This window comes from Mastigoproctus giganteus, chromosome 13, assembly GCF_048544385.1.
Source record: "Mastigoproctus giganteus isolate SK-2022 chromosome 13, ASM4854438v1, whole genome shotgun sequence".
Lineage (NCBI taxonomy): Eukaryota > Metazoa > Arthropoda > Arachnida > Uropygi > Thelyphonidae > Mastigoproctus > Mastigoproctus giganteus.
In genome coordinates, this window is record NC_143587.1 from 59883201 (window position 1) to 60109701 (window position 226501).

At 36.8% G+C, this 226501-nt stretch overlaps 1 protein-coding gene across 1 annotated transcript; it reads right to left on the reverse strand.

Annotated features, from left to right (window-relative positions):
* Positions 1-12036: 12036 nt before the first annotated feature.
* On the reverse strand, positions 12037-165705 carry LOC150076091 (cationic amino acid transporter 2-like). The gene is made up of 15 exons (XM_090387257.1): positions 165645-165705; positions 152328-152484; positions 139471-139587; positions 124096-124224; positions 122025-122180; positions 93775-93914; positions 86027-86141; positions 68308-68530; positions 49415-49554; positions 43976-44078; positions 40155-40238; positions 34057-34280; positions 29347-29513; positions 17153-17261; positions 12037-12200 (listed from the first exon to the last, which is right to left on the reverse strand). Exons 2-15 carry the CDS (start codon positions 152473-152475, stop codon positions 12037-12039), a joined length of 2019 nt encoding a protein of 672 aa, XP_090243383.1. The 5' UTR covers positions 152476-152484; positions 165645-165705.
* Between the last annotated feature and the right edge of the window lie 60796 nt (positions 165706-226501).

The window sequence follows — 226501 nt, forward strand, 5'->3', positions numbered from 1 at the left end:
AGACTGAAAACAAAATTTGCCTAGTTCAGATGAGGGTATTGATCAAACATAATATAAATTAAACCTATCAAGATATGTTGCTCTACATTTTCTACGTTTTCCTCTTTTTAATATTCATGTTTGCACAAAAATGGGTCTTATAAAGGGTTCAAGCATACGGCTACAAATGTGCAACTTATTGTATGCCACAAAAAAAAAAAAAAAAAAAAAAAAGTGCTGCTTGTTTTTCTTTTAAGATGAAAGAAGACTGATAAAAATAATTTATTTTGCTTTCGATGAACGCTCCATGATTATACATGAAAAGTAACTCCATTCTACTCCAAATTAGTATTAAAGGGACGTCTGCTATCCTCATCTCTAAAAACTTCATATGAACATAGATGCAAAATATTTATTGTTTATTAGTAATCTGAACAGGATCATCAATAGTCATACGATTCATATCCAGTGGATCAGTATGATTCATCCCTTTGCTTCTAGTGTTAGTGCGCAAAGAACTCCTTACAGCTTTTCTTTAATTCTTAGATAAGGACTTTTTGTAATTTGCCTTGGCCTCCCTAACCTCTTGAGTAACTTAGTTACACATTGATTTGTATTTATTATAGGACTCAGTATCCCCTGACTTATAATCATCCCATGCATTTTTTTCTCTGCTACTAAGCTCACCAGTTCATCTGATACCATTGTGGGTAGTACAGTTGGTGGAATCGGCATCCTCCCCGGGTGAAAAAGACTTGATTTAGAGTCCCATCAATGACGCGAAGAATTTTTATGGACCTTTATCACAATGTGGCTGTTAGCCGAGGATAGCATGGTTTTTTCTCCCAGAAACTCGGGTTTTCGTCCAGCAAACAGAAAATTGACCACAGAACGCATCCAATTTAAAGACAGTTTATGCAGCATACATGGCCTGAGTCACTAATGCTCCTAGAATCCTACTACTACTACAACAACTGATATCCATTATACATAGTCAATGTTGGTCTAAATCTAAAAAATGGAACAATGTCTCATAAATGGTATAAAATGCTTAGTGGTCTTTATGACTACCTCCCTAAACACTTCCCATTGGGAATTCACATTTTTTTTAAACATCAGTTGGTTCTACTGAAAGGGTTTGAAATATGTCTGCTTATCATAATTACCTTTCTTAAGGCAAAATCCCTTTTCTTCAACAATTGCAGTTACAGTATTTCTTTGAATAAACACATCAATATGCAATAACTAATGCCACCTAAAGGTTACTTAACTTGAAGATTTTTAATACATGATGAATCATTGCTGATAACCAGATCTGCTTTCTCTTGCTTGTGTAGAAAAGTTGCCCAACAAATCAAGATATATAAGTTGCCATGAGTTCCAATTGATACCCGGGAAGTTAAAAATTCCCCATTATGACATTCTGATTTGCTATTCCACTCTGTTTGTCTGTAGAGGTTCATTACATCAGTGATTTGTCCTGTAACACTCTACGTAATTCCCATTTTTATCTTCCCCATGTTTGCCACACAAGACTGATCAGTTTACACTGACAACCTGTCTACTGGTTATGCTGTTTTAGAGTCCACATTTCTTAACCAAATGCAGCGCCACCCACTTATCATGTCTGTCTTTCCCATGCACATCAAAGCCACCATAGTTTAATTCTGCACAACTGGTATCACATTCACACCGTTTCTAGAAATAATGAGGCTAAATAAGAAATAGAGATTAAGAATGCAATTTTATTAACTTTTGATGATCCAATTGTATATTCTGCCATTAATACACTCCTGCTTACGCCCAGTTCTATTTTGTTTATTATATCAAGTTCAGTCTGTGCAGTAGCACAGTGGCCCATCCACCCCACACTTAGTGGAAAAGGCCCAGGTTCGAATCCTGTCGATGACGCGTTGAACTTTTAAGGGCTTTTTCACTCCGTGGCTGAGTTAGTCGGTCTCAGGCATAAATATCAAGGTTCCCCCTCCCCCAGAAACTGGATTTTTTTTGTCCAGCGCACACAATTTACAGACACAATACACATGGATATATGAATTAACTTTCCGGGTGACCCTAATGTACTAGTTTGAATTATATCAAGTACTAAGCTTTAATGGTGTTCTTCTTTTCTTCTTTGTATGAGGTTTATTAACTTTAGGAGCCGTGGTGACTGGTTTCTAATTTAAAATAAATGTAAAACAGCAGTATAATTCGTGATATCAGTACAGAATTCACTTTCAAAATGGCGAACGTAAATAACTACAGTAATCACATGACCTGCAGTTCTTTTTTTGGCATTGCAGACATCTGTCCTGTATGTAAACATCTGATCTCAATGTGCCGTTAGCTCGAATGTTCTGTTATTTGGGATGCCGTTATTTCGACAGTCTACTGTATTTATGACAATTCTAGTGAAATTCTGTGTGTGGGTGTGAGAATTTTTAAAGTATACTTTAGAAGTTTCCACATTGTAATAACTTGTGTACTTGTAATAACTTCTTTCAAACGTTTCTAAACTGTCACTGACAGGTTTAGATCCTTGCCTCGGCATAAAATATTGCTTTAAAGCGAAACATCTATTTTGAAGTAAATGACATGCATATCAAAACCAAAAGTTGCGAATTATTTGTTGACTTTCTGTGAAATGTACAGTGGCGGACAAAAAAAAGCCTGCATCACTTGTGAATTTTTCAAATGTTTTGCCCTGCATTGTGGGTTGTAGAACTGTTCAAAATGCATGTGTTAGATGGGATATACACTGATGAGCCAAAATATTATGACCAGCGAGTCGTTATGCAAATCGAAGCAATTGCAGGTGAATTATGGCACATGTGCGAGTCGGAACATGGTATAAAAACACCCGGTACTGAGCTCCGTTAATCAGTGTTACTCTTGTTCTTCAGATAGAAAAGGCAGCAGACTTAAGCGAGTTTGACAAAGACCAAATTGTAATGGCCAGAGCATATCTGAAACAGCATGGCTGGTGGATGCTCTCGGTCAGCTGTGGTTAGTACCTACTGAGTGATCTGAGGTGGAAAAACCCATGGACCATCGGTGAGGTGTTGGACCACGGCTCATCGATGCTAGAGGTGTGTGAAGGCTCTCCTGGATGTTGCCACGTACCATTTAGGAGAGCCTGGATGGTACGTGGCAACGGAAGGGCGGCTGTAGTGCAATCCACCAGTAATTGGAATGTTGATGGGAGTAACACAGTACGTCGAACCCTGCTGAATATGGGGCTGCATAGCCACAGGCCGCTAAGAGTGCCCATGTTAACCAAACCATGGTTCACTGGCAACAGCACATACAATGGGCAAACGAGTATCGAAACTGGACCTTGAGTGATTGGAAGGTCATCTGGTCCGATGAATCATGTTTCCTGTTGCACCATGTGGATGGCCGGGTACGTGTGTCATTTACCTGGGGAAATGATGGCACCTGGATGCACTGTGGGATGAAAACAAGTCGGTGGCATCATTCTTTGGGTGATGTTTTTCTGGAATACCCTGGAGCCAGTCATCCATGTGCTGGGCACTCTGTCGTCTATTACCTACCTAAACATCATTGCTGACCAGGTACATCCTTTCATGGCAACAATCGCCCCCTCTGGCCATGTAGTCTAGTAGGATAATGCACCATGCCACACTGCCCAGATTGTTCAAGACTGGTTTGTGGAACACTTGAAAGATTTCCAGGTATTGCCCTGGTCTCCAAATTCATCAGACATCCCATCAAGCATGTGGTTTGTGATGGAACAGCAACTCCCGTCTGCACATCTCAACCACGGACCTTAGATCCAGATACCACAAGACACATTTAGAAATCTTGTAGCATCCATGCTCACTGGGTACTAGCTGTTTTGGCTGCATGTGGAGGACCAACATCATATTAGGTAGGTGGTCATGTTTCGGCTCATTGGTGTATATCTCTGTGAATGAAATCCAATAAAGACCACACCTGATATAGCTAATTGCCATAAATATCTTCCCAAATGGTAAAATGCATAATTAATGGAAATATGAGAACTCACACAAATGGCAATCATGAAAACCAAACGTACATTTTATTGTGTTTACGTTTGATGGTATGAACCAGAGCTATAATGCTCAATATATTCTACGTTGATATCAATATTTGTAAAAGAATACGAGAAGTTTACCTCAATATGATATGCAGAATATTTCCCTACTCTCCAGAAATTAAAACAAAAACAATTAAAAAAACCTAAATCTTACATTATAGTAAGAAATAATTAAAAATCAAATGAATCACAAAATCAATTTAACGCAATTAAAAATTAAGTAAAATTAAAAAAAAAAAATTTGTATAAAACTATTTCCCTTCCTGAAGCTGACAATGCTTTTCGACTGTATGTTGTGATCACAGAAATGAAGATTACCAAATAGGGGGTTGGCACAGAACTTAAATAGGGATTATGTCTTCGCACGTGCGTGTAAAGCACAAGTCCGAGATTAGATATGGCCAGCGAACATTAACAGAATTCTCATGTAATTTAATTTTGGTTTCTGCAATTAAGTCTCGTATAATTATGTTGGACACTAAGTATTTTGGTCTCATTAAATAAGTGTTTTTCATTAACGGCCGGCATGAAAGACTCTGACGCTGCTGAACAAGAAGCATGAACCGAGGCCGTGAGTTAACACGAAAATTCAGAGGAAACTGCGTAGAACCCTGATAAGATGAGTCACAATCACCGCAATAAATGTATACTAGGTCATTTGTGTTGCAAACGAGGAAAGGACTGAGAAATTGTTAGGTATAGTGTGAAATTTCTATATTGGCCTGGCTACAATTTTAAATTCAGAATCTTTATAAAGAATCTGTTGTTGTTTGTGCCACTGTTCAATATATGGGACAGAAATAAAGTATTTTTTGATATTACTATTGTTGGTGTATTTTTTTGTATTCTATCCTTAGCTTGTACCCTAATTCTGTGTACTGTTGTACTGTAGCAAGTGGGTAACCCCGTTTAAGAATCTGGTTATTATTTGTATTTCTGAGCCCAAAGCAGATTCTGTCATTTCATTGAATATTTATAAGCATTGAGAAATTGATTAAAGATAATCGATCTTTTGTAGAACTGGTGATAGCTTTTATAATGCAGAAGCATACCAGTGTTTGTAGGCTTACAATAGATATTAAACTGGATTTTATTCGGGTCCCAAGTGAGTGTGAAATTTAGAAAATTTGATAACTTAGTATCGGTATTCTCCCTCTCCAATGTAAATTTGAGTCTAGAATGAATATGGATAGTGCTATCAGTAATGACTAGAACATCGTCTAAATACCTCCCATAGTATGTGATATGGGGTAGAAAAGGCATGAAATATATATGTTCAATCGTTGAGAGACAGATCCCCAATATTAGGCCACTCAGGTTTAATCCCATTGGCAAACTAAAAATTTGTTTGCATACTTTGCCTTGAAATGTGATATAGTTGGCTTCAAATAAGAGTTTGAGTGAAAAATTTCCTTAATAGGAAGCTTCATATAATTAATCAGTATCAAGTTATTTAACATATCCCAAAGAATATCTAATGTGTATTCAATGTTTACATACGTATATAACAAGGTAACATCTAGTGAGAATAAATTATCATTACTGCCAAGTCTATAGTCCTTAAGGTTAGTGTATCGTAGTCCTTAATTCCAAAGTGTATTGTGTCTAAGGGTTTTATAATGTATATTGTAAGGGTTTTATAATGCTATGTACATGTGTGGCCTAGGATGAAAATGTCGAGTTTCTGTAGAAAACAATAGGCCGAATAGGAAATCCGGTCTTATGTAATTTTACCTGACCGAAAAGTGCAGAATTATTGTATGTTCTGGCCTTCAATTCCTTTAACTAAATGAGCCATAGTAATGTAGTTTTTTCAATGTGGTTAACGTTTTATCGTATTGATTGACAAAATTGGTAAATAGTGCCAGGCCTACCAGTTACAACAAAGATCTGAATACCATAATTAGCATTCAATCTTTTTGACCACCTAATGAAGAAATTGCCAAGGCTCACAGGTTTTCATCTGATTATGAAATTGCTTGGATGGCTTTATTATCAGAGGTCCAGGATTGTTTTAACAAATATAGTTTGATTCAATTTTTTCATATTTTCCTCCTGAAAGTTGTTTTTGGCTTATTTAGCTCTCTCTTGGCCTCCATCTCAACTTCACTGCCATTCTAAAATTTAAACTTTCATAATTTTATGGTTAGTGATTTTTGTAATCATTGATGGAGAGAATTTGGAATGCAACGGTCCTTTTAATTTTTTTAAAAAATCCATGTGCAATAAATTGGTGAGATTCGTAAACAACATGCAGCCAAGCATGAAACCCTTCCTCCTCAGGGATTTGAGAGACAGAGCTGTAGTCCATCAGTAGGAGCTGAAATATCTAATACGTTGGTTGCATATTAGATATTTGCAGAAATATGCAGGTTCTGGGAATTTAGGTTTAGTAATACACTACCACTGCATTGTAGGCTCAGAAAACAATTTATAATAAAGAAAGAAATCTGCAATAACATATAATCTTACACTTTTTTTTATATAACACTTCTCCATTTGAGGTAAATATTTAATAATTATTTTTCCCAGAATTCTTTCAAATGTTAGACTTACTAGCTATAAACTATAGCTGATAAGCTTGTTTCGAAGCCTATAAATGCAGTGGAGTGATATTTTTTTAAGATTAGGAGCTGATTTTTAAATTATAAAATTTGATGTTTGTTGTTTGGTTTTTAGGAGCATTAGCAACTAAGGCCATATTGCTCCAGAGATATGTGGTGGTCATTCCCTGACCTTTCTGCATCCTCCATATTTGGTGGTCATGGGCTCGAACCCCGGTTTAATCAAGAAGCATGTGCTATGCACTGCTGCTCCTGCCCACGGAGGCGCCATAAAATTTGATGAAAATGAGTGCCACACTCATCTCATGGCACTTCTCTTTAATGGAAATGGCATTTCACAAAAATGCCATTTCCATTTAAAAAGCTATTTCAGAAAGAACAAGTTTCTTACAATAGTTATGGCATTAGGCTTTCCTTTGTTTTTCATTTTCCTTACAAAATACTTTATATGATGCACATTCTAATTTTTAACAACTTCTGTTGACACAACAGAAGTATTAAAAGTTAACTTTTGCCTTTTTTTTTGACAATTACTGTTGTTTCATCTTTTTGCACATTTCTATCATTGTTTCATTGATGTTTATTTTGTATTCACTTGCCTTTTGTCAAATGATATTTCTTGAAACATTTTACTGTACAACACTGATAACAATATTCATACAAAAACATGACATAAGGTAGCTTTAAGCTTATTTACAACTTTTATACATTTTATTAAAATTATTAGATATGTATAAATCTTATACATTTCATTTAGAAAGCAAATCCCCAAAAGGAATCATTTCTAAAATTTCTAGCTTAAAAGCTAGAACAGTTTTATGAGAATTCTTTATTTGTATTTCTCTTTGTCAGTACTGTATACTACAGTCTACAAGCATAAAAATATAAGTTAAACATTAAAAAAAAATCACCAGGTTGTTGCTCTTATTATATGTATACATCTATAATGGGCAAGATGAAAGACAAATGATTACTACCAATCACAGCTGGTTTTCTAACCATGGACTTTTACAAATTTCCAGTATTAAAATTACAAAATAAGGAATTTCAAAAGATACACAATTGTGGATGGCTGCATACATATTCAATCAATCAATGAAATATAAAGACCAAATCAGCTTTGACCTACTACACCACAGACTTCACAAGATGAAATACACCTTAAGCTTTGCCATCCGTGCTATCCCTAGGGCATCATTACTGTAGTAGTGGATGATAAAAGAGCAGATCCGTACTCCACACCTTTTCTAATTTTATTATATAAATGCTTGAATATGCTGAGATATAAAAGCTGGTTATGAGAAGAGTATGAAGACCTCTGAATATTCCTCAAAAATGTGCAAACATTTTTGACTTAACGGCACTGTCTTGTTAAAAAAAAAGAATTACCACAAAACAGGAGCATTAAGGTATGTACACATGACTTGCAATTTAAGGTGGTCCACAGTCATTAGGACTTGTTACATGCATCATAGGAATTTCCCCCCCTTCCAAGACCATGCCAATAATGTTTCTATCAGGTGGTGTTGTTATCATGCTGCTAGCAAAACTACATGTCCAATTCATCTGTAATCTAGCAATAGATTCTATTTCCCATCACACTACTTGTAGCTGCAGCATGGTTTGTTATTAGCTTGTATTTGTAGACCACTGAAAGAAGTGTACAAGAACAGGCTTGTTATTCACTGCACCACTTGTAATAAGCATGGTATACTGCTGGCTTGTATTTTTAGAAAACTGAAAGAACTGTACAGTGGTAGCCCATTCTTCTGATCTCTTTAAAAGATAAATCACAGTGTTTGCCTATAGCTGCTATACCTCATAATGTACAATATGCTAGGTCTGCCTGCTACAGAATCCTGTTCAATGGACACCATCTTTTACAGTGTTGGTACAGTGCATTATTCATGGCAGAAGAGTATCATATTTCTATGATGGGTTAGTATATTTATCAAATGTCTTTCATCTTTTTACAAAGATATTGACCTATAAATGCATTTAAGGTTATGTTTTAAAAAAGAAATTAACAATTACACTATATACATATACTAATTTGAAAAACAACCAAAGTACCTAGTACCTTCCACACTTCTTCACTACTGTGTGATTTAAATATATAGCCTTGAAGAACTATACATATTTTTATTTGTGTGGTTTAAATACAATAATTGTTGCAATAATATTAATACATATGCAAACAGAATTTTCAGACAGTTAAGACAGAATTAATCAACTTGCCAAACACTGGTGATTCTTATATATAGAAGTTCTTATTCTAGGTGGCAAAGATATGTCATATATAATTGCCATCTCTGATGTATCATTAAAAATTTACTTCATTCAGTAATTTTTTTTTTTATTAAAAATCTAAGTATCGCATAACTCATCTTAAAAAGTTAATCAATATAAACCACATTATTTTACCAAAGGTTTAGTAGACACTTATGCTAATAACGGCAAATGTAGAACAAATGTGCTTCTTTATAACTCTAACAACAAAAGGTGTTATGCTTAAAAGCAGTGAAATCATGCCACAAGGATGAACGTGTCACAAGGATAATCATGCCTTTAAGGGGAAAAATGAGTAATCAACTTTTAGAGATCATCAAACAATTGGTGTACATTATTTTGGCACATCTTTATAAGCTGCTACACCTGGACAGTAAAAACTAACAACTTTATGATTCCCTTATAATTATATTACATAAACAATATATGATCTGTCTAAAGGAGCTAGCAGAGACCCTAGTACAAAGTACATGAAAAGATGACCCCCTTTTCTTTCATATGTGTGTGCCTGCATGTAGATGTGAAGGTTAAAAAGCAACATGTCAATTGTAACATAAAATAAGTCAATAAGATAAAAACATTTAACATTTTTATTATTTTAAGTTTATAAGTTCCTTTGCCAATTATTAAAAAATGAATTTAATTACTTAAAAAATGTAATATTAAGGTCATAGTTGGGCACCTTGAAGAATTGTAAGCCAGATACTGCAGACCCCAATTTCCCACCCTTTCCTCTCACTGGGCTTGAGTGAGTGAACTATAACAAAGTGGGTTTCCAGGAAAAGTATCCATAAGCCTGAAAGTCTGTTTGACAAATGCTAGTAAAACAGAATCCATGTATAACTTCTTTTGATGTTAACTATGGTTATAAGCAAGGAAATTTGTTCTACCATAAATTCTAATATTGAATTTAAAACAGCACAAGTATTTTGAAACTTAATAACAATGTGAAAAAGTGCTCACGATTTTGATTTATTCTTTCTTGAAAAATTTATACAAATTTGTTTTTAAACTAGTTTAGTAAAGTTTCTAAATAAACTAAAATACATGTAAATCCGGCATATAAACATGTTTTTTTTTTTTAAACCATAATAGGAAGACTGCAAACATGCACCACTAAAATGGAAGTCAAACTGTCTATGTACACAACTTTGCTTACATGTAATCTGATAAGTGAACATAAATAAAACACATGCAAACAAAGTTAAACTTACTATGGAAATGTCCAGGGAAATTTAATAATTATCTAGAACATTTAAGATTTCACAATATGGAATGGTAAAAGTATGATAGATAAAAGGTATATAATCTATCCACTGTACCTTGTTGGGAATGGTGTTTGAAAATGTTACAAATCCTGCTAATTTGCTAGATATTCTGTAATGTCTTATTACGGTGTCTTAATTTTCATTGAGTGTTATATTACCTTATATATTTAAATTATTTTGAGACAAATAAAAACTGAGAACACAGGATAAATATGAAGTCATGCTGTCAGGAAATAAAATAAGTCTATAAAGCATGTGGTGAAATTTTATATTTACATCATCATTGTGGACTTAACAGAGCTTAAATCATTGGTTGCAGCTAACCAAAAGGTACATGCTAGTAAAGGATGCCCTCTACACCATTTTGAATTGTCCCATATCAGGGACTATCTTGAGAGACATTCCTTGTAGAGGTGTATAAAATGTCAGATGCAACAGTCTTTTCATTGGTACTCCCACAAGGGATATCTCTGATATCAGTGAGTAATTTAATGGTCAATTATTCTGCAACAAATAAGGATATTTGATTAAATCTCTGATTTCTTGCAAGAATATTATTACTAAAACTATTATAACTACTAGCTGAATTTCTCAAATGCAAAATCTATTCCAATGATATTGTTATGCAGAATGCATATCTTGTAGCTTTTAGGAAGTGGGCATTCCATATCATGTTTCTACAGCTTTTTATTTTTGGCTGTATGTTTCCTATGAGAGACAGTAAACAAAATTGTTGCTGAGACATCGAGTCTGACTGTATATTTAGTTTAGATAGTATGGCCTAGACAGAAGCTACTTGCAAAACCAAAATGAAGAGGGCCATTTTGGTTGGTTTGGTTCTTTTATAAATCTCATTGACTCAAGATCTGTTAAGCACTGTTTCATGACAGAAATATCAAAAAACTCAAAATCCCCAGATTCTTATTAAATTCCTTTTACTGATGGCATAACTCCATAGTCAGTACAAAGTTTCCTCCATGGTATGTTCTCAATTCTGGTATTTGTGTTGCTAACAATAATATACCCTTCCTGCTTATCACATAACATAGAAGACCTCAAGGTGTACTGATCCACTTGGTTAATAAAGGCAAACAGAAATTTTATAAGTTACAGATAAATTTCTCTATAAAATGAAGTTGCAATAAGAACATAACTTTCATTTGCAAACAGAGCACTTTAACTGAAATAAATAGATTCTTAAATAGGCAAATGTAGTAAGAAATTTCAGTGTTTGTTATAGTGAAATAAATTGGCTCCAAAACTACCTTTAAAATTACCAATGGAATGCAAGATTATTTATAGAATCCATTACTAGAAAATGACTAACAATGTATTTACCTTATTTTAAGAATTGGTATAATACACCAACATTCCAAACTCTTATAGTGAAAACATGAATACCAAAAATATCTTTCTTATATAGTCTACTACCTTTCAATATATACAAATATCCATTAAAAATTTCCTTAAAAAATGCTATATTTACATCGCAAGATGTATTAATTTATAAAAAGTACCTTTTTACAAGATATAACAGCAGTTACTAAAACGTTATTTGAAAGCACCATATGAATTGAAATTTACATATGCTATAATTTTATCATTGATGACTTAAAAAACATTGTCAAAAATTAAGGTAAAATTATTTTTCCTCAAACTTAATAAAACCACTTTGAAAGTGGCAGAGAAAAAAACTATAGCATTAGAAACTTCTGTCCAATTTGGAGTCTCTTTGGCTTTAACAGAACAACAGATGAAGCCCTAAATTCTCACAAAAATAGTGTCCTATAAGCACTAAACAACGAATGTCTGTACAAATGGAATGTTCACTACATTTTATTCGCACGAACGTTCACTACTTCAATAAAGGAGAATCTTCCATTTGATCCTCAATATCATCATCATCACTTTCATCTTCTTCATCAGAATCATTACTTTCTGTTATAGATGGAAGACCAGCTGTACATGTCATTCGTTCACTACTGTGCCTAATCCCATAGCCAAAATATATTAAAAAACCTATAAGTAAAAGAGAACAAATCAGAATAGTTATAATTACATCCTGTTTATTTTTTTATTTATACATAAACAATTATTTTTAGGGTTACTGAAGTTAAATTGATAACCACAGTTAAAATTACTGTAGTCATAAAATACTTGGACTACCTCGTCCTTTTTACTATTTCCAACCTACAAACTTAAGTTTGCATTGAAAAAAAAAAAATAAATAAATAAACTAATAAAATAATAATAATTAAGTATTTTCAACATGATCTTATTTCTCACAGTTGAAACCAACCCCACATTCTCAATTAATTTGCCTTGGTACTGTACTATTTTCTTTTAGACTTCTAACAGTGAAAACCACCCGAACATCAAAAATATTTCTCTTCATGAAAACTACCACCCTGGCATGAGGTCGAAAATTGAGCTCGTGAGTACAGATACATTATTTGGAAATGAAATTTTTACCATATTTTTGATTAATTAACATTAAATTATGTAGTAATAATGGCAAATGATGCAAAAGAAAAAAAAAGCAAGCTTATATAGCATCAGCAAAAAAAAGAAAAAAAAAAAAACACGTGAATGTTAATTTTTGAAATTTATTGAGCATATTTTTAATGATACTTTCATAATTGGCATCTTTCTTGTTTTCCAAGAAATTGTGAAGAACATTTTTGAAGCCAATCCATACTTCATTTTCAACTGTTCTCACTGTTCCTTCATATTACATAAGACATATTGTGTCCCTATTTGGAGATTACATTGAAAAAGAGACATCAAGCAAAAAGAACCAAAGACAAACAATATTCCTGGTAAGATCAGCAAATTGTGGCCATATTAGGAAAGATTTCATATATGTTGGCTACAGAGATTGGTAACTAGGCATCTTAGAGAAGATCCGATTGAGGTCTATATGGCACTGAGAATGGCAGCAAAATGAAAGAAAGGAAAAAGTTTCATGATGATACTAGAGCTAGCACAAATTCAAATTACAAGAGAACTGGTAAAGAACTGGACTGTAGGAAGTTTTCTTTCTTTTAGCAAGTTGCTAATTTCTAGAATCAGTTACATGGGCAAATTCAAAGGTTAGATGGATTATTACCTATGCAATAAGTTAAACACACAGGGTATTTATTTATTTTATTTTTTTTTTTGTTGTGCATAGCAAAAGCCTGGGGCTTCCTTGTACCATTTGGCCAATAAAGTTCTTGTTTATTACTCTGGCACAACCACCAGGTCAGTGGAGTTTACAATAAATCATCAATACAAAAGTTAATCGCATTTTGTAGTCGTGGGCTTGAATTCTGGTCCACTCAAAGACCGAACTCTTGCTCCCGACTCGGCTATGTCAGGCCTAATAGCACCTCTAAAATTAACTTTCTTATCTGTGGCCAAAGAAAATGCATTCAAGTTTCATAATCATATTAACTTGGATGATGACTGCAAAGATACTTAAATCAATTACTATCCGTGTTTAAAGCCTTTACAAATTGCTTTATTAATTCTAATTTTAGATGTAGAGGTAAGAGGCCTCAACTACTGTTAGGCTGACCAAATTTTCACATTTAATATAATATAAATGTCATGCTCTGCTGTAGCACTTTCATTTGAAACAGCATTTTAACCTGATTGCTAATCTAATAACATATATAGATCTTTAAGCCTTCAGTGTAGCCAACAATTCCTTAATATTTAAATTTATTAAGAAGCACAACTGTTATAAAGCAGAGCATATTTTGGACTTGCTTTGGAGGAATTGGTGAACAATTTCCCACTCACTATGGGTTCATATATTGGAGCTCCTAAACTAATCTTTAATCTGGAAATATTGTTGCAACAGCCAAGCATACTTACTTCACAAACTATATAGTATCCCAAGGATGGCAAATAAAATAATGCCACCATTTTGGGATTACTATGATTGACCCTCATTGGTTTTAAGAGCTGACAATCTAATTGCGACTAATTTACATAATACAAGAGATGCCAAAAGGCGTATAATCAAACCAGTAGAATTCTAGGGCTACGAAGCCATAAACCATCATACACCAGTGAATTTACATCATTTCTAAATGAAGTTGAAATAAATAAACAAACAAAAGTTTGTATAAAAGGCATCATTATACAACATTATATCATATTGTGAAATCCTTCATAAGTTCATGAGTTGCTATCTCTTATACTTCAAATAGGTAATACTTCCCAACAGAAGGCTGCTGTTACTTATTCTCAGTTGAGTACCACCAACCAGACAGTATCATCTCAGAACTGATCTGACTGATTGACTCATCGTTGGTGAGTGGATAGATATCCAAGATGTAAGAGCTGATACCAGTTGTGACTTATTTATACATTATGATTATACATACCTTTTGATATATCTCATATTGCATAAATAAGTCATAACTGGGTTGTCAGCTCCTACATCTCAGGTATCTACCTGCCTACCGACAAGGTGGGCAGGTAGGTACCTGAGGTAAATTCGTGAAGTTAGTAGTTAACTAACTTCACGAATAAGTAACAGACTTCTCTATTGGGAAGTGTTATTTATTTGAAGTATAGAAGATAGGCAAGTCATTGTGAAGGATTTCAAGGTAAGGTATGAGATGTTGCATAATAATGCATTTTGCTTTTTTTTTTTTTTCATTTCAACTACAGGTAGTTCCCGACTTTACGAGTTAATTCGTTCCTAGCACACGCTCGTAAAGTAGGAATTTATTTCTCATAGACATAATGTTAAAAACAGGGGTTATGGTCTCAACAAGGAAATTAGTTAGCTAATCAGTTTATGTTTAAACAATGATTGATTTATCCAAATAAATCAAAACATAGCCTATAAAATCAAGCAAATTATAATTTAAAGAAATTATTTATGACTTACAAATGTTAAAGAATGTTTATTCTTCATTATCATCGACTAAATGCACACGCGACCATTGGTTGTTGAGTCAGCACTCGTTGTTGGTTTGTTGCACAAGGAGTCTGATCTTCTTCAGAAAGGCTTCAAGAGGCCTTTGTTTCCAAGATAATCTCTTCTCTTTTCTTTATAAATTTCATGATAGCATGCATAAGCATTTTTTAATGGCACGTACAAATTGCAACTAACTAACATGATATGTGCAAGCGAGATTGCAACTAACACAATTCACACGGAGTAACAAGTTTACAAAGCTAAAAAAAAAAAAAAGGAATGAAAAGGAGATTCTGAAACTTTGTTTTTTATATGGGTGAAGATTGCAGTGAAGGGGAAACACATTTCACCATAATAACATAAAAACCCACACAATTACAGCTATTGGTATTTTTGCAAATGCAATAAGATCAAGCTCACTACCCATTTATAATTGATTGCACTAACAGAAAAGCCCAATAAACTGGAAGGTGCAAATTGTTTTTATTGTTTTATGGTGAGTGACCTCCAGAAATGTGCTTTAGAAAAATATCACAAAGGCATTCAAAACTGATTCTTATAACAGAACATATGATAAATAACAATGAAAGTGTAGTGTGTTTTAATGATTTGAATTGGTAACTAATACAATTTATATTATAAAAATGACCTTTTAGAGAGATAAATAGCTTAGTTATACTATATAGTGAAAATTTCAACTTCCAAAGTCTTGGAATGAATAACTAAAAAACAATGTGTTCACATTATGATATTTTCATGATACAATGGTGTCTCTGAAACGGATTAATATCGTAAAGCGGGGTGCACTGTATTGTATAGCTACAAGCATGGCTTGAAATGTGGGTTTCATGGTTTTAAAAAGTTTAAAATTTTCCTAGTTTGAGACTTCACAGCACTAGAATGTTACCAAATCACTACTTTTTAAATCTTTTTTTTTATATATCAATTTTACTTTTGCATCTATGGAAACCAGAATTATATGCTTTCTAAAATGCTGTAATTTTAATCAAGTTGGGGGGGGGAGAGGAAAGAAGTCTAGATTGCTTTAACCCATAACCTTTAATACTGTAACAGGGAATCTGGTGAATTTTTTTTTTTTTTAAATTAAGTTGTAGATTTGCAATATGTGGAAAGTCAGCAGGGAAAGTTGAATTTGGTATTCTACATAATGAAACAAGGCATTAATTAAATGTGAATAACATTAATTAAACCACACTTGGATTGTTTCATTACTTACATTTAATTACTTAATGTATTTAATTAATGCATTAAACTCCCACACAATATAAATGCTTAATAATTGACAAAATTCCTGGATCTCATATTGATTGAATCCTGTTCTGTTCATCTTTAGCTACTAAATCATCAGTCCTGACCAAGGATGATTTAGCAACTGCTCCTAGCTTTACAAGGCAGAAGACTACCTTCTACCCTGTAAAGTTAGAAACAGCTACTAAATCTTTCCTGATTAGGCCTGATGACAGGATTCAATATGAAATTCAGACATGTCATAAATTATTAATCAGTTGTGTCGTGTGGGAATTTAACATATTTAATGTAATAATTTTTACACAATAAAATTTACTTTGTTTAATTTGTGTTATTTACATTAAATTTAAAAATATATATTTATATTTATTCTGTTTATAATTTGACAGGATCATATACATCAGAAGAGTTTACAACTAATCCTTTTAACAAGAATACAATATTAACCATATCTGGTCATGCAGGCTTGAACCATGGTCAACTCAAACAAATGTATGACTGCACTTCCAGATTTGCTAGCTGGTCAGCAGAGTTTTGCATTTTTGCACCAAGCAAACATACATTAGCTATTTTCTTTGCTATCAAATTAAAACCAATAAATAGGTGAAGAATAAAATTGCTCAAAATAAATTTAGTCCAGCAATTCCTCAAAATTGCTCAAAATAAATTTAGTCCAGCAATCCCCCCCCCCCCCCGAACACACTGACCGAGCACATTAATAATCAAAATGAACTAAAATTATGGAGTGGGAAAAAAATCATCTTCTAATTGGTCATAAACTTACCAACAGCCATCCACACACCGAATCGAATCCAGGTTGCAGTGGACAGTTTCATCATTAAGTACACATTTACAAAGACACTAAATACTGGTATTACAGGAACAAATGGTACCTTAAAAAAAAAACAAAAAAAAAAAAAAACAATATTTTTCCATATATATATATATTTTTTTTTTTTTGAAAATATCATTTCAGTTATTATAACTTAATAAAAGACTATAATATAGTGTAACTTCGAAATACCATGCCTCATTATACCACAGTTTCTGATATAACGTGTGTCCATGCATCTCAAGAGGGACACACACACACACACACGCACATGCAGTCGATTCCGGTTATTTGGGACACATCGGGACTAGTGCATTTTGGCCCCAATTATCCAAAGTTTCACGTAAAAAAAGTTAAAAATACAACAGACCCCCGCTTTACAATTGGTTCACTGTTCAAGCAAATCATGTTATGATGGAGTCAGCATAGTAAAGTACCGTTCACTAAACGATGTGTGGTAAGTGCCGGTCATTGTGATCACATTTGTGAATTGAATTTTGATTCTATTAAACAGCAATTCTAATTAGCAAAAATAGGAGGAATATTATCCACAGGCTGTAAAAGTAAAGATATATTAAGCACAAATTTACCCTTTATTACCTTAACAATTAAAAAATTAAATGATATGTGAAAATCGGAAGAATATACGTGATAATCGGAATAATTAATACATACTGTAATATGTATATACTAACTAGTTGACACTTCTGTTCACTGACATTTGTAAGTGGGGGTTAAAATTTAAAACAGTAAAAAGATAAGCAATCAATAACAAAGAAGACGGCACACACAAATTGCAAGTAACACGATATGCGCAAATGAGAACGGAGTAACAAGTTACGAAGCTTTAAAAATAGGAATGAAGAGAAGATTCCGAAAATTAATTTTTTTATATGATTGAAGATTTCATGGAAGTGTAAACACATTTCACCATAATAATCCATAGAATTCCAGCATTATTGCAAATTCGGTATTATTGCAAATTCAATAAGATCGAGTTTACTATCTTTATGATAGATTGCATTAACAGAAAAGCCCAATAAACAGGTGACTGCTAATTGTTTTTATTATTTTATGGTTGTGACCTCCAGAAATTTAACAGAACCATGTGGTACAGTTGGAGAAAATCGTAGGGTAATCTCCAGTGCTACGGTCTCCTGTCTGATTAAACGGCATGTTGTCCCAATTAAGCAAAGTAAACCCTGGCTATTTTGTCGATTGGGTTCTGTTTTTTAAGATTTGCCCCAAATAAACGGCTGCCCCAATTGAAAAACACGCACTGACAGAAGCAGATTCTATTCCTCACAGAGGGGAACCAGCTACTGCAACGGTCTCCAAAAGGTGGAGCATGAATTGCTGTATTCTCTTCTGCAGTATACTCCCTCAATCAGACAATTAAATTTTTATAAACAACAGTAGTTATTGGAAAATAATTGCTGTAGATGTTCAGTATCTACCCTGTCTCAATTAGAGATGCAATAAAAAATATCAATGAAATGCTAAATGCATACAGGCATGGCATTATTTCGCTTAAAATTTACCTCTTAGAAGAAAATGTTTATCCAGGTATAAACCTCACTTATTCACAAATTAACGTCTTGAGATATGGCAATTTTTTTTTAACAAGTCCACACTGGTTTTTTTAATCCTCTATATTCACTTTCTCTGACATTTCATTTTGTTGTGGTGCAGTTTTGCATATGCTTCTCTTAAAATTAGTTCAAATTTCAATGAATGCATTTGGAATAGCTTCAAAACTTCTGTGAGACAAATAAATCTGAATGGGAATGATAAAAAAATGCATTGAATTGAAAGTAAAAAGAAATGCATTGAATTGAAAGCAAAAAGAAATGCAAGTGTCTGTCATGTGTTCAGCTCATACTTTGGAATCAATTCCACAATTGACATATGGGTTGTACATGGCTTTACTCTCTGAGGGCAAAAATAATTACTTATGCTGCAATTTACAGGTGTTCTTTTCTGCCATACAATTTTTTGAAAGAATTTTATAACAATTACATTTTTCTGAGAAGAACTACAGTTAATTAGAATAAAATGTTTACATATTTTATTTTAATTAAAATGTTTGCTGTCACCTACATTTGAAAGAGCCCAATTCAATGTGCTATAATTTTCAGAATGTTGAGAAATAACAACATAAATTTCGAAAAAAAAAAAAAAAAAATCACCCTTCTTAAATAGTAAATATAATGAAGTTACCATACACCTTTAGGATGCTTGTGGAATCTAAACACTTACGGGACTCTGACTATGTGATATTGTTCTAATAATAATAATGTTACATATGCATGTGTAAAGTTAAGATTATGTAGCTGAGTTGTTCCTTATTTTTATATATATGCTATATTTGGTCCTTGAGGTTGTCACAGACATTCTCTCAGATATGCCAGACAAGCTGTACTTGCTACCTGGAAGTCTTAAACTCAAGTCAAGTGGACCAATTTCAGTGAAGTCTGGACGGTCTGTGAGAGCCAAATCCTCTGTTTGCACCTTGACGATGGTGGGACTTTTAGTAATCCTGGGTATAACCCTCCATGCACAAGCACACTGTGGGTGACTACCCAGATGTGAACCAACGTAAGCAGGGGATGAGGTGTGGCACCCACACCACATGGAGGAATGCTGCCCCTCTGTGTTACCAGGCAATACTAGGTGGTAGATGACTCTCCAATTGGTGCAATACCACCAATTAGCTTATTGGAGGCTTGAAGTTGTAGAACCCATGTTTAGTCTCCAGAGCTAAGTTCCAGTCAATCCTTCCCCATTTCTTCCATCATGCAGTATGCCTGATGACTTTTGAGGTTATGATGGACATCATGGCGAGATTCAATTTTCCTTATATTTTGAGGGTACAGCTCTAAAACTGTGTTCGCAGGCCAGCCGCTAGTTAGTACGCCACTGGACTGAACCTATTGGTAACTCTTAAGGAGGCTTCCGGATCAGCTAGTCTATAATCTTGCTACCTCTGCTCTGCCAGAGGTAGCAAGATTATACTACCTCTACTAGATTATACTTGCTACCTCTACTAGATTATACTCTACTAGATTATACTTGCTACCTCTGCCAGAGGTAGCAAGAAATGACTGGAGGGAGTCCGAGTAGTATGTATGTGTGGGGGGCATTGTTGAGGCCACGTTACGTCAAGGATCTGGGCATATTCTTACTATGTGTACACCATATTCAAAAATCTCATTACCTCATACAGCATGTCCCCCTTACTTTTTCTTACTATTGAATATACCATGAATTGTCAAACTAATAGAGTAAGCTTATCTGCAAAATGATCTAAACCTCCCAAACACTTCCTAGTCCATTTCACAAATATACGTGATCTCAATTCTAATCTCAACAATGTCCATTTCCACTTGCAGTCTGCCAAACCCCATGTACTTTTTCTGACAGAATCTCAGTTATCGGTTGATTCAACTACTGCTCATCTCAGTTTCTCAAATTATTCGCTGTATGATTCCTTTTGCCTCAAAGGTGGTACTTGTGCATATGTCCATTGCGATATTCCCTGTCAGAGACTTGGTAATTTGGAATCTCCTCTTTTCGATCTTCACTGGCTTAAAATCTCTTTACCTCATTGTGTAAAATTCATCTGTTGTCTCTACTGTTCTCCCAAATCCACTAATCACTTGGAGCTTTTTGACTTCCTCTCTTTGCAACTTGACTTTCTCCAGTCCAACTTTCCTAACAGTGAGGTAATTTTCCTTGGTGATTTTAATGTTCACAACTCCAGCTGGCTTCCGTTTTCTAGTCACACCGACCCAGCTGGTCGAGATGCTGAGACTTTTGCAATTACTAATGACCTTGCGCAGATTGTTCATTTACCTACAAGGATACCGGACAATCCTAATCATACAGCCAACACACTTGATCTGTTTCTCACAAACAACTCTTCTAAGTACACAGACGAAGTGAGAGGTCCTTTAGGCACTTCAGATCACAACTTGGTGATTGTCTCTTCTCCAATGGAGCCTTTATCTCATGGCTATTCCCGACCTTGTGTTGTTTGGCATTAAAAGAATGCAAAATGGGATGACCGAGATTTCTTTTCTTCTTTTCCTTGGTCGGATTACTGTTTCAAAACTTCTGATGTCAACATTTGCTCAGATCGTGTCAGTGAAATTATTCTTGTAGGAATGGAATCCTTTATCCCCCACTCCACTTTAAAATCTCAACCTTTATCTAAACCTTGGTTTTCCAATAAATGTGCTAAGGCTGTTCAAGAGAAGAATGTTGCATATTGTAACTGGCTTGTTTCCAATTCTTTTTCATTTTCGGCCTACACCAAAGCTCGCAACAATTGTAAAGCAGTTATTAATCAGTCCAAACTAGGTTTTGAACAGGAAAAGAGTAGAAAACTTGCTTCTTGCCCTAATGGTAGCCGAGCATTCTGGTCTCTTGCCAAAGCTATTGGCCGCAACTTTTGCCCATCTCTGCTCCCACCTCTGTCCAAACCAGATGGTTCTGTTGTCACTTCAGCCAAGGATAAAGCTGACCTGCCAGCATCCCATTTTTCTTCCAGCTCATGTATTAATGATCTTGGTAAAACACCTCCCACCATTCCCAACACGCTCCGTTCAATGCCTCCTGTGGTCTTCCGTCAAAAGGATATCAGAAGGATTTTGATGAATCTCGATGCTAAGAAAGCTCCAGGTCCTGATGGTATTTCACAATTGTTCTCAAAACCTGTGCTCCCGAACTTACTCTTGATGCGTAAGTTCAGGAGCACAGGTTCTTTGCAGCTTTTTTCACTTTCTTATTCCAAAGGTATTTTTCCTTCTTGCTTGGAAATTTGCTCATATCCAGCTAGTTCCTAAAAAGGGTGACAAATCCCGCACATCCAATTATCGTCCCATTGCAATTACTCCTACTCTTTCTAAAGTAATGGAGAAATCAATTAACCGCAAACTCTTAAACTACCTAGAAACCTTCCGTCTGATCAACGATCGCCAGTATAGTTTCCATCAGTGTCGATCCACTGGTGATATTCTGGCTTATGTTACCCATTTATGGACTAATTCAATGGAAGAGTTTGGTGAAACACAAGCAATTGCTCTTGACATCTTAATAAAGGTCTTCTAAACAAGCTTCCATCTTATGGTTTGCCAACTGTTTTTTGTAATTGGTTATCCAGTTTTCTCTCTGATCGCTCACTGACGGTGATGGTAGATGGCTCTCTGCCTTCTAACTTCTCCACTAATGCCGGTGTCCCCCAAGTCTCAGTTCTTTTCCCCACTCTTTTCCTTTTGTATATTAATGACCTTCTTCCATTGACTGGAAATCCTATCCATAGTTTTGCCGATGATAGCACATTGCATTCAACTTTCCATTTTGAGAAACCTTGCCCTGCTCAATCAGCTTCAACTTCTCAAAAATCTGCTACCATTTCCTTTAATGCTGATCTCCAGGTAATTCTCCAGTGGGGCAATGACAACTTATTTGATTTCAATCCTTCTAAAACTTAGTCTTGTCTTATATCTTGCAAAAAGGATTCTTCTGCTCCTATGCTTATCTTTGGTGACACTCTGATTTCCAGGCAAGATGATATAACTCTTTTGGGGATCACCCTGACTTCATATCTCTCTGGCACAAGCACATTACATATATTGCTTCTTCTGCATCTAAAAAACTTCGTTTTCTCTTTTGCTCTTGGCATTCTTTTCTTCCAAACAGCTGTTCATTCTGTACAAATCGCAAATTCGCCCTACCATGGAATATTGTTCCCACATCTGGGGTGGTGCCCCCAAAACCTCTCTCACGCTTCTAGATTCCATTCAGAAGAGGGCAGTTAGGTTAATTAATGACTCATCTCTAACAGAGTTTCTCCACTCGCTGTCTCATAGAAGTACTGTTTCTGCTGCATGCTTTTTCTACAGATACTTCCATGGCGCTGTTCTTCTGAATTGGCTTCTATAATTCCCACTCTCTCTCTTTCTCAAAACAGTCCGAACACGTGCCGCCAACATTCATTTACTGTCCAACTTCAAACTCACAGAACCAACTTTTCATCTTCCTCGTTTATTCATTCAACTGCTGTTTTCTGGAACAACCTTCCTTCATACGTATTTCCTGAAAATTGCAGTCTACAGAAGTTCAAGTCTAATGTCAACAAATATCTTCTTTCATCTTCTCAACCTCCAATCCAAGAATGGTACTTAGTACTATAGGTTCTAATACCTCTCGTGTTTGGGGTTTTCACAGGGAACCCAATATACACTGTATATTGGGTTCCCTGTAAAATGTCTTATTTGAAAGTTTTATTTTTTAAATATATGAAGTATTGCTGTTTAATATTTTTATCTTAAAATAGAGCATTATTCAAAAATGCAGATAGTCATGGTGCATTTACCATTTAAAACATTTAACTATTTCATCTATTGGCAGCAAAAATAGTGGGGGGGGTGAACTTGCTTTCACAGGTTGTCTTTTAGTCAGTGTATTCATGAAATTGACAAGAACTAGGTAAATTTATTTTTGGTTATAATGTGGATGTTAAAGTTGCTCCATTTCTCCCGATACCTACATTTATATTGTTGTTCCATTACAGTTGCATAATACTATTATTTGCTGCAAACCAAGAATAATCCAAGAAAACACAATATTCTTATTTCATTGAAAAATTACTAAATTAGCTCCCTCTTAGTAACTCTATTTAAAAATTATCAACAATTTGCCCATTTAAACATATGAATTAATAAAATTTTTAAATACTTTTACCATGTGTAACAAGTATATAGATTAACATTATTCAAATTTTTACCTATGGATGTTAGTTTTTGGTGTTTATTAACATCAGTTAATTTAAATAATATGCCATCTTACAAAGACACAAACAATATAAAAATTAAATCAGTTTATTTATTATTTTGCTTTCAATAACTTGGAATAGAACTTTAAACTGATGCTGCAATAAAAGAAAACTTAGTTCTAAATAGTATTCACACCTAGACAGAATATTTACAGAAATTTTGTAATATTCTGTAAATTGCATGTAATCTAATGTCAGTTTGCCTATTCTGATGGATGAGAAACACGGCCAAGTCCTGAATTAACCATCCAATTCTGACTAATCACACTCACTAATTCAGTTATAGTGTGAAAAATGTCTATATTAATTGACTGGTCATTACCAAGGAGAAAATAAAAAATGTAAGCAACTTTCTTGGAAACAAACAGTTGAGCATCATTACTTGCGAACAATATTTTGCATTATCACTCTGTTACAACATTTTGCTTTACTGCTTTTCATAATTGTTGTATGAAAGAATTGCAATGAATTGTTTTTGAAAAACAAAAATATCTTATTTCCCTTCTTCAGTATGTATTGTATCTACTAACAAAAAATCAAGGAAATTCATCTATTAGAAGCCACAGTGGAAACAGAAGGAAAAAAAAAAAAAAAAAAAACTGTCGTAAAACTGATAACACAATGCGCATTTGATAAGAAAAAAAAAGTTCGCTTTATTGTAATTATTTTTAAGAGGACTATGTTCGAACAGCAGTTTCCTGGATGTATATTTGATCTTCTAAAGAAATTTCAAGAAAATATTTCTATTGATAGCTGTGTTATAAACTTCGAAAACTGATGTCGAAGGAACTTCGCATGCATCTCACTTAGTGTGCAAACGAGGAAAAAAAAAAAAAAAAAAATGTTACAAGTAAAGGATTGTTTTCTCAGTCCGTTACTTGTAGTGATGGATTGGGAAATTGTAAGTAATTGTTACTGAATACTTCAATATTTCCTTGATATGCATTTGATACAATCAAAAAAGTTCAAGAGTAAAATTGAATTTTCACTATCACACACATGCTGGAAAAATTCACCATAAAGTGTCATATGTTCAGATGCTTGAATTTCCTTCTGAGCTGCAAATGTAATTTCACTTCTCTTGTGCTTACCGAATTAAGGAAAACAGGGTTCATTTTCCAGTTCCCTTCATTCACTTGGGGGGAGGGGAACTCCTTAGAGGAGAGAGTTCACCCTTTCTAGTCCGACCCTAGGGAGGAGGGGGGGGGGAGAGAGAGAGAGAGAGAGAGAGAGAGAGAGAGAGAGAGAGAGAGAGAGAGAGAGAGAGAAATAAAAATACCCTTTTGGTGGGGAGAAGGCCAGGAGATTGTCAAAGGTCCAGAGGTCTAACTTTCATCACAGATGCTGAAGTTCTAATAAGTCAGTTTCATCGCAGTTGCAGAAGTTCTAATAAGTCAGCTTCATCCTAGCATTAGGCTGGGGCTCCCCAGATCAGGCCGGCTCCTCTCTCACCCTATATGTTCTATTTATTTATTTTGCTTGTGTTGTTGTTCTTGTGTTTGCTTGTGTCATTATTCTAGCAATCCATCCTGGATTGGTGCTTCCCTGGGCCGCAATAGCCTTTCCTCTCTTTTCTCCTTCCCTCCCTTCATCTTATACAAGTTTTTTCTTTCCTCCCTGGAAACTCGTTCTCCAGGGAGGAGGGCATACAGATAGTAGGGGAGGCCTTGCCCTCCTTCTGCTACGGACGAGTACCTGGAGGCAGTCATCCAGGTGATCACTGCTTTCGGGTAGCCAAAAGGCCAAAACACAACACAGACAGAACATACGCATAAGTTCACAAACAGTTTTTCTTTCCTGTCACTTTCTCCCATGCGGGATGAAAAACTTCTCTCTCTCTCTCTTTCATTCAAAACCCATCAAGACAAAATGCTTTTGTCTTGATGGGTTTTGAATCCAGGACTTTTCTGCGGGGTGTAGAAGAGACAGCAAGCATAACTACTTATTCTGAATAGTAGTATTCCTAACTACAGGGGTTCTTCATCATATTGCCAACTAATCAATCAAGTTAATTCCGTGATGTACTGCAATTTTTGAAACTTCTGATGAACATTTGATTATATAATGCTTTGAAGCATCACATATGTATTTTATATAATTATATATAAAGAGTTATGTAATATGTACACAGGATATTCATAAAAGGTGTTTCATAAATTTTAAGATGGGGTCCAGGTGCAACACAAAAACAAAAACTTTACATATATATGGGTTCAAACACTTCCTGTTTGGATTATAAGCCAACTAGAAAGTGCAAGCAGTAAATATTATGCTGGCTTTCAGAAAAAATAATCATAGATAAAAAAACATCTAAATATTTCTAATTCATTGGTATATACACTGAGTGGCCACTATGTTAAATGCACATGGCTTATAGCAAGCTGGTCTATCTACAGCCTTCAGAACAACCTGGATTTGTCGTCACAGGGACTCAATGAGGTGTTGAAAGCATGCCACAGGAATGTTAGTTTATGTTGACTCAGCTGCTTCTCACAGTTGTTGCAAATTAGACAGTTGCAGATCTCAAAAATTCCTTTTTAGGATGAGTTTATGGACTCGTATTGTTTTTTTTGCCATATTCTGGTCCTCTTATCAGCATGAAGCAATAGGAACTGAAATTTGTCAGACCAGGCAACATCTTTCAAATCCTCTGTTTTGCAGCGATGGTGTTTCTGAGCACACTGCTAACCGTATCCTCTTGTTTTACACTGACCTGAGTGAAACCAGTTCAGTTGTTGGCTAGAATACTCTATTTGTGACAACGTATGACAAGTTGTGCATTCTCAAATGCCTCTTTGGTTGCTACTGTTGCACTGGGATATTATTTCACTGACTGTAGCTTTAACATTATCCTCTACAGGTCTTTTCAGCCTCCACTTGCTTCTCACATCAGAGAGCTGTTTCCAATCACATGATCATTGTTGGCTGGATGCTATTTGGTTATTAGATCAATCTCGATACTCCAGAGAGACTGTCACATGTGAAAATCAAAGCAGGATTGCAGTACTCAAACACATACAGCATCCCTCTGCATATTATCTGGTGACCTGCTTTATAACACATGCTACAAATACATGATGCTGTTATTGAAGGCGTGCTCCACTTCATGAAAAGTGGTATCTAATAAAGTGACCACTCAGTTTAGAACTATTCTTTCATTATGTTCATCTGTGATGTAAGTACTGAAATGCTTATCAGGACTGACTCAAACTGGATTACACACAGAGTTTAAAGATATTTACATTATAACAAATTCACATAAAATGGGGTTACATGAAGTGAGGTATGATAGTAATTTTTACCTAATTTGTTATGGTAACATTCACATAGAACTCATGCAGTATAGAAAAAAAAGAACAAGCTGACATGTGCAAAAATTCCATCTGTTGTTGTGGAAGTTGATAATTTAAATAAATTCAAGGAAGAACTAGACAAGCTGTTGGAGGGACTGAATAGGTGAAATGGGATTTTTTTTTTTTTTTTGGCTGATGCTTTATAAGCTTGCTTTCTTGCATCATATACCACTACTAATGCTCCATATTATGGTAAGTCATGTTTGCGTAAACTTCTTTTCATTGTTTTCAGGTCATAAACCGATTCTGAAAGTACTGATCACATGTTTTGAAATATCCTGTGTACAAATACATCAGTTTACATTTTAAGACATTTAATATTTATATATCACTTTAAATACATTAAAATAAAAAATATACAAGGCCATAAGGCTGATGATATATAAAATTTTTTTTTGGCTGATGATATATAAACTTGCTTTCTTGCATCACTGTCACTACTAACACTAACTACACATTCACAGAACCCATAACAAAAGCGACTAATTCCAACATTTGGAATGCAATCCCACACCAATGTGACTTGTAAGAAACTTCACAGTGGACACTAGGCAATATGAATGGGATTTGCACCCCTCCCCAAACAAGCTGCTGCCCATTAGAGACATAATAAGTTAAATTTTGACTCATCACAAAAAATAAGACTTCCAGTGTTGTATGCTTTTTAACACTATTTAAATGTTGAGTTCCCTTTTGCTAGCCAAAAGTTTTCTTTTAGGATGGCAAGTCACAAATCCCTACTGGAACAGACCAATGTCACAGAAATTGCTTTAACTCTGATTTGCAGTATGCTTTTTCTGTGCTTTTTTAAGTCTATGGATGAAGTTGGGTTGTTTAAGCATCACTTTAATGTTCTGTTTTGGGATCCTGTAGACACTCATTCTTCCACTTAACTTTTCTTCTATCAAAAAAAAAAAAAAAAAAAAGCCTATTTTGAAAAGCTTAGAAAACAGCTGTGAAATCACAAATTGATTATAGTGTAGATTTTAGTGTAAATGACATCATTCCAATATAATTTTTAAACAAAATTGAAGGGAAAGAAGTGTGACAATTGAAAATTTAAAAACAAAGTTTTTACAGTTAAAAACAAAGCTAACAAATGAGATTTGATTCAGTTGGGGCAACAAATGGTAACAGTTAAGGAGGAAGAGGAATTGTGGCTCATGGCAAAAATTGTCTGAGATCACTGGCTTGTTAAAGAAAGGGATAGCCACTTCTCATTACACATAACCAAAACATGGACTGGAAGGTAATTTCAGTCGAGGATTGAGCAATCTTTTGTATTTCTGTAACGAACTGTATCAAGAGAAAAGTAGCATAATTCTGTTCAGACTTCTATCCTTGGCTTTTTAAAATGTAAATAATTTGGTATGACTAATACAATACACGTATGCATTGTACCTTATTATTTTCCTGATTTAATACTGATTTGTTAATAATAACAGTTAAATGAAGCTTAAATTAAGAAAAAAAATCCAACTTATGATGCTGTTTTGATATGTCACTGTTCAAGGAAATAATATCCCCAATGTAAATCTCAGAATACTTACAGTATACTTTCCCACTGCTGGCCTAGCACAAACTGACAGCAGTATCACCTGGACATTTCTGTAGTTGGTTAGCCAGAATAAGCAATAGTTGATGCTTTGAAATATACATTACATGCATACATGTGTGAAACATATCTAACATAAGATGTATGTATTAGTATCATCAGAATATAGCAGAAATAATTTTTTTTTTTTTTTTATAGGTAATACAATTTCATTGAACACAACTATGTCATAACAGCCACTCTTAACTAACTTCAAAGCTGGATAACAGTGGCTGCATACCTTTTTAAAAATATCTAAAATATTTGTTTACTGAAACTGAGAAGGAAAAAAAAAATATTTTAATGCAGTTGCAAAAATTTTACTGGATGACGACAAGAAATTGTAATTATGTAAAAATACCTTGAATGCTATCTTCTTTTGGTTGACTGGCTGCCGTGAGAGTAATACCACAAACGTGACCAATACCACAAAGATTATAACTATACCAATGATGACAAGAATGTTTAAATTAGTTATATGCTCTTGGAAAACCACCAAAACTAGGTCAAGAAGTACAGTAGCAACACCTGAAAGTAAATAAATCTCATCATCATCAAGGGATATTTATTTTTGTGATTTTTAACTGGCACAATATTTCCTGTAGTTAAGGTAAACTAATATTTTATAAGGGTCACTCCAAAGGCTTCCTTTTTTTTTTGCAAAAGTTATGTTTATTCCACTGCATTATTACTTGTGTACTGTGTAGGTACATTATCTAGGAATTACCTAGTTTTGTTATAATCCACTGTCTTGTGCTATTTTGCAATAAGAGCTTATATGATTTTGTGGCAAAATTCTTGAGGGGATAACATTTGCAAATTTTGTTCTATGAACAAGAGAGTAAACCAATAACACAGGATGGAACAACACAATCCACCCAATTTTGACAATTGCCTCCATGATTTGCAGATTAATGTGGGGGCTAAGCATTATCATGGTGCAGCAAAGTGTCTTGCACGAGGGCCTATGCAATTAAATATGGTGCAGATGTCCACTAAGTTTCTGAAATATACTTACATATACCTCTGAATTGATAGGGATTCCTGCACAGTATCCACTACAATAATCCCTCCATGTCCCAAAAAACAGTTGCCAGGCCTTATCAGTAGAATACAGCCTTAAACTTCTTTCACTGTAGAGAAAATGTATGATACCACTCCATGGATCATTTCCACACCTCTAGTTTGAAGTGGTGCAACTGTGTTTAATTTCTTGTCACAAGATACGCTAGAAATTGCTTCAGGGTTTTCATGACAGGTTTTTTTGCTGCTCCTTGTATGTCTGTCAAATGTTGGGAAAGTTCACCTAGTACAGCCCTTTGTATAGGCAAATGTGTCACTACTCTGCACAAAATTTCTTCACCAATGTACAGATGGAATGACAGTTCTCTAACAGCTGTGAATCTGTCTGCCATAACAATGTATATCCATTCAACACTAACATCTATCCCTGCTAACTGTGGCAAAGAAGGAAGCAAGAAGTCATGCAAATTGATTTATCTGTCTTCTGTGGATAATACTGCATGGCCCAGTGACCAACAGCATATACTAAACGTAGTCAATTATGGACATTTCCAACAGTCTTTTTCTCACACACCAAGAATTCAATAACAGCATGCTGCTTTTGATGGATATTCATAGAGGCAGTCACATTTAATGAATGCTACAGCAACACCACTTATGGGAAGATGATGCCATTAGCTTTATATAAAGCAGAAAGAATGATGTACCTGTGCAATGTCCAATTAATAATGTAGCAAAATTAATAAAAAAAAAAAAAAAAAATCGAATCATTACTATTACTTTTGTAATAAACCTTGTATTGCATCTTGCATAAGGATATACTAGATGAGAGAGAGAGAGTGCGCGCGCGCACACAACTAAAATCACTAGGACCTATTAATAAAGTGCAGAATAAGGAAATCAGAAAATATAAAAATAAATGCAGAATCATAATAAAACAGTCATTGGCACAACATTCTAATATATTTTTAAAAAACAGAAATATACAACAGAACTTAGATTTTTTGATTATCCTTGTGAACTAAATTGGGATGGTGACAAAATTGGAGAATTCATGAACAACAATTGGGGCAACGATGGAGATACTACTTGAAGAAAGACATGAAATGTGCCAGTTGTAACGTTCTAGTGGTTCATTCGGCAGTCAAGAAATTCCTCTGACAGGACCTCTAATAACAGTGAAGACCCTTTAGATATGAATGGTAATCCATATTTTAAAGCAAGTTCAGAGTAGCTCGGTAAATTCCAAACACACTGCAAAGTGACTATTGAAGGTGAAAATTATAGCAAATATGTTGGAGTGGTATGAGGCTACATTAAAAAACTGGAATCTCAAACAGTGAATCAAGGATTAACTCGTGAATAAGTGTACAATTGTAATGAAACTGGCAAAAACTGGAAAGCTCTCACACAAGAAACAATTACATGTGCCTCAAAAATCTCAGCCCTGTGATACAAAAAAAAAAAAAAAAAAAAAAAAAAAAAAAAAAACAAAATTACTAACTTCCTCTGCTTGTTATCAGGAAATCTAAGAAATCTATAACAGAAAAAAATATTAATGTGTTACCAGTGCAATATTTTGCAGAGAAAGTTGCATGGTTGAGCCAAAGTACTTTTTGGGATTGGTCTAACAGTATGTTTGGGCCTGTGGTAAAGTCCCATCCTAGAGCCAAAGGTTTACCAGAAAAAGTACTGCTATTGTTTGATAATGTACCCTACCGACCATTTAGATTCTCAAGACAGAAACATAACTCGCTACTTTCTCCCAGCAAATACCACATCATTAATCCAACCAATGAGCCAAGGAGTCATAGAGAGATTAAAGCGACATTCTTGAAAGATTTTTATTTAGAATCTTAATTCAGAACCTTTATTTAGAAAAATGTGTGCAAGTGATCCTGATGTTCAAACTCTGAGAAAAAAAATAAAATAATAATAAATAAATACAATAAAGGATGCAATATAAAACATTATGGTTAAAAACCATCAGGAAGCTAAAGACATGCTTACAAAGCATATTGGGTGCCTCAAACACCAGAAAGAAGCACAATTTAGATTCATTTTATTACCAAAAAATATTTGCAATCTTGTTTCAAAAAAAAAAAAAGTGTGTGTGTGTCGAGCACATGCAGTAGATGCTTTTATGTGAAACGTCCTTGGGGGGCACCTACAATGGATTTATGAAAACTAAAGTAAGAGATATATACTCATGATTGCAATGTATCTAAATGGTTCTGGAAAACAGCATCAACTGAGGTACCCGACACTTGCAATCTTTGTATTTATTTTCTTAGGTTTTGTCACTTTCATTCTTGCTTGATACTTTTGAGAATACTCTGCACTTGATTTCGGCATCGTTGAACACTCAAATTTCATTTTCGAAAATTATTTGTATTGTTGCCATCATACTTCCTGAAGTATGATTGTCACATCATACTATTCAACAAATGGCTACAATCAAATGGGTAATTAGGCTATTGGCTTGGGTTTCACTAACCTTTTCTAAGCCAAGGATGCTTTCACATAAAATAAAACATCTGTCATGCGTACAAGTTACACATGCATTTTTTTTTTGTTTGTTTTATTGTGTTTTTCTAATGCGGTTCGACAAAATTCAAACGAATGGCATTTGAATTTTGTAAATCAGTTCACTAGAACTCAAGACCTCATACTGGTCATGAAAAATGTGTAATGCACTCTAATTACACTACTAGTGAGTGCTAGGCATAGACTAGTGGTGGAAGCTGTGGATGATGTAATCACTTCCATGACGCATTTTTCATGGCCAATCAGATTTACTCAGAGGCATCCTTGGGTGCCCCCAAGGATGTTTCACATCAAAAAAAGCATGAGATTGAAACAAAAAATTAAGATTTTATTTAGGAAAATTGTATAGTTTTGTCTTATTATGCTTATTCTACATATCTATTAATAACCTTTATTTATAGGAAAATAAATGTGTTTTTTGAAACCTTTAGCCTTTATGACAGCCCCACTAGTTTTTTGTAAATGTCTTCCAATATTTTCCCACTATTTGACCTTCAAAGCAGTGACCAGAACATTTTTTTTTTTTTGGACAATCTCTCTTCAATCACACCCAACAGTCCAATTCATCCCAGAGGTTCTCTATAGGACTGAGTTCAGGCTCTAGGTTGGCCAGTCTGACTTTTGATGCTTTATGTCCTCAAACTCATCTGTCACATCACAAACAGTATGACACAGAGCACTGTCCGGCTGATACAGGTTGCCTTCCCCAACCTGCTGCCACAATATAATGATGCATTATTGTCCAAAATGCCTAGATAGACCTCAACCTTCATGGTTTTATCCAAAACAACCAATAGTGCTACATGACTGCAGACTTAAGCATGATTGTAGACCGGCAAACTATGTACTGTGACTCATTGCTCCAAAGCACAGCTTTCCATCGGTCTATGGTCCAAAAATGGCAGACTATACACCAAGCTAGATGGTGTTCTGGCATTAGTTGGAGTTAGCAGCTTGTGGATGGCTACACAACTATGATAACCAATAACGTGCAACATCCAGTGCGCTATACAGGTGCTGACTTGTGTCCCAATCATTTTTCTGAAAGCTCCAGTGTGTTGTGACAATGTCAACCTGCATTCTGAGCAATGGAATGTGACAGAGCTCTTCTGTTGTGTTCCATCAGCTTCAGAAGTTTTCTTCAGTCTGTTTCCATTTTCAGACCACATCCTCAATTGACCAACTATCAACAGAGAGGCGTCCATATATTAATAGCAGGGCAGTGTATATGTATTAGATTGAATGGCAATACACATGTACAATATGAACATTAAATGCGTTTTTCTATTATCTGTATTTTCCTTAATTTGTAACTTCCTTGGCTCCAAATCCCTGATAGGAAAAAAAAAAAAAAAAACAAGGTTCTACTATACTATACAAGTTTACATCAAACATTTTGCTTAACTAATGATAACTGCATTTTAATTTTATCAACATAAATGAATAAAGCTTGGATTATTTTCTGACTTAAAATAGTTGTTTCACAAATGCTTCAACATACCTATGCATATTACAATGTATGAACTGATTTTAGAAGATAACTCAGTGGGCTGATCCAAATGATCGAGGTTGAATATCTGTCTTGTGGTTTCACTGAAGGTATACTGATGAGTAGAAAAGAGCATGGTACTTGTACTAGCTGAATCATAGTATTTGGTTCCATTCATGTCTTGTACTATCCTATTACAGCTAGTATCTACAGCTGAATCAGATAGGCTCCTGGATCTATGGGGGAAAAAAAAAAAAATCAGGTTCAATTGGGGGGGGGGGGAAGAGAGAGAGAGGCTTTCTTTGTAACTGATTATTTTCTACAATCATATTACAAGGTAGCACACTTGATTCTGTACATAAATATAGTTGTTAATTACTTACCTGTATGTATATCTATGAATTTTTTACAAATATTTCTAGTATTACCTAAGATGGTTAGTCATTAATCTGAAAACAGATATATGGATATGATTTAATCAAAGTAAACAAATACCATGAGGAAAATAATTAACTCCAAGTATCAAAACTCAAAAATGCCTGTTGAGATATTTACTCATTCTGTCAAGCTCAGAGGTCAACACCTGGTATAGTATTGGCCACTTGAATAGTTCATGAGCCCTTGATTTATTATTTTCAAGAGAATCCACTCACTTTTTCAGTATTTGCTGCACTAGCAAATGGTAATGTTAAATACCAGTTGCTGTTATGTTCAAGACATGTATCAAAACGGATATTTTAATCGGATAAATGAAGCAAAGACAAAATATATGGAAGTCCAGAGAATGGCAGATAACACAGAAAATTTAAGAACCAGCAGCTTCTCGTTTGAGCATGTTCAAAATTTTGCCTATCTAGGTTCGCAGATAAACCAGTCCAACTCTATTACTAATGAAATTAAGTCCCTAATCCTGAGTGGAAACAGATGCTTCTATGCACATGAAAAACTAATGAAGTGCAGAGTATTGAACACACATTTAAAATTAAGGATATATAAAAGTCTCATTAGACCAGTTGTAACATATGGTTGTGAAGCTTGGACATTAACAAGTAAAGATGAGCAGCTGTTGAGAGTGTTGGAGCTTAGAATTTTGCAAGTCTTTGGGCCCATACAAGACGTTGATGGATCCTGGAGGATCAGAATGAACCATGAACTTGACAATCTTATTCAGGGTGTGGACATTGTCAGATTTGTGAAGAGCCAGAGACTTGCCTGGTTGGGACAAGTAATGAGAATGGATGACAGCAAAACAACTAAGATGATAATGGAATGGAAACCTAGCAGTAGGAGGGCAAGAGGAAGACTGCAGAAAAGATGGATGGATGATGTAGAAGAGGACTTAGACCATAAGAATAAGAAGTTTGACTTCTGGGAAGGCTTACTGGTGGAACATTGTCGAGAAGGCTAAGACCCAACCTGGGTTATAATGCCAGAATAAGAAGCAAATGGTAATACAGTGGTACTAATAATAAAACTGTTACTCATTGGCAAGTCACTTGGAGCAATCTCCACTGCATCACACCATTTTGAGTCATACTATACTTTACATTTCTAGTGGAGTGGAGTATTATGATACTTTATAATTTCAATTTAATTTTATTTACTGCTAGATAAAATTAAATTGAAATTATAAAACATTAAAATATATTCAATAAAATACCAATTATAACAATTTTAACATGTTTTTGATTTCTATGAGTTCTAGTGATGCTCACAGAAATACTCCCTCAGGTGAAGCCAGGTGTATCACATGAGGGACTGTGTACTTGAACATATGTGTATATGCACATGTTCTGAGCATTTGTGATGTGTATATGAGCAACAAGAAATCAAGTCCCAAAGGAGGTTAGACAAGCAAAAGCAGATTACAACAAATCTTTGGCAAAGGATGCAAAGAAAAATGGCAAAGACTTCTTTACTTATATAAACTAGAAGCAAGGGGATGAATCAGGTTGGTCCACTTGATATCGATGGTTCAACTGTTGATGATCCTGCTCAGATAGCTGACAAACTGAATGAATATTTTGCATCTACATTCACATAAAGAATTCTGTAGGGAAGTAGAGGACAGAAGCTTAATTAAACTCAAACAGGAAGCTTAATGATTTTGTTTGTAATAACTGAGAGCAAAGTGGAGGAGAAATTGTTAAACTTAAACATAAAGGTGCCCAGGGTTGGATGGGATTTATCCAGTTATATTAAACAAGGCAACAAAGGAAGTAAGCAAACCCTTAGCCATAATTATGAGAGTATTCTTGGAATGAGGGGAGGTCCCCATGGACTGGAGATGTGCAAATGTATCTGCAAACGGTAAAACATGAGTAATTACAGACCTGTTAATTTAACTTCTGTTCCAGGGAAAATAATGGAGTCACTGGTTAAAGAAGCATTGCAGGATTATCTAGACAAGACTGCAGTAATAATTCAGACACAGCATGGGGAAGTTAAGGGGAAGTCTTGTCTAACCAATTTGATTGGATACTATAATGTGGTCACAATGGAACTGGATGCAAAAAATAATTTTATATCATATACTTGGATTTCAGGGTCTCTGTAGCAGTGTGGTCAGGAGCGGGAGTGTAGTAGCACACGTTCTTTGAGTAGACCAGGGTTCAAAAATGCACCTGATTGCTAAATATGGTCGATCTGCCAACCTGCACTGGACCAGTGTGGCAGATTATGGTCCATTCCCTCAACATGAATTGTTCAGGTCCATCCTGCAGTGGGTTGATAATGGCTACAGTTTACCCTTTTCTTTTTACTTGGACTTCAGGAAAGCTTTTGATACTGTTGCACATGGAAGACTACTGTACAAATTGGAGCAATATGGCATTAAGGATGAGTTGCTACAATGGATAAAAGGTTGGTTGAGTGGGAGAAGACAGAGTGTAATCAATGGACACTGCTCTTTATGGACTAATGTTATTAGTGAAGTCCCCCAGGGTTCAGTGTTGGGCCCATTGTTGTTTTGAATATTTATCAATGATATTGATGAAGGTATATCAGGCTTAATGTTGAAGCTTGCAGATGATACAAAAGTTGGCAGGTTTGTTAATGACAGTATGCTACTGCAAGAGGATCTAGAAAAGTTGGGCAGATGGGCTGAGAAGTGGCAACTGAAGTTTAACATTGACAAGTGCAAAGTACTGCATATGGGTAGAAATAACCCCAGAGAAACATAACTGTGTAGTACTAAACTCATGGTGGTAGAGAATGAAAAAGACCAGGGAGTAATTGTGCAGTGCAGACAGGTTGCCACAGCAAGTCATGGAGTCTTCTCAATGATACACAGGAATTTTGCTAGTAGGGAAAAGGAGGTGATTATCCATTTGTAAAAGGCAATGGTCAGGCCACACCTGGAGTATGGCCAGACTCCAGGCATACAAGTCTGGAGGCCCCATTTTAGGAAGGATGTAGAGTTGCTAGAATGAGTACAGAGAAGGGCAACAAGATTGGTGAGGGGAACGAAGGGATCCTCTTACCAAGAAAGGCTTAAGTTCTGCAGATTGCAGCATCTGGAGACTAGGCACCTGCGAGGTGATCTGATTGATGTGTATAAGGCCTTGAATGGGATGAGCAGGCTCAATGCTGATGGGATTCTTCCTCTTGCTCAGATCGCGAATCTGAGGGGGCATAAATTGAAATTGGGGAAAAACAGTTGTAGAATAGATGTGTGGAAATTTGCCTTTAGCCAGCAGGTAGTTGATTGCTGGAACAAATTTCCATCTGAATGTGTGAAATGGGAATTTTTTTTTGGCTGATGCTGTATAATCTTGCATCATATGCCTTTAGTAATGCTAATATTCCCAGATACATGCTAAAAAAAGGATAACATAAAACTGCTGAGTTTATGATAAAAATTATTAGGGTGCTACTACATCCAAGTTGACTGCTGCATTCATGTAAATTCATTTTTTCTTCTTTTATACTAAATGCTAAGATGTTAACAAAAGTAAGATGGCAGACTTACATTAGTTATACCTCTGAAATTGCAGTTCAATTACTGAAGATATGCTATTATTCCTTACATCTTCAATATTGAACTCATTGTTTGAGTTCAATATCAAAGATGTAAGGAATAATAATAATTCTTCTGTAAAACTACATTTGTTTACTGGGCAGAGATGAGTACATTTTATCTGTGATTAGTCAATATTTACAAATTTACTTTAGACTTGCTTTTAAAATTTGCTTTCCTCAAAACCTCTCTACCATGAAATACTGTTCCTACATTTGGGGTGGTGCCCTGAAACCTCTCTCAGGTTTCTAGACTCAATTTTAAAGAGGACAGTCAGGTTAATTAATGACCCATCTTTCACAAAGTCTCTTCACTCTGTCTCATAATGTTCTTTTTCTGCTGCATGCTTTTTCTATAGATAATTCCATAAGTACTATTCTTTTGAATAGGTATTTGTAAATTCCTTCCCAAATTCTCTCTCTCTCTCTTCCAAATCAGTCAAAACATGTGCCTTAACTTGTCAGCATCCATTTACTATCCAACTTCAAACCCACAAAATCAACTTTTCTTCTTCATTAATCTCTTCAACTACTGTTTTTTGAACTGTTTTTTCACTTTCCACTGTTTTTTGAAACAATCTTCCTTCACACGTACTTCCTGAAAATGACACATTTACAGAAATTCGAGTCTAATGTCAAAAAAATATTTTCAGTGTTCTCGACCTTCAACCCATACAGAGTGCTAAGTATTATAGGTTCTAATACCTTTCATGTTTGGAAGTTTCGTTAAAAAAAGGGGGTGGAGTAGGGAATCTTCTCTATCTGTAATTGATGTCTTGAACATAACAGCAACTGATATTTAACATTTGATAAAGATAAACTGGCTTCTGTAATAAAAAAAATAAACCCTTAAAAGGCACTGAGCCAGTTAAAAAAAACTCTTGCTATCCATTTCTGTAATATCTAGAATTATAACTTGCTCTTCTCATATCTAAAACTGTATGTCAAAAATCTCTTCTGTGAGTGCTGTTATAGGCAGGCATTCAACAATCATGGACACTAACACCATCAATAATAATACTTCATTATTAAATTAACAATATATTACCTTTAGATATCATTAGCTAGTTAAGGTACTACTATAGTAATGGAATTCTACAACAAACATTGAAATTTCACTCAATTTTCCACCAATATAACAAACGATTCAACAAAGATTTTACAATATAGAGTGCTTCAGAAGAATAAAATGAACATCCCCATTACACAATAAATGGATTGGATGAAATCCATTTATTGCATGGTATCAAATTTTGTATGACATGATTACAATTTGTTAAAGGGTTATAATCTATTCTATATTGAAAGAGGTTGTTTATGCATGGGTATGGCACTTCCATCATTTCTACTACCCAGGTAGTATGAATGCATCGTTTATTCATATCTCATATTGTGAACACCTTCACAATGAGTTACCTAGGTATTGCACTACTTTGAATAAGTAACACTTCTCTGTTAGAGAAGACTACTGTTACTTATTCTCAGATGGGCACCACCACCAAGACAGCACGTTTCGAAGCTAGTTGGCTTCATCATCGGTGGGTGGGCAGGTAACCTGTTGCAACAGTGACAACCCAGTAATGAAGTATAACTCCACAATATGAGAGATGCTTAATGGTATGCGTGGTTTAATCGAAAAATATTTCTTGACTGAATGTCTAAGAGTATAAAGGAGGTTGTTTATGCATGGGTATAGGGTAGTAGAAATGATGGAAGTGCCATACCCATGCATAAACAACCTCTTTCATACTCTTAGACATTCAGTCAAGAAATATTTTTCGATATTCCATATTATTCCTAGAAAAATAAAAATATACCTCAAGAATAACTTTTAAAAACTTTTAGGAGTCAGCTCAAGATTATTTATCTAGGTAACTTTATGGCACAAAAGTTTCAATAATGCACATAGAGTTGTTGCATTTCACTAATTCATTCATGCATTCATTAAAATGAATGGATAAATTTTAATGAATTAATTTACAAATTCATCTTAACAAATTTTAATAAATTCAATAAATAAATTTTATGCATGATTTTTTTATTACAGTAATTTGTGAACTTAAAAGAGCAAAAAAAAAAAAAAAAAAACATACCCTTTTTTCTTCAGTCTGTTTTCTTGCATCTTTGAGCTTATACTGACAGGTTTCAATACAATTCTTTTTAGATCCATTCGGTACCTTAAATGAATAAACCCACTTCTTAAAATTTCTGTGTGAAAAATATATTAGTAAGATCATAACAGTGCAATGATCATATCATTATGCAGAAAAGTGAAATACAATAATGAGTGCTGATACATTACTAATTCAGAAATGAAATAAATGCTGTTGTCTCACAAGCACACAATAATACTGTTAGTTGATTATAAATGTGATTGAGTAGTTAAATTGAAAATAACATGCCAAATTTTTTAATCTCGCATAAAAGAATTTGTAACAGATCTAAAGAGAAAAACTCTCTCTCTCTCTCTCTCTCTCTCTCTCTCTCTCTCTCTCTCTCTCTCTCTCTCTCTCTCTCTCTCTCATTTACCAACATAAATTTACTAAAACCCTCATAAAAGAAATATTCTTTTATGAGGGTTTTAAATGGGGGTGGTTACTTGTAACACAATTCATGTGCTCATAAAAAGTTGGGTTTAACCTTTAATGATTAAATCAACTTCTATAACCCTTTTCAGAACTAATTCAGCAATGTCAATGTGGAACAAGTCCAGTTTGCAATCAGAAATCACAATCACTGGTTTCTTCAATTTTCTCATACAGTTTTCTTTGTCCAGAAAAGGCATAGCTCGCCAATGCCCTTATGTATGAGAAACAGTCATTTATAAATTTCTCATATTCTTTTTGTAGCTGCAATTCACTGCATGTGTAGCTACCTGGTCCTATTTAGCCATCTCAAAAAAAAAGAAAGACTGAGAATGACACAGAGAAGGGATTTAGGGCAATAACATAACTGCTTACTTTTTGAAATCAAAAACTGAAGACTTTTAATAGAGATCTGACTTCAGCCAGAATGATGCTCCAAAACAGCATTCTGGCACTGGCTGAATAATAAATAAATTTTGTTTATACTTCTGGACGACCAAACGGTCAGAGGAGTTTACAAGATACACAGAATACAAGAAACAGCACCGTATTCAACAGTCACGGGTTTGAACCCTGGTCACTCAAGGCACGTATACTTACCGCACTCACGCGCCTGACCACTAGACTACGGCGGCCTTATAAAGAGAATAGTATTCTCTGACTTTTCTTCCATGATATACATTGTAGCAACTAAATTATTTGTGTAATTACGAAATGCAAAAAAGCTGTATTTTAAGAGTTCTTTGCTTTGCTGGTACTTTTTTTTTTTTTTTTAATTGTATAGTACTAGCTATTTCAAATTTACCACTGCTATTGCAAATTTACCACTGTTTTTAGCACTGCTATTGCTTCATTTAATTTTTACATTAAATGACCTGGTTAAATCTAATATACAAGCATGGAAAATAATTCAATGGAGCAACAAATACTGATACATACACAAACAGAATACCATAGTTCAGGCTCACTGCTGAATGAATTAAAAGTGACTTAACTTTCTTTAACAAAGAAATTCTTTTGAAAAATAAATATTAAACATTTTACATGTTTTGATAGGTAAACATACCTACCAAAACATATGATATACAAAGTGCAGATATATTTTTTCATACGTTGCAAACACACAGTTGCTATACACATTATCGCTTTTAACTGTTTATCATTAAATTCAGTAACTTTATCTGGATCTACATTAAATTTAGTGGGTTCATCTGGATCTACATTAAATTCAGTAGGTTCATCTGATCTGACAATCCTTATTCAAAAATAAAGCAAATTTGACCAAAAATTGGAAGTAAAATAAGCTTATCAAAAAATGCACCTGATCACTGGAAAGGTTCTGACTAAATCAGAAGAGTTGGCGGGTGTGCAATAGCTGTTTGAGTTGTTTTCATCTTTGTTTTTTGTATTTTGTTTTTTCATTTTAGCACTGCTATTGCTTCTTTCCATTTCTTTATAGTAAAATTAGGATAATACCAAACACAAGGTTTCAATAACCTTGTGTTTGGTATTAATATAAAAAAAATATATATTACACAGGGTGTTGAAGAGACCTAGGTACACAAGACTTTCAAACTCACAATAACCTGGAGGCAGGGCATCCTTTTATATCTCAGCTGTTGAATCAATAAATGTGCCAAATGTTTGCTCAGATCAACTATTCTTAATTAACTTGATGCAATCTTCAATTGTACATGAGAGAGAGATTCACATATGTTCTAAACAAAAAATATACCGTATTTCCCCATGTATAAGACGCACCTTTTTTCGAAAATTTGGGGTCTAAAAACTGGGTGCATCTTATACAGTGGTTGTAGATTTTTTTTACTTGCATTTCCCGCTTTTTCGCGCTTGTTGTCATTGCACTCATTGTTTCGCACTTGTTACCGGTATATTAGGTTATGTTTTGCCACGTTCTGCCCAGAAATGGCTCAGAAAAGATTTTCGTACAGTGCTGAATTCAAGTTAAAAGTGATCCAGTTTGTAAAAGTGAATGGAAATCGTGCTGCTGAACGTAAGTTTGGTCCTCCTCCAACTGAGAAAACAATCCGAGACTGGCTACGGGAAGAAGAAACCCTACTGAAAACACCACGGCAGAAGAAGGCCATTAGAGGCAAGTCAGCAAAATGGCCTGATTTAGAGAGGGAATTGAAGATATGGATTGAGGAGCAAAGGGCAATTGGAATTCCTGTGTCCACAAAGATGGTTCAGTATGAGGCAAGAAGAATTGCTGATGAAAAAGAAGTTACTGATTTCAAAGGAGGACACAATTGGTGCTTCAGGTTCATAAAACGGAATGGACTAAGCATGCATACACGCACCAGACTTGCCAAAAGATGCCTGAAAGCTATGAGCAGAAGGTCCTTGAATTTCATCGTTTTGTCATTCAATGTCGGAAGAGCCATCAGTTTCAGTTGGGACAGATTGCAAATATGGACGAAGTCCCCCTTCAATTTGATGTCCCAAGTAACAGAACTGTTGATAAGAAGGGGGTGAAAACTAACTGTGAAGACAAGTGGACATGAAAAGAGCCATTATACAGTTGTTCTAGCTTGTTATGCAGCCGGAATCAAGCTGCCTCCTATGCTGATTTTCAAACGCAAAACAATGCCAAAAGAAGACATTCCTCGAGGAGTGATTGTCCACGTTCATGACAAGGGTTGGATGGATCAGGATGGGATGAAGATCTGGTTTGAGAAAGTTTGGAGCAGGAGACCAGGTGGGCTTTTACGCAAACCTGCCCTATGGGTGCTTGATCAGTTCAGGGCACACATAACAAAAAATACAAAGAAGATTGCTGCAGAGCAAAAAACAAAACTTGCCGTCATACCTGGAGGCTTGACATCCCAGCTCCAACCACTTGATGTCAGCATTAACAAACCCTTCAAAGCTGCCATGAGAGATGAATGGAACCAATGGATGAAGTCTTCTGGGGACAATTTGACACCAGCAGGAAGAGTGAAGAAACCAACTATAGGAGAAGTTTGTACCTGGGTGAAAAGATCCTGGGATAATATCAAGATTGAGATCGTTGTCAAGTCATTTAAGAAGTGTGGCATTTCAAATGCCATAGATGGAACTGAGGACGAGACAATATATGAAGACAGCGATTAGTCATCAGACACAGATGAGAACAAGCTAATGGATGGGAGTTTTGACAGTGATGAGTTGTATGAATTTTATGATGAATAAAACTTGAGTTCAATAACTTTATGTAATATATTTTTTTTCAAATTTCAGGGCCCAAGATTAAGGTGCGTCTTATACATGGGGAAATACGGTAATTAAAAAAAAGTGAAAACACTAACATGACAAAATATTTACCTCACCTTAATATGAGAACAGATTCTGCAACTAATGTATAGGCCAAAAGAGTACCTATAGACATCATGTAAGCCAATTCTTTTACAGTGAATATCATTGCCATCAAGCCTAAAAAAATAAATATTTTATAAACAATATTAAGCTTGTTTTAAAAAATATTTAAATAAATTTCTACTATCCAAAACCTGAACCTTTCATGGGGTATCAAGATGTTTAACTCTGCTATATTGGTGTTACTCAAAAATAATGAGCCCATATTTAATTGTTGGCTGAGGGTAAAAAAAATTTGGGTCTTTCTGTACCTGTAGATAAATTTTTACTTTATATCATTTTTGAATTTATTTATTGTTTAACAAGAGTTAAAAGCATGAGTGCACCCAGCAGGTACAGCCCCATCACATTTGTTCCACTTTTACTGCATAATAATGGTAGAGTTTGAAAATGACTGCTGTTGATCCTATAAAGCATAGAAAAATTGTTTCTAGTTCAGGTTATTTATAAAACTCTCCCATTTAACAATTATTACCAGTTTAACCATCTTAAATTTTGTATTTTTGAAAGATTCATTATTATTTTTGAATAATAAGCATAGAAACATAGAAATTGATAATCATTTGAGATGGAGAGTTGGCAACAAGCATAATATTCAAATTTTGCATGCTTAATGGCATGCAAGATTTCAAATAAATTTTGAAAAAATTCAAAAATGGAAGTGACTGGAAATGCACTAGCATCTAATATATGCAATTTTTGAAAATTGTTTAAAACTATTTATACACACAAACAAAAATATATGTGCATGCACACAATTTAAATTTTGGGAATTTAATGTTTTTCAAACTGGAAAATGGAAGAGACTAACAGCTTCGTATTTATATTTTATGCCTATTTTTTTTAATTTTCAACAGAATTAATAATTATATTTTTTTAAAATAAAAGGTGTAAAAAAACAGCATTTTTCAATATTTAAAAGAATTTTTTTTATTAAAAAACTAAGAAAAATGCAGGCAATAAATACTGCAATCTATTAAGAAAAGAAAATATTGGTATAACCACAGAATGCAAAAAACCCCATACTCTTTTTTTGAAAATTAAAAAGAAAGCTTACATCTGTCAAGTGTAGTACCATCACATTTATAACATTTAGGGTTGCTACCATTGCAGGTTTAATTAGACAATCTTTATTAAAACACTTCATAAGACTACTTTATCCATAAAGTAGTCTTATGAAGACTACTTTCCAGTAGAGAGGAAAAAAGAGGAGAAAAAAATTAATAAATTGAACTACAGAAACCAAATTAGAGTCCATGGCATCAAATGCAGACATGTATTCTAATGTTGCTACATCACATGCAAGTATATGCTAAAAAATTCTTCACAAAACTGCAATATTTTCTAACAATACAAAGCTAATAGATTACGGCTAACGGGCTGCTCAAAAAGTATTATTAGAAAATATTTGCTTGGTATGCTCTGATGTTATCACAAAGGGAGAAAATCTGTTTTAGTACAGAACCCAAATAAATTCACCATCCACGGTCATATGCTGTTCTGAGCGGCAATAAAAAGATAAACCCCACTAAAAAATAGTTTTACTCCCTATCTCTTCTTTTGTTTTACTGTGATTTTTGGCAGATGTGAAATTTCACACAATCAAGTCAGTGACTGCTAAATGCGGCACTGTTTCTTGTATCCTCTCTCTCTATCTTGGGATCTCCTCTAACCATGTGGTCATCCCAGAGTATAAACAGAAAATTTGTTTGTCGGAATGCTGCCCACCAATGGCACCATTATCAACTCTTTTACTGTCCTTCTAATTTTCATTGTGTTCAGATAATCCACGTTGGGAAAACTCAAAAGTGCTACATCAATTAGGAGCAAAAACCGTTTCCCCTAATATAATGAATTACTTTAGGTATAATAAAGCACTACTACTGATGATTTTACTGGAAGGAAGTATCCACAATAAAACGTCTGTACAAGGGGAAAACATGCAGTCACTCAAAGGAAAGTAACCGTAGTCATTTGCATTCAAGGACAAGGAATACAGCGATGTTTGAAATTTATAATGCAGTTCACTCGCTAATATTTCCAGAGGGATTATTGTGGATTTTTTCTAAAATGCGCACCGGACCAAAATTGGACATTGTTGTTATTTGGTTTTTTAGGAGCATTAGCAACTAAGGCCATATCGCTCCTGGGATATGCGTGGTCATTCCTTGACCTTTCCGCATCCTCCGTATTTGGTGGTCATGGGCTTGAACCCCAGTCTAATCAAGAAGCGCGTGCTACGTACTGCCGCTCCTGCTCACCTGGCTACGGAGGCGCCTCCAAAATCGGACGTATTAGTACTTCCACACCCTAGGATGAACTGACTAATTAGAACTTCAGCATCTGTGATGAAACATCATGCACACCAATATTGTTGGCTAAAGCAATTACGTAAAGCAACAAAGCAAAACATTGTAACAGAGCAATAATGCAAAATATTGTTCTCCAAAACAATTGCAGTAAAGTGTTTTTTTTTTTTTTTTTTTAAATCAAACACGCACCAGACCAAAATCGGACTTATTAGAACTTCGGTATTCTAGGATGAAGCTGACTTAGAGCTATAGTGCTATTTTTTTTTTTTTTTTTTTTTGTGTTTTTGTATGGGCGGCTCCAAGAACAAAAGTTCATCTCCACTTTGCTGCTCTGTTCAGTTTTTACAGACTCTGTCAAGGTAAGGCCAGCATGTGTTATGTAAAAAAAAAAAAAAAAATTCATCTCCCATAGGAATATACCATGCTGGATGAAGACAGATGAAAAGGAGGGAGGGAGAGAGAGAGAAGTTTTTATCCCGCATGGGAGAAAGTGACAGGAATGAAGGGCAAGGCCTCCCCTACTATCTGCACGCCCTCCTCCCTGGAGAACGAGTTTCCAGGGAGGAAAGAAAAAAACTTGTATAAGATGAAGGGAGGGAAGGAGAAAAGAGAAGGACTATTGCAGCCCAGGGAAGCCTCAATCCAGAATGGATTGCTAGAATAATGACACAAGCAAACACAAGAACAACAACACAAGCAAACACAAGAACAACAACACAAGCAAAAAAAATAAATAAATAAAACATATAGGGTGAGAGAGGAGCTGGCCTGATCTGGGGAGCCCCAGCCTAATGCTAGGATGAAGCTGACTTTTAGAACTTTTAGCATCTGTTGTGAAACTGAATGCAATAAAGAAATAGACTTATTAGAACTTCAGCATCTGTGATGAAAGTTAGACCTCTGGACCTTTGACAATCTCCTGGCCTTCTCTCCACCAAAAGGGTATTTTTATTTCTCTCTCCCCCCTCCCTAGGGTGGGACTAGAAAGGGTGAACTCCCTCCTCTAAGGAGTCCCCCCCCAAAGTGAATGAAGGGAACTGGAAATTTCAGGAAAATGAACCCTGTTTTCCTTAATTCGGTAAGCACAAAAGAAGTGAAATTACGTTTGCAGCTCAGAAGGAAATTCAAGCATCTGAACATATGATACTTTATGGTGAATTTTTCTGGCGTGTGTGTGATAATGAAAATTCAATTTTACTCTTGAAATTTTTTGATTGTATCAATGCATATCAAGGAAATATTAAAGTATTCAGTAACAAGTATTTCCCATTTCCCATTCCGTCACTACAAGTAACGGATTGAGAAAACAATCCTTTACTTGTAGCATTTTTTTTTTTTTTTTCTCGCTTGCACACTAAGTGAGATGCATGCGAAGTTCCTTTGACATCAGTTTTCGAAGTTTATGACACAGCTATCAATAGAAATATTTTTTTGAAATTTCGTTAGAAGATCAAATATACATCCAAGAAACTGCTGTTCCAACATAGTCCTCTAAAAATAATTACAATAAAGTGAATTTTTTTTTTTTTTCTTATCAAATGCGCATTGTGTTATCAGTTTTACGATAGTTTTTTTTTTTCTTCTTCTGTTTCCACTGTGGCTTCCAATAGATGAATTTCCTTGATTTTTTGTTAGTAGATACGATACATACTGAAGAAGGGAAATAAGATATTTTTGTTTTTCAAAAACAATTCGTTGCAATTCTTTCATACAACAATTATTTTGCTTAAACAGTAAAGCAAAATATTGTAACAGAGTGATAATGCAAAATATTGTTCGCAAGTAATGATGCTCAACTGTTTGTTTCCAAGAAAGTTGCTTACATTTTTTATTTTCTCTTGGTATGTAAGTGTTGATTTGTTTTAGCCAGCGGCGCCGTGATGATGTGCCAAATTCAAACTAATGCAGTAACTCATTGTATAATCAAAGTGACAGCCGCAGTTTTTTTGCGGTCATAATTTCATAAATTGATATGTGATTGTATATTTTTGTTGTTGTCGTCGGTGAATTAATAGTTTTTGCTGCAATTTAAAGGTAGGAAATCAAAGAATATACTTCTGTTTATGTATATTGAGAGTTTCAATTCTGTAAATTGAGTAGAAATTATGGAAATTATTAGTTTTTTTTTTTAGGGGGGACAACTTTCAAGTTAGGGTTAAAAATTAATGTTTAGAGGGGTGGATGTAAACAGGGTTAAATGGTGTACATTCATTCATGCCTCCTCTGATTACTTCTTTAAAGGTGATCCATAGTTCCCTATATTTGCCCTTCCTGTGCCACCTATCTAGTTGATGGAGGCCACACAGCATCTGAGACTGTCATGGTCCCCTTTTCTGAATTTAAAACCCATGCTTTTACTTTTAAAAACTGCAACCTTTTTCTTCATTGCCCAACTTAGAACTGCATGATCTTTTCCTGCTCAAATGTTACAATAAAACTTTACTGTATATGTGGTTAAGTATAGCATATTGTGAATTTAAAATCTTAGAAAATACTTTTTTAAAATTGTTTTGGAAAGAATATAGTAATAAAATTTTCACCCTAATGGTTCAGTAAAACAGATTTCCAACTGTTTTTCAACCTGAATATACCATCCAAACAATGCAAATTTTGTTTTCCTGTAATAGGAAAAATAGTATTTGGCCTACTGGGCAAAACTTTTTGTCCCCACATAACACAATGCACCACCAGCAGTATGAAAGCTATTGCTACAGAACAATTAGGTATTCCATTCTCTTAAATGCAAAAATTTATCAAGTTTTTGAAATATAAATTAATTATAATAAGAACTGTTAGCAAGGATGAAAATTGCAAATTTCTGTCCTTGCTATCATATCATAAAGTTGAAGAATAAATATATATAAAATAGAATATTCAACTAATAAATGATATAAAGTACATGACTAATGTACTTTACCTTACTGAATCAACAATCAATTGAAGTATTATGTCAGTCCTGTAGTTTGCAATTATTAATGTGTAACAAATAGGATGGTGGTGGTGGACCTGACCTTAACAAGGACAGGATTTATGAAATCTTCCTTTGTCAATGAACAAACATTCATTCACTAATAAAATTACCTGTTAATATTCCTGAAAGAATTGTAGCAATGACAGGAGTTTTAAATTTTGGATGAACTTTGGCAAGCCATTTGAATATTATGCCATCTTTTGCCATAGCATATAAAATCCTTGGAAGTGGAAACATTCCTCCTAATAAACTAACATAAAAGTAAACAACATTAGTAAAGCATGATTTAATTTCTAAGAAATGATATTGCTTTATAATTATACCTTAAATGGTAGCATGATGTCACTAAACCACCCCACTATTAATGTTCATTTAGATCAGAATAATTGAGCTAATTGTTAAAATAAGTAATAAAATGTTTATAAGCAAGAAACATGACTAATGTATTTCAAATACTGAATTAATAATTAAGTCAATATTTCATAAAAAATTCTCTTGCATAATAATTATCAGGCATTATGGGTCAAGAGAATATTTCTACATACCTTTAAATATCACAATACATGATACACCAAGTATAATCTTCCATTTCAATTACTAATGTTAATATTTTATTAACAATACACTGAAACCTCTCTTAATGGATACCTCTCTAAAAGGGGCCCATGCTTGTCATGGACACCCAGGCTTGGGTCCTGGCCAGAAGTATTAGAAATTACAAGTTAAATGACCTCTCCAAAAACACCCCCCCCCCACCTAACATGGATGCAGACAGTTTAGTAGGTGTCCTTTTCATACTTTCAACTTCCCTGGGTAATTGGCACATGCATGTTTTAGTATTAAATCAGCTCACACCAACCATAAGAATAAGTATTTACTGTAACTAGAATATTTATTTACATATTAAAATAAAATAAATATTTACAAAAACTGCTATTATATTAAATATACATGTAAAAACATTAAAACTGTGATAAAATCCTTGAGATAAAATACACTAAAATAAACCGGATTAAAAGCGATAAAAATCTCTGGAGCTTTCGGAAGCTTGCGCTCCCTTCCTCAGCAGTAACAAAACTTCCTGCAGCACGTCCATATATAACAGGCTCACGGTACCTATACACGTGGTGCAGTCGGCGCATGGTCTGAACTGGAAGCGGAAATAGCTCGGGAACGTGTTAAGCAAAACCGTTCATCCGTACTTAGGATAATAGTTTCAAACAGAGGATGCATACGCATACCTTCTGTCCCTATTCATAATATTGTGGTCGGATGAACAGATTCGTAGGCTCTCGAGCCATTTACGGTTCCAGAACCCATGCGCTCGATCCATGATAACCGCATCCTCTGGGGAAATTTGATGCTGCTTCTCCCAAAAATGTTCGGCCACAGCAGATTTATTGTAATCAGCGGTTTTTATAGCATTTGCATGCTCCCCCAGACGATCCTTGAGCCGTCGTTTTGTCTCGCCCACATAACATTCCCCACAATCCGGGCATTTTATCCTGTATACTACTCCACTACTCAGGTCCTTTGCTATTGGGTCTTTTACCTGAGACAACACTGTGTGCAACCTCCGCCCGGGAAGCTGCACATAGCTTGTTTTATAGCCCCACAAAATTCTAGCGAGATGCTCAGTAACGCCCGGATAGTAAGGAATGTATGCGGTAGCGACAGGAACAAACGGTTCCTGACGGTTAGACTCTATTCCTCTACTAAATCTGTCTATGATCCTCTGGGGGTATCCGCATTTTCTAAGGTCTGCTGTGACCCGTCTAATTTCACATTCTTTGTCCTCAGAGGTGGTGCAGTGTGACCCTGCTCTATCTAGTAGAGCTTTCACTACACTATTCTTATGCTGCCCAGCTTGTGCTGAACTATAATGGGTGTACTGGCCTCTGCACATAGGTTTTTTAAACACAGAAGTTTTTAGCCTAGGGCCTACCCTAGAGACCAGTACATCCAAGAAAGGAAGGGTACCTCCTGTTTCCACCTCTGAGGTAAATTGTATAAATTGGGAGAAGCTATTAAGCCAATGGAGTGCATCATCCTCTCTCCCCTTCTGGACCACGGTAAAGGTATCATCAACATACCTTTTCCATTTCTTTATGGGAAACTGACATCCACTAAAAACCCTCTCCTCTAACTCCTCCATGGCCAGATTGGCCACGATGGCGCTAATAGGAGATCCCATGGCTGTACCGTGAACCTGTTTGTACATAACACCAAGGTGTTATGTACAAACAGGTTTGTACATAACACCAAGGTGTTATGTACAAACAGGTTCACGGTACAGCCATGGGATCTCCTATTAGCGCCATCGTGGCCAATCTGGCCATGGAGGAGTTAGAGGAGAGGGTTTTTAGTGGATGTCAGTTTCCCATAAAGAAATGGAAAAGGTATGTTGATGATACCTTTACCGTGGTCCAGAAGGGGAGAGAGGATGATGCACTCCATTGGCTTAATAGCTTCTAACAATTTATACAATTTACCTCAGAGGTGGAAACAGGAGGTACCCTTCCTTTCTTGGATGTACTGGTCTCTAGGGTAGGCCCTAGGCTAAAAACTTCTGTGTTTAAAAAACCTATGTGCAGAGGCCAGTACACACATTATAGTTCAGCAAAAGGTGGGCAGCATAAGAATAGTGTAGTGAAAGCTCTACTAGATAGAGCAGGGTCACACTGCACCACCTCTGAGGACAAAGAATGTGAAATTAGACGGGTCACAGCAGACCTTAGAAAATGGGGATACCCCCAGAGGATCATAGACAGATTTAGTAGAGGAATAGAGTCTAACCGTCAGGAACCGTTTGTTCCTGTCGCTACCGCATACATTCCTTACTATCCGGGCGTTACTGAGCATCTCGCTAGAATTTTGCAGGGCTATAAAACACGCTGTGTGCAGCTTCCCGGGCGGAGGTTGCACACAGTGTTGTCTCAGGTAAAAGACCCAATAGCAAAGGACCTGAGTAGTGGAGTAGTATACAGGATAAAATGCCCGGATTGTGGGGAATGTTAGGTGGGCGAGACAAAACGACGGCTCAAGGATCGTCTGGGGGAGCATGCAAATGCTATAAAAACCGCTGATTACAATAAATCTGCTGTGGCCGAACATTTTTGGGAGAAGCAGCATCAAATTTCCCCAGAGGATGCGGTTATCATGGATCGAGCGCATGGGTTCTGGAACCGTAAATGGCTCGAGAGCCTACGAATCTGTTCATCCGACCACAATATTATGAATAGGGACAGAAGGTATGCGTATGCATCCTCTGTTTGAAACTATTATCCTAAGTACGGATGAACGGTTTTGCTTAACACGTTCCCGAGCTATTTCCGCTTCCAGTTCAGACCATGCGCCGACTGCACCACGTGTATAGGTACCGTGAGCCTGTTATATATGGACGTGCTGCAGGAAGTTTTGTTACTGCTGAGGAAGGGAGCGCAAGCTTCCGAAAGCTCCAGAGATTTTTATCGTTTTTATCGCTTTTAATCCGGTTTATTTTAGTGTATTTTATCTCAAGGATTTTATCACAGTTTTAATGTTTTTACATGTATATTTAATATAATAGCAGTTTTTGTAAATATTTATTTTATTTTAATATGTAAATAAATATTCTAGTTACAGTAAATACTTATTCTTATGGTTGGTGTGAGCTGATTTAATACTAAAATATGAATTTTCCCAACCTCAGAGGCCTTTTTCAGGGCACATGCATGTTTTTCAATCAAGGCAAGTGAAGGGTAAGGCCATTACAGAATTACTAATAAATGCAAATGGGCCGGCCTGTGGTACTGGATTCCATGACTTAAAGAAGAAAATAATACAGTATATATCCAGTAATTAGAATTTTAATGACAAAGAATGAAGCTTTCAGGGCAAATGGACCCCTTCCTCAGCAAACGTATACAGATAACAGAATATGGATGTTATAGATAAAATTTCAGTAGATATAAGAGCTGTGCCACTGAGTGTGTTCACTCAGTGGTTACAATTAACTGAATTTTATTGAAGCATTGTTTACAAAACACCTCTTCAGGAACCATTGTTTCCTGATATGGAGTTGCTTTTAGCTGCATACTGCACAGTATGCACTGCTCAGCAATGCTGTTTTCTGTTTAGTTTTGGCACAGCTCTTATATCAATTGAAATTTTATCTATAATGTCCATATTCTGTTATAATCTGTATATGTTTGCTGAGGAAGGGATCCATTTTCCCCGAAAGCTTCATTCTTTGTCATTAAAATTTTAATTACTGGATATATAGTGTATTATTTTCTCCTTTAGAGAATTACTAATTAGACTTGTAATGGCCATGGATTACTTATGAAGCAGATGATACAATAGGCTCATTACTGCTGGTAAGGAATGTTTACAAACTTATTTGGACCATCTGATGCACATAAAAAAAGTGTAGGAATACAGCAGTAATACATTTCTTTCAAAAAAAAAAAAAATATATATATATATATATATAAAAATTTAACTCTACCAAGGGTCTGCATAGAAAATTTTGACAAGTAGCCCATCATGATTTTCAGTGTTCATAAGTATACTGTATTTTGATAAAGATGTGATGTGAGTTTGAGAATTTCATAATTGCTTTGGAAGCAGCAGTAGCCAGCTAATTTTGGTTGAAGGATGATGACAATTTTCCTATGACTCTATAAAGGGACTGCAGAGGTAATTTTGACCAACAGCCCATAGGGCTTTTTTGCATTGATGAATATGCTGTACTCTACTCTGTTAGGGGAAAAAAATTAAATTTAATACTCTTCAATTCAATTCAATATACACGTTATACATCCTCTTGCCTGGCCGTGTTACAGTAAGGGGAGTGTCCACTCAGTGGTTACAATTAACTGAATTTTATTGAAGTATTGTGTACAAAACATCTCTTTAGGAACCGTTGTTTCCTGATATGCAGTTGCTTTTAGCTGCATACTGCACAGTAGCACTGCTTTTTTCTGTTTAGTTTTGGTCCCCAGTCAGTTCTGATTTATGCATTGTTTGTGCATTTTGTATCTGCATGCTTGCTTTTAGTTTACTGTGGAGGTAGTGTCAACTTCTCTCTCTCTCTCTCTCTCTGTTTTTTTTTTAAATGGCCCTCAAAGGGATCGAGTGAGTTGGTTAGTGCCAATAATGCAAATAAGATTAAAAGCTATTGGGAAAACTTGTCACTGAAAACTAAATTGGACATTCTAGAAAGACTTGGTTTGGAAGAGCACTAGGTTTACAATACATTTAGTGATTTTGAATAATCTGTTACTTTAAGTAATGCAAATATGATACATATACGAAGTTCTGTAATTTTAAGGAAAGATTTTTTTTTTTGTATTTTCTTTAACATGTACTGTATTTATATTTTATTGGATAATTTATTTTGCAATAAAATATTATTGCATAATAATAATAAAATAAAAAAAAAAGGATCAGCCACATAGAAAGAATGAACCCAGACTGGATCCCAAAATTAGCCTTTAACTATAAACCTACAGGCAAGAGAGATGTGGGTTGACCAAGACAACGATGATGAGATCAAGACCACCTCCAAGAGCTACAATGGAACAGGTCCGAAAAGACCTAAGCCAGACCAAATTCATGATGATATATAATTTATATATTTAAAGGTTTAAATGATTTTTTGCTATATTTGTTATACTGTTAAAACAGGTAAATTATGCTAAAATCAGCCAGAAACACTGGTTATGTTAACCAGTTAAAATTATTTACATTATTTCCTATGGAAATATCTCTCCTACTTAACATATTCACTTAGTGCTCTGTTTTTATGGTCCCCAATTAAGAATGCTAAGTGGGGAGATGCCTGTACATACACAATATACATATGCATGCACATATATAGTCATAATACATAATTGATAGGGATATATACAGGATGTCTATAAATTATTCACCTGATTAAGAAGTTCAATTAAAATTTTATTAGGTATCTCAAAACAACTCAATGAGTTTTTTTCTCACATGGTTGATAGCCTTGATCACAGCAAGCATTGTAACAGTACAGCATCAAAATGAAATGGTGACAACGCAGAAGGGATCAATGTGTGTTACGGCTGTGGGATAGCAAAGCTCCAGTGACTGGAAGGAAATGTTTTCAATGGTAATTCTAGAAAGATCCACCTAAGGAATATAAATGAGGCAATGGTTGAAACAGTTTCAAGAAACTAGCAATGGGCTGTACCAGAAAGGAACAGATAGGCTTACTGTTCCTGCAAATAAAGTTTCAGAAATTCAGGAAGTGTTTACCCAAAGTCCTACAAAATCTATCTGCTAGGCAAGTCTGCAACTGCTCAAGGTGGTTCACAACAGATAGAAACTTTATGCTTAAAAAGTGAAAATTGTTCAGGTTAGTTGATTTTTTGTTTAATGGTGCATTGGCAGCTTAGGCCATAATATGCCAAGTCAAGCAAATTGTCCAGGAAACTAAGCCTCAAGACAAATCACAATGAGAGGAATTCGCTGTTCATATTCTCAGATGAAGATGAACACTTTCTGGAAAATGTAGGTTTCAGTGATGAATCGACATTTCACCTGTCTGTTAAAGTTAACAGACAACTATTGCATATGGGGATCTGAAAATCTCTGCTGGTTCAAGAATACAAGTGCAATAGTCACAAGGTAAACATGGCGCATAGTGTCCTTCAGCCAGGTTACTGAACAATTTTTCTTCCACGAAAAGACTGAACTCTGCAAATTACCTAGATATGTACTCAAATTGTATACTGCACTTCAGCAGAAAGTTATGCAGGCACGTGGGCTCTATCAGCAAGATGAGACACCACCACACTGGAGGTTGCATGTGTACAATTTCCTCAATAAAAAAAAATTTCCTAACCAATGGATTGGTCCCATTTAATGGCTTCCTCATTCCTAAAATATCACATCTATGGATTTCTTTGTATGGAGCTATGTAAAGGACAAGATGTATTCAAAAAGAGTTAGCATCAGAGATTTAAAAGACCAGACTGCACAGGCAGTGACTTCCATTTCTCAAGAGATGCTTCAAAACATTTGGAATGAAATCAGCTATCATCTTGACATTCTAACTACTACCAGAGATACTCATGTGGAGGTTTAATAAAGTGCAGTTGTGTGATAAGAAATTCTCTGAGTTGCTTTATTAAGTGCAGCAAACCATTTTACAATACCTATTACAATAAAATTTTAACCTGGCCTCATAATTAGGTGAATAAATCATAGACACCCTCTATAAATTGAGTAGTTATCTCAGTTTTGAATTTACAGTGTGGGCGCGCACGTGCACACACACACACACACACACACACACACACACACACACACACACACACACACACACACACACACACACACACACAGTATGATGTTGTGTACTGCTCAATTTTAGTGAAATAACTATTTACAATAAAGTATTGTTACAAATCATATGTGTGTGTGCACACCCTACTTATTGTGATCACAGATAATGTTATCACTTTTATGAAGTCCCAATCAGACATACTAATACACAGAAAAAATGTTTATTATGTTCAATACTTCAGTTTACGTTATTGCTTTTTTTTCCTTATTGTGGTTCATGCATTTGCAGTGGAAGTGGTTATGTAATATCCTGATTATTCTTCAACTCTGACATGCTATGTGTCTAGTTACTGCTGTTGCTTCATAACAGTTCTTATGGTGGTTGATGTCATTACTGTGTGAAAGAAGGTACTGTATCTCTACCTCTACCAATCTAACTGTTTTACAGTAGAGCATCAACCCTTTTCTAATTCTTGCTTTTAATTATATATATTTTTTAATGGTTTGTACAGATTTCCAGAAATGTGACAGTTTCATTTTTATTGATGGCTTTCTGGAAAAAATAGTAGACAGCCAAATTAAAGTACTGTACTTTATATTGCTTGATTTTTAATGTTTTCTTTCTTTCCACTTCCAACTTTTATCTGCACTGTTCTGCTCTGCATCAATAAACAATGGTGGAACAGCTGTATCCTTGTTTCATCGATGATTGCCATCAATTAATCTGTATCCCAACATGATCATAATAAGTGGTGTCCACAGTATATTTTATATATGTGTGTGTGTGTAGAAGACGTTTTCCTATGATTTAATCCTATGATTAAAGCCGACCGCTTTCAAAATCGGCCATGTGGTAGGCAATGGCATACCACTATATTATCTGATGCCACAGAGACCATAACAAAACCAACTCCAAAAACTGCTGTTAAAGGAAGACCTGCAACTAGGTGGAAGGATGGGATCAGTGAACTTTTGGGATGACATTTGTGATGCCACTCGTATAGCATATGATCGATGTAGTTGGAAGATTTTGTTGGTGGCCACAACAGCTCCTCAGGGAACTATGTGACTGGAAGAAGACGTGATTCTTTATTCAGCTGTTAAACCTCAAAGACTATTAAACTGTCATGTACATTGTCTTTGGTGATAAAGCTGTTTAGCATCACAGCTAAGCCTCATGTTCCATTCACGCTTGTACATTTAAGATAACTTCAACCAGTAGATTCTGAAATGTGTGTTTGCCCTGAAAGCTTTTACAGTGTTCTTAAACACAACCTGTAGAATTTATTCTCATTATACTTCCAAAATGCAGATTATACCTATCATTTAAGTTTCCTGCTTGTCATCCTTACTTATGATAGTTCCCACAAATGGCTATAAATATTCTTTGTTTCTCAACAGCCTCATTTCGCACTCTGATATTTATTATTTAATAACTTTGCTACTACTTGTTGTTAGCAGTGGAGTCCTGGCAACACAACAAGAGAGAGAAATAAGAGCAATAAAAATGGAAACTTGTAAGGTGCAATGATACAGTGTTTTTGGATATTAAAATTAAGAAGTTAGCTGTTCTTTTAATATCCATTCTATTTAAATTTAGTGAATTTGGAGAATAGTAGAAAAGGTAGAAAGAAAACTTTTATTTTAATGATGATTTAAAGCTAACTGCACTGAATTTATCTTCATTGAGCATTCTTGCCTATGTTAACAGCTTAAAGCAACAATCAAATGTTTTACAACTCTCTGTATGAAGCACTTAATGAAAGAAACAAGGAATAGCTGCTTGTTTACTAAGATTGAATATGAATGGATTTCTACAGACATCTTTTCATTGTAATAAAGTTTTATTAAAGTTACATTGTTAGTGAAGATTAACAAGACAAGACTGTTAATGATTTTAATATTGACAGAACACATGTTAAGGAATAAAAGAATAAATTTAAGCTTTCGAAAAGGAGCTTGTTTGTGGCCGAGTTGACCACATCTTGTCAAGGAAGTTAACTGAGTTAAAGAATATTCATAAATTAACCAAAAAAGACAGTCATATTATTCATTGATCACTTATGGAAAAAAAGTTGTTAATGCATGTTGACAGAATGCTTTATATTCATTTTACTTTTTCTAAGTTGGAAAGTATGCATGACAACATGTTAGGTTTAATTGAAGCCACCACATATTTCTGTAATGGTACGATGTTTAATTTTAGTATAAGATGTGCTTAAAACATCTTGAAAGAAAGCTTAACATTAAAAGATTCTTGGAATTTGTACTGTAAATGTTTAAAGAGTTAAATATATAAAATTTGCTAAATCGTTCAACATTTTCTTCTGGGAGGCTAAACTTTCATCAAAACATTAGAACTTAAGTTTCAAATTACCTATGCATCATTAAAAAGGGAACCCATAAAAGCAAGGGTTATGACTAGTCTTGAATTTGACTAACATTTAATTTTTCTTTAGGTACAGTTTTTTTTTTTTTTTTTATTAATATTATTATTTTTATTTTTTTTTTTTATTAAGAACCTGATGTTTTAAAGTTTCTTACTAAACCATTCTAGACACTTGACTGATACTCTGATAATCTTATATGCTTGCCAATTATAACAATTCATTTCAGTAACTTGATTTGTATATGTACAGTGCAAATACCCTTGGTAAGTGACATATAAACATTATACCAGGTTTATAACAGGATCTTGCAAAATCAAAGTAACTGTAAACAAAAGTATATGTTTATTTATTTATTTCTTAAAATACCACAGAATATGTGAGCACAAAAATGAATTTTGCTGTTTCATTATTTATTTATTCATTGTTATAATTTATAATGTTTATTTATAAGACCCAGGCAGTACAAAATTTTTACTTTGCCCAGGTCCTGAAATACCTATTATGACTCTAAATATCACTAGCAATTCCTGAATTAATTCTTCTTCAATCCTGGCTGAATACCAGAATGCCACAGGGTATTCAGAAATATTGCCTGCAAAAATTTTGCCGTTTAGCTGATATTTTTATTGTCTCAAACTAAATGCAAAATTAATAATCAAAATTAGGAAGATAATTTTATTTATTTATTTTTACGAAAACCCCAAACACGAGAGGTATTAGATACATAGTTTAGACCTATAGTATGTAGTACCGTACATGGGATCAAAGTTGAGAAGATGAAAGAAGTTATTTGTTCACATTAAACTTGAACTTCTGTAGACTGTAATTTTCAGGAAATATGAATGAAGGAAGATTATTCCAGAAAACAGAAGTTGAATGAATAAATGAGAAAGAAGTAAAGTTGGTTATGTGAATTTGAAGTTGTACAGTAAAAAGATGTTGACTGGTTGCAGCACATGTTCGGACTGGTTTGGAAGAAAGAGCAGGAATTATAGAAGCCAATTCAGAAGAAAAGTGCCCATGGAAGTAACTATAGAAAAGGCATGCAGCAGAAACAGAATATCTATGAGACAGAGAGTGGAGATACTGTTAGAGATGAGTATTTTTTTTTTTTCCTCACCTTTTCCCATTATTATATGGGGTCAGTGGTTTTATTGTTTTGGCATGCAATTTTTATGGCCGGATGCCCTTCCTGACGCCAACCCTCACCCTTTATCAGGGCTGGGAATATGCGGTGGTCATTCCCTGACCTACCGCATCCTCCGTATTTGGTGGGTACGGGCTCGAACCCCGGTCTAATCAAGAAGCGTGTGCTATGCACTACTGCTCCTGCCCACCTGGCTACGGAGGCACCATAGAGATGAGTAATTAATTAACCTAATGGAATCTAGAAGCTGACAAAGGTTTTGGGAGCACTGCCCCAGATGTGGGAACAATATTCCATGGTAGGATAGATTTGTGATTTGTACAGAGTGAACAGCTGTTTGGAAGAAAAGTAACGCTATGAGCAACAGAGAAAACAGTTTATTTGATGCATAGAAAGCAATATTTGTAATGTGCTTATGCCAAGAGAAATTAGAAATCATGGTAATCCCCAATAGATATATAACCTTTCCTAGAAATCTGAGTGTAATCAAAGATAAGTACAGGAGCAGAAGGATCCTTTTTGTGAGATATAAGATAGGACTGAGTTTTAAAGGATTGAAATCAACTAAGTTACCAGGAGATTATCATTTAAGTAATCGGTAGTGGATATTTAAGAAGTTGAAGCTTTTTGAGCATGGAAAGGTTTCTCAAACAGGAAGGTGGAATGTAATGTGCTATCATCAGCAATATTATGGATAGGATTTCCAGTCAATGAAAGAAGGTCATTAATATATATATATATATATATATATACACACAAGCATTAGTGGAGAAGTTGGAAGACAGATAGCCATTGACCATCACCCATAGTGAGCAGTCAGAGAAAAACTGGATACCCATTTACAAAAAACAATGGGCAAACCATAAGATGGAAGCTTATTTAGAAGACCTTTATGCCAAATATGATCAAAAGCTTTTGTTTGTGTTTTACCAAACTTTTCCATTGATTTTGTCCATAGATAGGTAACATAAGTCAGAATATCAAAAGTGCATCAACACTGACAGAATCCATACTGGCAACTGTTGATCAGATGGAAGGTTTCTAGATGGTTTTAAGAGTTGGCAGTTAATTATTTCTCCATCGCCTTAAAAAGAGTAGAAGTGCAATGGGATGATAATTGGATGGAATGGATTTGTCACCCTTTTATAGGAACTGGTTAGATATGAGCATATTTCCAAGCAGAAGGAAAAACACCTTTGAAATAAGAAAGTGAAAAAAGGCAACACAGAACAGGAGTAAGTTCAGGAGCACAGAGCTTTCTTAGCATCAAGGTTGATCAAAATTCTTCTGACATCCTTCTGATGGAAGGCCACAGGGGTCGCTGAATGGAGTGTACAGGGTGCTAGCAAGTCAGTTTTATCTTTGGCTGAAGTGGCAATAGAACCATCTGGTTTTGACAGAGGTGGGAACAGAGATGGGCAAAAGTTGCGGCCAATAGCTTTGGCAAGAAACTAGAATGCTTGGCTACCATTTGGACAAGAAGCAAGTTTTCTACTCTTAGCCTGTTCAAAATCTAGTTTGGATTTTAAATTGTAATGTAATTAAATTGTTCAATTGTAAGTTATTAATCTGCTTTACAATGATTGTAAAGCAGATTAATAACTGCTTTACAATCATTGCAAGCTTTGGTGAAGGCAGAAAATGAACCTGGAGACTTGGCAACAAGCCAATTACGATATGCAATGTTCTTCCCTTGAACAGCCTTAGCACATTTATTGGAAATCCAAGGTTAAGATAAAGGATGAAATTTTAAGGTGGAATGTAGAATAAAGGATTCCATCCTTACAAGAATAATTTCACTGACATGATCTGAGCAAACGTTGACATCAGATTTGAAACAGTAGTCCAACCAAGGAAAAGAAGAGAAGAAATCTAGAGTTCATCCCATTTTGCATTCTTGTAATGCCAAACAATATGAGGTTGAGAATGGCCATGAAGGAAAGGCTCCACTGAAGAAGAGACCATCACCAAGTTGTGATCTGAGGTACCTAGAGGACCACTTACTTTGACTGTGTACTTAGAAGGGTTGTTTGTGATAAAAAATATCAAGCATATTGGCTGCGTGGTTAGAATCGTCTGGTATTCTGGTAGGTAAATGAACAATCTGTGCAAGGACATTAGTAATTACAAAAGTTTCAGCATCTCGACCAGCTGGTTCCATGTAGATAGAAAACGGAAGCCAGCAGGAGTTGTGAATATTAAAATCACAGAGGAAAATCACCTCACTCTTAGGAAAGTTGGACTGGAGAAAGTCAAGTTTCAAAGAGAGGAAATCAAATAATTACTAGTAATAGAGGTATGAGATGGAAGAAAGCAAGCGTATGAGCTTATGTAGCACCAGCAAAAAAAAAAAAAAAATTTCACACATTCCCTCAAAGTTTGTCCAGTTCCTCCTTGAATTTATTTAAGCTATCAACTTCCACAATGATAGATGGAAGTTTGTTCCAGCATTCAACTACCCTGCTGGCTAAAGGCAAATTTCCACACATCTATTCTATAACTGTCTTTTCTCAATTTGAATTTATGCCCCCTCGGGTTTGTAATCTGAGCAAGAGGAAGAATCCCAGCAGGATAGCAGGCCATCCAAAAGATTTAAGTCATCCAAACATACTACAGTTGTACTAGGTTAATACTTCTTTCATTCAGCCATTAGATCAAGGCATTATATCCACCTTTAAAACTCATTACATCAGAAAATTATTACAATGGTTTTTGGAAAAATATTGATTCCGATCAATTAAAGTAATGGAGGCATGGAAACATTTCTCAGTTGTGGACTGTATCAGAACCATAGCTTTATCACTGGAAGAAGTAAAATGGTCAACGTTAAATGAGTGTAGAAAAATGTATGGCCAGAGTCAGTTCATTCAGGAAATATGGTCAAACTAGCAGAAAACAGAATCGGTGCAATAGTAGAACTTGATATGTCGGTAGGAGGGGAAAGTTTTGATGATATGACTACTAAAGCCTTGTGGGTAGCACCATTGATAGAATTGCCCTCCTCCCCATACCGGGTGGAAAAGAGCTGAGTTTGAATCCCGTCGATGATGGGAGGAAATTTTTCAAAACGTGGCTGAGTTAGTTAGGCTCAGGCGAGGGTAGCATGGTTTTTTACCTCCTGGAAACTCCGGTTTTTTGTCCAGCGAAATAGAAAATTAACCTCAGGACATGCAATTTATAGACAATATACACAGAGTAATATGGCCTTAGTCATCTATGTTCCTAAAAAAATTAAAAAAAGATATGATTACTGAAGACGTTCAAGAATTATTGGTAGAAAAAGAGGCTGGCAAAGTGGATTTGGTGGAAATGGCATTGGAGGTAAAACCAAATCAATTCAGAGGATGATAGCGCATATGAAAATTCTAAACTTTCAAATTTTACACTAAAAAGCATGCGGGAAGGCATAAAGTTAGCCGAGCAATTAGAATCTTATTTTTTTGAATGCAGATTCTTGAATGAAAGGAGATCAAAGTTCAAAAGGGAGCTTCAAAAATGCTTAGTTCCGTACGATTAAATTCACAAAGATTTATCAAGAAAAAGCAAATAAACCCAGATTACTGATTTTTGTAAAGAGAGAAGAAGATACATGAAATCTATAATAGTGTATTTTTGTTAGTTTTGTTAACTTTTGGAACATAATCCCCTTTTTGTACTTTTTGTTAGTCCTGTATAACATGGTTTCGCACAACACAACATTTTATAGAAACCTAACTACCGTGTTACACGAAGGTTACCTGTACTTTGCATTTGTCAATGTAAAACTTCAGTTGCCAGTTCTAAGCCCATCTGCCCAACTTTTCTTGATCCTGTTGCAGCAGCACACTGCCATTACTGTCATTAACAACACTACCAACCTTTGTATCATCTACATACTTGGACATTAAGCTTGATATACCTCCATCAATATCATTGATAAATATACAAAACAACGAATATACAATAAATATACAAAAATAAATATATATATATAAATAAACAATAAATATACAAAACATTGATAAATATACAAAATAAATATGCATTTCCAAGTGATTAGTGGAGTTGGTTAGTTAGTTAGTTATTTGGTTTTTAGGAGCATTAGCAACTAAGGCCATATTGCTCCGGGATATGCGGTGGTCATTCCCTGACCTTTCCGCATCCTCCGTATTTGGTGGTGACGGGCTCGAACCCCGGTCTAATCAAGAAGCGTATGCTACGCACTGCTGCTCCTTCCCACCTGGCTACGGAGGCGCCTAGTGGAGTTGGGAGCATTGCAGCAACTTGCCCTTAATGCCATACTGCTCCAACTTGTACAACAGTCTTCCATGCGCAACAGTATCAAAAGCTTTCCTGAAATCCAAGTATATATCAAAATTATTTTTGGCATTCAGTTTCTTTGTGACCACATTGTAGTATCCAATCAAATTGGTCAGACAAGACCAATTTGATTGGATACTATGATGACCTTAACAAACTCATGCTTTGTCTGAACTATAATTGCAGTCTTGTCTAGATGATCCTGCAGTGCTTCTTTATCCAGTGACTACATTATTTTCCCCGGAACAGAAGTTAAACTAACAGGTCTGTAATTACTCGTGTCACCTTTTGATCCCCCTTTGTGAATTCTACAGTCCACGAGGATTTCTCCTGAGTCCAAGGATGCCCTCATAATCATGGCTAAGGGCCTGCTTACTTCCTTTGCTGCCTCCTTCAATATAAATGGATAGATCCCATCCACCCAAGGTGCCTTCCTTATGTTTAACTTCAGCAGTTTCTCCTCCACTTTGCTCTCAGTTATTACAAAATCATTTAACTCCCTGTTAGAGTTTGATAAGCTTCTAGCCTCCAGTTCCCTGCAGAATTCCTCATGTGTAAATGTAGATGCAAAATACTCATTTAGTTTATCAGCTACCTGAGCAGAATCATCAACAATTGAACCATCAATATCAAGTGGGCCAATCTGATTCATCCCCTTCTTTCTTGAGTTTACATAAGTCTTTACTGTTTTCGTTTGCATTATTTGCCAAAGAATTCTCATAATCTGCCTTTACTTGTCTAACCTCCTTTGTGACTTGATAATGTATATGTATCCCATGCATTTTTATTCTCTGCCACGAGTCTCATTAGTTCATTCAGAATCCATTTAGGCCTAAACCTTGAACTATGAAGACCGTAAAGCAAATTGTGAAGAAGTTTGATGAAGTGGGACAGCACAATCTATCAAAACCTGGCAGACCTTTCATCTCAACGACATCTGCCAATTTAGAACTTGTAAGAGAGGATACTGAAAGAAGTCTGAAAATTTCAAAGAAAGTGAAATTTGGAACTTAAAAATATCTAAAACAAGCTTAAACAGAATCATAAAGGAACTCATAAGATTTTTTTATCCCATATCGCCACAAAGTTTGAATGAGGACAACCCAACTAGAAGAATGGAATTTGCTGAACAGTTTTGGCCACGAGTTACAAACCCAGAAATGAAGCCACATTTACACTAAATGGAACTGTTAATTGCCAATCACTCTGTTTATTACTGCTAAAAACACCATTTCATTAATTCAGCCCAAATTCAATTTGCAGTATTGTTTTTTTTATACAGGATGGAGCATCAGCTCAATATACAAAATATGTCCACGAATTCTGAGACGAAGTTTCCAGGTTGATGGATCAGATGGTAGGTTTCAGTGAACAGCCACAGCACTCCCTAGATTTAACACTGTGGAGATTATTATGAGTTTTTGTGGAGATTATTGAAGGCTGAAGTATTTAGTAATAAGCACAAGTTTTCTGCTGGAGCTTTAGCAGTTGATAAAGAATTTGAGAACATTTCTGAGGAATTATGCCTTGCTGGATGTCATCCTATGCCCCAAAGACTACAATTTTGTAAAGACCAAAATGGCATCCATATTGAACAAATGTATTTTTCTTTAAGTTTATGTATGCCCTGTCCACTGTGCCAGCATTAATCAAAATATATATGAATAAATTGGAATATCTTATGTAAGGTTATATAAACCAACATGAAAGTTAGTGCATATGCATTGTATCTATACAGAGTAAATTAACCAGAGTTATTATAGCAGCATCATTACATCTCACATTGTGAATTCCTCTACAACAAGTTTCCTATCTGGTTATACTTCGATTAAATAATGCCCTCCCCAATAGAGAAGACTACGGTTGCTTATTCACAGTGGGCATTACCACCACCATTTCAGGGACATTTGGCCCTTCATTTGTAAGTACCCTGATGGAATAACAGCTGACAACCCAGCTGTGAGATAATTCCATAATAAGAAAAATATTTAATATGTATTTTACTTGAGTAAATCAAGTACACCTAAACAAGCTTAGGGCACAAATATGTAAGGATTACATAAGAAGGGACACAATGAAAAGGCAAATAATGCAGAGGTCAGTTAATCGCAATTCCAGAAGTGTTTCAGGAAAGGGGTTTTTCTGGGGGGGGGGGTTATTTGCTTGTGTGTTACTGCTGATTCTTTTCTGCATATTTTATTGTTAAATAGCTTAGCCATGTTTGCATATCAATCATTAACAAAAAAAAAAAAAAAAAAAAACAATCATCAATAAAGAAAACAGTTTATAACTAATTAGGATTAATCAGGCTAAATGATGCTAAGAAGTAAACTTATTCTTCTGCATCAACAAAAAAACTCAGTCAATCATAAATTGCCCATTTCTATAAAATAAAAATCCAATTCTGCCTTGAACGTTCTTACCTCAAGTACACTGGGAGGCATCTTATTCCAACAACACACTGCTCAAAGGTGCACTTCATGAGATCTAATCTTCTGTTGCTTCTCAAAATTTTATATTATTTTTATTTCCTTTGCTTTCTTTAAGAATCTTAGACTTATCAGGTCAACCCTAAGGTATCTATGCTCTACAGTCCATCTCTTCTAAGATGTTTCCCTTATAAGAACAATCTATAGCACTCCTAAGCAATTTAGTTAGTCTTTTTAGAACCCTCATTAGAAATGTCCTTTTTTTTTTTTAGGTGAGGTCATTAGGTCACCCAGGAAGTCTCAAGGTGTAGTACACTTTGAGCATTCCTGGTTGCCTGCTTACACTACAGGGAAAGTTTCAAATCTGCTTGTATCATAAACCCAGAATCTTTCTCAGCTTGAATCACCTTTAATTCCATGTCCTCTGGTCCATAAATCATCTCTGGATTTTTTTTCCTGAAATGAAAAACCATACATCAGAATTAAACTTCCGCTGCCATCTTTCGAATCATACATGTAATCACATTGTCATTCTGAAACAGTAGAATGATTCCGATTGTTCCTAACTACCTTTGAACCACTGGCAAACTTGGACAGCTTTCCCTGTAACATCAATGTCACTGAGGAAAATAAGAAACAGGAGGAGGTCCCAACACCACTGAACCCTGCTTTCCAATTAATTATCACCCCACCTCCTTTCGCTTATCCTGATCCACTTGATCTTCTCAGTAATCCCAGCACTTCAGTTTATGGTAGCCTCATGGAGAATTGAATCAAAAGCTTTACTAAAGCCTAGATATATATACAATACTGAAGTTGTTTCCAGAATCCAAATACTTTAGCTTCATCACAGTAATTAACCATGTTTGTCAGGCCAAGAATTTCCCCTTCACAAAGCCATGATGCAGTCCCTTTGGGACTTCATTCCTATCAAGATGTTGCTTTATTGCATCCTTAATCACACATTCCGTTATCTTATCCACTACAGAAATCAAAGTCACTGGTTATTTACTCATTTCCAACTTAGCCCCTCCCTTGAGAATAGTGACATTTGCTTCTCTCCAGTAAAAAGGAATAATCCCAAGTCTGGTGATGACCTTAGTAACAACTAGAATAGTATAATGCACTCCCTTGCTCCATTCTTTAATATAACTGGATGCATCCCCTCTAGCCCAAGAACAGCCACAATATTTATATTATATTCTTAACATATTAAATTTAAAAAATATATCTTTTTTAAAGTCTGCAATAATATAAAACAAATATCTGACCCATCAGTAACTTATCTTTTGGTAAACAAATGATAAAACTTCACCAACACTAGTATAGTATGTTTATGTGCAATCTGCATATGAAAAGCTTTAAAATGTATAAGCAAATAACCTTAAAATGTTATCTTTTCATTTTAGATATTATTTTATCGGCAACTAAATTCATACCTGGTGGACAGTCCTAACAAACCTCCAATGCTAATGATCCACTTTGCAAGGGGATACTGCACTCTTTGAAAAATATATGGTAATGGAGCTGAACGATTTTGGTCAAAGTATGGCCACATTAAAGTTGAAACAGCAGCAATACCAAAGTAAGCAAAGAAGACACAAAGGAGTGAAACTACAATGCCAAATGGAATGGCTGTTTGGGGATTTTTCACCTCTTCACCTAAAAAAATATTTATAAAAAAAGAAAGCATTAGGATTATTTTTAAATATTGATATAGATAATATGCAAGGCAGATTAAACAAAATCAGTAAAATTAAAAAACTTTTGAAAGAGCTACAAAGTAAATGGCTCAAGGCTACAAAGTTAAATAAATTTACTCTGTCTCAAGTTAACCTGGCAGCACTAAAGAACCTAATGTCTATCTGAAAGCCGTAACTCACCAGAAAACAATTCTAGCAGAAAATGTAGTTGTATGAAGCATATTTCATATTTTGATTAAAAGAAATCAAATTGTCATAGAATATTCCTTTTGAATGTTTCTGCTTATAGTTATTATAAGGATTTTTTTAAAATTAATGATGTTAAAAAAGAGCAATCTTTTGCAATTTTGAGCCATGTTGTTTCTTGCACGTTGCCACTTCCTTGCATTAACTTTCTACTGCTATAGCAAACAATGGCTGGTGTTATATCTTCCAAATATATCTTGCTGGTGGTATATCTTCATTACAACATAAATAATTTCATTTAATATATATATATATATATAGGGTGATAAAATTAAAGCTAGCCCAGTGAAAAATGTGATATGGAACAAAATAACTCATTAGCATGATACTCAAGGATGAACATTGCTTGCTTTAACTTGATTTTTTTAAATGTAGTTTATTATGAATTTATTTAAACCCAATTTCAGCTAAACTTGTTTAAAATATATATAAGCCTAATAATTACTTCCTAAGTTAATTTTAACTTAAAAAAAAAAATCAATGCCTTATAAATAAGGCCAGCTTATTTATAAGGCATCTTATAAATCTTGATACCTCAAGATCATATCCCATCAACTACACTATTCATAATGGTACTATATCATGGTAGCACAACCAGATTTCCTGAATATGTGGATGGTATCAAACTATTTATTCATTTTGATGCTACAAACCACACTGAGTTAAACAATCAGAAAGTGAAAATCCACATAATGGATTCTGAATGCTATTTTCAACCTATCCAAATGACCTTCTGATAGATCAAACCAAGAATGAAATTGAAGTGTGACTGACAGATATTAAACTGTGAAGGTCTTTGAAAAATAAGTACCTGTGACACTGGGTACAAGAAGTTAACTACTGCATTTGACTTTGATGATCTTAGAATATTAGAACAAACTCCCATATGGTGCTAGAGAAGGGGGTACTTAGAGTAAATTTGAGGATTAGACAAATTATTAGAGGAGATACACAGATAATGGGAGTAGTATTATTTTTATTTTTTATTATTATTATTTTTTTGGCTGCATAAATTTGCTACCTTGCATCATTAGCCACTACTAACACTAAAATCAAATGTCATGCAAAAATAATTTGGGAATTAAAATTATAATTAATTTATATCATAGACAAAAAAAACTTTGATTAATATAATAAATGACATACCAACCCAACTATCCATCTCCAATTATATGGTCATCAGCCCAAACTGCAAAGTTTGATCAAAAGATCAATGAATGATCTTATATCGTATATAATGCTGTGCGTGGATTCAATGCATTAGCATTAATAGAGACATATGATGAAAGAAAGCAAGCTTAATTAGCATCAGCCAAAAAAAAAAAAAAAAAACCACCCTTCCTGTTTCACCCATCCATTCACTCCAAAAGTTTGTCTAGTTCAGCTTTGAATTTATTTAAGCCTTCAGCCTTGAATTTATTTAAGCTGTCAACTTCCACAATGACAGATGGAAGTTTGTTCCAAGAATCAACCACCCGCTAGCTAAAGGCAAATTTCCACACACCTATTCTACAACTGTCTTTCCTCAATTTGAATTTATGCTCTCTCAGGTGCAGAAACTGAGCAAGAGGAAGAATCCCATCAGCATTGAGCTTGTTCAAACCATTCAATGCCTTATACACCTCAATCAGATCACCTTGCAGGGCCTAGTCTTGAGATGCTACAATTTGAAAAAGTTTAAGCCTGTCTTCATAACAGTAACCCATTGTTCTGCTCACTAATTTCTGTGCCCTTCTCTGTACTCACTCTATTAGATCAACATCTTTTTCTAAAATGAGACATCCAGACCTGTATGCAGGTCTGGAGGTCTTGTATGAAAAACCTAGTAGCTTCCAAGGTGTGGCCTGACTATTTCCTTATACAAGGGGATAATCACCTCCTTATCCCTGCTAAAAAATTTCCTATATATCATCAACAAGACCCCATGAGCTACCCTTGCAGTCTGTTTGCATTGCTCAGAAAACATATCTGACTGCACAATTACCCCCATGTCCTTTTCATTCTCCAACCCTGAGTTGGTATGTTACGCTGGGGTTACTGCTACTCACATGCAGTACTTCACATTTGTCAATGTTAAACTTCAGTTGCCACTTCTCAGCCCATCTGCTCAACTTTCCTAGATCCTGTTGCAGTAGCATACAGTCCTTACTGTCATTAACAACCTTACTAACTTTTATATCGTCTGCAAACTTGGACATTAAGCCTGATATACCTTCATCGATATCATTGATAAATACAGAAAACAATAACAGCTCCAACACGGACCCCTGGGAAACTCCACTAATAACATTAGTCCATTAAGAGCAGTATCCATTGATTACCACTCTGTCTTCTCCCACTCAACCATTCTTTTATCCATTGTAGCAACTTGCTCTTAATGCCATACTGCTCCAACTAATACAATAGTATTCCATGTGAAACAATATCAAAAGCTTTCCTAAAATCCAAGTATAGGACATCAAAGTTATTTTTTGCATTCAGTTCCTTTGTGACCGAATCAGTGTCCAATCAAATTGGTCTGACAACATTTCTGCCTAACAAACTCATGTTCTGTCTGAACTATAACTGCAGTCTTGTCTAGATGATCCTGCAGTGCTTCTTTAACCAGTGACTCCATTATTTTCCCCAGAACAGAAGTTAAACTAACGGGTCTGTAATTACTCGTATCACCTTTCGATCCACCTTTGTGAATTGGGGTTACATTTGCATATCTACAGTCCACAAGGATCTCTCCTGAGTCCAGGTATGCTCTCATAATCATGGACAAGGGCCTGCTTACTTCCTTTACTGCTTACTTTAATATAACTGGATAGATCCCATCCACCCAAGGTGCCTTTCGTACGTTTAACTTCAACAATTTCTCATCCATTTTGCTCTCAGTTATTACAAAATTATTTAGCTCCCTGCCAGAGTTTAATAAACTTCTGGCATTTCCCTCTCGGAATGAATTCTCATGTGTGAATGTTGATGCAAAATACTCGTTCACCTTGTCAGCTACCTGAGCAGAATCAACAATCGAACCATCGACATCAAGTTGATCAATATAATTCATCCCCTTCCTTATAGAGTTTACATAAATAAACAAGTCTTTATTGTGTTTCTTTGCATCCTTTTCCAAAGATTTCTTCTAATCTGCCTTTGCTTGCCTAGCCTCCTTTATGACTTGATTAGACTCTTATATCTACTATAGGCATCTGTTTCTCCTGATAATTTATGTGCACATGCATTTTTCTTCTCTACCACATGTCTCATTAGTTTATCTGACATTCATTTAGGCCTAAGCCTTGAACAGTATTTCTTAGTTTATATGAAAAGCCTAGTAGCTTCCAAGATTAATTCCTTGAATGCTTTCCATTCAGAATTTGCTGTTGGTAACATCATCAGTTGGTCCCACAGTACAAAATTTAAAAACTGTCCGAGACCACTGAAGTTACTTTTATGATGGTAGTTACATCTTAAAGATGTAACTACCCCGATGGTAGTTACATCTTTAAGTAAATCCCATATCAGTACAGTGTGATCACTGCCACATAGTGGCTCCTTTATCTGCAGATTCTTAATGCATGAATAAACACCGATGATAATCAGATGAAGAGTAGTACTCCCTCTAGTTGCCTCTCGAACATGCTGCTGTAGAAAACAATCATCCAATAAATCCCCAAAAGTCTTGCTAATGTGTGAGTGACCAACCCACAAGTTCCAGTCAATATCTGGGAAGTCAAAATACCCCATTATAAGACAATCTGATTTACTGGCTACTCTATTTCTCTATACAGTATTCATTGTACTCATCTGAGTCATTAAGCCTATAACACACTCCTACTCTCAACTTTGCTTTCCTAGCACTTATGTCACACCAAACTGACTCAACACTGCACTGTCCACCCTTGTCAACCGGATGCACTTCCTTAGATTTTATGTTTTTCTTAACTAACAGCATGACCCCTCCTCCCTTTCTATCCTGTCCTTTCTGCATACATTGTACAGTCAGTCCTCGTGTAGTACGATAGTTGTGTTCCTAGAAACCCTCTTGCAATATAAACAACAGGCCCTATGGGAAACCACCCAAGATTGAACACACACATTTCTAACGAAAACATTACCAAACACAATAAATAATCATAATAAAATACGTAAGTATTTTATTACGACTATTACGTAATAAAATTTTGCTACTGCTTTTGCTTCTATCGTAAGCAAAACTTGTTTTTTGTTTGATTTTCTATCCAAACAGATGACAGCCGTTCCATCTCTTCCAATTCTCTGTGTCTTAATCTAATGGATTTTAATTACACTTTGAGTGGTTCCTGCTATGAAAGTTGTTTTTATTTTCTCTGCATTCTTTGTAATTCTCGGTGTTGCCTCATTTAGGCCTGTAGCACGTGCAATATCACATGGGCTTTCATTTCGCTCAAAGTGTTTCACAATTTCATATTTTTTCTCTATCGACAGAGGCGGACTGGCCATAAGCCTTACCGGGGAAACCCCGGTGAGCCAGAGGCCGGTGTGATTTTGGCCATAAACGCTAGTATGAGGCCACTACATTTTCCCGGGTAAGAATTTTTGACCCAGTCTGCCTCTGTTTATCGATATTGCTTTTCTTTTTCTATCTGAATCTGTAGTGTCTTCAGCAGGACGCTTCCTTTTCACACCTTTTAAGTATTTTACCCACTTTTAGGAAATAAAGCACAATTACAAAATGAGGAGGCATGCTTGATACACATAAACAAAGCTGTGCGCGTGTAGCAACTGAATAAACAACATCGAAGGCAGAGACACTATGAACACCTCACTAGCTCACATTTTACTAAAGCACATTTCTGGGGGTTACTACCATAAAACAATAAAAACAATTTCCAGTTGCATTTCTGCTAGTGGAATCTGTTATAAACTGGTAGTAAACTCGATCTAATTGCATTTGCGATAATACCGATAGCACGAATTGTGTGGGTTTTTACGCTATTATGGTGAAATGTGTTTCCCCTTCATTAATATAAAAAACATAAATACATTTTCAGAATCTTCTCTTCATTCCTATCGTGTTGTGTTCAGTTGGGGTGATTTCACATTCGACTGCCATTTCTTGTAAACACAAAGGTGAATCGTGCATAAGTGAATTCGGTTCGTGTTATATACGATATCGTTCTCCTATTTATAAATCGTGTATGATTGAATTGGTGTAGTGTAAACACGTGTTATATGAGGACTGACTGTACTCCCCAAATTCTAATTCTGCATTTCTTATCTCTGTGTGACACCATGTCTCTGATATCCCAACAATATCTGCCTTTGATGTCTTCACTAGCACCTCAAATTCATCAAATTTATTTATTATACTCCTACCATTGGTGTACATGCAAGTATACATGCACCTATTCTTACTCTTAGTTACCCTAACACAACCCATGTATTTATTTGTTCCATGATGATTCCCAGAAGTCCTTGAAATCCCCAGCACCTCGCTTTCCAGGCTACTGTTCATTCCAATAGAAGCAGTTCCTCTGCCCGTGGCTAATGCTAATCTATTAGTCTGTGAATCACCCCAAGCTAGCAGTTTTCTGACCCACCTAACACTACCTTGATAGCATCAGCAAATATTCTTGCACCCTTAATGGAATACACTTAAATATTCTATTTAAGTGTATCCCATTCCTGTAGAAGCAATCTTTCCTGCTAGCAAGCACAGACCACGCTGGAAAAAATTCTCCCCCATGAATCTCTCCAGGGCCGAATTGATTGACAAGGCTCTCATCATATACTCCCTCCTATCGTATCTGGGCAGAATTGCAGACACTTTCAAATTTAACCCTAACTTGCAACTTTTTTTTCGACACTGACCTATAATTGTTAAGTAAGTTTGCAGATCTCCTACTCTTAATGTCATTAGTGTCAACATGAACAACAATATCGTCCTTTGTGCCCTTAAAAGACAACATTGATATCTGCTCTACAACAATCAAATTTTGCCCCTGGCAGATGTATCCTGGTCCTATTCCACCCATCCTTTTTGGACAATATTTTCCCATCTCCCTGACAATAGAGTCACCGACAATAGCTAGCTCCTGTGGGACCAGCACATTCTGCCTTTAAGGTTGCCACTGTGTTGCCTGATGCACAAGAGTGAGCTCTTGTATTGAGTTGGGCAGCTGAGAGTTTGATGGGCCCCCATTTTAATTCCTTCAAGGACAACTATTCTACTCTTTAAACTCTCATAGACACTCATCACAATGCTGAGTTGGCACCTAATTATTTGACTCTCTGCATCTAGCACACACACACAGACTAGGCTAGATCATGTCCTGTTCCAGAAAGATCTGCAAACATTCTGCAAGTTGCACATTTTTTTAGGCTGTGATGCATTGGAGAATCACCCCGCCCCCTCGGTTCTCCCCTGAGTCACAGCACTCCCACTACTTTGAGCATGTTGCTTTGCTATATCCTACTGAACATGCGGCAGCAGCTAAAAGAATGTCAGCTGGGCTTACACAACTTTTGAGCATGTGCACACTAAGTCTTAACTTTCAGAAAATACCCATGTTCTGTATTTATGTCATGACTGTCTGTAGACAACATTATTCCTTCAGTGTCAGAACTTGGGCTTAGGCTCTTTAGAAATGACTGCGTTTATCTGCAAGTCAACCTAAACTAATATTTTTTTTTTTTTAAATAACATCACCCAGTAGGTGAACCTGATGTTCATTAAAAACCAGAAGGCACTGCTGTGATCAGTTTCAGAGCCATCCTGGACAGCATATAGCCTCTGTTAGCAACTTCGTGCCAATAGTGAATAAATATCAATTCTAAATGAGCAGCCAAGCACACTCAAAAGAAAACTTCCAATTAGAAATTTTTAATTTTCATTAAATGTTAGCCCAATGTAGTAATTTTATTAAAGTGGGACACTATTTCAATACAGATACTGAAATAGTTTCGGAAAATAAAACCACTCTATTGCTTTAGGCACACCATTGTCCCTCCAGTGATAGTGACAGGGGTTGAGCTTAAGCTGTTTAGAAATGATTACACGTATCCATGAGATGACTTAAACTAATATCATTTTTAATCAAATAACATCACCAAGTAAGTGATGCTATTTGTTACATATATAATAAACCCCTTTAGTAGTGGGCTGTGTAGGCCCAATTCAGCAATTAGTAGTAAAGTACTTTTTCAATTTTAAAAACTATATTAGTTACTTCAGGATAAATTGTGGATAAATTCAACTATTTGTTACATATATAATAAACCCCTATAGTAGTGGGCTGTGTAGGCCCAATTAAACAATTAGTAGTAGAGTACTTTTTCAATTTTAAAAACTATTAGTTACTTTAAGTCAAATTGTGGATAAATGTAGTCATTTCTAAGGAACCTCAGCCCAAGCTCAGTCACCGAAGTGAGAAGTATCCCCAGAGAAGCCACAATGGAAAAATGAAATGCAGAGTAGTGTTATTTTCTGAAACTATTTCAATATCTGCATTAAAATAGTATCCCTCTTTATAAGTTTTAACTTTTCGTTGAATGCCAGTCTAACAGAGAGCTGCTTTTTTATTTATTGGATTTCACAGATGAAATCAGGGCAGGATTATTGTCAATAATAAAATTAAAATTGAAATTTCATTTAAAAAAATAAAAATTTGTCATTATTTAATTTTTCTTTACAGTAATATCTTCTGTTTATAGACGTTTATTTGATTCAGTTTCATCAACTTCTGGATCCAAATTCCAGAAGATTTCTTCAACTTTTGCATCTGTAAGCAAAAAGTAAAGCTTATAAAAGCAAAATGTAAAAAATAGCTACTATTGCTTGTAAACAGAGTTGATAGATGACAGCTTGTCTCTGTACAGATGCAATTTGTTGATACTGCATTGACAGAACCTTGAAGACTTAATTTATATGCATACTCTTGAAAGGGTTAAACAAAAATTGAGTAGTGGAATACTGATTCTACTTACTTTAAGGTGATTCAAAATTTGTGCAACCTAATTATCAGTAATTAAAATAACTATAAAGATAATAAGTAATTATAAAAAATTAAAATAAATGTTTAAAAAATATATACAGGTAGTTCCCAACTTTATGAATTAATTTGTTCCTAGCATGAGCTCGTAAAGCAGGAATTTATTCCATAAACAATGTTAAAAATGGGGGTTACATTTTCAATAATGAAATTAATTAGTTTATGTTTAAACAATGATTGATTTATCCAAAGAAAAGAAAACGTAGCCTGTAAAATCAAGCAAATTATAATAATAAAGAAATTATTTATGACTTATAAAAGTTAAAGAATTTTATTCTTCATCATCATCAACTAAATGCACTTTCGTTGATCACTCATTATTGACTCGGCACTCATTGGTTTGTTGCACAAAGTTCCCTTTTTTCCAGAAATGCTTCAAGAGGCATTTGTTTCCAAGATAATCTTCTCTTTTCTTTATAAATTTCAACAGCATGCATAAGCATTTTTAAACGGAATGCACAAATTGTAACTAATACGATTTGCGTGAGTAACAAGTTTATGAAACTTAAAAAAAAAAAAAAATAGGGAACGAAGAGAAGATTCTGAAAATTTATTTATGTTTTTTATGATTGAAGATTTCAGTAAAGGAGAAACACATTTCACCATAACATAAAAAAACCAGACAATTCCAACTATTGGTATTTTTGCAGTGGAGTTTACCACCCCATTTATAATTGCTTGCAGTAACAGAAAAGCCCAATAAACCAGAAAGTGCAAATTGTTTTTATTGTTTTATGGTCGTGATCTCCAGAAATTTGCTTTAGAAAAATATCACAAAGCCATTCAAAATTGGTTCTAATAACCGAACATATGATAATGATGAAAGTGTAGTGCATTTTAATGATTTGAATTGGTAACAAATACAATTTACACTATAAAAATGACCTTTTAGAGAGTTATATAGCAAAAATTTCAACTTCTAAGGTTGTGGAATAAATTACCAAAAAACAATGTTATTGAGTTCACATTATGATATTTTCATGATACGATGGGGTCTCTGGAATGGATTAATATCATAAAGCGGGGTACACTGTATTATATAGCTAAGCGTGTGGTTTGGAATGCAGTATTTATGAATGTTTAACATTCGTTTTTTTGCAATTAATGTTCATATTTTTGATTTTGTTGATATTTGATACTTAAAAAAAAAAAAAAAAAAACTCGTAAATCCGGGAACTCAGAAAGTAGGAACTTCCTGAATTTGAATTAACGTTTGCATACAATTTTGAACAAAAGTATTGGTTGACAATAAATGTTCAGATAGGAAAGGAATATTTCATGATGGCATTGTCATCAACGAACCAGTAATGATGAGCTTGTGTAACCTAACAACCTTAACAATTTATAACTAAATAGCATACACTGTTCTGCATGCAGAGGTATAGTTTTTCTACCAATGTTTGTAAGAATTGCATATGCTTACTAAAATGAGAAACGAACCCTTTCATTTTGGGTTTCACAAATTTTGAATCACCCTGTATAATAACAATTTTTAAAATTATGCAAGTAGTAGTAGTAATGGAAAATGATGCAAAAAAGCAAGCTTATCATCAGCCAAAAAAAAATAAAAAAAAAAAAAACAGTTCACCCATCTGTACCATCCAAGAATTTCTGCAATCATCTTTCTTCAACTTGAATTTATGCCTCGTCATGTGTGTAGTCTGAGCAAGAGGAAGAATCCCATTGGCATTGAGCTTGCTCAATCTATTCAAAGCCCTAAACACCTCAATCAGATCTCCACACAGGTGCCTAGTCTCCAGATACTGCAATCTACAGAACTGAAAAGCAACGGGCACAAAGTGGCAGGAGTGCTGTGACTTGGGGGAGAACTGAGGGGGGTATTCTCCAACGCATCACAGCCTAAAAAAATGTGCAACTTCTGAAATGTTTCCCGAACTCTCTGGAACAGAATATGATCTAGCCAAGCAGGATGTCTTTGTGTGTGCCGGGTGCAGAGAGTGTCTAGAAATTAGGTGTCAACTCAGCATTCTAATGGGCATCTATGAGAGCTTGAGATGTAGGGTAGATGCCCTCGAAGAAATTAATATAAGGGGCCCGTCAAGCTCTCAGCTACCCAACTCAAAGCCAGAACTCACTCTGTGCATCAGGCAACACAGCGGCAATCTCCAAGGCAGAATGTGCTGGTCCCACAGGAGTTAGTTATTGTTGGTGACTCTACTGTCAGGGAGACAGGGAATATATTGTGTAAAAAGGATAGATGGAATAGGACCAGGGTATGTCTGCCAGGAGCAAAAGTTGAGGACGTGAAGCACATATCATCTTTTAAGGGCACAAAGGGTGGTATTGTTGTACACGTTGGCACCAATGACAGAGTAGGAGATCTGCAGATTTACTTAACAAGTACAGGTCAATGTTGCAAAAAAGTCGTGAGTTAGGGTTAAATTTGAAAGTGTCTGCAATTCTGCCGAGACACGATAGGAGGGAGTACATGATGAGAGCCTTGTCAATCAATTCCGCCCTAGAGGGAATGTGCAAGGCTCAAGGGAGTAGAATTTTTTCCAGCTTGGTCTGTGCTTGTTAACAGGAGAGACTGCTTCTACAGGGATGAGATACACTTAAATAAAAAGGTTGCAAGAATATTTGCTGATGCTATCGAGGCAGTGTTAAGTGGTCAGAAAACTGCTAGCTTGGGGAGATTCACAGACTAAAAGGTTAAAAGTAGCCACAGGCAGAGGTGAAGGTGATTCTTGCACTACTTCTATTAGAATAAGCAGTGGCCTGGAGCGAAGAGTGCTGGGGGTTTCATGGACTGATGGCAGTGATTGTGAAACAGGTGGCTATATGGGATGTGTTAGGGTAACTAAGTATAACAATAGGTGCATGTATACTTGCATGTATACCAATGCTAGAAGTATAGTAAATAAATTTGATGAATTTGAAGTGTTGGTCAAGACATCAATAGCGGATATTGTTAGGATAGCAGAGAAGTGGTGTCACACAGATATTAGAAATGCGGAATTGGAATTTGGGGAGTACAATGTGTACAGAAAGGATAGGAAGGGAGGAGGTGTTATGCTGTTAATTAAGAAAAACAAAATCAAAAGTGCATCCAGTTGCTATAAATGAACAGTGCACTGTTGAGTCATTTTGGTGTGACATAAGCACTGCAAAAGCAAAAAAAAAGAGTAGTGTGTTATAGGCCTAATGACCCGAATGAGTTCAATGAACAATACAATCGTACAGAGAAATAGAGTGGGATAGTAAATCAAAATGTCTTATAATGGGGGATTTTAACTTCCCAGATATTGACTGGAACTTGTGGATTGGTCACTCGCACACTAACAAGACTTTTGTAGATTTATTGGAAGATTGTTTTCTTCAGCAGCATGTTCGAGAGCCAACCTAGAGAGGGTAAGCCTCTTGATCTGGTTATCAGCAGTGATCACTCTTGTATTAAGAATTTGCAGATAAAGGAACCACTAGGTGGCAGTGATCACAGTGTACTGATGTGGGATTTACTTAAAGATATAATTATCATCAGGGGTAAAGGAAAGGGTTTTTCTTGCGTAAAGGTGAGTTACAGTGGTCTCAGACAGTTTATAAATTCTGTACAGTGGGGTCAACTGATGATGTTACCAACAGCAAATTTTAAGTGGGAAGCATTCAAGGAATTAATCGTGGAAGCTACTAAAAGTTTCATACCTATTAAGAAATATCGTTCAAGGTTTAGGTCTAAATGGTTGTCAAATGAACTAATGAGACTCGTGGCAGAGAAGAAAAATGCATGGGATGCATATAAATTATCAGGTGACACAGAAGCCTTTGGCAGATATAAGCTAGTCTGTAATCAAGTCACAAAGGAGGTTAGGCAGGTGAAGGCAGATTACAAGAAATCTTTGGCAAAGGGTGCTAAGAAAAACAGCAAGGATTTCTTTACTTATATAAACTCTAAAAGGAAGGGGATGAATCCGATTGGTCCACTTGATATCGATGGTTTGACTGTTGTTGATCCTGCTCAGATAGCAAACAAACTGGATGAGTATTTTGCATCTACATTCACACATGAGTTAAGGTTTTAAAATGCCAGAAGGTTATCAAATTGTAGCAGGGTGCTTAATGATTATGTAATAACTGAGAACAAAGTGGAGGAGAAATTGTTGAAGTTAAACATAAGAAAGGCACCTGGGGTGGATGGGATCTATCCAGTTATATTAAAGGAGGCGGCAAAGGAAGTAAGCAAAGCCTTAGCCATAATTGTGAAAGCATCCTTGGACTCAGGAGAGTTCCCCATGGACTGGAGATGTGCAAATGTATCCCCAATTCACAAAGGGGAAACAAGGGCGACACGAGTAATTACAGACCAGTTAGTTTAACTTCTGTTCTGGGTAAAATAATGGAGTCACTGGTTAAAGATGCATTGCAGAATCATCTAGACAAGACTGCAGAAATAACTCAGACACAGCATGGGTTTGTTAAGGGAAAATCTTGTCTGACGAATTTGATTGGATATTATGATGTGGTTACAAAGGAACTGGATGCAAAAAATAATTCTGATATCATATACTTGGATTTCAGGAAAGCTTTTGACACTGTTGTGCATGGAAGACTACTGTACAAATTGGAGCAGAATGGTATTAAGGATAAGTTGCTACAGTGGATAAAAGGATGGTTGAATGGAAGAAGACAGAGGGCGGTAATCAATGGGTGCTGCTCTTCGTGGATTAATGTTTAATAGTGGAGTCCCACAGGTTTCGGTGTTGGGTCCACTGTTGTTTTGTATATTTATCAATGATATTGATGAAGGTATATCAAGCTTAGTGTTGAAGTTTGCAGTGATACAAGGGTTGGCAGGGTTGTTAATGACAGTGTGCTACGGCAACAGGATCTAGAAAATTTGGGGAGATGGGCTGAGAAGGGGCAACTGAAATTTAACATTGACAAATGCAAAGTACTGCACATGGGTAGAAGTAATCCCAGAGAAATGTACCAACTGTGTGGTACTACATTTAAGGTGGTAGAAAATAAAAAAGACCTGGGACTAGATCGTAGATATGGCTTAGCTTAATTTTCAGCACTCACCTCATGGTAATCCACTTAGCTTGTTGAAAGTTTCACCACATACATAGTAGTTATGAAATTTTTTTAACAAGTTAAAGAATTTATAAATTTAAAAATTACTGAATTATGAGCTTTAAAAATTTGCTTAAGAAAGGAAAGTGCACCTTCCATTCTATGGTTGTCTAAGTAGAATTATGTATTAAAATAAATTAAAGTGAGATAAAAAGCTAATAGCCATGCACGAGTGACTTTTGAAATCTTCTTCAGTTAGCTACAGTGGGAAGAGAAGAGCATGCAAAGTATTTTATGTACTGGTTAAGTTCCCGAAATGCATTTCAGTGCAGGTGGAAACTTTATACAGTCAGTCCTCGTATAACACGTGTTTACAATACACCAATTCGATCATACACGATTTATAAATAGGGGAACGATATCGTATATAACACGAACCGAATTCGCTTATGCACGATTCACCCTTGTGTTTACAAGAAATGGCAGTCAAATGCGGAATCACCCTAACTGAACGCAGCACAATAGGAATGAAGATAAGATTCTGAAATATATCAGTGAAGGGGAAACACATTTCACCATAATAAGGTAAAAACCAACACAATTCCAGCTATCGGTATTATCGCAAATGCCATTAGATTGAGTTTACTACCAGTTCATAACAGATTCCACTAGCAGAAACGCAACTGGAAACTATTTTTATTGTTTTATGGTAGTAACCCTCAGAAATGTGCTTTAGTAAAATGTGAGGTGTTAATAGTGTATCTCTGCCTTTACAGTGTTGTTTATTCAGTTGCTACACGCACGCAGCTTTGTTTATGTATATCAAGCATGCCTCCTCATTTTGTAATTGTGCTTTATTCCCTAAAAATGAGTAAAATACTTAAAAAGGTATGAAAAGGAAGCATCCTGGTGAAGACACTACAGATTCAGAGAGAAAAAGAAAAGCAATATCAATAAACAGAGGCGGACTGGATCAAAAATTCTTACCCGGGAAAATTTGTAGTGGCCTCATACTATGGTTTATGGCCAAAATCACACCCCAGCCTCCGGCCCACCGGGGTTTCCCCGGTAAGGCTTATGGGAAGTCCGCTTCTGTCGATAGAGAAAAAACATGAAATTGTGAAACGCTTTGAGTGAAATGAAAGACCATGTGGTATTGCATGTGCTACAGCCCTAAATGAGGCAATGCCGAGAATTACAAAGAATGCAGAGAAAATAAAAACAACTTTCATAGCAGGAACTCAAAGTGTAATTAAAATCCATTAGATCAAGGCACAAAGAATTGGAAGAGATGGAACGGCTGTCATCTGTTTGGATAGAAAATCAAACAAAAAAAAGTTTGCTTACGATAGAAGCAAAAGCATTAGCAATATTTTATTACGTAATAAAATATTTATTGTGTTTGGTAATGTTTTGGTTACAAATGTGTGTTCAATCTTGGGTGGTCAGCACCTAACCTCATTTTTCCCATAGGGCCTGTTGTTTATATTGCACGAGGGTTTCTAGGAACACAACTATCATGCTATACGAGGACTGACTGTAATTGGATTCAAGGGAAGTCCCTATGGACTGGACATGTGCAAATGTATCCCAAATTCACAAAGGGGGGGAGGGTCAAAAGGTGATATGAGTAATTATAGGCCTATTAGATTAACTTCTGTTCCTGGGAAAATAATGGAGTCTCTGTTTAAATAAGTAATGCAGGATCATCTAAACAGGAATGAACTTACACCGGAGTCACAGCATGGATTTGTTAAGTGGTATTCTTGTCTGAACAATCTGAATGGATATTATAATGCAGTAACAGAGGAATTGGATAAAAATAATTTTGATATCATATACTTGGATTTCAGGAAAGCTTTTAATACTCTTGCACATAAAAGACTGCTGTACAAATTGGAGCAGTGCGGCATTAAGGGTAAGTTAGTGCTGGATAAAGGGATGGTTGAGTGTAGACAGTGGTTATTAATGGAGTCCCCTGGGGTTCAGTGTTGGGCCCATTGTTGTTTTTTATATTTATTAATGATATTTATTTATTAAGGGGCAGAGATTTCGGATAAAGGGGCAGATATACTAAGGCCCATAGGAAGGCCAAAGATTTGTTCATAGGTGTTATTTTGAAATTTAAATTTCTTGGCATTAAGTAACAGTGACGTGAGCTCTAAAATGTCATTAATGTTTAAGTCAGTACATTTTGTCAAAGTGTCGTCTTTAATAAATAGTTCTTTAAGAGCCAGTAGCATGGTTTCAGCTATTACAGTAGTTTAACTTAAACTACTTTAGTTTAACTTAAACTAAATTCCAGTTATAAAATTCTTCAAAATGAAGTCCTCGTCATTGAGTGGTTTAAGTGCCACACATCGTTCAACGTATTAAACAAAAAGATTCCAACCAACTTCTCCCCTATTTGGAATTTAGCACGTATAAATTTTCCACATGCACTGAAATGCATTTTGGGAATTTAACCAGTATATAACATACTTTGCGCGCTCTTCTCTTCCCACTATAGCTAACTGAAGACGATTTCGAAAGTCGCTCATGAATGGCTATTAGCTTTTTATCTCACTTTAATTTATTTTAATACATAATTCTAATTAGAAAACCATAGAATGGAAGGTGCACTTTCCTTTCTTAGGCAAATTTTTAAAGCTCATAATTTAGTAATTTTTAAATTTATAATTTCTTTAAGTTGTTAAAAAAATTTCATAACTACTATTTATGGGGTGAAACTTTCAACATACTAAGCGGATTACTATGAGGTGAGTGCTGAAAATTAAGCTAAGCTATATCTACGATCTAGTCATTACATCACAGCACATAAGGACTCAATATATCATCAGCCAAAAGACCTGGGAGTAATTGTGCAGTCAGATATGAAGTTTTCTGAGCAATGCAGACAGACTGCCAGGGCAGGTCATGGGGTATTGTCAATGATATACAGGAATTTTGCTAGCAGGGAAAAGGAGGTGATTGTCCCTCTCTGTATAAGGCAATGGTCAGGCCACGCCATGAGTACTGTGTACAGGTCTGGAGGCCTCATTTTAGGAAGGATGTAGATTTCCTTGAGCATGTACACAGAAGGGCAACAAGATTGGTGAGGGGAATGAAGGGATCCTCTTACCAAGAGAGGTTTAAGTTCTGCAAATTGCAGCGGCTGGAGACTAGGCACCTGCAAGATGATCTGATTGAGTTGTATAAGGTCTTGAATGGGTTGAGCATGCTGAATTCTGATGGGATTCTTCCACTTGTTCAGATTACAAACCTAAGGGGGCATAAATTCAAATTGAGGAAGGACAGAAGTAGAATAGATGTGCGGAAATTTGCCTTTAACCAGCAGGTGGTTAATTTTTGGAACAAACTTCCATCTGTCATGAAAGTTGAGAGGTTAAATGAATTTAAGGAGGAACTCGACAAAAATTTAGACAGAATTGTTTTGTAATTTTTTTTTGGCCAATGCTGCATAAGGTCATACACTTGCTTTCTTGCATCACATGCCACTACGACTACTACCCACTTTCTAGGTAAGAGCATCCTTTTGGTACCCATCAATCTGGTTGCCCTTCTCTGCACCCATTCAGGCAATTCAACGTCCTGCCTACTAAAGTTAGGCCTTCAGCCCTTTATACAGTACTCAAGATGCAGCCTAACCATGGCCTTGTACAAGAGGATAATCACCTCTTTATCCCTGCTAGCAAATTTCCTGTATATCAATGACAAAATCCCATGAACTGTTCTGGTAGCATGTCTGCACTAATCAGAGAATTTCAATTCTGACTGCACAGTTACTTCCCAGGTGTTTTTCATTTTCCACTATACACTGAGTGTAATACCACATGGTACATTAACCTAAGATTACTGCTACCCATATGCAGTTAATATGGCAGTCGAAGTTTAATATCAATGTTAAACTTTAACTGCCATTTCTCAGCCCACTGACCCAATTTTCCTAGACCTTGTTGCAGTAACTCACTCTGATTACTGTTGTTAACCACCCTGCCAACCTTTGTATCATCTACAAAAGTAAAGGACATATAGATATAAAAGATTAAAATATTAAATTTTGGCTTATATTTCAATATTTGCAGAAGTAGTTCTGAGAGCATATTGAAGACACACACTGAGCATGCTATTTAACAAAATCTTGTGGCCTTACACATTACCTGTTGTTGCTATGACATCAAAACCAACAAATCCATAAAAACAGGTAGCAGCACCTTCCATCATTCCAGAAAAACCATAAGGAAAAAATCCACCTGTTCCATTGTTAGGTGGAACCTAAATAGATGAAAGAATAGTTTAACATAAAAATAAGTCAGAAGCTTCAATTAATTGCAATCAATTTCCTTTTAACAATTTAAATTTTTTAGTTCATATAATAATACTGATCATATATAACAAATAAAAAAATTTTTTTTTTAATATTAGCCAAATAGTGCAAGGAAGCCACTGGCTTTTGATACACTGGAGGGGGGGGGGGGAAGAGGATAAGAAACAACAAATTATGCATCTCCCTCCTCGTGAAGGTAGCTATTCAACTGACCTTTAAATTTCTTCAAACTGTCAGCCTCAACAACCTGTGGAGGCAACTTGTTCCAGTAATCAATGACTCACTGGTTAAAAGAAAACTTCCCATAATCTAGTCTAAACCTCTTAATTTGAATTTAAGGCCCCTACTTTGGAATTTTTTATAACAGTGAAAATTCCACCTTCATTCATCTTACTAACTACTCTTAGAGCCTGATAAACCTCAATCAGGTCCCCACTTTGTATCTGGTTGCCAAGCGAGACTTCTTTTCTTCTTTTCCTTGGTCTGATTACTGTTTCAAAACTTCTGATGTCAACGTTTGCTCAGATCGTGTCAGTGAAATTATTCTTGCAGGAATGGAATCCTTTATCCCACACTCCACTTTAAAATCTCGTCCTTTATCTAAACCTTGGTTTTCCAATAAATGTGCTAAGGCTGTCCAAGAGAAGAACGTTGCATATCGTAATTGGCTTGTTTCTAATTCTTCAGTTTCATTTTCTACCTACACCAAAGCTCGCAACAATTGTAAAGCAGTTATTAATCAGTCCAAACTAGAGTTTGAACAGGCTAAGAGTAGAAAACTTGCTTCTTGCCCTAATGGTAGCCGAGCATTCTGGTCTCTTGCCAAAGCTATTGGCCGCAACTTTTGCCCATCTCTGCTCCCACCTCTGTCCAAACCAGATGGTTCTGTTGTCACTTCAGCCAAGGATAAAGCTGACCTGCTAGCATCCCATTTTTCTTTGAGCTCATGTATTAATGATCTTGGTAAAACACCTCCCACCATTCCTAACACGCTCCATTCAATGCCTCCTGTGGTCTTCCGTCAAAAGGATATCAGAAGGATTTTGATCAATCTTGATGCTAAGAAAGCTCCAGGTCCTGATGGTATTTCTCCACTTGTTCTCAAAACCTGTGCTCCTGAACTTACTCCTTTTCTTTGCCGCCTTTTTTCACTTTCTTATTCCAAAGGTATTTTTCCTTCTGCTTGGAAATTTGCTCATATCCAGCCAGTTCCTAAAAAGGGTGACAAATCCCTCCCATCCAATTATCGTCCCATTGCAATTACTTCTACCTTTTCTAAAGTAATGGAGAAATCAATTAACCGCCAACTCTTAAACTACCTAGAAACCTTCCGTCTGATCAACGATCGCCAGTATGGATTCCGTCAGTGTCGATCCACTGGTGATATTCTGGCTTATGTTACCCATTTATGGACTAATTCAATGGAAAGGTTCGGTGAAACACAAGTAGTTGCTCTTGACATCTCAAAGGCTTTTGATCGTGTTTGGCATAAAGGTCTTCTAAACAAGCTTCCATCTTATGGTTTGCCAACTGTTTTTAGTAATTGGTTATCCAGTTTTCTCTCTGATCGCTCACTGAGGGTGATGGTAGATGGCTCTCTGTCTTCTAACTTCTCCACTAATGCCGGTGTCCCCCAAGGTTCAGTTCTTTCCCCCACTCTTTTCCTCTTGTATATCAATGACCTTCTTCCATCGACTGGAAATCCTATCCATAGTTTTGCCGATGATAGCACATTGCATTCAACTTTCCATTTTGAGAAACCTTGTCCAGCTCAATCAGCTTCAAGTTCTCGAAAATCTGCTGCCAATTCCTTAAATGCCGATCTTCAGGTAATTCTCCAGTGGGGCAAAGACAACTTAGTTGATTTCAACCCTTCTAAAACTCAATCTTGTCTTATATCTCGCAAAAAGGATTCTTCTGTTCCTATGCTTATCTTTAGTGACACTCCGATTTCTAGGCAAAATGATATATCTCTTTTGGGGATTACCCTGACTTCTAATCTCTCTTGGCACAAGCACATTACAAATATTGCTTCCTCTGCATCTAAAAAACTTGGTTTTCTCTTTCACTCTCGGCGTTACTTTTCTCCCAAACAGCTGCTCACTCTGTATAAATCGCAAATCCGCCCTGCCATAGAATATTGTTCCCACATCTGGGGTGGTGCCCCCAAAACCTCTCTCAGGCTTCTTGATTCCATTCAGAAGAGGGCAGTTAGGTTAATTAATGATTCATCTCTAACAGAGTCTCTCCACTCGCTGTCTCATAGACGCACTGTTTCTGCTGCATGCCTCTTCTACAGATACTTCCATGGGCACTGTTCTTCTGAATTGGCTTCTATAATTCCCGCTCTCTCTTTCAAAACAGTCTGAACACGTGCCGCCACCAGCCAACATCCATTTACTGTCCAACTTCAAACCCACAGAACCAACTTTTCATCTTCCTCATTTATTCATTCAACTGCCGTTTTCTGGAACAACCTTCCTTCATACGTATTTCCTGAAAATTACAATCTACAGAAGTTCAAGTCCAATGTCAACAAATATCTTCTTTCGTCTTCTCAATCTCCAACCCAAGCACGGTACTAAGTACTATAGGTTCTAATACCTCTCGTGTTTGGGGTTCTCATAAAAAAAAAAAAAAAAGCTCTGTAGCCCATATAATCAGTCTTTCCTCATACAGTTGCCCTTTTGCTGATCTCACCATGCGAGTTGCCCATCTTTGGATCCTTTCAAAAACCTCAAAATAGGTAGATAATTCAACAAATTATCTACCTATTTATGAAGGAAATGAGATAGAGGCAAAAATCTTTTTTTTTTTTTAATTTTATTATTATTATTATTTTTAAATGATGCCAATTCTTAACTACTTAGTGGTTGGCTGCATACAGAAATTATGTATTTACACTGACTTGTGCATCAGTTAACTTCCTTGCAACCTGAGGCTTTTAGTCCTAAAATGCTTTGTACCTTAGGTAGATAATTTATTGAACACTCCTTGTAAGAATTATAAGAACCTATACCAAGAACAAAAGGCAGCTTTCAGAATAAATAACAAAATTACAGTAGCTTGAGGTTACGTGCAACGTAAGAAAGACTGTTTGTGGTCATACTCCCTCAACTTACATAGTGAATAATTATTTTCTCAATCTTTAGAAGACATTAAAAAGGTATAAGAATATGCAGAACTAATTTCAATACAATTAGATATGTGGATGGCACCATTATAATTACTGGAAGTAAATCACAATTAAAGAGAGAACTTAACAACATTCACACAATGGGAGAAGGGTATGGCATGAGATGAAATGTGAGCAAAACGCAAATAATGATATTCAGTGAAAACAAAAATTTAGAATGTAAAATTATAATAAATGGAAGATTATAAGAACAAGTGAGAGAATTTAGATACCTTGGAAGTTTGACAACAGTAGATGGAAGGAGCAACACAGATTCATTCAAGAATTGGAATGACAAAGGCAGCTTTCCAGAAACACAAAGACCTGATGAGAAGGAATGTGAATAGGGAAATAAAGTTAAAGATGTAGAGATGCTATGTTTGGTCAGTCTTTCTATTCAAAATGCTGAAAATTAAATAGACCAATAAGATTCGGAATGAAGAAGTTTGGAGAAGAATGGGAAATGACTATAGCTTATTGAACGAAGTGATGAAAACGAAGTGGATGTATACTGGACATATTATAAGAGGGCCCTCTAGAAATAGACTGGTTACAGCATTAGAGAGATGGAGACAGAGAGAAATGACAAGGATGGCCAAGAAGAGAATGGTTAGATGACTTAAAGAAATGGGCCAACAGGAATAAATACACTGAGTGGACAGAAATCATGGGATACTTACCTAGTAATGGGTAGACCCACCTTTTGCCCAGATAAGAGCAGTCACATGGCAAGGCATTGAGTCCACTAGTTCACGAAAGCATTCTACAGGTATTTCCATTCATGCTTGCTGCACTGCTGTCCATACTTCCATCACATTCCTGGGTGGAGGATCCAAAGCTCAAACGGACCTTTCCACATCATCCCAAAGATACTACACAGGGTTCATGTCCAATGAATGGGGAGGCCATTCCATGGTGGTAAAATCTTCGGAATGCTCTTCGAACCATGTTCTAGTCACCACGGCTCTGTGGGGAGACTCAATGTCCTGCAGGAAGAGTGGACTGCTCAGAGATGAATCTAGATGTACCAGAGGTCTCAAAATGTGCCAGCTGAATGTGCCCCAGACCATTACAGACAGTCCACCTGCCTGAACAGTTCCTTGTTGATATGATGGGTGTATAGCTTTGTGCAGTTTCAGCCAGATATGCACCCTCCCATCCACTCGAAATAACTGGAAACGGGACTCATTGGACTAGGAGACCCATGTCCAATCATCTAAGGTCCCGTGCCGATGTTCTTTCATCCAGTTGAGGCGTAGAGTCCTGTATTGTGGTGTTAGCAATGGGACTCTGGTGGGTTGGCAGCTCCCATAACATATTGCGGCTAATGATCGCTTGGTGGAGACATTTCTGGCACTTCCCTCGTTGAAGTTGGCAGTGATTTGTGCCACTGTTGCTCTACGGTTGGTTGAAACAATGCGAGACAGACATCGATGGCCACGTTCATTCTCCACCTTTCTCCGCCCACAGTGCTGTCCACGATGAGATGTTATTCCGGAAATAGAGTATTCCCGATACACTCTTGATATTGTTGAATTTCTGTACCACCTCCGTCTCTCACACCCACTGTCATCCCTCTTTCAAAGTCAGTTAACTCACAATGTTTATCCATACTGACATCAAATTATTGTCTACGTGAATGCAGTGATGCAGTGTACCTATATACCTGCCAAGTAGTGGGTTCCATTAGCGAGAATGGTGACATTGTTGCATTGCCTAGGAATCAGGTATCCCATGAATTCTGTCCTTTTGGTGTATTTTGAACTGAAGAGACTTGCCTAAGACAGAAAGCTTTGGTGAATCATAACTGCAAACCTTTGACAGACTGCACCTGATGATCATGCTGTATAAGTTTGCTTTATTGCATCATTTTCCACTACTGGTACTAATAAATTTTTCACATAATACAGAGATATTTTTAATAGTTGTTTTATATATGAAACTAGTGAGTGCTTTGCACTGCTATCAAGGGTTTTTAATGGAAATTTTTCCAGCCTACCACATTCATCAGTAATAGTAAAGTGATATATGTCAAACTTTAACCAACGACACAAAAAAATACCTCATTTTTTGTGCCATTGGTTACTTTTGTTCATAATATGGGGGGGGGGGGGTTGTGAAAAAAATTTCCAAGCAATACACTAGTTCTAATTTCAACCTGAACAGCTTTACGTCAAAATGCCTTGAGTGCTTTGTAACTGGCATCAGAGCATGTCCTTCTATTTGTATTATAGCTGTGTTTCATGCAAATCTTTTTCTGCCCACCATGTTGTCAGCAGTGGCAAAGCGATAGTACACACTAAACACTCAAATTTTTACCAGTAGCATAAGAGGATACCTATCGTTGGACTTTTGTTGCTCTATGTAGAGTATTTACTTCCTTGGGTCATTGTTTGAAAGTTTACATGTGGCACGTGACTTTCTAATTTCAATCAGAGCTGTTTTATTTAAGAAAGTTGGGCATGCATGCTGCTGGGCAATATAATCAAATTGTTGTTGTGCCATGTGGCAATTTCTACTTACCAATGACATAAGAGGGTATCCTTGGGCTGTTGAACAACAAAAAATTTTGTAAACAGCAAAAACAAAAACTCCAACACGTAAAAGTGGTGGAGAATTGGGTGTATGACAACAAAGTGATTCTCTCCAATGAGTACATAGTGGGAAAGTAAGTTTGCCACAGCATTTCATGGTATCACATTATTTTTGGATTTTACCAAGACCTTACAGATTTTGGGTCCTTCAAAATTTTGGAATTCCAAATACAGGGAATTCTAAATACTATATTGTATTTAAAATTACAATTTAGAATTGGAATAAAATTTGGCTAAGCATTACCAATTTACATAAAATCAATCACACTAGTCCAGAATGCATCATTCACACTATTGACCTTAATATAAACTTAACAGAGTGATAGGCACCCATTCACCATCATGAAAGCCATTCTGTTCTGCAATCTCGATGTTGTTCCATGGAAATAACGAGTCACCAAAAACTTGTACACCCTTGCTCCACTGCTCATAGGAAGACAGATGTACTAAATTTTGATAAATGGATCACAAGACAAGGTTATTCCAGACTTTCCACAGTCGTAGGACCACCACTGTATAGCATCCTAACCAGGTGGAACAGCCTTAGAAAATTTTTCCTGCAAGTATAATAGAAATTTAATACTTTAGCACAATTGATCCTGAAAAGCTATGCACCACTGCATAGTACAGAAAACAAGTATATAGTGGCTCACTTTGGGGAAGGAAGTGAATGCAATAAGTCTCATTATTGAGCACAAGGTAAGAGTCCAAGAACAGGTGATAATAAAAGTACTATAAACATTAAGAACATATAACAACTTATCTGATAAACATATAGAGCTGATACCCAAATTCTGTTAGAATATTCTGGAAATGCATGCATTTATTGTCCATTTGAATAAAGCAACAGTTTGGCCACATCTTGAGTACTGTGTACAAGTCTGGAAGTGTCATTTTAGAAAGGATGTGGATCCATTGGGGTGAGTGCAGAAAGGAGCAACAAGGTTAAATCAGGGGGAGAAAAAAAGGATCCTCTCATCAAAAAGAGACTACAGTTCTGCAAATTACAGTGTCTAGAAACTAAGCACATGCAAGGAGACCTGATTGAAGTGTTTAAGACTTTAAATGGATTGTGTACACTAAAATGCAGAAGGCTTCCTTACTCTTTCTTGAACAACACAAGAAGGGATGGTTGCATGATAAATGCATGAAAATTTGCTTTCATGCAGACGGGAACTGATTGTTGGAACAGATTTCCACCTGGTGTTGTGGAAGTAGGCAATTCCCTAAAATTTGGGCTAACATTACTATTTTGATTTATGATTTTTAAATTAAAATTGTTGGAACAAACTTCTACCTGGCATTACAGAAGTGAGTAGTTTGAATAAATTTAAGGAAGGATTAGACAAATTATTAGGTAGTTTTTATGTAAGATTTTTTACATCAGTCAAAATAAGATGTAAAATCTTATAAGACTATATAAGATTTTTTTTCTTTCATCATTTGCCATTACTAACAATTTTTCATCAATAAATTTCCTAAAATTTGGCTAAATACTGCCATATTGAATTTATGATTTCAAAATAAAAAAAAAAATTCCCTGATTAGAAAAAAGGAACAGCTGAAAAAGCAAAATTTTAAATTTAGAAATCAAAAAATAAAGAGGTAATATTTAGTCCAATTTTAACATCCAATTCAAACATTTTATCATAAATATGACAAAATAATGCAGATAAATCTCCTAAACATAAGAAAGAGCCCAGAAATTGAAGTTGCAAAACATTTATATAAGTCTAGTATTTTTTGGTGATGAATTTTTAAAAAAATTTAAGCTTTTCAAAAAATTTTACTAATTACATAAAAATTAATTACCTCATTTGGTTCCAACTCCCAGTTATGGATATCAGCCTTGAAAGAACCAACTATGATTGCATAAATTACAACAAGTAAATTCAATATGGTAAAAACATTGTTGAAACGAGACGATTCCTTGACTCCAATGACAAGCATTACTGAAAAATTTGGAAAGAAACTTATTTCTCAAATTACCAACTATTACAAGAAATAAAATAATATATCAAATATGCCCCACTATTTATAAATTATCAAATTCCATTAAATATATATTGCAATAGCCTTACTATGCACTTTCACTTCAAGCATTAATCACTAAAATATAGTAAGTTTCAATGACATTGAAATGTCATCAATAATACTTTAATAATGTTTGAAATGATATTGCCAAGATCCTGACTCGGGATATTTTCTGCTCAGGCTGAGTCTCAAATTTGGGCATGGAAATCAGTCTATGAAATTACTATAGTTACAAAATATTTTATTTTGAAAATAAAAACTGCAACTGTGAATTGGATACTTTATATTTAGATTCTAATAGAATTGGTTATTATGTAAAAAGAAAATATTTAAAATAACTAAATGCACAAGGCATAATACATTAATACATGCATAATGCATAATACATTAAGAGTTTAATATCTATATAATATTGGTGTGTAGATACACCATAGACAACTTGAGAAAACAACAATAGACAACTTAAGAAACTACAAAGTAGTTGTTGTAGACATCACTTGCTCTTTCTCATATTGTGCTCTGCATTCACGACGAGTTGCCATGATATTGCACTACCTCGAATAAGTAACGCTTCACTAATAGAGAAGACTATTGTTACTTATGCTCAGTGAGTACCACCACCCAGACATGTTTCAAGGCTATTGGCCTATCATCAGTGGGTGGGCAGGTACCCTGGTATTGCAGACATGACGACCCAGTTGTGAAGATAATCACACAATATGAGAGATGCCAAAAGGTGTATATGACAATATTTAAAATAACTAAATGCACAAGGCATAATACATTAAGAGTTTAATATCTATATAATTGGCTATTGGCCTATCATCAGTGGGTGGTCAGGTACCCTGGTATTGCAGACATGATGACCCAATTGTGAAGATAATCACAACTAATATGCAGTTGTGATTATCTTCTAATATGCAGATTGTGATCTAATATGCAGAAACTACAAAGTAGTTGTTGTAGGCATCATTTTCTCTTTCTCATATTGTGCTCTGCCTTCACGACGAGTTGCCATGATATTGCACTACCTCGAATAAGTAACGCTTCACTAATAGAGAAGACTATTGTTACTTATTCTCAGTGAGTACCACCACCCAGACTTGAAACATGTCTGGGTGGTGGTACTCATTGAGAATAAGTAACAATAGTCTTCTCTATTAGTGAAGCGTTACTTATTCGAGGTAGTGCAATATCATGGCAACTCGTCGTGAAGGCAGAGCACAATATGAGAAAGAGCAAATGATGCCTACAACAACTACTTTGTAGTTTCTTAAGAGTTGTCTATGGTGTATCTACACACTGATATTATATGTAAAAAGAAAACCAACGTCAATATTCAGAGGCATTCATGCTATAAGCTACTAAACATTAGGTATTAAATATCCAATACAATCACATAGGTCAGTGGCAGGCAAACTGTGGTTCAGTGAGAAGGTGAACTCTCTACTCATTAAGTTTGAAGTTACCAGTTTTTATAAATAATACTTATTGTTGGCCCCAAGGTTGATCGACTCTCATAAAATGCAGAAGGAATACAACTGAGCCGTAGACTTAGTTTCAGTTCTATGATTATCTGCTATTCTTCCAGATTTTAGAAAGCTTCCTAGAGTTCATAAGCAAAGGAGTTGGCCACAGCAACAATTCTGAAGGCAATAATTCTGCCTTTAGCCCACTTCATATAGCTGATGTTTTCTGTTCTTAAAGTTCCTAGGTTAGTGAAGCTGTGTACTTGTTCTGTTGTTTGATTACTGATCATTATATGGATATTTTCCTAATTTCTACTTATTTTCATGATCTTGGTCTTGTTGAAGTTCACATGCACATTGAGGCTATTTAGAGCTTTTCCAGGTTGGTCAAGTCATCTGCCACAACTACTATGTCATCTGCATATTTCATGTAATTTATGTTGGTTCCATTGTTCATTATTCCAGGGAGATACTCTCTTCCTTCTTTGGTTATATTTCCAAAGAAGACGTTGAAAAGGTATGAGAGAAGGCACCTTGTATTATACCTTTCACGATGGAGATTTTATTGGATTAAATTGCTGCAGAATAAATATCACTACAGAACATAAATAAACAATAGAGCAGCAGGAATGTATTAAGTTAATTTACAAAAGTGGATACCTGAGCTAATATGCAGAAATGAATATAAAAAAAATAGCACTACTCCAGTTAACGGGAATGTGCATTTTAACTTGCAGTGTGAGCATAATACATATTATTTGTAATTTACTAATTAAATTTTCAAATCCAGCAGTCTTAGTGGTAAAAAATTATAATTCCAGTAATGACTTTTGGAATTTTCCTGATGTTGGAAGTACAGCCTTATCAACAACTGTATGCTGCGTCTCATCCATTACTACAGAGTGAAATATATATTGTACTGAACTTGCTTTTACATGGCAACATATCAAGAATTTATCTGCTACATTCACTGAAAGGTAGCACTGAGGATCAAATAAGGTTCAAATTGTGAAATTTTTATAGCTCCTACCATCAATCAGCTTTATCATCCTTCCCAGTTACAGACTATCTACTGCACTGTAGTATGGACCTGTTATCATCGACCTCTCATCACTCATACTGGATACATTCCAAAATTGGCTATAGTCCATATCATCATCATGTCAAAAATTACAACATAGAAATCTTTCATTTCTACACCCCTACCATAAGGAACATGAGCATATGGGTTTAATGTATACAGGGTGATTCACTACCAGTGCGACAAACTTGCAGGAGGTGTAGGGGGCACAAAGACGAACCGGAATCACATAGCATTGCAGGGTCCGAAATGCCTTCGTCATGCGGTAGAGGACGTTGAACGGGAGGTCGCGTGAACAGCGATCCCGCTGGAAGTCAGCATTTGCGAACCGTTTCTGTTGAAGAAACCAAGTAGCAAAAGTCCTCCAGAGGGGATAATCTGCAGGCTCCAATGATTGGACGCGTTGCAGATGGTATGAACTCATTTGGTTTGTTGACAGTATCCTCCATACAGTGGATTGGGAAATACCCAATCGTTGGCCTATTGCTCGAGTACTCGTACTGCCTTCTGCAAGACGTAGGACATTCTCCTCATTGTCTGGCATCCTCGTCATTCGCTCTCGATTCATGGTACCTCTTGTGAAACAACCAGTCTCACATAACCTTCTGTGCACAAGTGCGAAAATCATATGATGACGAGCACACCTGTGCGGGAAACGTTCCTGGTACAAGCGCAGAACGGAGCGCCCGTTACAGTCCGCAGCTCCATACGAGAGGTGCATGTCAGCCAGTTCAACGTTTGAATACTCGTCCATCTTACTGCCTCGGGAACCGGTTCGCAAATGCTGACTTCCAGCGGGATCACTGTTCACGTGACCTCCCATTCAACGTCGTCTACTGCATGATGAAGGCATTTCGGACCCTGCAATGCTATGTGATTCCGGTTCATCTTTGTGCCCCCTACACCTCCTGCAAGTTTGTCGCACTGGTAGTAAATCACCCTGTATGTGCACTTGTAGGTTACTCTTTAAATACTTAGGAAGCAGAAAGCAAGAAGCCACTATAGGAAAAGCCTCTTTCTTTCAATATAGTTTTTTTTTTTTTTTTTCTGTTTTTGCATCTCCATATGAATAATATTACTTCATAAATTTAAAAAGGTCTAAATGTAATACTATTCTGTGTTAACTTTTGCAGTCAATCATATGGAGATACTGATCTCTCCAGTGACAGTGCTTGGACTTATGCTCTTTTAGAAACAACTAAAAATGTCTATGCCAATATAGAAATAAGCTAACCAAATTAGATAAATTATGTGTTAAAACCAGCTGGGTTCAATGTCAAAGTCCAGACCCAATGTCTAATCTTCGCTACATTACAGTATAATCTGTTAGTAGGGAACCAGTTATATGGCTACTAAACAAATGAGGATGGACTTTCAATATTGTACTATGCCAACCAAACCAGATAAATAAATTGTAAGTAAAAATTTTATCACCATAGCAGAACAAAGCAATCCACACTCATACCAGCTGGGACATCACCCAGGTCAACAGTCTCCACCATGCTTCTCAGAGAACCAGGATACAGTGCTAAATATATGCTATGAACAACCATTAACAGAAAAGAACTGAACTTAGTAGAAGGATCAGGCTGATATATCAGAATAGCAAGTATCACAAAAACCAACTGGATGAATACAGGTGAATTAAACAATATATATAATTTAATTCATTCTGGAAATAAAGAGTTCAGGGAAGTGTAGCTTTCAGACTACTTTGGAAGAAAGTTTAATTGGCTGGGAAGCATTTATCTAGTAGAGTTATGCAAGCAAAACGTAAGGTGCAAAGTTCAGTGATGAAATTCATCTGTCAATATAGCTCAATTGAAGAATCAAAAAAAAAAAAAAAAAAAAGTTGCCTAGTATCTCAGAAATAGCAGTAGAAACTAATGACAAAGATAGAATATCGGCAGTATATTTAAATAGCAGGGAGGAAAATTACACTTAGATTTGCAAAGATTTTTAGAAAATTTGGAAAGAACAGTAAACCTAATAGTAATGGAAGTAATAGAATTTTGTGCAAGCCATAGAATCTTAATAAAACAGTATTTCATTATAAATACATGTTTACATGGAGGATAGAGGATTTTGAGATTGGAATTGATTATCTTGTATTGGCAAATTAAAATGATAATTTAATGCCAAAAATAAGTATAAAAAAAGCATTAAAACAGACAAAAAGAAAACTTTGGTGAAGGTTGCAAGAGAGGCATGCAGGACGAAGGTTGTAAAAGCAGGAAATTTAGAATGCCATCTTGGCCCCAAGAAGATAAAGAAACAATTTCAGAAAAGAAAGAAAATAAGAACATAAGAAATATAAAAAATAAAATTAATAAATCCTTATTGGGACATAAAGAAAAGTGCAAGAGAGCTGAGAAATGGGAGAAAGTTTAAAAAAGTTTTGAAAAGATTTTGGGAAAGATATGATGAAAGAGTATCAGAAGGTTGGAAACTATTTTGGCTATAGTTAAAAATCTCAGAACAGGAGGAAAAACAGTGATATCCAGGAATTCTGCCAGCAGGAACAAAGAGGTGATTATCCCATTGCACGAGGGGGTATCAAAACGTTCGTACCCTTACCTAGAAAGGTGAAACTTCAGAGGAACTTTAATCCTTTTATATGTACTCTCCATGTATAGTAACACATTTTTCCCATCTATGGATCAGTTGTTTAATGCCTTGATCATAGAAGTCCACACTTTTTGCCTGAAACCACGATTCCACTTCATTGATGACTTCCTGAGATGAATGAAAGCGGTGTACACACAATGCTTTGACATGTCTTTAGCCTCCAGATCATACTGATACACGTAGCATTTGTCATAAACCGATCAAAAAAAGTTCTCAACATCTGCATTACACAGATCCAACAGTTTTCAAGAACGTTGCATTCGACGTTGCTTCTGCAAAAGTGTCAGCAATCTTGGAACCCACCGTGTGGGAGACCTTAGACATGTGCAGATGGTCATGTAAAATGCTGTGGGCAGATCCATAACTAATTCCCATTGCATCTGCGATGAAATAAATTGTCACATGTCTGTCATTCAGCACCAGCTACTCAACCTTTGCAACCATCTCACTGTTTGTGGATGTTAATGGCCTTCCTTCTCTTGGCTTGTCAAAGACATTTGTACAACCACACTGGAACTCCTGTTTCCACTTTCTTACAGTGTCATAGGATGGGCAATTTTACCATACACAGCTTTCATTTCTTCGTCAATTTCATGAGCTTTCTTGCCCTTCAAATGCAGGAACTTAATCACTATTCGATACTCCACATTTTCAACCATAGCATTCTTCCTCAGATTCCGGGTTCCACCTCTGGTGTACGATCACCTACGGGAATGAAATTTCACATGTTAGTTATTGAATATGTAGACAACTTATATTAAAAACAGCATCTTCCTACTGATGTTTTATCTAGGTCAGGGTATGAACTTTTTGATATCCCCTAGTATAAGGCAATAGTTAGGCCACATCTTGAGAACTGCATACAGGTCTGGAAGCCTCATTTTAAGAAAGGCATGGATCTCTTGGAAGAGGTGCAGAGAAGGGCAACCAAATTAGTCAAGAACACAAAGTACCCTTACCACAAAAGACTTTGGTTCCATAAATTGCTGCACTTGGAAACTAAGCACTTGCACAGAGACTTGACTAAAGTAAGGCCTTAAATGGATTGAGTGAACTTAATGATGGTAATCTAACCCTTTCTCAGAAAATGCACACAAGACACTCAAATTAAAAAAGGATATCTGCAGGACAAATGCACAAAAATCTGCTTTCAACCAGAAACAGTAGCTGACTGTTGGAACAAACTACAATCTGGTGTGGTGGAAGTGGGTAGTTTGAATAAATTTAAGAATTAAATGTATTATTAGATGGATGGACAGATAAGGTGTGAGTAGCATTGTTAGTTTTTTCCCCCCTTTTTTTGGTTGATGCTGTATAAGCTTACTTCCTTGTATCATTTGCCAGTATGAACTAAAATCATAAGTGAGGCAATCAAAAATAGTAATGGCAAAGAAAAACAACAAAAAAAGATATTTTAGAAATATGGGGTAAATATTTTGATGATTTGCTAAATTATGGATTGAAAAGATTAAAATGAAAGAAATTTTGGATACTATCTGTATTATTGAAGAAAAGGCCATGGAAAATATCACATATAGAAAGGCAACAAGTGTAGATGAAATAAGATATAAAATGCTGAAGCTGGAGGGAAAGTAGTGTCATTACATTTTCCAGAGGCTGAAGTTTAGAATGGTGAAAGCAAAAATTGGGCCAATAGTATATGCAGATGGTATTTTGCTTTAAAATACTAGCTTGCAACATCTTCAAAATCTCTGAATAAATTAGATAAAGCTTGCAGATGATTTTACACAAAAGTTAGACAAAAATAAATTACGAAGTTGGAATATGAGAAATGGAAGACCAAATAAGCTAAAATCAAAACAAGTTAGTAATTTGGGGTATCTAGGAACTGCCTCTGATATGGAAATAAATAAAAACTAAGTAAAGTAAACATTAGGATTCCAGCAAATTTATTTGGGGCAAACAACAAATTATCTAAGAGACTAAAATAGCTGATTTATAACACAGTTCTTAAGACTCTTAACTTGTACAGTTGAGAGCTGAATAAGAAAAGGGAATGATCAATAATTAGAATTTTCAGAAATGACAGTTTTAAGAAAATTAATAGATGCAATGTTGCAACCATATTACAAATCAAAAAAATCTTGAAGTTTAGAATGGTGAAAGCAAAAATTGGGCCAATAGTATATGCAGATGGTATTTTGCTTTAAAATACTAGCTTGCAACATCTTCAAAATCTCTGAATAAATTAGATAAAGCTTGCAGATGATTTTACACAAAAGTTAGACAAAAATAAATTACGAAGTTGGAATATGAGAAATGGAAGACCAAATAAGCTAAAATCAAAACAAGTTAGTAATTTGGGGTATCTAGGAACTGCCTCTGATATGGAAATAAATAAAAACTAAGTAAAGTAAACATTAGGATTCCAGCAAATTTATTTGGGGCAAACAACAAATTATCTAAGAGACTAAAATAGCTGATTTATAACACAGTTCTTAAGACTCTTAACTTGTACAGTTGAGAGCTGAATAAGAAAAGGGAATGATCAATAATTAGAATTTTCAGAAATGACAGTTTTAAGAAAATTAATAGATGCAATGTTGCAACCATATTACAAATCAAAAAAATCTTGGTGTAAAAAAGTAACCATAAAGTAAACAAAGCGGTATGGGCATGGAGAAATTGTGGGAAAAGGGTGATTAGCTAAAACAAATATTTCAAGCTAAAATGAATGGTAATAGGGCAAGATGCAGACCAAGAAGAAGGTACATTGATTGCGTCAAGCAAGAATTACAAATAAGAGAGCTTATTCTGGATAGGATTAAAGATCTAACATGAAATAGGACAGCATCAAAGAAAACAATGAATGGAAGTAAATTACACATCCATAGAGTAGAACAGATTTTAAAGATTATGATAAAAAGTGGTGTCACAAATAATGTTTTTATGGAAATTAATTAAAAACAGGACATACAATTTATAAGAGTATATGTTTTTCCTTAGGAAATGATGATCACACAATAACTAATTGTATCTGAAAGCTATTTTTACAATGTATAATTTATTCAGTAATTGGAATCAGAGATTAATTAAAAACAGACATAGCACTAGAAATCACTTGTTTTTATGGGTGAAGACAGAAACAGTGTTAGACTTTATCCAACATATGAATGAAAAAGATTTACATTTTTTGGGCCATAATTGGAGATGTTATTGACTTGACTCATGTCTAACAATGAGGGATATTTTCAAAATTTTTGGCCTATCATATATTTTATTATTTGAAAATAAAATAAATAAGCTACTATCAAATTATAAACATTGTATAGATGTAACCCAATTTTTAGTGTAACATCTTAAAAATTATTATTTGTTTTTTTTAGATTAAAAATGGTCACATCGACTGAAACTAATAATTACACAAAATTAAAAAAAGTGGAGCAGTAATGAATTACTTTTTTTTTTTTTTAAGGATGGCCTAGAAAACAAATCAGCAAGATGGAAATATCAACCCATCATACTTTACTATTAAGAATGAAGTTACTGAATTCAAAAGGGATTATAGTGATAATAAATATGAACCTATTTAATCCATTAATGTTGTTAATCACAGAAAATGTTCAATTCTATTCATGAACTCATTTGAAATATTGTCGGATTGGTTACAATACACAGTAAAAAAAAAACACTAAACATAACTGACAAGCAAATCTATCATATTGTCCACAAAGAACTAAGCATTAAAAGAATTCCAGTGAAATGGGTACCAAAAAATTTGAATGCCAATCACATGAGGAAGAGGGTGAATTAAGAAGAGATAATTCTTCAAAATCTGCAGGATTTAAATAAGTTTGTCAATAACTGGTGACCAATGACAAAATTTGGGTTCATTACTGTAATCCATGATCCATGGAGTGGTATCATGATCTACTCACCATATAAATTTCAGTGTGCTATCAGCTACCAGGTTCCGAAAAAAAAAAAAAAAAATTTTTTTTGAGATAAAAAAGGGGGTCATAATCATCGATTATCTTCAAAAGAGCCCAGATGAACATTTCTTCCTTGCTACTAAAATTTAATGAACAGTTAAAGAACAAATGGGATCCTCTTCCTGTACAACAAAGCTCTTAGTCACAAGACTCAAATATTCATGGAAACAACAGTTTAAGTGATGAATTGTTGCCGCCAAGACAATTCTTACAAAATCAGCCCAAGATTTAAACAAGTTTGTCAACCACCTGATGACCAGGGAGTAGCATTAAAGGAACCATCAGCATATTTGTCCCAAAAAACTGACGGCATGAGCTTTTTGGGACAAAGAAAGCATAATAATCGCTGACTTTCATCAAAAGGGTACAGACAAATATTATTCTTCCTCCTGAAATTTCAAATTTCATGATTTAGGTTATGAATTTTTCCTACACCCATCCTGTTCACTAGATATGGCCCCTTCACATTACTACCTATTTCCTGCACTTTTTTTTTTTTTTTTTTGTTAGTTGTTGGCACATCGGCTTCTGTGGCCATAATGCACCTCCCAAAGATTTTGCATTTTACTCTGATCCAAGCCCGAGGCGGGATTCGAACCCGTGACCCTTTGGGTTGCCAGGCAGGCACTTTACTCACCTGGCTCGCCCGGTCGGCTTTCCTGCACTGAAAAACATTTTAAATGGCAATATTTTGTGACAAATAATGATGTTCCATGTGATCATGGAGCATCATTATTATCCATAATAATTATCCACGTGATCATGGAATGAGAGAGAGTAGCAAAGGGGCGAGTTCCAATAATGGATCCAGAAAAAATGAGGAAATGTTGCTTTAATTCTGTAGCCTGATGCGATTATGTCGAATAAAAAAAATTCGATTAATTTCTAAATAGCTTCATTCTCTCTATGGTAGGCCAGAAACTTTTCAAATATCACTCAATTTACTTTTAATTACAATAGTACTATAAACTTTGTTTAAACGTCTATTTTACCTTATTTTTTTTCTGGGATTTATCCTCACTTGAAGCCTCATCATTTCTGTCAATTGGATTTACTACTGGAATCTGGTGACCACAAGTTTGACCCACTATGTATCTTCAAAACGTTCCCTGTAGAATGCCATAATTTGTAAAATGTGCAAATATGATTACGCAAGATTAAACCACATATCAGCACATTGATTCAAGTGTTAGAACTGTAAATGTACAATAAAAGGTCCATATCATCAGAAACAAATGTGTTTTTATTAGTATCATATGTGCCAAAGAGAAAAATAAGAATGGAGGTAAAGTTAATGATTTAATTCATCACACAAGTAAGACCTGGTAAAAAGAAAGCCACAATATCAATGAATTAAAGCAACATATGGGGAGGAGAAGAAGCAAAGTAAAAGGGTACACAATGAAATCCAGCAATGCTTTTAAAGATGTGCATGCATCATCAATTATTAGCTTTCCCATATCACTACTTCAAAGAAAATAAATTCCTGATTATTAAAGTATGAATTCAAAACAAAGTTTTACAGGGCAAAACGTGGGCCTGGATAATTGAGACACAAATTACACTTTCACCACATAAAACTTTTAATTAACTGAATGATCAACGCTTATCAGTGTTTATTCTGTAGCAAGAAGATAAAAATATAAAAATAAAAACTGACACAGTAAAGAGAGGAAATCCAAATTGTGCCCCATATTGCAATAAACGTGCGATACCTGACAGATGCCAAACTTTTTCTTTTTTTCTCCTGGAAAATGTTTTTGGTTGTTTGTATTCTGATCAAAGTATACCTCATATTGATCTTTTACTAATAGATCACTTATTAAATCTGATTTTTTAAAATTTCTTAATGAAAATTTAAAAATGCATTTCACACATTTTCAACCAAAAATTTTTATTATTTCTGGTGAAAATAACATCACAATCATAAACATGAAATTAATAGCCACTTTCCTTTTCTAGTTCAAATGGCAATTCCATTTGAATTTCATGTTCTTAATGGAACATTAAGAACATGAAATTCAAACTTACACATGTTGTAGTAGTAGTGGCATGTGATGCAAGAAAGCATGTGTATGAGCTTATGCAGCATCACCCAAAAAAAAAAAAAAAAAAATCACACCATTCCCTCCAAATGCCTGTCCAGTTCCTCCTTAAATTTATTCAACCTATCAACTTCCACAACGACAGATGGAAGTTTGTTCCAGCAATTAACCACCCGCTGGCTAAAGGCAAATTTCCGCACTTCTATTCTACATCTGTCCTTTCTTAATTTGAATTTATGCCCCCTTAGGTTCGTAATCTGAACAAGTGGAAGGATCCTATCAGAATTCAGCGTGCTCAACCCATTCAGGGCCTTATACACCTCAATCAGATCACCGCGCAGGTGTCTAGTCTCCAGCCACTGCAATTTGCAGAACTTAAGCCTCTCTTGGTAAGAGGATCCCTTCATTCCCCTCACCAACCTTGTTGCCCTTCTCTGTACACACTCAAGTAAATCTACATCCTTCCTAAAATGCGGCCTCCAGACCTGTACGCAGTACTCAAGGCGTGTACATATACATATGTTTATGTACATGTACATGTATTAATGTTTTGTCAAATAAATAAACAAACAGATATATAATAATAATAATCAAAACAATAAAACATTTTATATTGATAATAATTGAAGGAAAAAAATTTTGTACAATAATTAAACAGAGTATCAAAGTATCCAACATCTTCAGAAGATGTGTCAGCAAATGGGCAAGCAAGGCACTATTTATATTAAGCTGAACCAAAGTAGGATTGCCCAGGTGGAAGATCAATGAGATCAAAGATGTCTTTTTAAGAAAAAAAAAAAAAAAAAAGATGTAGGGTGGTGAGTGTATCTTTGTGTCAAGTCTGCGAACCGGCATTGTTTTAGCATCTATTGGAATTCTAGCCAATATGAACTCACTATTCTAGATTTCCAGAATATCCCCTTGCTGTAAGGAAATGTATTTGAAATAACAGGTCTATGATTTATCTTGACTGTGTGGATGTTTGTAGAAATAATGTTTGAAATGATATTGCCGAGTCATTTTGCCAAGACCTGACTTGGGTAATATTTTCTGCTCGGGCTGAGTCTCAAATTTGGGCATGGAAATCAGCCTATGTAATTATTATGGTTACAAATGATGTTAATTTGAAAATAAAAACTGCAACTTAACTGGATATTTTATATTTAGACCCAACAGTACTAGTTATTAGGCAAAAAGAAAAACAATTTAAATATTCATAGGCATCCATGCTATAAACTACTAAACATTAGGTATTAAATATCCAATACAACTGCATAGGTCAGTGGCAGGCAAAATGTGGTTCAGTGAGGTCTGTGAGAAGGTGAACTCTCTGCTCATTATGTGCACTACAAATGAGTTGCACAGCAAAATAAATATACACTTACCGTTACACTATCTTAAACTTGAATGAAACTGAAACTAGCAATGATGAAGCAGAAGCAAAAATAATAGTTGTGTGGGAACTGACAGGTCCTTTGTACATATAGTGGCAAGTAAACAATAACTGTTCAAAATTGTTCAACTATAAGTTTGACTACATTTAGGAAAGTACTGAAAGTCTCATCCATCAACACTGAACAAAAATTAGCATATTCATGCCAACTATATTTGAGAGAGTGCATCCAATGTGCTGTAATTTTTGGAAAGTTGAAAATTTTCAACGTTCCAAATTTCATAAATAATGGTTGAAAAGTAAAAGTTTGGAATTCATAACTAAAAGCAAAAACACTTTTGTGTTGACCTGTAAATCAAAACAAATATTAAAATAATTTTATAAAAAACTTTCGTGTACATAAACTAATGTTAACACAACTAAAGTACAAATGAAACTGTGTGCCAAGTCTATAAACAAAAACCAAGTGTTGCAAAGAGCTCAATCAGTGTGCCAATACCGAGTAGTTGTTAATTTCATGTGCCTTTAATTTTATGGCACTAATTTATCAACTGCTTCAGAATGACTGTTCATATGTGTTATGGCAAAATGCTTGTGAGCCTTTTTAACTCGTATATACACGATGGAACATCTACTTAAGTGCCATTTGATACTTATACACATAAAGGAAATAGGTAGGTTATTTCAGTTATAGTTATCACTTAAACAAACTGTCAATTTGTTCAACATATACTATGAAATAAAAACCAATAGTTTGCAGCCAACCCTGTATTTATGCACAAGGGTACATGTGAAAATATATAAAAGTTTGTTTAAAATCAACCAAGTTCATCATATACTGTAAACTCTCATTATAACTGACCATTATACTGTTTTTAGCATTATTTTATTCTAGTTCCATGATCATGAAATGCCTTTTTTAACATCTATAGCACTTCCATTTCACTTTCCCACTTATATTACCTTTTTTAAGGTTCCAAAAAAAAAAGGAATAAATCCAGATATAAACCTCCTTCCTCTTGAATTCTGATTCTGCGAGGGGGGGGGGTTGTTATTTGTTAACTGCCAAAGCAACTAAGGCTATGAGGCATTAGTATATTATGTATATTCTATGGTTGTTTGCTGGAAAATCAACCACAGAACATACCCATTTTATTCTGTGAAAACACTGGTTTTTTAACTCCCAGAAATTCTGGTTTTCTCGCAAAACTAGAGTTTCTGGGAGATAAGACCATGCAACCCTCACCTGAGACCAACTAACAACCACCTTGTGAAACCGACCAAAGTTTCTCACATTACTGGGACTGCTCTTCCTATTTATCAGAGCATTTGTATTATGTTATATCATGTGTTTATAATATTCAAGACATGTTTAATTCAATTTAATAAAAACCATTTTTTTTTTCCATTCTTGTTAACCTGCAAAAAAAAAAAAAAAAAAAGAAAAAAAAAAAGAAAAAATAAAAAGTTGACAGTGCCAAAAATGCAATGAATCAACGTGCTTCATAAACAATGCAAAAAAAAAAAAAATAAAAATGTTTCATCTATCAGACCATATTGATGAAATATGTAAAACAGGCCCCAAAAAGGAGATTCTGCTTATAGTACTCTTTAGGGCTGATACCCTATAAAATAATGAGTATTTACTGTAGTAGAAAATAAATGAAAATTAAAATATGATTACTGATATCAATGTCGGTAAATAAAAAAATAATGAATTTTCTAACTACACTCAGGATTACAAGAATATTACTGCATTTTGTGAAATATCAATTTTAAAAGTGGCATGCATAACCATGCACTTTCATGCTGATCACTTAGTTATGGCTGTGTGCATAAAAATTGTTTATTTAATACACATATTTAAAAAAATTAAAATGCTTCATTCTTTCTGTTCTAGAAATATTTTATTTTATTTTGTTTTTGTAAATTTGGAATAGCACATTTTTGGTAACCCACAAAAGGGTCACAAACAGTCTGTTACCTGCTTTAGTCTAGTAAGTTTGGAATTATAATTTGATGACTTCTAATACTTCTGTTCAATTAAATCACTGGTTTTGGTAATTTTTATCCTTAAATTGTGATTTAGTACAATGGTGTATATTGTGGTGTTCTTCTAGTGTGATGTTCAGTTACCTCTTTTCTGATATTTTCTGAACACTCCTATGTAATAATTTACCTGACAACGGATCCAACAACATGCTTGGTAATGATAAAGGGATTTGTAACCACATGAATGTCTTTTGTTCTTTATTTATTACTTTATAACTCATATCTATAATGATGTACTTCATTTTAACTTTCCATTATTTTTATATTCCATTTATATTGCAGACAACATGATACATACATATCAATTTTATGCTGGTACACAGTGCTCTTTAGGGCATTTCTCATACACAGTTACACTAAACAAGTATAAATCAGATACGAAAATTCATAATGTTTTTTTTTTTTTTTTTTTTTAAATCATCAAGCCCATTCACATGAGCACCATTGGCAGTAGGGCTTACAAGACTGAGGGATTATGATAGATAGAAGTAAACACTTCTTTGTGTAAAACATTGACAACTTTTTAGTTTGCCACAAAATCTCTCTGTGTGGGTTTTATTCAATGAGAAAGGGATAAAGCTTAACTAATTTACATTTATGTGGAGAAGGAGATATTGTACAAGTAAAGTTAAGTTTTATTATTAATGAAGAAGGCCCACAGAGAGGTTGAACACATCTGGTGTTATCCAAATGTGTTCAACCTCTGGTGTAACTAGTACTGTATCAAATCTCTTCTGCAGATTAAAAAGTTGTCAATGTTTTACAAAGTGGAGTGGTTCTTTCTGACTATAATTTTTTTAAACCCTTTTTTCCTGACCCCCAACCACCAGAAAACTCAATTTCCAGATGGTCACAGACATTTATGTAAAAGTGACGTAGTGCATGATCCTACTGAAGTACACCTCTATCTGAAGAACCATGGTTCTTATTCCAGAACTGTATTATTCATCAATGTTTAAAGATAAATGTGCTCTGTAACAGAATCACTGAAAATGCAATTCTAATTATCTTACAAAAGGAGATGCCCATTCACATGAGCACCATTCGCAGTAGGGCTTACTATACTGAGATCCTGAATACTGGGATCCTCATCATTTTTTCCCCCAGTATTCAAATACCAGTATTGATACAAAAATACTGATTTTTCAGTACTAATTTAAAAAATAATTGTTTATGATTTATTCACATAAAGATAATAAAATCACATTTATATGATTTTATAACTACCAACCAAAAATGATAAATATTTACAAAAGTATACCGCAGCAGAATTTGGCAAAGAAATTGTCATGAAATTGGATTCCAAGACTCGTTGGAACAGTTAGCGTTAGCAAAGGCATATGATGCAAGAAAGCAAGCTATGCAGCAACAGCCAGGAAAAAAAAAAAAAAACCTTCCACGTCACCCCTCCGTTCGTTCGAAATACCTGTCCAGCTGAGCCTTAAATTTATTTAGGCTATCAACTTCCACAACAAGGGAAGGAAGTCTGTTCCACCAACCAACTACCCGCTGGCTAAAGGCAAATTTCCGCACATCTATCCTACATCTGTCTTTGCTCAAACCATTCAAGGCTTTATACACCTCTATCACATCACCTCGCCGGAGCCGACCGGGCTAGCGAGTGGGTAAAGTACCTGCCCGGCAACCCAAAGGTCGCGGGTTCGATTCCTGCCTCGGGCTTGGATCAAAGTACTGCAAAAACCTTGGGAGGTGCAATATGGCCACAGAAGCCGATGCGCCAACAACTACCAAATCAAAAAAAAAAAAAAAAAAAATCAAATCACCTCGCCGGTGCTAGTCTCCAGACACTGTAATTTGCAAAACTTTAGCCTTTCTTCGTAAGAGCAACCCTTTGTTCCCTTCAGTAACCTTGTTGCCTTTCTCTGTACTCATTCCAGCAACTCTACATCCTTCTTGAAATGAGGCCCCCAGACCTGTATACAGTACTCAAGGTGTGGTCTGACCATTGCCTTATATAAGGGAATAATCACCTTCTTATCCCTGCTAGAAAAATTCCTGTATATCATTGATAAGACACCATGAGCCACCCTTGCAGCCCATCTGCACTGCTCAGAGAACTTCATATCTGCCTGCACAATTACCCCTAGGTCCTTTTCATTCTCTACCACTGTCAGTGTAGTACGACAGAGTTGATACGTTGCTCTGGGGTTGCTGTTTCCCATGTAGTACTTTACATTTATCAATGTTAAACTTCATTTGTCACCTCTCAGCCCATCTGCTCAATCTTTCCAGATCCTGTTGCAGCAGCATAGTGTCAGTAGTGTCCTTAACAACCCTGCCAACTTTTGTATCGTCTGCAAACTTGGACATTAAGCTTGATATACCATCATCAATATTATTTATAAATACAGAAAACAATAATGGACCCAACACTGAACTCTGTGGGACTCCACAATATTATTTATAAATACAGAAAACAATAATGGACCCAACACTGAACCCTGTGGGACTCCACTAATAACATTAGTCCACAATGAGCAGTGTCCATTGATTACCACTCTCTGTCTTCTCCCCCTCAACCACCCCTTTATCCATAGCAGCAATTTACCTCCAATGACAGTTTACTGTCCATGCTTGAAAGCTTTTCTGAGTTGAGATAGTGTTCAGAAAGCTTTAATTGATTTAGATTGCAGTATTCATTTCTGTGAGGATGAATTTAATTTATTATCTGCGACTATATCTACACTATAAAGTTTGCAGGAGATGCACTATGCCGCAAAGAAGCAAATCTTTTAACTGTAGATGCTGCCATAAAATTTATGATGGCAATCTATTCTTTTGCCAACAAAAATTCTGAAATAGCTAGAGAATCCAAATGGGTATTTTCTGCTAACCAAATATGTACCAAAATCAAATCCAGTTTAAACAATAACACTATCGATTGTTTATGTTTCTTATCTTTCTGCAGGGGACTAGGCACCAGAGAAGCAATTTTCTGTTTACAAATATTGCTACAAAGGTGCTATGAACATCAAAAAGACGTGTATATATGTTTTATTGACTACGAGAAAGCCTTCGATTCAGTAAACCACGACCGCCTAATTGACCGACTGAGAAAACTTGGGCTTGAAAACAATGATATCAACTTTATTACAACTCTCTACTGGAATCAAACAGCCCGGCTTCGCTATGACAACGATCTGACAGACCCAATTCCAATAAAAAAAGGCGTCCGGCAAGGCTGTCCATTATCTCCCATTCTTTTTAACATCTATTCGGAAATGATCTTCGACCAAACACTGGCTGACAAGAACATCGGCATAAAAGTTAACGGACACTACATCAATAATTTAAGATATGCCGATGACACAGCACTAATAGCGGATTCAGAACAAGATTTACAGACCATCTTGAACGAAGTGGACATAGAAAGCCAAGCATGGGGGCTACGAATCAACAAAAAGAAAACAAAGGTGATGAAGGTCAGCAGGACTGCAAGCAAAATCACGATCAAACTAAACAACGAAAAATTAGAGCAAATACACCGCTTCAAATATCTCGGAGTACTCATTGATGACCAGCTGAACCATGAGGCCGAAATCAAAAGCAGAATTGAACAAGCCAGGCAGGCATTCACCAAATGGAGAACCCTCCTCACCGACAGAAGCTTGAACATCATGCTCAAATTACGCACATTGAAATGCTACATCTGGCCAATACTGCTCTACGGTGTAGAAACCTGGACTCTAACATCAGCCACTACAAAAAAGCTCCAGGCCTTCGAAATGTGGCTCTACCGAAGAATGCTGAAAATTCCGTGGACAGCCAAGATAACCAACGCACAGGTCCTGCAGGACATGCACACGGAACGGGACCTGCTCAAAACCATCATCAGCAGAAAATGCAAATACCTAGGTCACATCGCTAGGAACCAACAAAAATATCACCTACTACCACTCATCCTGGAGGGAAAGATCGAAGGCAAGAAACGCCCAGGCAGACCGAAAATGGCATGGCTAGATAACATCAACACCTGGCTTCACATGACAACAGCACAAATTCTACACGCAGCGCTAGACAGAGAACAATATCAAAACGAGGTCGCAAACACCATTCGGCAGCATTAAAGAAGAAGATGTTTCTTAAGAGCTCACTTTATTCAGACAGGTAGTATGGATGCTTAAACATAATTAATATTTGCAGTATCAATATGTATTTTGTTTTTAGAATAACTATATTTTTAATAATTTTTGTCAGAATATTTATTATTGTAATAAAAGTTTAATTTAAAACAGGAATTCAAGTAATTACTTGTTTTTTCCTTACTTTGTAGTGCCTAATTGTCATCAAAATTTATTGAGAAAAATGTTTGTTTTTGGAATACCAGTATCCTGGTTTCATAAATTAAAAATACCAAAGTACCAGTATTAAGATTGTGACCGGTTTAGTGAGCCCTAATTGACAGGTTAACATCATTCTGAGGAGAAATCAAAGTTTTCATTAGCCTAGTTCACATGTCCATTTCTCTGTAAAAAAAAAAAAAAAAAAAAAAACACATTATGGAAATCCTAAAGTCTCAAAACTTTATTAGACACGTTGGACAGATAACTTGTGTAGTCGAGACCTAAGGAAATCATCTCCCTTTATACTTCTATTATTTCCCAATGCATGGATTTGGGATCAAACTTTGCTATTATTCCTTTCTCCTCTTACTAGGAGTATTTTATTTAAATGCTATTCTAATCGCATCTCACCCAGATGTAGCCATTCCCGAAGGAAAAAAATCTCGGGTAAGAGAGAACTTCTGCCTTAAAATATATTTCTAAAATTTAAAATTCCAAAAAATACTTCTTAATAGCTTATACAATCCTATTTGGTTAAAATTCACAAGATTGATTTTAAATTCAAAATGAGAACACAGATCCTCTACAAGAGGAAATCACAATAAGTTAGCATTTGTCCAATTTTACGAAAATTAGCAGGTCTCAACTACATAAGTTGTCTGTCCAACACGTCCATTTCTTTTGAAGTGGTTGTCGGACTACACAATTATATTTTAAAAATCAGTCTTTGCCTTCTTTTTGCAGAACCACTCCCAAAATTGCACAAGTCAATGAGGTTTATACAACAGGTGAGGTAAATAAGGGTTTTAACTTTATGTCCTTTAAAATTCTAAGAACATTTGGCTAATTTATGCAGTGCTTGTGATCTGTACTGATTCATGGACTTTTCAGGTGGCATAAGCATCTCAGATTGGATGTTTGCAATATCTCATTGCCTTCTGGCAATGAGAAGAACATGATATGAAAATTGTATAGATTTTTTTTTTGACTAACATAGCAAAAACCTACCATCCCTCCATCTTTTGGCCTTTAATAATACTAAACATTTCAAAGGTCCCACTTGCATGAAAATGCAGATTCCACACACACACAATCTCTGAATAACCAGATTCCACACACACACACACACAATCTCTGAATAACCAGATTCCACACACACACAATCTCTGAAGAAGTGATACATGAATGCATCATAAAATGTCTGAATGTACCAATCTGTTCAACTGAAGACAAATTTTAACTTATGCAGAGAAAGTGTTCAAATGCTTATAAAATTTATAAGGATGTGATGTGTATTTGCTGTCTTCATTTTCTGAAATTTTTCCCAGACTGCTTCAGGACTAATTGACTGGGTATTAGAGAACATAAAATGGATCCATCATTTCTTTTTGTCCTGAAGGGAAAAATAATTGGCACATGCATATTTAAAATGCTAGGAGACTGGCTGTGATAGAATATCATCAAAATATTCCCCAAGCTCTGTTTTGTGCCTTTTCAGCTGATGTGCATTCTATATTCCACAATGGTTTTGGAAATGGTGGAAACCAAGTGGACATTTTTGGAATTGAAATTGCAGCTGTATGGATAAGGATGTGAAATGTATACCAACTGTATTTCAATTCACAAGAATCAGTTTTCCCAAACAGCAAAAATCAAACAAAATATCAGAAGAGAAAACAAACTTTTTCTAACAATTGGAAACTATCTATGCTTACATTCAGTTACCAGCTGCATACAAAACTTCAGTCTCACAGATTTTTCATCAAAGCATAAGTTACAAACAGGAATTAGAAATTCAAATGATTTTCCAGGAATAGCTAAGGCTGAAAGTGTTGTTACTTTTACGAAATTTATATAAATTGTACCAAAATGAATAAATTCAGGTACATAACTTTACAAACTACATTCTACTAGGGCCTTTAGGGAAAAACAGGCAGCCCATGCCTCCTACAAGAAGTCACCCTCACAAGATTCATATGCCAAATTTTCCAAAGCAAGGATGGATTTCCAGAAGAGTAAACAATCAGTTATTGACAATTTCATGAATGGCTAGCTATCCAGGGGAAAACGCATGTGGTCCACAAGTCATACTTACACCCCTCTGTCTTTAGGTGTCCAGGAATGGTGTGAGCATGTGCTGCGTTTTAAACGAGATCACTGTGTCTGAAGCATATCCTTGGAATGAAGCGCTTAATATTTCTTCACCTACTAGTAATACAGAAATTTCCGAAGAACAGCTAATAAAAATAATAAATTCACTACCTGACAAGTCCACCACAGGAATTGCTGCAATACCTCTTTTTAGTCTAATTTCACCAGCAAAGAGCTCACTCAACTCTACAACAAAATACTCAAATATGCACAGGTGCCTGCCTTCAAGCTGGTTGTCGTACAGAGTTGTGGCAGTTCCGAAGAAGCTGCATGCATTCAGGCCAATATCAATTGCTTCTCCCTTCCTGAAATGCCTCGAGAAGTGCATCTATAATGATGTAGCACTTGCAATCTTTGCGCATAGGCCCGAACATACCCATTATGCCATGCCAAATAGATCTACTGTAACCTGCCTACAGTCCTTACCACAGAAAATACTTCATGCCTGGAATGACAATGAAGATCTTCACACCATTTTTCTGGACATAAAATCTGCTTTCGACTCAGTCCAAATCATGCCCCTTCTTGCCTTACTTGAAAGATTCTATGGGATATCTGGAAATATGCTTGAGATTCTCAATAATCTGCTATTTAGGAGAATGCTTCACTTCATAGGCAATGGCATTACAGTCTGTAAAAGCGTCGAGGTAGGGATCCCACAAGGTAGTTCTCTCTCTCAGCCTTGCTATTTGCAGCAATATTCGTTCCACTAATGGATCAAATTCCAGTGTTCCTATTGTATGCTAATGATACTGTATGCTACTTTCCATGCAAATGCCATGTTGGTGACTCACAAGAAAAACAAACCTCCTCTGAATCTGTAAACAGCTACCGAAATACATTCTGTAAGTATGTCAAATTTTTTGGACTGTCAGTTAATTCAGAGAAGTCAAACTGTCTCGTCTTTACTCCAAGTCAGATGACTTCTGCCGATACTGCATCTTCTCTATATTTGGAATTGGCAGGAAATGTTCTGACTCTCACAGACAGTGTCAAATTCCTAAGAGTAAACCTTGATGCCAACCTCACCTATAAAAAACAAATACAAGCTCAGTATTCCAAAGCCCCGAGAGCCTTCTGGGGAATGAAAATAGATCTGTGCAAAATGCACATATGCCGTAGATGTTTGGTTGGCGGCACCACCCACCAGCCTCAGGAAACTATGGGGCCTCGAATTATGGGTGCTGAAGTGGGCCAAACTTGTGGTCACGCCAGATCTACACGGCGTCTAAATCTGCACTCTACTCCAACCTGCAATACACATCCACAGAGCCCATGTGCTAAAAATAAAGGCATGATCACATCAACATCTGGAACACGGTTGGTTGCGTTTGCCAGGCAGACATCTCCACAGTAACCCCTCCTTGTGCTCAAGGCTCCACAGGTTACAGAATTTCAAGAGACACTTCCCAAATGTGACTCTGGACACTATCAACTCACTCAACATTGACCTGTGGACTATAGACAAGGCATATCACGATGGCATCTTGGCCTATCTTTCTATTTGTAAAGGATAGTTATGTAAGTATGCAATCTTATCTGCGAAAAGATCTAAACCTCCCAAGCACTTCCTAATTCATTTCACAAATATATGTGGTCTCAATTATAATCTCAACCATGTCCATTTCCACTTGCAGTCTGCCAAACCCCATGTACTTTTTCTGACAGAATCTCAGTTATCGGTTGATTCAACTACTGCTCATCTCAGATGCCCAAATTATTCGATGTATGATTCCTTCGCCTCAAAGGTGGTACTTGTGCATATGTCCGTTCTGATATTCCCTGTCAGAGACTTGGAATCTTGGAGTCCGTTCTGACATTCCCTGTCAGAGACTTGGCAATTTGGAATCTCCTCTCACTGATCTTCTCTGGCTTAAAATCTCTCTACCTCATTGTGTCAAATTCATCTGTTGTCTCTACCATTCTCCCAACTCCACTAATCACTTGGAGCTCTTTGACTTCCTCTCTTTGCAACTTGACTTTCTCCAGTCCAACTTTCCTAACAGTGAGGTAATTTTTTCTTGGTGATTTTAATGTTCACAACTCCAGCTGGCTTCCATTTTCTAGTCACACTGACCCAGCAGGTCGAGATGCTGAGGCTTTTGCAATTACTAACGAACTAGCACAGATTGTTCATTTACCTACAAGAATACCGGACAATCCTAATCATACAGCCAATACGCTTGATCTTTTTCTCACAAACAACCCTTCTAAGTACACGGTCGAAGTGAGAGCTCCTTTAGGCACTTCAGATCACAACTTGGTGATTGTCTCTTCTCCAATGGAGCCTTTATCTCATGGCTATTCCCGACCTCGTGTTGTTTGGCATTAAAAGAATGCAAAATGGGATGACCGAGATTTCTTTTCTTCTTTTCCTTGGTCGGATTACTGTTTCAAAACTTTTGATGTCAACATTTGCTCAGATCGTGTCAGCGAAATTATTCTTGTAGGAATGGAATCCTTTATCCCCCAATCCACTTTAAAATCTCGACCTTTATCTAAACCTTGGTTTTCCAATAAATGTGCTAAGGCTGTTCAAGAGAAGAATGTTGCATATCGTAATTGGCTTGTTTCCAATTTTTTTTCATTTTCTGCCTACACCAAAGCTCGCAACAATTGTAAAGCAGTTATTAATCAGTCCAAACTAGAGTTTGAACAGGCTAAGAGTAGAAAGCTTGCTTCTTGCACTAATGGTAGCCGAGCATTCTGGTCTCTTGCCAAAGCTATTGGCCGCAACTTTTGCCCATCTCTGCTCCCACTTCTGTCCAAACCAGATGGTTCTGTTGTCACTTCAGCCAAGGATAAAGCTGACCTGCTAGCATCCCATTTTTCTTCCAGCTCATGTATTAATGATCTTGGTAAAACACCTCCCACCATTCCCAACACACTCCATTCAATGCCTCCTGTGGTCTTCCATCAAAAGGATATCAGAAGGATTTTGATGAACCTTGATGCTAAGAAAGCTCCAGGTCCTGATGGTATTTCTCCACTTGTTCTCAAAACCTGTGCTCCTGAACTTACTCCTATTCTTTGCCGCCTTTTTTCACTTTCTTATTCCAAAGGTGTTTTTCCTTCTGCTTGGAAATTTGCTCATATCCAGCCAGTTCCCAAAAAGGGTGACAAATCCCTCCGGTCCAATTATCGTCCCATTGCAATTACTTCTACTCTTTCTAAAGTAATGGAGAAATCAATTAACCGTCAACTCTTAAACTACCTAGAAACCTTCCGTCTGATCAACGATCGCCAGTATGGATTCCGTCAGTGTCAATCCACTGGTGATATTCTGGCTTATGTTACTCATTTATGGACTAATTCAATGGAAAGGTTTGGTGAAACACAAGTAGTTGCTCTTGACATCTCAAAGGCTTTTGATCGTGTTTGGCATAAAGGTCTTCTAAACAAGCTTCCATCTTATGGTTTGCCAACTGTTTTTAGTAATTGGTTATCCAGTTTTCTCTCTGATCGCTCACTGAGGGTGACAGTAGATGGCTCTCTGTCTACTAACTTCTCCACTAATGCCGGTGTCCCCCAAGGTTCAGTTCTTTCCCCCACTCTTTTCCTCTTGTATATTAATGACCTTCTTCCATTGACTGGAAATCCTATCCATAGTTTTGCCGATGATAGCACTTTGCATTACACTTTCCATTTTGAGAAACCTTGCCCTGCCCAATCACCTTCAACTTCTCGAAAATCTGCTACCAATTCCTTAAGTTCTGATCTTCAGGTAATTCTCCAGTGGGGCAAAGACAACTTAGTTGATTTCAACCCGTCTAAAACTTAGTCTTGTCTTATATCTCGCAAAAAGGATTCTTTTGCTCCTATGCTTATCTTTAGTGACACTCCAATTTCTAGGCAAAATGATATATCTCTTTTGGGATTACCCTAACTTATAAATCGCTCTTGGCACAAGCACATTACAAATATTGCTTCCTCTGCATCTAAAACACTTGGTTTTCTCTTTCGCTCTCGGCATTACTTTTCCAAACAGCTGCTCACTCTGTATAAATTGCAAATCCGCCCTGCCATGGAATATTGTTCTCACATCTGGGGTGGTGCCCCCAAAACCTCTCTCAGGCTTCTTGATTCCATTCAGAAGAGGGCAGTTAAGTTAATTAATGATTCATCTCTAACAGAGTCTCTCCACTTGCTTTCTCATAGACGTACTGTTTCTGCTGCATGCCTCTTCTACAGATACTTCCATGGGCACTGTTCTTCTGAATTGGCTTCTATAATTCCTGCTCTCTCTTTCAAAACAATCCGAACACGTGCCATCACCAGCCAACATCCATTTACTATCCAACTTCAAACCCACAGAACCAACTTTTCATCTTCCTCATTTATTCATTCAACTGCCGTTTTCTGGAACAACCTTCCTTCATACGTATTTCCTGAAAATTACAATCTACAGAAGTTCAAGTCCAATGTCAACAAATATCTTCTTTCATCTTCTCAACCTCCAACCCAAGCACGGTACTAAGTACTATAGGTTCTAATACCTCTCGTGTTTGGGATTCACATAAAAAAAAAAAAAAGTGCCGGTATTAGCTGATGTCATTTCATGTTCTGCTCAACTTGTAACCCTTTTTTGTTTTAATTACTATTTGATTATTATTTTTTGTTTTTATTTATAATTATTTAGTTATTTGTTATTATCATTTATTTTATTTTTTTTCTAAAAATCACTTTTCAGGGAAAAAAAAAAAAATCACTTGTATTAACAGTATATTGTAAGGTTCCTCTGGCTTTGTGTAAGGAATCACTATTGTATACAATTTATGTTAATAAAGAATCTTATTACTGTTATTCTGTCCTAGTTCTTACTAGGACAGAATAACATACATACAAACAGATATTGATAGTTTGACCTTACAGGTCAAACTATCAATATCTGTTTTCTTGCTAGTATCCATGATTGAAATACAAAATACTGAGAGATGTGACTACTTCCTTAACCAAACTAGTTATGACTAAAACATATTAATGAAGAATCTGAAGAGGATGTCATCAGATGAAGTTTAAATTTAAAAACTAAAAGTGCCAATTAGGAAAGCTTTGAAAAGTATCATTTCTGAAAATATCATATCATACACAGTAATTTTTACCTGTCAAACAAAGTGTAATGCCCAGTGCCAAGAAATCAGGATAATCAGAGACACCTGGAAGTTTTATAGGCAGTGTATGGGAAAGGTAACGTTCAATGATACCACCCATTAATGAATCCAAATATCCACTATATCCTCTAGCAACTGATGCTGTTCCTAAAATTATGAACAGCAATATAAAAAATTAGGATTCAGAGATCGAGTGAATTTTATTATTGTATATACATTATTTTTTTTTCATTGTCATTATACTGTAAAGGAAATGCAAGAATAATTAATGTTATATTTTACCATATAAAATTAGTCTCTGACTGAATCAAGAGAAGATAAAACATTAGCAAATAAAGATTTAGCATGTATGACTAAGTTAATTTTTTCCAAACCTCTTGATATTGAGAAATTTAAACTGAAGTAATCAGGCTCTTAATTTGGATTTTTTTAAAGTTAATTTTCCTTCTTAAATATAAACCAATCTTATTTCTTTTAGTTATTACATTATCACAACAACATACACTGATGAGCCAAAAAATTTTGACTACCTACCTAACATGATGTTGGTCCTCCACGTGCAGCCAAAACAGCTTGTACCCGGTGAGGCATGGATGTTACAAGATTTCTAAATGTGTGTTGTGGTATCTAGTACCAACATGTAACCAGCAGATCCTTTAACTCCTGGAAAGTCCGTGGTTGAGACACCACAGATCGAAGTTGCTGTTCCAACACAAACCACAGATGCTTGATGGGATTGATGTCTGGGAAATTTGGAGGTCAGGGCAACACTCAAAAGTCTTCCTCATGTTCCACGAACCAGTCTCGAACAATCCGGGTGGTGTGGCATTGAACATTATCCTGCTGAAAGACGGCACCGCCAGAGGGAAAGACCGTAGCTATGAAAGAATGTACTTAGTCAGCAAAGATGTTTAGGTAGATGGGAGACATCAGAGTGCCTGGCACATGGATGACTGGACCCAGGGTATCCCAGCAGAACATCGCCCAAAGCATGACTCCATTGCCAGCGGCTTGTTTTCATCCCACAGTGCATCCAGGTGCCATCACTTCCCCAGGTAAACGACGCACACGTACCCAGCCATCCACATGATGCAACAGGAAACATGATTCATTGGACCAGACGACCTTCTTCCAATCACTCAAGGTCCAGTTTCGATGCTTGCGTGCCCATTGTAGATGCTGTCATCAGTGAACCATGGTTAGCATGGGCACTCGGAGAGTGCCTGTGGCTATGTAGCCCCCATTTTCAGCAGGGTTCAATGTACTGTGTGTTGTGACACATTACTCCCATCACCAGCATTCCAATTACCAGTGAGTTGTGTCACAGTCGCCCTTCTGTTGCTATGTACCATCCAGGAGAGCCTTCACTCACCTTGAGCATTGATGAGCCGTGGTCGTCCAACACCTCACCGGCAGTTCATGGGTTTCCCCTCCTCGGACCACTTTCAGTAGGTACTAACAATGGCTGACCATGAGTATCCCACCAGCCGTGCCGTTTGGATATGCTCTGATCCAGTTGTCTGGCCATTACAATTTGGCCTTTGTCAAATTTGCTTAAGTCCACTGCCTTTCCCATCTGAAGAACAAGAGTAACACTGATTTACAGAGCCCAGTATCAGGTGTTTTTTATACAGTGTCCTGACCCACACCGCAGTTCACCTGCAGTTTCTTCAATTTGCATAACGACTCGCTGGTCATAATGTTTTGACTCATCGGTGTAGTACAGGCATACCTCGGTTAACGTTACCTCTGATATAAATTTAAAAACTAAAAGTGCTAATTAGGAAAGCTTTGAAAAGTATCATTTCTGAAAATATCATATCATACACAGTAATTTTTACCTGTCAAACAAAGTGTAATGCCCAGTGCCAAGAAATCAGGATAATCAGAGACACCTAGAAGTTTTATAGGCAGTGTATGGGAAAGGTAACGTTCAATGATACCACCCATTAATGAATCCAAATATCCACTATATCCTCTAGCAACAGATGCTGTTCCTAAAATTATGAACAGCAATATAAAAAATTAGAAAATTTCAAGCCCCATTTAACATAAAAAAAATATTCCAGTTTAATCACCTGAAATCTAAACAAACTGAAGAAATTATGGAAACCTTTGGGGCTTCTCGTGGTTGGTTCGAGAAATTTAAAAAAACAGGCCAGGATTCATAGTGTAAAATTAACAGGAGAAGCTGCAAATAAATTTCCAGAAAAACTAAAGGAAATAATTGAACGTGAAAATTTTCCAAATTTGGTGTTCAATGTTGACGAAAGCGGTTTGTTCTGGAAACGGCTACCAACAAAAAGCTTCATTTCTATTGAAGAAAAATCAGCTGCTGGGTTCAAAGCAGCCAAAGACCGTTTAAACGTTACTCTTTGGATCAAATGCCTCTGGTGATTATAAATTAAAATTGTTATTAGTTTACCATTCAGAAAATCCGAGGACGTTAAAAGGTAACATAAAAATGAATTTACCTGTAATATGGAAAGCAAACAGAAAAGCGTGGGTTACCAAGGAGTTATTTACTGATTGGTTCGTTAACCACTTTTGTCCTGAAGTAAAACGGTATTGTCTGATTGGTTTGTTAACCACTTTTGTCCTGAAGTAAAACGGTATTGTCAAAAAAAACAACTTTGAAGAAAAAGCTCTTTTGTTGTTAGACAATGCTCCGGGACATCCTACTGATCTTAACACGTTGGACACATGCATTCCTGTCAAAGTTGTGTTTCTTCCAGCAAACACAACTTCCCTGATTCAACCATTGGATCAGGGAGTAATAACATCATTTAAAGCTTATTATCTGCGTCGAACATTAAGCAGTTTAACTGAACTAGAGGATAAAGAGGAAATGACAGTTAAAACTTTTTGGAAAAACTACACCATTAAAAACGCAATTGAAAACATTGATAGTTCTTGGAAAGAAGTCACTAAGAAATGCTTAAATGGAGTTTGGCGCAAAATATGGCCAGAAGTTGTACTAGAAGAAGAAAATAACATCCAAGAAATTAGAAATGAAGTTATCCAGATGGCTCAATCAATAGGTTTTGAAAATGTCGATGAAGAGGATGTTAGAAATTTATTGAATGCAGAAGATGATGGTTTTTCAGTGGAAGATTTAGAAAACCTTGTTAGCAACAAAGACAAAGATAATGAAGACGAAGTTAAAGAAGTTCCTGCCGAAAAAGTGTTAACAACCAAAGATTTAAAAAGGTGCTTAAATGACATTGAAAACGTTTTAAATTTTTTTAGTGAAAATGATCCTGATTTAGGAAGAAGTGTTATTGTTAAGCGATCAGTGTTAAATGCAATAACTCCATATAGGCAATTGTTAAATGAAAGAGAAAAAGAGCATAAACAATCAACTTTAGACTCATATTTTAAAATATGATTTCACTTTGTATGTAAGCTGACTATTTATTTAATAAAACTTTTCTTTGTTCGAAAAAAAAGCTTTTCATTTTCTTTACGTAGGAATGTATCCCTATTCTGGCCATAGTATTTTTACCTCTGAAAACGAAGTTTCGCTTAACGAAGTAATTTCGTGGAATGCATCCTATTCGTTATTCGAGGTATGCCTGTACTTTAATTAACAACACAAAATGATAAACTTGGTATACTTGTATCACAGTATCATATGCAGTGCTGAATTAGTGATTCATCTATATTCATGCATATCTGAATTAATTTTATTATTATTATTAGCCATATGGCACAAGGAAGCCTGAGGCTTAGCTGCACCAGCCAAAAAAAATTTCTGAATTATCCTGTGCGTGCGTGTGTGTGTGTGTGTGTGTGTGTGTGTGTGAGAGAGTGTGAGAGAGAGAGAGAGAGAGAGAGAGAGAGAGAGAGAGAGAGAGAGAGAGAGAGAGAGAGAGAGAGAGAGAGAGAGAGAGCCCCTGGGATAATACTTACCTATTACATATTCTAAAACTAGATTCCATCCAATTATAAAAGCCATTAGTTCTCCTACAGTCACATAACTGTATACATAGGCAGATCCTGCTTTTGGCACTCTAGATCCAAATTCAGCATAACACAAACCTTAAAACAAGCAAAGGTAAAACAAATATTTAAAAATCTTTCATAAAAAAAAATGTTAAATGAATTAATTACCAAATCTTGATCAATATATGTGATATTTCTTTACATTAGAATAGTATGGAAAAATGTCTATATATCTTTATAATGATATTAGAGCCTATCATAATGAATTGGATAAAGAAAGTGAAATCTCACACAGACTTCAGCTTGACACAGGATGAGGGCCTTGCATTTCAGAATCATTTTTCACCACGAAAATGAAGACATACTCTGCAATGTGGGCAATTAGACAAGAACTGATGGGGCTACTCAATGTGGATGTAGTTGTGATCTATGTTCAGCTGTGCCTACAACCAACTGAACTTTACACATCTTCAATCCAACCTACTGCCTTGCCTTTGTATGTAAACAGATTCCTTGGAACTGAGTATACCAGACAACAAGATGAATGAATAGAGTTATGGGCAACTCATTCACCATTTCCAGGACTGTATTATATACTCATCCAAATATAATCCTGTTTTGAGTTCACATAGCATCCAGTAATATTCTTCTTCTTTCTCAAATGCTTATCGGTATGATTGGCATCCCATGTCTTCAAGGCTTTATTTCTACTCTATGTGCTGGATGCAACAATGGCAACTCCTACCTACCATTGCATTCTATATTGTGCAACCTCTCCTGCCTAAAGAATTTTTTTGCAAACAACAGTCAACCTTTTTAATGCACTGGGCAATAGACCATGTAAAATACTGTCGGTGCAAGCATTACAGAGTGAAGAGCCTATTTGAAGCCCAGAGCTTACTTCAACTATAAAATGGGAGCACCTAAAGGAAATTCCTAGGATAAAGATAGAATAAGACGTAATACTATGTTAAGAAGTAATACCCTGTAATCAGTGAGCTACAGTAACAAGTAATTAATCAAATCTTTATGCAATCTAAAATCGTGAAACACTGTCGAACCACCATATTGTTTGTAATATATTGTAAATAACTATTCTTGCTTTTTTTTGTACATCCTTACAGCTGATCAGTTCTGTGGAGAAGGGGTGAAAGCAAACATTTTCTGGAGAAGAGGAATAATAATCATGAAGATGACAACGATAACGTGCAATTAGCACCCAGTGTGCTTACAAATGCCAGACCACCAATGTGATGGGCCCAAAAACGCAAAAGTAAATCCATCTGACCTACTGCCCCCAAAGGTCAAAGTGATGGCTTTAAGGCAAAATGGCACTTCCAATAACTATCACCCACCACTGGTTACAAAAAGACAAAGCTAAACAAATCCACCTCCATAGCTGGATGAAGAGGACAAGTAGAAATATTGAACATGCTGCATTAAGTGTGGCACAGGATAAAGTCACTTTTGTACAAGCCTTAGGCAAAGGGGTTGGTTCAAAAAGTTGCAACATTCTTACAAGGAAAACAGCAGAGTAAGTGGTACTGTCCCCACACAGAAGAACTCTTTATAGCATACAAAACGCACATGCCGTACACAATACCCTTCACAGCTACAAGCCGGGGATATTTACCCCCGGCTTGTAGCCGTGAAGGGTTGGACTAGATAGCCTTGTCCTTCCCTTGTGGCTACCACAAGGGAAGGACAAGGCTATCTAGTCCAACCAACAGAAAGTACTTCCTGTCCAACTGCACTAGTGACCACCCAGGAAGGAAGGAAGGAAGAAAGAAAATGCCAATACACAAAGCGGAACAGTGAAATGAATACATTCCTCATGCAAGCATACTACAAAATACCACACCAGAGACTGATATGACTAAGTAAAGAAGGAAACTATACAAGTGGCCAGAAGGGTTTCCAACTGCTCATTTCAGCAAACAGAAAACCAGAGAAGGACCATCATCATGAAGAACCTGATAGCACCTGCAATCTTGAAAAAAATTAAGCAGGATGAGACCAACTATAAAGAACATGGACAATATTGAACCAGAGGATAAACAGCAAGAAGAAATACAACCCAGAGCAGCTGAAGTGGAAACAAACCAGGTCACAATATCCAGAAAAGAAGAGTGGAAGAAGGCCCTAGCAGAATTCTAGGGAATGGAACCCACAAAGACCCACACTACACCAAAGCAGAGACCCAACAGAATCCTGCAACAAGTCACAGACCACCAGGAGGGCACTTACCACGAGGGGTGCACATAAGCCACAATGAAAAGACAGTTTTTAGCATTCACGAGGGCTCCAACAAGTTCCCAGGAAAACATCACCTAATACCAAACCGAAACACTACTCTCACCTGCCTGTTTCTTTTGAACCAGGACATTTAAATGATTCCTCTCCACAGTTTGTCACCATACCCTCCATCAACCATCCACATGGCACAGCAGGAAACATAATTCATCAGAAAAGGCAACCTTTTTTCAGTCATCAATGATCCAGTGATGCTGTTCAGATGCAAACTTTTGGTGTCATCGGCAACAGGAGGGGAGTCATTGGATGTGGTCTTGGAAACAATTCCAGTCAGCCATTCCATCTACTGGCTCTGCACAAGTTTGTGTCATGCTCTGTCCACTATCCATCCACTCTTGGAACACCTTAAATACAGCACTCTGTGAAGAGGCCACAAGATTTGCAGTTTTTCTAATACTGCCACTTTTCAATTGGCACCCGACAATCAACCTTTTTTTTTGAAGTCCATCAAATCACACCTCTAGCCCACATCGATCAAGTACTTCATATGGACCGCAAGCCACAAACCTGCAGTTATCACATTTACTGGTTCGCATCATGATACATGTGCTATCAAGAGGGTGGTATGGTTGATTGCTAACACATGGGGATGGTCATAATATTTTGACTGGACAGTGTGTGCATGTATACATCTCTCTCTCTCTCTTCCCCCCCCCAAGTGCCACCACATTCAAGAGTTTTATATAACAATACACAGATAATCTAAATCTAATTAATGCCACATTAGAACTGTTTTTAATATATGAATTCCTCTTTTCCATATAAACTACACTGAAAAATGAAATAATTGTCAGACTTTCATTTGTCTGATTTTAATGACAATTGGGATTGCTCAACAAATCTTTCTAAATTTTTTATTTATTTATTTTTTTTATTATTTTTATGTAATACTCAAACACGAGAGGTATTAGAACCTATAGTACTTAGTACCGTGCTTGGGTTGGAGGTTGAGAAGACAAAAGAAGATATTTGTTGACATTGGACTTGAACTTCTGTAGACTGTAATTGTCAGGAAATACGTATGAAGGAAGGTTGTTCCAGAAAACGGCAGTTGAATGAATAAACGAGGAAGATGAAAAGTTGGTTCTGTGAGTTTGAAGTTAGACAGTAAATGGATGTTGGCTGGTGGCAGCACGTGTTCGGACTGTTTTGAAAGAGAGAGTGGGAATCATAGAAGCCAATTCAGAAGAACAGTGCCCATGGAAGTATCTGTAGAAGAGGCATGCAGCAGAAACAGTACGTCTATGAGACAGCGAGTGGAGAGACTCTGTTAGAGATGAATCATTAATTAACCTAACTGCCCTCTTCTGAATGGAATCAAGAAGCCTGAGAGAGGTTTTGGGGGCACCACCCCAGATGTAGGAACAATATTCCATGGCAGGGCGGATTTGCAATTTATACAGAGTGAGCAGCTGTTTGGAATAAAAGTAACGCCGAGAGCGAAAGAGAAAACCAAGTTTTTTAGATGCAGAGCAAGCAATATTTGTAATGTGCTTGTGCCAAGAGAGATTAGAAGTCAGGGTAATCCCCAAAAGAGAATATCATTTTGCCTAGAAATCGGTGTGTCACTAAAGATAAGTATAGGAGCAGAAGAATCCTTTTTGCGAGATATAAGACAAGGCTGAGTTTTAGAAGGGTTGAAATCAACTAAGTTGTCTTTGCCCCACTGGAGAATTACCTGAAGATCAGTATTTAAGGAATTGGTTTGTTATTGTTATTTGGTTTTTAGGAGCATTAGTAACTAAGGCCATATTGCTCCGGGATATGCGGTGGTCAATCCTTGACCTTTCCGCATCCTCCGTATTTGGTGGTGACGGGCTCGAACCCCAGTCTAATCAAGAAGCGTGTGCTACGCACTGCTGCTCCTTCCCACCTGGCTACGGAGGCGCCTTAAGGAATTGGTAACAGATTTTCGAGAAGTTGAAGCGGATTGAACAGGGCAAGGTTTCTCAAAATGGAAAGTGGAATGAACTAAATATAAAATTTTATGAAAATCTGTCCTTGGGAGTCAATTTGTTAGATTTGGAGAGGCAGGCGGATGGTTAGACATGGTGAAGACAATAGGTGCTTATGCATATACAGTCGATTCTGGTTATTTGGGACACATCGGGACTGGTGCATTTTGGCCCGATTAAGCGGCTGCCCCAATTATGCGAAGTTTCGCATAAATAGTTAAAAATACAGCTTTACGATTGATTTTCTGTACGATCAAGTCACGTTATGATGGACTCGCCATAGTAAAGTACCGTTCACTGTACCACAGAGCAGTAAGATATTATTACTCTGTGCATTATACGATATGTAGTACGCGTCGGTCATTGTGATCACATTTGTGAATTGAATTTTAATTTTATTAAACAGCGATTCTAATAAGTGAAAATAGGAGGAATATTATCCAGAGGCTATAAATATAAAGATATAAAGCACAAATTTACACTTTACTACCATACTGATTAAAAAATTAAATTATACACGAAAATCGGAAGAATATTTTCCATGGGTTAGCAAAATAAAAATAAAATTTACGTTTATGTGCATAGCTTAATTAATATGTACTATAATATGTACATACTAACTAGTTGATATTTCTGTTCACTAACATTTGTGAGTGGGGGTTAATATTTAAAACAGTAAAAAAGATAAACATTCAATAACAAAACACAGCACACACAAATTGCAAGTAACACAATGCGTGCAAGTGAGAACAGAGTAACAAGTTACGAAGCTTAAAAAGGAATGAAGAGAAGATTCTGAAAACTTATTTTTTTATATGATTGAAGATTTCATGGAAGTGTAAACGCATTTCACCATAATAACCCACAATCGCAGCTGTCAGTTTAAAAATATTCAATAAGATTGAGTTTACTATCTGTTTATAATCATCATCATCAACCATTTTCAATCCACTGCAGGATGAAGGCCTCTCCAGCAACTTTCCAGTTCCTTCTGTTTTGAGCACTGGCCATCCATTTACAACCCACAAACTCATGAATTTCATCTATCCATCTCCGCCTTTGTCTTCCATGTTTTCTTCTAGCTCCTCTTGGGTACCATTCTGTTATTTTCTTAGTCAATCTGTCATTATGTCTTCCAGCTATGTGTTCTGCCCAAGACCATTTTAGTTCTTTAGTTTTGAAAAGAATGTCCTTTACTTGAGTTTGCTGCCTAATCCATGTGTTTCTCCTCTTATCTGACAGTCTGATTCCCAATATAATTCATTCCATTCTTCGCTGTGTAGTTCTCAGCTTCTCTTCCATTCTTTTGGTGAGTGCCCAAGTTTCACTTCCATAAGTCATGGTGGGGAGTATACATTGGTTCATTATTTTACGTTTCAGACAAACTGGGATATTGCTCTCCAGTATGTGACTATATTTCCTGAATGCTATCCATCCAAAATTTATTCTTCTCTTGACTTCCAGCCATTTATCATTATTACAGCTAATAACTTGTCCCAGATAAGTATATGACTCCATCTTTTCAATTACTGCTCCTTCAATCATTATTTCCCTTTCAGTGGCATACTTGTTCATCATTACTTTTGTTTTAGCCATATTCATCTTTAGTCCAAAATCCTTACTAACTCTGCATAACCGATTAAGATTTTCCTCTAATTCTTTGGGATCGTGGCTTATGACCACAATGTCTTCTACAAATCGTAAATGGTTTAGGTACTCTCCGTTCACATTGACTCCTTTCTGCGTCTTTGTCTAGTCTAATAAAGGAGGTAGCACTCTCATATATTTTCTTCAAAATCATAATATGTGGGGTATCTATGCCTTGTCTTTCCAGTGCCCGAAACATTGCCTTATGCTGTATGGAGTCAAATGCCTTTTCATAATCCACAAATGCCAGGCATAATGGTGTTTTATATTCATTTGTTTTCTCCATTAGCTTTGATATTACGTGAAGGTGATCCATAGTTGAGAATCCTGTCCTAAAGCCAGCTTGCTCTTTTGGTTGATTCTCATCAAGTATTCTTTCTAACCTGTTAGTAATGACCCTTTTGAACAAATTTTAGATGTGAGATAACAAGCTAATTGGTCTGTAATTTCCAATTTCTGATTTATCTCTTTTCTTATGCAGCAAAACTATGATTGCATTATTCCACTGCTTAAGATGCACACCTTTTCTAATGCACTTTGTGAAGAGCCTTGCCAGTTTTTGTGTTATGTCTCTTCCTCCCAATTTTAACAACTCTACAGTAACTTCATCTTCCCCCGGGGCTTTCTGATTCTTCATTTTCTTCAATGCATGTTCTACCTCATCAGGAAGAATATTGGGTATGTCGTATGTGTTGCTACTTTACAATCCATCTTCCCCACTTCTGGCATCATCCCCTCGCTCCTTGTATAATTCTCTATAGTAGTCTTCTGCTATTTCAATTATGCCTTCTCTACTGTTTATAAGTACACCATCGCTATTCTTCAGTTTCAGTATCATTTGTCTTTCTGTATTACTGCTCATGGCTGCTGATTTAAATCCTTTGTTTTCCTTTAATGCTTGTTCTACTTTTCTTGTGTTAAATCTTCTTATGTCCTCTCTCAGTCTCTTTCTAATGGCTTTGCATAACTCAGTATACTCAATTTTTTCCTTGTCAGTGTTTATCTTGCAAAAATATCTGTTTATAATAGATAGCAGTAACAGAAAAGCCAGATAAACAGGGGACTGCTAATTGTTTTTATTGTTTTCTGGTTGTGACCTCAGAGACAATCGTAATCTCAAGTGCTGCGGTCTCCTGCCCCGATTAAACGGCATGTTGTCCCAATTAAGTGAAGTAAAACCTGGCTATTTTCTCGATTGGGTTCTGTTCTTAAAAATTTGTCCCAAATAAACGGCTGCTCCGATTAACCAGTGGCCCAAATAATCGGAATCCACTGTATATGCAAATGCACCTAAAAAGGAAACTATGCTGGAGAGGGTGCTCTGGTCGCAGAAGAGAACAGTCTGTGGATTTTTGGCTGCTGTAAAGGGATAAGCATTTTGATAGTTTTTCTGTATTCTTCATTAATTAATATACTACATTGTGTTTCACAAAAATATTAAATAGGTTTAGTAGTATTCATTAGCTTCTTATTTTGAATTTAACTAGTGATTTTTGGAAGTTACGACTCCTGGCGTTGCTGCCAATATTGTTGAACTAGCCGCCATATTGTAATCAATAAGAAATAGTGCAACATAGTAGTAGTAGTAGTAGTGGCATGTGATGCAAGTGTATGAGCTTATGCAGCATCAGCCAAAAACAAAAAAAAAATTTACAAAACAAATTCCATAAATGTTTGTCCAGTTCCTCCTTAAATTTATTTAACCTATCAACTACCACAACAACAGATGGAAGTTTGTTACAGCAATTAACCACCCACTGGCTAAAGGCAAATTTCCACACATCTATTCTACATCTGTCTTTCTTCAATCTGAATTTATGCCCCCTTAGGTTTGTAATCTGAACAAGTGGAAGAATCCCATCAGAATTCAGCGTGCTCAACCCATTCAATGCCTTATACACTTCAATCAGATCACCTCACAGGTGCCTAGTCTCCAGCCACTGCAATTTGCAGAACTTAAGCCTCTCTTGGTAAGAGGATTCCTTCATTCCCCTCACCAATCTTGTTGCCCTTCTCTGTACACACTCAAGGAAATCTACATCCTTCCTAAAATGAGGCCTCCAGACCTGTACGTAGTATTCAAGGCGTGGCCTGACCATTGCCTTATACAGAGGGGCAATCACCTCCTTTTCCTGCTAGCAAAATTCCTATATATCATTGACAAAACCCCATGACCTGCCCTGGCAGGCTGTCTGCATTGCTCAGAAAACTTCATATCTGACTGCACAATTACTTCCAGGTCTTTTTCATTTTCTACCACCTTAAGTGTAGTACCACACAGTTGGTACATTTCTCTGGGGTTACCCATATGCAGTACTTTGCATTTGTCAAGGTTAAACTTCAGTTGCCACTTCTCAGCCCATCTGCCCAAATTTTCTAGATCTTGTTGCAGTAACACACTGCCATTATTGTCATTAACAACCCTGCCAACCTTTGTATCATCTGCAAACTTCGACACTAAGCCTGATATACCTTCATCAATATCACTGATAAATATACAAAACAGTGGACCCAACACTGAACCCTGTGGGACTCCACTAATAATGTTAGTCAACGAAGAGCAACACCCATTGATTACCACCTTCTGTCTTCTCCCACTCAACCATCCTTTTAGGCACTGTAGCAACTTACCCTTAATACCATTCTGCTCCAATTTGTACAGTAGTCTTCCATGTGCAACAGTGTCAAAAGCTTTCCTGAAATTCAAGTATATGATATCAAAATTATTTTTTGCATCCAGTTCCTTTGTAGCCACATCATAAGAATCAATCAAATTTGTCAGACAAGACTTTCCTTTAACAAACCCATGCTGTGTCTGAATTATTGCTGCAGTCTTGTCTAGATGATCCTGCAATGCATCTTTAAACAGTGACTCCATTATTTTACCCGGAACAGAAGTTAAACTAACTGGTCTGTAATTACTCGTGTCACCCTTCTATCCCCCTTTGTGAATTGGGGATACATTTGCACATCTCCAGTCCGTTGGGACCTCCCGTGAGTCCAAAGATGCTCTCATAATTATGGCTAAGGGTTTGCTTACTTCCTTTGCTGCTTCCTTTAATATAACTGCAACAGCAACCCCAAGAGCAATGTATCAACTCTGTGGTACTACACTGACAGTGGTAGAGAATGAAAGGGACTTGGGGGTGGTTGTGCAGGCAGATATGAAGTTTTCTGAGCAGTGCAGACGGGCTGCAAGAATAGCTCATGGTGTATTGTCGATGATATATAGGAATTTTTCTAGCAGGGATAAGGAGGTGATTATTCCCTTGTATAAGGCAATGGTCAGGCCACACCTAGAGTACTGTATACAGGTCTGGAGGCCTCATTTCAAGGATGTAGGGATGATGAAACGAGTACAGAGAAGGGCAACAAGATTGGTGAATGGAACAAAGGGGTGCTCTTACGAAGAAAGGCTATTACAGTGTCTGAAGACTAGGCACCAGCGAGGTGATCTGATTGAGGTGTATAAAGCCTTGAATGGTTTGAGCATGCTCAATGCTGATGGGATTCTTCCTCTTGCTCAGAAAAATCACCTGAGAGGGCATAAATTCAAATTGAGGAAAGACAGATGTAGGATAGACGTGAGGAAATTTGCCTTTAGCCAGCAGGTGGATGGTTGGTGGAACAGACTTCCATCCCTTGTCGTGGAAGTTGATAGCCTAAATAAGTTTAAGGCTCAGCTGGACAGTTATTTCAAACGAACAGAAGGGTGAAGTGGAAGTGGTTATTTTTTATTTATTTATTTATTTTTATTTATTTTTTTTATTTTATTTTATTATTATTTTTTTTTTTTTTTTTGGCTGATGCTGCATAAGCTTGCTTTCTTGCATCAAATGCGGCGCCTCCGTAGCCAGGTGGGAAGGAGCAGCAGTGCGTAACACACGCTTCTTGATTAGACCGGGGTTCGAGCCTATGACCACCAAATATGGAGGATGCAGAAAGGTCAGGAAATGACCACTGTGTATCCGCGGAGCAATATGGCCTTAGTTGCTAATGCTCCTAAAAAAACCAAATAACAAATAACAAATCTTGCATCAAATGCCTCTACTAATGCTAATGCTATCCTGAAAGAGGCCTCTGAGGTCGGGAAAACTCATGTCTAAAAAATATATAAATTCATACACCGACCAATGAATAAAATTTAATATGACTACAATCTTTACACAAAAATATTTACAATAAACTATTGCGGAATGCTAAAAACTGTAATAAAAGATCATTTACAATAAAATTTGCTAAAATATAAAACATTAAAAGCGCTAAAAACCTGAAGCTTTCGGGAGCATCAGCTCCCTTCTTCAACAGTGATATGACTTCCTGCAACATCTCCTTAAGTAGCAGGCTCACGGTACCTCCACATGTGGTATTTCTCCACGTGGTTCAATCAGCACATGGTCAGAACTGGAAGCGGAAATGTCTCGGGAACGTGGCAAAGAAAATCGTTCATCCGACCTTAATATAATTGTTTCAAAGATAGGATTAATACGTATACCTCTATTCATGATATTCCTACTGGATGAACTATTCCATAAACCCTCGAGCCATTTACGCTCCCAGTATCCATGTGCACGATCCAAAATAATAGCGTCCTCCGGGGAGATTTGATGCTGCTTCTCCCAAAAATGTTTGGCCACAGCAGGCTTGTTGTATTCAGCGGGTCTTATGGCATTTAAATGTTCCCCCAGACGATCCCTGAGCCGTCGTTTTGTTTCCCCACATAACACTCCCCACAATCCGGGCATTCTATTCTATAAACCACTCCACTACTAAGATCTTTTGGTATGCAGTCTTTGACCTGAGACACAGCTGTGCACAGCCTCCGCCCGGGAAGCTGTACACAGTGTGTCCCATAACCCCATAAAATTCTTGCCAGATGTTCAGTAAGGCCCGGATAGTAGGGGATGTATGCGGTGGCTACCGGAACGAACGACTCCCTACGTTCGGACACTCCTCTACTATATCTATCCAGGATCCTCTGGGGGTATCCGCACTTTCTAAGTTCTGCCGTGACACGATTAATTTCTTTTTCTTTATCCTTAGAAGTGGTACAGTGTGATCTTACTCTGTCAAATAAAGCTTTTGCTACACTATTCTTGTATTGTCCAGCTTGTGCTGAATTGAAATGGGTGTATTGACCTCTACACATGGGTTTTTTAAAAACTGACGTCTAAAAACTGACGTAAAAACAATTATATTAAGGTCAGATGAACGATTTTCTTTGCCACGTTCCCGAGACATTTCCGCTTCCAGTTCTGACCATGTGCCGATTGAACCACATGGAGAAATACCACGTGTGGAGGTACCGTGAGCCTGCTACTTAAGGAGATGTTGCAGGAAGTCATATCACTGTTGAAGAATGGAGCTGACGCTCCCGAAAGCTTCAGGTTTTTAGCGCTTTTAATGTTTTATATTTTAGCAAATTTTATTGTAAATGATCTTTTATTACAGTTTTTAGCATTCCGCAATAGTTTATTGTAAATATTTTTGTGTAAAGATTGTAGTCATATTAAATTTTATTCAATGGTCGGTGTATGAATTTATATATTTTTTAGAAATGCTAATGTTAACTGGATAGATCCCATCCACCCCAGGTTCCTTTCTTATGTTTAACTTCAACAATTTCTCCTCTACTTTGCTCTCAGTTATTACAAAATCACTAAATACCCTACTACAATTTGATAACCTTCTGGCATTTTCTTTCCTTAATAACTCCTCATGTGTGAATGTAGATGCAAAATACTCATTCGGTTTGTTTACTATCTGAGCAGGATCATCAACAGTGGAACCATCGATATGAAGTGGACCAATCAGATTCACCCCCTTCCTTTTAGAGCTTATATAAGTAAAGAAATCCTTGATGTTTCTCTTAGCATCTTTTGCCAAAGATTTCTCGTAATCTGACTTCGCCTGCCTTGCCTCCTTTGTGACCTGATTACAGACTAGCTTATATCTGCCATAGGCTTCTGAGTCGCTTGATAATTTATATGCATCCCATGCATTTTTCTTCTGTCACGAATCTCATTAGTTCATTTGATAACCATTTAGGCCTAAACCTTGAACAATATTTCTTAATAGGTATGAAACTTTTAGTAGCATCCACGATTAATTCCTTGAATGCTTCCCACTTAGAATTTACTGTTGGTAACATCGTCAGTTTAACCCACTGTACAGAATTTAAAAACTGTCTGAGACACACCGTACTCACCTTTACGGAAGCAAAAACCCTTTCCTTTACCCCTGATGGTAATTATATCTTTAAGTAAATCCCACATCAGTACACTGTGATCACTGCCACCTAGTGGTTCCTTTATCTGCACATTCTTAATACACGAATGATCACTGCTGATAACCAGATCGAGAGTATTACCCTCTCTGGTTGCCTCTCGAACATGCTGCTGCAGAAAACAATCATCCAATAAATCCATAAAAGTCTTACTAGGGTGCGAGTGACCAATCCACAAGTTCCAGTCAATATCTGGGAAGTTAAAGTCCCCTATTATAAGACATTCTAATTTACCAGCCCACTCTTTGTACAATTGTTCAGCTAACTCCTTTGTGTGAATGTAGATGCAAAATACTCATTCAGTTTGTTTGCTATCTGAGCAGGATCATCAACAGTCGAACCATCGATATCTTGTCTGACCAATTTGAGTGGATACTATGACGTGGTCATAAAAGAACTGAATGTCAAAAATTATTTTGATAACATATACTTGGATTTCAGGAAAGCTTTTGATGCTGTTACACATGGAAGACTGCTGTACAAATTGGAGAGGTATGGCATTAAGGGTAAGTTGCTACAATGGATAAAGGGATGGTTGAGTGAGAGACGACAAGAGAGTGGTAATCAACGGACACGGCTCTTTGTGGTTAGTTAGTTATTTTGGTTTTTAGGAGCATTAGCAACCTTTTTGCATCCTCAGTATTTGGTGGTGATGGGCTCGAACCCCAGTCTAATCAAGAAGCATGTGCTCTTTGTGGACAAATGTTATTAGTGGAGTTCCCCAGGTTTCGGTGCTGGGCCCATTGTTGTTTTGTGTATTCATCAATGATATTGATGAAGGTATATCAGGATTAATGCCCAAGTTTGCAGATGATAAGAAGGTTGGCAGGGTTGTTAACGACAGTAAAGACAGTATGCTACTCCAACTGTATCTAGTTATGTTGGGCAAATGGGCTAAGAAGTGGCAACTGAAGTTTAAAATTGACAAATGCAAAGTTACTGCATATGAGTAGCAATAACCCAAGAGAAACGTATCAACTGTGTGGTACTAAACTCAGGGAAGTGGAAAGTGAAAAAGACCTGGGGGTAACTGTGCAGTCAAATATGAAGTTTGCTGAGCAGTGCAGACGGGCTTCCAGGGCAGGCCATGGAGTCTTGTGAATGATATATTGGAATTTTGCTGACAGGAACAGGGAGGTGATTATCCTGTTGTACAAGGCAATAGTCAGGCCACACCTAAAGTACTGTGTGCAGGTCTGGAGGCCTCATTTCAGGAAGGATGTAGAATTGCTAGAACAAGTACAAAGATGGGCAACAAGATTGGTGAGGGGAACAAAGGGGTGCTCTTACCAAGAAAGGCATAAATTCTGCAAATTGCAATGCCTGGAGAGTAGGTACCTGCGAGATGATCTGATTGAGGTGTATAAGGCCTTGAATTGGTTGAGCAAGCTGAATGCTGATGGGATTCTTCCTTTTGATCAGATTAAGAACTGAGGGGGGGTATAGATTCAAATTCAGCAAGGACAGTTGTAGAATAGATGTGTGGAAATTTGCCTTTAGCCAGCAGATGGTTGATTGGTGAAACAGATTTCCATCTTTTGTTATGGAAGTTGATAGCCTAAATAAATTTAAAGCTGAGCTGGACAGGCATTTGGAACGAATGGAGGGGTGTAATGGGAGGGGTTTTTTTTTGGCTGATGCTGCTTAAGCTTTCTTTCTTGCATCGTATGCATCTACTAATGTTGATGCTAATCGTGGATTTTAATATCTCTGATTTTAATTTCATCTCAAACAGCCTTTTCTTTATGCTGAAGCATAAGGAAACAAGTTAGTTAATATGCAGTGTGTTAAATTTCAGACACACAACATTTTTATTAAATTGATTGAATTTTTTCTTTTTATGTGATTAATAGAAGTGAAAAGTAAATAACTATCTTGTTATCAACTAATTAGTTAACTAATAATATAAAAGTAATTGTGTAGTTTTCACTTTGCTGCACATATCTCCAAACATAATATTTGTTCCACATTTTATATTTTATAATCAGCAGCATGTGAAATACAACACTTATTTCAGGCTCTGTGATTTAACAAATTAACCAATCATATTGTACTGTCAACACTTTCTTACAAAGTGTTTACTTATTTCTCCTTATTGAAAAAAAAAAAAAAAAAAAAAAAGGAACAAACCCTTTTATGCATGAACCAACAACATTGTTTCTGCATATCTGTTATATTACTCATTAATCTCTCAAACATAATATAATATCCAGTGCAAACATACACATATCCAGTGCTTCTGTTACTGTACATGGTGTATGGATAACCTATGTAATATATACGAAAAAAAAATAATAATAATAAAATACTAATTGCCAGATTTCTATTTGTCTGATTTTAAAGAAATTTGGAAAGGCTCAACAAATCTTTCTATAAGAGCCAAATATAAAATTTCATGAAAATCTATCTACTGGGAGTAGAGTTATGTGCAGATAGATAGACAAAGAAATAATTACTGGATTTTCACTGATCTAATTTTAATTAAATTTGGGATGGCCCAAAAGATGTTCCTAAAAGAGTGAAATATAAACTTTTATGAAAATCAATCCACTATAAGTAAAGTCATTACATATGTGCAGATGAATGGATGGATGGATATCCAGACAAGGTGAAGACAATAGACACGAATATATGCTAATGCGTCATATATGGTGTGCCAGCATATATGACTACACACTTGTTAGTAACACAAGGTTTAGACAAGAGATGTTTTAAATTGAATGAGGAATATATAATTTCATTCCTGTAAAAATGATCTTGGCAATTTCATAATAGTAAGTGTTAGGATCAAATTTGAAACACTAATACAACTAAGGAAAAGACTAGATATTCCATAAATCTTTGCACCAGACTTGTAATAGAAAAAAAACATGATGAGGATGGCTACGAGAAATGGACTTTTTGGGAGAAGACATCAAGTTATAATCTGAGGTAAATTTCTTCAACTAGGGTGTTAAGAAAAGAGCCACTTGAGACCTTCCATGTTACACGATTTCAAATCTGGTCATCCAACTATATGCAAGTTTCTTAACCATAAAATATTATAAAAGTTAATTCTGTGAAATTAGTTCCAAAGTACAATTAAGAAGTGGTATTTGAATAAAACTGATTAATTCATTTTGATATTAACTCTCCACTAACCTGCAAATACTGAAGCTAAAGCAGCAATTAAAAAAGATAAAATTACACAAGGTCCAGCCATACTTGCCACTTGACCAGCAATAACATATATTCCCAATCCTAATGTACTTCCAATACCTAAAAGAATATATGAACAAAGGCGTTAATAAGATGTTTCTAAGATTTATATCTTTCTTATTTTTTAATTTTCCAACTGGATACAAAACAAGAAAAAGTTTTATCACAGTAAATTCATCACGATTTTTGTTCCAAGTCTTACAAAATTTGTATTAACATTAACAAATTATTTTAACAAGTGAAGACAAGTGATTATACTAAAATTAGTTTTGAATGAAAGAAATAGAAATAATTAAAAGAGATAAAATTAGCTATTTAATATTTGAATAGATATAATAAATGGTATTAGGTAGATGTGTGGTGATAAGTTTCGAACATATAATTAATTACAGTATTACAGAGATTATTAAGACAAATACCATATCAGTTCTACAGAGTGATTATAATGCGCCTATAAACAAATTTTATTTTATTTTATCACTAAACTAGAATACTTGTGGTAAATATTCTGCTAAAACTGTTTCAGAGAAGTAAAGATTAATATCAAAGTAATTATAGAAAAACCTTTCCTTCTGCTCCCTTCACTGATAGCTAAGGCGTCAGTAGGATGGACTTAATTAAAAATGCAATTTGATAAGTTTTTTATTTTTTATATGTATGACTATAACATCCACTAAAAAATTATAATTATTGCACAAAAATTATCTGGACCTGGAAACTTATGTAAAGTTGTCCATGAGCAAAAATGCCAACTTTGTTAAAAGTCTGACTTTGAGATTTGTTGGTTCTGATGAGAAAAGCTAAGAAATTGTCTTCTCTTCAAAGTAAACAGTAAGTTAGTTTTCACTGTGAGCTAAATCAATTCTCAAAATTTTAAAACTAATCCAAATTTTCCCCCCTCAATTTTACTGCTAAATAAAACCTATTGCAAAAGGAATTCAGGTCAAAAGTTTGTTTAATCTGAGATATTTAAGTTAAGAGCATTCAAGACAGAGGGATATAAGCAAATTATTAAATAGATTTTGCAACTGTGATGGCATGTTGCATTACCAGGGTACCCGCCCGCCCACTTATGAAGCCCAATAGCTTCCAAACGATCATCTGGGCAGTGGTATCCTCTGAAAATAAATAACAGTAGTCTTCTCTACTAGAGAAGCATTATTTATTTGAAATAGTGCAATACTGCTATCTCGTTGTGAAGGCAACCACAATGTGAGATACAATTAAAACGATGCCTTCTATACAACAAGATTAGTGAACAACAAGATTAGGGCAACAAGATTAGTGAATGGAACAAAGGGGTGCTCTTACGAAGAAAGGCTTAAGTTTTGCAAATTACAGTGTCTGGAGACTAGGCACCAGCGAGGTGATCTGATAGAGGTGTATAAAGCCTTGAATGGTTTAAGCATGCTCAATGCTGATGGGATTCTTCCTCTAGCTCAGAATAATCACCTGAGAGGGCATAAATTCAAATTGAGGAAAGACAGATGTAGGATAGACGTGCGGAAATTTGCCTTTAGCCAGCGGGTGGTTGGTTGGTGGAACAGACTTCCATCCCTTGTGGTGGAGGTTGATAGCCTAAATAAGTTTAAGGCTCAGCTGGACAGGTATTTTGAACGAACAGAGGGGTGAAGTGGAAGTGGTTTTTTTTTTTTTTTTTGGCTGATGCTGCATAAGCTTGCTTTCTTGCATCAAATGCCTCTACTAATGCTAATGCTAATACTACTTATGTAGTTCAAATTTATGGGTTAACTAAGGTGTATTTATACCAATATTATATAGTTAAATACCAAAACCCATAAGAATTATGCCTTGTGCATTTCATTTTCAAAGAAATCATTAATGCAACAAGTGCAGTAAGTGTAATGTAATACTATTTGTTTTATTTACAAATAATTTACATGGTATTCATGGTATGCATAGAGAATCACATATATAAAATTACAATCTAATTCAATGCAAAAATATAAAACAAAACGAAATTGAAATTAAATTTGAAAGTGTCTGCAATCCTGCTCAGTCACAATAGGGAGTACACGTTGAAAACCTTGTCAATCAATTTGATTTTGGAGACACTGTGTAAGGCTCATGGGGAAGAATTTTTCTCAGCATGATCCATGACTGTTAACAGCAGAGATGGTTTCTACAGGATGGAATACACTTAAATAGAAGGGATGCAAGAATATTCACTGATGCAATCAAGGCAGTAACAGTTTGGTAGGAAAACTGATAGCTTGGTTGGGGGAGGGGGAATACACCGACTAATACATGAATTAGAGCTACAAGCAGAGATGAAATTGATTCTTGCACTGCTTCTATTGGGACATGGTGCAGCCTGGAGAGCAAGGTGTTAGGGATTTCAAGCCCTACTGTAGGTCATCATGAAATAAGCAAATATGTGGGATGTGTTACTATCCTTTTATCCATTGTAGCAACTTGCCCTTAATGCCATACTGCACCAACTTGTACAGTAGTCTTCCATGTGCAACAGTATCACAAGCTTTCCTAAAATCCAAGTATATGACATCAAAATTAAGTGTCCAATTAAATTGGTCAGACAACACTTCCCCTTAACAAATCCATGCTATGTCTGAACTATAACTGCAGTCTTGTCTAGATGATCCTGCAGTGCTTCTTTAACAAGTGACTCCATTATTTTCTCTGGAACAGACGTTAAACTAACAGGTCTGTAATTATTCGTGCACCTTTCGATCCCCCTTTGTGAATTGGAGATATATTTGCATATCTGCAGTCTGTGGGGACCTCCCCTGAGTTCAAGGATGCCCTCATAATCATGACTAAGGGTCTGCTTACTTCCTTTGCTGCCTCCTTTAATATAACTGGATAGATCCCATCCACCCCAGGTGCCGTCCTTACGTTTAACTTCAATTTCTCCTCCACTTTGCTATCAGTTATTAGAAAATCGTTCAACTCCCTGGTAGAATTTGATAAGCTTCCACTTCCCTACAGAAGTGTGAATGTAGATGCAAAATACTCATTCAGTTTGTCAGCTACCTGAGCAGAATCATCAACATTCGAACCATGTTGATGACTCTTTCCAGGTTGCCAACAAACTGAATAAGTATTTTCCATCTACATTCACGCATGAGGAATTCTTTATTCAGGAAAATTCCAGAAGTTCATCAGAATCCAACAGGGAGATAAATGATTTTGTGATAACTGCAAGGGAATTGTCGAAACTCAACATAAAAAGGGTACCTGGGTTGAATGGGACCTATCCAATTATATTAAAGGAAGTAAGCAAATCTTTATTCAGAATCATGAAAGCATATCTGGATTCAGGACAGATCCTTCTGTACTGCAGATGCACAAATGTATCTCCAATTCACAAAGGGAAATCATAGGGTGACAAAGGCTGCTGTACAAATTGGAGCAATATGGCATTAATGGAAAGTTAATGCTCTGGATAAAGGGCTTGAGTGAGAGAAGAGAGGTTATTAATGGGCATTGGTCTTCGTGGATTAATGTTATTAGCGGAGTGCCTCAGGGTTCAGTGCTGGGCCCATAGTTTTCTTAATTATTAATGATACTGATGAAGGTATATCAGGCTTAATATTTAAGTCTGCGGATGACATAAAAGTTTGCTTGGTGGTAAATGGCAGTAATCAGGGTAAGCTGCTCAACAAGATCTAAACAAATTAAGCCAATAGAAGTGACAATTAAAATTTAACATTGATAAATCCAAGGTACTGCACATGGGCAGCAGTAAACCCAGATTAATGTACCAACTGGGTGGCACTACACTCAGGACAATGGAAAATGAAAACGACCCAGGAGGGAAAGGAGTAATTGTGCAGTCGGGAATGAATTTCTGAGCAATGCTGACAGGCTGTCAAGGCAGCTCATGGAGTTTTTTCTATGATTTACAGGAACTTTGCTAGCAGGAACAAGGAAGTGATTATCCCATTGTATAAGGCAATGATTAGGACACATCTTGTGTACTGCACAAAGATCTAGAGGCCTCATTTTATGAAGTATATAGATCTGCTGAAATGGATGTGGATGATGGTAATCAGATTGGTGACAGGAATGAAAGGGTGGTCTTACCAAGACAGGCTTCAGTTTTACAATTTACAGTCTTCAGACTAGGCACCTGCAAGGTGATCCAATTCAGGTTTTTGAGGCTTGGAATGGATTGAGCAAGCTCAATGCTTGTGGCATTCCTCCCCTTGCTCAGACTACACCAATGAGGGGACATAAATTCAAAATGAGGAAGAATGGTTGCAGGATAGATATGAGGAGGTTTACCTTCAAGCCAGCATACAAACTTCATTCCAGTGTTGTGGAGGTGTGCAGTTTGAATAAATTCAAGGAAGAACTAAACAAATTATTGAAGGGGAAGGGGTGAACATGTGAGTGTTCTGTTGTTGTGTCTGACCGGTTGGCTACCCAGAAGCATCAGTCACCTGGGCAGATGATTCTGGGTACTCGTCTATGCCACGGGAAGGTGGGCCAGTCCCAGTGGAGCTCGCACTGTCTCAATTCGAGACTCTGACCCATCTGATGTTGGCAAAAGATAGGCCAGATTCCTCTGGGGGGCCCACTCCAGAGGCAGAAAAAAAAAAAAAAAAAAAAAAAAGGGATTTCCCGTGGTGTTAAAAAATTGAAATAAAATAAAATAAAAAAATAATTTAAAAAATAATAATAATAAAATAAATAAAACAATATAATATAAAATAAATAGAAAAAAATCAAATAAATAAAATAAAATAATATAATATAAAATAATAATAAAAATATATATAATAATAAAAAATAAAAAAAATTAGGGAATGTTGCTCCCTATTGAGTAGCTCCACCAGCCAAAGGAGTAGAATTATTTGTAGCCGTATAACTAATTCTTCTTCTTGTGAAAACATCAGATGCAAACTGCTGAAGAGCAATATAAGAATTCTTGTCTCCCACCAGCAAAGTTTCATGCCCATGAGAGAGTGTAGAAACTGACGAACGAAGAACATCTCTAAAGTCATTATATAGCAGACATTCAAATAAAATGTGGCTCCAATTTTCCTTTTCCCCGCATTGACAAGCTTCCGTCCTAGAAGGACCAAAATGACATAGTTTTTCATTAAGAGATCCATGTCCCGTTAAGAGGAAGGATGTATATAAGTCTAAAGAGAACCAAACAGGTTTCTGCTTTACGCAAAAGGTCACCTCAGGGAAAAATGTCCTAGTAACAGATCCAACAGATGATGTATCCCAGCGGTCTGCCACAGATTTATCCTTTCATTCCACAAACGATTACGTTCTTGCTTAATATCTGAATGAATATTCAAAACCAAACCCATAAATTCAGTTGATAGTTGGTTTTTAACCTATAACAAAGACTTCTGTAAGCTACATGAAGGTCCAATGGCAATACACCTGAGAGAACCTGCAGTGCAGAAGTTGAAACAGTATGACAAGCTCTTAACATACATAATAATATTGTACGTTGCATAGTAGCCAACTTCAATCAAAATTTAACAGTTTAACCCTGTGAAACCATACACCTGCAGTGTAAGTAGCCATAGGAAGGAATACGGCGTTATAATAGATTCTCATGGTACGGCTAGAAAGTCCCCAGTCTGAACGAGAAATTTTAACAATAGCACCAATGAATCTTCTGATCTTTGATGTTACATTATTGAAATGAGAGACAAAATTAAGCTTTGAGTCTATTGTAATCCCAAGTAATTTAGTTTCAGAGACAAGTGGAATCCTGCTATTATTAATCTTCATTAATCTTCACTAAAGGGGGTCGTTGAAGGTTTAAATGTGATCCAAAGATCATCATTTTAGCCTTAGACAAACTTATTGTCAATTTATTATCCACTGTCCATTGAAATAAATTTTGTAAAACATCACTGGCATTACTTTCGATAGCAGATCTAGATGAACCATGAATTAAGATAGTAAGATCGTCAGCATAAGCGATAATTTTAGTACTACTGAAACAACGGGAAATCCAATCCTGTAATGCCGTATTTCATATAAGAGGCCCCAAGATAGACACCCTTGTGAAACTTCTCTAGACACCTCCTGAAATTTATATTTCACTAAAATGTGACGATTACTGAAATAGCTTGTGAACAGGTGGTGTAAGTGCTGAGAGCATCCAGCTGATTGTAACCATTCGAGAGCACTCTGCCACCATAGAGAGTCAAAAGCGCCCTGGAAATCGACAAAGGTAGCTAACATGTACTTTGATGTTGAACTCTCAATTCTGCGAACAAATTCAGCAAGTGCATCTTCACAGGACTTTCCTACATAGAATTGATTAGAGGACAACATATTTTTCGACTGAAGAAGATCAGTAACACGCAGAGTCATTAGACACTCTAGCAACTTCCCAAGATTTGGCAAAAGTGCAATAGGCCTATAAGATCTAGGATTTAATACTGGTTTATCTGATTTTTTAATCAGTTTTAAAAGTGCAATGTTCCACATATCAGGAAAGAGACCTTCTTGGAAACATTTGTTAAAAAGCAAAAGCAGCACTTGTAGATGCAATTTGAAAAATTGCAAAATAAATGTATTTTCAACCAGGTCTATCCCTGGACATTTCTTAATATTAATCTTTTTAGCAAGAGAGGTTAATTCACCAATGGTAAATTCTTCTGTCTGAATATTGGTGGTATAAAGCGAATTTGCAACTTGAATATTTGAATGTACAACAGAATCAGTAGTTAGATCATCCACCGGGAAGTCTGTCAAGAATAACATTAACTGTATTCATCCAATCAGTAGACTCCAGGAAATCTTCCTTCACAGTCCCGTATACATCTAAAGAGTGAATCTTATTATGAGCTATCTTATAAATAAGACCCCAAGGATTATCATTACCAGCACTGTGAACAAACTCCTTCCATGTTTCCCGCTTATGTATGGCAATAGCCTTTATGTAATGTTGTTTGAGTGAAATATATTGAGAGTAAAAATAAGCTACTTCATCAGAATGCCAATCCCTACGTCAACTGATATTTTCGACGGGCTTGATGTACCTTTTTCCTTAAAGAAGACAATTCTGAGGTCCACCAGGAACAGGTCTTTAAACTAATCTTTTTCTTGCTAACCGATTTGTATGAGGCCTTAAGTAATGACTGGCCTAATAAGGCAGCAATTCCAGTAGCCGTAAAAGAGTGAAGAGACGAAAAGTCTTGTTCGGGGAAATCTGAAGAAATGGAGGAGTCAAATAATTCCCAGTTTATGTGATTTATGGAAAATCTGACTAAAGCTGGCTGTAGTAAAAATTGATCTCCAGGTTTAGAAAAATCAGTAACAACAAAAAATAGAACCCGATGATCACTTGTTGTCCAATCAGTAATCACCACCCAATCACGAACAACTGCTTTAAAATTAAAATTAGTTAATGTTACATCAATATTTGATTCTCCAACAGAGCTGGAAAAGGTTGTTACCACTTGAGGTAGGTTTATTACATTTAAGCTGTTATTAATAATAAATTCCTCCAGCATATGACCACAATGATCACTTCCATTACTGAACCAGAGTAGAGATTTAGCATTTACGTCAGAAGTTAAGACATTCTGTGGACCCAAGAAATTTAAAGCTGTTTCTAGATAATTCAAGGATAAATTAAAATCTTTTGACGGAGGACAATATAGAGAAATTAGACATGCATGTCTATGCTTAGACATGCATGGCTTTATCTTTGAGACAAGTATATGACTACTGGCAGGATCAACCAGGTAGCATTCGCAACAGTCCACGAATGCACTGCGGGCTCGCTGCAAAAAATCGTTTCCGACTGCATCACAGTCGAGGTGCGCCAAGTCCGGTACACTCTCGGCATACCGTGTCTTAAACAAGACCTCGCAATGAGGAGCAGTTTGCCTCGACCCTGCTCCGCTCTCCAACTCGTGGTGTGGAAGAATGCTTCGACTTCATAAAAAATCTCGGCGCTCGGTCGCATAGGCAGCAAACTCAATAAATAGAAATTCGAATCCAGAATTCCGCCTGATCAGCGCTTCGGCCGAAACAGGCGACTGGATTTGCTGTGTAGACCAACGGGCACTACTTCACAAATGGAACGAGAGGCATAGAGGAGAGGTGAAACACATAGCAGGGGTTCACAGGACACTGCACTTTATGAGAGCCGATTAGCCATTGGGATTGATCAGCCCACAAATATTTTCCGCCATTCACTTCGATTACTTCTCTTATCGGTGTCCGTATCTGCCTTATTCGCCCTCGTTTTTGGGGGCTTCTCTTCGAACAATAAAAATTCAAATTCAAATATGTAACCAAAATACAAGTAGCCATTCTATTGCATAAACCATTGATTACAGTGATATTAAGCTGATTATTTAACACCACAATACATGTTTTCAGTTCCTCAGAGACCGGTTGAATTATACAGGCAGTAAGTGGAAATCCCGTTACCTTTGGAGTATATCCAGGTTGCACTTTAACAGTATAAGGCTCTTGAATTGCAATAATATCAATAGCATTTTGCTCAGCAGACACTCGAATTTCGTCCGATACTGCTCTAGAATGCTGACCGTTAATTTGCATAATCCTAATACCAGCAAGCAAAGACGCAGGAGAATCAGCAAGAAAATCATTAGTTCCAATAACAGCTCCATTTCCGGGAATAAAACTTTTATTGATAGTATTATAACTATCATTCATTGGCGGTCCTTAATCGTGCCATCTGTAATGCCCATAAGTACTTGGGACACGTACCATCCCTTACCGAGTGCTGATATTCCTTCCTAAGTCTCTTACAGTTGATACAACTAGGTGGCTCCTCCTTAAATGGACACTCATTAAATATGTGCCCACTTCGAGCACAACGTCCACAAGACAGGGACTCATGCGAACAATATTGGGTAGTATGTCCATACCCAAGACACAGATAACATTTAGTGACTATCGTATAAGGACGGTGCTTATGAGAACTCCAAGTCAAAAACAACCTGTCCAGTGAGGACACATATTTATAAATTTTAGGCGAGAAGCTAACAACCCAATGAACTAGCGATGACGATCTGGCCTGAGTAGTAAAACGAAAAATTGTTTGTTCCTTCACTTCTTCCAATGTGAAATCATAATCTACCAAATTCTTGTTATAAAGATTATCCACAATATCGTCCTTTGAAAGATCCTGTGGGACATCATAAATTATGACTGATGGATTACCGTTAGGAGGAATGCCAGTGATCACTCCAGCTTTGGAAAACGCCACTGTAGAAGTTAAGCAGTCCAAATCTGATTTCGTAGCTGTTACCACAACCACTCCTCGATTACGAACAAGTTGCAAGGATTTCACTTTTACATTCTTCAAATCATTTTTAAGAGTTGTAGTAACTACATTTTTCCATCAGAACTTGTTCTCAAGTCACTAGTATCTGAAGCTCTAATTATTAGAACATTAGTAGATGATTTAATAACATCACTAGAAGAAACACCCTTCTCAATAGTACCTCTCACAGTATCAGCATAGGTGTGCACAGGCTCTTGTGTATGTAACCTATCCGTCAGAAACGTCTGTATCTACATCTGACTTTAGTATGTTCTTCCCTTCGTCCTGTTCAATGTGATTACCAGAGACCACAGATAAAGTCTGTAACACTGTTTGTAGCAATTGTGCTCTTTTATCAATTTCCTCATTAATGGCTTTTAATCTCTCATTTTCTATCAATAGTGCAGTTGTTACAGTCTCCAAATTACACCATTTGTCCATAATGATATCCCCATTTTTTTTAGTCACCTTATTAGCCTCTCTGAAAAGAAAACTTGTGATATCTTTTTGCATTTAGAAATGACTGCATATAGAGAGGACGCATTTTGAATATTATCACACTCATCAGTTATTGTACTTGCATAATTTTCACATTCATCAGTCATTGTACTTGAATCTGTAGTCAAAATTGGGGTGGGAATAGACCCAATCCCCTCCACTTCAATTAACTCACTACCTGTGCTCTGCTCTCATACTAACTGAGCTGCAGGTCTTAACTGCTCATGACCAATACTTTTAGAATAAACAAACTCACCTAACCTTCATATATTGCCATGAGATTGAGGAATTTTAGGTGGGAGTAGGGATGCTTCATCCCTACTCCCCGGTGGATCTAAAGATCATTTACTGTTAGGATTTCTATCTTCCATAATTCTTTGATATCAAAAACACACAAATAGATTAATATTAGTAGTATTAAATAAGCAACTTCCAAATGTATTAGTAAAAACAACTATAGTCTTTCAATAATTCCAACTTCTAAATCCTGCATTCTTGAACTGTTCCTTTTAGGTTCAAAGCAACAATATCATTTGTACTTATAGTAACTTTCTTGATCTATCAGTAAAAAAAAAAAGAAAAAAAAAAAGAAACCTGATTTACATTTCCTGCCAAAACTACGGATTTACCGACGACGATCGTTACCACATGGCAGCCATATTGGCTCTGCTGATGTGGTAAACCACACTCACTTAACCAAATAGCTATATCACAAAAGATAAGTAATATTTCACCTTGAAACTATTAATAACACCTAAAGAAACTCTTCCACAGTTAAATCACTCAAAAATTACAACCTGTTTAATCACAATAAACCGAAGATAGACAATGCAGGAGCTAGCAGCAACACAACCATATGCTCACAGTACTCTCGAAAGGAGTGGACAAGTCATTTTTTTTAATCCTTCGGCTGATGCTTTATAACCTTGCTTCCTTGCACATATGCCACTAATAATAACAATCAACATCTCAGATTGGCTACCTCAGCTCCACTTAAATGCCTCAATACATTCTTCCTATCACTATTGGGACTGGAACAGAGGGATGTCCAACTGTGACAAGAGCCAAATCCATGCACCTGCTTAACCCCGGGGGCTCACATCTAGTGAGTATGGGCTTGGCAAACCCAGGGTCCTGAGCTGGATATCATCATTCTTCTCTTTCTTGGTGATTCCTTTCTACTTCTCTCTCTCTCTCTCTCTCTCTCTCTCTCAGGGGGTAACTTGGGAATTTTTTTTTTTTTGGCTGGTGCAGCATAAGCCTCAGGCTTCCTTGTACCATATGGCCATTAATAATAATAATAATAATAAAAGCCCTCTATTGAAAGAAAAGATTTTCAGATCCATGCCTCTTGACCCTTTTGACCTTATTCCACGAATTATCAGCTAGAGATCAAGTGTAGCCTAACAAAGTAAAATGAGGCCCATATCATGCTCCTGGACTAATTTCTACATAATGCAGCACAGCATATTATCCTGATGGATATAGGCAGTGTCTGCTACTGTAGTTTAGACTAAAAATCTGACATATTTGGACAGCTGTCAGTGTAGTACATGGTGATATAATATAGCTCACAGTGATAGGTAGTCCACATTGACACGATAGCCAATGATAACAGCAAACAAGATACTATCATTACATGTTTAAAATATGTTAAAAATGTACTATAAAATATAGTACATTTTACTGAAGGTACTATAAAATATAGTACATTTTATTATTTATAGGCAGACAATAGATATTTAAGATATCTGTTGTCTGGCTATACAGCCACCAATACAGGACATAACGCATGGCTATAAATTCAATTTGGAGAAAGGGAGTTCCTTCATATCTCATCCATTCAGTGTATTTTAATATTAAAATACCATAATGTGTATTTTAATAAGATATAGACAAAATCTAATAGATAATATACACTGAGTGATCACTGAATTATGACCACCCCCCTATGAAAACTGAGTGTGACCCGTTGACCACATGAGGTATGAGAGTGCGGAGTTAGTCAACCTACGTAGCATAGATAAAGGACAGATTGTGGGTGCTCGACGAGCTGGTGCCTCAATTTCCCAAACGGTTGATGTTTGAGAGCCGCCGTAGTTAAAGTGTACCAAGACTGGTATCAAAATGGTCAAACAACGACCTGATGGCAAAACTGAAAAGGGCAGCGAAAGGTTGATGTTAGAGGTGAGTGCCAGGTCTGATGACTCATACAGGCGAACAGGTGCAGCACTATAGAAGAATTGACTACCCAATACAACATGGGCCAACCCAGAACAATATCTAGCATGACCATGCATCGCACGCTCGCACATATGGGTTATACCAGTAGATGACCCCTACGGCATCCTCTCCTAACCAAGGTTCATCGGCGTAAAAGACTCACCTGGTGCAAAGAGCATGCAAGTTGGACGTTAGAAGACTGGAAGGTGTGCTGGTTGGATGAGTCACATTTTTTACTCCACACCGTGGATGGTCATGTAAGGATTTGGCATCAACAACATGAAGTCTTGATCCATCATGCATGGTATCAAAAGTGCAGGTCAGTGGAGGCAATTGTATGGTGTGGGGCATGTTTCGCTGGCAGGAACTTGGACCCCTGGTGCATGTGGAATAACGTATCAGTGGTCTCCACTCCGTCAACTGCTTGCGGACTGTGTACACTCCGCTATGTTACACTTTTCCCCCGAATGGCGATGATGTCTTCCAAGATGACAATGTGCCGAGCCATTGGGCACTTGTTGTGCAGGAATGGTTTGAGAAACATAGTTCTGACTTCCAGCATATCGATTGGCCTCTGAAATCCCTCGATATCAATCCCATAGAGCATTTGTGGGATACTATGGAAAGGCATATCAGGCATCTGGATACACCAATCACCTCCATACCTGCATTGCTGACCACATTACACATAGCTTGGTTGGCCATATCTCCCGAATGCTTCCAACATCTTGTTGAATCAATGCCACGTCGGATAGCTGCTGTGACCACTCAGTGTATATTAGATACAAAAAAAAAAAATTATAGGACTTACCCAATGCTGTGAGATCAAATGTTGATAAGCAACGATCTAAACTAGTACGTATCACAGTTTCATCATCTATATATTTTTTCCGCATCAAAGCTTTAAAAAACGATTTACATCTCACTTTACACATACATCTTGATGTTATACTGGCCATGCTGACTAGCTGTTGAGCAGAAAAGAAAATTAGAAAGAAAAAAAAAAAATTCTAATAAAGTGCATTTCAGTAACGGTTGATATAGGAAAGCAAATAAATTAGAGAATATATCTATATAACGAAATAAGACTAAACTTACCTTGTATAAGATACCTTGGAAGCAAAATGTTTGAAATTTTGATTAATTTTGATTTCAATCCTAAAGTTAGAAAGCTACAAGAAATGTAAAAGTTCAGTTCTCTAATAGAACCCTTACATTCTAACAAAACAAAGTTACCAGTTGGCGAGATAGATAAAAGGAATGATAGTAAACAGGAGGAAAGAAAATAAAATAACACACAATGCCACATTATAAATGCTTGACCTCCAATAATGCAATGTAATGATAAAATTATAGTTTGTTTGTTTGTTATTTGGATTTTTGGAGCATTAGCAACTAAGGCCATATTGCTCCGGGGATATGCGGTGGTCATTCCCTGATCTTTCCGCATCCTCCGTATTTGGTGGTCACAGGCTCAAACCCCGGTCTAATCAAGAAGCGTGTGTTACACACTGCTGCTCCTGCCCATCTGGCTACGAAGGCGCCATAAAATTACAGTACATACCATGATGCCACCATAGGTGAGCAGTCAAGTATGAGGGTACCTAAGTACATGCGCTTGAATGACCATGGTTCAAGTCCACATTACTACTAAATATGGTGCTGTTTTTATATCCCTCTATCTTGGGAACAAATGGATTGAGCAAGCTCAATGCTGATGGCATTCTTCCTCTTGCTCAGAATATACACACCTGAGTGGGCATAAATTCAAAATGAGGAAGGATGAATGCAGGTTAGACACGAGGAGGTCCACTGTCAGCCAGAGGTGGTTGACTGTTGAAAAAAAAGTTCCATTTGGTGTTGTGGAGATGAACAGTTGGTCAGTTATTCAAGGAATAACTGACCAAATTATTGTATAAGGTAGACGAGTGATGTGGGAGGTTTTTTTTTTTTTTTTTTTTGGCTATGCTTTAAGCTTGCTTCCCTGCATCATATGCCACTAATAATAATAACAATGACTCCTCTGACCTGTGTAGTCATCCTAGAGTATAAGCAGCAAATTTATTTTATATCATTTTGCCAAAATTTATCCACCTGTTCTGATTATTTATCCAATCCTCAAATTTATTCCAACTACCCACTTCCAAACTAAGCAGAGGTTACACAGTCAATTACTCTGTGGCTAAATGCAAATTTTTGCACATCTATTCTCAAACCATCTTTCAATTTAAATTTGTACCTCTAAATTCTTGTATATTTTGTCAGAGAAAATGTAAAGATGCCATCAGTGTACCTTAGTTTAGTTTACTTAACTTTTAAAAGCCATAAATACTTTAACTAGGTCACTATACAGATGCCAAATTTTAAATTTCTATGATTTACAAAATTCCAAATCTTTTTTGATACGAGTACCCTTTAGTACCTCTAGTTAATCTCACTGCTCTTCTCTACACCCTTTCTAACAAATTCTACATCCTCTATAACATGAGGTATTCAAAACTGTATGCAGTGCTCAAAATGTGGCTTAACCATTGTTTCATACAATGGGATAATCACCTCTTTGTCCCTTCTCACTAAGTTCCTGTATATTATTGACAGAACCCCATGGCTCCCCTAACAGCCTGTCTGCACTATTCAGAGAACTTCCATGTCAGACTATACAATTACCAACTACCTTGAGTTTAGTGCTCCCCAAATAATGTTATTCTATAATCACTGCTATCCAAATGTGATACTTTGCATTTATCAATGTTAAACCTCAAATACAATTTTTCAGTCCATCCACTTACCTTCTCTGGATCTTCCTGAAGTAGAATAGTAGTAGTGGCGGCATGTGATGCAAGAAAGCATGTGTATGAGCTTATGCAGCATCAGCCAAAAAAAAAAAAAAAAAATTTTACCATTCCCTCCAAATGCCTGTCCAGTTCCTCCTTAAATTTATTCAACCTATTAACTTCCACAACGACAGATGGAAGTTTGTTCCAGCAATTAACCACCCACTGGCTAAAGGCAAATTTCCGCACATCTATTCTACATCTGTCTTTTCTTAATTTGAATTTATGCCCCCTTAGGTTCGTAATCTGAACAAGTGGAAGGATCCCATCAGAATTCAGCGTGCTCAACCCATTCAAGGCCTTATATACCTCAAAATACTTTGTTTAATGTTATTAACCATGTTGTACAACTTTGTATCATTGGCAAACTTAGACATTTATGTGGGGTGCTTGAGTAACATTACTTATTGTACATTTGAACAAAACACTATATATAAATTTAAATTATTGGGCAAGGTCCTTTCCATTATTATAAAAAAACTGAAATTAAAATGACAATTAAAATATAGTGCTCTAGCTTGTTTTTTAAAATGAGTAATGGATATAACATATATAACCAGAATGCGAAAATTAGTAGTAGAGTATAATAACAATCATTAACTTTGTTTACTTTACTGTCAGTACCTTTCTCCAAAATACTTATATGAATATACAAGATCCTTTTTTACTATTGTTAAACAAAAAAAAATGTGAGTAAATTTCAAAGAGTGGTAGAACACCTATTAAATGATAATTACAGATATTTTACATTGTGAACAATATTGATCATATAGGATATCATTTCTTTAAAGCCAATAAAAGGAATAAATTTAATATTACTGTTTACCAAACTTTTACTGAATGTTTGGTTCCTTATTGTTTGTTTGGTATTTACCAAACAAACAAGATTTCACATTCATTTTGGATACTCAAACCATTATATCTATGCAGCGCTTCAAAAATACATGCAAAAAATTCTGGAATATATTCTGGTGTCAAATATAAGAAAAAAGTCACATAAGGTGTGTCTAATTATGGAGCTATTGCTGTTTTGAATTGAAATGGATCACTATGCACTTTTAACAGTAAAAAATAACAAAAAAAAAAATAAAAATAAATAAATAAATAGAGAAATATCTAGTATGAACAAACATTTTACTAAGTATGTGTCTGATAAGTCTTAATTTTTTTCCTTATTGTTTACCATTAACCATGGCCTTTTTTTTTTTTTTTTTTAATGAAAACAACCACAGATCTACAACAATTTGACATGGGTCTTCCTTGCAACCTGTCTACAATACTTGTGTGACCGCATCTTAACTCCCAAGTCCCTTTCTTCCACTACCAGCTTTAGTTAAACTCCACCAAGTGTACAAGTTATTTTGAGGTTGTTGTTCCCCAGGTGTAAAAACCTTGCACTTTGCTGAATTAAACCATAGTTGCCACTTTTCTGACTGTACCTGAAGTCTATCTAAGTCACTCTGAAGAAGCTCTGCTTGGTGGTGATCATTAACCACTCTACCAATCTTTACATCATCTACAAATTTAGACATCACACCCTCTATCCCTTCATCAATGTCATTTAAGAAAATCAAAAACAGCAGTAGTCCCAATACTGATCCTTGAGGAACCCTACTTCTTACATTAATCCAATCTGAAGAATAATCATTTATCACAACCCTCTGCCTCCTAGCCTGAAGCCATCCTGCTATCCATCTAAGAATTTTCCCTGTGATTCATACCTGTTCCAGCTTATAAAGTAACCACTCATGTGAGACTGAGTCGAATGCTTTGCTGAAATCATAATGATGTTAATATTGTTCCCTAAATCCAGCTCACGAGTGACCCTGTCAAAATAGCTAATCAGATTTGTTAAAAATGATTTTCCCTTTACAAAACCATGCTGTGTATTCTTCAGAATTCCATTTCTATCTAAACGATCCTGAATTCCACCCTTGATCATTGCCCCCATGATTTTTCCTACTACTGAAATTAGACTGAGCAGTCAGTCATTTCCCACTACACTCTTAGAACTGCCTTTATGTATTGGCAATACATTGACACTTTTCCAATCCATCAGAATCTCTCCTGAGTCCAGTGATGCTCTCATAATTAGCCTTAATGGTTCAATGCACTCACTTGCTGCCTCCCTTAAAATTATTGGGTATATCCCATCAACCGCAGGAGTCTTATTCACCTGTAGGCTCAAAAGCTTTTTTATTATTAAATAAGCATGTGAAATTTCAATATCATTAATTGCATATTTTTCAACTTCACTCCCATAATTTCTCCTTGACAAAGGATTTTTCTTCTGCAAATATCAATGCAAAGCAACTGTTGAGTTCATCTGCAACATCAGCCGAGGTATCCCATGTCCATTACATAAGGGTCCAATCTGATTTGTCCTTCTAAATTTATTATAACATGCAGGATCTTTCCCAGCAGAGATAAGAAGATGACTATCATGCTGTATAAGGCAATGATTAGGCCACACTCGAGTACTGCATACAGGTCTGGAACTGTTGGAATGGGTGCAGAGAAGCGCATTCAGATTAGTCAGAGGGCAAAAAAGATAACCTTAACAAGAAAGACTTCAGTTCTGTAAATTGCAGCATCTGGAAACCATACACCTGTGAAAAGACCTGATTGAAGTGATTAAGACTGAATGAATTGAGTAGACAACATGCTGATGGCATCTTGGCTGTTTCTCAGATGTCACACACACACACACACACACACACACACACACACACACACACACACACACACACACACACACACACACACACACACACACACACACACACACACAACATTAAATTCAAATTGAAAATGGATGATTGTGGAAGTGCAAAAATTTTCTTTCAGTCAGTGATCAAATGATTGTGGAATACACTTCCCTTTGGTGTTGTGGAGGTGGGTTGTTTGAATAAATATAAGGATTAGGAAAAATTATAATGGGCAAGTAATATGGGTATGCTTTTTTTTTTTTTTTGCTGACAGTGTATAAGCTTGCTTTCATGCAGTAAAAGGCCAGTACTAATACTACATTCCACTTTCTTAAAGTAATGTAATCTTGTATAACTATTAACTATGCTACCTTAGGTTTGTTATACTACCTTAGGTTATTGTTAGTATTATAACAACATACCACTATGATTAATTAATTGTGTAATTGTTAGGTTCTGTTACATTACATTGTTTCAATGGTACCTCACTGTCACCCATTTAATACTCTTTGTTAACCCTTGGAGACTGGAGGAATTCTTAAAGGGCTTTTCAGTTGTGGTTGTAGTTAGCTGATCCCAGATAGAGGGAGCAGGGTTCCCCCTGAAAGTTGTATTAAGTTTTTCAGCCCACAAAACATGTAAATTGGCCCACACAAACACTTTTGTACAAACATAATACACAGTGCAATACGATCATAGATGAGGCATTAGTCATCCTAAGCATGCCACTTAGTCGCATGCAGAAAAGGTTCCTGCATTAATACCACACACATTTTTATTATTATCTACATATCATTTATTAGCTACACACACACACTCTAGGATAGCAACATAGGCTCAGAGGAGTTTACAAGAACATTGATATATTTAGCAGTGGTGTGGGCTAAAACCAGTCAATCGTAATGTTCTATAAAAATAACAACAACCTGCCTCACATATATTTCAGTAATAAAATAATTGATAAAAAAAAAATGGACAAACTAAACTTGTACAATTTCATATAATGAAATTTACTAAAATTAGATAATTATTTTAAGCCCTTCACTGATTGTGTAATGTCAGGTGGGAGAAATAAAATATTGCATTATAGGTGGGAGGGATGATTGCACAAAACTTGTGTATCAGATTTTTTCAAAAATAACATGATGATATACTTTGTTACAAAATATGCTAAACAGGAAAGACAATTTTTATCTTCGGGTAGGTGAAGATTAACAAAGTGATGGAGTGTTAAAAAATTTGTATCAGTACAAGCTATAGGATGCAAGAATGCTAGGCTTTTGCTGTACCAACAAAAAGAAAAAACATATCCTTCATTGTTGGGATATCAGACACGTGGTGTCACACAGATATAAGGAATGCAGAACTGGAATTTGGGGAGTACATCTACAGAAAGGATAGACAGGATAGGAAGGTAGGAGGGGGTTATGCTATTAGTTAAGAAACATAAAATCCAAAGAAATGAAGCCAGTCGACATCGCTGGACAGTGCAGTGTCGAGTCAGTTTGGTGTGACATAAGCATTGGGAGATCAAAATTGAGAGTAGGAGTGTGCTATAGGCCTAATGACTCTGATGAGTATAATAAGAAAACGTACAGGGAAATAGAGTGAGCCAGGAAATCAGAGTCTTATAATGGGGGATTTTAATTTCCCAGATATTGACTGGAATTTGTGGGTTGGTCACTCACACACTAGCAAGACTTTTGTGGATTTATTGGATGATTGTTTTTTACATCAGCATGTTTGGGAGGCAACTAGAGGGAGCAATATTCTTGATTTTATTATCGGTAGTGATTCTTCATGCATTAAGAATCTGCAGATAAAGGAACCACTATGTGGCAGTGATCAGTGTGCTGAAGTGGGATTTACTCGGAGGTAACTACCATCAGGGATAAAGGGAAGGGTTATTGCTTTCGTAAAGACGACTACGATGGTCTGAGACAGTATTTAAATTCTATACAGTGGGACCAACTGATGATGTTACCAACAGCAAATTCAAAATGGGAAGCATTCAAAGAACTTATCTTGGAAGCTACTAGGCTCTACATACCAACTAAGAAATATTGTTCAAGGTTTAGGCCTAAATGCATGTCAGATGAACTAATGAGACACATGGCAGAGAAGAAAAATGCATGGGATACATATAAATTAACATGTGACAAAGAAGCCTATGATAGATATAAGCTGGTCTGTAACCAAGTCATAAAGGAGGTTAGGCAGGCAAAGGCAGATTATGAGAAATCACTGGCAAAGGATGCAAAGAAAAACAGCAAAGAGTTCTTTATTTATGTAAACTCTAGAAGGAAGGGGATAATTCAGAATGGTCCACTTGATATCAATGGTTCAACTGTTGATGATCCTGCTCAGGTAGCTAACAAACTAAATGAATATTTTGCATCAACAATCACACATGAGGAGTTATTCAGCGTGGATTAATGCCAGAGGTGTATTCAACTCTGGCAGTAAGCTAGATAATCTTGTAATAACTGAGAGTAAAGTGGAGGAGAAATTGTTGAAGATAAACACATGAAAGGCACCTGGGGTAGTAGTAGTAGTAGTAGGAGTGGCATTTGATGCAAGAAAGCAAGTGTATGAGCTTATGCAACATCAGGCCAAAAAAAAAAAAAAAAACACACCATTCCCTCCAAATGCCTGTCCAGTTCCTCCTTAAATTTATTCAACCTATCAACTTCCACAACAACAGATGGAAGTTTGTTCCAGCAATTAACCACCCGCTGGCTAAAGGCAAATTTCCGCACATCTAATCTACATCTGTCTTTTCTTAATTTGAATTTATGACCCCTTAGGTTCGTAATCTGAACAAGTGAAAGGATCCCATCAGAATTCAGCGTGCTCAACCCATTCAAAGCCTTATAGACCTCAAATCACATCACCGCGCAGGTGCCTAGTCTCCAACCACTGCAATTTGCAGAACTTAAGCCTCTCTTGGTAAGAGGATCCCTTCATTCTCCTCACCAATCTTGTTGCCCTTCTCTGTACATGCTCAAGTAAATCTACATCCTTCCTAAAATGAGGCCTCCAGACCTGTATGCAGTACTCAAGGCGTGCCTGACCATTGCCTTATACAGAGGAATAATCACCTCCTTTTCCCTGCTAGCAAAATTCCTATATATCATTGACAAAACCCCATGACCTGCCCTGGCAGCCTGTCTGCATTGCTCAGAAAACTTCATATCTGACTGCACAATTACTCCCAGATCTTTTTCATTTTCTACCACCTTAAGTGTAGTACCACACAGTTTGTACGTTTCTCTGGGGTTACTTCTACCCATATGCAGTACTTTGCATTTGTCAAGGTTAAACTTCAGTTGCCACTTCTTAGCCCATCTGCCCAAATTATCTAGATCCTGTTGCAGCAGCACACTGCCATTACTGTCATTAACAACCCTGTAAGCAAACCCTTAGCCATAATTATGACAGCTTCCTTGGACTCACGGAAGGTACCATAGACTGGAGATGTGCAAATGTGACCCCAATTCACAAAGGAGGATCAAAGGCTGATACAAGTAATTATAGACCTGTGAGTTTACGTCTGTTCCAGGAAAATTAATGGAGGCACTGGTTAAAGAAGCACTGCAGGATCATCTAGACAAGACTTCAGTTATAGTAACCAATTTGATTGGATACTATGATGCAGTCACAAAAGAGCTGGATGCAAGGAACAAATGTGATAATATATACTTGGATTTTAGAAAGGCTTTTGATACTGTTGCACATGGAAGACTGCTGCACAAATTGGAGCAGTGTGGCACTGGAGGCAAATTGCTGCTATGGATAAAAGGGTGGTTGAGGGGGAGAAGACAGAGTGGTAATCAATGGACACTGCTCATCATGGACTAATGTTATTAGTGGAGTCCCACAGAGTTCAGTGTTAGGTCCATTATTGTTTTTTGTATTTATAAATGATATTGATGATGGTACATCAAGCTTAATGTCCAAGTTTGCAGACGATACGAAGGTTGACAGGGTTGTTAAGGACACTAATGACAGTACGCTGCTGCAACAGGATCTAGAAAAGTTGAGCAGATGGGCTGAGAGGTGGCAAATGAAGTTTAACCTTGACAAATGTAAAGTACTACATATGGGAAGCAGCAACCCCAGAGCAACGTATCAACTCTGTGGTACTACACTGACAGTAGTAGAGAATGAAAAGGACCTGGGGGTAATTGTGCAGGCAGATATGAATTTCTCTGAGCAGTGCAGATGGGCTGCAAGAGTAGCTCATGGTGTCTTGTCAATGATATACAGGAATTTTTCTAGCAGGGATAAGGAGGTGATTATTCCCTTTTATAAGGCAATGGTCAGGCCACACCTTGAGTACTGTATACAGGTCTGGAGGCCTAATTTCAAGAAGGATGTAGAGCTGGTGGAACGAGTACAGAGAAGGGCAACAAGATTAGTGAATGGAACAAAGGGGTGCTCTTACGAAGAAAGGCTTAAGTTTTGCAAATTACAGTGTCTGGAGACTAGGCACTGGCGAGGTGATCTGATAGATCACCTCGCCAGTGTGTAAAGCCTTGAATGGTTTGAGCATGCTCAATGCTGATGGGATTCTTCCTCTTGCTCAGAATAATCACCTGAGAGGGCATAAATTCAAATTGAGGAAAGACAGATGTAGGATAGATGTGCGGAAATTTGCCTTTAGCCAGCGGGTAGTTGGTTGGTGGAACAGACTTCCATCCCTTGTTCTGGAAGTTGATGGGCTAAATAAATTTAAGACTCAGCTGGACAGGTATTTCGAACGAACAGATTGGTGAAGTGGAAGGTTTTTTTTTTTTTTTTGGCTGATGCTGCATAAGCTTGCTTTCTTGCATCATATGCCTCTACTAATGCTAATGCAACCTTGCCATTGAATTGTATAACAGAAATATAACCACCTTCTCCCTCCCTGGATACAGAACATGGCAAATTACTGATAACATTTCTAATATTAGTAGCAAGTGATGCAAGGAAAAAACACCTCCCATATCACCTATCTGTCCCCTCTATTAATTTGTCCAATTTTTACTTAAATTCATTCAAAGTGACCACTTACAACACTAGTTGGAAGTTTGTTCCAACAATCAACCGCCCTCTGGCTGAAAGCAAAATTTCTGCACTTCTATTCTGCAACCATTCTTCCTCAGTTTAAATTTATGGCCCAAGAGTACAGACTGCCATCAACATTTGGCTTACTCAATCCAATTGGCCTTAAACAAATCAATCTCTTCACAGATGCCCAGTTTCCATATGCTGCAATTTGCAAAACTCAAATATTTCATTGTAAGAGTACCCTGTTACTCCGCTCACTAATCTTGTTGCTCTTCTCTGCTCCCATTCCAATAGATCCCCATTCTTCCTAAAATTATGCTACCAGATCTGTATGTAATACTCAAGGAGGTGTGGCCAAACTACTGTCCTATAAAACAGGATAATCACCACCTTATCCCTTGTGGCAAAATCCCATGAGCTGTCCTAGCAGCCAATCTACACTGCACAGAGGCTATCACATCAGACTGAACAATTACTCCCAGTTCTTATTTTTTGTTTGTTTCTGTAGCTGACTGGTCAGGAGCAGGGTACAGTAGCACACACTCTTCGAGTAGACCATGGTTCAAGCCCCTGACTGCTAAATACAGTCAATCTGGCAATCTGCACTGGACTAGCGTGGCAGATTATGGTCCATTTCCCTCAACATGAATTGTTGAGGAGGCTTCCATCCTGTAGTGGATTGATAATGGCTGCAGTTTACCTTTACCTTGGATATAGTACCGAGCAGTTTGTATGTTATTCTGGGATTACATGCAGTACCTTATATATGTTAAGGTTAACCTTCAATTGCCACTTCTCAGATCATAATTTTTCTAGATCTTGTTGCAATGGCATATTCTGATTACTGTCATTAAACACTCTGCCAACCTTTGTATCTACAAACTCAGCCATTAAGCATGATATGCTCTCAACAGTATCATATACACGACAGCTAAAACTACTTTTACAAATTACAACGGTACGCATATACTCTTGTATGTAATATATTGAGGTTACCGATATCTTATGGTTACCGATATTGGATGTAAAGAAAAACAGCAAAGAGTTCTTTATTTATGTAAACTCTAGAAGGAAGGGAATGAATCAGATTGATCCACTTAGTATCAATGGTTCAACTGTTGATGATCCCGCTCAGGAAGCTAACAAACTAAATAAGTATTTTGCATCTACATTCACACATGGGAGGGGAATGCCAGAGGTGAATTAACCTATGGCAGTGAGCTAGATGATTTTGTAATAACTGAGAACAAAGTGGAGAAGAAATTGTTGAAGATAAACATAAGAAAGGCACCTGGGGTGGATGGGATCTATCCCCAGTTATATTAAAGGAGGCAGCATAGGAAGTAAGCAAACCCTTAGCCATAAATATGAGAGCTTCCTTGGACTCAAGGGAGGTAATCAAGAACTGGAGATGTGCAAATGTGACCCCAATTCACAAAGGAGGATCAAAGGGCGACAAGTAATTACAGACCTGTTAGTTTAACTTCTGTTCAAGGAAAATTAATGGAGGCACTGGTTAAAGAAGCACTGCAGGATCATCTAGACAAGACTTCAGTTATAGCTCGGACACAGCATGGTTTTGTTAAAGGGAAGTCTTGCCTGACCAATTTGATTGGATACTATGAGCCGACTGGGCTAGCCGGGTGGGTAAAGTGCCTGCCTGGCAACCCAAAAGGTGTAGGTTAGATTCCCGCCTCGGGCTTGGATCAAAGTACTGCAAAAACTTTGGGAGGTGCATTATGGCCACAGAAGCCTATGCGCCAACAACTACCAAAAAAAAAAATACTATGATGTAGTCACAAAAGAGCTGGATGCAGGGAATAACTTATTATATTATATACTTGGTCTTAGAAAGGCTTTTGTACTGTTGCACATGGAAGACTCCTGCACAAATTGGAGCAGTGTGGCATTAGAGGCAAATTGCTGCTATGGATAAAGAGATGGTTGAGTGGGAGAAGACAGAGTGGTAATCACTGGATACTGCTCTTCGTGGACTAATGTTATTAGTGGAGTCCCCCAGAGTTCAGTGTTGGTTCCATTGTTGTTTTTTGTATTTATTAATGATATTGATGATGGTATGTCAGGTTTAATGTCCAAGTTTGCAGACGATATGAAGGTCAGCAGGGTTGTTAATGACACTAATAACAGTACGCTGCTGCAACATGATCTAGAAAAGTTGAGCAGATGGGCTGAAAGGTGGCAACTGAAGTTTAACATTGACAAATATAAAGTACTGCATATGGGAAGCAGTAGAATGAAAAGGACCTGGGGGTAATTGTGCAGTCAGATATGAAGTTTTCTGAACAGTGCAGACGATCTGCAAGAGCAGCTCATGGTGTCTTGTCAATGATATATAGGAATTTTTCTAGCAGGGATAAGGAGGTGATTATCCCCTTGTATAAGACAATGGTCAGGCCACACCTTGAGTACTGTATACAGATGTGGAGGCCTCATTTTAAGAAGGATGTAGAGCTGTTGGAATGAGTACAAAGAAGGGCAAAAAGATTAGTGAATGGAACAAAGGGTTGCTCTTATGAAGAATGGCTTAAGTTTTGCAAATTACAGTGTCTGGAGACTAGGCACTTGCGAGGTGATCCGACTGAGGTGTATAAAGCCTTGAGCATGCTCAATGCTGATGGGATTCTTCCTCTTGCTCAGAAAAACACCTGAGAGTGCATAAATTGAAATTGAGGAAAGACAGTTGTAGGATAGATGTGTGGAAGTTTGCCTTTAGCCAGCAGGTGGTTGATTGCTGGAACAAATTTCCATCTGTAGTTGTAGAAGTTAATCAGATTCAAGATCAGAAGTTGATCAGAAACAGAGTCAAGGCAGAACTAAACAAACGATTGGAGCGAGTGGTTGGGTGAAATGAGAAGGGTTTTTTTTTTGGCTGATGCTATATAAACTTGCTTTCTTGCATAATATGCCTTTACTAATGCTAAAAAGCTAATGCTTACACGATTAAAATGTCTTGTATTATCCTGATTAAAAATACGTGTAATATTATAATTAATATCCGATAATAGTTCCCTAAACAACAAATAAATCTGTAATGAATATCAGACGTCCAATAATTCCAAAATTTAATACATTAGCTGTTGAAAACTTTGAAAATAAATAAAATACTCATATGGAGTTGAGCTAAAAAATAAATAACAGTAGGTAGCAATAAAACCTTTATCTTAGCCGCACTGTGAGCATTTGGATTTTGTCCCCCTCATTCTGTGCAAACAGTCAATTCTTTTTTTTTTTTTTTTGTTTTTTTTCGGAAAAATAGGCTTCACAAATATTCAGCAGTAAACCAAAGAGAACCTGTTTAATTTTTTTTTTTTATTATAAACTACTAACGAATGAATGAAAGATACACTCATTCTGTATTTCACCTAAACCAAGACATTCAACAAAGATTTTGTAAGCGGCGGTAATGTGATTTCCACAGTGAAATCAAAACTTAATTCAAGTGCAAGAAGAAATAAAATTTAGTGTTATGCACCAAAAAGTAACTTGAATATTAGGGATGAAATACCTACTTACATTTAATGTATCTGTTTCAAGGGAATTTTACTTTGCGCAGCCGAAATACTCCAGCGATATCATTAAACACGCATGGCACAGCTGATCAAGAAAAAGTCACCACCTTTCAACTTCCTGTTTGTACACTAGCGTCGGGCAAACATACAGCTAGCAATGACAGACAATCACGTGAGTTATTCCCTCACTTCTGATACACATGAATAAAAAAAAAAAAAAGCTGAACTGCTTGCCTACCGATGACAGTTGCCATTCCGTTAGGTCTTATCACTTCATTTTTGTCTTTGTATCAATCTAGTGGATATTATCATAACATCCTGGTGACGTATACTGTATGTTGCAATGACAAAAAAAAGTTTTCGAGAGTACATATATGAATACTCGACTAGGTAGAAACCAATAACCTAGTGGTGCGGTTTCCAAACTTTCATACCTTGAAATTTTGGAAGAGAGGGACGTGAAATCATTTCACGTCCATAACGAATATGGAACGAATTATATCAGGCTGTTGGATAATTGGATAAGAAGACAAACACATGGATTAGCAGCAAACTCAAGTAAAGGACATTCTTATTAAAACTAAACAACTGAAATAGATTTGAGCAGGACACATAGCTCGAAGACATGAAGACAGACAGACTAAGAAAATAACAAAATGGTACCCGAGAGGAGCTAAAAGGAAACTTTGATATAATTTGAATATTAGGGATGAAATGCCTACTTACATTTAATATATCTGTTTCAAGGGAATTTTACTTTTCGCAGCTTAAATGCTTCAGCGATATCATTAAACGCGCATGGCACAGCTGATCAAGCAAAAGACAACAACGGAGGTGGGCAGATGAAATTCGAGAATTCGTGGGCAGTAAATGGATGGCCATTGCACAAAACAGAAGGAAATGGAAAGTTGTTGGAGAGACCTTCATCCTGCAGTGGATTGAAAATGGCTGATGATACATACTTTTATAAATATACTTTTAAATATATACTTCAATAGAGTCCATATTTTGTTTTAAAAAGTGCTTCATGCAAACAACACATGCTCCATACAAAAAAATCATGATATCCAGGAGAGACACCCACACACTTTGAGGAACTCTGGTCTAGTGGAGTTACCGATGTAATGGCAATGTGGCAGAAAGGACGGATGTCTATATGTAATATTTAAAAATGAAAAACATGAGGATGGTTCAAAAAGTATTGCAATTAAGGTGTAAAAACAAAAGATACTAATTTCAATTATCATGAAGCTGAAATGATTATATCATTTCAGCTTAATGATATAATAAAGTGATATCATCTGTTCCCAAGAAGGTTACATTTAAGATTTCTGGACAGTTTATGGGATAAATCTAAGCTGTAGGGTGGGTCGTTTTGTTCATGGGAACATTCATGGGGAGGAGATTAATTTCCTTAAAAAGAATTTTATATTATTTAATTGTACTGTCATTTAGCATTAGCATTTAGCATTAGTTGAGGCATATGATGCAAGAAAGCAAGCTTATACAGCATCAGCCAAGAAAAAAAATAATAATAAAAATATAAAACCCTTCTCATTTCGCCCATCCAGTCACTCCAAAAGTTTGTCTAGTTAAGCCTTAAATTTATTTAAGCCATCAACTTCCACAGCAATATGAAAGCCTATTCCAGCAATCAACTACCCGCTAGCTAAAGGCAAACTTCTGCACACCCATTCTACAACTCTTTCCTGAATTTGAATCTAAGCCCCCTCAGGTTCTTAGTCTGAGCAAGCAGAAATATCTTGATAGCACTGAGCATGCTCAAACCATTCAAGGCCTTATACACCTCAATCAGATCACCTCACAGATGACTAGTCTCCATATGCTGCAACTTGCAGAACTTAAGCCTTCCTTCATAACAGTATCCTTTGTTCCACTCACCAGTCTTGTTGCCCTTCTCTATACTGATTCTAGCAACTCTACATCCTTCCTAAAATGAGGCTTCCAGATCTGTACGCAGTACTCAAGGAGTGGCCTGACCGCTGCCTTATACAAAGGGATAATCGCCTCTTTGTCTCTTATAGCAAAATTGCTATATATCATTGACAAAACTATATAACATGCTCTAGCAGCCCGTCTGCATTGCTCAGAGAACTTCATATCTGACTGCACAATTACCCCCCAGGTCTTTTTCATTATCTACCTCCCTGAGTGTAGTACCACACACTTGGCTGTTATTTGGTTTTTAGGAGCATTAGCAACTAAGGCCATATTGCTCCGGGATATGCGGTGGTCATTCCCTGACCTTTCCGCATCCTCCGTATTTGGTGGTGACGGACTCGAACCCCGGTCTACTCAAGAAGCGTGTGCTACGCACTGCTGCTCCTGCCCACAGAGGCACCCCACGTCAAATGTGAGTTTTGATTTTATTGTTCTGTATGCGAAATTGGGGTAGTAGCCAGGGGTTAAACTTTAGCATTAGCATTAGCATTTAGCATTAGTAGAGGCATATGATGCAAGAAAGCAAGCTTATTCAGCATCAGCCAAAAAAAAAAAAAAAAACCCCTCTCCCATTTCACCCCTCCGTTCGTTCGAAATACCTGTCCAGTTGAGCTTTAAATTTGTTTAGGCTATCAACTTCAACAACAAGTGATGGAAGTCGGTTCCACCAACCAACCACCCGCTGGCCAAAGGCAAATTTCCGCACATCTATCCGACATCCGTCCTTCCTCAATTTGAATTTATGCCCTCTGAGGTGATTATTCTGAGAAAGATGAAGAATCCCATTGGCATTGAGCATGCTCAAACCATTCAAAGCCTTATACACCTCTATCAGATCACCTCGTCGGTGCCTAGTCTCCAGACTCTGTAATTTGCAAAACTTAAGCCTTTCTTCGTAAGAGCAACCCTTTGTTCCATTTACTAATCTTGTTGCCCTTCTCTGTACCCGGGCAACAAGATTAGTCATATGTTAACACTTGTAAAAGCTACCATTGTGGAACATACAAGCTCTCTACTCCACCCAAGTAAAATTTCTGGGTTCTCCACTACTTTAGCCGCTCATAATGGCATTCTAATTGGATGTCAGTTGGAAGATATACACGTAGTTCTAATTGGATGTCAGATGCACTAATGAGATTTGTGGCAGCGAAATAAAATTCATGGGATGCTAATTATTATTGTAAGGTTTTAGGCGCATTAGAAATTGCGTGTGTTCTGTGGTCGATTCGCTGTTTTCTGGACAAAAAACCGGAATTTCCGAGAGAGAAATCATGCAACCATCGACTAAGACTAACTAACTCAGATACGTTATGAAGAACCATAAAAATTCCTTGCGTCATTGACATAATTCGATATCAAGTCTTTTCCACCCGGGGTTCGGAGGAATGTGATTATACGAATTGTGCTAACTATGAGGACTCATGGGATGCATATAAATAATCAGGTGATAGAGATGTCTACAGTAGGCAAGCTAAGTCCGATTATGAGAAGTCTATAAAAAAATATACTTATATATTTACTTTACTTTAATAAAACTTACTTTATTTATGTAAATAGTTGAAGGAAGGATTTAAATCACATCAGTCCACTAGTGGACTGATGTGATCCATTCATATCTGGATATGAATGGATTAACCCTTGATGATTCTGCTCAGGTTGCTGACAATGAGTATTTTGCATCTACATTCACACATGAGGATTTCTTTAGGGGAGGGGATGACAGACGTTTATCAATCCCTAATGGGGAGCTAAATGATTTTGTAATATTGAAAGGAAACTGGAAGAAGAATTATTGAATTTAAAAAGGCACCTAGAGTGGGAGGAATCGATCCAGTTATATTAAGAGAGGTAGCAAAGGAGATAAGCAGACCTATAGTCATGATTATGAGAGCATCCCTGGAATCATGACAGATTTCCCATAGACTGGAGATCTGCAAATGTAACCCCAATTCACGAAGAGAGATTAAAGAGAAACAAGAGTAATTATAGAACTTCCTCAACTTCTGTTCCAGGAAAAACATGAAGTCACTGGTTAAAGAAGTAATACAGAACTATCTAAGAGGAATTCAGTTATGCAACAGTCATAGCATGGATTTAAATAAAAAAAAAAATAAATAAATTTTGTGTTTATACTCCGGGACGACCAAACGGTCAGAGGAGTATTACAAGAAACAGCACTGTATTCAGCAGTTAAGTAGCGATCTTGTCTGAACAAGCCGATTGGATACTATGACACAATGACAAAGAAAATAGATGCAAAGGATAATTTTGACACAATATACTTCAATTTCAGAAAAGCTTTTGACACTGTTGCACATAAAAGATTACTATACAAATTAGAGTTGTGTGTCATTAAGGACAAGATGTTCCTCTGGATAAAGATGATTATTATTATTATTATTATTATTAATATCCATATGATGCAAGGAAGCCTGAGGCTTATGCTGCACCAGGGAAAAAAAAAAAGTTCCCGAGTAACCCTGAGAGAGAGAGAGAGAGAGAGAGAGATAGTCAAAAGTAGAAGGGAATCACCAAGAAAGAGAAGAATGATGATATCCAGCTCAGGACCCTGGGTGTGCCAAGCCCATACTCACCAGATGTGAGCCCCTGGGGTTTGATTGACCGGGAGAAGATAGAGTGGTTATCAATGGGCACTGCTCTTCCTGGACCAATGTTATTAGCGGAGTCCTCAAAAATTTAGTGATGGGGCTTTGGTTGTTTTTCGTATTTATTAATGACATTGATGAGGATATATCAGGCTTAATGTCCAAGTTTGCAGATGATACAAATGTTGGCATGATGGTTAATGATAATAATGAAGACAAGCTACTGCAACGAGATCTAGACAAACTGGGAAGATGGGCTGAGAAGTGACAATTGAAGTTAAATATTGAGAAGTGCAAGGTACTTCATATTGGGAGCAGTAATCCCAGGAAACCGAACCGGCTGTGTCGAACCACTCTCAGGATAGGGGAGAACGCGAAAGAGCCCAGGGAATAATTGGGCAGGCAGATATGAAGTTGTCTGAACAGTGCAGGGAGGCTGCCAGGATAGATCATGGGGTTTTGTCAATGATATACAGTATAGGAATCTTTCAAGTAGGGATGAAGAGGTGCTGTTCCATTTTATAAGGCAATTGTTAGGCCACATCTTGAGTACTGCGTACTTGACTCTGGAAACCTCATTTTAGAATTCCATCTGTTGGAAGGGGTGCAGAGAATTGCAACAAAGTTGGTGAGGGGAGGAAGAGAGTGCTCTTACCAGGAAAGGCTTCAGTTTTGCAAATTGCAGCATCTGGAGAGATAGGCACCTGCGAGGAGAGCCGAGTGAGTTGTTTAAGGCTTTGAATGTATTCAATAAACTCAATGTCTGCAAGAGTAGCTTATGGTATCTTGTCAATGATATATAGGAATTTTGCTAGCAGGAACAAGGAAGTGATTATCCTGTTATAAAAGGCAGTGGTCATGCCACACCTTGAGTACTGTGTACAGGTCGGAGGCCTGACTTTAGGAAGGATGTTCAGTTACAAGAATGAGTACAAAGAAGGGCAACAAGATTGGTGAGGGGGAAAAGGGGATGCTCTTACCAAAGGCTTAAGCTCCGCAAAATGCAATGTCTGGAGACTAGGCACCGGCGAGGTGATCTGATTGAGATATATAAGGCCTCGAATGGTCTGTGTAAGCTCAATACTGGGAATCTTCCTCTTGCCCAGACTAGTCGCCTGAGGAGACAAATTCAAATTGAGGAAAGACAGTTGTATAATAGATGCACAGAAATTTAGCTTTAGCCAGCGGGTGGTTGATTGCTGGAACAAACTTCCATCTGTCGTGGAAGTAAACAGCTTAAATAAATTCATGGCAAACTAGAAAAAGATTTGGAATGATTGGATGGCTGAAGTGGCCAGTTTTTGTTTTGTTTTTTTTTGACTGATGCTGTATAAATTTGCTTTCTTGCATCATATGCTTTTACTGACGCTAATGTTGTTGGAATCTATCTTACTCAGACTACATACTCAATGAGGAGGCACAAATTGAAAATGACAAAAAATTGTTGCAGGTCGGATATGCAGAAATTTCCTTTCAGTTAGTGGGTAGTTGATCGATGTAACAAGCTCCAATCTGATGTTGTTGAGGTAGGTGGTTTGAATAAATTCCAGGAAGAACTAGATAAAATATTAGTGTGGATCGATAGGTGGAATGGGAATTGTTTGCTTTTTTTTGCCTGGTGCTGTACACTGAGTGGACAGAAATCATTGGATACCTACTTAGTAACGGGTAGACCCAGCTTTTCCCCGGATAAGGGCAGTCACATGGCGAGGCATTGAGTCCACTAGTTCACGAAAGCATTCCACAGGTATTTCCATTCACGCTTGCTGCACCGCTGTCCATAATTCCATCTCATTCTTGGTTGGAGGATCCGAAACTCGAACGGACCTTTCCACAGCATCTTAAATATGCTCCACAGCATGTCCGATGAACGGGAGGCCATTTCATGGTGGTAAAATCGGCGGTATGCTCTTCGAACCATGTTCTAGTCGCCATGGCTCAGTGGGAAGGCGCATTTTCCTGCTTTAAGAGTCCATTGCCCTGTGGGTACACGATGACCATGAAGGGATTGCAGATGGTCTGCAAGAATGGATACATAACCTGGACCCTTCAGAGATGTGACTAGCATACCAGAGGTGCCAACGTGTGCCAGTTGAATACGTCCCAGATCGTTTACCTGCCTGAACAGTTCCTTGTTGATATGACGGATGCATAGCTTCGTGTGGTTTCCACCAGATACGCACCCTCTTGTACGCTCGATATAAGACTCATCCGAACAGGACACCCGTCTCCAATCATTCAAGGTCCAGTGCCGATGTTTTTCGCCCGCTTAAGGCGGAGAGACCTGTGTAGTGGTGTTAGTAATGGGACTCTGGTAGGTCTGTAGCTCCCATAACCTATTGCGGCTAACGATCGCATGACTGGCTTGGTGGAGATAAGTCGGCAGTTATTTGTGCCACTGTCGCTGTCCAGTTGGCTGAAACAATGCAAGACAGATGTCGACTGACAGTGGCACAAATCACTGCACAAATCTTTACCCAGAGCGCTGTCCACGATCAGATATTATTCCGGTAATGGCGTATTCCCGATACACTCTTGATACTGTCGAATGCGGGAAGTACAATTTCTGTACCACTTCCGCGATAGAGTGACCGATGCGTCGGGCATCCACTATCATCCTTCTTTCAAAGTCTGTTAACTCACGACGTTTATCTACGCTTTAATCTAATTACCATTTACGTGAATGCAGTGATACAGTGTACCTATATACCTGCCAAGCGGTGGGTTCGTCCACTACCGAGAGGGGTGTCAGCGTCGTGTTGTCCAGGAATCAGGTGTCCCATGAATTCTGTGCTTTCAGTGTATAAGCTTGCTTTCAGCATTATTTGCCAATAATAATAATCAGAATAATAATAATAATACTCGGTGGGGATGGTGATCAGGGATCTGTCTCTGATTCAAATATAAAGGACAGAGTACGTGTCCCCTTCAATCTGCAAAGCATGGTCTCGAAAATTTCCAGGAATAATGATATATGTTGTGTCTTATGTACTGTGGAGCCTAAATGTCAGTTCAACTCCGCCTCCGTGAATAATGAAATCCGAAAACCACAAACCTGCAATCACTGAGGTCTGTCGGTCTTTAAAACCATAAATAAAATGGATTCCAAACCATTCTGTTGATGGTTTTAAATCCCGCCATTCAGTTTTCCACATTTATTTATTTATTTATTTCGTATGATGTGATCAATACACGAAGGAACCAGTTTTTTCTTGCTTCCTTCGTATATCGTGGCCGGGATATCCAACCAACCGGTTGGTTCGGCACCATCGTGATATCCAGCCCGAGGCGGGAATCTAACCCGCGACCTTTGGGTTGCTGGGCAGGCACTTTACCTACCCGGCTAGTCCGGTCGGCAGTTTTCCACATTTAAACAGTTTGATGATTGTGATACTTCCAAGTTAGTCGTACCTTTATATATTTTTTAATTTCAATAATATTTGAAAAAAACCAAAGAAACAAGAGGATGGGCAGTCAATGGCCATCAGATAAGCTACTCATTGTCTTACAAATAATGGGGTGAATTATCAGTTAACCAGAAGAGTTTGTGTGGATTTTTATGATGAGATTAAAACATACTTAAAGAAATGAAAGCATTTCATGTCCACTTTGGCCAGAGGATAGAGGTTTGTAATGAATGATACAGATAGAGCAAAATTTTATGTTCATGATATGACACTTCGATGTACATATTAGTAATGGCCACATGGTGCAAGTAAGCCAGTGGCTTACGCTGCACCAGCCAAAAAGAAAAAAAAAAAAAAAAAAAAAAAATATATATATATATATATATATATATTTATATATATGTATAATAATAATAATAATAATAATAACAAAAATACATAAAATAATAATACCAAAAACAAATTAATAATAAGAAGAAAAATTTTAAAAAAATAATAATAAAAATTAATAAGAGAAAAGGAAATGGACAACCTATGCATTTCCCTCCTCCCGTAGGTAATTTCCCCAGCATGCATTTCCCTCCTCCCGTAGGTAGCCTTTGAATTTCCTCAGACGGTCGGCCTCTACCACCCATGTAGGTAACTCATTCCAGTAATTTATAACTCGATGGCTAAAATAAAACTTCCTGCAATCCAGTCTAAACAACTTTCCCCGTAACTTGAAATTATGGCTCCTAGTTCTAGAATCATTTATAACCGTGAAAAAGTTAGACCTTATTCAATTTGCTTATGCCTCTCAGAGCCTTAAACACCTCAATCAAGTCTCCACTAAGCGGCTTAGTTTCCAAACTCTGCGACCCACATATTCGAAGTCTTTCTTCATATGGACGCCCTTTTGCCGATCTCACCAAGCGAGTTACCCGTCTTTGGACCCTTTCAAGAAAAACAATGTCTTTCTTTAGATGCGGTCTCCATACTTGAACACAGTGTTCAAAGTGTGGTCTAAAAATAGCCTTATACACATTTGTATAATGGGATTATGACGTCCTTATCTCTACTAGCGATTGTTCGATAAATCTTCGACAGGACACAATGGGCCCTCCTTGAAACCAAATTCAAATTATTATATTAGGGCCACTCGTATTCTTTTACATATACCCATATACACTGTGCTGCCACTTTATTAGGTACGACTACCTAGTAGCGTGTTCAGCCTCCTTTAGTCTTCAAATCAGCCTGACTTCGTCTAGACATGGATTGAACAAGATCCTGAAAACGTTTTGCAGGAATGTAGTACCATGAAGACATGAGTGTGTCACTCAGATCCTTGAGATTCGACGGAGGGGTAGGCCTGCAGCGAACAGCCCTTTCCAGCTCATCCCAAAGATGATCAATAGGATTGAGATCCGCAGGCCATTATACCAAAAAAAAGTCATTGTCATGTTCCTGGAACCATTCCATAGCGATTCGCGCTTTGTGCACTGGCGCATTATCCTGCTGGAAGTAACCATCTGACTGAGGATAAACTGCCAACATGAACGATGCACTTGGTCAGCAACGATGTTTAGATACGATGTGGCATTCAGACGTGAATCTATGGGTGTCAATGGACTCAACGTATGCCAAGAAAACAGTCCCCACACCATAACACTTCCCCCACCACCACCTTGCACAGTAGTCGTGAGACATGACGGGTCCATAGATTCACGTTGTTTTCGCCAAATTCTGAGCCTTCCATCAACATGATGCACCAGGAACTTCGACTCATCAGACCAAGCAACTGTTTTCCAATCCTTGATAGTCCGGTGTTGGTGTTGCTGTGCCCACAGGAGGCGTGTCTCTTGTTCTTCATTGATAACAAAGGCACGCGATGTGGCCGTCGGCTGTTGTAGCCCATTCGCGACAAAGTGCGACTAGTGGTCCGTTGCGATATTTTGTTCTGCACACCAACGTTGTATTCTGACGTGTGAGATAACCACAAGAAAGGCACCTGGGGTGGATGGGATCTATCCAGTTATATTAAATGAGGCAGCAAAGGAAGTAAGCAAACCCTTAGCCATAATTATGAGAGCTTCCTTGGACTCAGGGGAGGTACCCATAGACTGGAAATGTGCAAATGTGACCCCAATTCACAAAGGAGGATCAAGGGCTGACACAAGTAATTATAGACCTGTGAGCTTAACTTCTGTTCCAGGAAAATTAATGGAGGCACTGGTTAAAGAAGCACTGCAGGATCATTTAGACAAGACTTCAGTTATAGCTCGGACACAGCATGGTTTTGTTAAGGGGAAGTCTTGCCTGACTAATTTGATTGAATACTATGATGCAGTCACAAAAGAACTGGATGCAGGGAATAGCTTTGATATTATATACTTGGACCTTAGAAAGGCTTTTGATACTGTTGCACATGGAAGACTGCTGCACAAATTGGAGCAGTATGGCATTGGAGGCAAATTGCTGCTATGGATAAAGGGATGATTGAGGGGGAGAAGACAGAGAGTGGTAATCAGTGGACACTGCTCATCGTGGACTAATCTTATTAGTGGAGTCCCTCAGGGTTCTGTATTGGGTCCATTATTGTTTTCTGTATTTATAAATGATATTGATGATGGTATATCAAGCTTAATGTCTAAGTTTGTGACGATACGAAGGTTGGCAGGGTTGTCAAGGACACTACTGACACTATGCTGCTGCAACAGGATCTGGAAAGGTTGAGCAGATGGGCTGAGTGGTGGCAAATGAAGTTTAACATTGAAAAATGTAAAGTACTACATATGGCAAACAGCAACCCCAGAGCAAAGTATCAACTCTGTGGTACTACACTGACAGTGGTAGAGAATGAAAGGGACCTGGGGGTGGTTGTGCAGGCAGATATGAAGTTCTCTGAGCAGTGCAGACGAGCTGCAAGAGTAGCTCATGGTGTATTGTCAATGATATATAGCAATTTTTCTAGCAGGGATAAGGAGGTGATTATTCCTTTGTATAAGGCAATGGTGAGGCCACACCAAGAGTACTGTATACAGGCCTGGAGGCCTCATTTCAAGAAGGATGTAGAGCTGCTGGAACGAGTACAGAGAAGGGCAACAAGATTAGTGAATGGAACAAATGGGTGCTCCTACGAAGAAAGGCTTAAGTTTTGCAAATTACAGTGTCTGGAGACTAGGCACCAGCGAGGTGATCTGATAGAGGTGTATAAAGCCTTGAATGGTTTGAGCATGCTCAATGCTGATGGGATTCTTCCTCTTGCGCAGAATAATCACCTGAGTGGGCATAAATTCAAATTGAGGAAAGACAGATGTAGGATAGACGTGCGGAAATTTGCCTTTAGCCAGCGGGTGGTTGGTTGGTGGAACAGACTTCCATCCCGTGTCGTGGAAGTTGATAGCCTAAATAAGTTTAAGGCTCAGCTGGACAGGTATTTCGAACGAACAGAGGGGTGAAGTGGAAGTGGTTTTTTTTAATTAATTTATTTTATTTTATTTTATTTTTTTTTTTGGCTGATGCTGCATAAGCTTGCTTTCTTGCATCAAATGCCTCTACTAATGCTAATGCTAATGCTAATGTGTGGCAATGTGGCCCGTCTGTTTGCTTGCACAATTCTAGCCATTCTCCACTGACCTATCTCATCAACAAGCGAATTTCTTCCACAGGAGTGCCGTTGAGAGGATGTTTTCAGTTTGTTGCACCATTCTCGATACACCCTTGAATCTGTGGTGCGTGAAAAGTTCAGGAGAACTATCGTTTCAGAGATGCTTTGTCCAGCACGTCTTGCACCTACTACCATGCCGCGTTCGAAGTCCGTTAGATCGCTCCTTTTCACCATTCTTTGTATGCTGCGGTTTGTATGCTTAACTCATACTAGGAAGGTTGTTCCGCCGCATTTATATACACAACTGTGGTCATGTGACTTGCAACGTTGTGGGACAAACCATTTGTCTGCACTGCAGGGGTGTACCTAATAAAGTGGCAGCACAGTGTATGTATTATGACTGTAAATTTCGTGTGTTCTTTGGTCGATTTGCCTATTTTGCTCGAAGAAAAATCCCAGTTTCTGGGGGAAAAAACCTTGCTCTCTACTCCTGAGACCAACTAACTCAGCCACGGAGTGAAAAAAGCCCACTAAAGTTCCTCACGTCATCGACGGGATTCGAACCCCGGCCTTTTCCACCTGGTGTGGGGAGGACGGTGACGATATCACTGTGCTACTGCGCCCGCCTTGCAACCAGTCTACAATGCTCGGAAAACTTCATATTTGACTGTATCGTAACACCCAAGTCCCTCTACTCCACTAGCAGCTTTAGCTCAACTCCGTCAAGTGTATAAATTATTTTGGGGTTACTGTTCCCCAGGTGCAATTACACTTCGATGAATTAAAGCATAGCTGCCATTTTTCTGACTATTTCTAAAGTCTATATAGGTCACTCTGAAGAAGGTTCTGCTTGGCGGCAATCATTAAGTACTCTACCAATCTTTATATCATCTGCAAATTTAGACATCACGCCCTCTATCCCTTCATCGATGTCATTTAAGAAAATCAAAAACAACAATGGTCCTAATCCTGATCCTTGGGGGATCCCACTTCGTATAGCAACCCAATCTGAGGATTAACCATTTATTACAACCCTCTGCCTCCTACCCTGAAGCTATCCATCTATGGATTTTCCCTGTGATTCACGCCTGTTTCAGCTTATAAAGTAACCAATCATGTGGGACTGAGTCAAAAGCTTTACTGTAATTTAAATAAACAATGTCGAAATTATTCCCTAAATCGAGCTCTTGAGTGACCCTGTCAAAATAGCTAACGAGATTAGTTAAACATGATTTTCCCTTTACAAAACCATGCTGAATTTCCTTTATCCTTCAGAATTCCATTTCTATCTAAGTGATCTTGAATTCCACCATTGACCATAGTCTCTATGATTTTCCCAGCTACTGAAGTTAGACTAACCGGTCAGTAATTTCCCACTTCACTTTTAGAACGGCCCTTATGTATTGGAGATACATTGGCACTTTTCCAATCCAATGGAATCACTTCCGAGTCCACTGATGCTCTCATAATTAGCCTCAATGATTCAAAGCACTCACTTGCCGCCTCCCTTAAGATTATAGGGTAAATGCTATCAAGCCTACAGGCCAGTAAGGCTTTACTGGCCTATAGGCTCGGTAGTTTTGTCATTAAATAAACGTGTGAAATTTCAACATCATTAATTACATTTTTTTTCAATTTCTCATTGACGTAAAGAGTTTTTCTTCCGTAAATATCGATGCAAAGTAACTATCGAGTTCATCTGCAACTTCAGCTGGGGTATCTAATACTGCCCCACGTTCATTACGTAAGGGTTCAATCTGGTTTGTCCTCTTCTTTGCATTTATATATGTGAAGAATTTCTTATCCACCCCTCTTTGCTAGCGATTTCTCATAATCTGGCTTTGCCAGCCTAACCTTTTAAATGGCATTATTACAGTTCAATTTGTAGCTGTTATAAAGTTCAGTACTTTTTATTGCTCTAACTTTTCCATGTCGTCTTTTTCTGCTCAAGTAATTTGGCGACTTCATTATACATCCAACTTGGAATCTTCCTCGTAGAGTATTTTTTAATGGTATATAAGCATTCAAGGCTTCTGTGATTAATATTTTAAAGATATACTATAATTCAATTGTATTCACTCTCTGTGAGATATCTACCCACTTAATAAAGGACATGTAGCACCTTAAGGCATCGTAATTTTCTTTTCTGAAATTATAACCCATTCCTTTGCCTTTAACTACTGCCACCTCTTCTTCATCGTCCACCGTAGAACTCCGTGATCACTTCCTGCTACTGGTTCCTGTACTGTCAGCCCTATTATGTCATTTGGTTCATAGGTGATGAGGTGTAGAGTATTCTTTTCCCTAGTACTTTCCGTGACATGTTGATACAAATAACAATCATCTAGTTGATTTAAAAATTTTGTCCCCCATGTGGAGTTTCCTTCCCATTGCTCTAATCAATTAAAGGCAAATTGAAATCACCCATAATAAGACGTTCACGCTTACTTGCCCATTTCATTTGAATGTAAAAGCTGTCATCAAAATCTTCACATTCACCTGGCCTGTAGATTACTCCCACTCTCATTATACCTTTGCTTCCAACTATTTCACACCATACAGATACTAGCATGCGAAACGTTTGAATCCGGGAAAGCTTTCGTCGCGCTCAGGCTACTTTTGGCAAGAAGCATGACCCCATCGCCCCTTCTATCTTCCCTGTCCTAAATATTGCCTAAATATTGATGATAGTAATTATCGGGAACAATAATTGAACAATTCTACAGCCACATATAACTTTCATGATGAATTTTGGATATTTTGCTAGCTTCCCTTGTCTGACTTTAGTATGTTGCTTAATAAACAAAGGCCTTTGTTCTCAGTGTACACCACGCGGTCAAGCCCTGATTGGTCAAATCCTGTTTGAGTGACCGTTACGTGAGTTAGTAGCTACATACCTCAAGACATCTATATCCAGAATATTTATTGGTACTAAATTTATTTGATTTAAAATATGATAAATAGAAGTTATTAATTTCATTACATTTAAGATATTGAGAACATATATACTGTATATAATAATATGCGCAGTGACGTGCTCCCAATGGCTCCCCAGCCGAACACTAAACCAAGCTCATCATCCGGTATTCTTGATATTTAGAGGTTAAGACTTCCCCCCTCCCACTCGTAAAATTCCGAGATGCTGAACTAAACATTGCACCGCAGCAGGAAACCAACTCAGCAACTGCCCTTCAGAATTTTTCATCCTGTTGCAAAAAAATTATCTTGGAACCATTATCCAATTCTGCGTATGGGAACACAAGACCCGGAGTAGATGCAGTCAACAAGCCCAGCCAGAGGGTTCCCAGACATCTACCAACAAACAAGCGGTGAAACAAACCCTAGACAAACTAGAAGAACAGGACGAAACCAGACGAGACGCCACCTTCAAGAGGAGAAACAAGAGGTACAATATTGAGAAACCAGACCGGGAAATGAGGAGCAATAATGAAGCAAGAGATCGACAGGAACCAAGCAAAAACAAGGGGGAAAAATCCCCCCCCCCCCCCGGATCTCGCGTTGCCACAGGGAACAGTCCTCGAGCAAGTGCTCACCCTGCGAGCCACTCTAGAAAACATAATGAAAGATAACAGTAGCAGGATTTCTTCAACCTTATGAGCCGATATAGTCCTTCAATGAACCAAATTAGAAATAGGAACCAAATTAGAGGCCGCCGTAGCCTAGTGGTCAGGCGCGCGGGTGCATAAGTACACGTGCCTTGAGTGACCGGGGTTCAAGCCTGTGACTGCTGAATACGGTGCTGTTTCTTGTAATGTGTCTATCTTGTGAACTCCTCTAACCGTTTGGTCGTCCCGGAGTATAAACAGAAAATTTATTTTATTTATTTAAATAATCCTCCTGCAAATAAATGTGGAGCACCAGAGGGCGCTTGCAGCCCTATAAGCATATAAAGATGCTGATGGTGGCAAACAAATTATACAGCGTGTCCCATCATATGCCCAAGCGCTGAGGCACACCCCAAGTGAGAGGGAAAAAACCAGCGAATTACAAATTCAAAAGAAAAAAATACAAAAACTCCAAATACTGTATAGTGATACTGAGACCTACTTGGGGCAGCAACCAATCAAGTGAGCAAATCAAACAAAAAGTCATAGATAATATGAAGGAAGACTTCAAAACATCAGGATAGTCTATCCGCAAAACCAGGGATCATGATCAAAACTGAGAGCGAGATGGAGATAGAAAAGAAATAAAAGCAAATGAGAAAATAACCATATTAGGGCTAAAGGCAGAATTACTGAAAAAGAAAGGCCCAACTATACTAATATTCGATGTAGAGTATGACATGGATCCGCAGCAATTAACCAACGAGATTAATAGAAAGAACTTACAGAGTCATTTCCCAGAGCTGGAACCCTCTGAGCTGATTTTTCCAAAGTTCAAAATAAAAGCAAAGAACGGGATGGGAGTAAATTGGATGGTGGAACTGGCGCCATCTGCTTGGCAAATCTTAAGCACCCAAAACAGAATTTATATAGAATGGAACAGCCTGAGATACCGGGAACATATACCCATTCCCAAGTGCTTTCACTGCTGCAGATGTGGCCACACCATCCATACTTTCACACAAAGAGAGGCGACCTGCGGCCACTGCTCTGGCAAAGGGTATGAGTACAATACCTGCCCCCAACAAAACCGACGCATTAACCTGCGCAAACTGTAAGAGTCTCCAGCTGGAGCACTCACACTCCATCCGCGATACTGGGTGTCCGACATACCAAAAAATCAAGCGTTCCTACCATCAGAGAATAGATTATGGTCACACACCATAAACAATTCAACTCCAGAGTTCTCACATTCCACCAGCTCAATGCACAGTGTGCCAGGGCGATGGCGGAGCAAGTCCGACTTAAACGCTGACATCCTCATAATATTTGAACCGTACATACACCAAATGCAAGTAAGGAGTTATCCTATTAAATACAAAATTGTGCAGTACACAAATGAAACCTCATGGGCAACTGTGATAATCAGGAATCCCCATATCACGGTAACAAAAATCCCATAATTCTGCACTCACCGGGCAGCATGTGCCAACCTGGTCACCTCCCTGGGAAGTCTTTATGTGGTTGCTCTATACTGCAGGCCAGGGGCAGAAATCGACAACGCGATAACATACCTGGAGAATCTTCCAACTGCACTAAGCGGTTTCCTTCTTACAAAGAAAGGAGCGACGTTGAAGTCGAATGACAGCCAAGGAAGTGTCAAAAAAGCAATTACGTATCAGGTCAAATAGTTAACCTATTAACAAATAAAAAATTACATACGTAGAATTTTATATAGAAACTGAAATCTGTAGTAATGAATATTACCTTATTTCACAGAAAATTTCTAAAAGAATATTACATATTAATCAACTGTTTGAAACTAGACAGAAATAAGCTGAGTTTATAATTTTAAATTACTGTATGAGAATAACATACAATAGACACATTTTGGACTGGGAGAAGTTAAGCTGAACTTTGGTCAATTATGGCAAATAGAAGATCATCAAAACATCAGTTTGATATATATGTAGATAACTGAGCAACAGATGAACTCTTAATTCTGTGTTTGACGGATTTGTCAAGTGTTTCTCAAAGTGCAAACAAATAATGGAAAAAACCCAGTATATACATATCTTACACAATCTTATATCTGACAATCTTTTCTATAAGAAGAAAGGTTTTTGTTTTGTGAATGAAGGGAGATAAAAAGAGAAAAAAAATTTGAATCTTGAGCCTCTTCTCCACCCCTGCTTATTACAAGCTTAATTTTATGGTCACAAAAATGTTACATTTTGTGAAATATCTAATACATTCAGAAGTGGACTGGGTCAAAAATTCCTACCAAGGAAAACTTGTAGCGGCCTCATACTAGTGTTTATGGCCAAAATAACACCGGCCTCCATTGGCCTCCGGCCCACTGGATTTTCCTGATAAGTCTTATGGCCAGTCCGTCTATGAATACATTTGAACTAATACTATTTTTCGTCTAATAAATTCGGACTGATACTGTTTTCGAAACCTGTAAATGAAACTTGTCTGGGAAATATCTCCATGTATAAATGAATGGGAAATGGGGTTTAAAAAAAAAAAAATGAAGGTGAAGCCAAAAGAAAGAAACAAATTCCCAAATATGCACATTTAGATTATCATAATTACTAAAAGAGTTAAATGCAAGTCGGAAAACAGCAAAAGTATTTTCATATTCCGGAATCAATAGACTGTTTCTATAATAAATTAAACTAGCACTAGTACTCATTGCGAAAATTTCGCAATTGGTAGCGTTTTTCTCTCGCTGTTCTAAAGAAATGTAGTCCGTGTTTGATCGTGAGCAGGTAAGCCAGTAAGCGTTGAATCCTTTCTCATTTCTTATTTCTGTAAAATAAAACTATTCTTTAGTGTACTTTTAAGGTAGACAGCGCTAGTAGAGAAAATTGGCCCGTTCTGTAAAATAAACCTACTCGAAATTTTTATATTTTCCCATGTTTCTGCAGACCTAAGAAGCAATATCTTCAATTTGAGACCAAATCGGTTAGGCTTATCGTACGCAATGGCTACAGCTAGCAGTATCCGTTGCGAAAATTTCGCAACATGACCGTTAAGCCAGGAATTGACAATAGCATTGGCTACATTGCCAATGCCATTGTCATTCCAATCACCATCCTCTCCACACCGCTTGGAAAAGACCTGAGTTCGAATCCCGTCAAGGCAACAAGGAATTTTTATGGGTCTTTTTCACAACGTGGCTAAGTTAGTTGGTCTCAGGCGAAGATAGCATAGTTTTTTCTCCCGGAAACTAGGGTTTTTCGTCCAGCAAATCGACCACGGAACCAACGCAATTTGGACATAATATTTACGGGGCAAAATGGCTTAAGTTGCTGATGTGGCTAAAACCCTACAACAACTAATCCACCAATCAATCAACCATCCATTATTATAACCTTCCTCGCAGGGAGAAAAGGTGTTCTTAGCATTAGTTGAGGCATATGATGCAAGAAAGCAAGCTTATACAGCATCAGCCGAAAAAAAAAAACTTCTCATTTCACCTATCCACTCTCTCCAATGCCAGAAGTTTGATAAACTTCTGGCATTCCCCTCCTTCAATAACTCCTCATGTGTGAATGTAGATGCAAAATACTCATTCAGTTTTCAGCTACTGGAGCAGGATCATCAATAGTTGAACCATCTATGTTAAGTGGACCAATCTGATTCATCCCCTTCCTTCTAGGGTTTATAAGCAAGGAACTCGCTGTTTTTCTTTGCGTCCATTGCCAAAGATTTCTCACAATCTGTCTTCGCCTGTCTAACCTCCTTTGTGACTTGATTACAGACTAGCTTATATCTGCCATAGGCTTCTGTGTCGCCTGATAATTTATATGCATCCCATGCATTCTTCTTCTCTGTCACGAGACTCATTAATTCATCCGACATCCATTTAGGCCTGAACCTTGAACAGTATTTCTTAGTTGGTATGAAAAGCCTAGTAGCCTCCAAGATTAAGTCCCTGAAGGATTCTCATTTAGAATTCACTGTTGGTAACATCATCAGTTGAACCCACTGTATAGAATTTAAAATCTGTCTGAGACCACTGTAGTCACCTTTACGAAAACAAAAACCCTTCCCTTTACCCCTGATGGTAGTTACCTCTTTAAGTAAATCCCACATCAGTAGACTGTGATCACTGTCACCTAGTGGTTCCTTTATCTGCAAATTCTTAATGCATGAATAATCACTGCTGATAATCAGATCAAGGGTATTATTTCCTCTGGTTGCCCCTTAAACATGTTGCTGTAAAAAACAATCCTCCAATAAATCCACAAAAGCCTTGCTAGCGTGCGAGTGACCAACCCACAAGTTCCAGTCAATATATATAAAGTTAAAATCCCCAATTACAATACATTCTGATTTACTGGCCCATTCTATTTCTCTGCACAACTATTCACTGTACTCATCAGAGTCATTAGGCCTATAACATACTCCTACTCTCATTTCCCCTTTCCCAGTGTTTATGTCACACAAAACAGACTCAACATTGCACTGTCCACCCGTGTCAACTGGATGCACTTCCTTAGATTTTATGTGTTTCTTAACTAACAGCATAACCCCTCCTCCATTCTTCGAACCAAACACATACACAAGCTTTCTTAAAGGTCGCGTTTTAATTTTTACTACTGCAGCGCCCCAAGACGAGACAAATGAAACATGCCGGATGGAGAACTGGCATAACAGGTACCAAGCGATGCACTGTTTTGTCTAGAACAGAAAAATAAAAATATTACATGAATTACGTGTGCAAACGTACAGGCAAGAAAGATGTTGGTCGACCAAGACAACGATGGCGAGATCAAGACCACCTCCAAGAGCTACAACGGAACAGGTCTTAAAACACCTAAGCCGGACTAAGTTCATGATGATGATGACGTATTCAGCTATTTTTCAATCATCCAGTGTTCAATTCTCTTTAATTAGTGGATTGTTTTTATTTAACTAACTGTTTAAAGCAAGTAGTGTAGAGCTTACAGACTCGTTTTCTTGGTTGGATTACTGTTTTAAATCTTCCGATTGATTGCTCAAATTGTGGCAGTGAAAACGTTCTTGTAGAGATAAGATCTTTTTTCCATCCTAAACTCTCGTCCTTTAAAATTGTAACCAAAAATTGTGCTGGCTTGTAACCAAATCTAGAGCTTCATTTTCTGCCTACACAAACGCCAGCAAAAACTGTAAAACAATTATTAATCAATCCCAAATCTGTTTTAAACAGACTAAGAAAAAACTTGCTACTTCTCCAAATTGTAGTTAAGCATTCTGGTTTCTGCCAAAGATATTAGTTACAAACATATTGGTGATTAAGAGGAGGTAAATCACCTCGTAGCCGAGTGGTCAGGAGAGAGTGCAGTAGCACGCGCTCTCTCAGTGGGCCGGGGTTCAAACCCGTGACTGTTAAATACGATTAAAGTTTGTATTGACGATTTATTATAAACTCCACTGACCTGGTGGTCGTGCCGGAATATAAACAAGAACAAATTCGTTTCACTCAACGTCCCATGGTCTTTCCACAGAACGTATGAAAAAAAAATGAAAAACCTTGATGCAAAGAAAGCTCTAGTTTCTGAAAGCATTTCTCTCTTGTTCTGAAAACCAATTCTTCGGATCTTAGTTGTTTTGTGTCGCTTTTTTTCCACTTTTATATTCCACTGGTGTTTTTCCTTCTGCTTGGAAATTTGCTCATAATTCCGCCACTTCCTAAAAATTCGATTATCATTCCGTTGCACTTATCTGCACATTTTCCAAAGTAATTGTGAAACACATCAATCGCCTACTCTTAAACTATTTCGAAACCTTCCAGTGTCGATCCGCTGTTGATATATTGGCTTATGTTATTCGTCTTTAGACAAATTCGATTAAAAGAATGGTGAAACTCAAGCAGTTGCTCTTAACATTTCCAAGGCTTTTTGATCGTATCTGGCATTACAATCTTCTAAACAAGCGGCCATCTTAGAGATTGCTTAACATAGAGAATACAACTGAACCAGTGAAAGCAGTAGTTAAATTAAATTTTAATACGGTAAATAGATGGAAGTTATGGAACCCAGTGCCACAGGCCCATTCTCATTTATTTAAAGATTGCTGTTTTTTTGCAATTGATGTCCAGTTTTCTCTCTCACCGCTCACTGTGCATGATGGTAGACGGTTGTCTTCTAACTTCTACACTAAAGCTGGTCTTCCCCAGGGTTCAGCTTTCTCCCACTATTTTCCTCTTATATATTAATGACCTTCTTCCACTGACTGTAAATTCTATCCATAGTTTTTTGATGACAGCCTACTGTATTCTACCTTCCAGTTTGAGAAACTCTGCCCTACGCAAACAGCTTCTTGAAAATCTGCCGCCAGTTCCTTAAATGGCAATCTCCAGTGGAGTGAATAAAAAAGTTAACCTTAATCTTTTTAAAACTCAATCCTGTCTTATTTTTCCCTGAAAAGAGTCCACTGCACCCGTGTATCTTCATCGGCAGAACTTTCTAGCCGAAATCACGTATAACTGTTGGGGATTACATTGACTCTTTTAGCACACATTACAAAATAAATAAATAAATACATTACAAAATAAATAAATAAATACATTACAAAATAAATAATCAAAATAAATAAATAACACTAACGCAAAGAGTGAAAAAAAATTTTCATTCCTAGCGTTATTTTCTTTAAAATTGCTACTGACTGGATACAAATCTCAAATTCGCCATGCCTTGGCATATTGTTCCTACATCTGGATTGGTGTCCCGAAACCCTTTCTCATGCTTCTAGACTCCATGCAAAAGAGGGCAGTCTCTTACGGAGTTTCTCCGCTCTGTATCATAGATGTTCAGTTTCTGTTGCATGCCTTTTTTATAGATAATTCCATGGGCACTATTCTTCTGAATTTGCGCCTGTAATTCCCCCGCTAGCTTCCACATCACGTGCCTCAACCAGTCGACATCCATTCACTGTTCATATCCAAACTCACAGAACTGATTTTTTGCCTTCCTCATTTTCCTGTTCTTCGCTAGAACAACTTCCCTGCATATTTATTTTTGGAAAATTACAATCTAAAATGCAAGTATAATGTCTACTAGCATCTTCTGGCTTCCAAATCTTCAACCCATGCATGGTATTAAGTACTATAGGTTCTAATGCGTTTCGTGTTTGGGGTTTTCATAAAAAATAAATAAGAGAAAATCTGGTTGAGTTGATAGCAAATTAGCAATTCTGGCACTTTCCTCCTATTATTTAGCTGTTCTGATGGTTCACTTCATTTTTGAATTTTGGGATCGTTGACAGCATAATTTGTGCCGCATGAAATTTATGTTGCAGATATAATTATAAATTAAAACATCATTTATAACTTGCAAAACCCCAGCATAGATATGCAATGACATGTACCAGCCTTCACTAACAATTAAAATTCAAAATTTCTTTAAATAAATAAATAATAAAAATCCTGCTATCCTTATCTTGAATATCTGCTTTATGATAACCCTATATAACCCTTAGAATAAATTATGAAATCTATTTTCAAATAGTCTGGTTGCTCACGAAATATTGAAGTACAGCGAATATATATTGATAAATTATTTATCGTGACTCTCTTATTATCTAAGTATCAGCTGTTTTAAGAGATTAAGCATGAGAGATTCTTTTTTTAGCTTAGGGCGTTCAACTAGAAACCGATAAATCAGTATGACTCCCACCGTGATCGTTCTCGATTTAAAAACTGAATTCTTTTTATATACTCCATTAATTCAATAAAATGTAAAAAATAATCAGATATTCTTAAGGAATAAGAATTATAAAATGTGAAATTAAATAGTCTACAGTTTTAAGCATTTCTAGTAAAATTTGCAAGCATATAATATACTACAGGAATAACTTGTGACAATCGGTGTAACTAACTCACCTCGCCCTCTGCATAAAACAGTCTAGATTTAATTTATTAATATTTCACTTCAGAGGATCAAATTCCCTGAATTAGGCTTATCACTAGGTTAAAAAAAAAAAAAAAAAACATGTGAACAATTAAACTTGTTTTATTTATTGATGAAAAAACACAATTAATATTTGTTTGTATTTAAGCTTTATTGTTCACATTAAGGAATTAATTCATTATAAATTAATAATGAACATTGAACTCTTACTAATAACAGCTACTGTCAGGAAGAACGTCTGTACACTGGATTAATTCCAGGAGAGTCTCGAATTCCAGAAGAATTGCCAATCCTAGTCTGAATGAACATCATAACTTTAACGTCTGAGAATGCAAACTTTAAGGACAGCGTGATCCACAGAAGTTTAATTAATCACAACAAGTTTAGCCAGAAAAGCAACCTTATGTTGTCCTAGATATTTTTGTGAATGATGCAGACAATATTTAAACATTGACTACGGTGGTTAGTACTACTTGTTACTAACCGTTCACACTTGCTGAACTTGGGAAATTTGGAACCGATGATTGCTTGGGAGAATTAGACACACACACACACACCTTATCACAATAATTATGTCTCGGCAATCGTTATTTACCATTAAATATTGTAGTCAGAAAAGGTTTAGAAGTAATTGCATTACTTCAATTAAAAGTTGTTTATCTTTTATGTTTATTAATTCAGTCGGAAAGTCAATGGACTAATAGCTTTAACGACTAGCGGAACTTGTTTTCTGGTTAGTTTTTGTCAAAAGGAAGCTACTTGAGTTCAAATAAATAAAAGAAAAGGTTCTAAACGATATTCAACGACCGACCAGTTTATTTCCTTTTGCTCAGTTTCAGGAGAACAAGGATGGAAATTAAATAATAGAAAAATATAGTGAGATAACTGTTCCCGTGGCAACAAGAAAGATAAAAGCAGTCTGTCGATGACCCATACTCCATAAAATGGCTGTGATGAGTGAAATGAAGAGGATTTTGAAGTTCTAGTTGGTATATATATTGAGTGATACAGATAATGACTAATTTATTCCAATACTTGATTGAGATATTGGCTCGTTACACTACAGCTGAGACTTGAGCAACTTAATTTATGAACTGTACAGCGACAAAGTTCAGAAAGCTGTTCACAGTTTTGCTTGTCAATAATCAAAAAGTCTGCGCATCAAAAAAAAGTATATTCAGAACCATGTTTTGTGTATTCCCTACTATGCCTTTCTTCTTTTTAGAATTATTTTAATATACTTTTTACTTAATTTTTAGCAAAAACTATTTTTGTTATAAAAAACGTATTTTCTTTCTTCGCATATCTTTTATTGTAACAAAATAGATACAAACAAATCATCTACAATGTTACCAATTCAATTTAAAAGTACCTTTTTGATTCGTATAAATAAAAATCCGTTTATACTCTTGTACAGCCGGGGTTAGAGAAGTTCAAACTTCACTAACTGTTTGATTACAGCAGACGTACAGTAATAGTGCAACAATTAAAAATACGTTGTGCACATTTTTGTGCAGAATACACGGATGCAAGTACAGTGTATTTATATCAGTGTACGGTGCCCCAGAATCACAATCAACCCATTAAACAACCAGATACTCTTTTGATGACAATTTGAAAACGTTGGAGCAGGAGCGGCTCTAGAAAATTACGACAGGTGCATTCTCTTAGAACTGGTTCCTGGCTCGCACTGAAAGAATGGAGCGTCCAATTTTGTTTTAGATTCGAATATAAAACATGAAGCATTTTTGCATTGGCTATATTTGTATCTGATCTCCTTTCTATATTAATTCACATTCCTATATATTAAACGAAAAGAAATGCATTTCGTTTTATTTTGAAAGTTTATTATTCAATTTTTTTTTTAGATTTCATAACTATAACCAATGTTCTTCTTGTAATATCAAATATTTTATTAATTTAATTTCATTCTTATATATAAAAAAATTCTTTGAATACTTATCCTTGTTACATGCTGTTATTTTGCACCTGGTTTGGCACATTTATTTTACCCTAAGAAGCTCCGCATGGGAGGATCGTGTGCACCATTTATCAAAAGATGGAAAACTATGTTTAATTCACTTACGCAATCCAGTATAAAGTTAACTAGTTTAGAAAATATTTTTAATTTCTTTATTTGTGAAGAATACACGGATCCTGGCTTAATTAGCCAGGTAGAGGGGATAATATGAAAAAGAAAAGAAAGAAAACATAATATGAAAAATTACATTATTGTATGATTGACCAGTATTCTGCAGAGAACGCTTAATATTTTCTGCAGAATTTCATATAGTGTAACATACCTCTGAATAAACTGTGCAATATGAAGTATGCTATAATGGACTCGCGAGAAAACTTGTTTCAAATTTTATATGGGTCGCAGAACCCATTGTCAAGAAACTAGTTATCTAATAATAAGTTGATAAAGCCCATCATAGGCTAAATGGCGATGCATGGCGAGAGGAAGTCATCCTCGGTGCCCCTTTCTATTCACTATTCGTTTGCTTTTTGAGCTTTTATGATGCATGATTGTCTCGGGTCACAAAATATGAACACCTGAATCTGTGAATATGCATTTATTTGAAGTATATTAAACCCGCCAGCGCTTCGTGGGACCGTGACCACCTGGGTTGCCTTCCCCTAAGAGCTATCCCAACAATCGGAGTAGCATAAATTAATCTATGCTACTATCTATCATTAATCACAACATTATATGCATGATTAACTGCCAAAAGGATCAATTAAGTGCATTTACTGTGTCCGCCAGTTATATGAAAAAGGGCATATTATCACAACAGTAACATCGTCGGATAATTTCCAGACATAACTGTCAGCACATTGCATATATTTTTTACTGCCTCCGCATAAATGAAGCGAACCTTATCTTAAAACTTCAAAATAAGTTAGAAGCTTACGAGTTAACCCCAGGGGCTCAGGCTCACGTCTGGTGAGTGAGTATGGGCTGGATATCATCATTCTTCTCTTTCTCTTTCTTGTTGATTTCCTTCTCTTGTTGATTTTCTCTCCCCATATCCCTCTCTTTTTTTCTTTTTTTTTTTTTTTTTTGCCTGGAGCAGCAAAAGCCTCAGACTTCCTTGCACCATATGGCTAATAATGATAATGAGTCTTTACCCATCAGACGGTTGCGTTATCATAATGGTCAGTTATTATAACGAAAGGTTTAATTCTCGCATCGCTTCGAAAATTTCCAAGGGATGGTGTCAGGATCACATAATCATATTAGAACAAGGTTTTACTTTCTGACGTTTTAACGATAGTCAATTATTTAAATAAAATGTGCCAAACAATGTTCACATTTTTTAGAGAAAAATTTTAGTTTTATTTCATTATGTCACTTCTTTTTTTTAACGATTACATTGATGTGTCATTAAAGGAGGAGTACTGTAAAAATTGAGGGTTATTCTGTTTTTAATTAAAATTTTCGAATATAAATTACAATACTGCATAGACAGTATTCTATTAGCTTATAAAAGTGGTTTAAACTCAGTTTATATTTAACAGCTCATCTATGGATGAGGCATATATCTCAATAATGTTTCTTCTTGCAGTTCAGAAATAGACGGGCATAGTATTTAGTCGAGTTAGAAAATTTGGTAATTGTTAATAGCCTAATTAAAGAAAAGACGTATACATTATGAAGTTTATTTTTTTTTTTTCAGTCATTATATTCGTCGAAAATAATTATAATGGCCATTTTGAAGAATGTGGAAATTGTTAAAACGATTAGCGCTTCCCTTCACTTTCATTTTTGTAAGAACTATTCATAATCTCTTCCTTGATTAATTTCAGGAAAAACTAATTGTCCATGTCCGCCCTTTTCCAACTGCTAATTGTCGCCAGCACCTGGGTTACCTCGCATGACCACCATACCGGGCATTCTTTATTAATTTTTGTACTAACGTTTTTCGACTGAAGAAAGGAAACCTATGCCTGAAAGCTATCGATGTATGTTTATTTTATCTGTTTTCAATTTTAACAAACTGTTCTAAGTTTTAAGAAGTGTAAAAGTGGCTGAACAGTGTGTAAGAATTTTGGGAAAATGTAGAAGAAATGCTAATGAAACATTAGAGGAGAGATCTAATACACTAAGAGACCGAAACGAGACTCTACGACTACGACTATGAGGCCGCGCCGAGTGCCCAAGCTACCCATAGTTAACGGGCATCACGCCTACAATGGCCACGCGAGCATCGAAACTGGGCCTTGAGTGATTGGAAGAAGGTCATCTGGTCCTATGAATCACGTCCTGTTGTGCCATGTGGATGGCAGGGTACGTGTGCATCGTTTAACTGAGGAAGTGATGGCGCCTGGATGCACCATGGGATGAAAACAAGCCGGTGACGGCGGTTTCATGCTTTTGGCGATGTTCTGCTAGGATACCCTGGGTCCAATAATCTATGTGCCGGGCACACTGACGTCTACTGACACAGGACTTGACATGAACTGGATACAAATTATTCGCACTGGACCACTAGCTGGATGGCTAAACCAAATGGCCAACGCACGAACTAAGAAAATGATATCACCAGAACCCAAGGCAGCATCCTCATAACATGCACACTGGGCGATCTGAACAGGTTACATGACCAACCATAGGACGAGACTTGCCTCATGTATGACCTTACAACTGGATTTGACTCCTACATTGAATATGATTTGACTCCTACGTTGAACTGGAGGCCTCATTTTAAGAAGGATGTAGAGCTGTTGGAACGAGTACAGAGAAGGGCAACAAGATTAGTGAATGGAACAAAGGGTTGCTCTTACGAAGAAAGGCTTGAGTTTTGCAAATTACAGTGTTTGGAGACTAGACAGCGAGGTGATCTGATTGAGGTGTACAAAGTCTTGAATGGTTTGAGCAGGCTCAATCCTGATGGCATTCTTCCTCTTGCTCAGAATAATCGCCTGAGAGGGCATAAATTCAAATTGAGGAAAGACAGTTGTAGGATAGATGTGCGGAAGTTTTCCTTTAGCCAGCGGATAGTTGATTGGTGGAACAAACTTCCATCTTTTGTTGTGGAAGTTCATAGCCTAAATAAATTTAAGGCTGAGCTAGACAGGTATTTGGAACGAACGGAGGGGTGAAATCGGAGCGTTTTTTTTTGGCTGATGCTGCATAAGCTTGCTTTCTTACATCGTATGCCTCTACTAATGCTAATGATCACCAACGAAGATCCGGTTCAGATCGCTTGGACTCTTCACGTGCTCTCTATTGCCAATGCCTGATGGCGATCTGTAGCAGGCTCCCTTGCCTGGTACCTTTACTCCCCTTCCCCTGACAGGGAAGAACAGTCTTGTCTCCTCTCCTCCCCTGCCAACCTTTATTCTTCTCTTGGTGGGCACGGGCTCGTCTCACTGCATCCTGGGGGTCCCCTTCTCTATCTTCCCTATTCTTCTGTCTTTCTCCCCCAACCTTCAGTCTCCCCCCCTTACTCTGCCTAATATGCCAGAGTATATAACCCCACACAAACTGCAAAAACTTAATTTCGTCCAAATTAAACTGCATAAATCTCAATTGTGGAAGGGCATATCAGGCGTCTGGATACATCAATCACCTCCATGCCTGCATTGCTGACCGCATTACACGCAGTTTGGTTGGCCTTACCTCCTGAATGCTTCCGACATCTTCTTGAATCAATGTCACGTCGGATAGCTGCTGTACTGAGGGCAAAGGGGGGACCTACGAAGTATTCAGTAGGTGGTCATAATTCAGTAATCACTCGTGTATATCAGGATTAATGTCGAAGTTTGCAGATGATACGAAGGTTGGCAGAGTTGTTAATGACACTAATGGCAGTGTGCTACTACAACAGGATTTAGAAACTTTGGCCACATGGGGTGAGAAGTGGCAACTGAAGTTTAACATTGACAAATGCAAAGTAATGCATTTGGGTAGAAATAAAGAAAGTGAAACGTACCAAATGTGTATTACTACACTTAGGGTGATATGAAAAAGACCTGGGAGTAATTATGCAGTTTAGCATTAGCATTAGCATTAGCATTAGTAGAGGCATTTGATGCAAGAAAGCAAGCTTATGCAGCATCAGCCAAAAAAAAAAAAAAAAAAAAAAAAAGTAACATAAATAAATCAAAATAACCACTTCCACTTCACCCCTCTGTTCGTTCGAAATACCTGTCCAGCTGAGCCTTAAACTTATTTAGGCTATCAACTTCCACGACAAGGGATGGAAGTCTGTTCCACCCACCAACCACCCGCTGGCTAAAGGCAAATTTCCGCACATCTATCCTACATCTGTCTTTCCTCAATTTGAATTTATGCCCTCTCAGGTGATTTTTCTGAGCTAGAGGAAGAATCCCATCAGCATTGAGCATGCTCAAACCATTCAAGGCTTTGTACACCTCTATCAGATCACCCCGCTGGTGCCTAGTTTCCAGACACTGTAATTTGCAAAACTTAAGCCTTTCTTCGTAAGAGAACCCCTTTGTCCCATTCACCAATCTAGTTGCCCTTCTCTGTACTCGTTCCAGCAGCTCTACATCCTTCCTGAAATGAGGCCTCCAGGCCTGTATACAGTACTCTAGGTGTGGCCTGACCACTGCCTTATACAAGGGAATAATCACCTCCTTATCCCTGCTAGAAAAATTCCTATATATCATTGACAATACACCATGAGCTACTCTTGCAGCTCGTCTGCACTGCTCAGAGAACTTCATATCTGCCTGCACCACCACCCCCAGGTCCCTTTCATTCTCTACCACTGTCAGTGTAGTACCACAGAGTTGATACGTTGCTCTGGGGTTGCTGTTTCCCATATGTAGTACTTTACATTTGTCAATGTTAAACTTCATTTGCCACCTCGAAGCCCATCTGCTCAACCTTTCCAAATCCTGTTGCAGCAGCATAGTGTCAGTAGTGTCCTTGACAACCCTGCCAACCTTCGTATCGTCTGCAAACTTGGACATTAAGCCTGATATACCATCATCAATATCATTTATAAATACAGAAAACAATAAAGGCCCCAATACTGAACCCTGAGGGACTCCACTAATAACATTAGTCCACGATGAGCAGTGTCCATTGATTACCACTCTCTGTCTTCTCCCCCTCAACCACCCCTTTATCCATAGCAGCAACTTGCCTCCAATGCCACACTGCTCCAATTTGTGCAGCAGTCTTCCATGTGCAACAGTATCAAAAGCCTTTCTAAGATCCAAGTATATAATATCAAAGTTATTCCCTGCATCCAGTTCTTTTGTGACTGCATCATAGTATCCAATCAAATTGGTCAGGCAAGACTTCCCCTTAACAAAACCATGCTGTGTCCTAGCTATAACTGAAGTCTTGTCTAGATGATCCTGCAGTGCTTCTTTCACCAGTGCCTCCATTAATTTTCCGGGAACAGAAGTTAAACTCACAGGTCTATAATTACTTGTGTCAGCCTTTGATCCCCCTTTGTGGGGATCAAAGTTTTCTGAGCAATGCAGACTGAGAAATGCAGTTTTCTGAGCAATGCAGACAGGCTGCCAGAGCAGGTCATGGGGTTTTGTCAATGATATACAGGAATTTTGCTAGCAGGGAAAAGGGGATGATTGTCCCTCTGTATAAGGCAATGGCCAGGCCACGCCTTGAGTACTGCATACAGGTCTGGAAGCCTCATTTTAGGAAGGATGTAGATTTGTTTGAGTGTGTACAGAGAAGAGCAACAAGATTGGTGAGGGGAATGAAGGAATCCTCTTACCAATAGAGGCTTAATTTCTGAAAATTGCAGCGGCTGGAGACTAGGCACCTGCAAGGTGATCTGATTGAAGTGTATAAGGCCTTGAATGTGTTGATAAGGCTCAATTCTGATGGGAGTCTTCCTTTTGCTCAAATTACGAACCTAAGGGGGCATAAATTCAAATTGAGGAAAGACAGTTATAGAATAGACGTTACAAACACCACAAAGTAGTGTTTGTAACAGTTTTCCCCGAAATATACACGACGAAAACATTCTTTGACCAAATCTTTATTCATGCGCTGTCAATCATTTGCTAATTCATTTATCAAAGCATTACCATCCAATGCCTGTGAAAATCAAGTTTACACTTCTATCAAAGGGAATGACAATGACCTATTGCATCTGCATGATATCAATACTGTGTGATTTCAAAATCTAATCTTATTATCGGCTTTGGAGTTGAAATGTAATTGCTTCATGAATTCTATCAAGGCCAAAGAAATAAATGATAAGGAGGGGAACATTATATGGAAACTGGAAACGATTGCCGTTTTGAAGTTTTTGAAATATCAAATCAGTTTTTTAAATAAATTCCCCATTTTTTTTAATATATTGTATAAAATTCCTCTAATCATTTAGTCTTATGTCTTAGTTCTTATTATGCTTTCTACGCATTTTACAATATAATAAAATAAACGAATCTCCGAAAGCTAAAAAGTAGTCCCAAATTCTAAGTTGATAGCAGGTGATGTGTGTATGTAACAGGTGTCAAAAGAAAGAAGGGAGAGTAAATCTATTTATCGATTTACTAACCCAGTGACTTTCAGGTTTCTCTACTGACACAACAAGCAGTAATGACCTCACTTCACTATTTATTTACGATGTGTGTACCACCAAATGTGGTATCTGGGTTGCTGCGAAATTCTAATAAATTTGCCATCCTAAGTATTTATGTTTCCAACAGCAATGGTGTGTCTTGGTAAAATATGGATTGTCCTATATCTGCAGTTACTTGACATAGTGCTGTAACCGTTATATGTGAAGTGTTTATAGCAAATTTGTAGGGGCCCCAGTGATAGCAATGACTTCAGATCAGAATTTATAAACAGTCCCCAAAAAACACGAGAGTGAACTTGATATAAGTCAAGTTAAATTTTCAGAAAAAGAGGTTGTTCAGTAAGAAACTATAAATTAATAATGACCTCTATAAAACCTCTGACATATAGGTTATATATCGTACAGTACAGCACAGACAGTATTTGCGTTGTTTTCGAACTTTGCCAGGCGACACAAGATTATTTAAAATATTACGGATTTAAATTAAGAAATAATAATTTTAGACAAACAGATAAAAAAAACAAGCAATTGCTTTTAGACAAAATAACCAATTAAATAACCAATTGTAAAGGTGTTACTTTGCATCGATACGAGTAATATTGAACTAGATTCGAAAAAGTTTTTGTCACAATTATTTTAAGGCGAGTATCCAGATCCACTTGGTGAACCAAGTGGATCTGGCTCTTGTTTGTGCTCCTATTGGACGGTATACTTGTAAATTTTTATGCTTATGTTTACTATCGACCACAGTGATTTGGATGTATTCCTAAGCAGTGCTCTAACTGGACAACATGAACCAAAACTCCAATATTTAGCAACAAAATTAAAAGATTAAATACAATTTTTATCAAAAGTTTATCCAACATATGACCATATTATTCGGCAATTTCATTGTTTCTGACATTCAGATACAAAAATTAATTACAAATATACTCTGGGGCACTATTGGCCATAGTTGCCGATGCGCCTAAGAAATCTCTAAATCAACCAACCAACAAATATACTCGAACTTGTAATCGGTAACGTCCATCTTAATATTTTGTAAAACTTTTTTTGGGAAGTTCAACAACCAGAAAGCATCGAACTTAATTTTTAAAAGTAGGCTAAAAATATCAGCTGGAACGGCGTTCCGGTTCAATTCTAATATTTCACGAATACAGTTCATGTACACGTACTGTATTCGTGCGAAAAATAAATACAGTGTGTAATAGATATTCTATTGCGATTTGTGTAGTTTACATATTTAAAAAAGATGCCATTTTCCAGCGTTTGATTTCTACCTTGATTGATTTTTTAAGGTCATTTTTAGATTACATTCGGGGTTGGGTCCAAACTGTTTTTCTAGGGGAAGGTGATATAACAATGATGATACATGTGATTAAGTGTAAGTGAGGTAATCTCATAAAACATGATATTTGTTCCAATATTTAGTCAGATTCTGGGAGGGAGAGAGAGAGAGATTGCCCCTCCTGGATCTGTCACTGTTTACATTGCACTACTATGTTCATAATTTTAATGGCAATATTTTAAAATTGCAGTTTACTGCAGGAAAAAAATTATTATTGACGATTAATGAAAATTTAAATGAAAATGCTGATAATACTTCGAATTCAGGTTTGTGAGATGTGGGGATGTACTCACATAAAATACGCTGCAGCAGTATCATAACAAATAACGCGATCTTTAAATTCAAACAATTCCTTAACGAAAAAGATTGAAAGTATCGGGAAGTGAAGGTCGAGGGAGATTCAGGAAGAGAATATAGATGGAATAAGACAAGAACATTGCTCATGAAACAGATGATGACAGCTTCAAATCTCTGCCATTTTTATCTCTACAGAAGAGCAAAAAAAAAAAAAGCATGATTAGCGAATCATGCTTTTTTGTTAGAGAATCTTCACGTTCTGAAATAAATTTGAAAGGGAATGAAAAGAGATAAACTGGTCAGGATTCTCCTATTTTAAGAGGTTTTCGGAGAAATATGTTGTCTGTAACTACAAAGAAGTATTGTTTGAGAAAATGTTGGCAAGTAAAGAAAAAGGATGCAGTGATGAAGTTATATAGAAGTTTATAAATGTGTAGTAGTGGACCAAAAAAGATAACATTGTGGAATATAAATGGGAAAATCTTATTGGAAAATAAATTACCCCTCCTTCACAAGAAGTATCAGTGGAGAATTTTATTTGAATGGTGTTTCTTTTCCCCTGATTTTCTATTATGCACATATGTGCTTTCGAATTTTTTGAATGTTTTAAATTTTCTAAACTTTTTCAACATTCAACACTCGAAGCGATAAAAATTTTGTTCTATTCCTTACTCCCGTGAGCAGCACAGTTGATATAATCAAAAACCTGAGTTCGAATCCTATCAATGACACCAGGAATTTTTATGGATCTTTTTCACAATGTGGAGGAGTTGTACACGGCGCAATATGGCTTAAGTTGCTGATGCGCCTACAACAACCAAGTTCCATTCCTATTAAAGCCACTTCTCAAGCTAACCTCCCATGGATTACTGATTTTTTGATACCCACTCTTAAAAAACACAACTACTTTTTTTTTCTTTCAAAAACTGGCCAAATATTGGCCAGTTTTTTTAAAAAAAAACTCAGGTTCTAGAACCTGTGAAACGGTTGATACTGTTTGACAATTTACTAATATTTAGAAGTTAAAAAAATCATTAAAAAACGTCTCAAAGTAAATTCACCCACTGCACAACGCTGGAATAAATAACCACCTATTTTTGTAGAAAATTAATAGGTTTTAACTATACTGTAAGAACCCAATTCTTACACTTATCCTAGGGAAGGTTATGTTATAAATATTATAACATAACAAGAAAAAATATATATATATATTAAATAATATTATTTACATAGGATGATTTTCAGCTTAGATTGCGATCGCTCTGTACCATACAGTTAAGTAGGGAGGATTAGCGTAACAACGGGGGGTAGCTGGACATGGCACAAAAGTACAATGGGAGCACCGTTAGGCCAGTTCAAGTCGCTATAAACAGAAAGTGGGCAACTCTTTGGAAGAAAAGAACAAGGGAACCGACTCCCCCTTGTGGAGAGGAAGAATTTTAAAGACTAAGAGGGTGGAGGGCCCTGGATGCGGCATACACCTGTGGTAATGGCTAGCCGCTGGGATAAAACAAACCGACTCCTTGAGCACTTACTGATTTCAAGGAGCGGTAGAGAAAAAACAGAGTGGACTAATAGCGGTAAGTGAAAAAGGAATGATCACAAGGAAATATCTAGAAATTTCTAGACTTCCGGAAGTTTATCGAAGCTTCTAGAAATTTCCAGAACTCGATGTTTCCCCAGGAAAGGGAAGGGCCAAGAAAACGGAGGAAGTGGGAGAGAGCAAATGAGAATATAGAGATGATGAAGAACGAACTGCGATTGGATCAGAATAGAAGGGGTGGCTGAAACAAAAGGAGATGCAACAGAAGAGAGTGGGAGAGAGTTCCAGTTTTTGACAGTTTGGGAGTTTTGGAAGTTTTGAGAGTTCCTGTGGGTGTGCCTGAGTGATGTGCGGCCGGAAAGAAATCCCGAGAAGTGCCGGGAGAATCGCTGGAATGTGGTAGTGGAAATTGGAACAGTATGTCGCAAAGACAATTCGTTAGGCAAGTTCTGGGAGAGGTCAGCCGCAACGTAGAAATAGGAAGGAGATGCCCAATGAAAGAATGGAACACATATGCTTGAGCTGAGTGACAAGGATCGAAAAAGTCCCGGTATAGAAAGATAAGGGAGAGTTATACAGTCTGGCTTCTCGATAAAGCAGTAAGGAGAGTCTTGATAAGTTTATTATGCACCCCAGTATCGTCGAGCTGTTCAGACGCCCAAAGCGGGCCAGAGCAACCCATTTATAGAGAAAAGAGTGAGTTCCTGAATGAAGGAGAATTCCTGTAGATGAGCAGAAAGATAAGGGAGAGTTATACAGTCTGGCTTCTCGATAAAGCAGTAAGGAGAGTCTTGATAAGTTTATTATGCACCCCAGTATCGTCGAGCTGATCAGACGCCCAAAGCGAGCCAGAGCAACCCATTTATGGAGAAAAGAGTGAGTTCCTGAATGAAGGAGAATTCCTGTAGATGAGCAGCAGTTCCTTAGCCGATGACTAATTCCAGTAGGAGTCTGATGATGCCCTATATTGATGATGATGGCCGCCCCTGAGTGAGAAAAAGGTTGTGTAAAGCGTGATACCCTAAGATGTTATGTAAGTACCAGATAATAGTTTTAAGCTTGAATTGAGGGAAAGGACTTTAGGAAATGTCTTTATTTAGTTGATAGTAGATTTGGTATTGTTTAGCATAAAAGAAAGGAAAAAGTTCATAAGATATAGATATATGTACTTCATCACAAAGATAAGTTTATTAAGCAAGGAAGATTTAGATGTATGTACTCGAGACTAGTGTGTTTTAAGTTGAGATTATGTTCTATGCACATGTAATTATTTTGGAAGGGATAATTAAAGAAAGATTATAGCAGGGATTTATAAATGTAGGAAAATACACATATAGGTGTTATGCTCACTGCTGTAATCCCTGTTGGGAAGTTTAAATTGTTAGAAGACAAGAGAATGTTATGAGATGTAACCTAAACCAGAAGGAGAAAAGGCAGAAAGACACGAAGAGACATGATATATGAATTGTGATTATCTATACATCTTAGCACACATATAATGCTATTAATTAACATAATCCCCATATGATGATGTATGATATATTCTTTTAATGTATATACTGTGAATAAACAATATTGTACATGTTTATCAAGTGTGGTATGAGTCATTCTGAATACTCAGCCAGTCCAGAGGAGACATACACGAACCACTTTCCCCCCCAGAATCTGTGATCTTCTGTGCAATATACAAGTCAGGTGTTAATGTGGGAGGGGATAAATTAGGGGGAAAATAAACGGGGAAATACAAAGTTAAGAGAGGTGGGTCAGAAATATTAACGAGATTTCTTGTATAAGAAAATTAAAGAGATTTATTAATTACAGAAATTATTAATTAAAATTAATAATAATAAAGAATTCTATTCCCCAATAAATAACATTTTATCCACCCCCCCACAATACTAAGAGAAAATACTTTTTTTTTTTTTTTTTTGTCTCGCGCTACATATTATTTCCTTGCATCATTCTGTTAATACCAATACATGCATATCACATAACGACACAGATGAATTAGATACAAGTTAAATGGAAGCCCTTCACTTCAGTGACAAGTAGTGGATTATCATAACCCTCACAGCACGTGTTTGCGATAATTTTCCTCAATATATCTTATGGAATAAAGTTCATTTAGCTGTTATTTGAGTTTATCTATATATTTATCAGTAAAATATCATCTAAATTAGATTTGAGTTGATATTTTATTTCCAAACCTGACAGATTGTATAGGTTCATACGAAAAGTACCAAATGCATTTTGTTGGTACTGTATTTTGAGTGGGCGCCATCGTTGTTAATTTTCTGTTTAATTTTATAACACATGTAAAGAAAAAAAAAATGGTTGATATCTGCGCTTGGAATTTTACGATATTTATTATATTTATTATTATCGACGTTAATAATATGCAATATTTATCGATAAATTAATATTTTAAAATTACAGTTGTTGAGAATTCAGGTGGAGACTGCTACTGCTTTTGGGTTATACGCTGTTCTATCTGATAACCGCCCTCCCCCACCTGTAATTTCACTGTCCGTTTTTTCAATCACATTTGTTTTTAAACAGACTATAATTTTTAGTGATATTAATCGATAATATTTGAGATTGTATACTGTACTTTCTTTATACAAGAATAACCAATTTATTAAATGTTGCTGATGGAAAGTTGAATGGCATTTTAGAATATGCTTTATTTATAAAGGTGGCGCATTGAAACCATAAAGGTAATAGATAATTATAAACCGTCTAGATTTAAATAAAGTAAATTTTAAAATAGGGCTATTAGGAAATTGTCTCATTGACACATTTTATACTTGTTACTTATGTTAATACTGCTCTATTAAAAAAATATGTATGTTATGGTTAAGTGCATTAATACTATTTTTATGCTCTGATATTTTTGTTTGTCGTAGCAACTCCCGGGGGCTCACATCTGGTGAGTATGGGCTTGGCACACCCAGGGTCCTGAGCTGGATATCATCATTCTTCTCTTTCTTGGTGATTCCCTTCTACTTTTGACTCTCTCTTCTTCTCTCTCTCTCTCTCTCTCTCTCTCTCTCTCTCTCTCTCTCTCTCTCAGGGTAACTCGGGAACTTTTTTTTTTCCTGGTGCAGCATAAGCCTCAGGCTTCCTTGCACCATATGGCTATTAATAATAATAATAATAATAATAATAATAATAATAATAATAATAATAATAAACTCTGCCACAGTTTATTATAATTTTAACAACGGAAAAAAAAAGTTCTGCTTATACTCCAACACAACTACATAAAAATGAACACTAATTGATTTATTATTATTATTATTATTATTATTATTATTAGCTATATGGTGCAAGGAAGCCTGAGGCTTAGGCTGCACCAGCCAAAAAAAAATTTCCAAGTTACCCTGAGAGAGAGAGAGAGAGAGAGAGAGAGGAATCATCAAGAAAGAGAAGAATGATGATATCCAGCTCAGGACCCTGGGTGTGCCAAGCCCATACTCACCAGATGTAAGCTCCTGGGGCTAATTTTCAATTAATCAAACATAGACTAGAGTTTTTTTTTTTACTAATTTACATTTACTGAATTATAAAAGGTAAACCTTGACAAAAGATATGGGAGAATCGTTTGGACGTTAGTTTGTATTAAACCAATATAAAAAAAATTCCATTTATTTTCTAAAATTTAACTTTTTAATCTGAATGTCGGTTTAAATGCAGTATAAAATTACTTATGTGGTGTACCATAGTCTAATTACAAAAATTCACCAGAACTTGTGCCACTTGTTATACTATTGTCTATTGTCATACTAGTCATAAATGCTGCTCTGTTGTTGATAGTAGTGTACCATAGCCTTAGTTGCTTTTACGCCAATAAAGTCCAAATCCAAATCCAATCCATGCTGTTGATCGTAATCTGAGGTGATACATTAGGCAACCAATTCAACTAACTTTCCTCACCTGTTTTTTTTTCTTTTTTTTCGTGCAAATTTCGCCCTCCTAAAATATGCATCCGAAGCAGTTGCTCTATTTCCTCATATATCGTCTTAAGACTTGTCAGTAATGTACATTTTATCAATATTAAAATCGACTTACCTTTAAGCGAAAGAAGGAAATAAAACTGATATACAAAAAATGTTATTGAAAACAAGAAATTACTTAGAAGGCGACAGCTAACGAAATAACGTTTCTATCCTTCAGTGACTGGTGTGTAATATCGCACACTCTGCTGGTGTACTTTCCTTTATTAGTCACGTGCGAGTGACGCTAGTATCGGACAGTTTTATCTTTTGAATATTCTAGCAACGGCTTCCGATCGACCTAAAGAACCCTGACCCGTGATCGGTGATAAGAGTGCAAAGATGATGATGATGTAACTGCGAAGCTCGTTCCGCTTCTTGTACGTATTATGGATAAAACCGCATTGAAGCGTTCTTCCATAAAATGTTTATTTACCGTTACGGCTACGTATGTAAACGGGTCAGGCTTCCGGGATTAAGAGCATGTGACGGTTTCGTACTTTTTTTTTTCTCTAACTGGGTGAAATTTATATTAAGAAAACGATCGATAAGCAATGGAATTTACTTGAACTATTTTCATCCGAGATAATGTCATAAAAGATATTAATACGTTAGGAAGACAGCGAACTTTCTTTGCTTTATATCCATCCTACAGAGCTCACTGTAGAATTTTACCTGATATAATGAAGATAAACAAGTGGAAAAGTCATTAACGTGTGTACTACGTACTGTACTTTGCTTACAAGAGTCCAGTAAATCAGCTAAAGTAAACATTTTACAAGAATTTATTAGAAATGATGTCAAGAACTTCTGTATGGGGCATTCTTCTGAGGTGAGTATGAAACGGGAAGCAACAGATGAATTAAAAAATAATAATAAATAATAAGAAGAAAATGACGTGTCATCTGTCACCCAGGAGTGACAGATGTCACATGCTGACGATGTCACCTGGCCCAGACACAATTTAGCACATCACCGCGAGATGCAGGGTGATCACCCAGACTGAGTACACTCACAGACACAACCAGGTGGCCAGGATACATCAGAGGTAGTTCTAGAGACCTCTTCTCGCAAACTGTACTGGGACCGTGCCTTGAAAATGGATAAGACGATCCCGCACAATAGACCAAACATGACGCTCATCGACAAGAAGGAAAGGGCTACCTACCTGATCGATATAGCAGTGCCCAATACTAGCCACCTCCAGAAAACCTACGAGGAAAAGATCAGGTGGTACACAGACTTAAGACAGGAAGTCAAAGAAATGTATCATATGAAAGAAGTAATGACCATCCTAATCACCGTGTTAACCACCGGGATTGTGCCAAAGAGCCCCATAAGAACCTAGCACAATAGGCCACCCAGAGAACACTTATATGGAAATCCAGAAAGCCACGATTCTGGACACCTGTAGGATAGCAAGAGAGTTCCTCCACCAACAGTAATAACAACAATAATAGTAACCGACACAACCAACTACCCTGTGCACTTGATACCCCCACGGGGCGAAAAAAATCCCATAAGAGAGAAAAGGTTTTATAATAATAATGAACGTCGGATGAACACGTTCATCATGCGAACATACTACTAGAAACCAAGCTAGAGACCGTTATGACAATATACAGAACGACACTACATACCAAGTGGTTGGAATGATTCCCAAGTGTTCAGTTCACCGAAACAGCGAATAGCAGACGAAGGACCATTGTCAAGAAGAACCTGAAAGCTTCTGCAATCTTGAAAAAAATTAAGCATCATAAGACCAAATACCAAGAACAAAGAATATGGCTAACATTGAACCAGAGGAGGAAAAACAAGAAGAAATACAACCCAGAGCAGTTGAAGTGAAAACAGATGAGGTCATGATATCAGAATAAAAGCAAGTGGAAGAAGGCTAGAACAGAATTGGAGGGAATGGCCCACAAAGACCCACGCCATACAAAAGTAGAGACCCAGTAGAATCCTAAGGAAAGTCACAGACCAACTCAATCGGCAAATAATACCAAATTACCTCAACAAGAACGAAACAACCCTGGAGGCCATTCTCACAGCCATGTACTGTGTTTCCGGAGCAGTCATAAGGAACAATGGAAGAAGAACGACAGATCAACAGCAGCAGCAGGAGAAACGATAAGACAAGAAATCGCCAGCACGGAAAGAAAGCTTCAGCAGAAGATAGAAGAAATAAGAAGCAAGATAGGCCAATTTACCCAAGTATCAACGGGGTAATAGGAGTAAGAAGCTGATTGGAGAGCATTCTCAAGAAAAATAAGATCCACAACGAATCACAAGACCAAAAATCAACGAATAGGAGAATACGTAGACACTCTGAAACAGAACCTTCTCGCACTCGGCATGAGACTACAGAGTGTATTTAATGTCAAACAGCACCAGGGGTTCCCCCCATCTTGGCGTAGTATACACTGTGGGTGTGAAACAGAACGCTGTCAATGCCAGAGATTTAAAGATATATGGATTTTGTATATGTGTAGTATTGTGTACTGTTGTTCCTCTGGTCATTTAGCTGCTGGGCCCTGAAATGTTGCCCCAATTACGGAGTTCTGGGCCAAACATATGGAGCAGTGATTTAGGTATAACAGTCAAGCTCCCTCCCCGGATAGAACTAGAACAGAAGAAAACCAGCCACATACTAGAGATGACAATACAGGAGATCCATGAAGAAGAAGTACAACAGGCGATGAGCAAGTCTCACAGCTGGCGGAACCCAGGGATAGATAACATCCACAACTACTGGTACTAGAAGTTCGGCTGCACACGCAGGCACTTAGTAGAGCAGTTCACACGGATGATAACTCACCCATAGACAGTCCCAGAGTTTTTTACTCAAGGAATCACCTACTTGTGAAAGCTAAGGACCAAATTACAAGAAACCCTTCGAAATACAGACCGATCACCAGTCTACCAACAATGTACAAGATCCGGACCAGCTCATAACAAAGAAGTTATCAGACCACTTGGAGAGAGCCAAAACATCATGGCCGGGCAGCAGAATGGATGTAAAAAGATGAGCAAAGGATGCAAAGAGTAATTGACCTTTGACGCAGAAGTTACTGAGCAAGCTTACAAAAAGCACTACATCATGTACACGGCTTATATAGACTATCTCAATAGTCTATATAAGCCCCATAACTGGCTGATAGCGACACTGCAGAACTACAAAGTCAACCCGACACAGGCACATTTCCTAGAAGCAACCATGGTGAAATACAGGATAATTATCAAGGTAGAGAACATGATGACAAGACCGATCAGGAGAAAAGTCTTTTAGGGAGATGCCCTGAGCCCACTGTGGTTCTGTCCAGCAAGCCGCTATCCACCATGCTCAACAATAGCAAGTACGGATATATCCCAAAAGAAAGAAGGAACAACCTGTACACCTTCCACCTGATATACATGGATGACATCAAGCTCTACTTGACAACCGAGAAGAAACTCCAAACTACTCCTAGTCACCAAAGAATTCAGCAATGATATCAAGGTGGAATTTGGACTAGACAAATGCAAAACCCACGAATTGCATCAGGGAAAACCTGTCTGCCAAAACTATCAGCTGCAGACTGTTAAAGAGATCAAAGTTATGAGGGGAAGGGACCTACAAATACTTGGGGATGGTGCAGGTTCAGCAATTAGAGCACAAGGAGATCAAAGCCGGTCTGACTGAAAATACCATCGGAGATTTATAAACTTGTATCTGTGATGGTATTTTTCATCAGAAGTGATTCAGAAACAGAGGAAACGGTTAAAGCCATAAACACCTATGCTGCACCTGTGCTAAAATATTGCTTCGGGATCGTCAACTGGACTAACACCAAACGGGAAGAAATCATGAGAAACACACGATCAATAATGACCAAGAGTCCAACAGCACCGGAAGTCATCCGTGGAGAGACTGATCATAGTCTGGAAGAAGGAGAATGGAGCTTGACAGACCTCATCTAACAGAAGAAAGTGATTGAGATCCTGAAGGATTACTTCCAGAAAAACACAGCACCGCTCTACAAGGCCATAAGGAAGAGAGAGACAAACAGCATACACCAATCAACCTAAGAGCGGAGACCGTCCAGACGGAAGAAACTAAGACAGAAAGATGGGCAAAGAAGGTATTCCATGGCAGACACTACAATGACTTCCATCAACACACCACACAGATAAAATGGTTTCCAATGCATGGCTCACGAGCGGGACGCTGTTCCCTCAGACTGAAGGATTCGTGCTCGCCATCCAAGATCAGGTAATCAATATTTGTAACTATAGAAAATACATCGCCAAAGACCGTGTAGTGAGAGATGATACAAGTCTAAGTGTCACTGTGTTTTTAGGAGCATTGGCGACTAAGGCCATGTTGCTCCGTGTATATTGTTTAAAAATTTCTCCCATAAAAATTTCTCTCGTCATCGACTGGACTCGAACTGAGGTCTTTTCTATCCGGAGTGGGGAGGACGGGGATCCTACCAACTGTGCTTTCCACGAGGGCGATACATGCCTACGATGCCATATAGCTCCAGAAACAATCCAACACATCGCCACAGGATGCAGGGTGATCCCCCAGACTCATAGATACTACCAGGTCGCCAGGATTATACATCAGAAGTTAGTGAGCGAATACCAGTTGATCAAAGAAAGTGTACTGTATTACAGTATAACAAGTGCTAACCCCATGCTGTATTAGATACCCAAATCCACAAGATGTACTGGGACCATGCCATAATAACAGACAAGATGATCCCGCACAAAAGACAGGACATAACCCTTGTCCAGCGTGCCCAACGCTGGAAACCTATAGAAAACCTACGAGGAAACGATCAGGAAGTGCACAGACCTAAGACAGGAACTCAAAGAAATGTGGCATAGGGAACAAGTAACGACCATCCCGATTACCGTGTTAACCACCGGCATAACGTCAAAGAGCCTACAGAAGAACTTAGATAGGCCTCTCAGAAAACACCTACAAGTAACTACAAAAAGTCGCAATCCTGAGAGGATAGTCAAAGAGTTCCTCAACCAATAACAATAATAGCCATACGTAATAACCCTCGCTGTATCGGGTACCAGTACCGTCATGGGACTGAAAAAAAAAAAAAAAAAAAGTTGGGCTAAAATATTGAGGGAAGTGGCTGCTATTTATTTGTGGTGCAGTTAATGTAAATGATAAAGTATTATAATACATAATAATGCCATTGATATAAATAATATTAACAGTGACCGAACAGAAATATTTATTTATATGTTACTCACACTTTACAGATTTAAGCAACTTATAAAAGCACAATACAATGTACATTATCCTCTGTACGAACGTCAGTAGAAAAAATGTGCATAAAATAATTATTTATAAACTACATTCAATAATAAAAATTCATAACATCCATAAAACAATGTTAAATTTTAAATTATAAATATGTACACAAATATAAAATAGAATCAGTATATTCATTGTAATAGAATTTTAATAATAATAATAATAATCTGGCCATAATTATAATAGTAATAATAAACTAAGGGGCTTCGCCCTTAGTTTCATCTGTATTCATCTGTATCTTATATTGTGCTCATCCTTTACAACGAGTTACCAAGTATTGCACTACCCAGAATAAGTAACGCTTCATTAATAGAGAGGACTATTGTCACTCATTCTCGGTGGACGCCACCACCCAGACGGACCGTTTCAAAGCTAGTTGGCTTTTCATTTGTGGATGCCTTTCAGACTACGATCGTAGTTTTTCTTTAAGAGTTGTCTGTGGTATATCAACACCAATATTATATCTTAAAATATTATGCCTTGTTGCATTTAGTTTATTTAAATAAATACCTTACATATGGAAATCAAGAATGGTACCGCGTGGTCGTGTTAGATAAACATAGCGCGTGACTACGCTTAAACAGAAGTTTGTTTTACCACAATAAAACAAGCTTCTGTTACGTATTTGTTACGTATTACACGTAACCCGCATCCCTCTTCTCCCATTGGCTGAATAAATATCATTAGGAGGAAAATTATTTTAATGTATAGAAAGATATATAATGTTATTTGTTTTCCAGCGCATCGGCATTTTTCGCAATATTGCGCCAGTGTCTGTGAAAATGCGTGTTCACAGATGATTTACATAAGTTGCCTCCGTGAGACTGAGAGTTTGGGGAAATTCAAAGGTCAATTGGATAGATACGCGAAGAGGGAGTCAAACAGATCTTATTTTATTAATATTATTTATTGGCTGGTACAGCAAAAATCTTGGGCTAACTTGCACCATATGACTAATAGCGATACTACCAGGCATTTAACCAATCCAGTTTAAAGTGATGCTGCCAAATACATTAAAAAAACCTACTAACATATTTTCAAAATAGCAGTTTCCTTACACCAAGATCCCCCATCTCCCCCATAATAAAAATTCACCACTGTCATCAGACACTAGCACCAGAGTGAACTTCAAACATCACCTCCTAAGACTTGCCATTCCTTTGACTAGTGCTTTTTACTGGTCAAACAACAGTGTGTGCTTATAGGAGTCTCTACCTCTTGTATTTGTATACGGTATTAGTGCCAAGGTTTTGTGTCTGCAAATAGCATGCATCCTATGGAACTACTACCACCTCAGTTTTGTCTGTTTTGTTGGATGAAAAACTGAAATTTCCTGAAGAAAAATCGTTCAAACCTTGCCCAAGACCGAACTAATTAACGTCATGGCTCAGTTAGACTTGGGCGTCTATAAAAATCCTTCCCGCTTTGAAGAACCCAAGTTGTGGAAGGGCAGCGGTCGTAATCACTTCGGAGATTATTCTTTGAAGATCGCGAAATGTTTTAATAGGATAGAAAACAAATATATGAAAAGGAGTCCGCCTTAACCTTTTTTATTAGTAACAGAACCTGTAACTGCCCTCCCACAAACTTAACATTTGTTACCCCCAACCCCTCCCCAAGATACTATTGTATGATCGCAGGAAAAAAGTAATTTAATTGCATTGCTTTCTGGCTTATTTTCATTATCATCATCATCATTAGCCATATGGTGCAAGGAAGCCTGAGGCTTTTGATGCACCAGTCAAAAAGAAAAAAAATTTCTGACTTACCCTCAGAGAGAGAGAGAGAGAGAGAGAGAGAGAGGAATCACCAAGGAAGGGAAGAATGATGATATTCAGGTCAGGATCCTGGGTGTGCCAAGCCCATACTCACCAGATGTGAGCCCCTGGGATTGTTTTTTATATACAGCTGTATATAATATTTTGTTGTGTTCCTTGTAAGTTGTTCTTTTCATTTGGTAACTAAATTTTGTTTCCTTGTACATTTAACAATAGATCGATATAAAATTTGCAATAAAACAGTATTATTTGCACTATTATTATTATTTTTAATATATATAAAAGAAAATAGTGAATCACCTTAAGCGAATCGGTTGAACTCTGTATTGCGAATAGAGAGAGAGAGAGATTGATCACTGATTTCAAGAAATGCATGATGCATCTAAATGAAAAAGATATGCTCAAGGACATAAACTATTGATAGCTGGAAAAAAAAAATCAACAGAATTCGTTAGATGTACAAGGTCGTTTTAACACTCAAGGTTTTCTATCGGAAAAATCTCTACGGATTAAAAGTGGTGACCTTGTCCTAGGCAGAGAGGCTGCTGGACTGCATTTTTTTTTTTTTTTTTTTTTTTTTGTTGCGTATTTTTACGAGTATAGGCAATTATAAGCTTCACAACCCGGACTGCCAGGCAGCCTTCTCAGAAAAAAAAAAAAGAAAAAAAATGGTTAACTATCGGTTTCAAACCACAGTTTCCGGTTTCATTTACCATAAACTTCGGGCACATTCATGTTAATTACTTCAAAGTGGAGAGCCTTTCTGGATAGTTTTCTAGGAAAAACAAAAAGAAAAAAAAATATTTTCATATACTCATAAGTGTAAGTCTATTATTATTATTATTATTATTATTATTATTATTATTATTATTATTATTATTATTAGCTATATGGTGCAAGAAAGCCTGAGGCTTATGCTGTACCAGCCAAAAAAAAAAAAAAAAAAAATTCCCGAGTTACCCAGAGAGAGGAATCATCAAGAAAGAGAAGAATGATGATATCCAGCTCAGGATCCTGGGTATGCCAAGCCCATACTAACCAGATGTGAGCCCCTGGGATTAATATAAACGTAGTAAGAAATGATAATCTAAAACACAAAGAGCTAAATTGAAGCTATTCAAACTAATAATTTACAACTTATAATTAAAATTTAATTGCACAGATTTTATATATAGAAAAAGATTGTTCACATCTGAATAGCAAAGACAAGTGCGTGCTTTATTGTTCAGTAGGAAATCATATCAGTCCCTAAGGTTGCGTTTACACAAGCGTCACTGAAATAGTTGCGGCGAGGGGAGTTCCTAGGGAATTTGGCACCCGGGTGAAAATCGCAATTTGGCGCCCCTTTAACACTTTCTTCATACGTGTATATAAGTTTCAGGTTTTCAGGCACCCCTTGAACGTTGACGTCCGGGTGCACTGAACCCATGGCACTCTCGGAATGGCTCGTCCCTGGTTGCGATAGTGCTTATAGATAATTGTTGTTGTTGTTTGGTTTTTAGGAGCATTAGCAACTAAGGCCATATTGCTCCGGGGATATGCAGTGGTCATTCCTTGACCTTTCCGCTTCCTCCGTATTTGGTGGTCACGGGCTCGAACCCCGGTCTAATCAAGGAGCATGTGCTATGCACTGCTGCCCCTGCCCACCTGGCTACGGAGGCGCCTAGATAATTGTAACCATTCTTCCAGCAAAATATCATACAGATGCGATAAGTTGAAGGAAGAGGACTTCGTTGCAGAACAGCTCTTTCCAGCATACCCCACACATTTCCAATAGGATTGAGATCAGATGAAGGAGGGAAGATGATGGAAATCCGTATTGTGTTCTCCGAAGCATTCTGGCACGATGCGCTGATCCATTGTCATCTATAAAGTTGCCATCACCTTTTGGATAAAAGTGTTGCATTGCAGAGTGCAGTGAATTTGATACAAAATTCGGGTACTCCCTGGATGACATTCGACCTTCCACCGCTATTAACGGACTCAGTCCGTGCCAACAAAACATTCCCCATGCCATGATACCACCTCCAGATACTTGTGTTATCTTAACAAGACAAGCAGAATCCATCGCTTCGTGAGGTTCTCGCCACGTTTTTTGCCTACCATCAGTGCAAAACAAAGTGTATCGTGATTCGTCTGACTTCACGAATTTCTTCCATTGTTCCACTGTCCAATCATGACATTTTCAGCACGACTGCAAGCGGATTTTTCCGGTTTTCCTTAAACAACTGACTTCCGAATAGGCAGGCGAATGCCACTACCCAATTTCGAGTCATTAAAAATCTTTGAGATGGATGCTTTTGAGAAACCAATTATGTTTTTCATTTCTTGAATAATCGTGGCTACTGCTAAACGTGCATCCTTGATAAGACCTTTTCCAAAGTCTGATAGATCAGATGTTTTCCCATTCCGACTTCAGATTATTGCAGTGGAACAGCCTGTGTAGTCTTTATATTCAATAAGGCAACATGTCATCAACCCACATCACAATTTTCTTAGCATCTATTTGCATTTCTTCTGTCTGTGACTGTCTTAATACAAAGTTTCGTATTTTTTTTAGCCAACGTATGTGCTATGCCACCAAGTCAACTTCTGCGAATGTCCGATATCATAAGAGCTGGGAAGGATTTAGAATGTAGTTATTCCTGCTTGTGTTTAAGACCACAAGCAGAGTTGTAACTAGCTACGAATACAAATAATCTACGATAACATCACACGATGAGCTGAAGCACGTTTTGTAGAGGGCTTCCGTACAAGGCTTGCATCCTGATAAACGCACTGATTGTGAATACACATCTCCGAGAAACCATTGCTTGGATATTATTTCGATGAATGTCGTCTGACGTGATACTGCATAACCAAACCTGTTTCCAGCTGATACCTTTGATTCGGTTGGTCTCGCTTAAAGTTTGAAGTCAGAGGGCGTTTGTAGTGCAGAATTCATCGTTTGGAAGAGGGAGAATGCGTATTGTTGTTGTTGTTTCAGGCCCATGAGAAACTTAGATCATATGGCGCCGTATATATTAGATCTGTTTTCTGGAAGAAAAACTCGAGTTTTCGGGAGAAAAAACCATGCAACCCTAGCCTGAGACCAACTAACTGAACCACGTTGTGAAAAAAGCTTAGAAATTCTCGCTTCACTGACTGACGTTATTCGAATCCAGGCCTTTTCCCACCCGTGTGAGGAGGTCACTCCTCCTCTCACCTGGAATAAAGCGCATTGCCATTAAGTTCTTTTCTTTTTCTTAGACGTTTGCTTACAGAGATGCACAAATAAAGTAATTTGTACCAGGTACATAATGTGTCCTGCAGCTAGCATATTTAAGGTGTTTTAAATTTACAGGCGTTAAAAACGTTTTAATTTTCAGATAATAAAATTCATGGATAATAATATAACAATGTTTATATTTTATTAATAATAATTGCATATCAGTTACTGTGCGTATTGGTTTGTGATGACTAAATTAGGAAATATAATTTTTACATTGAAGAGTTCACGACTAAATACACCATCTATAGTTGTTCCCTTGCGTGTAGTATTTATCGAAAGATCTGATGACATGTCCAAGTTTTAGAATGTTTTCATAAATGTGCACAACTCTTTTCCAGCCTCAGAGTTTAATTGTAAAGAAAAAAAATTACATTCAATCTGAAAACACCAGGTGACTTGAAACTAGATGCGTTTTGGAATTAACGCATTTTCCAGTTTCCGAAAGTTTTTTTTGTATCTTAAAACCTTAATATTTCTGTTTCTAAATTCTTTAGCCTCCAACGATATGCTATACGTCCATATTATCCCGTTTATTACGTGATAAAATTTCCGTGATCACGTGTTCATGTCACTATCCTGGAAAAAACTACTGCAATTTTCAGGAGGTTTGAAAGTTTTCCTGTAGTATAGAGCTAAGATGAAGTTCCGTGCAAAATTTCATTAAATTTGGTCCAGTAGAAGATAAATTAAACTGGAATAAATTTTCGTAACGCTTTTCGCATGACGGTTTTTCGTTACAAAATTTTTGGAATAACGCCAGTAAAAACGTTTTAAACACCAAAAAAAAAAGAAAGAAAAAAGAGTAGTCCACCAGTTAAACAGACACCACACTCAGCGCTTATGAAGCCATCTGACTTCTCTGTTCCCTAGAAAACCTTGGAAAGCACAAGATATGAAAATATGGAAACAAACAATGCGACGAAGTTTTTGTGAGATGCTTTCTGTCACGGATTCAGTCTCGTTTTTTTTATTAGTCTTCATATTATACTATCATTTATAAATATTTTATGTTTGTACTCTAAAAGTTGATCAGATGCGTGTATGCAAGTGCACACGTCCTTATTCTCAATGCACGTGTTAAGCACCAAGGCAGTGAGGTGTTAGTATTATTTGTGTCTGTAATTGCGCGTATTCTCAGTAGCTTTGCCAACCGGGCGAAAAATCGGAATTTCCAAATCATGTAGTCTTTTATCTAGTGACGGATTCACTCAACCACGGTGTAAAAAAAATCCCACAAAAATTCCTCTTGTCTAGACAGGATTCGATCCCAAACGTTTATCTACCCAGCGTGGAAGTACGATAATTGTATTGTAACTCGTTGTGAGAGCACTGATTGAGTAGTGTGTCGTGTAAATATTGATAAACACGATGAAATAAATAACTTATTAATTGTAAGTGTATGGTTCATTGGTTCATTGTTTTGATTAGAACAAGGATAGAACTGAAATCAGAACGTGAGGAGGTGCAGTTCCTCCATTAAATGATTGGACTCAGCCTTGGACTCTGCATTTTCTAATGAGTCTGTTCCCTAAAAATAAACTTGTCCTTCACAAAGCGCAGTTACTATTATTTATTTATTTTTTCCTCTCTTGTTTGTTGAGGCTATCAACCCTTCTGCCAACTCAAGAATGACGTCATGACTGATCGAATGAGTTTGGAATCTCCGTTCGTTTTCTTTCTGTTTTTCGAAGGAATGTGATAACTGTGGTGCCACTTTCTGAATTTCTATACCCCTTGAAGAAAGCTGGAATGCGAACAATTAAAAAAAAAAAAAGGAGAAGAAAAAAAAAAAAAGGTGAGGATAGATATATTTAAACAATTTCATTTATCTGATTATAGATGTCGCCTCGTATCAACAAACGCTCCACTGAATTATACACGTATTTCCATTTATACATAATTTATAAATTATTTAAATTTATTTCTAAATATTATTTAAATTTATATTCGAGGAATGTGTATTTTTTATATATAAAAAATGAAAATGTAACAAAAAAATTGCATAAAGGGCTTAAGAAAATGACTTTGGAATAAAAAGAAAGGTCATTACTAACCATAATAAATACAAATTAAACATTTTTAATAATTAAAACAAATATTATTTGGATGAAATGGTGGGGAGTGTAATGATTGCTAGATTTTCTAAAGACATGGACAGAAGACGAACATTTTTAAAGCAATTTCGATTTGTTTGATACTCTAGTGAAAGGTAAAAAAGTAACCTGGTCTAAAATTTCAGGGATAAATATCCCTCTCGTTTTACCGTCCCAACGTCCAAAAGAGCTTGTTTTGACCGTTCCAACCTAAAAGAGCTTGTTTCAATAGGTGCATTCTCAGGTTCCAAGTAACAAGGATAATAAAAAATAACAAAAAATACTTCTAAATCCCTTGTCTGTGAGATTATTACGTCAAATGATGTTTTATCTCACTATGCACTTTGAGATTCACCTGCTGGTATTTTATGTTGCCATGGTAACCTCCTTCCTAAAACCTATTGCGTACGAAGTCTTGGGATTTTTCTGAATTTGATTACTATTATGTAAAAGCAGCGTGATTAGATAAACGTAAACAATTATCTGGAAGTGTAATGAAAGACAAAAGAAATTCTGGAAAATTCTTTTTACTTAGGGCCGATTTGTGAAATATATTAAGTTAAGCAGTGTCATTGTCATGTCATGGGAAGTGACAGTGTATTGTTCTGTATTCTGTTCACTCTTTAATATTTACGTTTATAAATAAATAATGTTTTTGTTTATACTCCGTGCCGACCACACCGTCAGAAGAGCTCACAAGGAAGAGAGAATACAAAAAAACAGCACAGTATTTAGCAGTCACGGACTTGAACCTCGGTCACTGAAGAGCACTCAGCAATAGTTTTAACCAATCTACTATTAAGGACGAATCAGTGTTTTTTTTTTTTTTTATTGGCTGACGCTGTTTAAGCTTGTTTTCTTGTATTATGTATTATTGCTAATACTAATACTAAAAATAAAAAACATATACTGGTCTCTAAAAGATTTTTTTTCTTTTTTTTTAGATAGAGCGTTTCAATAAAATAGCTTACTTTCATAACTTCCCATATAATACTTAAATATCACAGCCTGGCGAAAAATGATCTTTAGATTGAGACGATAACTGAATTTTACTTCAGACACTGGAGTATTTTTTTTTTTTTTTTTTTTTTGATTATGGTAGAAGGGAAAAAGAAAAATACGCTATTCGCTCTAAAGGCAAAGTAAAATGTACTTTGCTTTATGTACTTCACCCGAAATATAAACAAAAACAAAACAAGTTGTGATTTCTTTAGAAGTTATAGTACAGATTATGTTATTCTAATTTGAATTCGGATTCAGGTTTAAAAGCTAAATAGCAGCGAAAACGGAGTGCTGTCGCCCTGGAGATCAATCCCAGAAGGGGACTACTTCCTGCGTCGGATTACTCATTCTTGACAACGCTTCTTTTTCGGTTCCTTCAGTATCGTTTGATTTTAGTTTATTAAAATTGGACAAACTTCCAAAAACTGGACAACTCTGTAGATAAATATAGCTTATACGAAGGGTATTTGAAATGTTGAGTGCTTCAGCATGTGTTAGAATTAGTTAAATTTGCAATCGTGTAAAAGTAAAGCATGTTAATTCATATGCTTAAAGGGCAAAGATACCGCATTAAATGTTGTGACAAGGTGAGAAAAAGTGTCTAGGATAGCTGGAGCTTATTATTATTATTATTATTATTATTATTATTATTATTATTATTACTAGTCACATAGTGCAAGGAAGCCTGAGGCTTATGCTGCACCAGCCAAAAAAAATTTTTGAGTTACTCTGAGAGAGAGAGAGAGAGAGAGAGAGAGAGAGAGAGAGAGAGAGAGAGAGAGAGAGAGAGAGAGAGAGAGTCAGAAGTAGAAGGGAATCACCAAGAAAGAAAGAGAAGAATGATGATATCCAGCTCAGGACCCTGGGTTTGCCAAGCCCATACTCACCGCATATGAGTCCCTGTGGGTAATTCAGTAAGTTTATGGACTGATTGCGTTTTCCACGGAAAAGATTACATTTATTTTATTTGATGCTAAGTTCTGCAACGGTAGGTGCCCCAAAACCAAACGGCCACATGATTATTACTAGCTAGCGCTATAGTATCACTGGGGGTTGCAATTTGTAGCCGAGTGGTCCATAAAAGAGTGCATAACTGCATGTGCTTCTAGTCCACGGGGTTCAAGCCAGTGACTGCTAAATACAGTGCTCTTTCTTGTATTCTCTGTATGTTGTGAACTGCTCTGACCAGCTAGAGATTGCTTGGTGTATATGTGATACGAGAATATAAACGAGCATTAGAGGAGCATCACTAAACCAGCATTCTACAGTTTAGATCTCGCCCATTGTGACTGTTGAACATTTTTGACTTTAGAACGTGAAATAAGAAGCAGACAAAACTACAAAACTGCCACTAAGGATACATGCGAAGGCCACTATTTCAAAAAGGAAAGGGACCGTTCTGATTGAGAACAATAGGTATAATGTCATAACTAGTGACCAGACATCTCGGATTTAAGTTTTTTCGCCTATTGCAAACTGTCCCGGATTGGACCTGTAGCCTTCATACTTATATCACGAATCGCGATTTTATTTTATTTTATTTTATTCTGCATCCTTGCAACATCTGTGGAAAAAAGTTTTGAATACATTTCAACGTAAGATAAAATGAAGTTAATTGATGCGGATGAAGGAGAAAGTGGGCTATTTGATGTGATATCATATTTTTAAAAAATATATGCTGAAATTTGTCTGAAATTTGCTAATTTTTGTGAAGAATTTTACGAAGAAATATTAAGAAAAATTCACTCCGCGGAAAAATATACATAATTATAACTAGGAGGCTGCGCTCGCTTCTTTTGATAAAATAAAATACTTATAGAAGCTTTCGACACTGTGTGTGTCTCTCTTCCTCAGCTATGAATACACAAATATGTTACATATGGAAATCAATAACGATACCGCGTGGTCATGCTAGCTAAACAAAGCGCGAGCACGACGTTCGTCTAGCATGATCAAGCTAAACCAGAAGCTTGTTTTACCACAGTAAAACAAGCTTCTGTTACCTATTTTAGTATTTGTTACGTATTACCACGTAACCCGCATCCCTCTTCTCCCATTAGCTGAATAAATATCACTAGAAGGAAAATTATTTTAATGTATAGCAAGATATTTAATTTCTGTTATTTTTATTGTTAAAAGATGAATTATTATAATTTCACAGAAATATCTATATAATATAGGTATTTGTTTCACATATATTTGTTTTATTTCTGTGAAATAAAACAAATACTGTATATGTGAGGGAAAAAAACCGATTATAGATTTTGTTGTTTTTTTCTCAGAAGTGTGATATTTTTAGTTCAAAGAAGTATATCTATTTAATTTATATTTTGTGTGTGAATATTTTTTTATACATAAAAAATTTAAACGTATATATGTATATTGTTTTTTTAGGGGGAGCGTTTGTAAAATCGATGTCCTGTATTGGAATACTAAGGATCTAGTCACTTTAATCATAACCCATTCAAACATCCCGCTCAATAATTCTAAACTACAGCTACGCAAACTTGCATTTAGTAGCCGAATTATAAAAGGTGGGCGGAGATGTTAAGAATTTTCGCCGAGGTAACTAAGGCCATTAGGTTTTAAATTTCGATTGTCATCCATTACTGTTTATTTCTTTTTCCAGACGCCCATAATCAGCTTTTGGCTAGAGAGCGTACTTAAAAATTTATAAATTTATTTAGAGACTGACACATCATTTACAAAATTTAAAAAAATCATAAAACATAAATATAAGTTAGAAAACAGGCCTTGTGCGTCGGGTTGCATTATATCATCCAAGTTTCTTGCGACGACCAACTAAGTGGTTAAAATAAAATAAATTTATTAAAATAAAAATAAAAATGATATATAATAAAAGATATATACATAATTTTAACGCTTTTATTATACAAAAAAATTATATTTTAACACTTTCATCTTTTTGTAATTTAACGCTTTTATCTTATTGTATTTTAACGCTTTTATCTTATTTTATTTCTGTTTTATCTTATGTATATATCATTTTTATTTTTTTTTTAAATAAATGTATTTTTACTAGTTAGTCGGTCGTCGCAAGAAACTTGGATAATATAAATATAAGTTATTATTGAGATTATCAAATTATTGTTCTTATATAAGCTAGAAATTTAATCTTTAAATTACAGTAAAAATTTAATATCGTTCTTCTTATCTGGAAGGAAGTTAATTCATTGTTCCTTTCTTGTTTCATAATGTTTGTCTACACTAGCGAACAGTTTCAAGTTCATCTTTAAGAAATTTTAAAATTTTAAAGGGAATTTAACTTTATTTTCCTACCATAAAGAAAGAGAAATTAAGGGAACTCTTGCATTGCTTCATCTTACTAAACTCTGTTTACTACCGTCTTTATATCTTTCAATGGCATTTGAAAGGCGATTTGAACGATATCAATTTTCGTCAGTAATAAAATCGCATTTAAATAAATTAATACATACCAGCGCATATCATGCGATTTTAAACATTCACTTTTAAAGTACTAAGTTTGGAAATTATGTTGGAAATCTTGTTGCCCTTCTCTGTACTCGTTCCAGTAGCTCTACCTCCTTGAAATGAGGCCTCCAGACCTGTATACAGTACTCAAGGTGTGGCCTGACCATTGTCTTATGCAAGGAATAATCACCTCCTTATCTCTGCTAGAAAAATTCCTGTATATCATTAATAAGACACCATGAGCTACTCTTGCGGCCCGTCTGCACTGCTCAGAGAACTTCATATCTGCCTGCACAATTAGCCCCAGGTCCTTTTCATTCTCTACCACTGTCAGTGTAGTACCACATAATTGATACGTTGCTCTGGGGTTGCTGTTTCCCATATGAAGTACTTTACATTTGTCAATGTTAAACTTCATTTGACACCTCTCAGCTCATCTGCTCAACCTTTCCAGATTCTGTTGAAGCAGCATAGCGTCAGTAGTGTCCTTAACAACCATGCCAACCTTTGTATCGTCTGAAAACTTGGACATTAAGCTTGATATCCATCATCAATATTATTTATAAATACAAAAAAACCATTATGGATCCAACACTGAACCCTGAGGGACTCCGCTAATAACATTAGTCCACGATGAGCAGTGTCCATTGATTACCACTCTCTGTCTTCTCCCCCTCAACCACCCCTTTATCCATAGCAGCAATTTGCCTCCAATGCCACACTGCTCCAATTTGTGCAGCAATCTTCCATGTATCAAAAGCCTTTCTAAGCTCCAAGTATATAATATCAAAGTTATTCCCTGCATCCAGTTCTTTTGTGACTGCATCATAGTATCCAATCAAACTGGTCAGGCAAGACTTCCCCTTAACAAACCATGCTGTGTCCGAGCTATAACTGAAGTCTTGTCTAAATGATCCTGCAGTGCTTCTTTAACCAGTGCCTCCATTAATTTTCCTGGAAGAGAAGTTCCAGGTCTATAATTTTAGAAGTTCCAAGTCTAAAACTCACAGGTCTATAATTATTGCGTCAGCCTTTGATCCTCCTTTGTGAATTGGGGTCACATTTGCACATCTCCCGTCTATGGGTACCTCCCCTGAGTCCAAGGAAGCTCTCATAATTATGGCTAAGGGTTTGCTTACTTCCCTTGCTGCCTCCTTTAATATAACTGGATAGACCCCATCCACCCCAGGTGCCTTTCTTGTGTTTATCTTCAACAATTTCTCCACTTTACTCTCAGTTATTACAAGATTATCTAGCTTACTGCCAGAGCTGAATACACCTCTGGCATTTCCCTCCCTGAATAACTCCTCATGTGTGAATGTTGATGCAAAATATTCATTTAGTTTGTTAGCTACCTGAGCAGGATCATCAACAGTTGAACTATCTATATCAAGTGGACCAATCTGATTCATCCCCTTCCTTCTAGAGTTTACACAAGTAAAGAACTCTTTGCTGTTTTTCTTTGCATCCCTTGCCAAAGATTTCTCGTAATCTGCCTTAGCCTGCTTAACATCCTTTGTAACTTGGTTACAGATCAACTTATATCTATCATAGGCTTCTGTGTCACGGGTTAATTTATATGTATCCCATGCATTTTTCTTCTCTGCCATATGTCTCATTAGTTCATCTGACATCCATTTAGGCCTAAACTTTGAACAATATTTTTTAGTTGGTATGTAAAGCCTAGTAGCTTCCAAGATAAGTTCTTTGAATGCTTCCCATTTTGAATTTGCTGTTGGTAACATCATCAGTTGGTCCCACTGTATAGAATTTAAATACTGTCTCAGACCATCATAGTCACCTTTACAAAAGCAATAACCCTTCCCTTTACCCCTGATGGTAGTTACCTCTTTGAGTAATTCCCACTTCAGCACACTGTGATCACTGCCACCTAGTGGTTCATTTATCCGCAGATTCTTAATGCATGAAGAATCACTACTGATAATCAAATCAAGAGTATTACTCCCTCTAGTTGCCTCCCGAACATGCTGATGTAGAAAACAATCATCCAATAAATCCACAAAAGCCTTGCTAGTGTGTGAGTGACCAACCCACAAATTCCAGTCAATATCTGGGAAATTAAAATCCTCCATTATAAGACTCTGATTTACTGGCCCACTCTATTTCCCTGTACAGTTTCTTATTATACTCATCAGAGTCATTAGGCCTATATCACATTCCTACTCTCAATTTTGATCTCCCAATGCTTATGTCACATCAAATGGACTCGACGCTAAACTGTCCAGCAGTGTCGACTGGCTTCACTTCCTTGGATTTTGTGTGTTTCTTAACTAATAGCATAAACTCTCCTTCCTTCCTATCCTTTCCTATACTGTCTATCCTTTCTGTACACGTTGTACTCCACAAATTCCAGTTCTGCATTCCTTATATGTGTGACACTATGTCTTTGATATCCCAACAATATCCACCTTTGATGCTTTGAGCAATACCTCAAATTCATCAAATTTATTTACCAAACTCCTAGCATTGGTGTACACGCAAGTATACATGCACCTGTTCCTATTCTTAGCTACCCTAACACAACCCATGTGTTTACTTGTACCACAATAACTCCCAGCAGTCTCTGAAACATCCTGCATCTTGTTTTCCAGGCTTCTGCTTATTCCAATAGAAGCAGTGCAAGAATCACTTTCACCTCTGCCAGTGGCTACTGTTAATCTATTATTCCTTGTATCCCCAAAGCTAGCAGTTTTCCGACGCACCTAACACTGCTTCGATAGCATCAGCAAATATTCTTGCACCCTTCTATTTAAGTGTATCCCATCCCTGTAGAAGCAGTCTCTCCTGTTAAAAAGTACAGACCAGGCTGAAAAAAATTCTACCCTTTGAGCCTTGCATTATGCATTATCTTCCCAGGGCCGAATTGATCGATAAGGCTCTGATCATATACTCTCTCCTATAGTGTCTGGTCAGAATTGCAGACACTTAAATTCAACACTAATTCCCAGTTTTTTTCAACAGTGACCTGTACTTGTTAAGTAATTCTGCCGGTCTCCTACTTTTAATATCATTAGTGCCAACGTGTACAACTATATAACCTTTTGTACCCTGTTCCACTTTTATTTTTTACAAACATGTTCCCTGACAATAGAGTACCAACAACTACTAGTTCCTGTGGGAATGAAAGGAAGTGAAATGGGAGGTTTTTTTTTTTGGCTGATGTTGCATAAGCTTGCTTTCTTGCATCGTATGCCTCTTCTAATGCTAATGCTGATATCGGATTCCTGGAAAGTCGACCTGTCATTGAAAATATTTTTTCAGTAACTCCAACTAAGAGCAATCTCTATTAGATCAATGTCAAGACTGCATGCCTCATTGATCATATGATGAGATAGGTACCTGGCTGAAAGATGAATCCTTATCAGACAAGTAGGGCATTCAGGAGTGACGCTTAGGGTAGCAGGAAGGAATCTGGTCCTTCCATGGATGTTATTTTTACTGTTGCTTGAAGGTTTTTGGGCATCACTGAGAGTGGAACACCACTGAATCTCTAGTGAGTTAGCAAGCTTAGTTGCAGTTCAGAGCTGGGGCAAAACTACCATACCATACGGTCTGTCACTGTGGGAGGACTGCAAGGAGTCACAGGCCCCAATGGCTGGTTTGGTATGGTTGCTAATGATTGCATTGAGGCCACTGGTTTTGAGTCACAAGGTTGTTTCCTATTTACCTTCTTCAGGAGCCGAATTTCATTTCAGAGGTGATTTAATTGTTGTCAATGCAGCAAGGCTCCAATTTAAGCTGCATAGGATGGAGAGATAGATGGCTATTTTGATAAGCATATATACAGATGTTGCTCTTCTGTCCACACATGAGTAGCATAGGCAAGTAGGCATTGGTACACTTTTGAATAATGGTTCGCCTTTCGTATTGTTCTAAATCAGAAGTTCCTAAACTTTCTCAGTTCATGGCACCCTTAGTGTCTCAGTAATTTTTTTTATGGTGCCCCAAGCCAAAAGAAATACTTAGCAGCTTTGCTTATTAAGTAGTTAGGTCCAAACAACTTAATAGGTAATGTTAAAACTGTGTACCACCTCAAGCTGTAGTTCCTGCAGTGTATCACTGTTTCCCTTGAAAATTTAAAATATTCCACAGATATTTTATATTTTTAAAATATCGTGAGTTTGCTGCGCTACCCAGGGTGCCATGGCAGTTTTGGGAACAGCTGTTCTAAATATCACAGAAAACATTGCATGGCAACTTAACTGGCATATGTTAGATGCAAATACTAGGTGTAAATCTGCAGTTAAGGATCAGTAATGTTAAAACTTGTTGCATAAGATGAAATGACATGTCACTTCTATATTATTTTATTTTATTATATTATTTTAGCAGATCTTGCTGAAAGATAAATTATCAGCATATGCAACCTCTACATGCACTTTCAATAATGTGGAAAAGGGCCACACCACTTTGTGATCCAAAAAAACCCAAAATTACATTCTGTGTAAGGTTGGTATACAAGATAGTTGATATCATTACATGAGCAATAATGGGAAAAATGAATTAGAGACAATGGCATTCACATTCAATACATTGTAGAAGCCACCACTTTACAATATCCAGAAATGGTTAAACAATTTTACCATCTCAATTCATAATGATCAACATCAATTCATAAGTTTTTGTATTTTCATGGGAACATATTTCTGCATTGTGACACTAGTCATATGTGACTGTTGTTGTAGTAGTAGGGTTTTTAGGAGCATTAGTGACTAAGTCTGTAAATTGCGTGCATTCTGAGATAATTTTTTTGCTGAATGAAAAACCAGTTTCCAGGAGAAAACACCCTGCTGCTCTCACCTGAGACCAACTAACTCAGCCACTTTGTGAAAAAGACCTATATAAATTCCTCCCATCACTGACAGGGCTGGAACTCAGGTCTTTTTCACCTGGTTGTGGGGAGGCCACTGATCCTACCAACTGTGCTATCTATGAGGGCATATGTTTGTTGTTTGTTATTTGGTTTTTAGGAGCAACTAAGGCCATATTGCTCCGGGGATATGCAGTGGTCATTCCCTGACCTTTCCGCATCCTCCGTATTTGGTGGTCATGGGCTTGAACCCCGGTCTAATCAAGAAGCGTGTGGTACTCCTACTCACCTGGCTACGGAGGCACCAAGAGGGCATATGTGACTGGGTGGTATGTGTAACTGAATACTGTTGATATTGTTTG

What these genes read in the sequence shown, in the direction of transcription:
- LOC150076091 (XM_090387257.1), bottom strand. Translation starts at nt 152,475, where the DNA reads ATGGCCAGTATAACATCAAGATGTATGTGTAAAGTGAGATGTAAATCG. An exon ending in ATTTGATCTCACAGCATTGG is followed by an intron (nt 139,588 to 152,327) that starts GTAAGTCCTATA and finishes ATATTCTTTTAG; the next exon opens with GTATTGGAAGTACATTAGGA. An exon ending in AGTTTTAGAATATGTAATAG is followed by an intron (nt 122,181 to 124,095) that starts GTAAGTATTATC and finishes TCATAATTTTAG; the next exon opens with GAACAGCATCTGTTGCTAGA.